This window comes from Seriola aureovittata, chromosome 10 (assembly GCF_021018895.1).
Source record: "Seriola aureovittata isolate HTS-2021-v1 ecotype China chromosome 10, ASM2101889v1, whole genome shotgun sequence".
Lineage (NCBI taxonomy): Eukaryota > Metazoa > Chordata > Actinopteri > Carangiformes > Carangidae > Seriola > Seriola aureovittata.
Window position 1 is genome coordinate 5458844 of NC_079373.1, and position 223370 is coordinate 5682213.

The following is a 223370-nucleotide window of genomic DNA, read 5'->3' on the forward strand; positions in this document are numbered from 1 at the left end:
CAAGCCTCCACTGGAAGTTATGATGATGATGATGATGGTGGCGGTAATGATTGTTGTGGGTGAGGTCCGCAGCAGAGTCAGGCGACCAGGCGTCCACAGGAAGGAGAGGTTGTCTGCTTTTGTTCTTTAGATGACGATGTGAGAATGTTTACATGTACTTTTGCGAGGCGCACGGCGGATGCTGTGTGTTGTTTCAGGGGCTGATCAACAGGGTGTGGACGGATCAACATTGTACATACTATGAGACTTTCCTCCTCATTTGCCACCACACGTCCTAAAATAATAAAGGAAATTGTCACTCTATACCATGTCCTGATCAGTGTTGTGCAGTAACCACATTACTTGATATTGGTTCGGTCTATTTGTGTTCAGTGCACGGGCCTATCTCAGCTATGGGAGCTTGGTGCAGATTTGGAGATAATTATGGAAATCGCAATATGGCCATGTGCAATATTCAAATTGCAGGAGCTGCAATTTTCTTTGATAAGGGTATAAAGGTAAAATGTGTCTCAACAGACCACAAACGAAGAGTTGCGGTTCTACAGAGATGCTCCCAGCCTACAAATCACATTCTCCAGACACAGAGGAACGTGCTTGTTTGGTACAAGCCCCAAGAAAAATCACAACATCATCATTTTTAGTAACAAGTAATTATATGCGCTACTTCTGCTGCTGAGTTAAGTAGTGTAATTACTTTCCAATGTGTAATGAGTACATGATGTCCGTTTTCAAGTAACACTGGGTCTGAAAAAACACCCTGACAGAAGTAGAAAATAAAGGTCAAGCTTCATTATACCACTGGAAATATTCAGAAATTCAAGTGCACTGTGGAAAAACTACATCATGCCACTTTCAGCAAGTCCAGTTGGAGCAAAGAGTAATGTCAACCTGACTCAGTGACAGTACATACTCTGGTATGTCAGATCCAACGCTGATTGATTTAATTTGACAGGCAAGATTTAGATGTTTTTTTCCCTAAATGCACCCATGTACCTGACTGAAAAGGATGTGGCTGGGAGAGGAAGTCCTGAAACTGCCAGCTGATAATCCTCCATTTTGATCCAATTTATAGACTGATGCACTTGTAGGGAATTCAAGAAACATACAGTACACACATACAACCACTTGACACAATAACACAATAGATGCAGGATTTTCTTCAGAAAATAATATCAATCAGCGGACTTGGAACAGCAGACGTGGTTCTGGTCCCATTCATTGATCCCCTTGTGTCACCTTGTTTTTGATGTGGCCTTCACATGATAAAACTCACCCTCCCCATGTGCTGTTCCCTGTCTGCAGACATACTCAGCACCTTTGTAAGCTGATTGTCTTTGTAATGCAGCGCTGCAAGAGCGTCTCATTGTTTCCAGGTAGAGCTGTCTGTGGCTGATCTGATCTTCAGACTCATGTAATCTCAGTCTCACCACATCAATTAATGAAAGTCCGCATCAACACTCTGGTACAGGCAGGTTGGAGACGGTTGCTTGGTACGTTACTCTCAAGAAAAGGCAGTATGTCATGAACATGATCTGACCATCGAACACGATATCTCAGGTGACCTCTGAGACACACAAATGTTTTTCTCTCAGACACTTCTGGTCCAAAACTACTAATATCATGTCCTCACTACTGTACTGAGAATTTAGTGGTGTTAGCAACTTGAACAGGAGTTTTAAATCCTAAACCTGCACACATCAAACAGGGAGACACAGTTTGCATAAAAACATTACTGGACAATTAACAGAATCTAGACTGCATTATATGTGAAAATATTATGGTGTTTTATGATTCTGATGTCTATTAGTTAAATATATCTGATGGTGGTGGGCTTGGGCAGTAGTACATATAAAATTCTGGCCATTGCCCCCTCCATGGTACACTACGGAAACAATTTAAAAAAAGCTTGAAGGGATGTAAACCCAACTCAGCTGTATTTATGATACACTTTAAGTACAACACAGTTGATCCAAAGAGTTGAGAAACTTAATGAAAAAAAATGAGAGGAGAAAAGATAAAAAATCCTCTGTTATTTTTTACAGCTAGATGGTGTTTGACCCTTTGTATTACTGTTATTATTACTATCATTATGAAGTTATGGTGAGATCCAAGTCATAGGTAATTGTTAAGGGAGCAACAGAGTGAAGAGTGGTCAGTATAAGAGTTCCTCAGTGTGAGATGGTGCAGTTTCACTGATGGAGGCGGAGATCTGTGACCACAAGCTCAAGCATTGGAGGACCTGATAATAGAAAATTAAGGGTGTGTTTTTTAGCATGTGGCCCATTGATACATTAATGCATTATTGTGGACCAAATGTAATAAATTGTTTAACAGATGGTGAAAATCTAAGAATCATAATTTTGTCATATTCTGGACCAATATCAGGGGCAGGAAGTTACTGATAAACTCATATTAGGCTTAAGGCGATTCTGGACACGTGTCGCAGGGAAACAAGCATCAGGCAAGAAACAATGACAACAGGGGGTGGTGGGGCCGCAGGACAACATGAAGCTCCTACCAATTTCAGAATAGTTTTCTCAAAACAGTGGACTAGTCTGTTAGAGCAGCAGTGGCGGGGGGACTACAGGATTATGGTCATCCTGGGGCGGGCGGGGCAGCCTGCAGAAACTGTGTAAGTGGGTAATCTCTCAAGTGCCAACAGAGCTGCTCTTTCTAAAAGAAGCCCGTCTTGCCCCTCAGCTCTGTGCTTTATTACATAAGACCTACTGTCCCATTTCTACCCACCATCCTCTATGTTCACTACTGATTTTCTGTCTAAATATCACAAGTAATGATTCCTTACTTCTGTATGTGGGTTCATAAAGAAATACAGACTCACATTATTTCTCCCTCTCTATTCTACACAAACACAAATCGAAATAACTCAAAAATTCTGGCATTGGTTCCATAGCTGGAGGAACTACAGATAAATATTTCATACTCTTACACAACCCTGTCAGGCCGACAGCACAACCCAGTGCAACTGCTATTACCCAACTACATGAGAGGAGCCGGGATGCAGCAGCACTTTTATTGTCTCTGGCAGAGCACTTAACAGTGTCCCCATACCACAGCTTTATCGTTTTATCATGTCCCCAGAAATATGCGTCCAGGACAGGAGGATGTGGCTTTAATTAGCTGAGTACGCAGCACCGAGTTAAGGCCACCTGGTCTGTACAGGGCAAAGTAGAAAGCTGTTATCCCTTGTGATTTTACTTATTAACTACACTTTCATTTTAATCCTGAGGCTGAGAGATAGATGAAGGAGAGAAGATGGGCCTCAAGGCAATTTAGTAAAAGATGGAAACATGAAGGAAAAATGCAGTATGATCAAAGTTTGACCCAACAGCATATGGTAAAACATGCTGTCCTGTAGTTCAAATGCATACATGCATACAAAAGCTATTTATATGCTTAAAGCTTGTGACCCCTGAAAATAGAGCAATAACTAGTGGTGACCTGTTGTCACAGGTTGTACATGTCACTTGAAGTGAAGATTTTCCACTCTGAGGTTTGAAGAGGTCAATGCTAGCGGTTTGGTTAGGTTGTACTGAGGCTGCTAAATGCTAACCTACGCATGCTAAAATGCACACAATGTAAAAATCCACACGCTGATGGTATAACATTTAGGATTTCCCACAATCTAGTTTAGCGTGCTAGCATGTGTTAAATAGGACTAAACACAAAGTACAGCTGAGGCTGTTTTGTAGGTTATAAAACTCAAATATCAGACAAATGTAAATTCTGACCTGATGATGGTGCTTGTTGAAAAGTCAGAAGATCACCAAAGTTATTACAAATCATCCTGAGGTCGACATGACTGTGTGTACTGTCAACCTGCTGGTGGCTCTAGAGGAAGAAGCAGTAGGTTTCATCCTCTGGGGACCATGAATGTCATGACAATCAACGATTAAAGAACAATTAGGAAAAATAAACTCAGTTTAGCAGATTTATCTTGTTCATCATTTAGTGGCCCCTGAGATTTATCTAGCAACCACATAAAGGGTCCCAACCCTCAGGCTGAGAGCCACTGTCTTATGAGATAAAATGAAAGATGAAGGACTGTGCTGCTCTCTGACCTCTAACCCTGATCTAACCGTCTTCACTGGAAAATGTCCTCACGAATTTTGAAGATATTTCCTGTGTTTCCATACTTGTAAGGACATTCATGACTTACATGTTTTACGCACACACATGCACGTGCACGTGCGTGCGCACACACACACACACACACACACACACACACACACACACACACACACACTCATAACTCAGATTTATTGGTGATGAGCTTCAGAGAAGACACGGGTACTTTCACGTAATTCCCATTTAGGACAATGGAGACCCAGCAGAGCTGGCCTAAATTAGCACGCACTCTCCGTGGCCTTGTTGTACCGTCTTCCTGTCCAGAGCAGTGAGCAAGCAGTAACTCTGGAGGAAGGGCAGGAGATCGTGGGAACCGGCGTGTCACCGCAGCCTCGGCCAGGTCCCGAAGAAAACTCCTTCCAGAGAACAACATGACAAACTCTGCAAGCTGCAGCGGAGGGGAAAAGAAACCAGAGAGGAAACTGGAGAACAATGAAGAAATGGATGTGACACTACTGTTTGGCTATAGGTCTGGGTGGGAACCCAAGAGTCTGTTGTACTGGAGTCAGAGCCTGGCTTTCTAAAACTCATTGACAAAAACAAGGCCCAGTTCCCACGGCGACCTTTCCCACGCTGCTGCTGCTGCTCATATTGTATATTTATACTTCTCTTGTGGAACTGTTTCCTCTCTGACTTGTACGCTGCATGTTTGTGTTTCCTTATCTTTGTGGACGTGCTTTGACTGTTGTTATTGTGAACTCGTTCTCTACGTTTTTCAGGCCTTTTATCAAATCTGATTAAAACTCCAAAACCAACAATGAACTGAGTGTCCCTGTAGCTAAACCTTGATACAACATATTCCACTGTGCCATAGATCTTCATTTGTGTCCAACACGTATGAAAAATGCATCAGTGAGAAACACCACTGCCCTGCGAGAAATGCTCCTTCATCACTATGAACATGGGCACAGTTTATTTGGGCTCAGTCCCACCCACACTGTGCTGCTCACGCACAACAGCACCTCGTGTATTCATCCGCTCCTTCTTTGAGTAACGTTAACAAAAAACAGTGCCGAGGTGTTGAAGGAAATCACTGAGCCTCTTTTCTTTTTAATTAACATATACATTTGTGACCTGTTTCTAAAGACAAGAGGTAGAAGAAATATTCAGATATTTTACTTAATGGAGGTATTTGTAAGTTTTGCTGTTGCTACATAGCCAACATTAGCATCAACAGCTGTTTACTTACTTTACCAGAAGAAATGTTGTGAGTTCAGCATCAACCTTCATTCCTTCTCTAACCAAAAGCTGTGTCCAGAGGTGGAAGGCAGCGCCGATATTAACTCTTCTTTCTGTCATTTCTTTTTCTTCTACTGAAGTTAGCACGCTAACCAGCTAGCCCTGACCCATCTCGTCACTTTCTGATAGCGACTCACTGTAGCCTCCAATCTGCCCTGAAGATGTAGCGCTGCTCAGAGGGATTATTATAACCTCTTGTATTGTAAAGGTCACCACCACCTGTTCCCGGCTAAACTACGTTTGGCGGCAGAGAAAACTTAGAAATAGCCCCTTTAAGTAGAAGTAGAAATACCACAATGTACAAATATTTTTACCAGTGAGAGTTAATTCGTAATTCACATTATTATATATTATTTAATCGGCTTTGTATTCATTCACATTTACATAGTATCATTATGTTGTATTTGCTGGAGGTGAAGCTACATGTTTTAGTTTATGAGTTATGGTAGTTATGTTTGTTTAATCTGTAGCAGTGCATCATATTCTATAAACTGATCACGTTTTGTGTGAAAATCAAAATCTTCAGTGTAACTAGTAAATATGTCTGACATGTAGTGAGTAAAAAGTACAATATCTGCATTTGACATGTGGGGGTCTAACAAAGCCACACAAATTAATCATTTTACTGATATAAAGATATTCAGACAATATGGGCATAATCCTCCATGGCAGTTTTACTGTAACCTGTTCTTTTTGTAAATAAATGAGTTGCAGTAAGTTGTTCTTACATTTGATACTGTGCTCGTTTATAGTTGACCAATAAATCTAAACATGCCACCATAGGAACAGTGGTTACATAGCCTTAGAAAATTTGAAACTTGCTCATAGGCGGCTCTTGTACTTAACCCCTGAGAAAATGTAAAGCCAACTGGATTAGCAGCACTTGGTTAAGTTAGGGAAAGCAACGACTGGAGACACAACATGCCTAACCACAGACGGTAGAGTGGATGTGAGATCCATCCACCTTAACCACCTCTCTGGTACTGGTGTAAATGTAGCTCTTCATTCAGTTCACAAAGTTCAAAAGTTGCCTCTGAACATAGTCAAGGCACTGATTGCCTTTGCCACCACAATGTACGTGGAAAAAAAATTTAATAATACAGAAACGTGATTTCTAGCGAACAGGTAGAGCTGAAATACATCATAATTAAACAGTTCACCTTTACCTGAACTCTCAAAGCAAACAGGTAAAAGGGAGGGGAATGGCGAGAGGGGAAGTCCGTGGGCTGCAAGAGACAGCAGCAGGTAAACAGATGGAAAGCCAAAAATCCAACAGGCAACCAAAATTCAGGCATGGGCACGTAATCAGATGAAGAAAAGGCTGGGAGGTTACAGCCTGATTGACAATCTGGCAGAGAGAGTGTGAACCTGGGGTGGTGTAAGTACTGGAAGCTGATTTGGGAATGGTAAACAGGTGAGCAGGTGGGTGTGGGGAATCAGGCACCTGCAGGGAAGCTGGGCATGGCCTGATCTGGTGGGACACGAGTGTCAGTGGCACTGCAGGCAGATGTGACAGAACAGAGTGGCTCGTTGGTCTAGGAGTATGATTCTCGCTTTGGGTGTGAGAGGTCCCGGGTTCAAATCCTGGACGAGCCCTTAATATGAGATGATAAATATTACCTCTAAAACTGTGAAATGGACATGGAAACTTAAAATGTTTGTCTCTGTCTTCACTTGATGTTTTGGATAAAAGCATCTGCCAAATGATTAATCTAAATTTGTAAAGGTTAATGAATAGGAGAATGAGGAGAACTGTGACACAAGATTCTTTAAAGACTTTAATATACATCATTTCAATAAATATGCTAAATTTAAAAACGCAAAACATGAGCTTCAGTTGTGTTTCCTGCCACCTTCACTGTTCTTCTTGCTCTGTTTTTGGTCTTCACCAACTCTTGAGAAAAATATCTGGCTCTTCAGCTGCTAAATGCTCCACCATGTTCACCAGCTGGTTGTTAACTGTGTCTATTAGCCGTTTGTTGCTGCTGCAGGTGGTCAACAACAACAACAACAACAACAACAACAACTTCAACAACAACAACAAACAACAACAACAGCAGCAGCATGCCTTTCACATTACACAAAAACATTTAACCCATTGTTAATATAAAAACACTGAGTAGTTCAGTTTTAAGCTAAAGTGTAGAAATCATGGAGAGGATGAAGGGGTCTAATACTTCATGGAGACAGCAACAGGACTTAACCTTGCAAAATTTCATATTAGATCAAATTCCAGGAGGAATCCATGTGTCCAATCACAGCACATACACCTGTCCTATAGCAGCCACATTCGAACTTTGGAAGTAACGAGACAAACATAGAAACATGCTCCACTGGAGCCTGACAGGAGGCAGGATGTGGTGGTCCTCCAGTGTGACAGAATGCCTCCACGCTTTGTGTTGTGATTCACTCCAGTGTTCTTTTAATCTCATTGACAAAGCCTCTTGCAGGAAGCTATGCCAGATATGTCCGGCCCGTCACGGCTTTTCCAGCAAAGCCAGTAAGTGAAGAATAACACTGTTTCACCGGACAATCCCCAATCGCCACAAACAAGGCCAAACCGAACAACAGAGGGTTTAACCAAGACCACAGTTGTGCCAACTCCAGGGAATTCTTTCCATATTTTCCTCCTGGTGAGTCACTTGATGCCTGAGTGAATCTGGGCAAAACAAGGACTGCAGAGCATCGACCCGCTTTCTGTGTCTCATCAGCAGAGATTTTCTTGGCAGGATTGTTGTTTAGCAACCCTGAAACATTTCCCACCAATCATTTATTTGAAAAAAACATACTTTACACAGAATAATATTGAGAAATTTAAAGTCCCTTTGAAGGCCCTTTGAGGCACAATATCCTCTTTTACAACTTCAAATTACTCACAGACTTTAATCACAGCTCATCAAAGCAAAAGCAGATGATTTAATTCATTTTATAGTCAGATAATCTTTCTAAATGATACTCCAATCATAGCATTTCCACACTCCTCTGTAATTACACAAAAACATGCTAAACCACGTCTGAAAATAGAGATGGAAGTCTTCTCACTCTGGGTGTGTACCTACAGTCTTGCTTGGAGACATTAAACAGCCTGTCACAGATTATGTTAGATGTCTGAGTCAGATGATTGTGGACGTTTGTGGAGGTTGTTGTTTGGTTACTGAAGGCTGAGCCTGATTTAATCCTGACACCTTGATCAAGTGTTTGTCGCTGAAGCAAAACTCTGACTTGTCTTTTAAAGGAATAGTTTGACATTTTGGGAAATGTGCTGGAAGTTAGATCAGAAGATCGATCCTACTGTCATGTCTTTACACTAAATATGAAGCTACAGGGGGAAACAGCTAAGAAAGCCTCAAGCTTCAAGCCCGATAGCAGGTCAGAAAAATGTTTGAGCAGTGTGGTTTAGCTAGGCCACTTCTTTTTTTTATAATTGGTGCAGTATTCTCCAAAACTCCTCCTCCTCCTTTTTCTTTTTCTGGTTAAGTTGCAGTAATGACAGCAGACTCGAGTCGAGCTTAAACCTGACTTGAGCTTGACTCAAGAAAAAGTTTGAAGTCTACGGCTCTGCCATTAGAAATCTACTGAGAAATGATAAGTAGCTGAGTATCAATACAAAAACATCTTCATGACAACATCAGTGGTTTGTTCCACAAAACTAGTTTTACACATAGTTATCAGATAAAACCCAGCAACCCTGCTTTTTGTAATAAACCTCAGTATGAGTGGTGATGTTGAAACTGGGGACACATTTGAAATTACCTTCTGTTTGTCTGTCTGTTGACAAGAGCAGACGAGGTCAGTTGTGTTTAGGAATACCATTCCCTCATTCAGAGCTGTTCCCATGGCCTCTGTGTTTCCACTGCGTCTAAAACTGGCTTCATGGGAATAAATTACTATATATTAAACTTATATCAGGGCCATTGTTTGGTGGGAGAATTTTTAAAGTTCTGAATGAGCCAAAGCAGCTGTAACATACTGTAAATATTATAGTTCTTATTAAGCAGCAGATTCATGGTTAAGTCACTGATTATTCTAGATAGTTGGTATTTGCAGTAAGTTATTCCCACATGGCAGCACTCCCTGTATTTCACTGCTTATGCTCAATAGTCAACTCTTTATTTCTGCACTTTACTCTGTTAGTGTCTAATATATTCTAATGCTGATTCGGGGTTGAAACAAAAACAACAGGTCATTGTTATGGAAAAACATTTTTTTCCTTGGCTGCTGAAAAACAAACAGATAGTCACTGTAATCCTCAGGCAACTGCCAATTATGAGTCAGAAAACACATCTGTCAACACCTGGACGTTTGCAAGGCGTTAGTTTGAACATGCCTGAATATTCAGATGGGAGCAATTTTGCAACAAGAGCATCACATAAAGTCTGATAAGGTGAATCTGTAAGGCCGTTGACTTCTCTGTAATTGAGGAAGTGAACTGTGCTGTGCTGCTGCAGTGGAATCTACCCACTGAGTAGTAGGATAAGATTAAAACAAATCGTCTTTTGAGTGCTCAAACAAACCAGTTTCTTTCCCCGGAGACGATGTGTGATAAAAGTGGAACAAACAAGCGGAGTCTCAACAATCATGAATAGACAGAGAACCACAGAAATGCACAATTCCTCATTTTATTGCACTACAATCACATGTGACACCACAGAAATGGACTTCCTCTGTTCTGCTGCAGAGCTGATGTCTGTGGTGTTAGGGAGCCCCCTGCAGCTCACACTGAGACTCTGGTGTGAAAATAAAAGCCTGTGCTGTTTATTCCAGACGGGAACATGAGGTTCATGAGTTGATTGTTTCAGTTATGGGTTTTTAGCATGTTAGCACTGTTGTTATTCCCATATTGTGATCATGACAGGAGAGAGTATTTTTACGATGAGAAATTGCAGTTTAAGTCAGAGGATTTTTTAATAAAGATCAGTTTTAAGTCTGTCATAATTTTCCAAACAGCAGCCAAGAAAGCCACAGCTAAATATTCCTCTGAAATCATCAGTAAACCTTCTCACAGACCTGAATTCAGTTCAGCCCCAACAGTTCCCCCTGTATTTCTCCCCATGTTGAAGCATCCTTGGACATTTGTGAGAAGTTTTTAAGTTTTTCACTTAAAAAAAATGAGAATATTTGATCACCATTGTCTTCTTCTCTCTCTGACACCCCACCCCACGGTTTAGGAGGGTCCAGCTACCTTTAATTCATTTCAGCAGTTTCTTTTGAGGCACATAGGCATGAAAACCTCCCCCCCGATGTTGTGCCCTCCCTTATCATAAAGGATACTGGTGATATAACTAGGCTTAGCATTCTAGTTATTATTATCTCTTGCTTAGCTGCTGGCACTGTCCCCTAATGTTTCAAACATGCCTTTGCTCAAAAATCATAACCTTCATGATACGTGTTTAAATAGGTATTGGTCAATAATATCCTGAATACTGTGCCAATGGGATTCTTGATCCATTTCAACCAGGGTTCACAGGACATGACAAGGCGACAAATTACTCTCTGTTGACTCTGGGGAAAATGCTATCCTGGTTTTATTAGATCCTGGTGCTGCCTTCAACACTGTGCATCATGATGTCCTCTTAACTCGTCTCAAACAGTGGATTAGGGTACAGCACTAAACTGGTTTGAATCCCATCCCAAACATAGGACATTTTCAGTGGCTACAGGTCAGTTTTCCTCTCCCTCTGCCCCTGTCATCTTGGGAATAGTTCTGTTCTGAAAACATCATGAGAAAGTCTATCATCTAACACCCACACCTGTGCTGATGGTTCCCAGCTGTAGCTCACACTAACATCAAGGGATTCAAGGACATTTAAGGCTGGATAGACTGAATTTGGATGGAACAGTATACAAAGAGTAGGTCCACACACTGTTAAGCTCCCAATAAATAGTTTTATTACCTTGTTTAACAAGACACTCTGAGAGAGTAGAGGAGAGGACAGTCCTTTGTAGCTGTCCTTTCATCCACAGTTTACAGCAGCAGCTCAGGTGGTAAAAAGAAGAACAATAAGTAATATTAATGATAGTGATATTATATGAATAAACAGGCATGTAGCTAGTATACACATTAGTGTACATTAGTCTTTATATTATGTTATATTGTAGGTAATTTTCTTTAAGCCAGAAGCTCATACTCACCTTTTCTGTCCTCAGTAAAAAGCAGCTCAGGTGTCAAAGTAGGAGACAGAAAAATAATGGTTAGTGAGGCAGACCAGTAATCTTTGAACTGCTAAGTAAGTGATATCATATGATAAACAGGCATGTAGCTAGTATACCTCATACTCACTTTTTTCATCCACAGTTTACAGCAGCAGCTCAGGTGGTAAAAGGGAAGAACAATAAATAATGGTTAGTGAGACAGACAAAAAAAACCCTATGAATTAATAAACATGTGATATTATATGTATAAACAGATGCAGCATATAGTGTGCAGCTAATATTACTTTCTCTGTATGTATGAATGTATGAAAGACTAGATCACTGGTTCTTCCAGTCAGAAGCTCGTACTCACCTTTTCTGTCGTCAGTGAACAGCAGCAGCTCAGGAGGCAGAGGAAGAGGAAGAGGAGAATAAATAATGGTTAGTGAGACGAATTATCTTAAGTAGATAATAATAAGAACAATAAATATACATCATTTCTTTACGTTTTAGACTATGCTATAGACTAGGTCAATTGTTTCCAAGTCAGAAGTTCATACTCACTTTTTCTGTCCTCCGTCAGCTGGGGTCGGATGAAGCTGATCCCAGCTGACATTGGGGTGAGGGCGGGGTTACACCCTGGACAGGTCGCCAGTCAATCACAGGGCTGACATATAGAGACAAACAACCATTCACACTCACATTCATACCTACGGGGCAATTTAGAGTCACCAATTAACCTAAACCTCCATGTTTGGACTGTGGGAGGAGGCTGGAGTTTTTCTGCACATGACGGCATTTTTAAACACATTCAGGTGGCATCCTGATGAACGTTAGGCAGACTTTACCCAGAGAGCCTTTGAGCAGCTTTCTCGGTCACTATAGGTTCCCCGAGGTTTGCTTTCATTGTATCCTCTGTATTTGTTGGTTCTCAGTAAATTATCAAGCGAAGGTGGTGAGACAGTAAAGTGCTTTGTCTTCTCCTCATTCTCCTTTCCCCATCCTCTTCTCCATCCCCGTGCAGTGCAGTGCTCTTCAGTGCTAACTTTAGTGTTGAGGAATGCAGAACGCCATGTGCTCCATCCATGGCACACAATGCTGCCCGACAATCCTTTTCTTATGCCATCGATTTGCTTCACTGGGAGGACATGACAGCTGGCAGACTGCAGACATGCCAGTAGGAGCCATTAGTGCTGTGAGAAGGAATGTTATTATTGTTATTATTATTCATTTTGAATGCACAACCAAGAAAATGGTACTGTGCCCTGCCAGACGCGAAGGCTACCCGCGGCATGGAGGACAGCCCTGCCAGACGCTGCCCCCAGCAAGAAAGAAAGGTTGATCCAGCCGCCGTACCAAAATGTGCAAAAGTACAAAAAAAAAGAGCCCAGTGCAAGACGCTACCTGGGACATTTACAGCCCCGCCAGACGCAAAGGCCAGCCCTCAGGGTTTAAGAAAAACCAAACCATGAACCCTGCCAACATGAGGGAATGATGGACAGATGCCCCCCAGTGCAAGACGCTACCTGGGGTGTAAATAAGCCCTGCCAGACGCAAGGGCTAGCCTGACAATCAGTTACTCCGCCTGATGTTTTGGGGTAAAGTCCTTGACAGCTGTGGTCAGGAAGTGATGAAGGCAAATGTTGATCCAGTGATCCTCTGATGTTTCCAGAAGGCATGGAAGTCCTGCAGTCCATTAGAATCAGTCTGAGTCGCTGTCATCCGACCTCCTCAGCCTCTTAGCCGCCGCCTCTTCCTGGTCGCTGTCTTCCGGGTCGCTCTCTTCCCTGTCCCTCTTTGTGGAGGGGCTGAGACCAGAAGACGAGGGAGAGGCCTCTTCCAAAGAGCCGTCGTCGCTACCAATACGGAGGGAGGATGACCCAATGTCTTCAGCTTCAGGTCGAAGGATCTCAATCCTGTCCTCTTCATCCAGACCAACAACGTCGATCTCAGCATCAGCATCAGCATCAGCAGCGGCAGGAGGAAGAGGAACATGCTGGAAAGAAGGAGCAGCAAGCGGGAAAGCAGGAGCAGCAAGCGGGAAAGCAGGAGCAACATGTGGGAAAGGAGGAGCAGCATTTAGGAAAGGAGGAGCAGCAAGTGAGAAAGGAGGAGCAGCATTTAGGAAAGAAGGAACAGCATTTAGGAAAGGAGGAGCAGCAAGTGGAAAAGGAGGATAAGCATTTAGGAAAGAAGGAGCAGCATTTAGGAAAGGAGGAGCAGCATTTAGGAAAGGAGAAGCAGCATGCAAGAGAGGAGGTGCAGCATGCGGGAAAATGTAGAGAGCAGCGTGTGGGATAGGAGGAGGAACATGCGGGAAGGCATAAGGAGCAGCATGCGGGAAGGCATAAGGAGCAGGATGTGGAGCTGCAAAACTAGCAGCAGAGGGAGCAGAAAAGAAAAGAGGAAAAGGAGCAGCAGGACCTGGTTGAGGCCCCTCCATCCCAGAGGGTGGTGATGGGAGCTGCTGGGGCGGAGGAGACGGAGGTCTTCTATCTTCATCCTGGTCAGCAGGAGGCCTCTCAGCATCAGGGTGTTGGTTGTTCAAGCGCCAAAAGCCACCTGAGAGGAGAGAAGAATAAACATGTAACATTCTCCATTTGTAAGAAGAGGTTCAGATTGTTGCTACATCTACACTAACTGCTCCAGATACATCACAGGCATGTTGTGGGCAGCTCAACAGCTCAGTGCTGTTATGCTGATTTTGAGACCCAGCTATTGAAAACAGCTGATTTGGCAGCACAGTTTTGAATGATGACTAGTTTTACTATTGCGACTGACATCAGTAACATCAGGGTAGGCTAAATGTTAGACACAGAGCATTTTACCATCAGTGCTTAAAAATACAGGACTATGTGAGGCCATTGAACTGTGAACTCATTTGTTTGTGATAAATTGTGTAAATTACTGAGATATCAGACTGATAATTACATTTAATGTCACTGTTTTTAATAAAGGCATATGATGTGGACAGTTGAGTGATCTTAAATCAGAGGTGCATGCGTCATTATGCCCAGCTGAACGGCGGGCATTTTAATTAAATCATGCATTAACAACAACAGGGCTTCTCCAAAAATAACCACACACACGTCTGTGCTTTGTGTGAATTCAACTAGTCTCTTGATGCTGCTGTCACTGGTGATGATGGATAAGGATGATAAAGGAGACTGAGGCGGGCTGGACGCAGGATGGGGAAGGGGAGATCATGTTTGTCATGTCTACTCTTATGTTCTCCATCAAAACGAAAATATCAAATTGCATTTCAACACAGCTGTTATGAAAATTATTAAAATGCCATGCCTCTTATGTGAAGTACAAGCTCTAAGAGTTGTCACTGGACTCTTCTTGTAAGTTTAATAACACTTTTATTGTCTTATAACACTGATCTGTTGCTGCGTTTTTGTTAGTTTGTCTGAGAATTAGTTAAAAATGTGATGAACTTTTAATGTAAATGTCTCTGTAAACAATTGAAGCTAAACTTCAACAACCCCAATAAGCAAACTGGACTCTCCACACAGAGGAACGCACCCTGGTCCGGTTCCACCTGCACGTTCTGACGTCCCGACGTATGTTCCATCGTCTCCATGGTCACAACAAATATATATTTTTTGGCATTTTACAAAAAAAGGCCCGGTCGCCATCTTTTTTCCTAAATTTTCGACGCCAAATTTGGAGAACTTGGTGCAATCAAACAAAAATAACAATATCTTCAAGTCAATACACAATTGTTAACACAGTCCACACCTGACCCGGGAAACTGAGCACGTTCTGACTGAGTAATAAAAGTTTTACACCAAAAAAACGTCGAGTATCAGTCAAAACTGTGTTTTACCAACAATCCCACTAACATTCTATTAATGTTTTATCTTCATATTCAACAAGTTACATTGATTTACTGCTATTCTTGTACTGAAACCACCTTTTCGGGGTTCAGGAAGGTTAATTAATGCATTTGACATAAAATTAAAAGAAGTCTTACCAGCAAAGGAGGTGATCCACCGTCTGACTCGGGTCAGCAGGTGCTCCTCCATGGGGGGTCCATCCGAAGCCATTTTTTCACCAGGTGAAATTTGCAGGTGTTTTCTGCAGGTGTCGCTTCTGTGTAGTTGGTTTTCCGGTGAGGTTTATCCGAGAGGTTTTCCAATGAATCAGCTGTTCAAAAGTTCAACTTTCCAACAGAGAGGTTTTGCAAAGGGTCAACTCAGGTCAAGTCCAAGTGCAAATGAGCGAGTGGACAGGTCTGCAGCTATTACGTCACCTCGGTCAAGCGTCACCGTTCTGTTGCCATGACTATTAGGACGTGCGTGCGCGTGTGCGAGAGACAGAGGTGAAATATGGATGATACAGATATACAGATAAATTGTTGGGACACCCGTGTGAACCTATGGTCTTAAATAGCATCTGAAGATTGTCAGGAACAGCAGCGATAGTCTATATGTGCAATATTTACTTTATTTTTCAAACACAAAGAAATGCCCCCAACCCTTAGACCATTGATTGTTTATTAGAAAACAACTTTTTTTAAAAGTAGCCAAATCATGAGTACAATCAAAGTAACAGGAGATTGTAATCTGAAATTAAGTAATCACCTAAAGCGGACCCATTAGTCAGCTGCTGCATTTCAACAAGTTGTTTGTTGAATGAAAAGTTACACTTTTTTTCACAATTGAAAGGTCAGACTGTGGACATTAGGTTTATTACACTGCAAGTACCTGGCTGTGTGCAGGAAACTAGCTCCTGCTTTAATTACTTACCCATTAATTACCCAATATTTTAATTATACTACTACAACTTTTTATATCTTGGCAATTTAATAAAAATAATACATAATTATTACGTAATTAATACATAACGGTATGATCATGTTATAAGTATGTGACAAAATACTCTTAACTCAAAGATCCACATTCTAGCTTTTATTGAGCTTTCAAACTGTCCCTCTTGGCCTTCATCTGCAAATGGAGCTGGCTCAGGTGTCCATGTAACAAGTGGTTGTACAGTGCATGGATTAGGGGATTGTAGCCTCTGTCTCGATGTGGTCTTTAGTATCGGCTGTGGATCGCCTCACTGACCCCTTCCAACCGGACGCTGTGACTGGTTTTAGTCTGGTCTTCAGACAGCTGATGTCACCTGAGCCAGGTGCATCTCCCAGCGTAGACAGTATGATGTGGTTGATGGTGAGACGACTGAATGAGACTTATTCAGTTAGACAAAATTCAGAAATTTCTGCAGTTCCCCAAGCCTTTAAAAAATTGTTTCTGAAATAGTGTTTAAAATAAATATTTCAAAACAAGGGAGTATGGAAATAAAATTTAAAACGTTGTGCATCTTCACAGCTGATTTATTTGTATAATCTCATACAGGTGTATAAAGGTATTTGCTTCAGGTGTGTATTTTTTTTTTAATCCTGGGGCAGGTGTCCAACCAGTTCATGAGAACATCCCACACCCAGTCATTTTCTTTCTATTCCACCTCTTAATTTTTATAAAAATGTGTAAAATAAACTTTGATCTTATCAAATCCATCTGATCTCTAGTAGTAGTCAGATAGGTTAATGGCGTACTGGTACAGTATCTGAGATGAACAGCACAAGAAGAATTGTCCTAAATTGTACATATAAGATGTACAGAGTGGATTTTTAAATAATAAAAAACACAAAAACTTAACAAAACTTGAAACCTTTATTTACCAGATTTCATTTTTTACAAAAAAAACAACAACGAACAGTTAAGTGCACCTTGGAATGCTCGTTGGTAAATGGACCCAGAGTGTTGTCATGATTGCGCAATGTTAATGCTCTTCTGGTGCGTTAAGACGGCAGCCACTGACACAGAATGACCCAGAAGCCCCTTCTCCGGGACCACAGGGCTGTAAGAGATAAAACAAGGTGGCCTGCACAATTTACCCTCAACACCCCCCAACCCCCCCAACCAGTCCTGTTTTCCCTGGGCTGCTCCAGCAGGGCTGTTACTCCTTGGCCACAGCGAATGGCTTCTCCACCTCGATTTTGCCAGAATCGTGGATGGTGACGTCTTTAAGAGGCTTGTCACGCCCATCTGTCTTTGTGGCCTCGATCTTCTTTACCACATCCTGGAGGATAAAAGGTTAGAAGTTGTCAATTTTTACACAACAGGTTTAGCCACTGTAAAGCAAAAAAACAAAAACAAACCCCCCCCCCCCAAAAAAAAACAACACACTACACAAATGTCCATCTCTGGCAACTTTTAAGCCTTCTTGTGATGCTTCTTTTGGTTGTTCTAGCTTCTCTTTAACATGTAGATTTCTATAATACTACTTTGATTTAGCTCTAATGGGTGCCTGTTTGATTCACATCATCTTTGTCAACCTCACTCACTCAGATCCTTTATTTAAGAGGGGCTATATGTAAGTTTTCTCTGCCGCCAAAAGTGGAGCGGGTAGTGGTGATTGTCACTTGACAAGAGCTTTGTTGTCTTTATAATACAAGAGGTTATAATACATCCTCTGGGGCTAGCTGGTTAGCGTGCTAACTTCAGTAGAAGAAAAGACGTGATAGAGACAAGAGTTAACATTGCCGTTACTTTCCACCTCTGGAGACAGCTGTTGGTGAGTGAAGGAATGAAGTTTGATACTGAAATCTCAACATTTCTTCTACACTGGTAAGTAAACAGTTATTAATGCTACGTAGCAATAGCAACACTTACAAAATAGCTCCTTTAAGTAAAAGTAGCAACACCACAATCTAAGAATTCACCATTATAATTAAAAGTCCTGCATATAAAAATCGTACTTAAATACAATACACTACAATTCTCAATTATTATTACTGATGCATTGATGTACAAGCATCACTTCACTGTTGCAGCTGGTCAAATGGAGCCTTTACATACAGTTCGGTAGGTTAATCTGCAACAAGCATGATATTTTATAAACTAATCACGTAAAATCTTCATCTGCAAAGTAAGTACAGCTGTCAGTAAATGTAGAATTAAGCATTAAAGTTTGTAATTCAGTGCAGTACTTGAGTAAATGTACTCAGTTACTTTCCATCACTGGTCAAACTGTTGGTTTACTAAAATCAACACTGATGTGTTTGGCTGACACATTATCTCCACTCTTGCATGATATTCAAATTCAGTGTGACCATTTAGATGATAATTATATTCATGATACAATTCTGAGTCATTTTGCATTTGTTAAAGTGGCAGATGGACAGAATGTTAATCAAAGACACTAGAAAGTCAGACAGTTTCCTGACAGTCTGTGCAGTTGAACTGCTTTTGTTACAATAAAAAGAATTCAACCCTGAATAACTGCTGCTGAAATGTTTTGGACATAAAATATACAACCTCGAGTCATGAAATGTTCAAGACCGAAGTGGTGCAGATTATCTTTTAGATGACTCAATCATTTCTATTGATTTTGGTGGAATTCTGAGTCTTTTTCCACAATCTGTTAGTGACGTTACAGGGAAAGAGGCTGTGCAGTGACCCTGACCAGTCTCCTTTATTATACGTCACTTTATTTACTTTGATTTATATCCATGGTGCACCGGAGGAGGGTAGACAGCAGGAAACCGGTGTCTATTATAGTCTGAAATCCGCTCTTCTATTTTTGGCTGTGGAGATAAACTACATGCAACAGATCAGACAACGACACTTCAGAACTGGTTTTCCTGTCACCAACAAGGAGCCGTTTGTATGTGATCACTGCCAGGCCTGAGACTCACCATTCCCTCCAGAACTTTTCCAAAGACGACGTGTTTGCCGTCCAGCCATGGAGTCTGAACTGTGGTGATGAAAAACTGGGAGCCGTTGGTGTCTTTGCCAGCGTTGGCCATGCTGAGCCAGCCGGCGCCGTAGTGCTTCAGCTTGAAGTTCTCGTCTGGGAAACGGTCTCCATAGATGCTCTTGCCTTCAAGAAGAAATAAATATTTGCACCATTTAAATCTTTAGACGATTAGTTCATATTTGTTAGCTTGTTGCGTTTCCTCTCTGTAGCAACATTTGCACCTCACTCTGCTGACTTGATTGCTGCCTAATGTTTATCTTCACTTTATCTTCTAACTTTTTCACTTTTCATGAATACTGAACAGCACTCAGTCATTCTAAGTAAGAGCATATGCCAAATGTACTGAGAGAGCATCATTACAGTACGACACTGTGACGCTTGTGAAACAGCTCTTGGTACAAATATAACAACTTTCAGTTCTAATTTAAAAAGCATGGGGTTTTCTCTGCCCTCAGTTCACAAATGTATAAAACAAACAAAAAAAAAAATGTATCAATTCATTAAAAAGCCTAAATGCTCTGGAGATGACAGCAAAGCTTCTTAACTGAATGGAAATAAAGCGGTTATACAAAAAGTGCAGAGGTAGACACTGGAAATTTGACAGTTTCCTGACAAGTTTGACAGCTGAACTGCTTTTGTTAAAAACACGTAAGAAAAAAAAAAAAAAAAAAAAAAAAAAAAAAAAAAAAAAGCTGATGCCTGAAACAGCTCTCAAGTCATTATAAGGTCCAGGTTCAGTGATATATCAGTCAGGCACATTCATTCTTGCAGGGAAAAAAACCCAAATCTGCACGAAGTCACAATATAAACGTGATTCTGTGGCCGTCCTACCTCCTGTGCCGTCTCCTCTGGTGAAGTCTCCACCCTGGATCATGAACTCTTTGATGACTCTGTGGAATTTGCTGCCCTTGTAACCGAATCCTTTCTGTTTAATTAGAGCACAACAAAAAAACAACAACATGAACATGAAACACATTTCAGCTGCTAGTAACTGACATTTTAGAGCACGTGAATCTGAATCAAATGACTTATTCAAAAATGCGTCTCCAGGACACGGCGGCCAGGATGTTGATCACAAGTTAAAGTAGGTATTACAACTGAAGGATGTTGTAATAATTGTGCATCAATGTCTGTTTCAACAATTGTTCTTCCCAATCACAGTCAGTGGTGCAAACCAGAGCAGTGTGGGTGCAAATTATACACAAACTGTACGACAAACTAAAAGAAAGGCTCAATTTCTCACCTCTCCTGTTGCCAGGGCAACAAAGTTGTCAACAGTTTTGGGAACAGTTTTCCCAAACACCCCGATGACAATTCTTCCCACATCTTCATCTCCAATTCTGATGTCGAAGAACACCTAGAAAAGATGTTAAGTTATTTTACACTCCAGTCTCTCTCATGGTCAGAATTAATTTCTCTACCTTTATTCTTACTGATATTTTAAATCAGAATCGATGGGTTGATGTAATTGTACAGGCACAGATCTTTCAATAGGTTACATCTTATAATGACAAAGATTTTTCTTCTTTTACATATTATACACTTAATATAAAGCGTAGATACACTGTACATTTTCATTTGACAATTGCTCTCCTTTGGTTGAGGAATTTGCCTGCAGCTATTTCAGTGTAATGGCTTTCAGCCAAAAAGATTTTAAAAGAGACATTTGTCTAAAAATGTCAAAATATTGTGAAAAAAAAGGCCCATTGGATTTTCTCCTAGCCGGATGATGCATTAAAAATGTCTTCTTTTATCCAACTAACAGTTGAACAGTTTACCATCATGTCTGACAAAAAAAGATGTAAATCCTAACATTTAAGGAGCTTGAAAAATGACTACAGTCAAATATTTGATCATCAAAACAGTTGCAGTTCTAATCCTCTGACACAAGATCATCCAGGATTTTCTTATAACTAGAACATAATCAAATTCTAGTATTTTTATTTTCTCTTCAGTGCTCTTTAGCCAAAACAAAGTTATTTCCAAATCAAAATTTCACTCTATACAACAAGAGCTGCTCTTCTAACTGAGCATTTACGGTAACTGTTTTAACAGACATGCATTTGTCAAAATTAGGTTTGGGCTTGTCAGTCTGTCTAAACAAAATGTATAAGATTAATAAGTTTCAGACAGAGGAACTGGTCTGCTTCTGAAACAAAGAGCCTGCGGGTCACCTACTGACCAGTTCAAAGCTCGCTTGTAACTGTAGACGTGGACAAACCTGCTGCACCCAGACATAACATCTGCGAGCCTCCCTGAGCTGCAGCCAAGCGGGTTATATAAAGGAGGACTTACTCCGTAGATCAAGCCTGCGGCTCTAATTGAAGCTTAAAACGATGTAGAGCAATGGGTGCATTTGGAAATACAGACAGTTAAGGCCGGAGTCCTGGCGACTACAGCCAGCTCCACTGAGCCGATGCATGCCTATGCCATTCAAGGTTGCTCTTTTGAACTTGCAACAGTAGCTAACCCGGTGGTATGCAAAAAAATCAGTACCACTGTAAGAGACTTAACGGCAGCGGCCACCATTAGCTTAGCAGCAGAGAAGCCCACCGGCCCTAACTGTACGTTGCACAGCTAGAGGCTAACTTAGCTAGTGACGTGGCTTTACAAGCTGTTAGCATTAAAGGGTTAGCACTGAGGAAGAGCTATGATTCGCCCGCATGAACCACCAGCACAGCCAGCAACCGCCTACCTTCGCAGTCACTTTGGGGCCTTTCTTCTTCTCGTCGGCGGAGGAGCCATTTGGGAAGGCGAGGAAAATCAACGATCCCACAATGACCGTTACAGCGACGAGGAACTTCATCCTTCTCTCGCAGAGTCTAACCATCAACAAGAGAAAAGGAGCAGCCCGAGAGGACGGCCTGTTAGTCGTGTTAGCTTTATAGGAGCCGGGAGAGGGGTGGGTGGGGTTGGTGGAAGGAGAGCGGTGTCCGGGGTGGAGACTGCAGCGGCGGCCGCTCCAGGCTCCGGGCTGCGCTGCCTCGACCGCGTAGGGACCGCACGTCAGCACGGCGGGGGAGACGCACGGAGCTCTGATTGGTGAACATCCCGAAGCCGGTCCATCCAATCAGGTGCAGACGCGTAACAACGCGACCCAGCCAGAGCTGGAAAATAAAAACGATGAATCAAAAAAGTGTGTTCACATCAAAGTTTGATTAATCCCCACTGAAGTACAATATCATCTGTAGCAGGTCATCCATCTTCCATCATGTCTGTCTCAAAATCTAGTTTTAAGACAGTATGGAGAACACACAGAAAACAGTTATTAATCCATTATAGGAGAAGTTTAGAGCTGCAACCAATTTTCTTTTTCAACACATCTGACTATTATTTTCTTTAACCTGATAAAATACACCCTCCCACCCCTGGGCCCTTGGCCTTGGTATCCTGCAGTGGGTGTATTTTGGTATGTGCCAGACTCATTCTTTACACAATTTGACAAATTAAATGCTGTTTGAAAGTGTCCTGATTCTATCTGTGTAAAGTGTCATAGGATCTATATATCACTGCACCAGCTGTTGACACAGAATTGCAGAATGGTGGTTATAGCTCCAAAGTGTTTTCCATTTGACATGTACTACTACAGACCTTATATTCCCCTTTTTTACACCATGTTTCTTCCTCTGTACCTTTGGTTGAGTATCTTTTATCCTCATTCTGACTTTCTGGTTGTAAAATTTGAAGAGTGGCCTGTCAAAGGAGACAAGGGTTGAAGAACATTAACCATTTTATTTTGGTTACCTTATTTTTACACTGGTGCACAATAATATGGGTGTCTGGTAACAGGTTTATAATCAAATGATTGTTTAGTGAAATGTCAGAAAATAGTGAAAAAGGCCCATCGCTATTCCCTGAAGCCCAAGTTATCATATTCAAATATATTTTTACTGTCTGACCAACAGTTCTACTGTCATAGAAAGCTGAGAAACTAGCAAATATTCACATTTGAGAAGCTGTTACCAGTGAATTTTAGCATGTCTACCTTGTTACCCAAATTTTTGCCATTTAATTTTCCTTCAATCAACTGATTGATCAGTCAACTAATCATTTCTGCTCTAGAGTACTAATTGTTTCCTGGGTGTGTGGGAAAATAATGAAGTGTCCATGTACAGAGTGGGTCCATAAAGCCCCAACAACAAATTTTTACCATCCATCATCCATCCCAAAAATATATCTGAGACATCCGTCTAAAGACTTAATCAGTATCAATACAGTAATCTGATATAATTTGGTATGAGACTAACAATCCAGTCATACTTCATAAATGCTGGGGGGACTCAAAGCTCTGGTCAAAACAGATATAGGTTTGTAGGTGTATGTCTTTCTCATATCCTGAAATTTGTGAAATGGTATTTTGAAAACGACAAATTTTGCAGTATGGTGAATCTTAGTATCTCTTTGTCCTTGAGCAAGAAAAAAAAAAAGCTGCAGGCCCCTACTGACACCATGTACCACTACCATCTCTCTGTATCCTGATGTCTTCAAGAAAACATTGAACAGATGTTGTAGAGCAATATGCACCACCTCGGCACAATATATTTAGTCTTCTACTAAACAGGATTCTGTTCTGTTTCCTCACATTTGCGACATAGAAGCTGCATTTTCCAACATTAGAACATTTTATCTTGCACTTGTGTAAACAGTGCTCGCAGTGTTCTTTTGTCTAACAGGCTTCAGGGCGTCTTGATTAATACAAGGCTCGGTTGAAGGACCTTGACATTGTGATCTATTTGCATATTCCCGAACAAATTTGCAATTAATCAAATCAGTGCTTGAGATACAAACATTGAACCTGGGTGTTTTAGGGGCCTCTGAGGGCCCCCTGCCGTGGGGCAGCTGCCTGCTTTGCCTGGTTGGTAATCCAGCCTTGTTCCTGAAGGATTCACTGGGCTAAAACACAGGCGATGTATCAGCAGAAAAAACAACTTGTTTTCATCATCTTTAGCCCACACTGTTAAAACTTTTAGCAGCCCAATAAATATTGATGCTTCTACAGCACAAGTCACTTATACCACTTACTAACACTTTGTTTTACCAATGAATCTATTGAGTAATAAATATATTCATATATGATGAATAAACTGTCCGGAAAATATAAAAATATTCCTTACTGTTTCTCAGAGCACAAGATGACATCTTCAAATGTCTTGTTTGTTTGACCAACAGTGAAGCAGAAGAAATTAAGAAATTTGAAATGAGCAAATATTCACCAAACTAAGACCAGAGAGATGCTTGGCATCATTTCCTGGCAAATGATTTTAAAACAATTACTGATTAATATCCTATCAATCAAGAAATTGATTATTCAACTAATCATTTCAGCAGTAACACAACACAGACGCAATAATCTGGAGGAACAAAATCACTACCGTCCATACACATTTTAATGACGCACTACAAGTAAATGAAACTTGTTGACAAATGTTAAAAACATGAGACACAAATGATGAAATGAGTAAAGTTGAATAGATTGTACTTGCTAAAAAAAGGGGGGGTTTGGAGTTAAGGTTACATTCACCTTTGCGGGCACACCTGCCACTTCCTACTAGTGCAAAGAATTAATTCTGCTAAATGCCATACATCATCTTTTTGTTGTATGTTTGCATTAAGACTCCATTATTATTGCATGCCTTCAGTGGCCATTTGAGGTATACAAACACATTGTTCTGATAGTTACACACTGTACATCTAACATGATGCAGGCATTTCCAAATAAGTTTACAAATAAAACAACAACCAACCCATGAAAAAAGCATTATTTACTTATATGCTAGAATTTGAATCAGGAAGCTTTTCTTGCAGTTTGCTGCACTGGAAGCTTTTAAGGTTTCCCAGCCAATCACGTCACATCATCACATTTTAGAACTGAGGGAAAGCAGTACCTGAAAAGTCAAACAAAACAGGAAGCAAAAAAGTACAGTAACCTTGATAATGTACAACCTACACCACAATTTGAAATTTCATTTTACCTTTAACTTAATTTATACCAACTGACTCTTTACATTAGCTGGCATGTGATTGTGAACAGAGTTTTACTGCATAAAGAAGGAGCCCCTTCAAAATCATACTTGAAGTTGCCGTTAAACATATAACATTGCATTATCTGATCAAAAATGAATAAACTCTCTGTAACAGGAATTTATAACATAGAGGAAGCAACAGAGATCATCATAACTGTTGTCTGTGCTGTGCTGAGACATCTTTACAGTGGGAGTGTTTGGACCAAAAAACAAAACTAAACTGAGAAAACGAACGCTGTAAAACTGTCCAGTATTTTTATCTTCTCAGGACAAATAACAAAAATGTCAAGTATATCTAGGTAAGTCAGATGCCCACGGGAGAATGAACGTTCAAGTGTTCTAGTTACTATTTGATGAGAATGTACAGGAAGAAACAAAGAACATCCAGAATACCACTTGGATTCTACCATATAGTAAGACGCTCAACAGTTCCCAGTCAGACATAATTATATATGTGTGTTTATATATCTCAGAGGGATGACTGATGTGAAGCTTGATTCTAAGTTTGTTTGGCTCTGAAAGAGGAATAAAATATTTAATTATAATATTTAAATTATATTTTCTCAAGGCACAGCATACTGAAGATATGCAGGTCAAAGTAAATTAAGTGAGCCAACAAAACTCTTTGACGTTTGTGAAGATGGCTTTGATCTGTGCACAGTGCATAGAGTCAGGCCGCCTCACAGCCCAGTCAGATCCAGTTCTGTGGAAGTTCTGCCTCAGTTTCTGCGTCCACCGGAGGATTTAAGGAGGGAGGACACAAGAGAGCGAAGCAGGCTGGAGGAGTCATCAGGCAGGATTTAAAACTGTCGCCACTGATCACATTTTTAAACTCAGGAGTGTTAGGAAAGGCGACGCAGAACCTGGTTCAGGACACAGAGGTTTTGAACTGGTTCAGAAACGTGACTCCAACCCAACAGCCACAGCTGCAGGTGGGACTTCACTGGGTCTTTTCAGCACATCCCATCAACATTTTACAGTCAAAGAGGGAGTGACGCAAGCCTCAGAAGGGCTGCTGGGTCTTTAACTCTGAGTACACTAGTCCTTCTGCTGAGATGGCGTCCCCGAGCCCAACTGTCCGAAGCGGCTGTTTGCAGACCAGCACCGGTGTGAGGTGGAAGGTGACGTTTCCACGACGCCACATTGTAACAGGATCTGCTGGGTTCAGGGACAACTTCTCTCGTGGCTCAAAGTGTGAGCTGTCAAACTCTACTGGGGCTTTGAGCTCCACTTTGCTAACGTCAACAGACTGGAGACCACATGCCTGGCTGCTGGCCACTCGTGCACCTGCCATGACTGCTGCTGCCTGGTTCCCCCAGTAACCATCCACTGTGGCCAGGATGTGGTAGGCCAGCGTGTGGAAGTGAATGCGAGTGAGGTCCGCCTCCGACGACGGGTCGCTGCGGCCGTGCTCCTCCAGGATCCAGAGGAGGATGTCGCTGACCCGGCCCACGTCCGGGATGCTTTTCCAGGCAGCCAAATCTGCATGAGGCCCCTCACCAGCCTGAGAGAGGAAGAGCAGCTCCTGCTCGTTCAGCCCAATAGAGCTGACGATGGGCATAACCTGCTAACAGGAAACAGACGAAAAACCTTAATTAAAGACACAGAACTCTTGAGGGATTAGTGAAATTTGAGCACACTCATCTTTTTTGTGTGAGAGACTTCATGAAAGTCTCCTACAGAAAACAGTTTTCCACATGTACCTCCTGCATGATGCTGTTCATGTAGTCTTTGTCAGTCATGCTCGCCAGCTCCAGGTGGATGGGAATATCTTTACGAATGTCAGATATGGCTGACACAGCCTGCGAAGAGTAAGCAAGCACCCAGAATCTATGTCACTTGAGTCAGTGCCATGTGACCATGCATACCGTACACATACCGTAAATAACAATAAAACATGATTGTTAAAACACAATGGCAACAGTAAGTTTACAGTTAAACCGGTCTGAACTGAAGTGAATCAGTGTGTAGACATTACATTCTACATTACTGCCAAACATTTTCCAAAGAAAAGCACAGTTTTTCAACTGATGGGTGTTATCATTTTTAAATTAATATTCACTCCCACAAACTAGTGGAAAAGATGTGTAATCCTTCACCTTTACTTCTTACTGCACTATCACACCTCAATAAATGTTTTCTGTGATACAGTAACTGAACTTTAATATATTGAGACTGCACAGCAGAAATAAATAACACATTATATCTGTGTGATTTGCAGTAAATGGGTCACAATGTGCAAAAACAACAGCTTTGTTGACTAAAACAAATTGGTGGAGATACTGTAAAACTTTCAGCCACTGACCTCTTTCAGTCGATCCTCCCACACGTCTCTGCCCTGACCCTCCATCATGTGGAGCCCCGACAGCACGACCAGGTCAGGCTGAAACTCCTCCAGACTCGCCACAAACGTCTCAAGTGAACTCATCTCCCCGTTGGACATGTCGTGGGAGAAGATGAAGCGGTTGGCTTGAGGTGCCTGAGTTGAACCCCACTGTTCACCTAGAGACAGAGAAGTAGACTAAATACAACTTTAACAGACTGAAGGGATCTAGTTAAGAGCTACAGATCCTGTAATGGATGGCTGCAGCTTGTACTTCTCTTTACCTGCTTTATACTCCAGGATGAGGTGAAATTCATCCACCTCCTGGAGAGAATCCGGGGGAACAACTATTTGTTCATCCAGCATCTCATGGAGTTTAGGACCAACTGGCCCACACAACAAAACCTGTGGTATAAGAATAAATATTAACACTCAAAATGTACTTAATTCTGAACCAATCTGGTCCATCTGTGTTGAACTGCTGCTCTACAGTTGGGCTGTCATGTTGCAAAATAAATTCATTTGGGGAATCATTTACTGTATAACACGGGGATTTTAACAGGGAATGTGCTTCATAAGATTTTCAAAATATTTTTTAATGGAATTATATTTGAAGTCCACACATTATAATAGTGTGTTTACAAGGTTGAAAAAGCACCTTTTTATGTCCTAAAAATGTGCTCATCTGATTCTCTTCCCGTTTTTTCCATGTTTATTATCAAACTGATTTAACTGACAAGGCCAGACAAATCTTAAATAGTTCATTAATTTTGATGAAGTGCAAGAGTTGTAGACAGAAGAAGAGACGTGGTACTGTACCATCAGATCAGGGTAGGTGGCGAGCTTCTGACCAATGAGGGCAGCGTTCCCTCCCACATACAGCTGCAAGACAACAAAAGTAAAAGTAAACGTTTTATCAGAAGGAAGATCTCTTAAAATGATAAAATATATAAATAAAAAAATTCATCCTCTGGGAAAGGTTGGGGAGGAAGGGAGCCTTGCCTTCGCACCGGGGTATTCTGCTGCTGCACGTGCAATCCTCTGAAAGACCTCTTTGTTGGTGAAGAAGCGCTCGGCAGCCGCTCCACGCCCCATGTAATGGATGAAGGCTTCCTTCAAGTCCTCTTTGGAGTGCAACACTTCGTGATCCAGGCCAGTGCCAGGGTCCACAGCCAGAGCCTGCAGCAGTCCCACTCCAGAGACGACCACATCGACGCAGGCATTTACACTGAGCAAAAGAGCAAATCACGACAGTATAAGAGAAATACTGAGTACAGGTTATTTGGCAGTTAATAAAAAATAATAATAAATTCTGTCTTGAATTAAAAACAATCCCTAACATATAAATAGTACATACTTTTTTGGTGTCTGCTGCTAGCCTGATAATCACACTAAATTGTCAAAGTAAAAATCTATTTAAACTTATTTCTGGATGAATGTCTGGGTTTTGTGCAAATACAGACAAATCCATTAAAAAGTCTGTTTTAAAGCGAATGAAAAACTGAACAAATCCCCTCCTTAAGTAAGACTGACTCATTTTGAACTCGGGGTATTTATCCAGTCAAATGTAATTTGGGGTGACCAGCTAACTCGTCTTATCATATAAAACTGCATTTCACCCTTAGGTGATTTATGCAGAGTATGAATTTATAGATATTTATATTTTTTTGTTCCAACTGTACAAAATAATAATTCCTAATAATACATTTAATGAAAAACATTACCTGGATAGGCAGCAGACAATGGATGGATGGAATAATAACTTATTGACTGATTACTTATTTATACACTGTGCCATGGATCACTTTTGATCAAATCTGAAGGATCTGGTAAAATTTTAGATTCACTGTGACTTTATAAGCAACTTTAGTTGTAGAATTAAAGAAAAATAAACCATTCCCAAACAATACATAAGTGTTCTCTCCCTTCACAGCTTTCCTTGGGAGAAACAATCTGTCCATCCCTCTGGTGGGCAGTCCTTCAGCTGCAGCCAATCACCATCTACCACCTTTAAAACACTGACGTGTGTTGGCTGCTCTAAACCAGCCAAAAGGCTATTGGCTAGGTATAGACAGTAAAATAATTCACTGGGGCACCGCTGTCTTGGACCAGGCCATCTGAGCTGGGACTGACTCATGATCACACATTCCTTCTCACTAGCAGAGCCTCTCAATATGCCACAGTGTACAGCAGAGCTGCAGGAGCACAGATGCAGAAATGAATACTAACTTCAGGGGACAGCTTCTTGGACTAAAGAAAGACATCTATTTCTTATAGGAATCTGGATGTCAGTTCAACTCTGTAACTCACCCTACAGCCACTTTGCTCCACTGCCGGGTAGGTAAAGTTATCAAAGTCTCCCAGGCAGCAGAAATCACCTGCTCCAGGCTGTTCTGACTGGTGAGACTGTGAGATGATGACTGAAAGATTGGCAGGCTGATATACTGCAGAATCTGCTCTGGCAGGTCCGGGCCACCATGGTAGAAGTAGCCAACAGCTAATGCCAGAAGGGCCGCTACTGAAGCCTTCCTCCACATGACGCTCCCACACACTCCTGCAACAAAGGAAATCTGTTAGTTGTCTCATATTAACCATTTGAATTAAAACCTGATCAACTGAGTTATTGTGGTCCTCAGTAATGACATTAAGGGGCTGCGTACAGGTAAGCTGGTATCTAAAAATAACACTCAGTTAAGAAGGTATTGCTGGGTCTGATCCAGCCAGCACAGTAAACTGTCAAATACATATCAATTCCTGTTAAATGCTGATGATGAAGAACCTGGAAAATGAAGATGCAATAATGCTAAAGTCATATTAAAACCTCCAATATATCCATAAAACAGCCATGTCCATTGATTTGCAATATTGACAGCAACAAACAAAAAATGTCAAATTTGATATGTTCTCACACTATAAATACACACATACTTTAATCACTCAGCCCTGGCAAAATTAAGATGTACAGAAAATTGGTAAAGAAAGATCAACGGAAACACAATCAGCAACTATTTTGATTATTGATTAAATGATTAATCACTTTAATCACTTTGTTCCAGTTTAAGCATTTGGTACTTTTCTTTTTCTTATGTGATACTAAACTGAATATCTTTTAAAATGTTTTATTCTCTTAAGTTAAAACAAACTGCATGTTTTCAGTAACTCTATCAATCTTATTCTATATTTTACTCTATACGGTTATTGAGTAGATTTATCTTGTTTTTTCTTTTACATTGCTGTGTTGTTGTGGGACCCCCTTGAAAAGGAGATAGCCTATCCGAAGGGGTTCAGCCTTATGTAATACATTTGATATGTTGTATATACAAATATATAATACATACATTACAAACAGCTTATGGGAACCGAGAGTGAGCAGATACAACAGCACAGCTCAGCTCAAAACTTAGTTTCCATGTTACTGAGAAGTACAGTGTAATAAACATGCTCTGCCATTTAAGCCTCATCCATACCAGTATACAGGCTTAAGTTATTGCTAACGTGGACACACTCAGTCTGTTAGCTCAAATGCTAACACCAGCACACAGGGGGCATCTCTGACCACATTTAATCAAAGCTAATCTGACAGTAGCTTTAGCCAGCTCGGTTTAGAAAGCTCGTTTAGACACTGGCAAGCAATGAGACTTTGAGTACAGGACAGTTTACACCTCAGCTTCAATTAACAGCGGTTGTTAAAAGCGAAGTAGCTTCTTAGTTGGGTGTTAGCGGCACGTACCGATAAATGTGCAGGCTTCAGATTTGTCTGTTAGGAAGAGGAGTCGCTTTCCTGCTCTTTCACATACGGAGCCGTTCAGTTTCCTGGATGCCGCCGGTGGAGGGAGAGGTAGCTGGAGAAGTGAGAGTCGGTGCAAGTCATTGAAGGAGCAGCGACGACCGGGAAAGACAGCACACACACATACACACACATACACACACACACACACACATACACACGTATACACACTCTGAGGCGGTAGCTGAGCGGCTTCCGTCGAACGCTCCGCGCATGCGCGCTAAAGAAGCTCAGCGGTACATACGGTACATGCACAAGTTTGAAATAACGCAAAAACAACGGGTAAATGTATTTTTAGCAGGATGTAACTTATTTAAAAATGCATATATTGTCTCGTGTGTTGTTGGTTGATGTAACTGCATGCATTTCACCTCAGTATTCCTGGGAATTATTGGATTATTCTGGTGAACTGGATGATAATTTGGCATGTATCAACAGGAAACAGCACAGACTAGATGCAATTACTCATTATTGCTGCTTGACTTTCACGCTCCTGCCATTGTTCAACTGAATACAAAAGAGCCATGTTAATTAATGTTATTAGTAACACCTGTGCTTTCTGTCTGTTCTGCCGTGAAAAAGGCCTGTTTAACCCCCACCCTCTGTATTGTGGAGGTACCCTGTTATTAAGCTCCTCTTACAAGAATGGTTTAGATAATACATATATATATATATATATATATATATTTTTTTTTTTTTTAAACTTTAATCATGTGTGTATGTTAAAAAAAAAATACAATTACTTTATGTGATATACACATAAACTCTTTACCTACATATTAGAGCTACAAGAATTACTTGCTTAATCACACAGTGATTCACAGTTCTTTTCCTAGCATAAAGACTAGAAGCAAGAGTGACAGCCAAGAAACTGTCCAGCACATGAAAGCACAACATGTCGTTGTTGTACTTAAGGTTTTTGTAATAATTAAACGAGAACTAGTTAGGCTAACTGTTTGAGCTAAGATAAACAGCTGCTGGGTGTAGCCTGATGTTTACTGTGCAACACATGAGAGTGGAGAGTCTTAAGGATATTGCTAAAACTTAGAACTGTTCCTTTAAAATAGTGGATTTTACATTTCACTTGAAAACAGGATTTATTACTGTATTTCAGCAGTGAGTCCAAATTTCATGACCTATTCTCAGAGATTCACTGAGTGTTGTGTTACTTATGTTGAGTTAACTTTGATCTCTCGTCTTTGTTTATGAAGGTTTTAAACCTTTCAGCCAGTTCAGGAAATGTACAACAGTACGCTCCTTCTACTAGTATTTAAGTATTTTACTTTCATCTGGAAATAAGAGCACTTTCAGTTTCTGCATATAACATCCAGAAAATTAACTTTTCTGGTTTAATTTTGTTCCTTTTATCTATTCAGGGTGAACAGGTCCTGGACTTGAATTGGAATTAACCACAAGGGTAATTAGACAGCAATAAACCATAGCCAAATAACATAATAAAAGACCCAGAACCTTTCCTCCTGCCTTGTATCCTTCAGGCAAATAAGCCTGCGTGTTCTACCTGAACTGCTTGTTGCTGCATGTAAACTATTTGGCTTGAGGCAGAGGTGAGGCGAGGCACCTATGGAGAAAGCCGACATGCTCTACTTCCGCATACTGTATGTAAATCTCAAATGTCAAGCACTGACAGTCATGACGTAATATCAAAACCTTCTAAAAAGATGGTCCCTGTCTGAAAAATAGTTTCTCTGTGAAGCTGAACATGAGCCATTATCCTCAATAGAGTTGTTCCATATCATTAAACTGTGTGTTTTTAAAAAGGTGGACAACACATGTTGAAATAAAAGTCACAGATTTTCTCTGTAAAAATGATGGTTCTGAAATATTATAAGCAATAAAGAATAAATTGAAACAAGGTTTTGGAATAAATTTTCTGGACTGGTTCCCTTTCAAGAACAAGATGTTTGAATCTGTCTGTGTATGTGCACATTTCTCAACCAGCTTCTCACTATGAGCGACAGCAGAGTAGCTTAGATTTAATGTTAAAGTCCTGTTTAATAACTACAACAGATGTTTTTTTAATCCACATTTAGACTTTATTGCTCATGTAGCCATGAATGTTTGAGGTTATAAAAAAAACCCCACTTTGAATTGAGATGAGTTTTCAATTTAATAAACACATCACATATTTTGTTTATATGTAAATGATACAACAGCTCTGCCATGAATTCTACCTCTGCATAGATAATTATAATTTTGATTGACACTATTGGAGATAATATAGTGTAGTCCAGTTCAACAACGCTGCAAACTAGAAACCTCAATAATAAACATATAGTTAAATCAATACAATCAAAACTGAACATGATTATATGCGTCTGAACAGTTATATTGAATTCTGTAACATTTTACAAGTGTGTCTGATGAAGGTATATTAACAAGAAAAGTTATTGAGAAGATAAATTGAAAGAACTGACTAAATCAGGGGTCCTTGAGGGGGTTCCTCACTATAATTCCATCCATAATTCACACGATGACAGAATGTATGACTATTTTAGTCATTGGTTTGAAACACTTTCTGTAATAAAACATCCAAAAGCAAAAATCTTACCAGATAGGGGATCCTAATCTTATCAAATGTGTGTCATATCAGGGGTCCTTGATGTGAAAAAGCTTTAGAACCACTGGACTAAACAATATTTCACTGTAGTCTAGTAAATCTATTAAGTTGTCATCCACTACAGGAAGTAATTGTTATTATAAGCAGGAATCTAGTCACACCACAGCTGCCTGATCACTGACCTGTAACAAAAGAAATGTGTTTTATGACAGTGTGACAAAAGCAGAATAGTCTCCTTCTGCCTTTAGTTTCTCACACTGAACAATGTTGATTTTCTTGTTCTGCAGCTCAGGTTTACAAAGAGAATTCACACAGGTTGAACTGTTTTTGATTCTTTATTACAATTTCAACATAAATAATAAGATTTTTTTTAAAAAGCACATACAGTATATGTAAACTCCAAAAGCTTGTGGTTACACATTTAAGGCTGGTTGACCTCAAATCTAAACTGTATGCAACTTTTACCCCCACCCCCCTCCCCACACCATTTGTCAATCTTTGACAAAAAACAAAAACTGTAAACAAGAATATTTTAAAAAGTAAACGTTGTCTGCCCCTGACATTTCAAGTACTTCTCTAAACTCTGTCTGTATGTCTTTATTTTAAAATTAAATTCCCATCTATTCAGTTACAGTTTCACTAAAATAAAGACAAGACTCATGTTTCTGTTCATGTTTGCTTATTGCTGCAAAATGATGTCCCGACTTGATTAAAAACCAGTTTGTGAGTCATCTTCATGGCTAAAGAAACACTGACGCACGCAATGAGTGAATCTGGCTACTTCTTCAAAACAGATATAAGTTTTTCAAGATGGATTTTGGTCGTTGGCCTAAATGTGAGAGCCTCACGTTTCTGGAAGAACAATGAGCAGAGCAGCAACAACAAGGGCTGGATGATGGGTGTCGGTCCCACTGGGGCCAAACACAGTTTTTCTTTGTCATGCTCATTGCTGATGGCTTCTTCATTTATCTTTCTTGCTGGTATCATGTAATAGACTGTGCTCTATATTCTACTTTGACACTTTACTTTGACACACACACTTTATTGCACTGTGACTGTAATCTCAGGCCTCTACAGAAGTGGTGGGGTCAGGCTCAGTGAGAGTGGGGGCGGTGAAGCTGACCCGGACGCCCCGGGGGTAAAAACCCTGAAGAACCCCGTCCGCAACAATGTCTGGAAGATCTGCAGGATCAGACAGAGCTCAGGGTTTACACCGTGTGGACAAGGTTGTGATCCCTTTTATTCTTAAGGGTTTTCAATTCAAAACACCAAAGGACAAAATGCACACACAAGTACACACTCAGTAGCTGCTTCTCAGGGTTAAACTATTTCAGCATGAACAGAGTGCTGCAAGAGTGAGTCCTAAAACCCAGAAATTAGTTTAGCATTTTAGCACTTTTAGCATTTTTTGAATGGGACTTTGGTTAGATGACTGAAATAAGGTCTGTGGTTAACACAAGCTCAAGACATTTTTACGTTTTATGCTATGACATAAAATGTGTCAGTAAATATCCCAGTCATGATTTCTTAAACTTTTATGATTTTAGCCACTTGTTTGCAACTGCCATGAGGCTACACATTGTCGGGGACATTAAACATCCTCACCGATCTGCTCACCAGTCCGCCTTTCCAACCCTGCTGTGTACTCACACTTACACTCATTTTCTAAAAGGAAAGGCTTTTGTAAATCAACTGCAAGTTGGAAGTCATAGCCTAACATTAGCTTTTTACTTCTGCCAATTGTATTTGTTGGTGTTCATAGGTGAAGAGATTGTAGAGAGATATAGAGATTATTTTCTGCAGTAATCCAAACGCCAAAGGACAAATCCCATTGGCTTTTTGTCGAGGGAACCAGGGTGATGCTAATTTCCAGGTTCGCCTCCAAACACACGTCATCCCTGCAGCACTCTATTGGCTCTAACACAAAATGGTGCAGAAAAGAAGTCTGTTCTTCCTACCTGATGTGCAGTCAGAGAGATAAGGATCCTGAAAGAAGCCCAACACTCGCTGATTTGGTAACGAAAAACTGAGGAAACAAAAGCAGAACGTTATTAGTTAGTTTCATCCTCTAGTAATTGTAATGCATGTATACTAATATCAACTTTTATCCTTCCTGTGAAACAAGTTATCCATTACTATAACTGTACTAATGTATCAGGTTGTTATGTTGTGAAGCATGACAAGAAGGCCTGGTGCTGCCACAAGACAGATCAAGACAGAACAAGAAAGGGGGAAAGAGTCAAGAATAACATAAACTACTAAATACAGAAGAAATGCATCGGAAAATTCAAATAAACATAATTTTTGTGAGCAGCTATCCATAGTTCTGTGGTTTAAATACATTTTTAATGAAATCTCAGCAATCCTAGAAAAACAGTTATATCTTCCTGGCAAGTAGCATCATGGGAAATCTCTCAGCTACAGTAGCCCGAAGGTCTCAATTCAGAGAGAAAATGTCATAAACCCCTGATGGATGACACACATAATTAAGAAGCTGGAAACTGTGAATTTTTGGCATTTCCTGCACAAAAAAATACCAAAAGAATCAAACATTAGTGATGAAATTAAATGAAATGAAAAAGTCAACTATAATTAGTTGACTGACAGAAATTCAATCACCAATGTTTCATCAACTGTTTGTTTCAGAGGTTTGTGGTTCTAGGAGGAGTTTTGTTTCCATGCATCCTCTTGAAGAATTTGTTTGTGCCAGTATAGTCACGTTCCAGGTGACTGTGTCTCTGGACCAGAGCTTCTACTTTATATAGACCATGTGATATAGTTGTAGTTATACTGTATATATTGATATTCAGAGAGGCTGAGACATGCAGAAATATCCCAGATGTTTTTAGAATTAAATATAAGATCTCGGTTATTACCTCTCAGGCTCTACATGGTTAAGCTCTGAAATGTTGTGTCCTCATGGAAACCTACAGTCTCTCAGGTCAGGCGCCATTGAGATGTTCCCAATAACAGTGAAGGCAGACTGTGCATTTGTTGTTTTTACCTTTGACTATTAGATCATCCAAATTCAGCCATTTATGATGTTTTTGCAGTGTTTGATGCTTTGTACTAAATGTTTTGTTTGATTGCACTTTGTTACATTTGTTTTGATCTTTACTTACTGATTTATTGTAGTTATTATCATACATCTGTAATCACTGAAATAATGCTATTTCAGACACAGAAATGTGGAGGGGGCCCCCCCGAGTTGTCTCCTATGCACGGGGATACATATTCCTACAGTAGCTACCCCTGTTCTAGTAGACACAATCCAGTATACAGTATATATTGTACTGCACAATGACTGAGAAATGGAAATAAGTATCTTACCTGTAATCTCGACTGTCCAGTTCCTCAAGGGACCTGAAATGAGAGAACGTAACTATTAGATATTTTCTGCAAGGACACAATTTTTTATTAAGAGGATGATGCAACAAGAAACAGTACACTAATGTACTACCTGCCCACTGCTCCTTATTATTAGCTGTTACGTCCCACACATATACAGTATGATTTAAAGTCTGAGACCACCACCTGTCATATTTATTGAATAAAATACACCGAGACAGAAATAGTGACATGTAGCAAAGAATGTGAGCCAGAATTAAAATAGCAAAACACAGCTTTGTGCAGCAGGACATGTGTACCATTTAATATCAACACGTTTCTTCCTGCCTGATCTTCAGCTTCATTGTGGGTTAGAGCCAGTGCTGCTGCTCTGCATGACTATGCGAAAGGTTTCTGAAGTTTTATGATGTTGCTGCATTGCCCCCAATCCAAAAATAGAGGATCTAAATATAGCAACATGTCCAGCATCTCTGGGTGCACACAGAGGAGACTGGACTGAAGGACTTACTCCATGCTGCTGATCTTGTTCCCTGTGTGAAAGTGTCTGACGTGGAGGAAGTCCAGCAGCACCTGCGGCACATCTTCATTCTGGTAGATGATGTCCTGGGCCACAGGGAACGAGACAAGACATTTCAAGTATGAAAGTCAAAGCTTGTGTTCTTGAACTTTTATGAATGAAAACATATTTTTAATAATAAAATTTTGAGCTCCTTGTGAAATCTCTGGTTCAGTCCTGCTGCTGTTTACAACAAAGGAAAACTGGGCAACACTTTATTTTACAGGCCGTGGATTTTCCAGCTAATTTCCTGGAAATTTTCCTCATAAATGGAGAAAGTGTTAGATGCTACAGCTATTAAAGACCTGCTCATTATATTGGAGTTTTTAAGAAAATGTGCCACTGTTACTTCATTTTTCAGGTCAGTCTGTGGAAATGAGGTAGAAATATATTTCTAAATATAACTGCTGAGTCTGTTTTATAGTCTGAACTGAGTTTTATTTGTTGATCATCAGTTCAAAATATTAAACTAAGGAATTTCCAATGCAGCTGAAAACTACAGGTCAGAATGCAACTCAACCAGTATGCAGCATAAACGTTAATTAAATGAACATTTACTAATTACCAAGCAGATCTAAAATGTGTGGCAGTTCAAAGTCATGAAGAAGACAGATTAATCATCTTAATTAGTCTTTCTAGGAAAGTGATGAATAGTTGACATGAGTTTATGAACTATTTTAAACTTATCTTCAACATCATATCCTAATTTTTGACATTGACACTTTTCTTCATTTCCTGTATAATTTGTACCAAACTGTAAAATAGGCCTTTCTTTGAAATATCCTGGTAAACAGTTTTAATTTAAATACCAGCGATTTATTAGGAAATGATGTGTCAAGTTTCCAGGAAATTAGCTGGAAAATATGGGACCAATAAAATAAAGTGTAACTGAACATTGGCAAGAACTGTTTTAACAGATCATCAGCTGCTGCAGAGCACTGCAAACAGCTCACACGTTACAGCAGTTGTAGTTTCTCTCCACTGTCTCTCTGTCACTTATAGGACTGATATTACAATGTGATTTTTGACATACAAGGCATCAAATTGTCAGACGCCTCTGTATTTAAATGAGCTGTTGTATCCTCTGACTAAAGTGCAGCAACCTGACGACTCCAGACAACACGTTGTGTGTCGGGTGCAGGTTGGATTATCAGTAATGGATGACACACAGCCAAAACCGGGAGCTTCTTAAGTTCTCCAGTGATTTGGGGAAGGATAATGCATAGTGGAGAGATTCTGACCTTGTTGAAGGAAAAGATAAAAAACCTCCAACCTGAAATTCCTGTGTCTTGCACCAGGGCAGAGGCTCCTTGCGTCTGGATTACACCCCCCCACCTGACTGGACAAACACCTGGATGCTTTACCTGGATGTAATCTTCCAGCTCCTGCCTCCTCTGCTCCAGAGGTTTGGTCCTCAGGTGGGGGTTCCTTTTGCTCGGGAAGTCGGGCGTCTGAATGATCTTCCTGAGCTGCAGGAACGTAATGAACAAACCACCACCAAACACAACACGTGACGTGGATGAAGTTACAGTTTGCAAATGAGCCGGATCAAAATTAAGAGTGACAGTTAAATTACTTTTTCACCTTGTTTATTTTTTCTCCATATTGTGACACACACCTGAAATTTTTCTGAACTCTCCTCATCTTGTTTTCAAACCCCAAAACATATATTTTTACAAACATAGAAGACCATCAAAATAAAGCGTCTTTGTGATTTTATATCCATGAAAACTGTCCTCTTATGTTACATAGACATTATACATCTAACAGCAGACATGCAGCGCCACATACATTACATACAATCCATGTACTTACTTTTCTGTGCAGAGTCTGGAACTCGCTGTTTCTCCTGAGCACATAATGTTTCCTCCCATTAAACAAGACTTCAACTCTGAAGCGCTGCCGACAGGAGACAGAGGGAGATTTATCCACAGCCTGTCATTTCCTCAAGATAAGGTTTGTCAGGTTGAGTCTAACGTTTCACAACAGTGATGAAAATAAACCTAGTATATCTTTGCTTTACTGGCAGGTTCATTCTTTTTAAACAGACATGTTTCTCTACTTTGGACTAATCTTATCTTAAGTACAATTAACAAAGAGGAAGTAAGAGTTAAATAGATTAACAAAAACTAAAATAGTTTCCTGTCCAAACACCTTTATCATCTATTTGGCAACCATCAGATAAACCAGGTAAAGCTGATTAAACTAACAACTTTAACACCACATGAAAAAGTTTGTCATCATTCTGTTGAGTCATTTATTTTAACTGTTGCTCCTCAGTTTCCAGTGAAATAAAGATTTAAGAGTAAGGATTTAACTGGAAGCAAAAAAACCCCCCAAAAATCCAAAACATATCTGGAGTTTTGGTATCCATTATAAACCGTAACATTATTCCTGCATCATCGTACAACAACATGATTTCTCCAGCAGGAGGAGGTACAGAGCTTCACATTTAATTCTCAAGACATTAGAGTGGTTCATACAGCTGTACGCAGAGATGACTGAATCAGTTCCTCAACACTGTGATGTGATGTGACACCACTGAAACTCTAGCACATCTCAATACACTGTATGTACGCTAACTACAGTTCATTATGTCAGTGGGTTGAGTTAAGTTAGTGAACTGGATTTCACAATAGGACTAGTCAAAGCACTGTAATGGTTAAAATGATATGAGTAAATACGGGAACACGGGAGACCCTCACTTCTGCATCTGCAAACATTAAATAGACATTTATACTGAACAGGAAACAACGTGCAACTTGAAAACTAAATGATATGAATCTGTACACAGACTGACATATGTCAACAATTCATTAAAGCAGACACTTAAGAGGAATTTAATTTAGCTTGTGCAGAATGATGGCATTTATCTCATCTTCTCCTCTGCTCGACACAGACGTCACTGCCTCATTAAAACTCACATCACATATATTTCATGCCGTCCTCTCAGGGCAAAAACATCATGTTTTCAGTCCTGCAGGGTATTTTGGGCTGTTTTTAATTAGGAATCAGAAATCTAAACAAACAAATGCAGCGTGAATGAGTCAGACCTCCCTCAACATAAAAGCAGCTCCTTCAGGTTAGAAACACTGATTATAACTAATTACATAATTACTCATATACTGTACGGTGCTAGTACTTTACATGGTTACTTATTATTTATTTAGGGAAATGCTTCACTACATTTTCTCAGAGATTGAGTAACTTGTTACTTTTCATTAATTATTAAAAATTTTAGATTAAGATTATTAAGATTAAGGTGATCAACATTAAGATTTTACATACATTGATCAGTTTATAAAAAATGCTGCATTATTACAAATTAAACTACCCAACATTAGTTTTACTTTTGACCCTTTAGGTACATTTTGCTGATAATACTTCTTTCAGTTGCGTAAGACTTTGAATGCAGGACTTTTACTTGTAACTGAGTACTTTTAAACTACAGTATTATCACTATTACGTCAGTAAAAGAATACTTCTTCCACCATAAGGTTGAGACTTGGAACTCTTGGTTTGCTCGTCCTGTTGAAAGGCATGTGTTGAGTTGTGTGAGCGTAACTGAGGTCATGGATGTAAAGAGCAAACATATAAGACTAAGTATATATGACTTTACAGTGTAAAAGTATTTGTGCTCCTTTATATTTAATTGTCAGCAAAAGATGGTATTTTTTGCTGAAGGTTTTACACACAAAACAATGATAACTTTATAAAGGTGAAAGTGGTTGGCAGTGTTTGTGGATGTTAGTGGTGTGTTGATCAAAGCTCAGTTTATTGTCCAGGGTGAATCCCAGCTTTTTGAGCCCTATAACTTTAAAGCACTGCTTACATGTTAATAACGATGATTTTCATCATCAATTAATCTGCCCATTATTTATTCAATCATTTTATAAAATGACAGTAACCTGTGAAAAATGCCACTTCAGATGTTTTGTTGTGTCTCACTCCAAAATATTCATCTTATTATATGACAAAGAAAATCATCAAATGCTCACATCTGAGCAGCTGGAAACAGAAAAAGTTTGACTTTTCTGTTTAAAAAATTGACTGAAAAGATTATTCAATAATCAAAAGAGTTGATGATTCATTTTCTGTCAATTAGTTAATTATTAATAGACTAATCCCACAGCTCTAGGTTATAAAATACACCAATAAAAAATGATCTAGTCGCATAATATTATAACAGTCAGTTGTACTTCTGCATAATGAGTACTTTTACTTTGGACACTAGTAGCCAACACTTTGCTTCTGTGCTTTTCCATAAGTAGATTTCTGACTGCAGGACTTTTAGCGGTTAAACTGTAGTATTTAAATAGTATTTATTGCTAGTTTTACACAGTAAATCATCTGAATACTTGCTGCACCACTGTTACTTTTGTAACAGTCAGTAAAATTCAAATCTTCATATTGATCATTTTAAAAGTTTAGAGCATTTCCTCAGAGTCAGTCTGAGATGAGTTCACTTTCACTCTTCCTGCAGGTAACCTGGCTCACCTGACGCCACGTACGGCTTCCCTTCACCACCACACTACAAAGTGTCAGGAATATAACTAGAAATAACATACGAGTCTGAATAAGTAATAAGTTAAAGTGTTTCTACTCGGTCCATAAAAGTTTAAAATGTGACCTGAGGAGATTCAACCGCGTCCTCACCTTTTTGGACTTTCCCGACTCATCCACTTCCCGCTCCATCGATGGTATCGACACTTCAATCATCGGGAAATCTTCCTCCCACACCATCGGACTGTATCAGTGTCTGCGACCGACTTTCCACAGCTCATCAGAAACACAAAGGTAACTTTCAACCGCGAGGTTTCTCCTCGTCTGGAAGCTGCAGAAGAAGAAGAAGAAGAAGAAAAAAGCCTCTGTTGTCGCTCTCCGTCGGTTTCCTCCTCAGCTCCACCTACACAGTAATTGGACAAACCCGACAGCATAAAGAAACATTAAAGGAGCAGTCCAACGTTTAGGAAGAAAGCCACTCTGAGGCTGCTGCGGTTGGAAATATAAAAACAGAGTTTAGTACACGTGAAGAGACACAACACAGAGCTGGAGTCTGTTGTTTGGAGCTGTGAAATGTGACGATTAGTGGGCGGAGTGCATGTTGGTGAACAGAGCTGCCAACATGGAGGTTTAGTTTCTGTGGGTTAGTGGTTTGTATCCACATGCAATTTTATATGCAGTATTTTTTTTTTTTAAAATTCTGGTGGAACAATGATTTTAAACCTTTACCCATTCACATGGCTATAACCAGGATTTTACAAATACTGCGCCCAAACAAAACCACCTCACCCCCTGAAAATTATTAAAATAACTGGGATTTATATCCTTATTTTAAAACAGTTAAATCATATTTTCTATACATGTTAGGCTATTTCCACGAGGGTCTCCGGTTAGCTCTGTTTTGGTCTCCACTGGCTTCTGTAGAAACCAAAACAGTGAGCTGAAAGATGCTAAAACGCTCTGAAATAAACACTAAGGGCGAGTGTGAACTGAATAATGGGTGAGAAGTCTAATAATTTGCCATTATAAACTACTCTTTCCTGATTACACAGAGTCATTTGATGCATCGTTCATATAAAAAATATTGATTATAGCAGCTTTAAGTCCACTTAGTTTGAGAGGTGTTGAATCAACTTTATGATCATTTTGGAGGCTGCAGTTTGTGGTGCTGTTGAACTGTATTGTGTTGGATTACAGTTCAGTCAGTGTCAGTCAGTCAGGGAACATTATAGCCTTCACGATGGTAGGATTTATCACAGGACTGTTGTATTAAACTGCAACTTATTAAATTAGTAGTAAAACATGTACCAAAGTATTGTATAATGTTGTAGGTGAACCAACTACTGTGTACCTCATGTTTTCCATGTAAAATCTGAATATGCAAAATAACCTGTACAGCTGACAATGTCAAGCTCTCAATATGTGGATAATAAAGGACCTTCAAACAGAACTTGTATAAATGTACTTAGTTGGTATCTTCAGTTTTATAAATGGAACATGATTTATTTTTGTTCATTCTGCCTCTGCTGCATAAAAGTTAAGCTTTGTTTTTAAAATAAAACACGAGCCAGAGTGAAAAACTGTACTTTGAACCTGTCGTCACGGCCACAGCAACACTGTCACATGTGACTTTCAAATCCAGGTTCACTTCCCACTCTGCCTGAAACATAAAGTAAAGCAAAAGCGGTTTGCTGGATGTAAAAACGGATGTAAAGCCAGACCATGTAACTCAGAACTGTACTCACATCCTCTCAGAGCCACAGCTCAGAACTGAACCCAGACTGCGTTTGGTAAGGGAAAAGCAAAAGAAGAAGCTGTCATGTTGCACTGTTTCATTTCAGAGTCCTTCACTGATGAGCAATTCTCAGCCATGTTTCCTCTTTCACTGTTTAAATCCTACATATGGATCATTTTCCATGTGTTGATCTCTTGCCACAGTCACAAGCTCTGTCTGCAACGTGTCGTCATGGGATTTATATCTTCCCCTGCCCTGTTTGTTGCTCACTGTTTTAATTTGGGCCGACAGAAGAGCTTACTTAAGCAACTCTGTGAGGATATGTGACCTTCAAGAGTCACAGATCACAGCGGGGTAATAATATCATTTGCTCGAGTTCTTGTTGTGTCATCACTGTTTTACTACGGCCTCATGTGAGTCGTGACACTGTCAGCAGAAACAGGCCACACACATTAACAAGGAGGAGGTTAGATTTGGTTTCGTGGCTGTAACATGTGTCTTCACTTTTGGGAAAAACAACTCATTTGTTTCATTTGCTGAGAGTTAGATGTCGTCACTTTCATTTCTGTGCTAACGTCCTGTTTTCTGTTTACCAGTCATGAACTCTCCCTCTCCCCTCCCGTCACCTGACCTCCACCTGCTCAACTGCTCCCATTTCCCTGAGCTCCCCAGAATATATACAGGCCTCTTTTCATGTGCTGTCATTGTCCGTTATGCTCTCCCTTCTTATCTGTGGTTTCCTGCCTTTTTAAACCTTTTGTCTGCTGACTTGCCCTTTTGATTTGTTTATCTGTTTGGATTTTTCTCCTGATGTAAACTGTGTTGAATTCTGGACACAGTGAACTTTATTTTAATTCAACTTGCTCAACTCTTTAAGTTGTGCGCCTGCAAAACTGAGCATTTGTAACTGTGTGTCAGTTGTCTTATTAAAATACTTGAGAGGTTTGGATTTAGATAAACTTACATTTTTTAAGTCACCATATGGGGCGCCATGTGGTGCAGTGGTTATCACTGTTGCCCCACAGCAAGGGTTTGGGTCCTTCCTGTGTGGAGTTTATATCTTCTCCTCATGCCTGTGTGGGTTTCCTCCCACAATCCAAAGACACGCACGTTAGGTTAACTGGCGACTCTAAATTGCCCGTATGTGTGAATGGTTGTTTGTCTCTATATGTCAGCCATGTGATAGACTGGTTCCAGCCCCCTGCGACCATAAAAAAGGATAAGCAGTATGGCTAATGAATAAATAAATGAAGTCACCATGCGATGATAAAATGTTGGCCAGCAGAGGATCTGATCTGTACGGCAACATCACTCAGTTCAGTGATTCCAGCCATTTTCTTTTTTACTTGTGACTCCTCATCACTGATTGTGACCATTTCAACCAAAAAGTGTTTTTTCCTCATTTAATCTAAATGTTTTCTAAGAGTAGTGAAGAGATGAACTACAGTGACTGACAAAAAAAGCAGAAGCAAACATTTTCCCAACAACAGGTTCGTATTCCTCACATTCAGAATAATGTGGAGATCACACACTCAGATGATGTTGAATGTTATTTCAGTCATTTCAGAACATGTCAGTACTAAGAGTTGGATTAACATGAACATGTTACTATCAATCCTTAAAGTCACAATACAGTAACGAGTGAATGACTTTAAACATAGGTTTTACTTTTAACAAGCTTTGGCTGATGGAGACATGAACTGAAAGTGTCATGTAGTCATCACAGAGCATTTACAGCATTTGGTGTAAAATTCATATAATTTGGAAAGTAAATTTCAGGAAGTTGTCGATTCACTATTACGCGTGTGTGCTGGCATCTGATCTCCTTCCGAAATTCTTGTCAGTGGAATGTGAAGGCAAGTCTCCACAACTTCACATATTGGAGTTTATAGACATGCCAGCCGGTCTGGGGAGCGTGATGCAATTTGTTGGAGCCAGTGTGTGAATGAAAGAAAGCACTGTCATCCAGAATAACCGTGTTAGCTGACGCATTCTTGAGTTCTGCACACAGTTCGACTGAGTTGTTTACTGCTACAAACTGAAAGCTATCTGATGAATCTCAAGCTGATGCTGAATTCAGTCGTTCCTCCGCATACACAACTCGTCATCTAGAGCTACAAAATAACCAACAAAACAAAACTACCATATCATATGAAATGGAAACTGTCCAAAAAAACAACTATGGAATAAAATCAATGCTTAACATTAACTTTTACAGATTTATATAACGTAAATCAGAGTTTTCATTGTTTCACGACAGATTTTATTGCTCTACCGGGTTTTCTTTCTGCTGCATTTAGCTGGTGGCTTTAGCTCAAATGATATCTGAGGCTAGATGATATTTCATGGACTGCACCTCTGGATTGGTCTATCAGAAAGACAGCATTTCTGGATATCTTTTTTATTACCTGTGAAAACTCATAGCAAAATAAATTTGCCAGATTATGGGGAAAACAGCCGTAGTAGTATCTTCAAATGGAAAAGTATATGATGCAAACACTCTCACTGATGAAGCGTGAAGCAAGGCTTTTCAGCATATAGCTCCATGGTGTGACTTTTTGCCAGTAGGTGTCTCCCCAGGACTAGAAAATAAAACCCGTCAGTACAGACAAAAGTTCTTGCATCTTTTTGTAAGACTGTTTATTTTTTCTACAGATAAAATATTATATAAGGTTTCAATTTGAACAGCTTGACCTGAAATTTTTTTTAGACTTCTGGGTGACAGGTTCACTCATCATTTATTAGGTTAGTTAAATCTTTGAAGAATCTTAATTTGTGGAGCTCACTTGACTGAGATGAATTGTGCGGAATGCACTGTCCAATTCACATGCAGTAATAGAGTCTCTTATTATATATTTATTATTATATATACTAAATTGAACAGATCACAATAACATATTTATTCCATGTTTCTAAATTTTTCTTCAGTTTCAAAGAACTGTCAAGGTGAATTAACCTCAGATATTTAACCACAATAACAAAAACCTACAGTGTGTCTCACACAAAAGGTCGGCCTTGGCAGTATGACCAGTTTACAAGTATGTTGTTTGATATTTTTAAAAGAGCTAATGGATTTGAACTTTGACATTACACTTTTTGATCTCTGGAGACTGCAGAGTGAATGATGTCATCCAGACTGTCCACCTATAAGAAAGAGCAAGAGAGACAGTTGGACCTTTGTACAGTACTAAATGTTGTGGTTTGTTTTGCTGTATTCTTCTTCTCAGTCATAAGTCATAAGTTATAAAAGAAATGTAGAAAATGTTTTAAATGTCAAATCTTTGCTTCTTTGGAACTCTGTACCAGAGCTGATCAATCCCCTTTTACTTTTACCTCTCTATAGTCTGCAAAGCCACCAAAAAATCAAATTACTTAAACTCCCTGTAACTTAAAAATCATTCTGTCATTACCCGTCAAGTGACTTGAGTTCATGGTTCCTTGTCTTTAATGTTTCCCTGTGTTTCCTGTTTTATTTTGGTAACCATTGTCTTGTCTCGTTTCAGATCCCACATCCTGTCAAGTTTCCCTCCTGTGTGATTACCTGCCCCGCCCTTTGTATTTGAAAAGTTTAGCAATAAGCCACATGTAGAATATCACATAGGCCACCTTGGTTTTACCTGCTTGCCGTGTCCCATACTGAGGTTCTTGGGCTTGTAGACAGTCACTTGTCCGTCACTGTCTCCTACTAAGATGCAGTCTGACCCTGTGGCAAACAGCAGGGCCGTCATCTTCACACCGGGTGCAGCATGTTGCACAATGGCTGGGTTCAGGCTAAAGAGAGAGGTTCATATTTAGTGGACACAGGATTATTTCTCACTCATGTTTCAAACCACAACAAACCAGAAAATGATAGTAAATGAGACAAAAGCTGGAAAAAGACACACTCTCTGCCAGACTGACTCACATGCATATATTGAGGTCCCAGATCTCCATCTGCCGTCCATTAATGGCGGCAAACACTGTGGAGTGGTTTGGGGACCAACTGGCAGTGTACACGGCCTTCTGGGTTGATGTGAAGCTCAGCACTGGGGTACGTTGGCTCTGCCTCCACAGCTGGATGGTCCAGTCAGAGGAACAGCTCAGGAACGCATCAGGACTGAATGGAGACCATTCAACGTGGTTCACCTGGCCCTGAGCGCAACATGTGATATGGAGTGAAAATACAGTAATAACTGACCCCTACATTTGTTTTTTTTTTTTTTTTTTTTTTTACAAATATTCCAATTACAGTAATAAATTAAATGGTAGCAAAAGAGAACCAGTGTAACTGAAGTCAACACTATTGCTGAATGTTATTCAGTGCACCTTTGTGTGAATGCAGTATTTCTGCTAATAGAAACATATAGAAATCATGAATGTGAATCATGAATTTTCCTCACACATAGATGGGTGAGGAAGGTGATTCTTGTATTTGTCATGATTTGTAAGCTGGAACATCTCAAGCTACTGTTTACAGGTTTGGTCTGCACGTTGATTTGAAGTCAAAGTCGTTTCCATGACACTGAAAAGCCTGTGTTAAGTTTGCTGGTTAGCTTCCTATCCCACTGGAAAAACAGGCCCCTAGTCTCTTGTGTTATCTACGTAATGACAAAAACGAACCTCATCACAGGACGAGATGGAATATGCAGCCATTTACCATGTGTATTATCCACAAAGACTTACAAAATGTTTTTGGTAAGTATCCAGAGAATGCTGACTGTTGGAGAAGGAGCACTTGTGGATGAGGCCATCCCGTGTGCCAGTCAGATAGATACTGTAATCCTGCAGGATCAGGGCACGTAGTCAAAACAAGAGAAACACACAACCAGAGAAACAACCTCAGATTGTCCTGATGAATACTGACCGCCTGGATAAAGGACCAGTTTAATAACCATGTGAATCATTTCTTTTCCCCACAGAAATAAGATTGTTAGCCTGCAGACTTGTCTCAGTTAAAACCAGCCTAGGATCTATTCAATTTCTGTGACCAACTTACTGTTGGATGGAAGTCAATGCAAAGAGTCGGCATCATCATTGCCAGAACACCGGCTGCCTTTTTCTTTTTTTTTTTTTTCTGAGCCTTCGGCTTAACATTCTCAGTCCTCTTCAGCTCCATCAGGTCTAAGAACACATGTTTTTAGAAAAGATACAGATATTATGATTATGATTAGTGTGTTTGTCTATATTAATAAAAACATAGTGGTATTTTGTCTTGCCAACTGTCTTTAAAGTTCCAAAATGGTCAAAATTATTAACCAGCATTTTTGAAAGGTTATAATATAGAGTCAGGTTTAGTGATAGAACTGATGCTGAACTTTGTTTGTTTGCTGCCTTTCAAACTCAAAGCTCATCTGAGCATGTTTTTACTGGTAAATGATCTAAAAGAAAATTCTAAATGATAATGTGAGTGAAATCTTTTCATTACACTTCTGAATCTTCTACGTTAACTCTTGAAGAGCTTTTATGTCCACATGGATAAAATTGTAATTACACTGTTGACACCATTGTTTATTGCAGACTACAGTACCTATACAGTCAAGATGATTGGCGGAGAGGAGCCACTTCTTAATCCTGCCATCTGCCGACACAGAGACGAGGGCTTCCACCCTCTCCTCCCCCGATAATCTCATCTCTTGTCTGGTCCACTTGATCTGCCACACTGGATGCAGGTGCTTTATGGAACACTCACTACAAAGCAAAACTATTAGAAAAGCTAATGGAAAAGGGGTTTGGCAATAGCTAGATTTTATCCTATTGGATACTGGGATGTGCATGTCTTTTTAAAAAATATAATTTTCTATTTTCAACCACCATCCACACACACCCATACACACACTTCTCACCTGCTGCTGGCGAGACATGTCCTTTTGTCTCGACACTGGATGTTGTAGAGTGCTACAGTACCATCAAGCATCCCCACAGCCAGCTGGCAGGGGTTGTTGGCCGAGAAATCCACGCATGTAACACAACTATGACAGTAGAAGACGCATTCTGGCCACTGCACAGGGGACACAATTAGAATTGCTGTCACGTCCAAAAGATTAACTTGGTGAATTTAATACATTTATATAGCTCTTTTGTCCAAAGCACTTTTAAATTTTGCTTTCATTCACCAACACACACATACACAAATGGCAGTGTATTATCATAAAAGATGCTGGCCTGATCATCATCATCAGGAGCAATTTGGAGTCAGTGTCTTTCCCAAAAAAACTTCCATACAGGCATTTCAAAAAATGCCTATTGCTACTTAACATTGTTTATACTAGTGAGCTGAGATAGGGCACTGGAAGAAGACAACTGAAAGGAAATAAAGGGCAAAAATTTATAAATATACCACTGGGTTTTTGAGGGACCAGCAGCAGATCAGTCCTTCTTTCTCGTTCATGAGGTCACCATATCCCACTGCCAGGAGGTTCTAACAGAGCGTCCAGAGCACAATGAAGAGTGATTTAAACTTTTTAAATGAAGACTAGTAATATTAGAACCATGAAAAATAAATAATTGTCTGCTGTAATTCCAAAAGGATAGTGTAAAAAGTATAAAATGCAAACTGCAGGTATATTAACATAATTAAAATTTGTATTAAATGTTGCTTATGAAGAGTGAAGGGTGTTACATAGGAATCCCATTTCAGTTTCCACAATAAATTAAAAAACAGCACAAAATGACAATGGTGCTGGTGTGCAGGATTTGTTCTGCTCTCAGAAAAACAGCAGCAGGTCTGAGTGTTTTGGTCTTTGGTCTTGGGCCTGTGTTACCGGGTCCTTTTTGTTCCAGCACATGCTGGTAATGTTGCGTCCTCTGGTGACCTCGCAAGTGAAAGCCCAGAGACATTCAAGGGCTGGAGTTAGACTGCTCGTCTCACCCTCCTCACTCTGTTTCTTAGTCCCAGGCTTCACCGTGCTGTCAGGGTCTTACAGAATCAAAATTATTACACCATATACAATATTTTTTCAGATACAGATACATTTAAAAGCTGGCCAAATTTGTAATTGTAGTAGAAGGAAACAGAACAAAGGTCTGAATTTGAAATTTGAATGTGCAAAGTGAGAAAGCAGTAATAATCGTAAAGGTAAATTGAATTTACCTTCTAGTACGGGCAGCTGTCTATAAGCAGCCAGTTTGGGTTGAAAGATGTTTACCATGATATTCCTCATCACGAGTAATAAACTGTGCTGGAATGACTCGGACTCCATGATCCACTGTGGGTCAGGCTCAACATTTAGACTGTTCCCATAGTTTTCCATTTCTAACAGTGAGCTGCTGGTACTGCCTGAGGAAATGAAATATGAGAAAATGATACATGCCTGGTATTCAAAAATAGGTTTAATAAAAATGTTAAATCTGTCACAATGTATGTAGGATATAATAGGAAGATATAATAAATGAGTCAGTGTTCTCTCAGGTGCTGTTACCTGTGCAGATTGTGCTGTTGCTCTTTTCTTGTCTGTTCTCTTGAATTTTGCTGGTGTTCAAAGTACTCTCTGAATATTTCTCCTCCTCACTTTCAGTGGTTTGATTTTTTCTACAGAAAGAGTCATAGATGTCCCAGACAGTAGCAGTTAATCCTGTGGACATGAAAGAATCTCAAGTAACTGTCAAAAATCAAAGCTTGAACACTAATAACTCTGCACCAAAGTATTGTTTCTATCTAGGTACTGTAGAAAAACCTTGATGGATTGTGATGTAGTAGTCTGAGGTTGGAAAGCCAACTAAATCAAGATAACAAATCCAAACTGATAATCTCTGATAATCAAAACTAAGCTAAAACGATATCTTGACCTGCCCGCTATTCCTATTGATGAATTTGCACAATTTAACATAAATAAACACAGTATACAAAGAGAAAAATTAAGCCTAACCCTCTTCCACCATGGCAATCTTGTCACACTGGATCTGTTTGTCCTTGGGTGCTCCATTGAATGTCTGCATTGATCGCACTACATACTTATCATTGCCCATTCTGTTCTTGCAGAGCTCAGCATAGTGAATGTTTCCTTTTCTGTAAGAAAAAAGAGCTTGTTCAAACCAAAGAAGAGTCCAACACGTCACTGGCTAACATGTCTGCACAGAACACAAACTGACATACATCTTTACACATACTGTAGAGTGTGGCAGGCAGTTCCCAACATAAATATATAAAATACCACTTCCTATACCTGTAATGCCTTTCAGATATTGTCTGATATTAAACTACTACTACTAAAAATCAGTAAACAGAGCCATTTACTCACTTAATCTCTTCTGCATCATCAGCATCCTCTGAGATAACAGTGTTGGGTTTGTCCAGCAGTGAAATGGTGTCTGTCTCAGAGAAACATATGTCTACTACCTCATCCAACTTCACTTCTGTCATGTGTTGTCTCACATTGTCTCTTTTCCTTGGCAACACTGGCAGAGAACAAAAGACAAATATATAAATACTGAATATACATGTAAAAATACCACAAAAGATCTGACACAAAAATGTCATTTTATCATGATAAAATGCTGTAAATGCCGCATGAGGCATATAACAAATAAGAAAACAAATAGTAACCGTATGGAGTTGGCTGGTTTATTGGCATTTCCAGTGAAGGAAGATTATCCTCAGTGTCCTTAGTCAGTAGATCTTTGTTGGACAGGCTGGATGGTTGGCTGCAACACATGAAAGAGCTGCAAAACAATGTCATTACTTAGTCAGTGGTGGGAGATGCTTAGATATATTTTATCTAACAAGCTACACAAAAAAAAACTGTAACATACAGTATTCATATGTAATAAAGAAAAATTTGCAAAACATAACCTTATATGTATTTACAATTCATACTTGTATGGTTTTATTTCTCCCACCATCATCACCATATACACAAGTAGACTAGTAGTGGTATATAATAGTGGCAAAGTAAAATGTTGCTTTACTGCTTTACTGCCACAACAAATGAGTTGCACACCCTCCTCTCATCCAGTCTCAAATCAGCTCTGGACCTGCTGTCTGATCATCTAGTCAGCCAGTGTATACCGTATGAATGTTACTGCCTGGTACCTGGAAGAGCGCACACTGAAACTTGAAGTAGATTGTAAATGGTCTGATCCTGAGCTGGAAAAGATTTCATCCAGAAAGAATCTGCCTGGTTTGGGCTGTGTTTCTCCTGGCTCTGCATGATACAGGGGCAGAGGAGTAACGTCAATGCCGTCTTCATTAAACACCTGCAAAGACGGCGTCACAACCAGAATTGGTTAAATATCCATTTTTTTGCCTGGACAGAAATACAGGAATTCATTTTCAATAAAACTTTGAAAGACAAGACTAGCTAACTAACTAACTAACTAACTAACTAACTAACTAAAACTAAAATTAAAACTAAGTAAAACTATATAAATGTGAATGTAACATAAATTCTTTGAGTTTCATACTCTTAATGGGTAAATTTCACATACACAGAAAAAGCCTTCTGGCTTTTTGATAGAATTGAACTCATACTGAGCTTTCTGCATTCATGTTTTTCTGAATGCAAGTTCTGCATTCCAAATTTTAGTTGAATGAGAAGACAAATATCATCAGCAAAATGTACTCATGTATGAAAAGTATAAGTACTTGTTCATTTCCTCTGATAAGTGAGTTATAGTTAGAATAGAGGTATAATGCAGCATAAAATATAAATACTCAAATGCAAGCACCTCAGCATTGTATTGCAGTACAGCAAATATAGTTAGGTGCTTTCCACCACTGTGTTGTTTGTTTATTTCATAACAACTTTAATAACACATACAACAATGCACTGGATCAAAGATGGCTGCAGAGGAATGTTTCTTTGGTACCACCTCTAACTACACTATTACTACTGTGAATATAATATATATAATTAACGAGAAGGTTACGAATATATTTAGTCTGCTCAGATTACGTAGATACCTGGACTGCTCTTCTGGGAGTCTGGTGACCTCCTCCCCGACCGTTACGTTTGCCGTTGTTGCTGTCACCGGCCAACATGGAGGTTTTCCGGATTTGAGAAACTCCAAAGCTCCATTTGTGTCTTTGACTGACTCCATGAATTCCCGATCCTGAATTATTACTTGCTCGAAGACATCTAGGAGAAAGCAACAGTTTCTTAGGTAAGCTAGCTAACTTTCTGTTTCACCTGAGCTAAAAAATTATGTTGCTGTGTGTTGATAAAAATCATTTGCTGTGAAACTGTGAACTTACGAGTTAGGTGCCACACTAGTTTTCTTCATTTTCTCCGCATGGAGGACAATTTCTGTGTTCTCTGTGTCCTCCTAAAACTGCATCTCTGTCTTTTTAAAGCTACTCTGAGTATATTTCTTAAACGGGAGCATCTTCTAACGGCTCAAAATACCGTTGCTCCAAGTAGCCATGGCAACATGATGACCCATTGCGCCCTGTCAGTTACTCATCATACATCTTAACTTCATACAGGTCGGTTTACTTTCTGTTTTACAACAACGTTTCTATAGATTTGACATTTGCTTTGGGCCCTTTTAGTTCAGGTCTCTCCTGGCCAGTATTTTGAGACGTACTGAGACCCTTTACTTAAGTAAAAGTGCCAATATATCAACGTAAAAGAAAAAATCCTACATTTAAAATCCCCTTTAAGTACAACTTATCATTAGGAAACTTCACTTAAAGTTCCCCTCCACTCAAAAATGTGTTTTGGTCATTGTTACTTTTCCTTGATGTTTGACCTTCACTGTGTAGGATTAAATATACAGACCCCTTAACTTTTTGCACATTTTAATGTATTGTACATTTAATTTTACTGTTATTTTCACCCACCAACCTACTCTTAATAATCCATTATCACAGAGAGAAACATGTCTTTATAAATGTTTGCAAATTTAGGCTATTAAAAATCAAAAACTGAAATTTCTCATTTACAAAAGTCTTCAGTTACTGTGTCACTTAAGAGTTGGGCCCATCAAAGGGTCACCAGAAAAATTTGATGGGTCATGAAATGATAAATACGGTAAAAAAAGATGAAAAAAACTAATTTCTGCCATATAACTCTTGTATTTTTGGAACTTTTCTCTAATCTTTGATTTTTTGTGAAATTTTGATTACTGTACCTCAACCAATTATTTAAATGAAACAATCTAAGCAGTTTAAAAGGTAAAACGTGTCTTTGATGCACTGCTGTGAGTCCATAAGTCCATAATACATATAAAATGCAGGTGCACAATCTGAAATCTGTGCACATTTCAGCCCTCTTCTCTGAACATACCAAGAACATTATTTCTGTCACAGTTTTTAAGGTGTTTGTGATACTCTGAGCACAAAACAAAGGTGGAAAGCCTGGCCCTCTAAGTTTAGTGTGTTACTGTATTTCAACTTATTAAGACATCAGACATTAGATAGATATCACATTTTTTCCAGCATGTGCAAGCCCAGTCTGGTGCCATGTAGAATCAGCATAATGAAATATCAGAAAACTTAAGGTGCAATCCAAATGTATACAAAAATGTAGCTCCAGTATTAAAACAGAGAATAATGTTAAATAATAACGCAGTAAGGTTTGTAAACACAAATAGTAAAACTTATCAAACCTTTACAGCAAACTGATCTGAATTTAAAAGTTGCAATAGATGTTTGAGAAACATTTCATGTCAAAGGAATCTTAAAACGGTATATTGTAAAACAGACTACTTGATGTTAGTGTTGCAAATCTCCTTTCAGCATAATAAATGCTGCAAACGACTTTTAGTAGCCACAAACTACTTTTGTCCATGTTTTTGCAGGAGTGGACTAAACCATGTGAACCTTTCATAGGGGTGGGAGGAATTAATGTTGTTTAAGATACAAGAAATGTTCTGTCAAACATTTACTCAAACTAAATATGCTAATAACATTACATTTCCAAATTGGAGATAAAAACAAACTTTTAATTTTAGCCATTTTGAGGGTCCCCTCCACCTTGGGGCCATGGGTAATTAGCAACACTATTCCCCTCACCACTACACCCCTAGCTGCCTGTAATGTGTGATAGAGGGTCTGTATAGTTCATGGCTGCAGCTGATAGAATATTATTGCATGTAGTCTGTTGCTCCACTAGGTGGCAGTAATTGAATTAGATGTTGCTGCGATAATTAAAGACAGCTACAGTTTACTACAACTTCTTATGCCACTATTATGTGTATGCTACTACTATGTTCAAAATTTTTTGTCATCAAATAATCAAGAGAGAAAAAGCTAATGTAGTGTCCATTGTCCATTTGTGTAGATAAATCAGGGACAAAAACATGATTATTTATTACTTCAGAAGATGATCCCATTGGTAAACTGACATGAAAAGCACAAATGCTGTTATCATCCATTAAGAAAACTGACAGTGACAAACTTTTTTTCTTCTATTTGTCAGATACAATTACTGATATAAAGTTAACTGGTATAATTTTGCTGATAATTACAGGGAGAAAATTAGCAAAAGTAAGAATAGTAATTTAAAAATTTGTGAGTAAACTCACTGTATTTTTGACTGTTGGTCAGACAAAACAAGGACTTCAGGGAATAATGATGGCCATTCGTTTTTCATGTCATACAATGAGTAATTAAATAATTATTAAAGAAAGCAAATGTCCGATGTATTGATGATAAAAATAATTATTTCTTGTAACATTACAGCACTTCTATGATGAAATACTACGACCTTGATTGAGCTTTTCTGTGTGTTAATGACTTGACACAAGCAGCAATTTGATAAAAACATGACTTTACAACAGCTGAAAGTAAACTAAAATATTTAAAACTAGATTTTTTGAGTCCGTCTACAAGACAAGACTACAAGCTGGAGGTTGGGGGACCTGTCATAGTTGATATCCTACTTCAGTGATACAAATTTTCATGTGCACAGAAATAATATGGAGTAAATCTGAGGCTTTTGGGCAGTTGCCCACTTTGTAATGAACATCATAAAAAGACGAAGAATTACAAACCACACACCATATTTCCACATTGCCTGGAAACTTTGGTGTAAAACAAAATGCATTATAAACGTGGAAAAGGAGAGATGAGGAAATATCATGGATGCTTGGTAAATGTGTCAAATACTTCCGGGTTTAAGGACTACAATCTGGAAAAATCACGTGATGATAGCATCATCCCTGCCCCCTCCTCTCCCACCCATCATCCCCCTCTGCACCGAGCATCCCGGGGATAGAGGCGGTGTGTCTGTGCGCCTTTAAGAGCTGTCTATCCCGCTGCTTTCTGCATTAAATCTCCATCGCTGCTCTGCGAGGGCGAGAAAACACAGAAAGCCACGGCAATGTCCGCCAGCTCTGCTTTCAACGACGAGAAGGGGGGGTCGTCAAGCGTCGGTGAGCCTGAATATGGTCACGACCCGGCGAGCGGAGGGATTTTCTCCTCCGACTACAAAAGGTACGGAGCCACCTGCCTCGGTGCTGCCTGACGCCGTTTTTATTTGTCATATTGTGGGGGTTGTACCGGGGCAGCTTGTGGCGGGGGAGGTGCAGTTTCCTGTCTCTTACGATGAATAGGAAGTGTATTTTACTGTCAGTGGACGGAAGATAATTTTAAAAAACACCAGACTGAACTTTGTTTATCAGGCCCGTGATTGAAAGCGGCGTCTGCTTTTTTCTGGTCGTGAATGTCTCACCGTGATTTGAGCTGTAGTGTCAAATAAAGGCCTGGTGCTGGAGTGGACTTGTAATATATGTCCACTCGCTGGTCTGTGTTTAAAGCAGAGAGTTTGTGGTGTTTAAATTGGCAGCATTTATGTCATGTACGTGCGGTGAGGTGTGAAAGGCCCGTCAGAGGGGATCCCAGGCCTCAGCTCCAGCTTTCAGCACCACCCCTGCTGGACAGCGCGCGGAGCGGCAGCAGCTCCGCGTGAGCATGGCACACACTGTACACCTGGAGACGATATACACCTGAAACAGGCGTTAGAACCTGTAATTAGAGAAACATTACATGTGAGACTTTATTCAATTATACTTAAATAAAAAACAACAAAATAAGTCTGGAATGAAGAGTTGCTTTTCCTCTCATTAGGTTTTTTTTTTGTCTTGAGTTTGTCCTTGTTCTCATTCAGGATCACAGTTATGTCCTTTTGATGTCTGTTTCATACAGCACAGTGGATAGACAAACGTAATAACAACAATAGCATCAACAATAATAATAATGACAATAAGGGCTTAAACTTAACTAACTGTTGACCTTAATAATTCATTTGCTGGATATTTTGGTGATTCACTGATTTACTGTTTGGTCTCTAAAATGTCAGAAAAAAAAGTCAAAAACGCCCAAACTAAGTTCCCAGAGTAAGAGATAACTTCTGTGAAGTGTTTGTTTAGTCTGAACAGCATATTCTTAACTGTAACCCGACTGATATTTTAGGGCATTTTTAAAAAATGCAATAATGATATATTGGATGACCTAGTATTTATTTATTTATTTATTAGTCTCAGTCAGTCTTAATACAGAACTCTTACATGAGTGGGACATTTTATAGTCAAAATCAACTTTCTCTGTTCTATAAATACATAATAAAGACCCTGTTTCTAAATGAACTCAAACCTATAGTTTGAGTAGCATTTCTGTGCAGGAATTTATTGTTGTTGTTATTGACAAATACAATACATCTGCAATACGCAAATTTAAGCTGATTTATCGGTCCAGCTCTATTCTTAACCCAAACATATTCCGTTTAATACCATATAAAACATAAAAAATGAATAGGAAAGTTTCACATTTGAGAGGCTGAAACCAGCATTTTTTGGCAAATTTACTGAAACAATTGTGTAGAGATTAATTTCTTGTTGATTAATCAACTAATTGTTTAAGCTTTTGATATGTAAGCATGCAAATGAGTGGCATAGTAGATATCAGACTGCCATCACACAGGGAGCTGCAACAACAGGGCTGGTATTTGGTTTCACCTTGTGACTCTGTGTGTGTCTCTATATGACAATATGTGGTCCTGGAGATATGTACTGTAGCAGGGACTACCACAGAGACAGCTTTGAGTACTTTGGCAGATGTTTATATGTCTGTCTGTTGCAACTGTGCGAGATACAGTCACCAAACTTTACAGGTTCAAAGATGGGTGTGGTCCGACTCCATGAGTACTTAGAACTCATGTAAAAATGTAATAATGACTACTGACCTGTGGGTCAGAATGTCAGCATATTGATGGAAGTTGCGGTTGGTGTGAACCCGAACTAGATACCATTTTACAATGGGATTACACCAGCTGCGACACCCATCAACATGTTGATATTCTGACCCATGAGAAGTTAGAAGTCATCACTACGTTAATACATGAGCACTAAGTGCTCACGAGCACGACCATGTTCGAACCCAGCCTTCATTTTGATCTCAACTACACACTTTGTGACTGTATCTTCCAGGTTGTGACATCATCGTGTTGTCAGAATCTGTCCACAGACGGACAGACAGACAGACACACACACACACACACACACACACAGACAGACAGACAGACAGACAGACAGACAGACAGACAGACAGACAGACATGTAAACACTTGCCAAATTACTCAAAACTGCCTCTGTGGTATTTCCTACTACAGTAGGTGTCTCCAGGACCATATTTTGTCATGACACACACACAGACTCATACAGTTGGTAACAATGTAAAGCAAAAAGATAACACTCACATTTCCATGGTTGCACTGAAAGATTTATTGGTTATAGGACATGACTGCAATGTAGCCTTTAGTGTGTAAGCTTTTAAAGCAACACAATGCAGTTAACAGTCCACCAAAGAGGCTAGATCATCAATTCCCTTACTGCAGGTGTATTGGACAATAACTGCTTAATTATTCATCTGGGCAACAGGAATAGTCTTAAACATGAAGCTGCCAAACACAGTCCACCTGCATCAACAGATTTCTCATTGTAGGCGGAGACTTTTCAGTCAGGTCAGTTAGTAAAATAAAGTCAGGCGTCCTGAACAGGAACAATTTGTTCTTCCAGGTTTCTTTTTACATACAGGAGGACTGTCCTCAGGCTGACGTCAATATAACGGCTTTCTCAGAAAGCAAATCCAGTGACACTAGTTCATTTAAACTGCTTTTACCTTACCACTTTTGTAGGTATCCTCACTGAAATTGACTTACAGTGAGGGAGTAAGATACAGAGAGGTGTTCTTGGACATGATTAATTGTTATGAAAGCTAGACAGATAATAAATTACTTGTATAGTTTATTGAACATTGGCAAGTTTTACTTTTTATTCATCAGACAGTGCTATATGTTTCACAACGACACACTTTCTTTTATTTATTTTTAATTCTTAGTCGATGCAATATGATGTAACAGTCTGGGCCTGGGTTACAGCTGGGTAAGGAACTGATTTTCACTGTTAGGCATCTTGAATTTACTAGTTGTAATATTTTCATATCTAAGACCTTATGCTGTTGATTTGTGAGTACGGAAGACACTGTAGATTAATGCTGATGCAATGTTTTTTTAACTTTGTGAGGAGGAGATGAAGGCATTTATATAAAGAAAGGTGAAAATGGAAATCAATGATTATCTTTTTATTGCCATATGATGACATTAAGGATAACATATGAGACAATAATTGGGCTGAGGATTGAAGTCAGAACAGCCACCTCAAGTCAGATCTTCACTGACTTGACAATGTTCACAAACATTTAGAGGAAGAAAAGAAAATTTACAGCTACATTAAGGCAGTTTCTTTAGTGCATCGTGGCATCACTGTAGGTTGTTTTTGACTTTTTGACTTGTCTTTGGAAACTTATTTGGAAATGGTCAAATGAAAAATAGTATTGTTGTTGAGGGGGTCATGAAGCTTAATTCATTGACATAAAGGAGCCTTTGTATCATCAACATATGCTCACGGCTCTGCACACCTTTTCACTTGGGTTGATTAGGCCTCTGCTCAGATTGATGTATCACTGCGCACATTTTCCACATCACAGTGGAAAAAGCACAGGTGTAAATAATATAATTAACAATGTTTGAATTCCACGTAGCTTGGTTTTAGGTACTGGTGTAGACCATTGACTCGTCTTAGCATAAAACACACAGGTGAAAAAAATCTATTATTTTCATCATGGCTCAGTTCCATTAAGTTTCCTATCTTTCAAACTATAATTTTTTTGCATATTGTTCAGCTGTGTAGTGAACTGATCTTTGGGCTGTGAATCACAACATTATCTGTGTTCTACAACATTTTTCTAGAAGTTGTTCGCTAATTATTTTATAGACCAAGTTATTAATCAAGAATTTAATCAACAGATAGACACAGTGTTCTCTCAGAGTGTTAATTTTTTTTCCCAGGCAGACTTTAATTTTGGTAATTGTTTTGTATGACTTGTGGGTATTTAATTTTACACGTGTTCTCTATGCATGTACTGTATGTCAATTTGGTAACAGGTCTAATGGCACTGCATCACTGCTTATATACCTTCACTGTTGCTCCACTGAAGCTGCTAATGAAACTGTGCAGACTATGTGAGTCAAGCTCATTTAAACAAGCTTCAATAAGCACCAGTAACTATAAGTCTCCAGCAGAGGGAGCTCATTGTTTATAGATGGCAGATTTGTGGGTGTGAACTGCAACCTTTGGATGTGGAAGATGAGGTTTTGCCTTGAGGCTGTTCAGTAACTCATAGTCATTAGTTTTTAAATCCAGCCTAATTGTCTGAAAGCGTCGGCTGCTTGTTCTTGTTATGCAGATATGTGTTTGCAGAAGCTGATGTCTCCTCAGAGAAGGTAGTTTAACCAGTTTGTCTGTAAACACGAGGGTGAAAGCGCTGACTTCACTGTCGTCTCCCTGGAAACGTGGCAGGTGTCAAATGTTGCTTTAGTTCTCAGACCATGTCAATCTCTCTGTGTTATTACCCTGTGCAAAAAAACCTACCTTTTAAAAGGTGTTTACTGTCCTTCAGCATGAAGTGACTGTTGTAGGTTTAACAGTGTTGTTGATGGATGTCAGTGATCATTTCTCTGCCTGGTTCTGAGATGTCAGAGTCAGAGTCTCTGGATTTCTGGCTTGAGTCAAATCAAGCATCATTTTGTATTTTACATGTTGACAGTTGTCTTTCTCAGCTGATGTTTCTGTGAGATCTTTGGCTTTTTTTCAGGTTCTTTTTAAATTTCTGTCAATTACATCATACCATAAGCTGTTTTCAGCTTCCTTGTGCCCCCCCGCCCCCCACCACCACCACAAAATGCTGATGAAAGTCAAAAATTGCAGTTTCAAAAGAAATATTATATATATATATATATATATATATATGTGCGTATATATATATATATATATATATATATATATATATATATATATATAATGTAAGTTTTAAATATTTTGCTTTCATGCTGAAAATCTGAAAATTAAATGAGAAGCTTATGTTAGCATAAAGACTGAAACAGCTTGCCTGGCATTTATCAGCACCTGTAAAACTAACTCATTAACATGTTGTATCTTACTTGTCTAACTGGCACATGTTGTACTTTTACAGGAGGCTACGTGCCAAGCTTCTAGCTGTTTCCAGGTAACCACCTGCTGCCTGTAATCTCATATTTAATGTATAGACATGAGTGGTATCCAGCTTCTCATCTCAACTCAGAAAGCAAATGAATGTATTTCTCAAAATGTCAAACTATTCCTTTTTTTTTTAAATACACATACAACAGGATTTTTTAAAACAATGGAGGATGTCACAGTGAAGCTGAAAGTCTTCTTTTCATTACGGTCTCAGTTGCAGATGAATATGAATTATCCATCTTCAGGACGTACGAGAGTTTATTAATTCATGAAAGCCTTCATATATTTCCTTTGAGATGCTCTGTTACTATAAGCTTCTTTCATTTAGAGAGTATGATACCACTGCACTGCACCCGAAATCAGCCACAAAAGTTTTGACAAGAAAAGCAGAAAAACTAAAAAAAAGAAAAAAGCTTTTAAGTCCAGCTTGGCAGCAGCAGTCTTTTGTAGTCAGAATGATAAGAGTTTTACAAAACTGGATCTTCTCAGGCCGTTTTGAATAATGATTGTGATGTTTTTCCATTTCGTGAAGTTAGATGGAGAAGATTGTTTTGTGAAAGAAAACATCTTTCCTCCTAAATTGAGAACTAAGACATCAAAGATTCCAGTTTCTTACAGCGTCAAAAAAATATTTTCTGAAGCAGCTACAGGAAAAAATTATCTCTGTTCTCTGTCCAGCATTGCTTTAGTTTATACATCGTACACTGCCCACTGTAAATGCTGCAGCCCCAGGGTTTATTTCTTGTTGACATCACAGGTTAAAAATCTTATTAGTCCTCAGCAAATGTCAACAAATCCTAACTGAGCCGCTACAGATCACAGGAAGAGCTTTGTGAATTGTGCTTCAAGGCAGTTATTTTGGTTTGAGCCAAACAGAAATGAGTGGGAGAGAGAGAGGGAGAGAGAGAGAGAGAGAGAGGTGTCCTCATCACGACACTGCCAAGAAAGCTGAGTCATGTAAGACGAGAAAAAAAATGCACCCCACTGAATATTAAAAATGAATAAGACAGGACAATTTTTAAACATAATGAGCAAGAGGAGCGAGGAATACTTTACAGCATCTGTTGGGTATCAGCAAAGATTTGTTGGTTGGCTGTGACTTCAGAATAAGGCAGATAAAGAAAAGCTGTGATAGAGTGAGACTGAACATGAATGAAGGATTCCTGCTCACCGGTTATTGTGGAGAGGCGGAAAGGTGACGGAAAGATGACAAGCGTGATGATGGGTGTGGGGGGAGTGATAACGTGGCAAAAAGATGGGAGAGGCTGTGTCATTGCTGGAGAGCTCAGAAACGTGTATGTGGACACCCTGTGTATACACAGAGAGAGAGAGAGAGAGAGAGAGAGAGGCAGAGAAGGACTGGTGCAGCAACAGGAACCACATGAGCAGCGGGAGGAGTCGCGAGAGGAGAGGCTTCATGGCAAATAAAACTCCACGCCCCTCTCTGCCGAGCATCCATTTACTGAGAGGCTGATGTCTGCTGCTTCGCTGGGTGCGCACAGACTCGGACGTAACAGAAAGGAAAAAAACCTCCAGTGCCGTGGAGCTCCGGTGGATCTGGATTACAGCACCCAGGCTGCAAAGTATATCAGCCTTGTCACCGCGGAGAAGTCGTTGAGCAGCCGCTGGAGCATTTCTGAAGAGGTTTGTTGCATCATTCTTGCCAGAAATGTCCACATTGGATATCTTTAACCTCAGAGGGAAGGAGTATTTATAACGACAGAAGCCGCTGTTTGCTGTGTGAAAACTGTTCGAGGAGGATCTGGAGGATTTCACACACTGATCAACCTCGAGGAAAACTGCAGTCTTCCCACTTTATCTACCCAGGATTCTACAGGTTGCTCTCAAGCTTTTGGTTCAGACTAAGTTTCGAGCATGACCACTATGCAGAAGCTGCTGCAGCTGCCGGTGAACGCCGTGAACATCGTGAAGACGGTGCAGAGTCAGGTCCAGGGCCAGGAGGAGGACAAGAGCCCGGTGTTGACCCCTGACAGCGGGCAGCAGGCCTGGTACAGCGCCCTGCAGCCGGATGAGCTGCGCCACCTTCGATCTGGAGGTACAGGTGGAGGAGGAGGAGGTGGTGGAGGAGGTGGTGGAGACCAGGAGGAACGAGCGATGCTGGAGGAAGGTGGTGGCGGCGGTGGTGGCGGCAGTTTCCAAAGTCAACCTTTGCGGTAGGATAATCCAGGAGAATCCAGACCTGTTCAACCCTTTTAACGCCACAGTTACATTTAAGGGAATTTAGCTCCTTCGTTTCCAGTGCAGATTACAACGACTGCACCTGGATGATGATCTTAAAAAAATGGAATTACAGAATAATTAGGGACTGAATCTGTGGATCCCAACCTGGGATTTGGGAACCCTCAAAATCTTAAGTGTTGTAAGAGATAATATAAGGAAAAATATAACTGTTCAACACACATTCACATATTTTTCCTCTTCTTATACAAATCCTGGATCTTTTTGCCTCTCTTTTAAAATAAAATATTGTCTTTTAGTTGAGCTGCTTGCAAATCTCAGATACATGAAACATATGACAAAGGGTGGCGAGTAAACTGTACCTCATAGTGAGGGGACACAGCTGAAAAGGTTGGAGACCACTAATTATAAAACCTTATTGTGCGCAGATAAGAAATCTAGACAGGAAGAAAGTTTATGGCTGCAACCTTGATTAAACTACAGATTATTTGACTGATTAATTGACGAATTGTTTGGTCTTTAAAATATCGGAAAATACTGAAAATGCCCATCACAGTTTCCCAGGAGTCCAAGGTTTTTTTGCCAAAACCCAGCAACAGTCGGTTTACAATTATATAAACCAGAAAGCCATTGGAAAGGCTGGACCAAGAAATATTTGGCTTTTTAGTTTGAAAAATGGCAATCAATTTCATAGCAAAATAGCTCTGATGTGTTTTGTGTTGAACGACTAATTTAATTGACTAACTGTTTCAGCTCTGGTCTAAGGATAACTTCAGCTGAGCTGCCTACAAGTCATAGACATATTGCAACATGTAAAATTGGTTTTAGAGTAGACATGGCTTCGCTTTGAAGGGTCACAAGCCTAAACAGATGGGAAGCTCCGGTATGAGACCTTGTAAAAGCGAATAGACTTGTTAAGAAAGAGGTTGGAGAAGAGTATCAGTTTACCTGTTGATACAAATGCCGTTTACATAGTTTTGTTACAATATATAAAAATGAGGGCTGAATGATTTGCAGAAAAAATCATATTGCGATTATTTTTGGCAGATATTGCAATTGCCATTTCATGTGGAATGGTCGTTTTTGCATTTAATTTTCACAGAGAAAAATATGAAAATGATGATGATGTGATTTTTGTTGGGTCTTGTACCAAGCAAAAATGTTTCTTTGCATTCGGAGAATATGATTTATTGGCCGGGCCGTCTATGTGAAACCATGTTGTGACACATTTTACCTTTATCAAAAAAAAAAGTACCTCCTGCTTTTCTTTGTAGCTCCTGCGATTTGGATATTGCACTTGGCCATATTGCGATTTTGATTACATTTCGATTAATTGTATTGCCCTAATAAAAATCCATAGCTTCTACTTATTGTTGCTGTTAGAATAAGATATGTCTTTGCATATCAGGAATCAGACCCACAGTACGTTTCTCATGCGAAGGCTGTAGGAGCTGCAGTAGTTTTTAATTAATTAGCCTGCAAACCTTTAAAATGGACATCAAAAGTGGGGCTCTTCAGAAATAGATTTTCTTCAAGAGACATATAATTGCAGTTTTGGATTTTATTGGGTCATACCTACAAACTGCAGTCGTCGTTTCTTTTAAATTTTACAGGACAAGAGCTCTGCTAAAGCACAGACCTGTTGATTTAAGGAGGCGTATTTTAAATCTGTCACCGTGGAAAAACAAGAAACTTTTCAAGTCTGTTTTGAAAAAGTCAGCTTGTGTAAAACAGCCGCACCCGCTGCTTAGAAATGTAAACTGAAACTCTTCAAGCTTTCCCTCGCCTCTGATTCATGCAAATACACTTCCATATCTACTTTTCGTCGTGTTATTGCGACTGTGCAGCGTTCTGTTCTTGGTGAGCAACATGACATTGCATCTGAAGTTTTATCATTGAACACTGGCCTTCTTCCATGGAGACTTTCCAGCTGGAGGGTTCCTACTGATCTCTTGGCTGTGGTGCCAGGTAACCTGACCGCCGGTGGAGTCTGTTGTACCACAGTGGGTTAAATAATTCAGAGCTGTTTGTAAATGAAGCTGTTGTTCGGCTGGACGGGACGACATCCAAAGAAATGAGAGAACCAGTGTTGGTGTAGAATTTCTGTGGGCCCTTTGGGCATCAGCAGAAGGGTCATTTTTCATTTAGATGCTCAGGCTTTATTTCTAAAATATTTCACCGAGGTAGCATTTACAGTTTGTAATAGTCCATCATGGTCGAGCAGAAAGGCTGTGAAGTACCCGGGGCTGTTGTCTTTTTCCTGGAACTGCTTTGGAATGTTTTGTCGTCTGCTTCATTCATAACTTCAGGGTCAAACCGTCTCATTTAATGAGTTAGCATCTGTTAGGCTGCTGCAGCTTATGTTTTACAACAGCAAAGACAACCTATAGTGATTGCAATGAAGAGGAAATTATTTTCTTAAACAGTTATTTTGTCACACTTTTATTAGACAGTTACATGTTACTTCTACTCCTGCTACTCTCAATAATTCATGTATAGCTTCTCTGTGGTTGCAAATTGTTGGGTTGAGGTTGGTTACCGCTGCAGCAAATGTAATCAATATTTTCAGGTCTAGTTTTAATTAGATTTTCTACAAGCTTGTTTGTCATCAAACAATGAATACCTCTCACTTTAGTAATCGGTGGGGCTGATCAATGTTGTTCATTAACACGGGCTGTGAAACAAATGAACCCTTTTTATTAGGGCAATACAATTAATCGAAATGTAATCAAAATCGCAATATGGCCAAGTGCAATATCCAAATCGCAGGAGCTACAAAGAAAAGCAGGAGGTACTTTTTTTTTTGATAAAGGTAAAATGTGTCACAACCTGGTTTCACATAGACGGCCCGGCCAATAAATCATATTCTCCGAATGCAAAGAAACATTTTTGCTTGGTACAAGACCCAACAAAAATCACATCATCATCATTTTCATATTTTTCTCTGTGAAAATTAAATGCAAAAACGACCATTCCACATGAAATGCAAATTGCAATATCTGCCAAAAATAATCGCAATATGATTTTTTCTGCAAATCATTCAGCCCTCATTTTTATATATTGTAACAAAACTATGTAAACGGCATTTGTATCAACAGGTAAACTGATACTCTTCTCCAACCTCTTTCTTAACAAGTTAAATGTTAGATTTTTTGCAGGTAAGAAAACTGAAAGTGGCTGGTAAATTTAGACGTTTACTCATCAAGCTGGCCTGTAAATCATGAATTAGTGATGGGATATCCTGTTTCTGAGATTGTTTTTTTAGATAACATCCAGAGAGAGGCTGTGAGCTCTTTGCATTGAGCTGCTGGTTTTATGTGTAGTGAGAGAGAGTGAGAACATCCTAGGAACAAGCAAGGTCATGTCGAAGCAGTGTCGTTCAGTGAGGCTGTTGTCGACAGAAAATCACATCATCTTTTTAACTGTATGATTAGCAAAAAAAAAAGACAACCTCAGATGCTAAAATCTAATGCTTTCTAGACCATTGATGATGATTTAGATTTTTAGCCATGTTAGCGATTTGGCTCTAGGGATGGTAATGTCGGTTTTTCTACCATTTTAGTCCAGACTGAAATATTCCAACAACCACTGGGTGGATTGTCTTAAAATTTGGTACAAACATTCATGGTCCCCAGAGAATGACTCCGAATGACTTTGGTGATCCCCTTAGTATTCCTGTTGCGCCACCATGAGGTCGATTTTTTGGTTTTGAGTGAAATGTCTCAACAACTGTTGAATGAGTTGTAATGAATTGGTTTATAGCCAAATTATATGCTAAACTAGTGACCCTCCCAGGCCAAACTATAATGTGTGTTTAATGCTAATTAGTGAATGTTAGCATGCCAACGACTAAACTAAGATAGCAACCATGGTAAACATTACACCTGTGCACCAACAGCATGTCAGCGTTGTCATTTTGAGCATGTTAGCATGCTGCTGATGTTACAATTTAGCTTTAGCCTCAAAGAGCCACTACATCGGTATAGACAAACTGTGTGTGCAGTCATTAAAAGTATAAGAAAATACAAAAATGCACAACCAAATGACAAATAGAAATAGGTAATAGGTATAGAAATCCAAACTATGTCACCAAGAAATCCTTTTTAGGTGTTTTGTGTTTCCCTTTTATTTCATAGTTTTGCTTTTAAATCTTGCAGAAACTGAACAAAATAACATTTCGGGATTAGAAGTTGGCTTCAAAGACAGTGGTTAGAGGAGGTCCAGGCTGTAATAAAAAAGACTAGTTGATAGAAATGCACATATTTCTGGAGTCATGGCCAAAGGCTGCGACCCATCATCATGATTTCACAGGAAGAAATTAACCAGTGGGACGATAATTTTCTGCTCAAAATCTGAATTAGCATTACACATCCTCATGTCTGGGCACTCGGTGCTTATGGTAAGTTATCTTTAAATTGAGTATATCTCTGAGTATATTTCTCAGTTTGTTTTGGGGCACAGCCACATATTTGTAACTAAGAGACCATACTCAGTTCACGGCTCATGTCCAAAAATAATCCCTGACAAACAGAATTTTATAGATACTGTCAGGTTTAATTTGACTCTCTTTGATGAATTTAGGTTTTGAAGTGTGTGACAGAGTGAACTATGTTGTTCATGCAATGCAATTATTAACACTTTGATGAAGACGACTGCAAAAATACTTCTTAGCACACAGAAACACACACAGAAACACTCGCACGTGTGCAGGCACACACACACACACACACACACACACACACATACACACACACACACACACACACACACACACACACACACACACACACTTAAACTTGAGGCAGAGTCGTGATAAATTAACTGTGTTCTGCGGCAGCAACCTCCTTACAGACTGCAAGGCCCCCATTCACTGCTGTAAACTCTAAAGATCAGGACTCATATTCACATATACAAGCTTCTATTTGTTATTTTACTAATAGAAATTAAAATCTGCATATGGTTGTGTAATTGGCTGTTGGCAGTGATGATTTTTAATAAATAATCCAAATCTGTCCAGGAGTATTAGGACTTAAAGATAAATTCTGCCAAATTTCAAGGAAGTCAGATTCATGACTGCAGGCTTATGGCCATTTAAATACAGCCATGATAGAAGTGTAGCATATCAAAAAACAAATTCAACTGTTTTTAGGCTCATGCAAGTATTTAATGAACCACATTTGGGTGAAATATGAATGAGGAGGGGTGAAAATCTTTGCGCAAGAAATTTAAATAGGTGGGAAAATAGGTGTGACGAAAATGAACATTCAACTTGAGGAAGGAAGGAATCCAAAATTTACATATAAGCCAAAATGTTAAGTTCTTTATAAACTGTCAGATGGAGGCTCTATCCAAATCTAATTTGTTCTTCTTTGGCCTATGAAAAAACTTTCAACTATTGAAATGATTTTAATAGATTTGTATCCTGCTAATTAACAGAAAAACAAACAGGAGAAACAATATAACCTCTTTGGCAGAGGTAATAAGATTGTGTGCATTTGTTTAAGAGAGTCTCTGAATTGCTTTGTATCCAGCACCTGCGCTACAGGAGTGTGAGGGACAGGATCCAGGGCCACAGCTCTCTGCTCAGGGGAGCCTATAGTCCCAGGAGTAAATCACTGTTTCCTCAGCTCTTCTCCACAGGCCTTTAGTCCCTCATGGAAACAGTGTCAAATCCAACAAAGGCGCTGCAGGAAGGCAGGAAATCACTTAACTTCATTTTATTGCATCCTTTGTTGCCTTGGAAACTAGTTGGGGGAAATGTGCAGCTCTGCAGCTATTTTGCCACCCCACCCACCACCAACCAAACCCCACCCGTCAGACCTACAACTCCAAACGGGTCAGATGTAAAAGTCTCTCTGCTGGTGGATTCATCCTGTTTGGTGGTGTAAACTTTTGTTTATGGATATAGGCAGTGGTGTTGTGTCATTATAACTACTTGACATAAAGGCATTTAAAATATTAGACTTTTAATCTGTGAAAAACACAGTTGCTGTCAGTCTGAAATTAATAGTAAATTTTGTTCCATCACAAACTGTTGAACAGCAGATGGACTCACTCTGTTTTATAATTTCTGATTCTTTGTTTATCCAGTTTTATGTTACATCTGCCTGCTCTGGTTTGATTTGGTCGTTTTGTTGTTAATGTGAGGGATAATTTGACACCTGGCTAGAAAATCACCCATTTGACTCACACTGCCATATTTAGAGTGATGTCTGTAATGTCTGTAAAAAATGAAATAAGACTAAATTAAATGAATTCATGTATACCCCACGATAAGATGTCCATATCCAGTGCTGGTCATATACTGTATGTTTCAACAGCATGTAGGTGTTGCTACAATCCATTTTTACACCTTTAACATCTTACCAATCACATGTCAGTATTTTAACTGATTCACATTGCAGGATATCGTAGGCTTAGATGGTGCAGTCGATAAAAACATCTGTAATTGATATTATTACAATACTTATATTTCTCTCTCACCGCTCTAATATCTCTTCATTACCTGCTGAGCACCAAACAGCAGACAGACACAGTTAGCAACTATCTGTTCCACATACTGGAGCATTTAGCAGCTAAAGAGCCAGATATTTCCCTCAGGAGTTGGTAGAGACCCAAAAACAGAGATAAAAGATGGTGAATGTTGGACTGAATGATAATGTTGCTCTGTAACTGCTGGTTGTGTAAATGAGCAACTGTTTGCTCCCAAGTTTGTCATATCAGCATGGTGACATGTCAGCGTCGTGTTCGCCACTTGTTTCGGCCACGTAAAAAGGAACCAGACATGAAGGGTTCATAAGAGTAAATTCAAAAGGTTTTTCATTACTGGACAAAGGTGAAGTAATTATTGTCTTCTATTATATAACAATAGGGAGCGGAAAAAACAATATCAAGCCTGTCTCAAAATGTCATCAGTGAATTTTTCAGTGTTCAATTAGGCTTGTGTCTTTATCTTGGGAGCTGCAGCGGTGATCCTGTCTGCGCGGATCTGTCGTCTCCGTTGTTTGCAGGTTCCTCCCAGCAGGTTTGGTAGGATCTGTCAGTATTGTTTATGTGTGTTTGTATCGTGGCAGTGTGGAGATGTCAGCTTACATCCACCCACACAAGGATCTTGCTTCTCATATGTGATCTGAAAAGTCTGTTCCCATGGTCGGAGAGTTACATGTCAAGTGGGTTTGCACACACACACACACACACACACACACACACACACACACACACACACACACACACACACACACACACACACACACACACACACTGTTAAAAACGGCAATAAAAAAAATACTGACTTTTGGTACATGACAGTTTTCAATACTTTTACAGACACATTTCAGTGGGTACATAGAGGTACATGCAGCTGGTGCTTAGAATAAAAGGCTTTTTACAGGATTTTAGGCATTAGTTAATTTTATTTCATGTATTATACATCAAGTCTCCTCTCCCCCTCTGCAATTTTCTATGAATTTCTAAACAAGTTTTTCTCCAAATCACAACCATAAACATAAGGTATTGATTACTAGGTGATAATTACTGTGCAATTGTAGTAAATAAGTTGGGAAATATTAGAATTAGATCTGCAACTAACAATTATTTCCATTATTAATGAATTATTTTCTTAATTAATGGTTTGGTTTACAAAATGTCAGAATATAGTGAAAAATGTCCAGCATAGTTTCCTAAAGATCTTCAGATTTCTTCCAAAACCCAAAGATATTTAGTGTTACTGTCACATAAGATTCATGTTACATAAAAATATGTAACAATTATCAAAATAGTTGCTGATAAATTTTCTGTTGCTTGATTAATTATTTCACTATAAGAATCTATGTTTACATCATGGTTGGTTACCCAATATAAAAGAAGTGAGCTTGTATGATACTAATAGAGCCTCCTGGTTTTGAACTGAGCCCCCCCCCCCCACCCCCACCCCCATCCTTGTTTAAATATCTACATATAATCTCTCTATGAGACGTCGGCATGTATTGGGGATTATGTCACTTTCCAATTACTCTGCTTTTATGAGCTGCTGTTTCGAAGGTTTCCATATTTTGCAAGCTGGATTTCCCACTTCAAAGAGAATCATTTTTCTGGGCCACACTTGCAGAGTTTGATACATTTTGGAAATTGTAAAACAGGTCTGCATTTCTTGTGTGAGGCCCCTGGAAGTCCGAGTCTTTTATGATTGCCTGAACTGAATATGAACAAGCTGTGAGCTAATTTTCACTGTTTTCTCCCCTCAGACATGACGACCTGAAGGAGATGCTGGACAGCAACAAAGACTCCCTGAAGCTAGAGGCAATGAAGCGGATTGTGGCTGTGAGTATAAATAATGTTTACTCTGGGATTTCACTGATCAGTAGATTCGGCTGCGTGACGAGTGAAGGACAGAGGCACGGAAAGTTTCTGAGCAAAACACAGCATTCTTCATTATTAATTTACGCTAACAGGAAACACCCAAAGCTTGTTCTCGGTACCAAAATCGATTTCATAGTTTTGATTGTAAAGATGTCTGTATAATGATGCTGTAATGAGAGCTGTAGATCACAATCCAATTAAAAACTGTGCTGTAGTTAAGATCCCGAAGCTTTAAGACAGAGGCAGTTTCCGATGGTGTAACTATGGTGGCAAGAGATGCGAACTGCACAGTCAGCTTTTAAATATTCATCATCTGTGACAGATTCCTGCTTCTGAAGCTCCACACCCATCTCTTCATTCATTATCCCTGCGGGACAGAGAAGACGAAAGAGGAGGAAAAGCATCTAAAGGGGCTGAAATAGAATATGAAAAAGAAAAGTCGGACCTCCTCTTACAAATGATTCAAACACTTGAAAAATATCACCTTGTGAAATCCTCATTGTGTTTTCTGGTGTGTGTTATCTCTGCAGATGATCGCCCGAGGTAAAAACGCGTCAGATCTCTTCCCTGCTGTGGTGAAGAATGTGGCCTGCAAAAACATAGAGGTTTGTAATGAGCCCGGTTGCTTTCATGTATTATTTGCCCTTTTTTCTTAAGTTTGAGTAGTTTTATGTTAAAAAAAAAAAAAGGCATTTTCTATTTTCTATTTTTTATTTTTTTATTTTCTTTGTAACTTATGCATTATCTTATCACATTTTTTAAAAGCCCGGTGGGGTTTGGCTTTATCTCACCTGAACTAAATTTAAGGTTTTTATCACCTGGCTTTATCTTAGATTTATCTCAGTGAAAAAAAATTGAACTAATCTACATAATTTGGATTAAATCTTCTCTTTTTAACAACCTCTCTCCCTCTCACTTCCTCCAGGTGAAGAAGCTGGTCTACGTCTATCTGGTGCGTTATGCTGAGGAGCAGCAGGATCTCGCTCTGCTCTCCATTTCCACGTTTCAGCGTGGTCTGAAGGTGCAGCAGTTTTCACATGTGACATTTGTCTGTGGATGTACTTTAAGAATAAAACTTTAAGAATAAAACTTTAAGAATAAATATTTACCTAATCTTATTTTTATTAACACTGTGCACTATAGTCTTTTCAAATCAAATCACATTAAACCAAGCCATAACCTTGTCGACCATCATAAAATCTTTGCTTTGTGCTTCTGCAGGATCCGAACCAGCTGATCAGAGCCAGCGCCCTGAGAGTCCTCTCCAGCATCCGAGTCACGATCATCGTTCCCATAATGATGCTGGCCATCAAAGAAGCTGCCTCCGACATGTCTCCATATGTGAGAAAGACAGCTGCTCACGCAATTCCTAAACTCTACAGGTGACCTACAAGGACATTTTTACAAGGACCCTAAAACAAAACAGCTATGACTCAGTGTTGTGAGGTTACTCACCATGATGAACTCAAATGCGGATGTTCATTTTCCTTTTTCAGATTATTTTACTTCAGCACTTATTTGAGACGCGTACTATTTATCATGACAATGATTAGAAGAATCATAGATAATGAATTTGTGTTTCAGAAATCTGTTTTTGAGAATTCATAATTCACTTTGCAGCTTTCTAATCCCCAGTCTGAGAACCACAAGGCTAAGATCAAATGTTATGACTTATTGCCACTGTGAAATCAAAGCCATTCATGGCAGTAAAAAGTACATCCTTCACCAATCCTTCTGTTTTATGCTCTTGAGTATAATTTTGAAGCACAACCGATCTTTCTCCAACATTTCCTCTTTCACGCATTTAAGGGACTTATCTCTCTCTGCTCTCAGTTTGGATCCGGAGCAGAAGGACCAGCTGATTGAAGTCATAGAGAAACTCCTCGCTGACAAAACCACGGTGGGTTTGGAGAACTTTGTTGATTTCGCTTTTTTCTTTTCTCACCAGATTTTTCTCAACTGATGCAATTCAAAGTTTGAAAAAGACAAGAGTGCACAGCACCAGATTGCATTCAGTTCTTCAGTTGTTTCACGGCTTATCATTTGTTTAACCACTCTCCCTCTTCACCTTTAAGTTCTTGCATGAGCTGTTGTAACTGTTGTAACAGAAATATATCAAAAACAGAGACAGGCTGTGCATTTCAGTCACTAGCTACAGGTTTTCTTCTGTGCTGGTGACAGCTGAGGCCGGAGGCATTATGTTGTCTGGTTCTCTGTCAGTCACTTTCTTGTGAACGCAATATCTCAAGAACACCTTGAGGGAATTTCTTCAAATCGGGCACAAACGTTCACTTGGACTCAAAGATGAACTGATTTGAATTTGGTGGTCAAAGGTCAAAGGTTAAGGTCACTGCGCCTTCACAAAACACGTTTTTTCATCATAAATCAAGAATTTATTTGCTAATTCTGACACAATTTAACACAAAGGTCTAATGAGATAAAAGGATGAAATGATCAACTTCACTGTGACATCATAATGATGTTCTGCTAAAACACCATTATTCAACATTATTCAAAGCTATCTACGCTAATATTTCCTGCATCTTGACTGGTTGGCTGAGGCGTACAACCACACTGATCTAATTCTAGTTCATCAGAAGATGTGACTGTATGTTGACAGTATTTTGTGCATCAGTAATCCACAGAGATCACATGTACCATCCTGACATAAGGTATTCAAGGACATCACCCTGACATCATCATCTGTTGTGTGGTTGTACTTGTGCTGCAGTTGGTGGCAGGAAGCGTTGTCATGGCTTTCGAAGAGGTGTGTCCGGAGCGCATCGACCTGATCCACAAGAACTACAGGAAGCTGTGTAACCTTCTGATCGACGTGGAAGAGTGGGGGCAGGTCGTCATCATCAACATGCTGACTCGCTACGCCAGGACCCAGTTCCTCAACCCCAACATCAATGTGAGTAAGAATACAGAATATTTGGTGTGTCATAAATCATGAGTTCATAAAAGTGTAACCTCTGTAGTTGATCAGCTTTATTTATTTCTTCTGTGGTGATAAGACTAATGTCAAGCCTATTAGCCTAGTGTTTAATAAGTTAAATGCAACAACTAAAAATGACTTTCATTATTTATAAATCTGACATTTTGTTTTGCTTTTTAATCAGCTGATAATCATTTAGTTTATAAAATGATCGAAAATAGTGAAAACATCCCATCATCTCAATACAATGATTTCAGGTCGCTTGTTGCAACCAACTGTCCATAAACCAAAGAAATTTTTGATTTACAGGAAAATAAAACTCAGGAAAACAGCAAATATTCACATTTATGAAGCTGGAACAAGCAAATATTGTGGCATTAATAAATTACTTAAATAGTAAATTGAAAAATTTTGTCAATTGATTTTCTGTCCATTGACTAATCAGTTAATCAACTTTAGATATGTTTTTGCACTCTTTATTCACACAGCTATCTTTACTATACTTTTTCTTTTGCGGTTTTCTCATGTTACACTGTGGAATCACACCAAAGGCAAAATGTTTGACTCTATTATTGTATACACAGACACAGCTTATAGTGTAGTACCGTATATCAATGAATTCAGTTACATAAAAGACTTCATATACTGATTCAGTGTTTCATTGATTGTTGCAGCAGTTAATACAAACTATAAAAACTAAGAGTTTACTCACTGTGTGCTGTCACCAACAACTAATTTGCATAAGAATGGGATTTAGAGGAGATTATTATACAACAAAAGTGTATAGGTGCAAATTTTTTTGCAACAATACAGCTGTTATTTTGTTGGATTAATTATATTCTCCCAGTCCTGCCAGTGTCACTGTGCAGAGGTATAAATTGAAATCATCCTCTCATTGTTTTCCTCTTTTTCCGATGCAGCCTTAGTGATTCTTTTCTCTGTGTTTATCAGTTTTTCAGACCCACCTGTCTTTTCTCATGAGCAACCATGTTGTCATACCGTGTTGAACATTGTTATTGTGGTAATTCCCAGTGAATGCAGTGAAAAATATTTTGCACTAAAAAATTTGTCTAACATCAGGAAGTCTAATGATAATGTTTCTCATACATGGTGCTGCTGTTTTTTTTTTTTTTAATCAAATATATTCAAGAGCAAATGACCATCTGGTGACTTGTGGTGACGGTGACCTTTAAAGCTGCCAGTAACTACTTTCCATGCAAGAGAGGTTTATGTCTTGGTTTGTCCCCCCAGCACACTTTGTAATCACCACTGTCTCTGCAGGAGTCTCTGCTGGAGGAGGGGGGCGGCGGGGAGAAGACCTTCTACGGCTCAGATGAAGATGAGGATGAAGACGAGGAGGAGAAAGAGAAGAAAGCCGAGGTTGCTGCCATGGCCAAGAGGAAACCGTACGTGATGGATCCAGATCACCGGCTGCTGCTGAGGAACACAAAGCCGCTGCTGCAAAGCCGCAACGCAGCCGTGAGACCACTGCACTTTTATAATATACACACACCTGACATCATTGTAACACAGCACAGTCCATTAATTCTCCTTTTGAGCCAGTTACCATGGCAGAGAATGCAATTGTTTCCTCTCCCAAGTTATTCTACTTCGAGCAGCAGGTTAGTGTAGTGATTAATTGAGGTCTTCATAATCAAGGCCTCGGTTTATATTAGCAGGCATCCATCCAGCTGAAGTGTCCTTAATCAGAGCTGACCTCGCGCTCTGAAAGGGGGACAAGTGACAATTTCCTGAAGGAAATTAATAAAGCATCACACTGCATTAGTACTGCTGTGGTCACCTTGGCTGCCCTGTTTTGTTCCATGTTAGATGTTATAAAATCCACTTGTCACACATTATTCTGTCTTCTGCTGTTAAGCTTCTAGGCTGCGTAAAAAGAAAGCATGTGTTACTTATGTCTATCAATGTCCTCTGTAATTGCTTTCAACGCAGCATATTGTGTTGCACCTAGTAAGCAATTCATAAATGGACTCTCTTTACCCTTATGTCACTTCAAATAGTTGAGTTTGTTGAGTGTTTGTTGAGTGAATATCTGTGGTAAAATGCCACGTACATGTGCTTCCCACAGACTGTATATGAAGATGGGCGTAGCCTCTGTGATCACCCATAGGTTTCTGAAGAGCAGTTTTAAGGCTCAGAGAGGGCTGCTCCAAAATCCATAAATGGGCAAAGACATGGGGCGTGTCTGGAGTTGAGACTTCGTGCATGCTGGTTTTTGGCAAGCATACACTCACCCACCTATTACTTAAAGTGACTCGTAATCAATTATGTATAACTTTAAGCCTTCATAAAATTTAAACAGGTGAGTTATATAAAAAATTTTTTGTACCAGGCTGTAAACATGTTTATTTCGGTTGTAAAGTTGGACATTTTAAGATGAGAGTCGATGGGGATTGACTCACTGCTGGAGCCAGACTCAAGTGGTCATTAGAGGAACTGAAGTTTTTGGCCTTTTGTGTTCACCTGAATCTGCAGTTGTCTGGCTTTACTGTTGTGGTTCACTTTCACCGCACTCGGCACAACAGGCAGCAGTTTTCAGAGAAAAGGCTCTAAAAATCAACTGTACACTAATTTCTCAGCACCAAACAGCAACAGATGAAGTTAGCGACTAGCCAGTGAACATAGGGGAGCATTAAGCAGCTGAAGAGCCAGATGTTTCCCTCAGGAGGTGGAGGAGAACAAAACATAGCTGTATTTGGACTGAGCTATTGTTGCTCCATTTGCTAACACATTCACCACAACATCTTTATAAGGCAATGTATCAATGTCATGTTCATAGCTTGCTGTGCTGCTGCTAAGTGTCCAAAAAAAAAAGAATCAGTTAATGCAGGTATAAATTGTGTGCAATATGCTGACTGAGACCTTAAAGGACTGAAACAACACAAACTTCAATGATTTATTGCCAGATCGTGTCTTGAACTTTTAAAACCTTTTAATCTTCTCACTTTTAGCCCAGAGCAAAACACATTCAACACATCTGCACTGCAGCATGAGGCAGTGTAAGGAATTGTATGCACTGGTAATATACTGTTGTAATTAATGAATTTTCCACAGAGAACAAAGCTTTTTAGACACATTTCCCAGTGAGACTTGGTACATGTTATTCATCCTTTTACTGTATTTTATATTGTGAGCTTGTATCACTGTGTAAGATGTTGCCCTGCTTCTCTTTTCTCATTCCCTGCACGTTCAAGGTGGTGATGGCTGTGGCTCAGCTGTATTTCCATCTTGCCCCTAAAGCAGAGGTTGGGGTGATCGCCAAGGCCCTGGTCCGTCTCCTTAGGAGCCACAGGTGAGCTTTACCGGCTACCATTTCAAATAAATTGTCTATTTAGATTGATAAGCCACAGCTTGTTATTAAATCACTGAGCGGCCTGGCCCATCTTATATCATTGACCCTCTCACCCTTTACACTCTCGCTCGTCGGCTCGCTCTGTTAGGTCTGCAGCTCAGCTTGAGACAGAGGGTGGTAGGGCATTTGTCTTTAGGGCTCCTCAGCTGAGTAACCATCCGTTTACCTCAGTGTCCTCCTTTCAAACTCTGGTACCACCTTACAATGAGACCGCGTTTATAATGAAATGGTTTATAATTAGGTTGTTAATTTGGTTGTTAACACTTTATAAATCATAAATAAACAATTATAAACAAGTTATAACACAGTTTTCTGATATTGATGCAGGCTCACTATTTGACAAGATCCAGTTGATACTAACTACTCAGTATCTTACTAATGAGTTACTAGTATTTATAACTGGTAAAAAGGAGCCTTATTGTAACTCATTAATAAATGGTGATGTGTTTTACACATGGTAGGAGGTCGTTAATATGATTAATGAGTAGTATTTGATCTTGCCAAATAGTGAGCCTATATCTTGTTTATAATTGTTTAATTATGATTTATAAAGTGTTAGCAACCAAATTAACAACCTAATTATAAACTGTTTATAAATCCTTTATAAGGGCATCTTTCATTGTGTGCTCTAGTCTCCATTTCATGATTGCAGCACTATGTTTTTTAATGCCTGTGAAGCATTAAGCATAAAGTTTATTAAAATAATAGTAATTATAATAATAATTATTATTATTATAGATTTCGACAGTGATGCATTCCAAAAGTAGTTGAGCCAGTAGTAGTGAGCCATCTCACAACATTATTGTACTGTGGCTGAGAGTAGAGCTAAGGCTTGAGATGTGTTCATGAGTCTAACTTGAAAAGGAACAAAACACTATTCAAACTGACAAAAACACACAGCTGAATGTGATAAGAGAAAGCTGTAATGACCAGAAGTTCAGCAATGCGGAAAACAGTATGACAACAAGAAAATGACAAGTGAGGGGAGTAAAACGAATCTTTATAGCCCTGATGGAGAAAGTGAAATTAAACAGGGAGCTCAGTGAGGCTGAGGTAAACATGAAGGCATAAAGCATCAGGAGTGATGACAGCACATGGGTGGCCTCTTGGCTGTAAGTCCTGCAGACTGTCAGCTTCTTATTGAACAAGTGCTCTTGTGGCTCGGTGTGTGCTGCAATGAGATCATCATTCATAAAAGGCCAAACAGCAACATCTCCCTGTGGGGGATTTGTCTGAAATCCATTGTATTGTATGATTATGTTTCATTAGACTTCATTATTTGTATGGAGTCAGTGGTGTTTCAGCTCTCATTACAACTACATTGGTTTACCACCTTGAATAATAATTTCTAGATATTAAGCAAGAAAGTTACACAACTTTTTAAACCATTTTTTTATTTGGTCTTATTCCCCAAATGCAGATGAAATTCAGATGTAAAGCTACGTGAATTGAAAACTAAATTTCATTAGAGCAGTCAAAAAATACAGAAAAGTACAATGTGCTATGCATGAAGATGAAAAGTCAGGTCTGGAGTCCTATGCGTTAGGGTTAGGGTTAGGGTTACTCCAGGGTGGTTACCTCCAGTCTTACCAGATAAATAAATTAGATTTACTATTTTTGTGTGGTTTATTAAAAAATGAAACCAGATACAAATAAATAGTTTATAGCTGACTTTAAATGAGCTGAAAAGATTGTATTAGTGTTAATATTGGATTTTATTTAGATGTGACTACTAATTATAGCGGCTTTGCAGCCATTTTGCCAAATGTTTTTATTTTACTGACACTTCACTGTTTTCGTCAAGTGAGGATATCATAGCTGTGAGAAATTTCTCATATTTCCAACTCAGAGTTAAAACTAGACGGCTAACATCCAATATTTGTAAGGTTTGCTATTGCTACTTAGCCAGCGTTAACATTAACAGCTGTTTACTTACCAGTCTAGAGGAAACATCGTGAGTTCAGCATTAAACTTCATTCCTTTGCTCACCAACAGCTGTTTCCAGGAGTGGGAAGCAACACAAATGTCTCTGTCTTGTCTCTGTCACGTCTTTTCCTCTACTTAGCACACTAAACCAGTTTGTAACCTCCAATCTGCCCTGAAGACATAGCGTTGCTCAGAGGGCGAATTAAAACCTCTTGCATTATAAAGACGATGACCAAAGCTCTTGTCGAGCAACAATCACCACCACCCGCTCCTGGCAAGAAACCACGTTCGGTGGCAGAGAAAACTTACAAATAGCCCCTTTAAAGTTTTTGGGGAATTATGGTGTTAATAATATGGCATAGCTATTGTTCGCTTGAGAAGAGTCAGCTAACACGTTTTTGTTAACTACTTATCCAGCAGGATCATTTTACAAAGCAGCAGATGTTAATGTTTCTATGAATAGATTTAGAAGTTTAATTTAGTTTTCAGCAAATGTAACCCTGTTTGTCAGAATATATAGTCTAACTGCTTTGCTATTTTTCTCACTAATTAAATTTGGTGACCAGGTCTTCTGACAATTTGGTGCCGACTTTTTTGTACCATCATTCATATGCTCACTAATGGCTGCCAGCAGGTCAGTAGTTGGTGTAGCAGGTGGGAGGCTAAGTGAAATTGCCTTAAATGAATATTTCACAGCTTTAAATGCTCTGCACACTTCAGGTATTTGATTAAACCTCTACTCAGCTTGATGTTGGGTGGAGCCAAGTTTGGAGTGACTTGATAATAAATATTACTTCTGCTGTGAAGAGCTGTGGCCCTCCAATATGACCACAGCGTGTCTCAGGTCAAGTACACAGGGGAAGGCAAATGGACATTTTATTGAATATCTCTTTTTTTTCTATTCCTACTCTCCGTCAATCTCTCCTGTTTCTGTCTCTTCCTCCAGTGAAGTCCAGTATGTTGTTCTTCAGAACGTGGCAACAATGACGATCAAGAGAAGGGTGAGTTACACCTGGTGGTATTTTTTATGTGTTATTGTGTGTGTAAAACTTGAAAACAAAGCTGCAGGTTCACTGAGCTCTTTTTCGTCTTTCTGTCTTTATGTTTCACAGGGGATGTTTGAGCCATACTTGAAGAGTTTCTACATCCGCTCCACAGACCCAACTCAGATCAAAGTCCTTAAGGTTCTTTTCATTTCTATCCTACCTACTCTATTGTTCCTCCGGTCTTAATTATGCCTCCATCCTTTTCTCTTTTATACTCTGAATCAATGGAGGGAAATGAATTCTCTTAAATTATGGATATGTACAGTTTATTAAATATTTTAAGCCCTGTTCCACTCATTTATTTTTCTTAGAACAAGTGGAGAAAATTACATGTTAAGACATCATAAAAAAAAGAAAAAAAACAAAATGTCAAAAAGTGCATTTTGTGTGGGTGTAATTTATTTCTGTCATTGTGAATGGTGAAAGCAACAGTACTGAATTTCAACCAAACTCATTCAACCAAAGCATGTTGTTACCTTGCCATGCCAAATCAATCCAAAGAAAGTCAAAATTCGAAGGCTCAGTTTTTTGGCACAAGTTCTAGTAAGTAAACAATGCTATCAAAAAAGTCTATGCAGTAATTACAGTAAATGCAGTTTTGTGTTTCCTTTTTAATTTAGGTTTACTGTGCAGTATTCAAAAAAGGCACGTTTTGTCTTGTGTTTTGCAGCTGGAGGTTCTCACCAATTTGGCTAATGAGACGAACATTTCCACCATTCTCAGAGAGTTTCAGGTACAGTGAAATAACTTGATTGAATATTGTCTTCAATCAGAATAAAGAATTGTGCAGACGTGTCCTTCAGCAGTGAGATATTTGCCAGCAGTAGGTGTCCTTTATGTATTACTGTGCTAAGTGAATATTTTCTCTGGTAGACATACATTAAAAGTATGGATAAAGACTTTGTGGCTGCTACAATCCAAGCCATCGGCCGCTGTGCGACCAACATCGGAGAGGTGAGGGACACGTGTCTGAACGGCCTGGTGCAGCTGCTGTCCAACAGAGATGGTAAGTCTTTTAATATCATACTCTAGATGCTTTTTAAATGGTACATATGATATAATTGGAATGAAATGATGCAGATGTCAGTATCAGATATTAGGTCAATAGTTTAAACTAATCAAGCTTAGTCGTTAGCATTTGTAAATTATAAAATACATTTTTTTGCATGATGAATAAATTGGGGTCAGACAGACAATAATAAGATTGAGAAGGCTAGATAGCAATCACCGAGACATGGACTGAACATAAAAAACATATTTTAACTTTAACAAACAAGGAATGAAAATGAGGAACCAGTTTCAGAGTATTTCCTCAGTAAATAAGTAAGTTACTGAATTTGAACTGAATGAAGAATAGAAGAAGATGAAAGAATGTATAGATGAAAGAATACTTCATTCAATGTTCATTTATGATTTAAATGAATTTGTCCTGTTGTACAGAGTTGGTTGTTGCCGAGTCTGTGGTTGTTATCAAGAAGTTGCTGCAGATGCAACCAGAGAAGCACAGCGACATCATCAAGCACATGGCAAAACTAACAGACAACATCCAGGTGAGAATCTCATTCACAAACTCTTTTCGGATTTTAAATTTGCATGTAAAGATAATGGGTTGCTGTATGAAAGCAAGCTTGCAAAATAATGTGTGCCTTAACAAAAACTGAGAAATTATTTTTTTACAAGTTAAATCTCTGTTCATTACTAGAAGAAACAATAGATGTGTATATACTCTAACCATGTGATTTAACCTGGGTTGTCAGGTGCCCATGGCACGGGCCAGTATCTTGTGGCTCATTGGAGAGTACTGTGAGCATGTACCTAAGATTGCCCCGGATGTCCTGAGGAAGATGGCCAAGTCTTTCACTAATGAAGAGGATATTGTCAAGCTACAAATCATCAATTTGGCTGCCAAGCTGTATCTCACCAACTCCAAGCAGGTATGAATAGCTTGTGAATGTGCCCCCAGGGATTAATAAAGTCTAATCTTATCTAAACCCTTATAAAACATTAAAACTCAAGTTATTAGATAAATGTAGTAGAGTAAAAAGTACAATATTTCCCTCTGAAATATATGGGAGTTGAAGTGTAATGTTGCAGAAAAATACTCAAATAAAGTACAAGTACCTAAAAATTGTACTTAAGTATAGTACTTCAGTACAACCCACTAATTCACTCTGGTAATTACCTAGCAACAACACCCTACATACTACCCAGAACACCATAGCAACCACCAAGCAACCCTTTGATTCACTCCAATAACTACCTAGTAACACCTTACTAATTACTCATAGTAGCATAACAACCACCTTGCAACCCTCTAATTCACCCTATGAAACCCCCAGCAACTCATCAACTAATTACCCAAAGGAATGTTCACTACCTTTCATTTACATTTGGGTCATCATATCATACCTTGTTATGACTTATTCACTGTTACTTAGCACCATTGAACACATATATCTACAGTAGGACATACTCATATACTGTGCATGCATAAATACATTAGATAGTAGCTGTTCTTGTTGATTGTCTCCTCAGGCTCCATGTTCCTAATATTCCCTTCTCCTCACAGACCAAACTGTTGACGCAGTATGTTCTCAACCTGGCCAAGTATGACCAGAACTACGACATCCGTGATCGGGCACGCTTCATTCGCCAGCTCATCGTCCCCACTGAGAAGAGTGGGGCTCTTAGCAAGTACGCTAAAAAACTGTTCCTCGCCCTCAAACCTGCACCAGTCCTCGAGTCTCCATTTAAAGGTAAAGAAGGCACTTAAAAATTCTCACCTGATCACAGCCACACACATATAAGTAAGCTAACACAGTCCCATCATTTTTGATCATTTATTTTTAGTTTCCCCAACACCTGAGTGAAAAAAGCTGCTCCTTTTAGCTCCAGAATTTGTGTTAAAATTATCATGTTTTAACATTTTCTTCAGATTCAGAGTATTCCAATAATAGTTGTGTGTATATCAATGAGTGTGTTGCAAACAGGAACTGCTAACAGCTAAGTCGGCTAGATGCCAATTTGCCAAGATGTAAACAAATATAAGCTAAAAAACGGGGCTCAGGTTGTAAACCACAGTTGATGAACAAATTCCTTGGCAACATTGTACTTCCTGTTTACATCTACCAAAGCCCCCAAGTTATGGGAACTTCAGTTCCAAAAATTAAAGTATGATTATCCTCCCAATAAAATAACTTTTTTGATGTTGCACTATCAATATTTTTTGGCATTACTAAGGCTCACAATGACGCTCTCATCTATCCATTAATATACAGATATTCGCACTGTTGAAAAAACACTGAGGGGCGTGGTTGTCTCAGTTCTGTCTGATGAATGGACCACAGTTAGAGACTGGTCTAGGTCTGTCCCTGGTCAAGTGGTTTAAGATAACCTATGTGTTGCGCTTACCTCTGCTTCACTCAGTTCTTTTTCTTGTGTTTTTGCAGATCGAGACCACTTCCAGTTGGGTTCATTATCCCACCTGCTGAATGCCAAGGCTGGGGGCTACCAGGAGTTGCCTGACTGGCCCGAAGCCGCCCCAGACCCCTCCGTGCGCAACGTGGAGGTGAAGGAGTCTGTGCGTGCAGTGGGAACAGTAACATACAGAGACACAGGGGCCCTCTGGGATCACCAGGGGCCCCAAAAGATGGAGGGGAGCGAGGGTTGCTCCTGTCCCAGAGCAGTGCCTCAGAGGGGTTGGACAGAGTCACCAGAGCCTCACATCCAATATAACATTGACTCCAATATAACATTGATTCCTCTTTCACAAGCCATCTTTCATTCACTTACAGCTCATTAACATTAACAACTCATCAGTTACATGCATCCTTCTTGGCCTCCATCTTCCTCCAAATGGATGCTGTTATCAACTCCCCCCTCCACGGAGGAGAATGAGTCACAAATGAGAAAAGAGGATTATTTTCTGCCTCTATTTAAAAACTCCTGATTCACTATGAAAACAGTCAGAGGTGCTGAACTCCTCGCTCTCTCTGCTGCACTTGCATCTGTTCGGCAGCAGCTCACTCGCCCCTGTCCAGGTGATTTCTCACCGCTGTTTGAGCCAATAGCACATGTGAAACAGAAGGGAACAGATTTGAGAGAAACAACCCAAGTTTTTACTGTATATCAGTATCAATAGCAGTAAACCACATCTCCTGTAGACCATGCTGGATGTAGACCCATGGGAGATTGTAAGAGGTTGGCACCCACAATAGTATCTACATTTTTACACAGACGCAGCATGTTTCATATGTCGCATAATATAACAAATATATTTATTTTTGGCCTAATACTCTTACACTGTCCTGGACTATAGATGAACAAACAAATATTTTAAAATATTGCATCTTGCAGAGCATCATCCCAACTCAACAAATTCCCTCCTCTTCTCCATCCCATTCACTCCATGTGCCATCGGTTCATAACCAACAATGTGTTTTCAAAATGAAGACATAAAATCAAGAACTTGAGTGAGTCACTTCATTACAGGAGTGACCTCCAGGCTTGATTTTGTTGTCTCATTTGTTAATTATTGGTATAATAGTGTAGATTTTTTTACTCAGTGGTCAATGATACAGACTCAGTGTTAACTTGCCGTTGACTTGTGATGCAGATTTCAAGATGAGCCAACAGCTGCATTTCATTTTGATTTGACTGGCGTAATAATGAAAGAGACAGGGTCCTAAACAACCCCACCAGGAGATTAATATGTTTTAGCCTGGTAAATAATATAGATATATTACTGTTGACCATTTTCCAAAGCTTTTAACTCACTCCTAATTTTATTCCCTGCCTTCCAGGGAGATATTTGTTTCCCATGCAGAAACTGGAAACTTGCTATGGATATACAATCCATACCAGTGAACATGCCCTGCCTTTATTTTGTTATCAGAGTGAATGTATAACAGGTTGTAATGCAGATGTGAGCAGGTAAGTCTCCATGTAGCTTCATTCAAAGAAGCTCTGACATCTCATTGATTTTCTGACAACATACTTCAGAGCTACAACTAGGTTTGCAATCTGAGCCCCCAACTGAACTTCTCTAATTGTGGTCTGGCAGGAATCAAATTACATTAGCTTGTGACGTAAATTTAAGGTCTTGCAAGTGATAATTGACAGCTCATGCAGAAATGTGAACCCTTTCTGCACCTGACTAGACAATCTCACAACACTCAGGGCTACTCATTGGTCTTTACTTAAACTTTTTAGATACCTAATAACATTTTTTAGGCCATGTCATTTCATAATCATATTTAATTTTATAATGATAATACTCAGTTGTAATAGATATATATATAGATCACTAGATTTATTAGTTACACCTTCAAAATCTTGTCTCTCTCGTCATGCAATCATTTTCTCTGTATAGAAGACAAAAAAATAAAATAAACTCCTGAGCAATTACTAAGATACAAAAAATGAAAGACAATGCAGAAGGCTTATGACCTTCATGAGTACAAACAACTTTATATAAGAGCAGAAAAAATGATCCCATCAGTCCATTAAAAAAAAAAAAATCAATCATTTTTATTACTGATCAATCACTTTGGTCACATTTCAAGCCAAACAGCCAAACATTTGCTGGTTCCAGCCTCTCAATTATTAAAGTCTGCTACATTTCCTAGTTTAGAGCTTTTAATATTCATTAGATTTGATTCATGTCACTGCTAACTTCCTGGGTGCATTTCTGGTCAGCTTAATTGGACTTGTGATGTTTTTTAGCAGCAAACACTAAAATCTTTGGCAGTGGAAACATGTTTGTGGGAAGTGAACATATTACATCTGATAAATCATATACTTAACTAATTATATGATATAATATATACTAATTAATGTTAATTCAATGCTTATGTTGTATACGTTAGCCCTTCACAGCGGACACCACAGCGTAGACTCAAAACACCTTGAATATAAAGGAAGGGGTCTTCAAAGTAGTCCCTGCATATAAAATGCATTACAGTGTAATGATAGTGTAACTAAGTACCACATTTACTGTGATAGATCACAGTCTACTGCAGTTTTTCAAGCATGATTTTCAAAATGTATTAAAATGACAGAAAACCCAGGTGGGGGTCGGAAAAATAGGAAACCAGTCTAAAGGGTATGGCATGCTTTGGAAAATGATCAGCAATAATGTGAAATATACATGATTTGTAGTTAAAGAGCACAGAGAGGCAGAACCACCAGTATGGTGCTTGAAGTAGCAGTTCATTTGCTGAAACACGTCACTGAGTGGCCCGTTATTATGTCGAGTCATGTTGTGGCTGTAAGCGCTGGGAGGATCAGGGAATCCTCTCAAAGCTCGACTTCTCTGACAGACTCTCCCTCTGCGCATTGTACATCTCCACAGACAGAGGAGGTCATAACCACCGGCGAGGGGCGGATCGGCTTGTTAGGGGACTGGAGAGAGGTGCCCCCCCCCCCCCCCCCCCTCTCCTGCATCCTCACAGTTTGGGAGTGCAGTGGTGTTTGTTTTGATGACTGCTCTCTCTTCCCTCTTATAGTCTCTCTCTGGTTGTCATTTAAAGTGATACGGACCAGATGAGATTAATGGGATTAAATTTCTCAGTGATGACTCAGCGCAGATTAACAGAGGATAAATCTGACAGCCATCTTTGTCCAAACTGGAAGAAGATGAACTGATGAAATTTGTGACACAGTTTGTGATTGTGTCACAAATGCTGTTGTGTGATACTGAGTGATGTGAGTTCTCAGATTTCTGCTTCACTCCATGACGGCTCCCCCTCACCTCCACCTCATCTAGTTCATTTTAACCCATGCTAGTGCAACATCATGCTTTGTTACTGATAGACTTTCATACTAAATGCATGTCAACATATTAGTAAGTAGCAAATGTTAATGGTGACTTTTTATTTCTGCAGTATTTATGTATATATTTAAGTGTGTACATTATAATTAAGTTATATTGGAGTGTATTTTACCAGAGAAAAAACATTTAGTGTATCTTTAGCTACGTAAAGGCCAGATACTGTGATAAATAATTATGCAGTGATGAAATTTGGAATTTATTTTTGTCTCTGTGATATCCGAAACTGTTCTCACACCTTCTTCTTTTTAGACCCAGAAACCTTCCTGTGCCTGTTTCTCTTGCTTTCCTGACTTTTTTCTAAAAAAAAAACAAAAAAACAAACCTTCTCCCTCCCTTTTTTCCTCATCTCACCTCCACCCCAATCTTTTTCTTTTTCTACGTCTGCCAGGTTTTTACGCTGCTCGAAAGAGTCACAACATTAACGAGTGTGAGTCAGTTAGCGGCAAAAAGCCACACCTCCTTGAGCCTCAACCCATATAGCTGCAAAAAAACCCAAGTGCTTTTATGACACCCCGCCTAATGTAGTTGCTGTCCTGTGCTTAGCTCAGCCAAAGCTATCTGAAACACAGCACCCTCTTCCTCGGTCTCTACCATTAAAGAAGTGATTCTTTTAGCAGGACGTGCGGTCCTCTGACACGTACAGATGTATTAGCAACAGTGTGGGTTTCAAATCGGGGCGGGGCTGAGATGTCCAGGCTCATTAGCTGATGACATTGGTTAATGAGTTTGGTCGTAGAAAGACAGACGGCCTTTCTAAGTGTGGGAGGATAGTCACCACTCCTCAAAGACTTCACTTCTCTTAATGGAACTGCTCCCTATATTAAAAGAAAACCATTTCTGCAACTGGTCATGAAGGCATCACCTGGTGTTAACATCTATCTGTGCATAAAATGAAAGCAAAAAAAAGAAAAACTCCATACAAGCATTAGTGTCTGGTCTGTTCTGAATTTGTTGTCTGGCTGTCAGATCTAAACGCAGATCTGCAGCAGGGATGGCTGGCTTCATTTGGTTCCATCACATCCAGGCAGAGGCATTCATGGCCATGCTACTGTACTGTAATGTGCCCACGTCTCTGCTGCTGTCACTGAGGCACGGCCGACGGCTCACTGTGTGAACTCTGCTTCCTCCGCCAGGTGCCTGAATGGACCAAGTGCAGCAGCCGAGAGAAGCGGAAGGAGAAGAAGGTGGAGAAGCCGTTCTACTCGGACTCGGAGGGCGAGTCCGGGCCGACGGAGTCAGCTGACAGTGGTAACTTTAGAGGGTTGCTGGCTCTGTTAGAGCCAACGCATCCTGTAGTCAAATGAGGAGAGTCCAGCACAGATGTGTTGGTGTGTGAGCATGTGATTTCTGCTGAGAGTCGGTGTGAGTGGAGGCGTTTTAGGGGTGGTTGTGGTTATGAGGTAAAACTGATTTTTATTAAACTTCTGTTAGCATGTGATCATGGCGGGACATGAGGAAATCCAAGTGCCTCTTTTTTTTTTATTGTCAACAGACCCCGTGAAAAGATCGAAACCAAAGCTTTCCCTGTCAGTAGCTCTCTCTCAGCTGGGATCTGCTGTTTTCAGCAAACATTACTCACACAGGAATAAACATATTATTCGTTGGGTACTATTTTCAGCACAGTGAAAAACCAATACACAGCCAACACCTGTTGTTTGGATCAATGCATTGATGCCTGACTAGCACTAACTATGCTTTTCTTTACCTGATCTCCTTGCACTTATTGAGTAGATGTTGTACTTAGTGCTTACACCAAGGTCTCCTACTGCACTGAAGCTTTAGTGATGTCCCTCACTTGTAAGTTGCTTTGGATAAAATCGTCTGTCAAATGAGTAAATGTAAATGTTAATCCTTCCATGGGATTTGTTGACAATAAGGAAAATGTAAAATATCACCAGCCTTGTTCTTGTACAACTGGTAGTGGTGATAGTACAGTGATGAATAATTATGTTTGTGTGAGTGAAAATACTTGAATTTGTGTCATGCTATCGTAATTGAGAATATCAAAGATTTTTTATTTGGGTTATTTGGGTGTTTCTATAGAATTTACTATTACTGCCTCTCACATTTGAGTTTGTATTACTAGTAGTAGTAGTACTAGTCTGGATTTCAGTATACATCTGAAAATACACCATCATTAGTGCAAGTGTGGCACAAAATTGTGCATTTAATCTCTGTTTTTCATTGTTTTTGTTGTGTACGCCCAAGAAACAAGAAATCTGTGAATGTCGGTTATAGGTTCTGCAAAATCTTTTTTATTGCAACTTGCCTCTGGAAAAATGTGTCTGTGGAATCAGTAATACAAGGGATAATTTGAAAAATGATCCTCATGGAAAAACTAGCTTTACTTTAGATTTGACTGTGACATTTTTATTCCAGTGACTCTTCTGAATGTTTAAATCTCGATTGTCTGTTTGTGTTTGTGTACATGCGTGTGGTGCATATGGTTTATATACCATGATGTACCAGGCAGACGTTCGTGTCCCTGTTTTCTGTGTAAAATCATGTGACCTCCTCAACATTGGACTCTGACCTGTTCCTCTTCAGAGTCGGACTCTGCCAGCGCCTCGGAGAGCGGCAGCGGCAGCGAGGAGAGCGGGTCGGGATCAGAGAGCGAAGAGAGTGAGGATGGCTCTGAGTCTGAGGAAGAGGATGATGAGGAAGAAGAGGGAGAGAAAGACAAGAAGAAGAAGAAGAAGAAGAAAGAATTAAAGAAGCCAGTGCAAGAAAGTGAAAGGTAGCGGATTTATCCTGGTGTTTCTTATGGACTCCAACCACATTTAATATCTGTTAATTCTGCATTTCTAATATTCTTTCTATACCTGTAGTTGGGTAAATCAAATCAAACACACAGTTTCCTTTCACACTGAAAGCCCAGTTTGTGGTCAGTAGTGGTCTCTTTAATCTCTTCTGGGCCCTCGTGCAGCTATTTCAACAGATCCAGTGAGATTTGATGGATAGTCCAATTTTTTCAACTGTAAGCACAACAGTAGAATCTGTCTCATCTGTTATAGATAGAAATTCGGACCTTTAACCTTTGCTTTTGTCTTCCAGCGAGCAGAGCAGTGAAGAAGAAGAGACGAAGCACGAGAGGAAGAGTAAACAACGAAAGAGCGACTCAGAGTCTGAATCTGAGGAGGAGGAGGAGGAGGAGAGCGAGTCTGAAAGCAGCCAGTCAGAGTCTGAAGACTCTGAGTCTGAGGCCGAGGTCAAAAAGAAAAAAAAGGTAATGACAATGAATCTCTGCACATTTAAAATCTACACCTGTAGATGTTGGAGTCAGCTCCCAGTGGATATCAAATCTGTCCAAACCATAACTAGCTTTATTTAATCTTTTAATCTTGCACTTTAATTAGATTATTACCTATTTTATAATTATGTTTTTATACTGTTTTATACTGCTTTCTTATTATGAGTTTTTACTTCTATTTTTCCTTTATTTCTGTTGAGCACATTTAATGACCTCTGTGTATGATAATGTGCTACAAAATTATTTTGCCTTGCCTTTAGGAAAATCATTTAAAGTAAACGTTGAAATAAAATCTGAAACTGTATCTTATCATTGTGTTATGTATTTAGACTGTTCCATATGCACCATCACGTACAGTAAAGTTCTTCGTCTCTTCATGTCAGTTTTTCTTTCTTCTCCTTCCAGGCAGCTGAATCTAAACCTCCCTCCAAACCTGTCAAGACAGAGAGCAAGAAAGAGAAGAAAGAAATGTCTCTTCTCGACCTCGACGATTGTGAGTTTTTTCGTCCTTGTGTTAAGTTTCTCCTCTGAAAGAGAATGTAGAAGTATTGATGCTCACGTCAGTCAAAGTCAGCGAACAAGGACGTTTTCAATTGTGAATTATCTCTAAAAATCTCAGGAGGTGCACTTGACCGGTTGCTATGCCAACTCTTCTGGTTACATGGGAACTGCAAAAAACATACAGTTGTTCCCCCCACTGGAGATGATATGACAAATAGATGAATACAGTCATGCCTGAAGTTGGAAACATCCCTGTTGAATCTCTTTGCGTCTCTCTTCCCAGTTGAACCTTCTCCGTCTCCTCAAGTCACACCCGTCAACACCTTCCTGTCCAGCAGCCTCGTGACCGACCTGGAGGGCTTGTCTTTGTCTGACAGTGTTCTCTCCCCGACAGTAAGCACTTCTCATGTCTCTCAGCGTCCTGGACAGCATCTTTATTTTCTATTAAACTAATTATTAGAAATGATTCTAAAGTAGATTTCTGTTTTACCTTACCTTACGTTACTTATTTTACTTTTACCCTTAGACTTAGGGCTCTGTTTTAACATGGTCTAAAGTGAGTGGTGCAAGTGCATTTAGGGCGGGTCCATATCACTTTTGCTATTTTTACAGCAGGAAACAGTCGCTGCGCCAGGTGTATGGTTCAAAAGGGTTGTACTAAATCTCTTAATTAATCATGGGAGTGTTTTGGACATAACATCCAATAAACCAATCAGACTGCCATCTCCCATTCCCTTTAAAAACCAGAGGCGCTTGCCCCTTGGTGGCTTGCTATTATAAGTGTTTCACAGTGCGCAGTGTTTCACACAGAGTTAGATTCTGTCTGTGTTGGGATGATCACATATTGTGACTGACCAATGAGCGCAGTCCTGGCACAGGCAGCAGCAGCTCTGTTCGGCCTGAGGGACAAAGAAGGGCTAAGTGAATCAGTGCGCTGAGCACAGGTCTACAGAGAAGTAACAGCCCAACTCACAACATTAGATATCTCTTATGTTACATTATGAGAAGTCTAAGTAAGTCTTTGGTTCATTATGGAACGGTGGTGGACAAATTTAGTCTTGGTGATGAATGAGAAACACTGCTGTGGATTTACCAGGTAGTAAGAAACAACACTTCTCTGCAGAGCCTCATTCATGTCCAAGAGACGTCCATGACGCATGGCAGTATTGTACAACATACAATATCCCACAAAGACTGCTCCGCCCTTCTGAGGCTGTAATGCTCCACATGACTCATCTAAACATCTGAGCATTTACAGCACACTCTTCTTGTGAGTAAGGGGTGCATTGTGCACTTGCCTATGTAGGTGCCCTTAAAATAACAGTGAAGTACTGCACCACTGACTCAGACCAGGTTTTTGCTGGTCAATCACACAATCGCTTTCAGCTGGCTCAAGATAACAATGCACCAACAATGTGCCTGGTGTAAGATAGGGCCCATAGTGTTGTCCAAATTCATGTATTTATTTTTTTATCACCATTTCCATGTCACCCAGACTGCACACCCACAGGAGAGCACAAGAACAGTGTTAAGCCAGTAATGGTTAATGATTCTTCATCTCCTCCTCTGCTCACAGAGCATTGCTCCCTCCAGTGCGTTGAAGAGCTACGAGCTGCTGCACCGGATCACAGGGGAGGGGCTGTCGGTGGAGTATTGCTTCAGCCGGCAGCCGTTCAGCTCTGATGCGAACATGGTGGCGGTGCAGATGCAGTTCACCAACAACTCCACATCCGACACCAAGAGCCTGCACATGGAGGACGTGAAGCTGCAGTCTGGGATGAGAGTCAAAGAGTTCCCAGAGCTTGGTGAGTGATGGGGCTGAAGAGGTACAATGGGAACTGACATTTAGATACGATATGATCCAAGGAAGGTCACCAGTAACAGTATTAGTATGGAAGCCTTTGTGTTCACCAGTACAATAAAGCACTATTGGATTGAATAAACACCATACTGAGGGTTTGCTGCTCTCAGAACTTTGCCATTAACACCAATGGAAACGTGAAGTTTGAGGTTCATATAAAAGGTATATCTTCCTGGGAGCATGAAAAAATATCATATTTCATTTCAGGCGGAAAAATTGGCCTAATGCTGGAGCAAGGTCACAGGTCAGGGAATCACAAGCATTAGGAGTCATCCTCTCAGACACCCATGAGTCCCTTCACCAAATTCTGTCCAGTGTTTGTTAAGAGATTTCTCTCTGAACCAAAGTCTTTAACCGACAGATCGACATCACTGTCCTTGGGCTCATCGCTATCATCAAAACTAGAAGGGCACTCACAAAAGCACAGACTTTTTAATTCATAGTAAATGATTTGGAACCGGCACAAAATGTAATGGGCTCTTCCCTGGGCCATGCCCCATTCCTCCGCCAAGTGCGGTGCAAATCGGTTCAGTACTTTTGGTGTAATCCTCCTGACGAATAAACACAAAAACATAACCTCCTTGGTGGAGGTAATTACTAATCCAACAAAGAAGGATTTAGATAATAAAAAAGCTAAATACCATAAAATGCAGTGTAAGAACTGTAGAGAAGATATATTTAAATCAACCTACTGTAGATAAGCAGTTAGAATAAAATAAAACAGAAAAGAATATGCATGTAAAAGACAGCACAGCAAAATACAAGCCAAAAACCACATGACTACAAAAGACATTTATAGAAAGTGCTGCTACTGTGGGAGTTACTTCTGTAATGTTTTCAAAATAAAAGTAGAAAATTGGGCTTCCTGCAAGATACAGTGGATGTATGTGCTGAGGTATGTGCTTTAGACCTTATAACAAACTTCTAAAAATGACAGTGTACTCTACATACTCATTTTACACAGTATTTACTATATACTTATTATCAGGTCTGTAAAGGTAAAAAAAAATAATCAAAGTACTTAATCATTCAATACTAACAGGAAACAATGTTTGTCAATCAAACGGTGTCTTTGGAATAACTCTGTTATTTAACTTCACACTGAGAGAAGTTTATTTTTTTCCCAAACATTTTACACTTTCTCTGTCTGGAGCTTTGTCATCACAATAATCAGCAACACACAATGTCAATACTGAATTCTAAACAATATATTCAATTTAAACATACTGGAAACCTGCTTAGACTTAGTGTGTAGTGTGGATCTGAGACGTACTGTAGCTTTTTCAGTGAATCACACAGAACCGAGTCTGGACCAGAAGATACATTCCCAGTCCTCATAGATCAAAGTAGCTGTGCTGCTGACTGAAGAACTTCATGTTGTTTTATTTGCTTGTGTGTCAACATTAGTGTCTCTCTTCTTCTTCTGTGTTGACAGAGCTGCTGCCGGCAGGTGAGTCGGCCACAGCTGTGATGGGCATCGATTTCTGTGACTCGACGCAAGCGGCAAACTTCCAGCTGTGGTGAGATGGATTCTGTTTTAGAGCCTGCAGTCCTCCTACACTGCTGATGTTGTAACAAGCTATCTCACATGAATCTGCTGAGTTTGAAAAGTTTTGAAATTACACTCACTTTGTTTGACTTGTTCTGCAGGCCAAGTGAAATATAGTGATGTGTGATCCTACCAACGTTTGTGCTCTGTGTGCAGCAACACAGAAACAAATGAAGCAATATGGAGCAGTGAAGTTTATATATATTAATAACTCCTTTTTCCACGTCTCTCTCCATTTTCAGCACTCACACCAGGAAGTTCTTCGTGTCCATCCAGCCGCCGGTTGGAGAGCTGATGAGGCCCGTCTTCCTCACAGAGAATGAGTTCAAGAAGGAGCAAGGTGTGTGACTGAAGCAAATTAAATAATTCTATTGAGACATATGAAATATAAAATCAGTATCACTTTACTAACATCACAACATCACAACAAACAAATCTATAAAAATGAGAAAGAGAAGTTAGCTACTTTGCCTGAACTGTATGGGGCTTGATTTCTCATATTTGCTTTTTTACTACTTCTCTCAAACACATATTTTATATATTTTTTATTATTATTTTTAGTAAAAAGAGCTGGTTGTCATGCACAGTGTCATGTGTATTTGCTTCCATCTTATAGTCACATACTGTATATGTTGTCCTTTTGTCCAGTATTTCTAAATCATGATCTTAAAGTAAAGCTCATTTACTCCAAACAGTTGACTTCATTGACACTTGTAGTCCAGTTGTCCTTTGTTGGTGGATTTGCCCGCAGTCATTTCAGTGTGATAGCTTTCTTTCTAGTAGCCAAAAGTATTTTAAAGAGGCATTCATCCTGAGCCAGGGGTTTATCTGGGATTTTGTCCAAGTATAATGTGAGAAAAGAGCAACTTCTTTTCAAAAGATTCTCATTATGTCTTTAGCAGTCTCCTCACACACATAATATCCTGAGATCACATCAGCATTTATTTTAAGACTTTGTCCTTGTGATAGAAGCTGTAGACACATTTTATGTCAAGAGCATAAGTGTCATCGCACAAAATAAATCTTTTAACTTTAAATGAATGCTGTATTTACCTGTAACTAGACTATAAATACAGAAAAATTCAACCAGGTTTTTGAGAAACAATGTGACCAAAGTGTTTGGTAGAGCATCTGCAGACAGTGTGTACCAGCATGTTTCTATTGTCTGGTGTTCATTTTCCATCCTGACTAACAGTGAGCGAGTTTTGAGCTCTAACAAACCCATAGTGACTCTTTAAACATGTGTCATATCCACGGTTCCTCCCTCTCCGTACTGTCCTCAATAGAGAAGCTATTACAGAATCTAGGTAAGTTGGCTTTGATAGATTTGTTCTTCCCAGCTGTCTGTGTGCCCACCTGCCTTTTAGCCAACCTCACACAGACCCCTCCTCCCCTCCACACCTTCCTCCTCCCTCCTCTAACACCTCCTGCTGACTCCCCCCCCACTCCCCCGTCCTCCCCCTCCTTCTGCCTTTGTAATCAACACTTAACTGCATCTGCAGGTCTGTAGCTGCAGACAGACTCACCTGTGCTAACCTGCATCTTATAAAGGCCGCTCACACTCTGCTACACCGGGAATGACTGGAAATGCTCATCCACTGATCCTGATTCACTCGTCTTTGGGCACCATGTGGACAAAAAAATAACAACATCCGGCTGAGAGCAGCGCTCGATCATGTGTCCCATCATTCATCTTTCTGTTATCTGAGCTTTCAAACTGCTGAATCTGAAGTCATATGTCACAATGCTTTTTTTTGTCTGAATGGTTTGTTGTGTTTTCAAACCCTGTAAGCACAGATTTTTTTTGTGGTTTGGAGGTCAAATGACATCTTGAAGTCAATGTTAAAACCAGGCTGTATTTGGTTTAACCTACAATAACTCTTTTGGCCACTGGGGGCAGCAGAAACAACTGTGAACATAGACTGTATCAGACCCGGGTCTAGACTGCTTTGACTGGGGGGGCATTAAGATATGTTGACTGGTCACTAACTGACCTCAAGACTCGTTACTGGGATACTCTATGAGTGTTCTTTAGGAGTGTAAGCTATGACATGTACTGTTTTATGTTATCTAAAACTTTAAGCCATTGAATGTAATGTAATACATAACTCCCCTCCCATAAGAGGACAACTTTATCTATATACAATTATCTATTCTTACATGGACTGGTATATTAAAAATAAGCTATCTGCCTTAATCCAGTATTTTCCAGTCTATTCATGTATTTTCTGTTTAAAGGGGACGCTATAATGAATTTGGCAATACCAGTTTTGAGTTTTAAACTGGGATCACGATTGAAATGATAGTGAAGTAACTGCTGTCCCTGCTGTATCCAGTTTTCATATGGCCAGACCAACCAAGCAAATATAAATAAACTTCAATTATTTGAATGTGGCTGGTTTTTGGTCAAATAGACAAGGACAAAATAAAGTACTTTTCAGTCATTTATTTGAATTTTGGGATGATTTTGTGGGGTGCCCATGTCTAGAGCCGTGCCCGGACTGTACATAAAGATGGATGTGACTGTGACTTCACCCATACATTTCTGAAGAATGGTTTTGAAGCTCAGAGTGAGCTGCTCCGCTATTACCATCTTCCCTGACTCCACCTAACTCCTGACCTGCAGGGCAAGAAACACAACTGCTGAACACAGTTGTGTTTCTGGCCACCTAATGAATATATGATGATATATGATGATATATGATATGATGATGATGATGATGATACCATCTCCAGAGGGAAACATGTGGCTCTTTAGCTGCTAAACGCTCGACTTTGTTCACCAGCTGCTCTCTAGCTGTGTCTGTCTGCTGTTTGGCGCTGGGCAGAGTGCACAGTGAGTTTTTAGAGCTTACTCACTGAAAACAGCTGCCTGCCACCTCACAAAATGACACTATGAGAGCAGTGAGGTTGATCCCGAACAGTAACAGCTGAACAATGAGCTGAAACTCACTATAAAGCTCTGTAAAGCTGAGGGGAGCTGCAGATTCAAGTGATAATCCTGTGTATGAGCGACCCCTTTCACATTGTCATTTGATAAATTATTGTTATAAAAATTTTGATCGTAGTCACTTAAAAGAATAAGAGCTTTCTGTAGATGTTTTAATAACTCTAAAATAACACACAGTTCTGTATTTTCATCAGTGATTCATTTGCTGATTATTTTTGAGTCACTGATATTTGTTTTCCAGCCTTTTTGGCTCAGGCCTCTTTATAACGAAGCTTCAGCCCCTTTTCAACTAAAACAAACTTACAGGAACTGTAGAACCAGGGGAACTAAACCAGGATTTAAAAGTCCTTTCTGAGCACTTCCCCAGTCTTTACTGCTGCATGACTCTGATGTGTGAGTTGGTTGTAATGAATGTATGAAAAGGAGACTGATATCTCCAGAGACTCCACAGAAACGATCTGCTCAGAGTCAGATGGTTATTTATTTCGGTTTTATGACATAACCTCCATGAGACAATCAGGAAATAAAAGTTTTAGCTTTCTTGTTCACTCACCTTGTTTCCTCTGCCGCCGCTGCCTCTCTCAGCCAGTTCAACTGTTTTATCTGAATACTTCTCAAGAGGCCTGAATATGAAAAATTATCTAGTGATTCACAGGAAAAAGCACAAATTTGAGTCAGAAAAAAGAGATCAATTCTTGCCACAGAGCCTGAGGTGGTGTTTTGTCCGACAAACAGACCAAAACCTAAAGACGCACAATATACAACGGCATGAAGCAGAGAAAAAAAGCATTCACTTCATCAAACGCTTGTTGATGAATTTTGTGTCAAGTACCTGATTGTTTCAGCAGCAGTTAATTAATGCCTAACGGTGAAATGTGCTTATTCAAATGCTGTTGAAACAACAATTATATGTGATGAAGACACATGAAACCACATTTATCCTGATGTCGTTTGACCTGCAAATCACAGAAATCAGTGTTTCCTGGGAGGCATCCACTGTCATGTTAGAGTCTTACAGTTGTTCTTGGAGAGAAAAACGCTTTGGTGCAAAATTCCCCCCATGTCATAGTACGACAGTGAATATTCATTAGGCATTAAACTAGGCTGGAAGTGCACACATTTGCCTCTTTTGTGCTGTGAATTCACTGAGGAAACTGAATCACTGCTCGACTGTGTTCAGTGGAAAGCATTCCAGTTTAGATTTAAGCAGCATTTTGTAATGATCACATCAATCCCTCAGAGGACTGTAGGAGATGCTTGTGGTGATGCAGACATCACTGTAGATGTAGGACATGTATACAGTATCTGAGTATAATACTGTATATGTTTGTAGCTGGTAGAGATCCTGAACAATAATTTGATTTTATTTGTATAAAGCAGCACTGTACTGACACAAGCAGCATCCTGTTCTGTATTGTTGTACAAATGATGACTGCTTTGCTTTTTTTGCTACTGAGAGAGTGAGAAGCTTGAGAGCTGTGCAGTTTGACCAGTGCTCTGCTCACACCCCTGCAGGTCAGCTGATGGGCATGAATGAAATCACAGAGAAGCTGACTCTGGACGTCCAGTGCCGGAACGAACACGCCATCGTCCAGAGGGTGACCACCGCCGCCAACCTCAGCAGAGTCCCCTGTGGTTCAGATAAAGAGTGCAGGTGAGAGGATTAAAAGAAGCAGTAACAAAAGGCTGTGGTGGTGCTGAGCTTTAGTCTAAGTCAGGCCACAGTGTTTGTTATCTGACAGAAAGAATGTAGGATCACTATGGGCTGCCTTTTATCAAAATATGGAGACGCACAACCGGACGCACACTCTGTGTTTGGATTGAGACACTTTGTTTTGTAATGTGTGGCTAAACCTGCCAAAGATAAATGTGTGTGTGTGTGTGTGTGTGTGTGTGTGTGTGTTGTGTGTGTGTGTGTGTGTGTGTGTGTGTGTGTGTGTGTGTGTGTGTGTAGTGGCCTCATGGCCGGATTGTGAACCAGGTTTATGTCACTTCTTCAGTTGTGGCTTTTAATCCCATAAAGAAATATAATATATGTCCGTATATCAAGACTGATGTTGCCATATATGTTAACTATAAGGAGATATACTATTATCACATATACATATGAAGATATAAGTGTATAACATAGATGACATATTCATAGTAAAATGCAAGTTTATTAAAACAACATACTTCTTCTATATGTTTATGTATATGTATGTTAATATATGTTTTTCTTATTAATTTCTTATTAATTTTAAACATACATGTCTATCTTTTATATTTACATATATGATATGAACATATACTGACAGGCTTTGGGATGGATATATATTTACATAACATATATCTATAATATAAACATACATACATAAACATACATGTTTGTATTAACTAGACACATATGTCAATATATGAAATTGCTGCAATTTCTAATATCTGTCATTTTTACATACATAGGCTACATATACATATATGTACATATATTATTTCACTTCGTACATACATATATTCCATATATGGAAATTCAATACATGTACATATATTACATTTGCCTATGGGAGAACTTGACTTGAAGTTATACTGCCCCCATCTGGCTCATCACTGCAATGGTTGTAAACATATTGTAAAACCATAGTGCAAAACACATGGAGGACACAAGATGTTGACACGTCACACTAATTAAGACCAATTAAGATCAAATACTGTTTTAAACACAATGTGTTTGCAGAACTGGGTGATAATCAATCAATAATAATGTTCATACTGAATTTTGCAGTGACTTATATTCCCACATCAAGATATCGTGGTTCACAGTTCTCATGAATTATAAGACGACTTTTGTCAAAACTCATCACCTCATGAGGTTTTTATCATATTGTTTGATTTTAACATTCTACCAAATGATAATAGAGATTTCAGTAAACATCTTAACACATTGAAATCAAGATTAATTTATTGAACTTATTATTACAGTATTAATGTTGTGAAGATTTCACACCTCCACTCAGGCATTTTTCTTTCCTCCATCTCAAACTTTGTCAAACTGGATCTGTGGTGAAGCAGGTTAGAAATTCTTGTCTTTAATTAGATTTGTCAAGTTAATCTTGAGCTGATTTTAAGTATAAATACAGCATGTTTTAATCCCTATAGATCATTATTCACCAGCTGCTGTTCATGTTGTTTTTATTTAAACCCTCTTGACTGACATGTGCGCGTATTTCTCCTTTATTCTGTGGCTTCGTCTTTACTTCTGACCTTTGCTGCTTTGACCTCAGTCCTCCTGTTCCTCCTCCTGACCATCCTGTCCACAGGTTCGCCGGCAGGACGGTGACCAGCGGCAGCCTGGTGTTGGTCACCGTGGCGAACAAAGAGGAAGGTGCCGCCCAGCTGACGGTCAACTGTGAGAAGATGGTGATCGGCACCATGCTGGTGAAAGACATCCTCCTGGCTTTGACGCAGTGACCGGTGTGACCGTGCTCGACCTTCGCCCTCCACCCCCCTCGCTCCACCCACCTCTCAGATATCGTCCGAGACTCGTCACGTGTAGCATCTCCTCCGTTCTCCTGTAAGCAGTGTCACTGAGGACGTTTCCAGAATGTTTAACTCCAGTTCGATGTAACGTTAAAGAGCCCCTCCTCCCACTTTTAGAAATTACTCCAAGAAACAGTGAATGCCACAGCTATACGCGATATTCATGACAATCAGATGTGACTGATGTTGGACCCGATATGACCTGACCTTGCCTCCCTCTAAAGTTTGCCACATTTCATAATCCAAAAATACTTATTTAGCATCTTATTTTCCCTCCTTGAGGACACAGCTGGATTTAGTGGACCTTTTACTTTGGACGAAAAGTAACTTCCACATTTCAGGATCCTGCCTGCGGGTTCAGTCTGAGCTTTGGAAACAGCAGTTTGAGCACAAGGTTCACTTACTTAATGTTTTCCAAGCTTTCAGCTACATCTCATGACCTTCCTCAGGCAAGAACAGTGCAGTTCAAAGTGTTGTACATAAAAAAGTTGAAAAAGAGATAGAAAAGAAACACAAGGGGTTATAAAAAAGATACATACTGTATAAATAGGATCTTAAAATCGTAATGAAATAGAAGATAAACTGAATAAAAGAGGAATTACAATTCTGGATGAATAGTCCCAAATGTTAAGTTTCAAGCCTCGAGTTGGAGCAGATGTTAAGTGCTCTGGAATATGTGGTGCATAAAAACTGAATGCTGCTTCTTTGTATTTAGTTTTGACTCCAGGGACAGTAAGAAGACCTGAGAAGTTTGGACAGGTCATCATGTAGCAGCAGATCAGAGATAAAGACTGAAGACATCAGCTGCCTGTGAATAAAAAACTAAAACTAGAAACAGCAGCGACAACCGTTTCCTGACTCCCCATAATACAGTCAACGACATGACCGTACTTTCATACTTAGTCACGTGATAACATCTGTGTAAACTCCAGCTGCTGAGGCAGGCCATGAGATGTAGCGTAAGGCTTTGAAAATGTACTGCAAGTGAGGGATGTAGGATCTGTGTGTCTGTGGCGTCACCTGAAGATTAAAACAGAGCAGTAAACTACAGCTGGATTATTAGATCATAAAATTGAGTTTTTCTTCTTCTATTGAGATTCTTTAGAAATAAAGTGGCAGTAAAAGCTTTTATTATTCCGTGACAAGTGGACACACAAACCTGTCCCTCCAGTTTTCATTTGTAGCTTGTTAGTTACCAGCTATTTTAAGATGTAGACATTATAGGTGATAGAAAATGTACTGTAGGTATAAATTCCCCAACAACAGGAAAAAAACACACGGTCTGTAAGATCAGCTTCATCAATACTCATCCAGTCATTTGGGGCCTTGACTTGAATGTAGCACGAAGGCTCGACCGAGACAACAGCTTCCTACAACTGAATCCATTAAGGCACAGTAACACTGTTTATCAGTAACTCACCACTCCTGGAAATAAACTGCGATTTCAGCATCTGCCTCCAGCAGCTGTCGCAGTGCACATATTCATTACAGTATGTGGGGCGTTTATAAAACCTGAAGATGTATAAATGTCATTGTATGTACTGCCACATGTAATACAGTACTGCTATAAGGTGTGGTGTGTGTGAGTGTGTGTGAGTGTGTGTGTTTGTGGGCGTGATGATACTGAATAATGACCTGGCAAACATTAACTAGGTGTTTTCAAAAAATGACTCATGTAACACTTGACTTGAAACAATCATGAAGCACATCATAATTATAGCCATCAGTCAAACAAAAATATGGATACTACTACAGTATGTAAGAATGATTTGTCTTTGCTGAGGCGCTGCAGGCAACAAAGATTAAAAATGATTTACCTGCTTTTCTTTAATCGTAAATTTATTACCAGACAAACCGACACTTGTCTGTCAGTTTCTCACAGATTTGAAAATGTTACTGTAGAAATGAATAATGTGGAAAACCTTAAAAATGACTGAAACTGATTTACTCAACAAAAGTCACCAAACTGTAGTGTTTCAATTGACGCTTATTTTCATTATTAATTGAAGCTCAAGGTGAAAGACAGGAAATCACAGGAAATTAAGAAAAACAGGAAATATTTAAATTATTGAAGCTGAAACTTTTTCTTTTTTGCACTTTTGCTTGACAGTAATTATAGATTATCAAAATAGCTGCTGATTCATTTCCTGTCGATCAGCCAATTATTTCAGCTCTACAAAAATCAGTATTCAAACTTTGCCCTCAGGAAACATGACATTTTGTGAAGTACGCTTATTCACCTTTTTGCTGAAACGCCTGGTGTAAACATGCTCACAGTAGCTGCGACACAGCTTCATTTTAGTCCATTTCTTCAACAAGCTTTCATTCCCGAAACATGGTTTCCCACTGACACTACGTTAAAGACAGTGTGAAGCTTTTAAGAATCAGTTAAACCACCTTTAGATTATGTGCTTATGATAATGTCAAACATTTTCAGGTGAAGTGTTGCCTTGATCTCATTTGTCAGGTGACACTGTTTTCATGCCTTTAATTACATTTTGATTTCAGGTCAAAGGTCATGTGGCTTCTTTTTTTTTCGTCATGGACTCTCATGTGTCCAGTGGCTCATGTTTTCTTATCTTTGACACATTATGTTTTTATTTATTGTTTCTTTATTGTTGTGTTTTACCAAAGGAGTAACAGTCCAGAGAAACATCGAGCCTCGTCATAGAAAGTTGAGCAGCAGTGATGACACTTTTATTTTCCTACCTGTTGCATTGTTTACATTCAACCCACTCAGACCTGAAACTTCCAGTCAGTGCAGCTCAGTCATTATGAAGAATGTAAAGAGTAAGTAATTCTACTTCTAATGTAAAAATCCAATGAAAAAAAACTGCTGGATAATGTCAAACGATTCTCCAAATCATAAATCATGTCTGGCATTTTATTTTATCTGCATCCGCTTTCAAAATACCCAAAGTACAGTTTATCATACCCTGTGTGTGGTTGTGAAATGTGGTCCTGAAGTATTACAAGTTTATTTATTATACAAATAAAAAATACAGATACAATGATTGTGTCTTTTGTCCTTTGGCCGCCAAACAAGAAGAAAACTCCTGAACTGCAGCACTGAACAATCTCAAGCTGACAGTTCTTTTAAATGAGTGAATGAACAGTAGAACAAGTCGAGACCAGAGGTTGTAAACAGTCTGCTGTATTTTCTCCACAGGTTATACACAGGTGTGTAGACATTTACTCAACCACTGCTCTGCTGATCATTTCCATTTTATACTACTTTGTACTCCATTACATTTCAGAGGGATATATTGTACTTTTCACTTTCTAGTTATTTTTCAGATTCAGATTTTATATATACACATGTAATAAGCAGAATACAATCATTGTTTAAAAAAACAAACTGTTTCTTATCTTCTAAACTTCTCACATTGTTTCATTTAAATAAGTTTGAAACCTTAAGATAATACTAATGTACTTTTAGTTAATCAGGTTTTTGAATGCAGGACTTTTGCTTGTTGCATTGGTTCAGTCACTTAAGTGAAGGATCTGAATCCAACACAATCCGAGCTTTATGATTGTACATGTACAGGTGATACGACACCAAGGCAGACGCTGCTGAGATCAACAAAACAAGTGTTGGTTTTTTTCTTTTTTTAAAAAAAAAAAGTGCTTCAGTAGTCACAAAGTAATCTGAAACCTGTCTGAAAACAGAGACTTTATAAAAATCACTGATGGGAACATGAGCTGATCAGGCCGATAAAAACATTTCTTCATTTGTATCTCCACCTGTTCTAGTCCTGAAATCAGACATCTTTGGTTTTCCACTGGAATGATGAACTGGTTTGGTCCAGTCTGTGCAGGAAATGACAGATTTGGTATCGAACGACTCTTCTCAAGTGAAAATGAATCCGAGTCTACTGTTTGCGTAGATGGAAACATGATTTGGAATTTAAAAAAAGAGCACTTTTGAAAAACTAAAAACTAAACCTGGAATCTTTTCAGTTTGTTTTTAAACTGACATGTTAGAAAACTCAAAGCTACAGGTGTGTGCTAATATAATATAATGAATCAGTGAGCCTGAAAAACAAAAGCCTTTACAAAGTCAAACAGCTGCTGCTGGAAACAGACACATCTCAGACATATCTGTAACTAACAGCAACTAATCAAACATAGCACATAAAAGCCTGAAACATCCTGACGGAGCCTTTTCAGTTCAAGGTGACAAAAACATTCAGGGGCTTGTTTATAAATGAGGCCATCATCAGCCTTCAAGTCACAACTATGGCTCTGACTGAGATAACACTATCTTTAAAGTCAGTAAACCAACTTTTTAAAGGAGTCCTTGACGCCTCGTTCACATCTAGGGAGGATTTCAATCCTCACGAGCTCACAGTATAGACTGTCGCACAACTACATGTCTTCTTCTTACTCTCTTTCCTGAAGAATATTTCTTGGAAGGCGCAGAGAGGCTGCTGTCCTTTGGCATATTAAATGAGGCACCATAAAGAGAGACAGAAGGCACAGCATTCGAACATCCTCTGGGAGCAGAAACAGATATATATATATATATATATATATACACAAACATATATATATAGATACGATCAGAGGACTTCACAGGTGGAAATCCTCCAGTCTGCTTCCTTAAGGACATTCAGAGGGTGTTTGCTAATATTTTATTCATGTGAAAGACCAGCGATCAGGTGAGCTCAGTATGCTTGGTTTGTGGCAGCAGAAGAGCCACCAGTCCTCCGGTCAGCAGCAGAGCGGAGACCATCATGACCGGTACGGCACAGTTCGTGTCCACCAACTTTCCAAAGACTATGTTACCCATGATCGCTGCCACTCGGCCCACGCCTGTGAAGAAACCTAGAGCGGACGACCTGAAGGAAAGAAAGACACAGGAGATGTGGACACGTGAGCATCTGGGCTGTTTTGTTTTTAAAAACCTACTTTAACATTTTGTACAAAACTGCAGCAGTAGCATTATTTGGCAAAATTTTAAAAGTCGTCCAACAACTTGTCACTGTCTACTTTATGTTTGTCCCAGAGCCTGACTACAATGTTTTTGTCTCATTTCTAATGCAGTGCAAAACTGCAACAGCAGAAACTGCTTATTCTGACAGGATGAAAGTGACGTTTTATTTCTTTATCTATGCTTAAAAAAATAAAGAATTCAGGAGAGTAAATAAAGCAACATAAATCATCAGCACATAATAAGAAATACCAATAAAATCCTTTCTGTAGTTCTCAGCACAAGTGGCTGAAACCTTGAGAACATTTAACTGAATTTTCTCTGATGTGACCCGTAACAATAGCTTCCAAACTTTTTGCCTTAGATTGTTTAGATTGATTTCTGGAGGCCTGGAGAGGTGAAACAAGAAAAAGAGCATAAATCTGAGTCCTGAGATCCACTGGCAGGTCTCTTGGTGACCAAAAAAACCCCAGAAAATTTAAAAGTGATAGAATGAAAAAGAGAAAAATAAATAATACCCCACAGGGTTTTCTCTTAAAGTCACTGTCACTCATCAAAACCCTGTGTGAAATCTGAAGGTCTGACAAACATGTTTAATGCATCACGAAACAAAGATGATTTTCTCTTTTGAGGTCTGAAACCACATTCTTTACATCCCTGTTTACTTGCAGTCTTCTTCTTGGTCAGAAGCTGCACAGGTACATTTAAGCTGCTCTTCTGAACCTTGTTGTTCTTTTAAGTTTAAGTTTTAAGAAGAGGTACCGCAGCTGCGTTGGGTAGAGCTCTGTTCCCAACACATCCAGGGAGTTCCAGGCGATCACGGACACACCGCTGAAGACACAGGAGAGGACCAGACTCTGGGTTTTGGTTTGGACCACATAGATGAAGAAGACGCTCAGACCGGACAGCACCAGGCTGAAGGCTGGAGACACGAAGAAAAGATGGAGAGGGTTAAGATCAGACATCAAGGGCAACGATTCATGTTGTGGCTGCATGACCTCTCCTGTGACAGTGAAGTGTGCTCAGAAGTTTTTCTTACAAGTAAGAAGAAGGAGTGAAGGTTTTTCAAAGTTTTTCAAATTAAACCATGAAATAAATCATTTTATAAACAACAGACTCACACAGAAGAGCCTTTCCCCCTGTGCTGTCCATCCTCAGGATGGTGAAGATGTTGCCTGGCAGGTTTGATGCAGCGATGGCGAAGCCCTCCATGTACACTGTCAGGAGAGGGGCAGATACAGGAGGGAAAGTCAGGATGAAATAAACTAGAATTACCGCCTCGTGGTTGTTTGCCTCTGCCAACCAGCTGAGTTACAGCAAATATGGTCACAATCTCCCCTACCTGAGTTACAGTGTTCAGTAATGGCCAGAAGTGTTTTTGACAGAACATTATGATGTCACAATGAAGTTGATCTTTGACCTTTTGGATATAAAATGTCATCAATTAACCATTTTATCCTTATAGACATTTGAGTTAAATTGTGTCATAATTAGTGAATGAATTCTTGAGTTATGACCAAAAATGTGTTTTGTGACATCACAGTGACCTTGACCTATGACCACCAATATCTAAACGGTTCATCGTTCACATATCTTTGTTATCCCAGAAACACACCTGCTGTCTTGACCGGGTAGCAGCTTTGGTTGTGAAGTGCAGATGGGAGGGACACGTTGGCGCAGGGGGAACCGCCGTCCTCAACCCTGGCAAACAGCTCGGGGAACCACATCCACAGCCCGTAGTAGCTAGAGACACGCATGTTAGAAGGTGGAGAGTAAAGGAAACAGTAGTTTTTCTCCCACACCAGGGCTGCAACATCAACAAAGCACAAACAGTGTCCCAAACAGCAGTGAGTCAGCAGCCCAGAAGATGAAACTGGAGTCACTGCTATTTGATGTTTTGCTTCTGGTAACTTTTCGCTGCTCTTTGGTACAAAGCCTCAAACACAAGTTAGTAAAGAAGAACATCTTTTTGAGCAGTTTTTGAAGTTAAGTTACATGATTTCTTTTTTTTTTTTTTTTTTTTTAAAGAGTATATATTTTTTGGGGCTTTTTTATGCCTTTATTTGATAGTACAGTAGAGAGACAGGAAATGGGGAGGCAGAGAGAGGGGGGAATGACATGCAGTAAAGGGCCGTCTGATGCGGGACTCAAACCAGGGCCAACTGCAGCGAGGACTGTAGCCTCTACACATGGGGCGCCTGCTTAGACAACTACGCCACACAACGCCCCAGGTTACATGATTTCTGGTTGTTGATGATAAAGTATTTCCAGCTGTTATCTCTCGCAGCTGTTAAAAGCTGCAGAGCTGCTTGTGGGAGATTGATCACATTAACAGTGCTGAAACACACATGATAAAACCGATCCTTAACATGTATTTGTCAAGCCTGACACAATCCCCCCACAACAGAAGTACAAAGGGGAACTTCTGTTTCACTACAGACGCTGCTAAGTTTCTATGGAGACAAACAGATGGGATTTCTCACCCGAAGGAGATGCAGTAGAAGATGATGAGCAGAGCGAAACTCCTGGATTTGAGTGGACCATTAAACATCTGTTTAATGGGCATCAAGCCCTGCAAGTGAAACCAGAGAGATTATCTAAAATGACTTAGAAATAAGAAGAAAATTATTAAATAAACACTGAACTGGTTTAAGGTGGATCCTGCTTCTTTACCTAATCTCCTGGTCTGGTCTTATCTGTCAAATTCTAGATAAATACATTTTATATTTCAGTTAATATTATGTTTACAGTTTTCATATTCATTAATTAATTTGAGATAATCAAATGATCACAAACTAAATTTGGAACAGTCGTTGTGGGAGCAGGGTAAGATATTTAGTCAGAGACTGTAAATAAAGACGGACGTAGCCTCCGTGACGTCGCCCGCAGGTTTGTGAAGAGCGGTTTTGAAACTCAGAGTGGGCAGTTCCTTCGTCGACATCTTGCCAGTACCTGACTTTACCTAACTCCCGGCTAATCCAACAATGGGCATAGATGAGGGGCGCGAGCATACACTCACCCCTACCTGTCACTCAAAGCGGCACGTGCTCAATTACGCATAACTTTAAGCCTAAATAAAATTTAAACGAGTAAGTTGTATAAAAATCCATCCTCCCTACAGTTGTCATGAGGAGGAAATTATATATAGAGACCAAAAGTGTTTTTGTACCAGGCTGTAAACATGAAGTTGGACATTTTAACATAGGAGTCTATGGGGATTGAGTCACTATTGGAGCCAGCCTCTAGTGGCCATTCAAAGTTTTTGGTACTTCCATGTTGGCCTCATTTTTCAGCCTCGGAGGTAGCCGCTTGTATTTAGTTCATTTATCTGGACCTGTCGATCAGGTTTAGTTGCAGCTCTAAACCTGCAGCCAGGTCATTTTTCAACACAGAGAAACTACACGGCCTGCACAGGGAGGAGGAAGAACAGGATGTTAATGGGGCCCAGTGCTAGAGTTCTGCCCATGGGGCCCTACAGCGTGTTAATCTGGCCTTGCTGCCTCAGGTACCACAAAGAAACACAGGGTAATATATTGGTCAAACAAGAAATGGCTCTAAGTAACAGGGGGGGAAATAAAGTGTGTTTCTGTACTCTTCTCAGACAACCTCTGAATCCTCTCTTTGGATGTTCAGTGTGTGAGACTGTACCTTTTTTAAAACACTGACAAGTCGCTCTCGACATGAACCCTGAGTTCTGGTCTCGTCCAGTTCCACTCTGTGCTTGGAGCTCGTACACAAACCAAATTCCTGCAAAAGAAGGATTAGATTAGAGCAAGATCGCAGTCATCACTTACACCAGTGCACAGTGCTGTAGAAACAATACAGGAAGTCTGTTATCATCTAATTAAGATAAAACCAGTTAAATCTGTACAACCAAACAATGATAATAAATCCATTAAAGCATATAGGAACAGCATTTATTTCATACCGGGAAAGTCTTTCCTTTTCCCCTCATGTTCAGCTCAAACATCAGTCTGAAGACACGGATCGCCTCTTTCTCCCGACCAGCCTGACAGAGACAGGGTTAAAATCTCAAAGACAGATTGGGACAGAAAACATCCTGCTGACACAAGCACAGGTCTAGACTTTGAATACCTCCATGAGGAACTTGGGGCTTTCAGGCATGAGCAGCTTGAAGAGGATGGCTGACGTGAGGCTGGGAACGGAGCAGAGCACCACAAACAGTCTCCAGCTCTGGAAGTCCAGCCCCCCCAGGAAGAAATGCGCCCAGGTTCTGGGAATCACCAGCCAGGCCAGACCTAAAGACAAAAACAGCCACTACTAAACACAGGCTACTATTGAGTTCCCATTTCAAAACTCTACATTTTGTCTTATTTTGATAGTGCCTGACAAGGAAGCTAATTCCTTCACCACAGTTTGTAAGTCTAAATCTTTGTGTTTGAATTCATTTAGGGTCAGGACTAGTGATCCAGCTCAGCTTCTGCTACCAGACCACTAACTTTTTTTTATTTGTAGGGATAGATAATCTAAGCTCAACTCAATTTAAATAGTAGAAATAATGTATTCTACTATATAAGCACTCTCTCCTTATTTTCATGCTAGGATTGGATTGGCTGAAAGTGTGGGGACCGGCTGGAGACTCACGTCATGTACAAATATCAAACTTACTGCCAGACACACAGGAGATGAGAGCGGATCAGTGTGTCAATTATCAGAGTCAGTTCAGACCTCAAGCACTGGCAGCAATTTTGTAAATGAGATGACTCCCTTTCCTCTATTGCCAACATTTTGTCCATGCCAACACATTTTGTATTTTGTAGATATCGTGGCACCAAGAAAGAGACGTCAGGAGCTTCTTCACCATCTCCACCAATACTGATGCATCACTGAATTAGCAGCATTTTACTGTGGTTTAAATGTGAAATCAAGAGGGGAGGGAGAACTGCAACACTGGTAGAGCTAATGAATATAAAAATGTTGATGATGGATGCAAAACTGCAAAAACATTCTCAATCTTTTTTTCTCTCTTTTCCGTTAACAAGTAATTTCCTAAAGTTTATTTCTTTTAATCCTTGATTTGTTACTGTGTATAGTTTTTATTTAAATGTACAGGTAAATAAAGATCTTAATGTAAATACAGTTGACAGGTTGTGTTGTTGTGTCCCTACCAATGTTGAGACCACACCTACAACCTTGGTGGCAGCACCTGTGCATATAACTCGTATAATAAGACTTTTGTATAGCACTTTTAAATACAGGTACCAACTTGCTTCACATGAGTCAAATAGAAAAACATCCAAACAAATCAAAGTAAAATATAAATGAAATGAAAAAGACATCAAAGCTTTTTTTTTTTTTTTTTAAATAAAAAGGTGTCTTAAGAAGTGAGATAACACACTGAACTGTTTTAGGGATTTGTGTCTCTTCCCACCTGCAGCCAGGATGTTTCCTGCCATCCAGAAGGTGGCCAGAGCGCTGATCATTCTACCTCTCCTCAGTCGGGGCATAAACTCTGAGAAGTACGAGAAGATAACAGGGATCGACCCGCCGACACTACAGAGGGAGAAGAAATCAACATTTATCACTTCTATCCTTGAAATCCAGTCAGTTTTGCCAAGTTTTGATTAAATTTGAAAGAAAATTCTGTCATTTCAAAAAATTACACTGTTTAATGTAAGCACTATGAATAGATGCTAACTGCTGATCTGCTTTTCTTTTTTGTTTTTTTGCCTTGTTGTGTTTTGGATTCACCCTTAAATCAATCAGCAACTACCTTGATAAGAAAACAATAATTTGTCACTTGTCAAGCACAACAGCCAAACATTGTCTGGTTTCAGCTTCTTAATTGTGGGACTTCACTTCTTTTCTTTATTATATATAAGATCATAATACAAATGTGTTTGAGTTTTAGAGTGCTGGTTGGATAAAAGAAGAAATATGAAGATGTCACCGTGGTAAATTATCAAGGGCATTTTCTTGGATGTTCTGTTCTTTTTGATTCTTTTTTTCCCAAAATGTCTTTCAGTGTAGGATTAAAATGACCTGTTTGCTGCAGGATGGTCTCTCTAACCACGCTGAGAGACTTGATCCAGTGTGTGGCTATCACTTAATGACTACCACGTAAATGAAAAATGCAAATCATGTGCTCACCCGATGCCGCTGATAAACCGCAGCAGCAAGAAGAGCCAGAACCTTGGAGCCACGCTGGCCAGACCTCCAAACACTCCGTTTACTGTCAGGGACACAACCAAGACTCTGCAGCGCCCCCTCTGGTCGGCCAAGTACCCCCACATGTAACCGCCCACCATCATTCCTAGGAAACAGAAATTAAGAATATGAGAATGACAAAATATTAATATCTATATATATATATAATATGTTTTTAAAATAAGGCAGTGCCGTCTTATCTTACTGGGCACCTTTTGTTAAATGTTGTGATGTGTTATTTTTGTTGAAAGATTCATGATACTATATTTTCCTTTTAACATTTAGTTATTGTAGTAAAACTTTTAAACTCACTAGATTACCAATTATAGTTATTAAATACTTAATGGGAGTTTTACTTCTTTTAAATTTTCAATACAGTGTCTGTTCAGTTTAGTTTTAGCTGTTTTTCATGGTACATTTGATAGTTTCAGTCTTTTCAGATTTTACTTTGGTTGTATATTCCATTTTATCAATTTTTGTACAGTTTATTATCATAAGGTTATGAAATGTCATAAGATCATAAGATGTTTAAAACATGTGAAACAATGTAAAATAATTATAACTCATAAACTGTTCCTCAGGTTTACTAACATTAAAGCTCCAAATATATTTTTTAACTTGCTTGCACCACAAAAAGACAACAACTTAAAAACCACATTTTCATTTTGTTTGTTGAGTCTCGAGTAGATTGGATTGTTAAAATTTAGATTATGAAACATTTTTAACAGTTTTTATCTTTGTGTGTCCCACTGCCCTTCTTCCCAGTATCCACCTTTTTATACATGTAAATGTATGAGACAACTTTTCATTTACTTTGACAGATACAAGATTTTGGATGAGAAAGATGCCATTGTCTACTGGTAGATGTTGCTGCTCTGGTTTTTCTGTTACTGTACTCAGAGGTGAACTGTACCTGCTCAGGTATGATAACCGGTTTATTAATACTTGTTATTCACCTAGGAAGATGCTGGCAGTCAGCAGGCCCATGTCTGAAGAGCTCAGCAGCAGATCACAGCGCGCTGTTGGCAGGAGAAAAGACACGCAGAGAATCTCCACAGCATCGCTGGCATTGGCCCAACCACAAACCACCAACAGCAGCCAGTGAAATAAACCAAAACCTGAGAGCAAAAGCAGAACAAAGAGCAAATAAAAAAAAGAGGGAAGTTATCCAATAAAAGGATCCCCTGAAGTCTTTGTAGGCTGATTTTGCATAAAGTCAACAGTGATGTAGTCTAGCTGCCCTGCCCATCATGATAAACTGACACCTCGCTTTCACACCCCAAAGTATCAAGTAATATTAAACTGCATTTAGGTGAACAAATACGATGTAATGTGGCAGAAGCTGAGGTGAACTCTCACAATAATGTACCCAAATTATATTATAAATTGTATTCTCATTGCTCACTACTTGGACAAATCCTTGTATTTCTTAGTTTTCATAGACTATAAAAAAAGTTGCTTGTGGACATTTTTTTTTTAACACCAAAAATACAGTACTTGTAACATTCGTTTCACCTCACATTTTACTTTCCTTATCATGTTCAAGAGCATGACAAAACAAAACTTACAGACTACAGATACTACCACACCACTGAACGTTGGCTTACCTGCTTCCTCCACTGCTTCCTCATATGTTAATCTTCTGTGTGCACTCGCCCCAGGTTCACGTTTCATGTGTGATGTGCTCCTGTCAAAAATTATTTCACCTATGAAGCAGCAAAACACAACACGCAAACAGGTCAGGAGAAAAATGATAATTCAACATACAAGAGACATAACAGACGAAACAGTTGCCTTTGACCGGCCACAAACTTCTGAGATGAAAGGATAAGAAAACTGGCTCGGCAGGTGAGAGCATTTGATACAGATGCCCACACACTTGAATATTATATTTACATTTATATATGTTGAAGAAATGTTATGAATGAAGTTATGGTTTTTAGGATATTTAAAATTTTGTTTTTTCAGTGATACACATCAGGGGCTCCCAAGTTCTCCCAGGAAAATGGCTGCCTGTCGATCAAACAATCGATTAATTAATTAATATTTGCAGCTGTAAAGTGACATCAAATGAAAATACTCATGTAAAGTTTCTCAAATTTGTGTTCATGCACAATAAATGTACAATTCAGTAAATACACTTAGTTACTTTCCAGCAGTGATAATGTGCCAGGAAACGCCAATACTTGTACTTTTGATATTTCATGTATTTTTTAAGATACTTTTTTATCGTTACTCCAGCAGGTTTTAAAATCGTAGGGCTTTTACTTATAATAGAGTGTTTACATTGATATATTAGTACTTTTACGTACGTACAGCACCTGAACACTTCTCCCAGCACTGTTTAAAGCTCAGTTAATGCTAACGTGATGGGGTGACCAGTGAGACAGCATTTACCTTCGTCTGAGTCCAGCTCGTTTGGCTCCAGGTGATCTCCGGTGACAAGCAGCGGCCGTCGTGCCTCCACATCTCCGGTACGCATGTGACGAGACATCTCCCAAAGTCGGATGTCTCTAATATGGGCACTCTGGGCTTTGTGCCGATTAGCTAACTTCAGCTGCACCCCTGTCCTGGTTCATTTACCGCTTGCACCGCTGCATCTGTCCCATGACTGCCCGGCTAGCTAACGCCGACTGTAGCTAACCTGACAAGAAGAAGGAGGAGGATCAGGAAGTAAGAAGACAGCGGCGAGTCTGCACGTCCTGAGCCTCCGGTTTGCAGCCTGTTCTCGTGCTTAGTTGACCTATCTTGAGGTGAACTACTACTTGAGTGTGTAGCAGCAGTGCTTCGGCCTCAGAGTTTCGGTCTGCCCGTCTGTCTGTGTGTGTGTCTGTGTGTGTGTGTGCGCGCGGCGAGCGGTTGACGTTACCTTCCCGTGTGTTTTTAAAAAAGATTGAAGATGGCGACCAGCTCGGAGCGCAGTCCTCCTCCGTTCCCCGACTCTGAGGACCAAGATGTGCTGGACTCCGAAGAAGTCGCAGGCCGAGACAGTGATGAAGACGACGGGGAAGACCTCTTCATGAGCGCAGTATGTCTTAATGTTGATTTCACAGTGGCTAACTAGCCTGCGTTTGGGCTAACTTGACAACTGCCAAGGCAGTTAGCTAACGTCAGCGGAGAAAGCTAATGAGGCACTTTCAGCAAGTTTGGGTTTAGTTGTGGGAGGTTTTTACCAGCAGTTCGCTATTTTTACCGCATAGGAAATACTAAATAAATAATGTTGACATACACAACTGTCATGTCGGATAATGCTACACTTGAAGTATATAGTGCAGCGTGAATTGTCAAAGCAATATGGAGGTTTTAATGTTTCTGGATTTTTTCTGTGAAGTACTGTATGACTGTGATTTGATTGGATTAGGGACGCTAGAGCTGCAACGACTTCTGTATTAGTTGATCAACAGAAAATTATTTGGCATTTATTTTGATAATCCAGCTACAATGACGGAACACAAATTGGTAATTATGATAAATAATCGTTTTAGTCATACCCAAAAATCTCTGAATCTCTCAAATGTGAGGATTTGATGCTTTTCTTTGCTATACATGACTGTAAACTGAACTGTTTTCTGGCTTTTTGCTAGCAAAGCAATTGGTCGAAAAAAATAATCTAATGAGGATAATTGTTGGTTCCAGTCCTAGTGTTTTCCAAGCAAAAATAGTGAAACTGGGCCAAAGATCATACATCATTGCAAACTAAACTAATTGTTGTAAATTTTGGGGTATTTTGACTTTTGCTAGAACAAAACATTACATTTGAAGACATCACGCTCAGCTTTGCAAAGTTGTGATGGGCATAATGGATGGACTAATAGAGCTTTGCTGGTTCAATTCATTGTTCCTCTTGGCTTTACATTACTATATACTATAAACAAAATAGGATATTTGAGGATGTCACCTTGGACTTAAGGATGTTGTGGTGGGTGTTTTTTTTTTTTTTTGTTCCTGTTAATATTGTTCCTGTTTGATTAATTATATTCAGATGTTGTCTGTGCAGAATATCATTGACATTTCTAAAACCAAAATCTGAAATCCTTAGTATGTGCAAACTTACAGGCCATGCATACAGCAGGTAAAGCGGTCTAATCTTTGCACTCTGCAGGAAATAAGGTCCTTGTGGTTTTACTGTAGTAGGTAGTGATACTGTTTCATATTTATCAGTGGAGTCAAATTCAGTCTCTTTTTGAATGAGGATTTAAAAGCTGGCTCAGGCAGCCTCCTGTCATGTGAGTCAGCTGTGGTCACATGGTTAGAACCCGGATGTTTTCCCACAGTCAAAGTTCAGAGGACAGATTGGAAAGTTGCTGTCTTTGATTTTTTTGAGAGCTGGACTCACTGCTGCATGGAAAACCACAGTCAGCAGTTGTGGATGTTACATTTAACAGAGCCTGTAGCTGAAGTAATGTTTGGAAATGCACCAGGCAGTGGTTGTTAGTGGATTCAGTTGATCATTTCATTAAACCTTTTCATCTCCTACAGATGCATTGTGTTAACAAACTGTTTACTTAGTATTAGTCAACATCATTACTGGCAAATACACCCAAAACCTATGACAAAATCATTTGTTAAACATGACAACCTGTAGGAAAGTAGGATGTTTTTGCAGGACTGTTGCATTAGAGTGCGTGAGACTTATTTGAGCATTTGTCCGATAAAGCTATTCATGTTAAAATGCTTACTTACTTAACTGTACTTACTTTTTGATTTTAAATGAATATTTTTGTTATCTGTTGCACACCCAGTAGCCTGGGATGACTGAAAAATATTGTGTTCTTGTTCTTTGGAGCGTCTAAAAGTTTCATGTGGAGGCTTGGCTCAGAATCAAGTTGAACATTACCATATAAATGAGTAAAAAAAAAAAAAAAAAGAAGCTGACACCAGGCAATCCACTCATAAATCTGGAGTGACATCAAACAGGCAGCCACACTCACCTCTTACGGTATCTACTGTAGCTCACACTTCTTGTTTGGTAAAGCCTGTTTTATTCCCCTAAAATCCATTCAAAACTCCCAATACCTGTCAGAAAGGCATTAAACCTTCTTTTAATCATAACGTGGCTGATTGACATCAGATAATGAGTTTGTGGAAGTTGTGTTTTTAGTAGTATTATAGTAAAAATACATGTGTTTGGGAAGTAAAGACAAAGCAACTGTATACCAGAGACCTGGATTATGCTGCTGGGACAGTTTAGGAAATGTTTATGGACAATTTAATATAGTTGGCCCTTATGGTATGAGGAAACTTTGCAAGATCAAATCCTTCTGATATTCTGAGAGTACAACCCTTTTTGTTGGGCTTTGGGTGGTGAGTAATGATTTAATCATTTAAAATAAAATTCTGGTTGAGTAATCCTTTGGTCAATGACCAAGGTATTTTGATTATCAATCAATCATTTTATTCATTTATCAGTTGACATGCCACGTTTCTCACATTTGAAGTTTTCCAAATAATTGACAGACCATCATTAGTTGCAGCCCTATTCAAGTACTCTAAACCTTTTCCCCCTTTTTCCCATATCTCCAGACCGAGCCTTCACTGACCGAAATGGACACCACACTGCCACCTGCCACGCAACCCAGTGATGATTTATTGACACCCCTCACTGACATCATGGACGATCCCTTAATTGAGCCCATTAGCAGCCACACAGAAAACAAACAAGCGAGTGAAGTTGTCAGTGAACACTCGGATGATTTTGTCGACCTAACAAACAACGTAACCGAAGCTGCTGCTGACACAGTCGAAGCTGCAGCGAAAGACACAACTGAAATCTCTTTAGATGAACCTTCAGATGAGTTTGTTGACATATTGGGAAGTGAAACCGAGGCACCGCGAGAGGAAGTGGTGGTAGAGGATGTGACTGCTGAAGAGGCAACGAGTAAAAGTGAAGTGGCATACAGTGTTACAGATCCACCTGGCGATGGGAAACAGAAAGCAAAAGAAACTTCCAGTGCTCCAATTATCGATTTCAGCGGTGATGATGCATCCACCACTGTCACACAACAGCCATCTGGCCCTGAAAAAATTGTTGACCCTCTGCTTGACCTCCTCAGTGATGCTCCACCTGCTGCTGATGCCAAAAAACCCAGCAGGGCAACAATCGACCTGTTCCAGGACGAGGGAACCGACTTGTTTTCAGAACCACGGCAGACTAAATCTGCCAAGCAGCCACAGAAAAGCCTCTTCGGTGAACCTGACGAGGATCTGTTCGGTGAGCCACTGGGTGCCACCTCAAAGAAAAGCATCAATAAAGAGCAGAAGGACAAATCTGTCACAAGCAAAGCTGCTGCTGGCGATGGTATCAACATAGCTGGGCCTCTGCAAGAGACTACTCCTGCAGAACCTGCTGATATCTTCAGTGAAGAAGCCGTCGCCACAGCGCCCAGCATCAGCAACACCAGCTCTGTTAACTCCAAGACCAATGGAGTGCACTCTGAAGAGGAGACTGATATCTTTGCTGGTGGGTCAACTATTTTTATTCCTTGGTTCCATTATCAGGATTTAGTGTCATAAGAGAAGGATTAGTGACAAAGGGAGTGTTCACATAGATCATGTGAGACCAGTTACATTAAGAGTAGCAGATTAGTTACAGATTAAGAGTCAGTGGGTCCCTGGGCACAGACATGTAAAAGTCCCCCAGCCACATTGTTTTTAGTTGTTTTGTGTCTCTTTGTAGTTGTTTTTGAATCTATTTTATTGTCATTTTGCATCTAATTTGTGTCTCTTTGGTCATTTTTTTGTTTCTTTGCAGACAATTTCAGTCTCTGGCCATTTTGTGTTGCTCTGTGGTCATGGTGCATCTTGTTGTCATTTTTTTTTTGTCTCTGGCTATTTTGTATCTCTTTGTGGATAATTTGCATCACATCATTGATGTTTTGCCTCTCTTTACAGTTGTTTGTGTCCGTTTGTTGTTGTTTTGTGTCTTTCTATAGTTGATTGTGTCCCATTGTGGGTGTTCTGTGTCTATCTGTGGTCTTCGTACATCTATCAGTTTTTTCTTTTGCACCTTTGTAGTTATTCTGTGTCTCTTGATTTTCTAACAAGGAATATTAACACCTCAAGATACTCCAGTTCAGGGTCCCGTGACCCTTCAGGCCTCTGCCCAGGGGCCTGTTCAGTAATCCATACATGGCTACATTCAAAGCCACATGTGCGCAGCAGTTATCTGTGCTGGTCAATCTGCTTTCAGTTTGCGATTCGTTCAGAAAGCGAGGTATGCACATTCAAAAAACTCTTCAACTGTGCATGATCAAACAGGAAATATAATGGCAAAAAAATAGTAGAGGAAAGAAACAGTGTGCTGATTCTACTACTTTTTTTGCCTTAATAAGGGAATTTGTTAGTTGGTTCACATTATGTTCTTATGTCTACAAATAATTCTTTTGGTTCTTTTCTTTTTTTCCCAATGCTTTTATTGGCGTATGTTTGCTTTTATTACATATAGTGCCTTGTGAAAAGTATTCCCTCCCCTTGGTGTTTTTCCTGTTTTGTTGCATTACAACATGGACTTGAAATTTATTTTTATTTGGATTTTATGTGATGGACCTAACCAAATAATCAAAATTGTAAAAAAAAAAAAACAAACAAACAAAAAAAAAAAACAACAACATCAAAAAGCCTGAAAGATCTGGTCCAAGCATTTAACTTCAGAAGTCACCTAATTAGTTGGTTAAGGCTCATGCACGTGGAATTAAAGTGTCACATGTCTGTAACATGAAATCAGTAGAAATACACTTGTTCTGAAAGGCCCCTGAGTCTCCAACACCGCTAAGCATCAACACAAAGACCAGGGAGCTCTCCAAACAGGTCAGACACGGAGTTGTATAGATAAGGGTTGGTTATAAAACAATATCCCAAACTTTGAACATTCCAAGAAGCACCATTAAATACATTATAACAAAATGGAAAGAATATGGCACCACTACAAACATTACAAAAGTAGCCCGCCCACCCAAACTCACAGACCAGGCAAGGAGGACACCTTCCAGCAGGACAATGACCCTAAACACACTGCTAAAGCTACACACAAGTAGTTTTAAGGTACACCAACACACCTCATCTGATGATGTGAAGGAGCTGTTTTGCCCTGAAGAATAGGAAGAAATACCAGTGGCTAGATATGCTAAGCTAATAGTGATATACCTGAGAGATTTGCAGCTGTAAAATCCCTTTTATATCCAGGTTGTAATGCGACAAAACAGGAAAAACACAGAGGAGGTGAATCCTTTCAACAGGCACTGTAGTGGATAGCAGAGTGCTGACAGGAAATGAGGTGAGACAGACAGGGCATGATATGGAACAGAGGTTTACGGATGGACTGTCCTGTCCTGCTCTATATTTCGTGGTACACGTCCCTAACCCGTAGTCCAATACGATTCTCCTTAAATTTCCTAAACAACAGAGAAGATAGCATCGTCACATTCATTGTGCTGGACTCAAATTACATTTGTTTCCCCTCACGGCAAAAACAATATTTGCTTAATGCCTTGTCCCTGAAACTCTGTTCAAGAAAAGTGGCATTTGTAACTGTTAACAATCACTGTGCCACATTAAACTGGGCTGTATTAACCCAGAAGAAACAAAACAAGACAAACTAAGTATTCAGAGTCCATGTGGGCACGCAGGTCAAGGTGAAAAAATTATCACATGCTTAGTTTGCTGTCCTCTCAGATACCAGCAAATCACTGTATAATCTAATACACACCTCAAGGTCAGGAAGTGAAATCCTGCACACTGTAGATATTTTGTTTCTTTGTCTAATATTAAAGTAAAAACAACTGTTCACATTCAGAATGGGCGAAGTCGGCAGTTTTGACAAATGTATAAGACATTTTCTGCCACATTGACGGCATGTAAATGTAAATACATGCTGTCTGGAATGTCAAATAAACAAAGGACGCCTCTCTACACATTTGCATTCAACATCTGTTTCCTTTACTTTCTTTTCCTCTCTAACAGAAGCCACAGTGGAGCTTTCTCTTGACAGTCCGCGCAACGAGAGAAAGAAGGAGGTGACTGCATCCACCCCCTCCCTGTCTGTTGCTGCCAGCCTGGCTAAGCCACAATCTGCTGCCCTTGAGGAGGTACGTGGATATCTAATCCCAGAGTGAAATGCCCAGTGTGACTACCAAAGTAATGATTGGAAGCTGTTGGAGTTCAGGGAGTTTCCATTTCTGCCCTCCATTTTATTCATTTTAAGCTTCCGCTGAAAAATCAAAATTTTGAGAAATTGAAAATATAAGGGAGTTAAGTTAAGACACTTTTTGACCTGTTTAACATCCCACTAGAACAAACAAGTCCAACCTCCATCGAGAATCCAATTTTTACAAAAATCAAAATTCTGCTGTTATTGCAACTAATTTCACCTTTGTTTAATATTTGTTTCAGTTGGAAGAAGAGGAGGAGGAGGAGGAGGAGGAGGAGGAGCAGGAAGACAAATTTGACATCTTTGTCTCCGTCAAAGACCCTGAAAAAATAGGTGAGGCTTATTATTTTTGTTCTGTTTTTAATGAAACAATAAAACGTTTATATATTTCATTGCAATAAAGGTACACATCGGTTTGTGCAGCATAAACATCAAGCAAACAGAGGTGCTTGAGTCCTTGATTTTATTATTTCAAAAATTGTGAAAAAGAAAAGACAAAGGAGCCAAGAGCTTGAGACCAGTGATAAAGTAACATAAATGAAACCCACATGAAGCTTTTCTTTAATTATATTCTGTAGGTATTTATATCAATTTGTGTCCTTTTATTTTCAGGGGACGGGATGAACGCTTATATGGCCTACAAAGTATCCACTCAGGTAAAAACTCTCAATGTTACACTATTTCACTTGATGTGCAGTTGTCCATCTTAAATCCAAGGGAAGTTAGTGCTGTTACTCATCAGATGTGTTGTAAGTATGAAAAGAGAGGAAATGCTGGTCAGTGTATTGTAAGAGAAACGCCCATACATGAACTTATACTGTGTCTGAAATCGGATACTTCAGTCAGTACACTCACATGTACACAGTACACTTAATGGCGTAGTGCGTCAATTCTGACAGGGTAGTATTATCTCAAATCAAACACTGCTGCTGTGAACTCACCAGAATCACAACGTGTCACCACGACTGTCGCCCTCCAAAATATGTTTTTACTTTCCTGCATGTGCCCCTGTGTCATGTGACATGGAAATTGGCACCGACCATGTGTCCTCCTTTCTCTGCCGCCGTTTTAACAAGTTTGAAAATATGTTGGCAGTTCCCGCCCTTCACCTATGTAGCCAAAATGGTGACTGTTGAGGGCAAGAAGTGCCGTTTTCAGTGCAGTATTCGGGTACTTATAGGGCACTGCATGTTACCGTACTCGTCAATGTAAACAAATTTACACACTCAAAATAGCAAGTGTAAGTATGTGAATTGAGTCACAGCGATAGACTACGTCAGAGGTTTAGAGTAGTAATTCAATGAATTTAAGCCTGTTGGGCATGAAACACAATAATACATAAAAGGCCAAAAGTGAGGGAAACTGTCTCTTTCAGACCACACTGCCCATGTTCCGCAACAAGACATACACAGTGAGGCGACGCTTCAGCGACTTCCTCGGCCTCTATGAGAAGCTTTCTGAAAAACATGGACCAAATGGATTCATCGTACCTCCACCGCCAGAAAAAAGCATCCTGGGTAAACATTTTCTTCCTCTCATTTTCTCTCAAACTGTAAGAGTAAATTTGTTTTCCTCCAGCTATAAACAAGGATGCTGTCTTGCATAGGTATGACAAAGGTGAAGGTAGGAAAGGAAGATTCCTCATCTGCAGACTTTGTTGAGAGAAGAAGAGGTGCCTTGGAGAGGTAGGAGAAAATGAATCCTCTAAAGGTTTTATCATGTTTTCCATACAAGAAGGAAAATTAGTTTTCTTTTCACCATCTTCCCATTCCTCAGGTATCTCCAGAGGGTGGTAAATCACCCATCGCTTCTCCAAGATCCAGATGTCAGAGAGTTCCTGGAGAGAGAAGAAGTAAGCTGAAATTGAGGAGCGTCAGAGCTCTGTGCCTTTTTAGAAGATAAACATTTAGTTTTTTGCCTGAGTCACATTGAAATACTGTGCCCCTTAAACCGTGAAACTTCCTGGCACACAACTAGAGGACATAATGAAAATATCTTTTCTTTGGTAAACACTTGTAGGAGGGATGTTTTATTCCTCGGTCATTTACTTATTCTTGATCCTTTTAGACATCTGAAGTTTTAGAATATATTATTAATTCAGTCTTGTCTGTGTGTGTGTGTGTGTGTGTGTGTGTGTGTGTGTGTGTGTGTGTGTGTGTGTGTGTGTGTGTGTGTGTGTGTGTGTGTGTGTGTGTGTGTCTGTGTGTGTGTGTGTCTGTGTCTGTGTCTGTGTCTGTGTGTGTCTGTGTGTGTCTGTGTGTGTGTGTGTGTGTGTGTGTGTGTCTGTGTGTCTGTGTGTCTGTGTGTGTGTGTGTGTCTGTGTGTCTGTGTCTGTGTCTGTGTCTGTCTGTGTCTGTGTCTGTGTCTGTGTCTTCAGTTGCCCAGAGCAGTGAGCACCCAGGCTCTGAGCGGCGCTGGCTTCCTGAAAATGATTAACAAAGCAACAGATGCTGTCAGTAAAATGACCATCAAGATGAATGAGTCAGATGTGGTGAGTAAACACACACTGCTGCTCACAACGGTTCCTGTTCCAGAGAAACGCTCATGTAGCAAATCATTTTTGTAATGAGGAATCTGGATGTTTAAGAAGGAAGCAGAGGATTTCCATCTTACCATTAAAGGCTGATGGCACATTCAGGCTGAAACACTTAACAGCAGTGCATCAACATATTTTAACAATTACTTTTAAAGAGTAGTGTGACATCATCAACAGAGCTGTTGCTGAACTTGTTTTTCATTATCTTTCTGAACTTATGTGTTATGTGTGTTTTTTCATGGTGCAGTATTTTATGATCTGTTTAAATGAAGGCATTGACCGGCAAACGGAGTGATTTGTTAGCTTATCCATGCCCACTTCTTCGCTATATTGAAAGCTAACATTTGCCAAACTATATATTTTGGTAGGCAGCACAAAGTTCTCTAAATATTGAAGGTGAGTCATACCAAACCAGCAAACTGTTTTTTAAAAGTTGGTTTATAAAGTTGTCACTGAGCTGTGACTGATTTCCTCTCGCTCTGAGCTTTTGAGCACACACTATATTCACTACTGGAGTAAACATGTTTTCCAACAGAATACACTCCAACTCTTCACGTTCATACAAAATAGTGTCATACTGAGAAAGATATTAGAGTCCAGTTTAGAAATGTTTACGTTGGAATAAGAGTGTGATTTTAAACATGTGGGGGCCGTGACTTCGGAAGTTGTACTAACAGTATGTTTTGCTGCAGTGGTTTGAGGAGAAGCTGCAGGAGGTGGAGTCTGCAGACCAGCAGTTCAGGAAGCTCCACGCTCTGGTCGAATCCCTGGTCGTCCATAGGAAAGGTTAGCTGTCTCCAACTGGTAACAGATACTCCCGTCACCAAGCATCCAGTCCTGATTATCTATTGATCAGATTAAGAGCAGACCACTGCAACAAACCCTGTCGTCAGAAGCCAGATGCTTTTTTAAAAGCCACTATGTGAAAAGTTTGTGATTATTATACCTTAGAATTATTTTGATGGCCTACGTTTTGTTTGCAGAAAATTGAGAAAAATTTTAATGGGAAATTTAGTTTGTCGCTGTGAAATTATCTGATATTATCACTTATGGGGGAATTTTCAAATCCTACACGAATTTAATCCTTGTGGCCTGTTTCCCTTAAAATCTCCTAAAATCCCAAGTAGAATTTACTGTACTTAAAAAGTATATTATAGGAATTATAATAGAAGTCATAGTCATATTCAGTGTTATTTTTCAACATCTGTAATTGATTTTGCATGTTTTTTCTGCCACCCCTCTAGAGCTGTCGTTGAACACGGCGAGCTTTGCCAAGAGTGCAGCCATGCTGGGCAGTGCAGAGGACAACACCGCTCTGTCCCGAGCTCTGTCCCAGCTGGCAGAGGTGGAGGATAAGATGGAGCAGTTACACCAGGAGCAGGCTGCCAATGACACTTTCAGCTTCGCCGAACTCATTGCAGATTTCATCCGCCTGCTTGGAGCCGTGAGGGTACTGAGAAAATTTTATAAGAATCTTATTTCAAATCAAAGCTTATTCTGCATAGTTTAATTAAAAAAAACACAAGTAACTCGAGTGCTTTCAGTGTTCAAAGATTAATGAAAGTGAAATGAAAAGACCAGATGAGATATGTAGAGTTTTGGAATAGTCAAGTTTCATTTTTGTGCTGCACTCCAAGCCTTACCATCTGTCTGCTTTCTATATTAAGCAGTGAGGTCAAGTCATTTTAATTTAGTGCAAGTAGTTGTGTGCCTCAAAAATTATGAATTTAAGTGAAGAACAGAATCAGACAAGCATGGGGCAATGGATAGATTCACTTTAAATACTGTACAAAGGGATGCAGCATGAGAGTGTCATAGTACTTTAATGTTGGCCATGTTATCTATGCAGCCTTTTCACTCATCACTTTCACTCTCAAAATGTATTTGAAAGCTAAATGAATAAAATAAACTTGGATCATATTCCACATAACAAGCAAGATTTCTATTGATAGCAAATATAGGCTTGACTTTTATTTTGAAAGTTGTTGGAGTTGGCTAAGGGGCTGAAGTAAATAGCCAAATGTAAACACGAAATGATCCACTCTGTGTTTGCGACCTGCAGGGGTCGTTTGATCACCGGATGAAGGCGTGGCAACGTTGGCAGGATGCTCAGGCCATGTTGCAGAAGAAGAGGGAGACTGAGGCCAAACTGCTGTGGGCCAACAAGCCGGACAAACTGCAGCTGGCTAAAGAGGAGATCGCTGAGGTACAACACAGGCCAAAATCAACAGAGAAAATCACTCAGATGAGGTTGGGATGCCTGGAAGTGCTGGAGTTTGATGTGGTCTTTTCAAGACTGGGGACAATGTTTGAGTACTGAAAAGGCCACTTCAAAGGGGCCTCACTTGTCCCTGTAATCACAGCTATTATCAGAAACAGGTGGTACAATGAAACAATGACAGTTAAATGTGATTAATTATTTATTTTTTCCAAAAACTTTAGACACAATAAAGCACATTCACTTGATGTCCATTTGTTTTCTTTTATACAAAAATACATCAGTTTACTAGATATTTAGGATCCTTACTGAAAAAAATGTTTCATTTTTTTCTCTTCTTGTAAACAGTGGGAGGCCAAAGTGACACAGTATGAGAGAGACTTTGAAAGAGTTTCAGCCACCGTGCGCAAGGAAGTCGTTCGCTTTGAGGTACCGATGTTTAATCTTTTTCTGTTCCCTGGATGACACTGGACGACAGCTTAAAAAGTTTTTCATTACTGACAAACACTTTTTCAAAATGTTTTCTTACAGAAAGAAAAGGCCAAAAATTTCAAAAGACAGATAATCAAGTACTTGGAGTGTCTGCTCCAATCTCAGCAACAGGTGAGTGTTTCTCCAGTCAATCATTCATCGGGTCAAAACAGTCAGTCTACATTTATAAATAGTTTTGTTTTTCCCCCAGCTGTGGCAGTTTGTTTTGACTCTGTTGTGTCACAAAAACATATTTTATTTCTATTTACAGGATTTTAAATTAAATTGGTTATAGGTGTTTTGCATTTTATCATTTTAGCTGATTATCTTCTGTCCATAAAGACTTCAGAAGTTTGAATTCTAAATGAAAAGTGACACATGGAAATGAGTGGAAAAAGTACAGAGGCGTAGTGCCCCCAAAATTCCTGAGACCATAGAAGGATGATTTTTAAGTGGAATATTTTTAGGAAAAAAATGAAATAGTACACCAAAATGACTCCTAAAGAAATGTCTTCAAACTGCTTGTTTTGGCCAAGCAGCAGTCTAAAACCCATGAATGTTCAATTTTCAATGATGTAAAACAAGGAAAAGCAGTAAATACTCATGTTTGAGAAAATGGATCATGTAGTTGTTAACACTTGATAATAATTTGATTAATTCTCTGTTTATTGACAGAGTGATTCAGAACTATAAAAAACATGTTGTTAAATCCCAATTATTAACCACTTATGAATGAAACTGACGCCGTTGACTCTTTTTTTTTTTTCCAGCTGATAAAGTATTGGGAGGCTTTCTTACCAGAAGCAAAAGCAATCGCCTAATCCTCAAGTACCAGCCTTTTGGATGACACAACAGGCTGCCTTTTTCTTATACACTTTACCTCTTTTGCCTTTAAACCAAGGAAAATGAGTGCATTGTAAAGGGAGATACAATCAAACCAGTTTTTTTTAATCACCTTTAACATAATAGCTCTGTATTCTATTGTATTAATAATTGTATATTTTCATTTAATCTTTCACAAATATTTTCTTATTAGATGAAAAGAGTTTGCATATACAAAGATATGGACACACGAAAAGAGAGAAAAGTGTAGATGAATGATTCCATTGATTTCCACAAGAGAAGGGAAATGAACCGAGTCCGTTGTTCTCAGGATTTTCTCCCTCGTGTGATCAGGAGCTCCTTCACATCAGCAGTGGTTAATTGTTTACAGCACGGCTGCTCTCTCATCAGATATTTCTGGGGACCCAGATGAAGAAAGTGGCCAAGAGTTTCACTCTTTCTTTTTCTTTTAAAAGACTTAAAGGGATAAAATAACAGTTAAAATAAAAAAAAAATAAAAAAAAGAATTATGAGCACTTCCACCAGGTGGATAAAGTACTGAAGTACCAGCCATGTTTTCTTTTCTTCTTCTTTTCCTTGAGATTTAAAATACTATTGCTGAGGGGCCTGGGTGCGGGGTAAAGAGAGGCATTAGATGAGCTAACTCTACAGTTGTGGTCAAGGGTTGCATCATACTGTAGGTGAAGCTTTTGGGTTTAAATGTTTTAGATTTGATTTGAATCATTGTGCAAACTTTACTCTTACAACTACACATGTCTGTGCCTTTTTAAGTCTGAACGGTGTTTTGTCTCCAGACACCAAGTTAACTCTGGTTTAAGATAAAGTTGTGCCCAGTTGTGGGCAGTGCAGAGGCTCGTTACATAACAGTTACTCCCACAACAGCCATAATGATATAATGAGTGTCAATGCTGAGGTTAAAGAGCAATGTCCATTTACTACACATTACATCTTTTTCTTCCTCTAAATTCTTGCCTCTAATGCTGTAAGTTTGGTCATCTGTTTTTGCTACTTTCTCGTCAGCCTTTGGATTCAGTCTCTGCAGATCAACCTGCAGAGACTTGAAACAGTTAATCCTCATAGTGAACGTGACGTCTGAGTCTGTTTTTGTCAAAGCTACATCATTGTTGTGTGGTAATGCTGTACAGCAAGTGTCAGTGGGAACTCTTTAAGGCATTAGCAAGCAATGGTGACTAACTTTGAGAACAACACATTAAATGCAGATATGCTCTCACTGTATGGTCGGTCTCACCAAGTACAGCAGTGTACTGTAGTCAAATGAATGGAAACTAATGCCTGGTAGGTAGGATGCTGCTTCGATGGTTGGCAATCATGTCCTAGAATAAAAAGGCTGCAACTAAGAATATTTCCATTATGAATTAATCTGTTGATATTTTCAATTGTTTATTCTATAAACATAAGATCATGAAAATACAGTGTCCCAGAGCCCAAGGTGACATCTTGAAATTGTTTTATCAGCATCAGTCCAAAACCCAAAGATATGCAAAGGTACCCTGTGGAGTTTTTAAAAACTAACGGCACTGTGGAGTTTTTAAGCGTGGGTCTGTATTTTTGTTAGTAACACACGGGTGAGTCCCTCTGATGGTTTCACACTCTTCCCCTGATCAAAAGCTGCCAAGAAACTCAGCAATGTGCCAACAAAGGCATGGAAGAAGACGACCGTTAGCTGGCCAAACAGAAACTTAACAGTTTACCTTTCTTTAGAAACTGACTCTGCAAATATTTTATGTGGTGTTGATAAACTATATGCAAACATATCTTGCTTACAAAAAAATCCACAGAGTACCTTTTAATGTACAGGGATATAAAAGAAACAGACACCAATATGCACATTTGAAAAAATGGCACTAGTGAACGTTTGGTTTTTTTGCTTGATTTTTTTTTTTTTTTTTTTTTTTTTTTGAATGACTTCAGTGATCAGTTAATTATCAAAATTGTTCATCATTTCAGCACTAAACAGTACTGTCTGTGATTTCTATTGAAATGGGCAACAGCATGAAAACACACTGGAATAGTCCTTTTAACATCCAGTCTGAAAGCCCCAGACATGGGCCGATGATGTTGACCTGTAAACATAAGATTAACATGAAATACTAAACGTACTGATGTCATAGTGAACCTAATGCTTCCCTGACGCCTCAGTCCGCAGTGACCCGTGTCACAGCGTTATGTGGCGGGGCTGCCATCTTCTGATTACAGCTTTAATTTCACATTTGCACACAGCTGAACTGAAGCCGTGCAGCAGTGATGCTACACTTCGTTTGTTGTCGTTAAGGCATCACTAAGCTTGCAGACATTTCTTTGCACTGTTGGGGTTTGTTTTCGTTTCTGAGTTTTCAACTGTTGTTACATTAGACAGCGTTTAATTCAAATGGGCTGTTAGAGTGTCATCATACCGTGTCATCCTGTGTCCACGTGCAGAGCAATGTCGGCAACCTGCACTGTCAGAAATTTCTTTTAAAACAAATCAATAAAAGTTGCACTGTTTACACTTGGAGATTTAATTAAGAACTCCAGGCTTCAGTGTTTTATTTCTCCACTTCTCTCACATGAGGTTTTTTCAAAATAATGCTGGAGCTTTGAGTGTTTGGGGCTAAAAGCTAAAACAGGCTTATGAATGCGAGTGAAAAATCTACAGTAAATGTTTCTGTTCTGTGTTGTAACAACCACCAGATTTACATAGTGCTTTGTTTTTGAGAAGCAAATGCATTTCATGTGTGACTCAGATTTGCAGGTGTATAACTAAACTGATGATGTTAAGCTTCACTATGAAAATCTGAATCTGCAGCTGGCTTAATGTGAATGAGTGAGTTTGTGAGACCAAACCAGCTCCTGGCAAAAACAGCCTACATTTTATAATGACATGCATGTGTATAGTTTGTTCAACTGATTGATGTAGGTACCAGGTCTGAAAACAGAGACAGCTGTGTATGTGTATGTGTATCTGAAACTTCATAAAGCTTAACACTCATTTTCCATAGGTAACTGAGAGGTAGATAAACCTCATAAATAAACCTGTTTAACCCGTAAAATTACAGTCCAACTAGAACCTGAGGAACAAAATATTGTCTATTTGTTTAAAGCAAGTAAATAAAAAAGAAAGAAGAAAGAAATTGCAATGCAAGAAGACTACTGATATATTTTAAGATAATTTATAAATAATGTCTCCATTGCATACATCGTCCACCAGGGGGCACTGACCAGTTTATTTTCCAACTGTAAAGAGTCCTCAGTACATATCTTGGTTGAATTTTACCAAAATCCAAGAGATCCATATCAAACATTTCTTTTTGCTTAATGTGTATTTATGTAAACGAAGTGGATATTGGCTTGAAGAATCTGTGGGGCTGTCATTACAAGACACTTTAAATCAGCTCACTCATCTTAATGAACTAACTGAAAAGTTTAGAAGCAGAGATATACTGGCTTTTAGTTGCTGGTTTCAATTACTACGAGTTAGAAACAAAGGATCCTACATTTTGTCAGTCAATCTCAGTTGCATCACACAGCACATTATTAAACACCCACATCTTTCAGAGTCCTTGCTGCCAACCCCTGATGACATCAACGGGGTTATTGTCTTGACTTGATGAAGCTCCACCAGAAGACACACATGTTTTCACAGGTTGAGTAGCCATTGATAAACCTTGATGTGGAACGTCAGTGAAGTCGCCCTTTAATCGAGCACTTCCGCTGCCTCACACACAGCTACAGCACCAGCTTTGCTTTGACATTTATTAAAAACTATTTACAATATGATTATGCGACACCTTTTCTCATGCGCAGCGAGACACTTGGTTTGCATACTTTGCTTCCCTACACTGGGATAGTGAGAAGCAACAACAGCAGTGGACCAGTTAACTGCTACACATGATGACACTACAGGTAAAGCGTTCACACTGTGCCGCTGCACGCTCCCAGTCCACAATGTTGTCCCGTTCCTGTTACCACACGTTTCTGACACACTAAACCAACCTGCTCACACTACGAAGGCAAACTGTGAAGATGGACTGGCTTTAGCGAGGAACTAAAAAGAAAAACCTACATGATCTGTTTTATGAAGCAGTGTAGAAACTATCATCTTCACTCGTGAGGCACCGAAACAATACAGACATCATCATCATCACAAGACAGTCTGCTACCTGCTTCAGCTCATTTTGGCAGTTACACAAAGCAAAGCACTCGTCTTTGTTCATTCTTAAATGACAGTTTTGCAACAGTTTCAGACAGTTAATGGTTCAGCATGTTACAGAAATAGTGTAGGTATCAATAAATAACTTCACACAGACAGCACACTATCATGCTTTCTAAAACATATTCAAATGCATAAAGGCTCCAATCCACATTCTAGATAATGTGACATGTTGCACTGGATGGATGGTTTCAGAAAAAGTGCCATTATCGACCGAAACAGTGAGTCAAAATGGTTTCATGCACAAATATTAAATCATACAGAGCTGACACTAAAAGAAGAAGACTGATTTCAGGCTGAATCTCAACACATGTCATTTGTGATGGATTATAAACTAAAGGATGCCTGTACTTCAGGCTGGGCTGCCGTCTAGTCACTTAAAATTCAGTCAAGTCAGTTCAAACTACAATTCAGGAAAATGATCAAGCATTGATTATCAGTCACTAGGATGGATTGATAATCTCCTCATGCAGGGAGCTTTTGCAGTATTTAATCAAAGAGGTGAAAGTGAACCGATCCCATCCATGGACACACACAACAACGGCGTGAAAAGCACCACAGAGATGAAGCGCTGTATTTACACTTGTCACCTTGACACAGCTTTAACCTTCACATCATGCTAAGTGACAGCACCGGGTGTCAAAACGTAGGTCCAGTTGTTAAAGGAGAAGACTGATACCACTCTTACATCCTGTACAGCCAGGAGATGTTGGTTTACTTTAGCTTATCTTAGCTTGGCTCAGCACAAAGACTGGAAACGCAGGGAAACAGCCAGGGTCTGTCCAAACTTAAAAACCATCTACCAGCACCTCTAAAGCTCACTAATTAAATATGACATGTTAATTATTGAGCTTTAGATGTTAACTGGCAGATTTTTCTACCTTTAATTTCCCTAAAGGTGAAACTATTCCTTTAAAAGAAGAAATAAAAATAGAAAAAGAAATTCTTACAGATGAAAAGTCAAATTCATTAATAACAAAACTCCCTCAGTTCAACACATGTAGAAGTTTTGCCACTAAAACTTTCCTTGGTCTTGTGTGACCAGTCTCTAATGTCAGCTAACTCTAGGTAAACATTGTCGTTAATGAACATGGCTTACTCTTATCTACTTGTGCTACTGTTACATCATATTTTAGCATCTATACTGTAAGTATTTCTGTTACTGGGTTTGCTTTAAAAGAGCACTCCACCAATTTAGCATTGCTCCTCTATAAACTTGTCAGACTCATGTTGTTTAAAAATATATAAATAAAAGGATCAAAATCAATTCAGCAGAACCAAAGTTGTCAGTCTTTTTTTTTATTCAGTGCATTCTTCTTCCTTGTCAAAACCTAGTGCCTTCATTACCCACAATGCAACACAACCACCAAAAACTCAACGCAAATTTGAGATTTGGGTGTGTTATGCTAGAAGCAGCTAATGTTGGCCTGAGCTGCTAGCGTCAAGCAGAGATGAGGAGTGGGCTTCGGAGGTCTGGTAATCTCACGTGTCTCTAACTCCACACCAACAGATTTTTTACTTTTCAGTCCTGTAGTTTTCAGACAGATGCTGCCTCAAGTGACATCACATTTTATAAAGTTTTATATAACTTTTTTCACATATGCTGTGGTATTCTCTAAGACCTGTAAACAAACTAAAATCGGTGGAGTTCCCCTTTAAATAAATAATTATGCTAATGATGCTGAACACGGCTGGAGGTCGTCGGGCTCAGGCTGCAGAAAGAGACTGAACTGGACTCATCAGCGTCACTGGAGATGATACATAAATAAAAGCCATTAAGGTGATTTCAGCAGCGTGATCTCACACAATCAGCTGTTTTCAATCATACCTACAAACCATTAAATCAAAATGACAAGTGTAAATAGAGCCATCAACACCACAACAACTGCCTTTCACTTCAGCACCAGTTAACAACATAAAAACTGTTTGTACTTTGATGATACATTGGGTACAAATACTAATTGTATTTCCAATAGATACTCTGCTGCTGCCTACATTGGTATTAATGGATTCTTTATGCAGAAAAGCTTTTGAAATTTACCTTTAATGTAATGCAGAAGACTGTCAGTTGTAGGAGCCATGGTAAAGCGGGGAGCTTAGTGACACAAGTAACAGCAAAAAGAAGAATTTCACATTTTTCCCACATAATAAAAATTGAGTATTAGGAGGCAAATGTACTATTTGCAAAAAAGTTTGATTAAAGAAATATTAACAGAACTATAATTTACATAGGATCGTTTGGCCCCAATTAGAAATACGGGTAACTGACATCAATTCTGTAACTTCATTTTACTTGGACGATGGGAAAACAGGCTGTGCTGCACCCTAAAAAACAATGTATTCATGCCATAGTACCTAGCACCATCTTAGCCTTTCCAGGCAGGATTGTTTCTTTTTTTAATTTAACGACAACAAAAGCAGACAGGATTCATCAAGATAAGAACTGGTGTTCCAAGGTCGACTAGGGTACAATCTCTTTATTGGAGCGCGTGTCAGCACTTCCTCCTGCGCTTGTTTTGGCGGTCGTGTGAGGAGAAACGAGGCCATTGCAAAAGCAAGAAACAGCCACGCGTAGTGATGGAGAAGCAGCTAAAACTGTCGTCTCATGACTCCAATAAGTTTGGAGACGTTCGTCCAAGCTTAAACAGACAAACCACCATTATGTCTTAATGTCACTCCAACGTGCCGTTTTTCATCCATGCTGAAGACAAACCGGTGAAATGATGAGGGCTGCAGTTCATGAGCCTGGTGCACGCTCAGTAGGCTTTGGGCCAGGCTGCGGGCGCTTTCAGAGTAATGTCCGACCAACATATCTAAGAAGTCCTCCGTGCTGGAAAAAGATAACGTCCATCTCGGTGTCAAACAGTGCGGTGACGACGAAGGACTTTCCTTGGCTGGTCTGCAGGAAAACAGAGACAAATGTTTGACTATGGAGCCTTCGTAAGCTCGCACACACAGCTGGTTTACAGTGTGTCACATTATCTATGTATCAATCCTGCCTCCGCTTTATATTCTCACATTACTGTGATATAAAATTCAAGTATCTACTTATGAAGCTTGATTATAAAAGACACTTTCGTGTTGTTGTACCTTGACAGTGAGCTGCTGCCTCGGACTCAGGCTCTCTGGAAGGGTGATGGTAAACCTCTCCTTCCCGCTGAGCTCCAGCGAGTCAGCGTTCTGGCCGGGCAGGAACTCGAGCGGCATGATGCCCATTCCCACCAGCTGGTTCTTGTGCAACTTCTCAAAGCTCTCAGCGATGACTGCACGTACCCCCTGTCGACCGCAGAGATGCAGGTGAATCACAAACACTTTGTATAATGTTTTTTTTTTTTTTTTTTTAAAAAGCCTGAGAAACTTTTCCATCCTCTCAAATGGCACGAAAATTTACTGCTATTCAATATTACAAACAGATTATAGAAACAGGAAATTCCTGGTTCCTGAAAGTCCCTGAAAACTGGATACTATGTTAACTAGCAGGTGAAAGGGAGGAACATGACACTGAGAAAAAAAGAGAGAATGACAGCTGTTTCTGGTTGTTCATCATATTGTCTGGTCAGTGCAGTGTCTCTAGTTTGCAGTTTAGTGTTAGTAAGCAGTTTACCAGCAGGTATGGTCCTTTGGCTACCCAGTCCCTGGAGTTTCCAGAGCCGTAGTCTTTGCCTGCCAGGATGATGAGAGGAATGCCGTCTCTCTGATAACGGTCAGCTGCCTCGAAGACATCCAGCTGATCAGACAGACAGGAAGAGGACAGGTCATCAGCAGCAGCTCTGACTGCAAAAACAACAAGCCAGCTAGTCTGGCCCCGGACCTGTAGCAGCTGACAGTGCGAGAGACACACTATGCTACAGCTCAAAAGGTCAAAGGCCAAAGTGTGAATGGTGCTTGTGTCTGAGCAAACAAGAAGAACTCTGAATCTGTGTCTGAAGCGAAAAAACAGTATCTGTCTCTCCAGGTCTGTTGAAGTGTCTACTTACTGTCTGGCCTGAAGGAATGTGCAAAGTCTTGGGGCCTGATTTGCCGATGAATCGATTTTGGAGCTTGATGCTGGCGAATGTGCCTCTGGTCATCACTGCGTCATTCCCTCTGCGAGCGCCGTAAGAGTTAAACTCCCGCGGCGTCAGGCTGAGGAGAAAAATATTCAAAGTTAAATGTAAATACATTTGAATTTGTCCTGTGATAAGCAAATGATGTGACATCATTTTTTTTGTTTAATATTGTGGAACAGGGATTTCTTAAGGTTACTGCAGCTGTATCTTTGGTGTGAACTGTGACTACAGCAGCTGGCTTTGTTTACCTATTCATTAATACATCATGTAATAATGGAAAAATACCAAAAACAAAGAAAGCATTTTATAAATTTTTCATAGACAAAACTATCTACTGCTGTTTACTGCTCCAACAAATAGGAGATGGAGACGTTTAGTACTGCAGTCTTCCAGCATGTCCTCCGGCCAATCAGAATCAGTCTGGATAGCTCACATCTCGTCATGACTTTCACCACCAGACTATTAAGGATTGTTGTGAACATTTGCAGAGTGCAAAAGACCACAGTGGTTGCAAAACTGAGCTGAGTAACTTCAGCGTTTAGCTGGTGGCACTTAGCAAAGTTAGTAAATCTGGTCTGAGAGGGAAACTGACCGTTTGCTCAGCAGGTACTTGGCTGCAGCGCTGACCCTGGCAATGCTGCCTGCTGGTGAGATGTGGTCCGTGGTCACTTTGTCCCCGAGGAACAGTAAGGCATGAGCGCTCTCTATCGACTGAGGAGGAGGAACCTCTTTACTCTGGGAGAAAAGACAAGCAGAGGAGTTGCTTAGTGACCAAATGTCTGAGTGTTACTTCAATAATGGAAACCAGGAGACCGTCCCTGACGGTAAACTTACCAACTTGCTGAAAAAACACGGTGATCGTATATATGTGGACTTGTGATCCCAGGGGAAAAGTACAGAGTCTGGACAGTCAACGTTGTTCCAAAAAGTGTTCCCTTTCTGGAAGAAAGCACAACAACATCTGTAAACAATGAATCACTTCACTTGAGCAAGACACACAAGACAGAAGCCAGTGAAGGTTGTCTCCTTACCTCCATCCTTCCCCTGAGATCCTTAAAAATGGAGGAGATGACCGTGTCCTCCTCTGTCTGCTGGACCTCCTCCCTGGACGGCCAGATATCACGCAGATACACATCCTTCCCCTCCGACGTCACACCTGCATCAACAACAGGAAGAGGAACAATATTAAATCACAGCTTTTTCTGTCAACACATGCCCAGCAGGCTTCACATTTTCAGAGAGAAATTCTTTAAATCAGGCGTCTGAGCATTAAGTGCAGCTTCAAAACTAGAAGACTGACATCCATGAAATAAAGTGACAAAAAAACAGGAGTTACACAGAAAACAAAGTATTAGAAAAGATAACACAGTAGTTTAGACCTTAAACTACCACTAACCTGAACTGCTGTTTTTTCACCTGCTCTGTATCTGACTGCACAAGACACTGAATCATTACACGCTTACTCACTGAAATTAGCCAAAATCCTAAAATCCCATAATTGACCTCAGGTTTCAGAGCAGCAGCTTAAGGCAGCTCCTGACGTGTGTGTTCATTACCTAAAGGCTCTTTCTCAAAGTCAATTCCCACAGTGCCCGCGATAGCATAAGCCACCACCAGGGGAGGGGAAGCCAGGTAGTTGGCACGCACGCAGTCACACAGGCGGCCCTCAAAGTGCCTGTTGCCAGATAACACACCGCAGGCCACCAGGTCCCCCTGAAACAAAGTGTATTGTTTGATTGTTGTGAACTATAAATGGAAGCTTTATTTTGATATCCAAATAAAAAGCTGAATCTTACCTGTTTGATTGCATCCACGACAGCTTCGGGTAACGGTGCTGTGTTTCCTACGCAGGTGGCACAACCATAACCTATCACCTCAAACCTTCATGGAAAGGAAAAACAGTGTTGTGTGAAGGAATTCCGTTATTCAGACTTCTTCTGTGTCAGAGTGCGACAACACTTTCACAAAATAATCTAGTCTTACCGACAACTCAAAGCACTTTACAAAGGAAGCTACATTCACCCATTCACTCACACATTCGTACAGCTACCACACACGCACATTCACACACCAATGACACATCAGGGGCAATTTGTGGCTCAGTATCTTTCCCAAGGACACTTTGAAATGCAGACTTGAGGAGCTGGGGAATCGAACCGACCATCAATTTTCCGATTAGTGGAGGACCTGCTCTACTTCCTGAGCCACAGCTTCCCTGTGTTAAAGGTGTATTTATGTGTGTGTAAGTGTGTGTGTGTACATGCTTACCCTAGCTGGTTAAAGTAAGGCAGGACTCCACTGGTACTGAGGTAGTGAGTGACCATGCCACTTCCAGGAGCCAGGCTGGTCCGGATGTAAGGCTTGACGATAAGCCCCGCCTCCACGGCCTTTTTGGCCAGTAGACCTGAAGAAGAGGATCACAAACACTGCTATGTTACGCAAATGTGCACAGAGAGAATTTAAGTATCACAAAGCAGCATGTTTGTTTTTGTGAGTAACAGAGAAGACAGAAAGTACTGGATGTGAGGGTGCAGTTAAAGGGATGGTTTGGGCTTTTTTTTTTGGGGGGGAAGAAAAACTGCAGAAAATATTCTGCATGAAGCGTACATTTAAACGGATATTGGATTGTTTCAGTAGCCGTTTTAAAAAGTGTCTAAAACACGTTTTTTTCTGGTGGCCCCGTGTACAGCAACACATAGCTCTGCTGGTGCGCGGTGCTCCAGGTCGGCTTTCCTAACTGAGAGCGCGCTGATTAGAATATACTGCGGGTAATGTACCGACTATACTATTTATGATTGCCTCACACAACCCCCTGTCAAAAAACCTGAACTATCCCTTTTAAAAGACTAAATGATAAGATTATCAAACAAATGCCTCTGAGCAAAACAACTACATCATACACATGTTCAGGAGAATTTAACAATGAACTCCTATTCTGACTGACATACAGATTACATGAGGGAATATTTTCAGGGAAAATGTGATCATAGCCTATTTTTTAACTGAGTCCTTTACCTGCAGTCAGCATGACAGAAGGGTTGCAGTTGTTGGTGCAGCTGATAACGGCAGCGATGACCACAGAGCCGTGGGCCAGCTGGTACTCCTGACCACCATGCAGGAAAGGGATGCGGGTGTCCTGCTTCTCCTTGGAGATATGGAAGCCTTTAAAACCCACCTACAGAGGGACAGAAGAAAACTGTCAGCTATCAGGTAACAACAAGACGTCAACGACGCATCTGCAGCATCATAATTAGTCTGAAGATTGACAGAGTTTAGTAGTAGACATTAGAAGGGTCTTCTTTTTTGTTACCTTCTCATCGAGACAACTCTGGAAGTCTTCTTTCATGCTGCAGACTGCCACTCGGTCCTGAGGTCTCTTTGGTCCGCTCACATAGGGCACCATGGAGCTCAGGTTGATTTCAATCACCTGCACAAACAAACAATACTTTTTATTTCACATTATTATGCAAATCAGGGCCTCAGCTGCAGCACTCTTGGCTAATTTTAGCAAATGTAGCCACGATATACACATACATACAGTATCTCACAAAAGTGAAAACACCCCTCACATTTTTGCATATTTTTCATGGGACAACACTATAGAAATGAATCTTTGATATAACTTAAAGTAGTGAGTGTACAACTTGTATAGCAGTGTAGATTTACTGTCCTCTGAAAATAACTCAACACACAGCCATTAATGTCTGAACAGCTGGCAACACAAGTGAGTACACCTCACAGTGGACATGTCCAAATTGTGCCCAATTGTGTCGTTGTCCCTCCCTGGTGTCATGTGACTTGTTAGTGTTACAAGGTTTCAGGTGTGAATGGTGTGAATGTGAAGATTGCTAACACCCTGAAACAGAGCTACAGCACGGAGGCCAAGATCATACAGCGGTTTTCCAGGACAGGTTCCACTGGAACAGGCCTCGCCATGGTCGACCAAAGAAGTTGAGTCCACTTGTTCAGCGTCATATCCAGAGGTTGGCTTCAAAAAATAGACGAATGAGTGCTGCCTGCATTGCTGCAGAAGTTGAAGAAGTGGGGCCTGTCAGTGCTCAGACCATACGCCGCACACTGCATCAAATCGGTCTGCATGTCCGTTGTCCCAGAAGGAAGCCTCTTCTGAAGCTGATGCACAAGAAAGCCTGCAAACAGTTTGCTGAAGACAAGCAGTCCAAGAACATGGATTACTGGAACCAGGTCCTCTGGTCTGACGAGACCAAGACCAACTTGTTTGGCTCAGATGGTGTCAAGCGTGTGTGTGGCGGCACCCTGGTGAGGAGTACCAAGACAACTGTGTCTTGCCTACAGTCAAGCATAGTGGTGGTAGCGTCATGGTCTGGGGCTCCATGAGTGCTGCCGGCACTGGGGAGCTGCATTTCATTGAGGGAAACATGAATTCCAACATGTACTTTGACATTCTGAAGCAGAGCATGATCCCCTCCCTTCGGAAACTGGGCCGCAGGGAAGTTTTCCAACATGATAACGACCCCAAACACACCTCCAAGATGACAACTGCCTTGCTGAGGAAGCTGAAGGTAAAGGTGATGGACTGGCCAAGTATGTCTCCAGACCTAAACCCAATTGAGCGCCTGTGGGGCATCCTCAGGCGGAAGGTGGAGGAGCGCAAGGTGTCTAACATCCACCAGCTCCGTGATGTCATCATGGAGGAGTGGAAGAGGATGCCAGTAGCAACCTGTGCAGCTCTGGTGAATTCCATGCCCAGGAGGGTTAAGGCAGTGCTAGATAATAATGGTGGTCACACAAAATATTGACAGTTTGGGCACAATTTGGACATGTTCACTGTGAGGTGTACTCACTTGTGTTGCCAGCTGTGTAGACATTAATTGCTCTGTGTTGAGTTATTTTCAGAGGACAGTAAATCTACACTGCTATACAAGCTGTACACTCACTACTTTAAGTTATATCAAAGTTTAATTTCTATAGTGTTGTCCCATGAAAAGATATAATACAATATTTGCAGAAATGTGAGGGGTGTACTCACTTTTGTGAGATACTGTATGTATATATGTATATATACTACTTTTCTGGACTTATAAAACAATTAAATTCCTCATAAACAACATATTAGGACTGTTGAAGCATCATCTCTTCTGTTTTTAATCAAAGAAGATGATAAAATGTCCTACTCAGGAGGAAATAACTCTTTACTGCAATTCACTATTGCAGATAAATATTCCAGAGCCTAAGAAATATTATAGCATCAACTGCCAGGCAGTATATACCTGGGATTCATGCGTAAAAATTACCTCAGAATACTGGGGGTCTTCTGATGGGTCTTCAAAGCATCGGAAAAGTTTTACAGCCTTCATGTAAGATTCCAGCAATTCAAGTTTCTCCTGGGTAAAGTCTGAAAAGAGAATGTCAGATTAGATTTTGAATCAGGTGATAATCTGTTGATGGTATCGTCTTAGACAGTAAATTGTTATAAAAATGACTCTTTGTAAATGTTAGCAGTTAACAGAAGAAGAGAACTGGTGAATTAAGGCAAAGCGTTTGAGCTGTTTCACTAGGAATAACTCCAACATTAAATGTGTGGATGTGATTCAGTGCACTGTTCTGTAGCTGTGAAGAAAAACTCTGCAGGTAGCACTCACTTGTCTTTTTAAAGTGCTTGAGTGTGACTTGGTCGACAGGGAAGAAGCTAACAGTGGCGTTGTACTCTGGGCACATGTTGGCGATGGTGGTTCGGTCAGGGGCGGAGAGCTGGGAGACGCCAGGTCCAAAAAACTCTACAAACTTTCCAGCGATCCCAGCCTGCCGCAAGTGCTGGAAAATCAAAGCACGTAACACATCACTACTCACTGACTTTTATTTTAATACCAAATCTCTAGATGTTACAGTTCACTTTACTTTCAGTTCTTGCAGTTTGCAGTGATAAAACTTTCCTACCACAGACCTCCTGTGTATATTTTTACAGGTTCATTCCTCATAACACATTCAGGGCAGCAGAGCAGCGTTACCTTTGTGATGCCGAGGACGACGTCTATGGAGGTGGTTAGGGGGTTGATGGAGCCCACCAGTTTACAGCCCACCACCTGAGGAAGAGTCAGAGACACTGGCTGGCCCAGCATCACCGCTTCTGACTCGATTCCCCCAACACCTGGTGGAGGAAGGCGGCAACATGTTGGAGTGAATCAACAGAAAGGGGTTTTCATAGCAGCTCTTTCACAGTGTATTTAGATATTTCTTGATTTCCTCTTAGGATGAGCTCTGCCCTACCCTCACTCTTAATTCTCTATCTTTATTTCATTGTCTCTCCTCAAACCTCAGAAGAGTAACAACCCTCAGATGCGGTTGGAAATTACAATTCTTGAGCAGCTTGACTGGCTGACACATGTTTACACCAAATGTCAACAGCTGTTAAAGTTTTAAAAAGATTTACCCCAGCCCAGAATGCCCAGGCCGTTGATCATCGTGGTGTGGGAGTCGGTTCCCACCACGCTGTCAGGGTAGATGAAACCATCCCTGACCTGGACCACTCTGGACAGATACTCCAGATTCACCTGGTGGACTGCACCAACATCCGGAGGAACCACGTTCACATTTTTGAAAGCTTTAGAACACCACTGTTTGGCAGACAGAGAGGAAAACAGCAACAGTGAGAAAACCTTTTGCTTTTCTCTAAAACAGAAGTTCCCTTAACTTTTCATTTAAAGCTACGAAATATTTCCATGATCCAAATTGGAAACTTTTTTTCTTTTGTTATAAAAGCATCTGACTAAGTGTCAAAGAGTACAACAATACAAAACTTCCCTCAGTTCCCACACAGACACTTCTCACCCTCTGACTGTCTAACATGATGTAATAAAAACAGATTTGCTCTTTGTCGGACCTTGAAGAACTGAAGCCGCTCTTTGTTTCTGATTAGTTCCATTTCCTGGTTTTTCAAAGTTGTTTCAGTTCTGTAGAAATAAACAAAACAAATCAACAACAGCAAACTGCTGAAAGGGAACTCAGCGTCAATCACTGATAATATGTCGAGTCATCTGACCTGACCCCCTTTTGAAAGTGCTAAAACACAGTTGTGACATTGATTAGCAAGTGATGAAATGTCTATAAATATGAAACATGGAACTAAGATAAACAAAAGAGTCACTGGCAAGTTGCATAATTACAGAAGCGCAATGCATGCATTACACCTCCGTACATAATTTAATCATTTTTCTGACTTAAAACTGAATGAAACAAATACAGAACTACTCACATCCAACACTCCTTCACCACAATCTAAAAAAATTGTCCCCGTCCTTCACAACTTACTCAGACACAGGCTTCAGGTGGAAAGGGCAGAGGAGAGGCGTGTTCTCGATCTGCTGGACAGAGGCTGGAGGTCGACCCGGGGAGGCCGGAGGGGCGTTGCAAGCAGCTTTACTACACGTGCCCCGATGGCCTCCACAGTGTGAGCCCCCTCTGGACGGAAGCCTGGAGGGCGTGGAACGAGAAGGACCCTGGCTCTGGTTTGGACCGTCCCCTCCACCGGGGTTTGGAGCATTCTGTATGGCACTGTGGACATAGATTTAAAAGAGAAAGACTGATAAAGCAGATCAGCGTTCTTGCTTAACAAAAAAAAAAAAACTAATTTAATGTATAAAGGGAAAATACAAATGCAAACAAACCATTTGCTATAATCAATCTGTAATGAGTGGTCTACAATGAGGTCTGTGGGGCATTTAGGGTTGACCAGGCTGGGGTCCACGCCATGTTTGGCAACAGCATCCCTCATGGCTGCCAGGTCCACCATGGCAGGAATACCACTGTCAAAGGAAAGAAGAAGAAGGAGAAGATAATCAAAGCCAAACGTCAGCACAAAGAAAGTCCATGAATATACATCCATAACCAAGTGGATCAGCTGCTTTGCCCACAACCTATCACTCAGCCATCTGCTCTGACTTCTCCAGTAAAGGAAAGGGAAACTTATAACATCTCAGTCATTTTATTTACTGACACAAATCATATAAAAAACTGACTCGATCTGAGATTGCCTGATGCCTGATGTCTTATAGCACAGAGGACTGGTGTTGATGTAAACCCTTTGAGACTCACGTGAAGTCCTGGAGAAGGACTCGCGCTGGAGAGAACGGCACCTCGGCTTTACTCTGCTGCTGCTGCCAGTCCAAGAGGTTCTGGACGTCTTCTTCTTTCGTGTAAAAGCCATCACAGTTACGAACTGTTGCCTCCAGTAAGACGCGGATGGACAGAGGCAGCTTGTCTACACGGAGCAAACACAGAAGTCGTGGTGACGTTTAATTTCCCTCAGTAAATGAAATGCACTTAAATTTAATTGTTCATTAAAACTTATTTGTCCATGACTGTCAAACTGGGTGTGCACTCATATTGTAAATACACACTCAGGTATATTTACAAATGTTCTTTAAGACCTTTTACATAAATACTTTACACTGCTATCCTGGAAAAAACAGTGGTAAACATACCTACACTCTGCACTGTACTGTACAATATGCTGACACATTTCTACTGTACTGTGTCCTTTAAAAAACTGCATTTTGCAGATTGCAGTAAAATGAATACTTCATGGAAAAGCTCTGAGAAGAGGGAGAACGTGTTTAAAATCTCTCTGCACTTTCTTTCAGTCAGAGGACCTAAACTCACCATATCTTGGATCATTTAATTTCTGTAGGTTGAAGAACTTGATCCTGCCATCTTTCAGTGTGTCGATTAGATGACTATATGGGTGCTCTGCAGGGCAGCAAACAAACATTTATCAAAAAACAAAACAAAAAAACAACTCGCACAAGTCAAACATGTGTTACAAGACCAGAAAATGTATAGATATGATGGATTCAAATCTGCTTTTTGGTGCTTTGGACAGTTAACCACCTTACTGATATTCACCCACCACTAAGAAATTGGGACAGCCTACATTTTTTTGTAACATTTATTCACATCATCCTTACAACTGGCTTATTACATACCATGTAGTATTAATGATTATTAGTGGCCAAGCAGTTGGTCTAAAAAACAGCCAAACTTAATAACAAAAATAACAAAGATAACTATGAAAAGTTATTCAAAGTACATTTCAGGGCAGAATACAAATGCAGAGAAAAGAGAAGACATCTCTCTGGTCTCGTTCTTTCCTTTGTGGTCTTTCTGTGTAGCAAAGTTAAGCCATGCAGGATGTTGTTACCTTAACACAAAGGGTTAAAGAAAAGAAAAAATTGCTGCAGTGACATAAAATAAATTGCCCCATTTTAATTTATCAGATGAATCAGATTAGTATAAAATCACAGTTTGGTATCTCATGACAGTGCAGGCTCAAAGATGGCAGGTTTGGATGTTGGTAAATTCAGGTTGTAGCTGTTTAATGTTGATGAAAATCCTCCATTAAGGCTTGATGTAAAAACTAAGCTAAGCAAATGCTGAGCCACTATGGACACCATAATCTTTTGAGTCTTGGCATTACTTTCTGGTTTCTCAACAGGACATCATGCTGTAACTCTGGCTCTCAGGTTACTGGCTTTTAATGTGAGACCGAAACTGCGTAGAAAAACGCTGGACTAGCCCCAAAAATGTCTTTAATATAAAGCATGCTGAGTAGTTTTTGGTTTCGCAAATCCTGAATGTGTATTTACTGAATAAATACAAAAAAGGAACAATGTCCTCAAGAACAATCCTGCAACCCTGCAATCAATCATGAGGGCATGTAGAGGTGAAAGTCAAGGCCCTAACAATTACTTGGAAAAGAAATGTCAGCACAAATAATGGCAGTGGTTCAGTCTGATTCCTAAAAATCTGATAATAAACCAATTTAAATGACACTTTTGTTAGAAGGGGCAAGGAATTAAAAAACTCATGCTACATTCATATGGCAGAATGATTGGAACATTTAAAGCAAATATGCTTGCCAAATCATACATTTAACATTTTCTACACAATTTGGCTTCTTTTGGTCAGATTAGTCAGAGGCAGCGTGCAGGTCGCTCTGATGATTCCTTACTTTTCACATGACAACCTAAACCTTACATTTTCCTGCATCACATTTATTGGGGACAGTTCTGATGGTCACCTATTCTAATTAACTGTACACAAAAACTAAAAACACTTAACCTAATGCAAAGCATGCAGAATGGAAAATACACGGTGCTACATGAAACACAACACAATGAAAACAGTGGCTGATCACTACTGAGATCCCTTGGAGATAAAACCTTATGGGAACCTCACTGAAAAAGCAGCAGGGTTAGATATAGGTGAAAGGTGAAATCCTTATTATAATAAGACAGAAACACTATTACAAAACTGACTCAATGCTGTGCTGTTATTTGGGTTTTGTGCTTTAACAACAGAGACAAACGGGTCATAAATGTAAAAGAAAATCTCATCTTGTTGTTACCCTGTCCCTGCGATTAATTAAAGTGAAACCACGCATTGCAATGACAAGCTGATATGGTGCAAGAATTATACATGATGATGATGACAGTGCTGTCTATGAACACCTTCCTACATGAGATCATCTGTGCAGGAGTCCTGATGACAAGGTATGGAGGACCAGCTAAGGTTCACGCTGCTAACGCTGCTCCTTATCGCGAAGCACACTCTCGCTACTTATCGTGCTACTAGCTGAACGTCTCGAGGAGATAATAAAAAGCAAGGTAATTAACACCCAATTTAAGCTTAGCTGGAAAGGTTATTGTGTCATTCTGAGCAGAGCAAAGACACCTCTGGCTTACAAAACAGGTTAATTTAACAGCTCTTGGTTAGTTGTATAGTAAGGCTAACGATGCTAGCTACTGTTAGCTTTCTGTCTCTATCAGTTTGACGCCGGTACACTTTATGTAACGTTAACTGAAAGCAAACGGCAGTTCTTTTCAGGTTTAGGATATCTTTTTTATTCGATTCCCGTCCGTTAAGGGTAAACGGCTGATCGCAAATCGGCTTGCGAGCTAAGGTTAGAAAAAGACACCTCTTTACCTTTGACTGGGGAAGTGAGCGCCATGATGACTTCTGAAATCAACACGACCCGTCCTCACGACCGCACAGGACAGCGCCGAACTGACCAATCAGGGGGCAGATATCTAAAGCCACGCCCACTCGCCAATTAATAACAAAATAAAAACATTAAAAATGAATTGACAGAAACATTTGAAATAGCAGGCCATTAACCGGAAGCACTGGTGGATATACTCAAGCACTCCACTTACATTTTTTTTTGCATTTCCATTTTATGCTTCTTTACTTTTTTGTAGATGGATATTAATTTACAGCTAAATCTGGTACAATGCATCTTTGTATGCGATTACTGTTTTTTGTTCATGATCCATGAAAAATGATGCAATAAAACTAAAGCTAAATTCCACTGCAATTCAAATGGAAATACAGAAAGCTTTAGTTACTAATTACTTAACAAATTAAGATTTTTGCATACAAAACATGTAGAGGGTTTATAAAATATGATGTTTTGTTATAAATTAAACTATCTAACAGTAAATACAAGTAGAGCTGCAACAATTTGTCAACTGACAGAAAATTAATCTGCAACTAAAACATTAATTCTTTGGACCATTTTCTTTATGCAAAGATGCCACACATATCATGGCTTTTAAAATGTAAGGATTTGCTACCTTTGCTTTAAATTACTTAAATGTTTTCATGTTGTTTATTAAATTAGAAATTATTTTAAATAATTTTGAGGTACCAATTATTGGTTTGACAAAACAAAGCATTGTGAGGGTGCCACTGGTGGCTCTAGGTAACTGTGATGGGTATTTCTCAATGTTTTCAGAATTATTACAAATCAAACAATCAAGAAAACAATCAGGAGATTAATCCATAATGAAGTCACTATTATGATTAAACTGAGGCAGTACTGGAGTATATTTTTGATAAGGTTCTCTCAAATTTGTAAACTCAGACCAAAAAACGCACTGGGCAGGACTTAACAGTAAACTTGTCTACTGCTCTCTGCTGGACAAACTATAGAACTGTTGCAAAAGATATTTTTGGTATTTCTGTTCTTAAATTTCTCGTCATTTCATCAGCCAACATTATTAGTTAACATTTACTGCAACTCCTGAGATTGATTGAATATTGTTGACAAATTCCGTACATTGATAGCACTTAAAAACAAAAACATTTTAAATTTTTAAAAATTTTATGAACACTGACAGGGACCATTCTGCTGTATAATGATACTTTTAAGTAAAATTTGCTGATAGTACTTCACATTTTTACTTCAGTAAGATTTTGAATGCAGGACTTTTGCATGTAATGGATTATTATTATGTTATACCATTGCTGCTTTTTCTTTTCAGAGCTTCTTCCACTGCTGCTCTGGGTATCATATAAAAACCATTAACGTTTTTTTTTTTTTGTTCATTGGTTTAAACACGGTCGCTGAAATTCCTACGTTTGCATCTGGCCCTGAATGCACCATCATCGTCAAATTACACAAACCGCTCATAAAGTAAACACAATCGATACAAGAGTCAACTACTGGAGGAGAAAACCATTTCCACACCACATTTTCTTGTATTTGGGGAAAAAACGTTGTAGTGACAACAACAACACGCTGCAGTCAAACATAACCCTTGACCTTTCACCTTTGACAATGTTTGTTCGTAACAGTAATGGACGGAAGGCATGACCCACCTTGTAGCAGAGCAGGTCGTATGAGTTCAACAAAGCAGCCCAGCTTCACAGCAGTCACAGTGGAAGGTGAACCCGAGCTACACGACCCCCTGACAGGTAAGTTTAACCACAGAGTGTGTTTACGTTTAATATTACACAACGAAGTTGCCCTCGTTGTTAGCTAGCTAACCTACAGCAGCGTTTGTACACACTGTGACATTGCACGTGTTTCCTCTTTTTGTTTCACCAACCGCTGCAAAACAGCGTTAGAAATGCTGGATGGACTGATTAGACTTAAACGGATATGTTATGAAACTGCTTAACTTTTAATGTGAGATCACATGACAAGGACAAATCAGGTTTTTGTGTCATTGTCGATTATTCTGGCCTTTACTGCTGCACAGAAATACCCTGCACTGCACGTTTCACTTACGAGCCGATTTGTGCAGTCAAACCTCTCCTTTTTGTCTTTTCGTTTAGCATGAACATAACGTTTGGTAGAAAGTATGTCTGCTGTAAAATTGCATGTCAGTTCCGTGTTATTCCAGCCCGTGGCTCAGTCCCACATTCCTCTACTGTGTGGGCTCCCGATGTGTTTTGTTGATAACACAAGGAGTCGTTCCCCGTCCTAGTTGTGACAAGTCTGTCAGGTCTGTCAGGCTGTGACTTGAACCTTAAATGTTGCAGGACACACAGTACTGTGCAAATGTTTGGATACCCCTGGGCAAATCAAATATTTTGATGTGTTTGTTTTGTTTGTTTTCTTAAGTGAAAATTAGTAAATAAATACAACCCCTGCAACAGGCAGACATTGAAATGAACCTTTGTTGAAATGTTTCTGCACAGTTCATTTATAATTTCATGAACCCAAAAACATAATTAGTAATTGTGGCATGTGCAAAAGTTTGGGCGCTCTACAAAAAATCAGTAAACCCAGCTTCTAAACACTTTCTGTTGCCAGCTTTGAGACTTTCTGTTCCTGATTTAACAATCACCCACTCTTCCTGCAGATAACTTCAAGTTCTGAGATATTTTTAGGCCGTTTTGCATACACAGCATGTTTAACATGTACCCACAGTGATGTTCAGGACTGAGGGCTGCTCTAAAAGCTTCAGTTTGTGTTTCTTGAAGTAGATCAAGGTGGATTTTGAGGTCTGCTTTGGATCATTGTCCTGCCTCTCTTCAACTTAACTTCCTTGATTGACTGCAGGACATTTACTTTCAGAATTCTCTGATATTTAGTGGAATCCATTCTGCCCTCTACATGCAATGATTCCTGTGCTACTGGCTGCAAAACATTCCTAAAGGAATAATATTTTCACTCTCCTTCTCTCCCTTCTTTCTATCCTCCTCTCTCCACTCATGTGGGGGTTTCTGGGGTAACACAAGCTAAACGCACCAGTATCTTCCCCAATTCTGAGCAGCAGTGGGCCGTTGAAGTAACTCTGCAGACATTTATTGACCAATTTATGAACTGAAATTTCAGACAGTGCCACTTTTTTGATGTGCTCAGGTGTTCCCAGTTTTGAATATCCTCTTTTATGTATTTGCATAATGCATAATATTTGCATACAATTTACAAGGAAAGGACATGCTGTCTTAGTTGCAAAACTCCTGCTCAGTTCAGGATTGCAGAAAGGAAGTGACCCTGTTTATTGTAACTGTGCACAAAAGTTAAGATTCATTATGTCACAGTTTTATAAATGGTACATCGAGGGCATTTATGTCAGCAAGCTATTATTCTATGCAAGGTGCTGGTCTGATCATCAGGAGCAATCTGGAGTTCAGTCTAACTTAATTACAAATCTATGACACACAAACAAGAAACGACAGTAGAAAATCTAAAAAAAAGGTGGTGATAAGATCATTTCAGGTTATTGGCAGGTCAGTTGTTTGATTTACCATAGAACTAAAATGATCTTATCAATCGATTAGATGATTGACAGAACATCGGCTAGAGTTGTTCTGATGAGTCATGCCATACAAGAATGACAGCAATCATATCACATCATATAATAGTGTGCAGCTGTTAAAAAAAATGTTTTTAATGAATCGGTATTGGATCAGTATTCAGTACTGGAATATCTCTAACATCAATCGTCAACAATTTTGATAATTGATCAATAATTTTTTGACTGGAAAAAGTGCCAATAACACACTTTCTTTCTTAAATGTGACAATTTGCTGCTTTCCTCTTTTATATCACTGTAAATCGAATATCTTTGTGTTTGAACTTTTGGTTCAGAAAAAATTAGTAATTTGTGGCTCAGCTTGAGCTCTAGAAAACTGATGGGCATGATTTATTAACCACTTCGATTAATTGAGAAAATAATTGTCAGATGGATTTTGGAAATAATTGTTAGTCGCATCCTTAATTCATCATTTGCATTGTGTCAAGGGCCTTGTATTTATACATTATGATGCAGCCTTGGTATTCATGGTTTAGTTTGCTACCTTGTATAAGGCTGCAATTAACCATCATCTTCATTATTGATTCATCTGCTGATTTGATCTTTTTCTTGATTTAATCATTTTCTTCCCTATAAAATCTCAGACAATTGTGAAAAATGACCATTATGATTTCCTGGAGCCTAAAGATATTCAATTCACAATCGAAAGGAAAAGCAGAAAATCCTCACACTTAAAATGCTGAAATTGAAGAATCTTTGCTTGAAAGTCGACTGAAATGATCAATTGACAGAAAACTTTATGTTTTCAGTCAATCAACTAATATATTAATTGACTAACTGTGTCGGCTCTGCTCTGTCACTATAATGTCTCCTGCTTTAATAATCTGAATGTTCTTGGTTACAGGTATGATGGCAGTTGGAGGGTTGATGACTGTAGACATGTGGCTCTAGGGGTGCAGCGGTGCCCTGCCCTGCCCGGCACCATGCAGCAGAAAGGTGCGATCCAGATTATCGAATGGGAGGACCTGGACAAGAGGAAGTTTTACTCCCTGGGTGTGTTCATGACCTTGACCACCCGGGCCACGGTCTACCCGGCCAGCCTCATCCGAACCCGCCTCCAGGTGCAGAAGGGAAAGGCCCTCTACTCCGGAACCTTTGATGCTTTCTGCAAGATCCTGCGAGCAGAGGGCGTGCACGGCCTGTACCGTGGATTCATGGTCAACACATTCACCCTAGTCTCAGGACAGGCTTATATCACCACCTATGAACTGGTGCGCAAGTATGTGTCCCAGTACTCGCCCAGTAACACAGTGAAGTCGGTGGTGGCGGGAGGGGCAGCTTCCCTTGTGGCACAGACAATCACTGTGCCCATAGACGTGGTGTCTCAGCACCTGATGATGCAAGGACAGGGAGAACACCTCACTCGCTTCAAGGCCAAACCCAAAATGATGCTCGCAACAACTAAACGCAGACTGACCTTCGGACAAACACGTGAAATTACGGTGCAGATATTTGCAGCCGATGGATTCAGGGGATTTTACAGGGGCTATGTGGCATCTCTACTCACATACATCCCAAACAGTGCACTGTGGTGGCCTTTTTATCATTTTTATGCAGGTAAATCAACACCTTGTCAGCTGTGCTTTCTTGCCTGCTATGTGCACATGATCAGAGCGTGGACTGAAAGCCACTTTACTTTGGCCTCATATAAAACTCAAACCAAAATATATAGCAGCTCCAGTAAAACCTACAAGAATAAAAAACTACTGTTGTTAAATGACATACTTTACACTGTGCCTTACACTGTTTTCATATCTTTTGCATTCTCAGAGCAGCTGTCCCTGTTAGCGCCTAGTGAGTGCCCCCACCTGATTCTGCAGGCTTTGGCAGGACCAATGGCAGCAGCAACCGCCTCCACCATCACCAACCCCATGGATGTTGTTCGAGCAAGAGTACAGGTAAACACTGAGACACATTCATTTTTGTTTTGATATATTGTTCCTTCAGGCAGGTTTAGGCAGGCAAAAGTGTTTTTGCCATTAAATGAAGAATGCATTTACAAAAACTACATCTTGAAAAGAGGAATGAACAAAGTGTGAAGGTTTTTTTGGGTCACAGTTGTCAGGGGAGAGAAAGTTTATTAAAAAGACTCCCTCTGAAAACAAACTGAGCGAGGAGTACAGTCAGTGTCTTAGTTGGTAGATGTCTAATGTCTTGATTTCCCTGTCTACTTTTGTCATTTGAGCTTGAAGGGTCATTATTGAAGATGGAAATAGTAGTAATTTCCTCAGGCAAGGTCCACTCACTGGAAAATTTCCAGGAAGCTTCAGGCCATATCTTCTGGCCTAGATTAGCAGGTGGAGTTTGCTCAGTTGTCATGGAGAGGATTGTTATCATGTGACCCAACAACGGAGGTCCAGTCAAGTGATAACAGGTAATTTTATATTGGAAGTGTTGAAGGACTTGAAAACACTGAGCCGTGAGAAAACCTAACCTGGATCTAGTCCACTCAAAGTTAAGCACTCTCCACAGTAGATCATTCAACAAGGCTTGATATGAAAAGAATTGCCCAATGTATGTTTGTCTTAAGCCGGTGCATTTATACATTCAGGTTCAAGTCTGTTTTACATCAATAAATCTTCAGAATCGTTCAATAAAAAACTTCCACTAAGTTCTACTGTTCAATTTTTCCCACAGTTACACTCTCGACACCACATACAGCTGTCGTCAGCTCCTTTTCCCTGTAGCTGCACTTACACAATATTACTCATTAGTTTCTCAACCTGCTCTTGATTACAGTGCAGCATTGAGTAGTTTCTGTTTCTTTAGAGCTGTAAACACACATAACGTCATTTCATTCATTGCTTACACAGTCAGAACAAACACCATATAGCAGAACTTTGCCTCACTAAGATTACATGTTACCACTGAACCTTGGACACAAATGATACACAACTTTATTACAAAATTATTTCACCACACGGCCCATTTTATTAGCTGTTCTGGAGCTTTTGGTTGTAGAACATGATCTTCCTCGGCAGATGAAGTGTGCCTAGTTGTAAAGTAATTGCAGATGTTTTAGTTTTCTCAGCACTGTGGAGACTTTTTGAATTGAAATTTGGAAAATCATTCTTGACCTTGAAATCAGCAGCTGACAAAGAAGTAACGAAGATGATTTAACACTTACCTGTGTGTTGCAGGTGGAGGGACGATCATCTGTCATCGAGACGTTTAAGCAGCTGCTGGCAGAGGAGGGCGTCTGGGGGATGACCAAGGGGCTGTCGGCCCGCATCATTTCCTCCACGCCCACGTCGGTGCTCATCGTGGTGGGATACGAGACTCTGAAGAGACTGAGCCTGCGAGCTGAGCTGGTAGAGTCCAGACACTGGTGAAAGGCCACATGGGAGTCAGGAGCCCCGTACCAGGCGTCAACCTCAAAAGAAAAAGACCCAGATCTTTCTCCAGCCTCGGGGGTTAACTGCTCTACTGTGCAGCCGCTGCCACAAGCCTTTCAGACTGTGTTGTTTTACTGCATGTATGATGAGTGCAAGTGGTGATGTTTGTCTCTAGCTACACTTGAGAATTACAGGGGTTATTAATTTGCTATTTTCTATCTGACAAACCTGTTTCTTCTGGCCTTTTTTTCCTTTCTGCTAAACTATGACTGTGAAATATGAATATAACAGAAAACAATGTGCCGTATTTTGCCGAAATTAAATGCAGCATTAAAAAAAAATATATGTATTCTCAAAATTTAAACCACTGAAAAGAGGCTGCTTGTTGAAGAAGAGTAGATAAGTCATTGCTCCTAGACTGTATATTTTAATTAATTTTTCTTATGAATGGATATGGAGCGAGTCAGTTTTTATTTTTACTGTGCACTCAGGCAGACGGAGCTCGTGAGCACATGATACATGTTGAGCGTACTTTCCAGCCAGGTTCAATTTTTAAAATAGAGCTACACGTACACTGCAGTAAGTTACACTGTGTTTTAAGAGCATCTGCACTGAGGCCAGTCCAGTGACTGTTCAGTGTGCCAAAACAGAGACACAAATGTCCTTGTGTCTACCCTAATGAGCACAGGAAAGAGAAGAGTTTGATATCTGAGTGCATTCCAGTGAAAGAAGATTTTTGCACAGAGGTTTGAAACATCTGCAAAGAATCTCACCTTTGTTTTAGGCCGAAATGAAAAGAGAATAAGATTTGTTGTTGTTTAATTACAGCAATGTTGTTGAATAACTTTACCTTCAAAGTGTGTAACTTGAGCTAGATTTCCAAATCTTTAAAATGTGATTGTTCAGGTTACTTTCACAACAGCAAATATTACATTTATCTGTAGAGGTCTTTGTGAAACCTGGCCCAGGTTTGTGTAGTTTGACCTACAGCCTGTCTTTAATGCAGGTTTGGGAGATTGTGAAGTCAGTAGTGCAGGTATAATGATGATTTCTATATATAGATACACTGAAGGCAGGTGGTTCTGCCTCTTTTTGTCTGTATAAAAACAAAGTGGAGCTTGATGACAGAAGAAGAAAAGAGGTGACATAGCAGAAGAGGTACATAAGTGAGTACATAAACTCAATGTTACAGGCTTTAGACTACAGTCAATCCTCATGGGCCACTTCTGATGTTAATAATTCTGTGTATTCATGCTGTTCAGTTGACTGGAAGTCCAATCTGCTACTGTTTAGTTACGGGGCAGGAAGCTGACAAGATGAAATGCAGCAGTACCACAACAGCAGATAAAACTAAACTCCAAAGTTGCCTTCAGATTTCACCAGTATCTTAATGAGTGGGAGGTACTTCAAGGCCACTGTTGGAGAAGGATGTAAACGCAGCCATTTAACTGTTACTGCCAGAAAACCCATCTCAGCGAGGTTTGACGCTCTGTGCCCTTTCTTTTATAAACTTCAGTGTTTTCGTGTTTGAAGAATGACGGACTCAGTATTTCCTCCACGATTTCTGAAAAAGCTAATTAAATGGACCGTTGCCTGTTTGGAGGAAGTGCTACACCTGTGTTTACCAACTACCTGCTGAAATCTGAGAATCATGTAAAAAGCAGTTTGTGATTTTAAACATCGAGAACTTGTGGATATTTGATGAAAAGTAAAAGAATTGTGAATCACTGCTGTAGTTGGTAACTAGTATCATGATCTGCACACAATAAAGATGTCTCAAAAAAAAAAAAATACAGCCTTTTGTTACAGCATCAGTGTATTGTGAAGCCACAGTACACCTGCTGGGCCACTGGATGGAGCACTACATCACACTTCATCCTCTGCACACTGCTACTGAAGGTTTCCTCTCAACTTACATTTCTCATCTGGCAAAACACCTTCAACTACTAATGTGACTTTGCATCCAATATTAGAATCAATTGAATCAATAAATTATTTCCAGTCTGTCATATCACACCCAGACACCACATACATAGTCTACAAAAACTAATGGCTGCAGTTTACCCAAGTTCAAAGTAATGTCTCCAAATTATGTAATGGAGTAAAAGGTTAACAGATGTAACTTAACAGACAAATTATCATATGTCCTCTAACACAAACTTTTTGTCCATTTCAAGGCTCTGTACCAGAGCGCTTATTTTATATGAAACCTAACTGCAAATTTCTGTTGAAAAATTATGAAACTGCTTTTCTATGACTCAAACAATAAACTAAAAAAATACAACAGAAACAAGAAATACAAAAACAAGCCTTTTATTTGACCATAGTTGGCCAGTGCAAAATAATCCATGACATTTACAGTTTGTCCCTCTCCCTCCCTCCCCGAATTACCAACTTCAACTCCATGATTTGAGTAAACAGCTCTGAAGATCCTCTTCTCCTGCAGCCTGTACAGGACATTCTTCTTCACATGGGACAGTCGTAGATGTGGATGGCGCGGTCGTCTCCAGCTGAGATGATCTTGGAGCCGGTGCTGTTGTACTTAACGCTCCACACCTGAAGACGACAGGAGCAGAACAGATAGGGTTTTCAATAATGCTGTGCACTGGAGTTCGTTACATACAGGTATCTACATCTTTACCCATACATGTCGCTTGACTCACAAGATCAAGGCAGAGGGACATCTTGCTAGGTTTTCTATCTCTGTATTGTTCTTGAATTATTGTATTTATAAGCAGGACACAATTATAATAGTACTTTTGATTTCAGTCACCTTTCACATAACCCGACATTTACAGAAAACAAGCAAAACATAACACTAATATTAGGTTTTAATTGCATTTTTAAGAGGGTGATAACTTATGTCCGTTCCTGAAGAAAAGACCCCTTTTTAATACTCTCTAAATAAAAAATTCTTACTTTTTGCATCACAAGTCAGAGCTGCAGCTAAAGCAGCTGAAGACACACCTGCACAAACAAAACAGGCATCCAGGCTAAACACTGAGTGGTCATGGATGCTGTTCTTTGAACTTTTTCATAAAAATCTAAAAATGCAACAGAATGCCTCTCACTTTATCAGAAACTGAGCACCGCAGAGATTGAAGAACAAAAAATGTTTCACATGGAAGAACAAACCAAAGCTAGAAGAGCTAATTGGCTGCAAATTGTCTCAGCAGACTTGCTGGTTTTGCACTCACACAATGATGAGACACAAAAACAATATGGCAGACTCAACCGCCTCTGATCTCCTCTCCAAAGAGATGTGCCATTTCAATCAGAGGCTTTGTCGGACAATGGATAAAACTCCCGACAGGCGTCTGCAACCGGAGATGTAATGACAGCTGGGATTATTGGTTTTGAAACATCAGAGCAGGGTTATGTGAGGGGCCAGCCCGTGACATTGGCCGTATTGATTTCCCCAACACATCAGCACCTAGAGCAGATGGATTCTCTCACATTGAATTTGATTGTAACACACTCAGTGAGGAGAAGCATGGGTCGTCTTTGTCACCTGATCTTGATGGTCGAAGAAAGTGTTGATACATGCTCTGGAGCTGGCGTCCCAAACTTTCACACTCTTGTCAGACGAGCTGGAGGCAGCAGAGCAGAGAGAGAACATTTGACATGTTTTACAGTTCATCTCAGAATCAAACTTTGTGTTGTCTGGCTGACCTGCTCAGTTTATCTTGGCACTGTGAACTGAAAACTGTCTGAAAAACAGCTTCAGCTGACAGCGGCCTCGCACAGTGGGAGTTAAAGCATGGGAAAGTAGACAGAGGAAAACGCCTCTGAGGATTTACTATGGATTGAGGTGTGCCAACGTTTTCTTGTCTGTCACTAATTTCTTCAGCTTCACAACGTTAACTGTAATCTTGCATAAATGCAGCTGAACTTCTTTTGATGTTTGGAGCATGAATCCTTATATATACTTGTGTTGCAGCTAACTGAAGCTGTGTTTTCAGACAGTTTGAGGCTAAAAATGTAGATTTACCTTGAGACAAAGTGTGTGTCATCTGGGGAGAAGGCAACATTAAGTACCCAGGATCCATGTCCACTCAGTGTACCGGCCAGGTTGGCATGTTGCCTGCAAAACAATATCAGCAAATTAGTTAACGCAAACAAAATGTTTGTTTCCTTTCTCTTTTTGCTCTGTATTCTGTTTCTACACTTGTAATTTGTATTATTTTTAAGTTCCATCTTATCTTATATGAAGGAGTAAAACTGATGTCAGGAGTAAAAAAAAAAAGCTGCCGGCTGAACTCACACATCATATATCTTAATGTAGCCGTCGTCTGAGGCTGTGACCAGCAGCTGGGAGTCAGGGGAGAAGGTGAGGGATCTGATGGGCATGGCGTGACCTGGAAGAGAGAGGAGACAGACTCAGTCTTTAGGTCTGGCTGATCTCTGCCTCACTGCTGTTTTCAAAGACGTAAAGGAACACACTTGAACCTCTTTGTCATCCTTAACACTAAAACAATTACCAGTCTGTGTGTAATACATGAACAGGATGCATATGTTGTCTTTGCTGGAAGTATTTGAAATATGCAGAAGTGGAAGGCTGCGAACGCTCATTCCCTTTTTTTCCCTGAAGATTTTCCGTTTTATTTTAGGGCTAAAAAGATTAGCTACTTAATCCGTCTTTTATTACCTAAATAGAAAATATTAATTATTGAATCTACCTTCCAGTGTGTGGAGTAGCTTTCCGGTGGCGATGTCAAAGATGTTGATGATTCCATCGATGGCCCCGCTGGCCAGATATTTTCCATCAGGGCTCTGAAGAGCAAATCAGATTAAAATTGAAATTATTGAGTATCATTTTAATTTTCAAATGTGGAGGACATGAGACGGGTCTTTAAGAACAACCCGCGGACCTGCAGTGAAAGGGTTAAGAGTTAAAACAAGGGGAAACCTTGGGTGTGAACGAGGCAAATAAGAAATCAAGATGAGTTATTGTGAAGCCGAGGTGGTGAGATCTCATCTGAGTGAGTCCTCAGAGAGTTGGAGCTTAAGAAGCCACTACCTGCCCGAGCAAAATGACAAATTATGGTTCCTTACGTAAGCTATGCTCAGGATGAATTTCCCTCGAGTGTCCAGAGAATATTCTTTCTTGCCGCTTTCCACACCGAAGATGTTGACCTTGCCGAGATGGCTTCCTGTGGCGATGTATTTAGAGTCTGGGGAGAAGGCAACCGTCCATGCATCAACTAAGGAGAAAAGCAGAAAGACAAAGGGAGGATTTAACTCATCAGACTGATTCTTTTACCAGTGCTGTCTACAGCAAATAAAATCAATTAAAGCTATGTTTCACCCAGTTATAACTTCTTTTTTTAATGTGCATACCTATATGAATACATGTGTCTTGTCTAGTCGCAACCAAACAAGACAAAACCTACCTTGTGCTCTGTTGACTATTAGTTAAGCTGAGTATTATAATGTAAATCCACTAAAAGAAAAGTGAATAAAGGTTTTATATTAACAGATCTCATGTCTGAAGAATCCAAACATACCAAAGTACAGTATGTTCAAATAGAGGAAAAACTAATCCACTGACCCAGACCAACCACTGAGTGAACTGGAGTATCACTAATGGAGGGTGACATGGCATTTAGATGAAGTACAGCCCCGGTCAAGATGCACAATGACACGGACATTTCTGGGTGTGGGGTTCTTGAGAGGTGAGAGTAAAAAATAAAACTTGCATGCTGAGCCACACAGCAGACCGGACAAGCTGTCATCCCCTGCAGGTTTGTTTTAATACAAAACTGAGTGACAATTTCCTTTGTGGTGACCTTACTTCAGTGGCAAGTGATAGACATGAAAAAAAAACAGTGAATGAACACGCAACATGACACAGTGAGACCATTTTACTTTTTAGAAGAAGTATCAGTTTGAGAGCCAAGTCATTCGGAATGAGTAACGCTTACGGGCGTCAGGAATTGTCTAGAAAGGGAATTCTCTACGCCTGTAAGAAAAATAGTTACTGGCAAGCCTCATTAATAATATCGGTAACAACAAAATCTAATGAAGAGTGGACTGTCACAATCTCCTAAAGTCCAAGGGAACATCATCATAAGTTTTGTTTTGTCCAACCTAGAGTCTAAAACCTAAAGATTGAGTTTGCTATCATATAAGACAAATGAGAAGCAGTAAATTCTCACAACAGAGAAGATGAAATCATCATATTTGGTATTTTTGCTTGAAAACCAACAAACAATGAATCACTTATCAATACAGCAACAGATTATTTTTCTGTCAATCAACTAATCGATTAATAGTCTAATCATTTCAATTCTAGACATACAGTATCTTACACTAAACAAATACATGCTGACTGTAAGTGGGAAAATTATAGTCAACAGTCCGAATTCAAGTTGAATTAATCAAGGATTAATTTGTGTATGAGAAGTTAAAAGGTAAAAAGAAAAACCACAACTGACATGCATTACAGGAACACAGAGGGCCAAATTATTTTGATCAAAACCTTGGTTAAGAAAATATAAGATTTTTAATACAAGAATAAAAATCTTTCAACTCACCAAGCGATATCCTATCACCCAATACTAATTAATCAAAAAACCATATCAACGATCCTCTGAGGCCCAGTCTTACCTGGTCCGGCATCCATGGACTTGATCTGTTTTCCAGACTCCAGGTCCCAGAGACGGATGTGAGCATCGAGGGAGCTGGAGGCAGCGATGGCTCCGTTGTGACTGATGTCCACTGACACTACACCCAGCTGGTGTCCCTCCAGAGTCCACTGCAGCTCCAGCTTCTCGTCTGACCTGCAAGAACAGTGCAGCACAGAGATTATTTGGTCAAGTCAAATCAAGTTTACTTCTGCAGCACATCTAACAAGGAATCCTGGGAAACTGGGGTCCGTTTCATCAAATCTGCAACATGCAAGCAGACTTGTGAAGAACTGAGCAGGAATCATTTATTTTGTTTGCAATTTGTGAGAAACTATCATTTGTGCAAGCAGTGCTGGCAAATCACTTTTGTAAAAGTGTGCCTACAAGTCAAACAAAAAACAAGAGACAAAACATACAATAGCAGATTATTTTTACTTACTTTGTAATAATGAAATTAAATGTCCTAATAGTTGCTTTACAACTACATTATAAAGTTTTAAAAACCGTCTATTAAATGTCTATATACTGCTAATAAATACTAAATTGGGGAACTAAAAGTAAAGTGTTACCATATGCAACTTTCCTTTGTTAAAGTTCCTCTTAAACTCAGATGATGAAAGTCACATCAGTGTAATTAGGACTTCAAATCCGGCAATAGATCATCTATGCCAAACTACAAAGAGCAAGCACAGCTGACGGATGATCCAAACAGAAGAAGGAAGTGTTTACTAAATCTAAAGTCTTGTGAACACAAGCCTTTACAGGATTGTGATTAAATGACAGTGTTATATCTTTACTTATTTACTTTTACATTTATGCTTTTTAAAAATATATATTTTATTATTTTTGCCTGTTTTGTACCTTATGTTTTACTGTTTTGTGATCATCTAGAAGAAAAATGAAGTGAATAATTAATCCATTGTTACAAACTAAAAGAATTAGTACAGTATGTCCAGTGTCATTTTCTTGAGAAGCAGTGTAAAAAAACAAAACAAAAAACAATGACTCACCATTTCCAGACTTTCACCATATCATCTAGTGAGCCAGTAACAATGGTTTCTGATCCATCTGCCTCACTTTTACCCCACGCTGCTGTCCAGATGGCATCGTCATGTGCTGAGAGGAAAAAAACGCAGATGAAAACTGTGTGAAGGGTGAGTACAAGTAATGTTTCATATCAGAAATTAGTAGGGTGATGGGAAAAGCATTTAAAGGACAAGTGTAGCATTATTCTATTTTTTATTTTTTATATATAAACACATCCCATCCCATGAAAACAACAAAAACTAGAGTTCATTAGTATGACTGAATACTTTCTGACTTCTCCAATCTGTCTGGGGTTCTCAGCTCCAAAGCTTTTGTTTCTACCAGAGATGTAAAATCTTTAAAAATGGGTCATAAATGTATAGTTTCATTAGCCAGTGTTAATTAAAAGGGAGTAAATTATGCGGTAGTGCATTACAGATTTGGTGCTCTCGTGAGTATATACTGCAGCAGTATGGTATGTGGGATTGATTCAAAATAAGACAGTCAATGTTAAGCGATTTGTTCGAAATGAGAAAAATAAAGCCACTTAAGCCTTGTAATTGTAATTTTGTGGCAATTACTTGTTTTTAATTAATAAAACACAAAGCAGCTAACATGATGCTGTGAGGAAAAATCTGTGGTATTTTTTATTAAGTTAGAAAATTAGCACAGTGATGAAATGAAGCATGTTTTTTTCCCACAATGTTACTCACCATGCTCTTGCTTGAAAAGGATGCTATACTGAAACCAAAGCACAAGTTTACATTCAATGTTTTTGAGTGCTGTCATTCAGGAAACAAAACTGTGCTGGATAGAAAATATGAGTGTATGTGAATTTGTAGCTTACTTGAGTGCTCATTGTTTTGGTCCAGGAGAGACAGTTAACTTCAACCTACACACAACATGAATGTTCAATTTAGATAGTTAGAGGAATGGAACAGGCTGAATAATAACTAGTGGTTATTTTAATGGTCACTGCTAGCCAGACGGCCAAACCGAAAACATACATTTAAACTGCAGGCATGCTACTGATACTGGGAAAGCAAACAATAAAATTGAAATGTAACTGAAAATTAAATTTTGCACCAAACTGTTGCAAAAAGTGCTGAAGCACTGCGGCTAAGACCAGCTAACTCCGGCTAGCAGCGCTGCCACCGGTTCACAACAAAGTGAAGTTTGCAGTTTTAACATCAGATTCTCGCTTCCGCACACCGCCCCAACTGCAATGATGTCTTAAGCCAGCTCACTGTGATATAGCATGCTCTTACTTACCTTCAAATCTCCTTATAATATATTTTATCAAATTTTCTGGAGCTCGGTGAATTACATGTGAAACGCCATGACAACATCCAGCGTAACTTCCGGTTTTCGTCTTCTTCGTTTGCTTGAAAGCGGTTGGCGAATAATCTATTAAGTCAGCTATCTCCTCCAGCGGAATTTGGCGGTAAAGCAGAATAAGAAAAAAAAAAAAAAAAAAAAAAAAAATCCACTCAGAAATTATAGGCATTAAAAAACCAACCAAGTGTTAGAAACATAGACTATATTTGAGAATGGTATAAGAAAAAGTTAATTAAAACAATTAGTAACTTTATTATTTATTCACTGACCACAGAGAGACAGAAAGAGAACTGCCTTACTGAGTCAATTCAAAAGTCCCACTTGTTCTAGAAAGTGTTTCATGATATCCCAGTTTGAATTCAGTAACATTTGATTAATCCTATACATTTTTTTCACACACATTTACAGCTTGTTTGTAAACAAGAGATTTTAGAAACACTGGTTTTTGCAGCACCTCATCTAAAGTGTGAATAAAATGTGATCACAATGGTGCACTGAGGAAGGCAAACCATGGGTCTGAGGACGAAGCAGAAACATATTTGAATATTTTGACAGTTACTGTAGCAGCAGTCAGAGCTCTACACACTTAAAAATGGTTGTCAAGATAGATTTTAAAGAAAATTATTCCAAGCAGAGGCAAGAAAATTCAATATGTGTGTGTTTTAAATAACTCCTGAAGTGAAGCTGAAATGGGCATTTGTGTCACAGAGAAAAGACATCATGAATCTCTTGACAGCTCAGGACCTGAGTGAAGAAGATGAGAGATGACCTATTTAAAACAGTATGTGATTTTGTGTGTGTGTGTGTGTGCGTGTGTGTGTGTGAGAAAGAGAGAGAGAGAGAGAGAGAGAGAGAGCTTCACAGGTGGGATTTTTTTTAAGTCCCCAAATGATTATAATATTAGCCACAGTTATCCTGCAGCAGATATTTTGTGCTGATATACAATCCCTTTGAATATAACTCACCCAGAGATTTGTTCTAAAACTCTTACATAGCAGTAAAACCATTAGAAAACCAACCTTGATTGAACTTCATAAAAATAAAATCTACTATATTTATTGCAAGGAGTTCTTTGACACAGAGGGACCCACAACAAATTCAAAGTTAAAATAGACTGATATAAAAATAACTCCCCCATGCACTGTCAGGAAAACTCGTATGATTATGAAAATCTTGGAACATAGAAGACAAAGTGAAGTAAAACTTCTTTCAATGAGTTGATTTCCAAATGCTACAATATAATTTTAAACAATGTAAGTGTAAACAGATATAAGGACATTTTTAAGTGTTTATTAACGTCTTTGTTAACATTTCTTCTTTGAAGCATCTGTGTACAAACAGACACTTATTAAGCAGGCTGTTTTTTAAGTAGCTGTTTATTTTGGAGGAATAATAATAATATAGTTTATAAAAAATAACATAGTCTCAGACTCTTCACTCAAAGATGGGGTTATTATTCTGATTATGATGAGCGTGAAGCTCTCATCAACTAAACTTCAGCAGCACTTTAGTATAAGTCCATGAGCAGTATCCAAACATTTCATAAATTACTTATAATAAATCTGAATGTAGTTGTGAGCATATATAAGTGTTTGTTAATGCATTTATCAGCCATTATAACTCCTCCTGTGGACACCAACATTAGATTAAATGAATGAAGATATAGTAAAATACATTTGTAACAATATAGAATGTCCTCTTATACTGTACATTAATAAACACTTGAAATGTCCTTAAAGAATGGTCCATCTACCCTATAGTGTGTTATAAACCATTCATTAAATGTTTGTATACTGCTTATAAATGGTATAAAGGAGAATTTAACATAGAGATGAAAGACTTTGCAGTAACTATGTTTACTTGTGTGAGTTATTAGGAAAAAAGTAGCAATATACAAGCACTGCAAAATATCAATTTATTGTATGTGTTCAAAACTTATATGTAATATGATTTCTGAAATCTGGAACTGTTCTGTTCTATGTTTTTTTTTCTCCCCTTCAGGCACTTGTACATCTCCTTCTGTTGGTCCTGCAGGCAGCAGTAATAATAAGTGCTATTTTCAGCCAAGTGATTCATTCGTTTTTTAAGGGAAATAATAATCGTGGGTAATGAACCCAACATATTTCATTAGCTGCAGCTTGCTGGAGGAACTTCTGTTGTCATTATCGTTAATATGATAAAAAAAATAAAAAATCCATATATCTATCTGCAGATGCTTCATTTTGATTCAAAACATAGTGTATATTGAATGGAGATAAAGATTAAAAAACTTAAAATCAGAATCAAACCTTCGGGCTGGCTAAACCAACCTCTGGTCATATTTAATAGATTTACATTTTTTACTCAGTTGCTTTGGTACATTTCTCCAATCATCCTCAACATTTGTAAAACAGTAAGAAGCATTTCTCAAAACAATTCAGTCACCTACAAAAGCCTGTAACGTGCTCAAAAACCTTAGTTTATCTCTCAAAAGCAAATATTTATGTTAATATAAACATACACACACATATATATATATATATATATATATATATATACAAATATATGCATATATATATATTCCACCACATAGCCTTACTCCTCTTCTTCTTCCCAGCTGTTGACCCTGTTCATTTATTGTCAGAGTTTGAAACACTGTGTGGCGCTCTGTCTGTGTATGTTTGCCAGTTCCTCAACTGGCATGAGCTGCACCTCTGAGGTGAGGAGAACCGGTTGATCATTGGTTGATCTAACGCTTCACATGTTCCCCCTTCCTTAGTGAAATATAATATGTGTATAGAACATATGCTTCAGAGATGATGACAACCATTTTACATGTAATGACTTATGCAATTAACTAATGCCTATATGTTTTGGGGGCTAAGCATATTCAACAGAGAGCCAGTATAATATATTTTGATCAACATGACATAAGCAACGTTGGAAACAGGAGACATTTGTACATGATAATTATTATTATAATAATTCATTTGCATGAATGTGCCAAATCAATTGTTCAAATGAGTGACACACCAGTGACCAGATGATGTGGAAGTTTAACAAATGGTTTTGAGAATTTTGATTCTGATCTGAGAAATGTACCAGACTGAGAAACACTGTCATGCTGCTCAGATGTCGGCTGGACTCCACATCTGCTAAGTGTCTCTGTAGCTCTGCTCTGTCATTTAGGAACAGGTTGGAAAAAAACATGGAAAAATGACTGGAAGAAGTCTTTAAAAGTGTCAGCTCCTTATGTAATTGCCATTTTTCTCCTTTTGGGTTTTTAAATGATCAGTCTAACCTGATTATAGGATTTAGGCCTGGCACACTGTGTCAATGGAAATAAAAATGACTAATCCAAAAAAAGGGGGAAAAAAAAGGGGGAAATCTTTGAGCTGATCTTGAGTTTGTTTCTAAGAGGTTTTGAGTCATTTAAATCCCTCAGATGGAAACTATGTTTGATCAAACAACCCAGTTCAGAATTAACCTCAGTTTAGATGGGTGGATTGAATTATGATTATGATTCAACATACAATCCCAAATTCTATATAATTTGATAAGATTTAATATCTCTGTAGAGGAACACTCAGCTTCAATATGTCACTGTTTACAGTTTAATATGTTTAATATTTTTATATATTTATATTCATAAAACACTTGCTCAAGGTCACCTCAACACTACACTGCTACAACTCAGTGTAAAAGAAATTCCAAAGCTCATTCAAACTAAGCGTAAGTGTAAAAAACCCTAAATGATTCCACTGATTCCACTTTACATAATAATACAGACTGATACATAATTAATACAATTGGATGCATACACAATAAATAAATAATTCCTTGTTGTTGTTAAAGCCTGGGGGGAAATCAGCATCTAGATGATTCATCATCAGCGCATTAAACCGTCTCTTTGATCCATGTTTGTGGTTTGAGGCTAATTTGTTCAAAGTTTTACTGTAATATCTTATTTAGTCAACAGTGCAGAACAAAACAGACATAAGCCAACAGAGAAACTGCAGCAATAACACAACACGCTACGAGTGTAGTCGTTGGACAGCAAGCTCAGAGTGATCACACCTTATGTAATAATACATAATTAATACGACATAATGAAAGACACTTTATTTGCCATTGTAGGCACACAGCACAGTGATGTGTGGCAGCTCTCAGAGGCAGCAGCGTGAGGAGACAAGAGAAAACAAGATCAATAAACAAGATAAATATAAAGAGGCAGCGTCCTCTACCTATATATTATAAATAAAGGCGGGTGACAGTGCAAACAGTGCAGTATAAAAAGGTACAGCACAATGAATTGGATGGTTAAAAACAATACGGAGATATGTGTAAATATAGAAGTAGTGTCCTCTATCTGTAAATAATAAACTTATGCATGGCAGGTAAACTGTAACGGTGCATTAGGTACTTATCATTACATAACACTGCTTTTTTGTTGTCTTCTTGTTTGTGTTATTATATTTATATTTACCGTATATATTTGTTGTATTGTGTATATTTGTTCAACCTGCTTATTTTATTTATTTTAATTGTCCTTTGTACGGCACATCAGCTCAAGCTGTGTTTAAATGTGCTATAGAAATAAAGTTGACTTGACTTGATACAGTGTAGTATGAAGGTTTCACATTACAGATGTGTTGTGTATTATATTTAATCTAATGTTGAAGTGGATTATTTGGTAATATTTGCAGTCTAGAGTCATCAACAGGTGGGAGAGAGGTGGGAGGGTGTGTGTGTGTGTAGGGTTGAGAAGTTTAGGCCCTCACCCCCACACACAAAGTTGTCCACCGTTGGTTTTGGGCTAATTTACTCAAAGTCTTAATTTCTCAATCTTATTTAGTCAACAGTGCAGAATAAAACAGAGAAACAGGACCAGAAAATCGGTAGTAGTAGTAGTTCAAACTCTTGGAGCATGGTTTAACATTTAATATCTAAATCAGGTGAGTTTATTAACTTGACATAAGAAGGGTGTGTGGATATTTCACAAGAGAAGTTTTCAGACCAAACCAAACTTTTTTTTATCTGAATGCTAATTTCAAAAAAAGTGACAGAATTTTTTGATTTTCAAAAACAAAGGATGTGACCCTTCTTCTTCTTTTTTTCCCCCTTTTTTTTTTGAAGTGGGGAAAAAAGGCTTTTTGAACCATATTGCCAAAGGATGTTCATGATAATGAAAGCCAGCCTCCACAGTAAAAAAAAAAAAAAAAAGACAAACCTATGCTCTATAAATACACTTTAAAAGAATTTATTCTGCCGTTTTGATTCCCAGAAAGAGCGGCTACGTCAGTCTCGCTCTACTGTATTAATGGGACAGAGCTTTCAGGGGGAGGGACCTCCACTGACTTAAAGACAGTAGCTATAAAGGAGCTAAAGACAGGACTGCAGCCAGCACATTGAGACACACAGACGAAGACGCGGCAGACAGAGTGTGTGTGTATGTGTGTGTGTGTGTGTGTGAGCCCCCGGCTGTGTGGATAAATAAATAAAAGAAGAAACCCAGAGAAAGGCTTGGGTGTAACTGTGTGAACGAGAGGCTGAGCCCAGAGCAGAGGAGACAGGAGCACAGGGAAGGAGGAGGAGGGTGAGAAAGAGTCAAAGAGAGACAGAGGAGAGAGGAAAGAGAGGGAGAGAGATCAGAGCGTGGAACAGGTTCTTTCTGCAGCCCTCACACTCAGCCTCAGCAGACATGCCTAACTTTGCCGGCACCTGGAAGATGAAGAGGAGTGAGAATTTTGATGAACTTCTCAAAGCCCTGGGTAAGCCCTCTCCTCTCCTCTCCTCTCCTCTCCTCTCCTCTCCTCTTTTCTCCCTCTCCTCTCGCCCTTTCCATAGCCAGCCCTACATCCCTGCATGAGGTTGACTATCCATCATGTCCATATAGAAAAAGGCTTCTCTTGTTCTTTTGGGAATGGCATGCTTGACTTCCAACAACATCTTATTGTTCAGAAAAGCTCCCTGGGAAAAAGGAGGCAGAGATCTACAGGGAGAACCTACTGAAGGGAAATCCCTCGTCTTTACAGGAGATATGAAACACTGGATGCTGAATTCCAGCCTAAACAGACGTGGTATTGTTACATGAAGAGAGGAGGGGGGCACAACATTATTCATGTTAAGCATTTAAGTAGGGCATGCATTAGCAATGCCAGGGGAGGTCTCTGGAACCCAGTGTTGTTCTCTTGTGTCCCATCTTTTTTTTTTTTTCTTTTTCATTCTTTTTCACCCTTCTTGGTCTTAACTGATAATTGTGATGGTTTAGATTTGGACCAGTTTAACTGGGTCATTCAATTGTGTTGCAGCGTTTCGTCACGCCGGGACTGCTGAAACAGAGAGGGCACAGCAAAAAGGCTGGGTGTCTTTAGAATAATGTCGAAATCTTTAGGGAGAAGTCCCACTGAGAGTACAGCGAGCAGCTTCAACAACTCTCCGGGACGTGTCGACACCAAACTGGATTACAAAAACAACTTTTTTAGGCATGAATGGTTCTTATTTTAACACAAGCAGGGCAAATTAAGTTGAAAAGTGAACTGTTTTGTGCCGTGAAACAGTTGACAATTAACTTATTTGTGAGATCTCTGTAGCGCTTAACAGCAAATATAAGATTTCTGAAGGATCTAAGTGCAAATTTGGCTCCGACAGCCTCTGATTTAAAGATGTAACCTCTCTTTAAAAACCCTACCTGCCACAATTGGCTGAGCCATTTCATACTTGAAAGGTTTATAAGTAAAATATTACATTTTTCTATTCCCACATCTTGAGCCACACTGTTGCACTGAGTGACATATTTCCTCTTTATGATGAACCTTGGAGCTGTAGTTTACTTTGATCAATCCCCAATACACAGTCCTGCTGCTATAAATACCAAATGAATGTTAATCCGCTGCTGAAAATAGTCCCCAGAAAATGCATTGTTTGCTCTTGTCTGAGAGACATTTAAAATTACTAAAAACTAAAAACTACAGTACCCCAATGTTTTAGGAATTTTCTAAGGCTTTGGTAGGAACCAATGAACCCTGGTGTCAATGAGGATACTCTAATGGCCATCCAAAAAGACAATTATTTTGAAAACCAGTATAAGTTCATCACCCAAAAGCTCCTCATTTTTTCATTTTTTAATTAATTTTGAGTCAGATTCAACACCTCACCAACAGCCCTCCCATGTTTTGTGTTTAGGACAAGGTTCACCGGGCAACAGCTCTTCTGATTTTAGGGGAAATCAATCGCTAACACTGAGTTTAGCACCTCATCCGTTCATGAACACATTAACCACATCTGCCGGAGCAGATCACTCGTTCGCTCTTACATAAGGACCTGGTCAATTGAGAGCTGCATGGGATGGGCAACTAATGTGGATTCCAGTGCTGCAGAGCCGCCACTTTCCATCAACATCTTCATAATTATCTGTTGACGCTGAGGTTTCCCTACTGTAGGAGGGGATTGTTAACATCCAGGGTGCAGATAGGAACACGCTGAGTGAACAGAGCTGCACCAAGTGATCAGACTCACAGCTCGGTGACCGAGAGCAGGTATATGTGTCCGCATTTGATCAAAGAATGGAAAAATATGAATTGTGAGACAAATTGTAAGAGTCTGAGTTAATGGGGACTCTATCAGGATCTGCAGAAACCTGAGATGTTCGGTTTTTGGTATTAATAAAGTAGCCTTGCTCTACCTTCTCCTAGGTTTCTGTAAGATCATGCACTCAGTACTATTGTCTGTTTGTAGTAATGGTATACAATCATCTAAAAACCAAAGGCTTTTGTCCTTGACACTTATTCTGGACGTGGATGGAGAAAAAAATGCTTAATAATTAAAACATGAATGCAAATATCAACTCTTCAGACATGAGGGCCGAGCGCTTGGCCCGTTCGAGCTAATACATTTTTAATGCTATAAAAACACATGGCGTGATCCTTCAGCTCATGGGTGGGGTCCGGTGTAAGATGTCAAAGCAATATGTTTTTATTCCTGGGTGTTCACCTCTGAGGTTTTGGGATTAGGAAGAGCTTTCAAAACTGATCAGAGCTGATTTTTTTCTTTTCAAAATCCATGAAAACTTCTGAAAAGTTCTAGGCTTTTTATATATTCAGCTATTGGTAGAAGAGGGCAATGAAATATTAGTTCCAGGACCTTTGGCAGGACATAAAGCCAGATGGCCTTGCAGAGTCGAGCAGGGCATGCCAAAGCGTTGGGCTGTGCCATACGCATGATCACCGCTCCTGCAGCCACCAGACAAAAGAAGAGCCAGCACTGATCTGCCCTGACATCCTCAAGAGATCTTTTTTTTTTCTGTCAGACATGGCTGAATAATCCTTAAGAGCCAGAAATTCCACAGATTTCTCCCCGTTTTGAGAAATAGTTGAGGTTTCTGTCAGAGCCACAGACCCATGATGTTTATACCCTGAAACCTCTACATTTCTATTATTCTTGGTTAAAATTTAAGCTCGTGGATGTCCATGCTTAAAAAACACCAATAGAAAGAGACACATAGCCAGGATGTGTCTCTGTATCTAAGGTCCTGTGTCTGATCGAATGTGGCATGAAGGCCTGGAGACGTCTCAGTCTGGGTGGGGTCGGGGGTAAAGCAGGACAGAAAGACAAGGGAACATACTGGAGGTTGTTTTTAGTGCAAATTTTAGAACCGACGAGACGAAAAGAAGTTATAAAAAGACTTGATCTCTCTCCTTTGTACATTTCCTCTCTGTAACTTTCTCTTTCATGTGTCCAGCAGAGATCAACCTTTAGCGTAAATCCTTTCTTCTGCAGCTGTCTCATGACTAAAGTTGATTTTATGGGGAATGAAACAGTCTATGACTCTTGTTGACCTCTGTCTGTGACCAATAAGAAGCAAAACAATGGCCTCTGGCACTCCTGTGATAATGTTGGAGCGTAACGAACACAAAACAGCCACGGCTTATTAGCTAACCGATTAAAACAGCCATGAAACAATTATTTCATAGAGTAAAATATCACAATACACATTACTGTAATTACTACAATAACAATTATGTCTGCTTGGATCATTTTCAACTAGAAACAAGTTTAAAACAATTAGCAAAGTGCCAAGAAAATCAGCATGTTGTAATTATGGAGTCATGGGTAACGATCAACAACCCTAAAACATCCCCAAGGACATAACACATTTATTTTCTTCTACGAGGCAGAGAAACATCCCACTAATTTCCACTAAATTAATCTCGTTAAAATGATGAAACTTCCTGTGTTCTACCTGCGCAGGGGTGAACGCCATGCTGAGGAAGGTGGCTGTGGCGGCGGCCTCCAACCCTCACGTGGAAATCCGTCAGGACGGTGAGCAGTTCTACATCAAAACGTCCACCAGCGTGCGCACCACCGAGATCAACTTCCACATCGGTGAACAGTTTGACGAGGAGACGGTGGACGGACGAAAGTGCAAGGTAGAGCTGCAGAAAAGTGAAAACATGGCACAGTCATAGTCAACAGCTGATATGAATTCTAGTGTAGCATGGAGGAACATGTCTGTGTGTTTGAGCTCTTCCATGCATACTTCACATTTTTTCTTTTTTGAAAGCAGACCATATAAAGTTTTAGCTCATCTTATTTATTGTCCTGTAGCAGCAGTGGTTTCAGTTTTTCTGTACAGTTTTAAAATCTATGAATAGACTATTAAAACTGAGTTCAGCAAATCATCACAGAAAATATCAAAGCTGCATTCATTTTGTTAAAATAATGTACCATTATTACGGCAGCATGATGGAGCCGCGTGTCCAAAGTCATGCAGGTTACAGTGCATTTACAGTGCAAGCAGGCACTAAATTACCTGCAGTTGTATTGATAGATTGGTGTGAAAGACTGGCGACCTGTCCAGCCGGTTGGCTCCTGCACTCCTGCGAGCCCAAGAGGATAAGCGATATGGTTAATGAATGAATGAATGTAAGAGGTGATTCAGTTGCTCTGTAAATAAATTCTGCTCTGCATTACTACATAGCAACAATACAAAAAATCTGTTCAAGCTTATTTTTCTTATTGTCTTAATTTAAAAGTGGCAGTGGTATGATAGTGAGCAGTAAAAGTCTCCAGCTAGAATCAAACCGGAAATATTCTGGTTTTATGGAATATGTCTTAACCACTGTGCCACCATGTTGCCCCACAATATGCAACTTTGAATCTTATGTTGAGCAGATTGAATGGAAACCAACGGCTGCTCAGAATCATACAAATATGTGAAGCACGACAGCTTTGCTTGCTAAATTGCTACTTGTGACTTTAAGTATATGTTAAGTACTTGTTAGGGTGTTACTTATTAAAGTGACAAAAAACTGAATCCACTGATTCCAATGCAAGATTTTAGGGTTAAGGCTCATTTATGCTCAACAACATACTGTACATATACGGATGGAGCTATCTGTTCGTACTCTGCGTTCATTTCGTCCGTGTTTGTGCGTGTTTTCCAAAAGCTCACTGATACAGAAAGAGCCGGGAATCATGGGTGGCAGTGTAGTTAGGGCGACACTTGACCACAGATTACGACAGAGAAATTTTAAAAATGCGGAACTGTTTTAGGAGAGGTTCTGCAACGTGTTTGTTAATGTGTCTGTTGTAGTCAGAAACGTTCAACTCTGAGCTGCCCTCTAGTGGATGTATTAACATCCATGCAAACGTAACTGAAGCGCTGAAGTACGTGGACAGTCGATTACAGAGTTTGAAATGGAGGAATCTGTCCGGATGTAAAGAGAGCGTAGATTCTACATTTGCAACTGATTTGCAACAGCAAAGTCGCAAAAATGTTGAGACTGAAGATATTAGTAAAATGTTCACAGACAACTGACACTGACAACTTCATGTGTTTTCTGCCATAATATCAAATCCACCTGTTGTGACTACTGCATTATTAAACTGTCTCATAGTTATGTTGAGGTGCTCACAGCACTTTAAAAAGGTCAGGGAAAGATAGTGGTCTGATTTATTAGCACACAATCAACATCAGCAATGATTAACTATTTCAATATCAGAACAACTTAATAATATAGGCTATAAAAGTCATTTCAAGGAGAAGGTGGATATATGGATATTACACTTATTCTTGAAATGTTTTTCACGTGGAAACATCATGAAATATTCCACAATGTATTCGTATTCTTTGACATGTTTTGAATAGAGACACACATTTGTCTCACCTCAGCATGTGGTTGATGAGGGTGATTAACACAGATTTAATCCTAACACCTGCAGATATCTAATTTCATGTATCCTCTAAACTTTTCACATCATTTATATTCTCTCGACATCCTTTGTGTGTTTGTGAGTGTGTTCACGGTCTTCAGAGCTCTCTCCGTGCTTTTGTTGTCGAGGCTTCAGTGAAAAATGAACACAGTCTCATCCATTGGCATCAGGCTCACGCCCGTGCAGCTGGATTAAGGGCATCTTGAGTTGGGATGATGAGAGTTTCTCTCTGAACCTGTCGGGGCCCTGGGGGGGGATTTCTCACATCTCCATACAAAGTCAGAGCTGCTACACAGGTTTGGAGAGTAGCCAGAGGCATACATTATATTCTTCTCATTTTTTATTTTTGGGGAAACGTTAAGGTCTTATAAATTCATTCAACTCATTTCAAATTCTGCTCTGCTCTCTCTGCTGAATCTGAATACATGTAAAAACAAGAACCAGTGAATATATTATATTAAATTAGGGCATTATCCTAAAAAATTATGTGTGGACTTTTACTTTAAAACAGGAAAATGTGTACAAACACTGAAACTGAAAAAAAACCCATCTGCTTTCTGTTGCATGTGATGAGAGTGAACTGGTTTCTTGGAGACGTCTCCTAATTTGATCTCACTGCGACATCAACTGTGTAATTAATATGTAGGTTGTTCAGTCAGATAAAGAGAATGAAGCAGCTCGATTATTGATATTAATGATGTGAAGATATATTCTGATAATTTTCCCACAGCTGAGCTCCACCTGTTTTTATGTCAAAGCTTAAGAAACTCTCTTTGATTTATTCATTTTAGTCTTCTCTTCTACAATTTTGTTCCTTACTTCATAAAATTAATTTCTTATATTGATGTTGCATATACAGTATATTGTAACATTTTGTAAGTAAAGGTCTTGAGGGAAGAAGTAACATAAATCAATCATTGTTTTTCCCTCAAGACTCTCGGTTTTAAAGCTTTTCCACGTCATGTCTGTGCCGTTGACTCAGTTTATTGGAATAAGCTCTTAATTACCTCAACTATTTAATGCGCGGACACAATGCTGGGACACAACACCTAATGCTTAGACAAGATGTCATGGCAAAAACGCACTGCCGCTGACTCACTTCAGGTAATGAGACTCTTGCATTAACGGTCCAGAGGCTGACATCTGTTTATCGCCCTCTGCTAAGCAACCAGTGTCTGAGCTGGAGAGAAAGAGGCTCTTGTTTGGTGTCAGTGAGGACACAGCGGGTAAACAAGGTTAGGATATAATCCAGATGAGGGGGGAAGAAAACATACAAGGGGCAAAAAAAAAAGTAGTGCTTATTAACCAACACATTGTATTATTCTCTACTACCTTCTTGAGAAGGTACATATTATATATAATATACATATTCTCAGAAGGCAGACATTAAATTTAAGTCTGCTTAAGGAGGCTTTAACGTGTGAGATTTGATTTCATATCGTATGCCAAGAAGAGAAAATCATGATGCAGAGACCAGATTTTGGTCTCGGTGCAAAAAAAAAAAAAAAATCCCTGGAGAGAATGAAGTTTGAAATGAGTGAGCGCTCTGCTGCAGCACATCCCTCTGTATGTACACACTTTCCATACAGAACATGCGGCAGCAGCTGTTGCAGTGTGGCAGAGGAGCGTTGCATAACAGATCCGCAGGACTGGGAGCTGTTGACAGCCACGATGTAACTTGTCAAGTTTCTCTGACCACTGGATACATTTTAGGATTGTTCGTATTTTTTGAAAACACCACTTCTTTTTTTAAAAGAAAATACATCTTGGATCAAAGCTGTTCATAAGATCCTCCTCACTTTTTCAAATTAGCATTAATGTTGATTTGTACAATTGCAGGCTTTTATTAAAAAGTCTTATTTCCTTTGAAACTGAAGGTTTCTGATAAACCGGGTTCCACATTTTCATTCTGTCTATATTTTTCAATGAATAAACCCTGTCATTAACAAACTACAACATCCATTTAACATTATAAGACTGAAGCATTTTTTTTTTTTGTAAATCCTTATTTTACAGCACAGTGTGTCTGATCTTTACAGGCCCGCAGGTCTGTAACTGTGTTGACCTTTAAAACTGCAGGTATATTCACATAAATGATCAAGTCATAGATGAAAAAGTAGCATTTTGTGTTTGCAAACTGATCATAATTTAAAAAAAAAGTATTGATAATTTACATTTACATTACTTACAGCACAAAGTTACAGGTTGTGATAACTAAAGTGATTGACCAGTTTCACCAGATATTTGTTTATTTTCCTAAATTGCCAGTTAAGGCATATTTTCTATTCTAATTTACATAGCAACAAGCATAATGGTGCAGAGAGACAACCATCCACCATGCTCTGCTGGAGCATCCTTTTTTCCTCAGCTGCAGGACTGCAGCTCTGTGAAAACAATAGACATTATGTTTTTCCACAGTGTTTTTTCTTCCAAAGGGGCTGCAGAGTTTCTGGTTCTATCTCATGTATCACTGAAACGGTGCCGTCCTGAAACATTCCTGGGCAGCACAGAGAAGTGATATTCATGCTTGTGGGAGAGAAATATTATGGAAAGGGAAAATGTGCATTTGAGTGCACGCACTGCATTAAGGCAACAAAATTCTGCCAACCGCTTTTTTGGAGATATGTGTTTTCTGAAAACCACAATGCCCATCTGGGTATGTGCAGTACAGTTTTCATCTGTGTCTGATCTGTGTATTTTGTCTATATCATCTTTTAACATGCAAAATGTTCTATATTCACCAGCTAGAAAAGCTTATAAAAGCTTATAAATGCTGTTTAGTCTGCAGCTAAAATCTGAGATATTGATTTTTGTCTCTACCTGCTGTTTTATGGTTTGAACTCCATGTTGCAGTCGGGAGGAGCAGACATGACCTATTTCAGATCCTAGGAGACAGTGTGGCTCCTTCTGTCTGTGCCCTGGGGCATGCTGGGTACTGGGCAGGGCTGGATGGCTCTCAGTGTCGCCACATGAAGCCTCTCTGCTACGAGGCCGACAAGTCAAGATGTCATCACAAATTTGCCATGTCCGTTTCTCTGGGTTTGAGCTTCAGCATCACAGTATTCACCTGCAAAACAGGGTTTTGTTTACAACACAATGTGATCAGAGAGTGTGTCTTTCATTGCTTTGACCTTATACTCCAACACATTGAATTTGAAACAGGAAAAAGTGGCTTTGAGGTTAAAGTGTCTCTTGATTTGAGTTTCAGTCTGCTGTAGGACTACACCCCTTTCTCATTTTGGATTCTGCTGTGTCTCACTGCTGAGGACCAGATGAATACAACACAACTGGCAGACAGCAGAACAAGCTGCAAACCCTACATTTACATATTGTAACTGTATAAAGTTTTTTTTTTTTTTTTTACATACAAATTACAAATGACAAATTATCATTCATTTGGAGTCATGTTTCTGGCCACCTGATGAATGTAAGTCCAATATTCACTTTGTTTAGATCTGTTTTGGTCTCCAAGGTTGATGAGAGCTGTGAGCCTTTAAATCCAACAGTAAAGTTGCCGGCTGGAAAAACCAAAACAATGAGCTGAACGACACTAAAATCCAACCAGTCCTCCGACCTGAACAACCACACAGGTCGCTTTTTTTCAACCCTCTGATACGACCCATCGGAGAGTCTCTTGAAATAGTGTCCCAATGGTGTCATGCATACCGCACCCCCATTGTCATGGTTACAGTAATAAACATGAAAACTGTCCCGAGAGCGGCGTACCTACCTCTGTCACCATGGTTATTATAATTATGGTCATGGCTTGGTTAGGTTTAGGAAAAGATCGTGATTTCGGTTAACACCTCAACATTAGATGATTTTTGCTGTCATGGTTACAAAAATAACAACATGGTTAACATGGATAATAGAAACAACATTAACTGCTACTTTCACAGGGGAATCAAACACCGCTCTCTGGGTCATGTTCCTGTGTTTCGTTGACCCATCCATCCACCCAAACCTCTTCCTGACGTGGACTTAGTCGTTCTTTATACTACGTCATCACACTTTTCCCCGCTAGATTTCACCTAACAACAAAACGTAACTATGGGTCATAATAGTCATAGAGCTCAGGGGGAACTGCAGAGTCTGGTGATAGTCGTCTGTGTTTTGTCTCAACAAGCTGCCATTGTTAAAGTACTCATAGTCACTTGACGAATTGTTTACATACAAAACGCTGTCCAATTCTTTTCCCTCAAACACCCTCATATAAAAGGTGAGAACTAGAACTTTAATGTCAGTCATTGTTTCTTTTCATATCCAATGTGCTGGGGTATAAAACCAACACAATTAGAAATATATCATTTTCTTTTTATATATTTTGTAGAAGAGGATATTGAGGCTTTGTCTCTCAGCAACAAGCACATTGTGCTCTTGTGTGGTAATCATGCAAGACTGGAGCTAAACCTACAGGAGGCAGCGCCCACTGACACTGGCACATGTGCCACGGGGAGGAGGCGAGGGTGCGGGGTGTTGGCGGATTCTCAGGTGGAGCGTCTGGCAGGAGAGGGCTAAGTGGGTTTTGGCTGAGGCCGGCTGCCCCCATGGTTAAAGGGATTACACGCTGATCTGTGCCTGGCGAAGAGCAGAGGGCTGATTAACGCCGCCACAAGGTTAAAAAGCTCCTGTTAATCTGTGTGAGTGCGGTGAGATTAGACAGCCTCCTCTCACTTCCAGGAGGAGAAAGTGATAAGGTGTTTCCTGTTAGTCACAGAGATGACAGAGAGGCAGACACCAGACAGGCTTTGGTGCAGAGTGGGAGTCATAATGAAGCGATTATGTACCTGCTCTGATGGATAGAGCTGTTTATTAAGGTGGAAAAGCCTCCAAGACAAACATTAGCACAAGACTCTGTGCTATCTCGTGCAGCTGAGGTTGAATTATGCAGAAAAAATAACTTTATAAAAATAAAATTGAGGTGATGCTGCAATATTTCACCTGAATGCATACGCCTCATTTGCTTGGATGCAACAAAGCGAGTCACTTCTGGGCAGAAAGACTTATGGAGTCTTTTAACCCAGCTGGTTGCCATAGAGACACACTTGTAGTATCAGTCACCTGCCACAGGGCGACATGCAGAGGCACAGGGAAGCAGACAGGCAGAGTGAATAAGAAACAGAAACAAAAGACTAACCTGTGACATAAAACACAAATGTAATGTCCAGCGAAGAGTCTAACTGTACTGACAGACACAAGGACAAATATATACAGGTGATCCTTTAATGAAAAGATGAAGGTTATTCTTCCCTGTGAAGCTCGGCAGATTTGCAGAGATTTGGGGAGAACTGTGACGACGTATTTCTATTTTTTGACAGAGATTTACGGCCCCATTTGTGTCATGTCACTCAAGGCTAAAAAACCAGTGTCATTCTGTCCGCTCCTTGGACTGATTTATAAGTACCTTTCAAAATAATTTAACAGGTGCAACACATATCGTGTTTCATCACCCACAGTTTCAGTTGTGCAGGAAACTACAGTTTTAAAATTTTCAGCCCTGGCTGATTTCGAGTTCTGTTTGAAATGAATGTGACGTGACATATACTGACCACTGAGGGCAGCAAACTCGAGGCTACTCTGACACAAATGCAAGATAAAACTTCTGTAATTGTTTAAAGCATCTCTGATATTTTCAAATACATAAAAAAAAACGATTGCAATTAATTAAAATAAATAATTAAACATGTGGAATTTGTCTACAGGCAAGAATACAATTCAGTATATATGAAGACTTTCAGTAATAAATGATGGATATAGTACAATAGAAGTTCCTTCAAGTAAATTCCTCTCAACAAAATCAACAACTCAGAATGATTACCCTATAATAATAATAATAATAATAATGATAATAACTGTCTGTGATTTTGTCTCTATTTCCCCCTTCAGTGTGTGTATAATGACTTTGCTTTTTCCAGGAAACATCCTGTAGTAGCTCTACAGGAAATAATAGAGGTGTAAAATACAGCATTACTGAAAATATATAAAGAAAATACATTAATACATTAATTGACTACGCTAAAAGCAGTGTGTCTCATGTTTTTGGGCTTGTTATCATTAAAATAAAATAAAAAATGTGTAGGACTTGAACGTTTCTGACTTTAGCATCTCCAAATGGCAGCATCAGAAATTAAACTATGACAGACACAGGACCACAAACAGAATCATGTGCCATCTAAATAATTTGAACAAATTACCACAAGAAATATTTAGGGGCTTTAAGCTTCAGTTTGACAGTCAGAAAATCAAAGTATGGACAAAAAAGAGCAGTCTGGCTAAAGCCGACATGAAACAAATGTGAAACAACCATTAACCATGTGATGAGAGGAAACATTTCACATCTCACACAATCCTTATCTTTAATGGAGAAATTAGAAAATGACTGGAATGATCAACTAAGACCATAGTTTCTTATGAAAACCTGTCATTCAAGAAGTTTTGTACTGTCAGATTTTTTTGTCGCAGTTCATGTTAAGTGGTTATTAGAGAGTGTGCAGCCTAAGGCATTTCTTCACTGTCTTCACCACACCAAAACCTGATCTGATAAAGAGCTACTGTGCTTCAGATTTTGTGCCTTTAGGGTAAGGCGTAAGCTTCTGAGAGAGGGATACAAGAAATAAATTATGTGATCAAACTGTGGGAAGAGATGAGCGCAAAGGTGGAAATGATTGTGTTATTTTAGGCTGTGAAAGAAACGTTGCAAATCCAACATAAAAACTTTAAACAAAGCAGGAAATGAAATGTTCTCCCACTTTTCGGCACACTATTTGTTTCTGACAAGCAATGAAAATGATTAAGTCTGTGAAAGACCAAACCAAAGCCAAAGACAGCAGATGCTCTGATAAGTAAAACACTACAGAAAAAAACAGGACACGGTAAAGCCTTGGAGTCACAGGGTAAATTTGTCTTGGTCTCAAATGTGTGTGCACAAACTCTTGTGTGTTATTTGGGAGAAAGACTATGTGTGAGAATTTGTCTGTGAGTTAATGTGCATTAGAGAGAATGAGAGAAAATCCATCCAAGTCAGAGGCTGACCGATGCTAACGCTGAAATGGAGCCGTAGCTAATTGACCCTCTGGGTTCTGGCTTTATAAAAAAAAATCCGAAGGAGAGTTGTAGAAAGCTGCAGAAAAGCCCTGCTGTTCTTCTTGGCAAAGTCTGCGGACGGCAGCCTGCAGGGATCCACGATGGCTTTCCTTACCTTTGATATGGTGATTAACATTTGCCAAACTAAGGCTGCTGCTTCATCCAAAAACTGGGTAGTGGCGCTTTTTAAAATACAAAATTATGCAAATGATCAAACTAATTGTCTATGAAATGCGCAACCGTGCAAGAAAATACTGGGAAAACATTATGGGTTTTATAGTGGGTCTGTCCAGAGTTTTATTTTGATGGATGTAAATGTCGTGCTTGAGTCGGATGAAACAATGGCAGCTTTGATCAGCCCCCAGGCTTTGGAGCAGGGGTCATGAGCTTGAGGTGATGTGTTGAAAAGGAAAATGCATTTGGCTTTATTGACAGGAAAAACACTTTTCAGCTGTGTGGGGGAGTCAGAGCAGCAACATGAAGCCAACACTGAAGAGAAAATGTAAGGAGCAAGCTAATAATTGGATTAAAGACTCAATAAGAAAACCTGTAGCTCTAAAACAGCCATTAAAACAATAGTCTGACATTATGGAAAATGCACTTTCTTGAGTTAATTATGACAAAACTCTGTTAGCTACATGAAGCTACAGCCTACAGTTAGCTTAAGTTAATTAGCGAGCTTTACCTTTAACAGATAGACATGAGAGTGGTATCAATCTTCTCATCTTACTCTTAGCAACAAAGTGAATAAGCGTATTACCCAAACTGCACTGTAGCAGAGCAGCCTGTGTGACAGTGGACAGTTGAGGTAATGAAACATGAGGGCAGTTAATGGACCCCAAGCTGACCAAAATGACAAATCCTCTCCACTAGCAAGAATTAGCGCCACAGGGTCACCTTGGTCCTGATCTTTTATGAACCCTTAACTCTGATAGGCAATTTGAGTCACTTACTTCAGGAGAAATTAGTGCTGAAGTCAGAGTCTGACTAATCCTGTTGAAGTCATTTGAACTATTATTGAAGCGAATTAGCAGACGGGGACCCTGACCGACCAAACTGCCAAGAGGATTTTATGTGGGGTTTTTTTCAGTCAGGCCACTGATTTATAATATCATATTTCTTTGTTCATTGATGTCTGGCCATTACTGAATTAGAATGAATTATGTTAAGTAGGCTGCACAATATATGGCCTAGGGTGTGTGGACACCTGAACATTACACTACTTTTTTTATTATACAGTGGGGTCCAAAAGTCTCAGACCGCTTTCACATTCAAATGAATATTATATTTTATTACAATATTTTTTTAATTGTTGACCAGTAAACCCATGAGCGTTAATGTGCTGCTGTAACAGCCTTCACTCCTCTGGAGAGACTTTCCACCACATTTTAAAAACCTGGCTGCAGGGATTTGTCTCCCATTCATCCACAACGGCATCAGTGAGGGCAGCCACTGATGCTGGGTGATCAGCTCCGACACAGACTCTTCCAGTTCACCCCAAAGGTGTCACCCCAAAGGTGTTGGGTGGGGTTGAGTCAGGGCTCCGTGTGGACCAGTCGAGTTCAACAGCAAACTGTGAAAAATGTTTTTTTTCATTAAGATTTATAATACTACTGATAATATAATAACTAAATAACTAAAAAAATCCAAACCATGAAACCAAGTGAGAATAACAATACATAAAAGTGTGTGAACAGTTAACACGGGTTTATCTTTTACTGAGATATAAACATGAACTCTTAACACACTTGACTGGATGAACATACTTTTTGATGAGCTGTAAGTGTTTGAGACCAAAAAGTGTCAAATTTCCAAATTTCATTGTAACTATCCACTAAATTCAGTTTGTTTGTTTTTTAATTTCTGGTTAGATATCAGCCACACAGTTGCAAAATCAGGTTAAAGAGGTTACTAGAGCCATGTCAACAGAACATTGTAAACTTTGTGATGATGTATAGATGCAATTTGTGAAAAACAAATGCTGCACAAGTGCTGAAAAAAAATAAAAAAATAAAAAGAGATAAATATATCAAGAAGCCTTTCCTTAGATACAAGACACGAAACAGCTGTAGTGGTGAAAATGAAAAATTCCTCCTAAAACAGTGTCTCTTAAAGGTAACCTGTGTAAGTTCTTTAGTAACCAAATAAAAGTTATGTTTACATCGAGCATTTCTCATCAAAACACATTGTGTCAAGTGTTGTAATCCACCATAGTCTTCTTCTTGTCTGCCTTTGTTGGTCCTTACTGCCATCAGCTGATAAGTGGAGAAGTGTGAAACCACGTGTGTTGCACGAGACAAACACAATGGGGACCCTCTTATAATAAAAACAGTAGGGACTTCAGCTGTGACATCACTGCTGGGTGTGGGTACAGGTGCAACAGAGCACACCTCTGACCTTACCCAAACACACAGAGCCCTGTAAAGATCCGCCTTGACAATGTGTTTTACCATCACTCACACTCGCATGTTGACCTCCCCACCTTGTTGTGCTTCCCCCCTGCAGAGCCTCGCCACCTGGGAGTCAGAGAACAAGATCCACTGCCAGCAGACTCTGGTGGACGGCCAAGGCCCCAAAACATTCTGGACCCGAGAGCTGAACGGAGATGAGCTCACACTGGTGAGTGCACACACACTAATGACTCATTATCTTACTGGAAGCCCCTTAATAGATTGCTGCATAGAAAAGAAAAGAAAACGCTTTACAAGCTCAGGAGATTAATGACTCTCAAATATTTCTGGCTGAGGTCTTTGTTCAAATAAAAGAAAAAAGATTCAAATATTCAACCCAAAACATTATTCTAATCACAGAGAAGGTTTGATCTGATGGGGAACTAATCAGTATGGTTCGTCTGTTGTGTGGCTCATGGAGGCCTCAGGTGCATCAAAATGGGATTTTCAATCAGCTACTGTGCTCTGTTTGAGAAATGGTTAATGAAATGAGGCAGGGAGTGAATGAAGTCACCCTGGAGATTCATCCGTAAAGGAAATGAGAGAGGCTGTTTCCCAAGGAGCCGAGCTTTCATCCACCCCGCAGAGAGATGTGAAAGGAGAACAAGAGGAGCTGCTACGCTGACATCGCAGTAATACCCCCTGTATTTAGCCAGATTAATATGGGCAGAAGTCAATGGGTCTAAAGCCCCTCGAACGATGTGCAGGGGAGCGGTCCAAGACCAACGGACCAGACGAAAGGTTCTCAGCTCAACCGTTCAACGCTCCCACGCTCTGCTTTGTTGTTCCTTGAGTACTTGTAAGATGAATGTCCAACCGGCAAAAGCTTGAAACAACAATGTAGAAGTTTTAGATGCTGGAAAAATTCATCGCCGGATGTTTGCAGAGCTTTGTATCTTAAGCCAGAAGCGAGCACTGGGAAGAGGAGCAGAGGCAGCTTTAATCATATCGTCAATGCTCAGAAGGAGGCAGAACATATGAAATCTTTCCCAGCGTTTGGGTGAAATAAGGAGGGTGTGTGTTACAGCGCCTGACTCTCTGGTGACACTTTGGCCCGGCCGCCCTGGAGGAGCTGAGGCATTCACGCACTAATGGAGATTGATCCGGCCGAGCTGTGACAGCAGCCGAGCCTCTGTGTGTTTCTCTGCTCTTCCCACCTCAGCCCTCCCTGCTGTCACGCCATCACCCGACCCTCGGACAGACCACGGTCAAACTGCGGCTGGTAGAGACCCAACTCTGGATTTCTTTAATCCGCAAAAAGCTGCACAGTCTCACTCATCCATTGTACGGTAGAGATTACAGGCACTGGAGGTATATGGTATGAAATTGGGTATGTGGTACATGCAACTTGTATTTGTTGCCATGACAACAATAACAAGTGAATGTGCTCATCATCCACCTGAGACAGCTGCCCTAGTTTTGGCGCCACAGCAGCTTTGACAGTGTCAGTGAAGGACAGTGAGAACTCCCAGGCACCGTGAGTGAAATATCTTTAAACCAAGTGGGAGAGATGTGGATTGGGAGATGGCTGTGACAGACTCTTTTCATTTTTTGCTGTTTTAACACAAAATTTAAATGTGCGTTTAAACATTCATTGGCTGAAATCCCTTTCTCCTTTCCATATTGGCTGTGAAGCAATCCAGTCCTAATGTGACTACATTGTAAGAGATGGGAGACCAAATCTGCAATCCTCACTCTGTGTATGAATGTCTTGAAGTTCAGTCGACGCTGACGTAAGGATTGAGCAGTCTGAGGCATCTAATGGTCACAGTTTTCTCAGTGAGAAATCCCCTGTCTGTGTCACTGTTCCTTCACTGCAGCGCAGTGAAACACTGTCTGTGAAAACACAGAACAGATGTGACCATCCAGAATTAGAAAACAGAAATAATAGAAGCAGCTCTTTAAAAAGGAACACGATGTTGTAATACTCGAGGACTCGAGGTCAACTTCAGCCCTGATTTCCAGGATCGTGACTGACTTGGACTTGAGCACTGATGACTCAGACTTGGACTCAGACTCGAGCTTTGACTGTATTTGGACTCGGATGTTGAAGATGAGGACTCAGACTTTTTAGTAGTGTGTTTCTTTGGTTACCCGTGTAACAAACTAAATAAACTCCCTTTGACATGGTGACAGCTCTTTCACTGTGTCAGAGTGGAGCACTGGAGTTGGTCCTGAAACTCCACTCAGACTCAGCTGTAATGACATTCCTTAAATGACACAGACTTGACAACTGGGGACTATAGACTTGAATTGAGAAATAAATACGGTATTTCTAAAATCTGGGCTCAAAATATCAACTACTTGCAGTAGTTTTTATTTCAAAATTGATGCCTGCTGAAGTTTTTACTTTTAGGCAGTCCTAAAGAAGACACAATGCCTCTGTGGCTCACCTGGTAGAGCGCGTCCCGTTAAGGCTTAGTCCTAACCGCAGCAGCCATGGGTGCGAGGCCGACCCGTAGCCCTTTGCTACATGTCATCCCCTCTCTCTCTCTCCCCAACTTTCCTGTGTCTCTCTCAGTGCGGCTATAATAAAGGCATAAAAAGCCACAAAAAATAGCTTAAAAAAAGAAGACACACACCCTTATATAATATGTACCTGAACATATGTATGTGACTAAAACAAGATAAATCTACTGTTCCAATCAGTTTCACCCCGTCTTGCCAAATGTGCACATGTTTATCAAAAGGAACAAATTTGAAAATTATTTTCAGAATCAATTTTCAGCTATATTTGGACCATTCCAATATCAGTAGAAAAAAAATATTTGGAGAATAAAACATGTCACAGTGGAGAGGAGCTGTGCAACTTATTTTTCACTTTGATCTATTTGTTCTGACGCCCAAAATAGTCTGCACCTTGCTGTGAGTGCTCTCTCAGAATTACAGCATGACTGTGACTGTTTAACAGAAAATGTAATTTACAGTATTTAGCCTTTTTGTTCCCACAGCAGCAGAGCTGTCTCCTAAACTGTAACACAGGTGAAATTATTTGTCAATATGTGACTGTGAACTATTACTATACTTTACTATAACTACTGTGCCATATGTTCAAATTAAATCATACTTAACATCAGTTGGGAAACAGCAAAAAAAAAAAACACCTGCTCATAAACTTGCACAGTTATTAAAATACAGAACTTAATGCTGATTAAATACTATATCATTAAAGTCCTGGAAAATTTAAAGCTTCTCTGGAGAAAAAAGACATGAGTCATCTTTGCACCCAGACGACCTCTTTCTTCTGGGACAAGCAACTGGAAAAACCAAAACAACCACCGTCTCAACTCGAATCATATCTACATCAGTCTCCAAAAAAAGCCCCCAGACACAGACACAGACACAACCCCACAATTTCAGAGCTCCAGCTCGAGACTCAGAGGAGGAGCGCCGATCATAAAGCAATGGTCTGATTGTCTGTGGCAGTTCACACTGTAAGTGGGGTACATTTCCATACGATTTGCATGATCCGTTTAATTGGCTTAGTCTGAAAACACTATAAGGGCAGAGTCGTGTGGATTTTCTTCAGCTACATCAGCCTGAAATAAAATCAGAAAACGATGGCACATCAGAAGATTGGACTTCAAGCCTGTGCATTCAAATGCTGCATAAATCACTTATTAAGCAGTTTCTTTTGGTTTCATCATCAACAGTTGGCAGCGTGTCTAGACTCGCTGACTGATTTGCCTGTGATGCTGTGACACATATATCACTGCTTTATACATTTGGAAATTTAGTTGGACAGTTTTCTTCACTGTGAACTCAAATCCAAATTTTAAATGAAGTAAGCCCACCAACTTTCCCTCACTCATAATGCAAACAATATGGTAACAGTATCATAACCAACCATTGTGAAACAAGTCGGACTCAGGAGAGACTCATAAGGGTTTCAGTATGCTTGAAACGAACTGGTTCGTACGACGTGATGTCCAGCCACATTTAAAGACTAAAGTGTTTATACCTGATGCAAATGGCCACACACACTGACTCCCTCTACAAAAATTCTTTGCCGTGTGTCTCTGTAGTCCTTGCCCTTTCAGTTCCTAGTCAGTAGAAATGGGGATACGGCTGTATGATGGTCTCTAATCGAAGGCATTCATTGTTTGCACACACAAAAAGCTATAGTTGGAAAAAAAAAGAAAAGTTCAAATCAAAAATGCCACAACTCCAGAGTGGGCATGGTGGTTGGATTATTGGTTTTGCAGAGTTGCAGAGTCTGAATGTATGTTGTTTCAGTCACTGGTGAGACATGAAATAAAGTCCACGTCCAGGCTTTTCAGATGATCAAACGCTGCACAGCGGTTTATAATACTCTGACACAGGATTTTATATCACAGCGACAGTTACTTTATATTCTGCTAAGGCGACTGTGAAGTAAACAGTAGAAATAATACATCCACATTAAAAAGTAATCCACCAGGAACGTGAGCTTGCATGGATTTGATTGGTAAATGCAACTCCTTGGACGACACTGTGCTCCTGCTTCATCAATGGACTGGCTCTGTTGAAATGAATGAGAAAGCTGTGTTGTTTCACATTGAGGTAAAACTGGCCTGAATGCAGCTTTTAGACCATCTGACAAGTTCTTCAGTTGAAGCATGCCGAGGTGTTTGTTGCAGCTGAAGAAGAAACAGCTTTAAAATGTGAAGTCTAATCGAGCCACATGTCTGTTTGTTGTCAGATTTTTGGGGCAGATGACGTAGTGTGCACACGGATTTACGTCCGGGAATGAAGCTCTGCGACCTTCATCAAGACAAGGAAGAAACCCAGTTGGACCACAACTCGTTTAAAGCCAACAACACTCTATCATGCTAACATGCTAACACATTTGCAAAGTATCCTGTGTAATCTGTAAGCATCAACCTTCATAGTCTCTGTAATCTGGTTATTTGTAGTGAGTATTGTGTCTGCAGTACATTAGCTGGATATCTCAGTGTCAATACCTGCAACCCTGGTATCAGCTGTTTAGGTAGGATTTAGTCATCAGTTGCATCGATAAGTATTCATGACAGGAAACAATAAAAAATGGAACAAACGGTATCAGAGTCTCTTTCCTTTGCGTTTATATTAAAGATATACTGTTGATTTTCCTTGTAAACAAACATGAACTATGTCCCAGTCCAGGGGCCATATCTTTAGGAGGCTGCATTTGAAGAGCGATTGCATCACAGTGACGTGGCTAATAAAGGTTCCAACGGGTGGCCCATCCTATCCCAAGATTCATTGCGTGCAAGTAACAAAAAAAATATGGCAGCAAATAAACGCAGACAGAGAGCCCAGGGATTACACTTTTACATGTAAGTATTGGGGTTCAGCTCAGTTCAACACCTAACGGTATAACTATTAAAACCAAGGGCAACTTAAGGGCAAAAAAGTTGACTGTTGTCAGGGTTGCTCGGCGACAGGAGCCACGCTTTGTGATGCAACGGTAAGAGTGGGCACAGCTGGTGACCAAAATTCTCCATAGGTCAAACCGTCTCATTTTGGTTCAGCCTTTATGGTCTGTGGCGGCTTTAAAACGCACCTACGGAGTACACTGTATTATCCCGCTGTCTGATTCACTCAACTGACCTGCGGCTGCGGCGTAATACAGTGCACTCCTTAGGTGCACTTGTGCGTAGGAATACGGTAGCTCAGCGGTTGAAAAAATGTTGTGACAAAGGAAAGTGCTGTTTTCACTGGAAGATAAACTGCTGGTGATATTCTAGATGAAACATCGCTCTGCTAGTCTGCCGGCGCTACCGGGCTGAACAGAATCTACTGTGGGTAATGTAACCAATATTAATAAGTACCTCACACAACCCCACGTCAAATAACCTGAATGATCCCTTTAAGTTTACATCCAGAGATCCAGTACCTCGCTACATCAAAGCTGGGCGTGGTCACAAGTACAACAGTTCACACCTAACCACACTAAGCTGTGATGTTTCCTCTTATGTGGAGAGTACCTGTGTGACACAGCCGGGTGGGTGGTGGTGGGTGAGGTGGAAGGTCAACGTCTGCTTGGGAGCAAAACGGTCTTGTGCCGGCCCGGCTACACAGGCTCAGGTCTCCACAGGTTTCTGGCTTTGGGAACAAAAGAGTTTGTGCTCTCAGTGATAGACTGGGCAGTGAGCAGCTGGAATAGTGGGAACATATCTAGTTAAAAACAATTATTCTGAAAACGTATGTGATAGAAAGCTTTTATATTTGTATTCTATTTGTCTTGCTATACTGTAATAAACCCCATGAACTTACGCTCCTGAAATCCCAAAGGCAAAACAATGGGTGCAGGAATGTTTGGAGTACTCTGCAATAACTCCCAATTTATGATGAAATCACACTAATAAGCATTTTAAAAACCCTGAACTTCCCCTTTAAAAGAGCCTTAGGTTCAAAACCCCACATCCCCTCGTTCTGCAACATCCCACTCCCTGCTGCTGTTTGCCACTTGCTCTGCTTCTTCCCAGACACTCCCGAGAGACACGTCTTTGTGTCTGATACAGTTCTGAGGCAGCAAGATTAAAGGACGGAGTGGGGCAGCAAGATAAGACCAGACAGACTGTAGCAAATACAGTCGAAAGCTTCCAAGCAGGGCCCTGTGGCTCCAGCGTGACTAATGCCACAGTTGAACATTTACATGAATCAACCATTGACACATAAGAGCTTTTATTCTTAGTGAAAGAGTACAGAAACACATTGGGACATTTGTTATTTTTTGCACAATGTATTGGGGAATTGAACGAGATGTAGAAATGAGGAGAGCTGTCTTTGTGTGACTTGCCCTCGGGGTCTGGGATTTGGAGGCAACGTTACTGGAACGAACAGACATAGTGGCGTTGTGGTCAGTTTGTCCATCTGACCTCTTTTGCTTCACTAACCTTTCTGACCTGATTGCCCAGCGATCTATGTCGCTCCTTACCAGCAAGGTGGTCGGTAGAAGGACAAGAACAACAACGTTAGAGAGACAACCCAGTGAATGAGAATACAGACATCATTTCTTCAATAAACAATGAAGAGAGTAGCGACTGACGCGGTGTTAAAACATATGACACACGTGGCATTGCTGTTATTATACATGCATTGTTATTAGGAATGTGGGATTACATACTGTAGAGTGACCCTGAAGTATAAATTAAAAGTTAGATGGGAAAAAAATGGGAAAAATATGTGAAAACCTTTTAAAGCCAGTTCCCTCCATCTGCAATCTGTTATCCACTAATTTTTGAGTAATAGCTCATTATTTCAGTCTAATATAGGTGAATGGAAAGTTCGGATACCATGGTGAAGATATAATTGATGGTAAACCCTAACCAATACTCTCCTTTATTTTCTTTTGCATGACATTTTTGACAATCGACAGTAAAAAGTGAAATTATTTGTGGTACTGGAAAATCCCTTTTCCTTCATATTATCTTGTGGGAAGAGTTGCGGTAGTGCTTAAGGAGTGGAAACATTAAAGTGCAGTTCAAGGTATGAAAAGCATTCATGACTAAGAAGGAACTCCACTGTTATTTGAGCTTCATTGGTCAGCGATTTATCATGTGCACCACAGCAGATTGCAGTTAGTTGTGACACAATCTGGGTAACATCAGCCCTAAAAGGAGGCGTTCAGGTACCTTGGGGGCTTTGGGAGTTCTTTAAGTCTCTGACAGACAGTGTGTGGCATGCTGAGGTTCTTTTGCATGGTGAAGCTCTTCCCTTTCTACAACAGATTGAGGATTTCAGCCAACTAAGAGGACTTCAAGGTCAAGCTGCTGCTGCTTCCTCACATTGTTAAAGCAAGCCGAAGTAATTCAGGCACCTGCTACACAACATGTGCCTACTTTAGAAGATGTTCTGGCCAGAACTGATGTACAGACCAGAAGCACATGCACCCTGCTGGCCTGACCGCGTGAGGGATTCCCTCAGGAGGAGCGGGACGAAAGGTTGTGGTCTGACCCAGATACCTATGGGGAGGGAAGGATGGATGGACAGACAGATGTTAAGAAAGGTTAGAAGAAATGAGTGAGTGATGGAAACTTGCCCTCTAAACTACAGAGCAAACATTTCTATAAATGTCACAAAATGATTCAATCAGTATCATTGGATATTTTGGATGTTACATCAAGTATTTCACCCAAACTTGCCCATGTAATGTTAATTGAGACTTGTAGTAATGTTGTTTTACAGTACAAGTAACTAACAAAGGTCTGAGGCTCACTTCTCTTTTTTATTAAACAAATGTCTATATATTTTTTCATCACCAACAGGTATTTAAACTTTCCTTTTTATTTGCTTGTAGGAGGACTAACCTCTCTCTTTCCTCCTCTGACGAGCTGAACTGTTGGTTTTTCTGCCAGAAAGGTCTTTTAATGCCAAAAGCTTGAGGCAAAACGAACCCATTCACACAGGTTGGAGACCATGACCCAACAATTTCAAATGGATGGCGGAGTCCATTCATTTTGAAGTATGAAAAAGGTAAACCTTGGTTTCAAACTCTTCTGTCCTGACAAATAATTTAGCCTTTGTTTTATTTAAACATTGTTTCAGTGCTGCTCAGGAGCTAATTTACTGTCTGTGTGCATGAGCCAGGCAGTGCACTGCTACCATACAAATCCCTCTATTGGGAAACCCTTGGGGAACTTATTCAAGACATTTCCCCGGAGCAGGTGCACAACAGATGAGTCTGTGGTCTGAATACAGGCCTCAGCCTAACTGAATGTGCTGCAGCCTCACCAGTGGTCACAGGCCTTGGCACTGACTGCAGTCCTGTCCAGGGGGTGGATATGGCCAGAAAGTGGCACAACATCAAAAACAAAAAGCAAATCTGTCTCTGCCTGTCACGGCTGCCAGGGATTAAAAGGTTGTCCTTTCAACACTACGCCTCGCGAAGACTTACACAGTGGCTCGGCGAGTGTTTCCATTCCTAAACACCAAGGCTGCTGGGACAAGTCTATACCACCCCTGCTTTTTGACCTGGTATCCCCTGAAAGAATGAGTTTCCTCCTGAGTGCACCACAATGCTCCGGGAAGCAAGGGCCAGGGCGCGCGCCTGCTGTGATGTTAATTTAATGACGAGCTGCTGTTCAGATGGCAGGTCCAAACAGCTGAATAAAGGGATTGTTGTGTTTTCGCTCTATTTTGTGGGGAAGGGGCCCCCTCCGCCTGTCTTACTGCTCTCTTCAGGGCACCAAACAGTGGAGCCTCTGTGAGTACAGTGGAGTACAATGCTGCTTCCTAAAGAAAAAAAAATGCCGCTTCTGTCCACTTGATGTCCTAGTTTAACTCTTCCCTGGGTCTGAGTAGGTTTTGGAGTTTGGGACGCTGCTGAGAAAGGCCCTCTGGTTTTTCTGCACAATAAGACCTTACACTAATTAGTACATCCTTAAAGGAAAATTCAAGTTTCAAGCAACCAAGGTCTTATTGTTTCAGTTTGGCCACCGTTCCTTTTGTTAAAGACAAGACTGCACTCACCAAGTTAATTGCTGAGATCTGGTAATGCGCCAACACCATCTGAAAGAAATCTTCAAGTTAGCAAAACCTGCACCACCATCCCTCACAGTTAACAGAAAAACTCCTCGATTCAACTTTGACCTATTGTACTTACTGTAGTTAAGAGCTCACATGGTCTCCCTGTGCAATAACAGAATATTAGCGACAATACTGCTGTGCTGACTTTGAGTTGGACCTCCAAATGAAGTAGCTTAAGTAGCTGTTGGCTTGTGTAGTGAACAAGGAACATAAGAAGCTGTCATAAAACTGCGATTTTCCTGTAACTGCAAATAAGCATTGGAAGAAAGAGAAAATCTTCTTTACAGTGACATGGGCCTGCATTTAAAAGGACGCTCAGATTAGCACAACATTTGGTACCACTTTCTAATAAGGCACCCTTTTAAAAAGGGTTTAAATGTTGTAACCAAGCAGCAACCTCCAGGAGTTAGTCAGGCAGTGCCAAGATGGCAATGGCAGGGCAGCTCACTCTGAGCTTCAAAACCACTCTTCAGAAACCTAGGGTTGCCGTCACGGAAGCTATGTCCATCTTTATTTACAGTCCATGGTTGTAACTAATGCTTAATGACAAACAAATCTAACAAATGACTAACAAATCATAATCATAATACTTTATATATATAGACCTGCCGTGGGATTTTTCACAACCTGGCAACTCAAAGTTTGTCTTATTAATGGCTTATAACTGATCAATTAAGTGTTTTTATTAACCATAAATAAACCATTAGTTACAAGGAAGTGGCTCCCTAATGTACTAACTGCTACAGTTACAGTGCAGGCCTCAAAAATGACAGATAATACAAATGATTGCTCTTTGTTGAAGCCAGATGGTCCTGACTGACACTCCACACTGCTGAAGAATGTGTTACATGCAGCACAATCACATACATGTACTGGATATGAACACCAAGGGAGGATGGAAAAGGTCAAGTGTGTGTGTGTATGTTGGTGGGAGTGGGGGAGGCTTGCTGTCACATTAAATTACCCAACATACTTTGTGCTTCTGACGTCCCCAATGACTTGCATCTTGTGATATATTTAGTCACGCTTAAGTCTCAATAAATGGCTTTCTCAGGAGGCAACACACATATTGAGAGGAGTCACAACTCTGCATGAACATCTGCTGAGAGAAGAAGAAGACAGGAACCAACATGATGAGGACGATGGTGATGATAGATTTCTGGCAACTGAAATAACATTCTGAGGGTAACACAAGAATACACCAGTGGTTTTGCATGTTTTAGCCCGATAGCTATTATATACCAATACTTGTCATTCACAATTATGGGGTAAATGCAGGGGCCACATTTCCTGTGATTTCTGGTCTGATATCATGGCTTCCTCTCTGGTTCTTATTTTTTTCAGCAGGAAATGAACCAGCCTGCAGAAACTTGCTTGAAATAGTTGATTTTTCACATATCGGCTTTACTTTTTGAACTTTGAAGACAGCATGCAGGCAGTGAGCGCTTTAACAATTCTTCTACTTCTACACTGCTGTATGCTATATTTCAGAAGTGTGACCAGACAGTGTCCGATTTTAGGTCAAGACAATTTATTTCATTTTATCTTGCTTGTAATAACACCAGTGTTTGCTTATTGACTTGTTTCTCTGTGTTCCAACAGCCATGTAACGCTTTAAGTAGCAGGTTTTCGAATCATGGATTTCCTAATGACCAAACTTCATGTTACAAGCCGTTTTTTTGTTGACAGTTTTGGTTTCATCTGCTCAGTCTTTGTCTGTAATATTTATGTAGCCACAACAATACAACGGAGGGGAATTAAATTTTTTTTTGTGGTGCTACATGGATTAAAAATTACATTTGAAAAACTAAACTGAATTCATCTTCACTGAAACCGTGTCCTTGCTACAGTTACTACGACCTGAGGAAACCGTGCCTTTGGCGACTTCCACTGTATCAGAAGGAAGCAGAGGTCTCAGAGATGGTGGTCTGAAAACCTGGGCAAATAAAAGCGAAAATATTTAATTCTCAGTTGTGATGGTTTGGTACAAGCGGTGAGAACAAATGAGATCACCAACACAACAGGTAGGTTAATGCTAAAAGTGTTAATATTAACACCACACTCCACATAAACGCCAATGCTTGATGACAATAAAAGATGTTGCAAGTCAAAAGTTTTCTCCTTGACGTTTTGAAAAGGATCAACATGGTGGATTCTTCCACTGGTCTTCGATTGATTTAATTATCTGCTGCTTTGAGAAACTGAGAAACATATGATTTCCACTAAACCTGATACAGTGGGTCATCAGAGGGTCACACTCTTTACAGTGACACTGTTGTTTGTTAATGACATGTGAATTTGATCAGTAATTACTGCTTATGATAGACTTCACTCAGTTTTGGGCAGAGCCTCAGTGAAACAGCTATGTCAATAAAACCCAACATGAGTCACTAGATTTAATATTTTCATATGATTCAAAACACATGTCCCATTGGTAATGTTTATGAGGCAATAATTTCATCATGTGGGAAGAAAACAAAGTTGACACTAATTTAAAAATGACACCATCATCATCGTATTTGAATCATACATCATTAACAATAAAGTTCTCAAACTTTTGATGCGAGTGCAGACTTCCAGACTGCTGCTAGTGTCCATTAGTCCACTGTGATGGACATAAATGCTGTGTGGTACTAAATGGAACATTTCTAATGAACTCAAATGACAAGGCATCGCTGTTGACTGAATAGTACGAAGATAAGACAAAGAGTCCAGCAGGCTGGCGTTTCCTCCGGTGCTCCGGCTTCCTCCCACAATCCAAAGAATGGCAGGTGAAGTGACTCTAAATTACCCGTAGGTGTGAATGTGAGTGTGAATGGATGTTTGTCTCTATATGTCACCCTGTGATAGACAGGACCTGTCTAGGGTGTAACCTGCAATCGCCCAATGTCAGCTGGGATTGACTCCAGTTTCCATTCAACCCTAAAAGGATAAGTGGTAAGGTTTATGAATGAAAGACAAATAGTCAGCAGTGATGCTAGCTGCTCTGTGGTGCTGTATTTGGGGCTGCCTTTACAAAGGGGTTTGAAGTTTTAATAAATGGCTAATAAATTATTTACTAATGCTTTGTACATTGATTATAAGCTATTAATAAGAACAATTTGCATCATTAGTTTTGCATACCTCATGTGCTGCTTTTTTGTAATTTTTTGTAAATACTGAATTGTACATATTATATTATCGTCTATTATTTATCTTTCTAAGTATTTGTTGTTGTCGTTTTTTAAATGTTTCCTTCTCATACTGTCCTATTTGCTGCTGTGACACAGATAATGTCCCCAGTGTGTGATTAATAAAGGATAAATATCTTATCTTAGGTATTTCGTCATAAACCAAAGTATTGGACAAGTTGTAAATCTGATCTGATCATGGTGCCAGATGAAAAGTTAAGGGATCAAAGTTGATACAGTTATGCTTGAGGAAGGCATGAAAGTGGGAAGCATATGTCACCGCAATTCCCCCAATACTCATTTTCCATTTTCCAAAACCACAAGCCACAAGCGTGAAACTCATGGTGGAACTAGAGGAAAAGCTGAGCTCATCAAAATCAGCAGGGTACATCCTCTGGGAATCATGAATGTCTGTGCAGATAGATGTAGAGATATTTTTATGGATAAGTGAAACACTTGACCTACTAGTGACACTAGAAGAAAGGTCAGGGGATCATGGAAGTCATTAGGATTCACCCTCATGGGCCCATGAAAGTCTGAAAAAAATTTCATGACAATCCATCCAACAGTTGTTGAGATATTTCAGTCTTGACCAGAGTGGTGAACTGAATGACTGACACTTGCCATCTCCAGAGCCTCGTTGCTAACATGGCTACAGCCTCTAGAAACTACCAGTGTGTGAGCAGTTGTTGGGAGTTTTCTATTTATCCATCGCTGCAGCATGTGTTCTGTAGCTCAGCAAAGATGCAAGAACACAAGATGAAGAGTGGATCTATCCATCCAGAGCGCGACAGGTTAGTATGAGTGACCTTCTTGTATTCCAACACCGCTGCTGTAAAGTGGCCGGTAAAAGGTTAAAAGGGTTGGCGGAGGGACTTTCTTTTTGGCGGTTGAAGTTGCTGGAGCTGAGCAAGTAAAATTGACTGTTCAGCACAGGAGCTTGCAGTGGTTATGTAAGAGTGCCAGACTTCACTAATCCTTTTATAGAGGAGAGAGGAGCCTGCAGGGTAGTGCTTTCTCATCATCAAGACAAATCAGCCTGTAAAGCAGACATCGCAGCCGGGCTGTGCATCCTCCACCATATACACAAACATCCTCTCATATAGACAGAAACAACCTCTGGATGGGGTGGGTAGAAACCACCCATGACGTTGAGAGACAGATATTTGTTTGAGAGGAACGATGAGTGCTTTGAGGTATTAATAGCTGCTCTGACTCAGGCTTCTTATTCTTTTAATCCGCCGGTCTTCAAACCTTATAACCTTTTTTTTTTTTTAAATACTTCCCAAATCACAAAAAGCTCTGGATGATCTGCCCTTATTCAGCAATGCTATTGATGTCTTCCGCACACAGAGTCAAAACCTGCTGTCATCCAAATGCTGTAAAATCGTGGTTGCCAAGATTGTCTACTCCACCAAGAAATATTCAGATACTTTGTTCTACTTAAAAGCGCTGAAGCCTGTGAAAGAGTGAAAGTGCCAGTAGAATTTCGAAATACAGCAAACACTGTAAAAACGCTGCACCTCCTCACACACAAGAATAAAGACCAGAAATCTACGTGGTCACTCTCAGTGAGTCAATTGCTCTGCATGGTGAGTGCCAAGGCCTCCAAGCTTGAGGGACAATACCAGCTCTGTAGTTGTGACAATAGCTCTGCTCTCTGAGTCAGAAGTTGCGGAAGTGCCGACATTGGGGAGTTGAAAGCTGTTGAAAGTTCAGGAGTGTGCACTCCAAGGAAGTAATCACGCAGAAGAGCTTTGGGGGGGGGGGGGAGAAAGCCCTCCACTCCCCCTCAGCCGGTGCTGCCTTTGAGGAACTCATTGTTAGCGCTGCCAGTGGGAGGCATGGAGGGCTCTGCTGGCATGTGTCGGCCTCACTCCTCATCAGGGTCTCAGCGCCGCGCAGCCAAGTGGGTAAAGGGTGTGTGTCTGTGAGTGGATGTGTTTTGTTAAGGGTCTGAAAGGTGCAGGTACAGTAAGTGGGGTGAAGTTTGGGTTTGGGACATGTTCCGTCTCTCTTCTCTTCACCCTCCCACTACAGTAATGTGGGACCCGGCACAGAGGCCTGGTGGAGTCTGGCTGGCTGCCCAGTCAAATTCACTTTCTGCATCACCAAGCGTCCCCCCCCATCAGATCTGACTCTCACACAGAGCTGCCAAGAAATGTCTCATGATGGACTTTCTTCAAGACATCATTTGAGCTCTCCAAACGTCAGATTCTTTCATTTTCAGAGCCTTTTTAACTCATGTATTAACAACTGACTTCTAGAAGAAATAAGTATGATAAAAGTACAGGATGTTGAGGTGATATCCACATTGGTTGACAACAATTTGGCTCCAAATTTGCATCTCACAGTATTGCCCAAAGTGGCAGCTTCTGAATGACTGAAATATGCATCACTATTCACTATTTTGCGTTACTGGATCATGGAGTAAAAGAAATTAAAATAAGGGAATATTTTAGTCATTTTTAAATCTCATACAAGAGCTATATAGGAGTTTGTTGATCAGTCATCCAGTTTGTAGACTTGATAATGCACTCGTTAATTCTGCCTGTTGACAAGATAAAATCTAAGCAGGAAATGTTAACGATCAATTTGTGCTGAAATTAAAGTCAATTAAATGATTTGTTGATAAGCAAGCAGAAATGCCAAACAATTGCTTGTGCTTTTTAAATGTGTATTTTGGACTGTAAATAGATGAACAAATAAACCAGTGTAAACTTACTAATTAAAATACAACTATTTTCTGGAGTTTACTGCTCCTGGACGTCTTTTATAGGTGAAGGTGGTGAAAACAGGTCCAACAATCACAGTGGGAAAAGAACTGACAATCTTCAGGCATGATGACAATGTCAGGAGTACACATACGCCTAATCAGCTAATAAATAACCTGTAAAAAAAAAAAAAAAAAAGACCATAGAGCTGTGAAAAACTTGAGTCCTTTTGTGTCTTGAGAGCAAATCACTGATGTAGAAACAACACTGAATGTGCAAGATGTAGGGAGCTCTTTCTGTTGGTGGACGGAGCGAGGGCTCCCTCTGCAGGATTAGAAAGGAAAACATACGGCCTCTGTAACTCTGACTTCTGGAGACCTTTTTATTTTCACGTATAAAAATATCTAAAACCTCTTTCATGATCATGCTGGCCAAAGTATGAGGATATGACAGAAAAGTAGTAGTGACAATATGCCTGACAATTATATGATACATTTTTTCAGTACTACCCAGCAGCAAATGACAGTAACTCCTAATGATACAGTATAATTAAATCAATTCTGCCGAATGAGTAGCAGAAAATGGAAGGATGAATTTACCAATTAAAAATGATTCATTCATTTAAATTCATTTAGGTTTTTGCTAAAATCGGCATTTATGAGTTAATGCATAAAAATGGACTGAACAGCCTCCTGTGCTCACAATCCACTGCTGCAGGAATCCCACTTTCAGTTTGTGTGTAAATAAGACTTTTTAATGGCCCCTTTTAAAGAAACTGATTCGTGCTTTTTGAGACTTTCCAAGAAGTGCGTTTTGTATTTTGTGTTGTGGGATAAGAACTTTTCCCTGTGGAATTCATTCTGTGTGCTACTACTTCTCAGTCTGCATGGACAGATTATTATTAAACTGCTTCTTGTAGGGTGAAGTGAGAGGACATACCATTTAAAACTGTAACTGACAAGAAAATCAAGCCTAATATGTGTTTATTTATTGATATATAGAATAAAAGGAGCTGAGTATTTGATAAGAGGTTTTCCTGCCAGTTCAGTGCAACACAAACAATGGAAGGTAACAGATGAAATAAATCAGTCAACAACTCCACACAAGGCTCCGTAGGCTACAAATGTCGTTTTTATTATTACTTTAAATAATGTCTAAATAAAGGGACTAAAGACATGCTCGTGTGACTTTTTCCATTATCAAAAATATGGTGTGGGGTGATGTCTGCAGCAGAAATCTATCCAGGGAGGGAAGCGTGCAACACACGGTGAGACCGTTGTGGAGTCCATCAATCTGAAGGCTGAACTTTGAAATGAGTCCCACCATCACCACGGACGGTGTCGGTTGTCAAAAAGGGGGGGCAGTGATTTTTACCAACCAAATGTCACATTCAGAAGAAAAAAATTGTTATTTTTCATATATAAAAACCAAAAGACCTGGATACATTTCTACTTTTCCACATGTTTTTACTACAGAAATTAAAAAGAAAAAGACATAAAGGAACACACAAAGGGGGGAAACAGCTATTTTATAATCAACTCCCTTTGGTAAAAACTGTAATAAATGGTCTTGCATTTGTCTTTTTCATATACATACTAACTTTAGCCATTTATCACTAAAGTCCACAGTAACCTTGGAAAGTATTACTAGCACAACAACACAGATTTGTCATAAAAAGTCTGGGACTATATACAGTGTATTTACAATGTAAGCGGCGTGTGGACAGACCTCCCAGAATGAGACGTGTGTGTGTGTGTGTGTGTGTGTGTGTGTTTGTTTGTTTGTGTGTACAAGCTGGTGTATTGGCGGAGGGCATTTTAAAAAGGTCGACTTCCAGGGCGGCGAGGATCATTTGTGTTAATAGAACTATATATAATATATATACACAACACATACACTGGAATACATGTCAGTATCTGACATTCACAAGCTATACAATTTTACAGTCTGAGACCAAACAGTGTTGTGAGGCTATTTGTTTTCCTTTCTTTTTATTTTTTACATTAGATGCAACAGTGCTTTTCGATGTTAACCTGACAATACTGTTTGGGGCTCAGGCACAGTTTCTAATAATGCTGCCATGTGTTCTGGAAAAGGAAATGTAACCCTCTTTCCGTCTAGTGATAGGTACATAATTGTGATTTGGCCTCAACGCAGGAATGTCTGAACCAGATCTCTCAGACTTTATTGAGCTCCCTTCAAACCTTCAATCTGGGAAACAAAACTATTCAACATTTTCCTCTACTCAAATAAGTGCACTTGTCCACCATATTGTTTTCCATGGATACTGTAGAATAACACTATCATAAAGAAATCCCTGTATGATTGATTTCAATGGAGCTCTTACTCTGTCGGTCAAAAGCTAAACCGAAGCTCAGTTTGTGATAAAGTACAAAAAGCACCACTCGGTCTCTCTCAGGCTCACTGTTTGTGTTACTAAGCCCTGGCCAAAAGGCTCAGGGAAGTTTGTTTGAGACGTGGGCTCTGAGTGCTGGTAAGAGCTCAGGTCTGTGACTGGAGCGTGACGATTCCTAAGTTTTGGCACCAAAGGCCCTGCGAAAAAATGGGCCCAGCTAAAAACGCTGGTAAAATCAGTAATCCTGCCGCCCCGGGTGCAACATACACGGGCGCTAGCTTAATTGTGCTCCCATGTCTGCCTTAAAAACACATTAATAAGCCCTCGTCCCTACCTCTACTTCTGACCTGTTTGACTTCAGACCAAACACCCCCAGAAATCAGTCTCTCTCTCTCCCCGTTTCCCCTCTGCTACGGCGCCTTGCCCGGTGGGCCGTATTTGACGCGGTACTTGTTGATGTTCATGAAGTGTAGGACCTCGGGCTGGCGGGAGGTGGTGCAAGGTAAAAAGCCGTCACGCCCTTCACCCATCAACCACTTGTTGGTCTCGGCGCTCATGTCGCGGGTGACGTGCTCCTTGACCCACGCCTCCACCCAGGCATGGAAGCGTTTGTGCAGCCGTGTGCTCACCCGCTCATGTGACTGGGGACAAACAGAGATTTTGTTATAAAGCTTAGTGGGCAGAGATTACATTAACACTGCCACGGTTAGAGACTTGACTCTGTAGTCACTACAGATTAACATGAAAGAATAAATCAGGCACCAAATCTTCAAGCTGAACTGAGAACACTGAATCATACGTATCACTGACTGAATCAGCGGCCTTTTTGCACTGGTCACTGGTGACTCAGCATGGATATACAGCAGTGTTTCCCAAATCTGTCTCGAACACAGGACCTGATATCCATCTCCCATGGGCAGCCGACATTTGTGTGTAAATCAGTCAAGTCAAGCAGCTTTCATTGTGCGGCCTGATTTCAGTTCTCGGCCTTGGTTCGGCTGCCTCAGTCTGTGTTGACGGCTGAGATGTATCAGCGTTTCTCTGAGCTCTGTTTGCAGTGACAAATCTTTTCATCACTTACTCTGACAGTCGCTATTTCTGACTGCTGAACACCCAAGAAACTAAAGAGCCAAGGAGCGGGTGGTTTGCTGTGAGCTGTCAAGTCATTAGCTGCAGCAGAACTGCAAATTAAAGGTTTTTAATTTGGCGAGTCTGATATTTATTGCTTCAAAATGTCACCTCCTGTTTTAATGTGGTGAAATGTTATTAAAGCACATAGTAAATGAAAAATATAAAGAACATACATTGCTGCATCCTTGGCCTCATGGGCCTAATTTTCTACGTAACGGAACAAAACCGCTCAAATCAGAAACAGACTGAACTCACTAAGACAGTCAGAAGCAGCACTGTTACATCACAGTGTTGTCATGATCGCTTACTGCTGTGTTTACCGTTTTAACTTTGATGTACTCTATCAAAACTCACTATAAAAGCAATTAAATACAGGTCTGACCTGAAAGAAATGACTTCACTCAGCAAACTGATGATTCGAAAAAAGGAATTCACAGCCCAAGGCAAAGTGTAAAACTGTTAACTGTTGGATTACGATATGAGATTTAACATTTCATCAAGTGGCAAGTGCGACTGAGTTTTATGCGTGAAATAAAGATGTTAAATGATCAGTGAGTAAGTTTGCAGTTTGTAGTAGAGCTGTGTGATGTGCTGTTTGTTTTTATTATCACGATCTACTCTGGATTGCGGATTTATAAAAAGGTAAATACATTTTAATACAGTGAGCAGCAGCCACAAATCTCAGTGAACAAACAGAGAAGCAGCAGCCACAGATTCACACCTTTAAACCAATTAGTGAATAAGAGAGAAACACATTGAGCACAGTTAATGATTAGATTATATGAAGGCAGAGGGAGCAGTAAATACCTGGTGAGCTCGCAGCAGGGCAGTGCGTCGGTACATGTAATCCTCAGACTTGAAGACGTAGACCATCTTGTAAGAGTTGAGCTTGAACATGCACTCCATTTTCTCCTTTTCCAGGGATTTCTTGCCGCCCTCGCAGGCCTCCTTGTCCAGCTGCTCTCGGCCCTTCTGGTACTTCCTGATCCGTCTCAGATTCCTGGTTGTGAAGGCGGAGACAAATGTAATGAGAGATCCAGCAGGAATGTGTCAGAACAAATCGATTGGAGCTAATTTAATCAATGGACGTGTGTTGGACTTGTGTATGTGACAGTTGTAGGAAGAGATGTGTCAGATAGCTTACTGTGATGTAACGCATTAGGAAAAACATAAATCCTGGCTAAGAACAACCCAAATATGATGACCAAATCAAACGACCTGATGCAACGACTTACCTGGGAAGAAAAACAGGCTTCTGAGCGAGATGCTCCCTCAGCTCAGGTGTGGTGGAATCTGGGTTTAAGTAGCGTCCAACATAATCAGACCAACGCTGCACATACAAAACAAGAACATGAAACAGATTAGGTATATAAATATAACTATTACTAACACCAGTATTACCAAAAGGTCGGCAACAGGTCCTTACTAGTATTTTCACTCCAGCTGGAAAAGTGGAGCCTCTTACTAGACAAAATGTAAAAACAATGACAACAAATTTTATGCATTTATTTGCTGTGGAATAAATATATCATGTTATGAAGTTTAACTTCTCCTCGGAACTGAACATGATTCCCTGCCAGTAAACACCAGTGAAGGAGAATATGTCCAGCCAAATACTGGTACTGGGAGTTTGCATAACTCCTCGCCATTTTGGCAGGTTACTGACCATCACAAAGGCCCTTCTTTACTGACTTGTAAAATAGTAAAAAGGGCCGAGTGTATTTTGGAATTACGGCGTGTGGATAAAAAAGCTACTTTGCTGAGTTTATCCAACCTCTTTGCTCATGGGCCAAACCTCACAACCGAGAGCCTTCGGGGTTAGGGGGGTGGGGGGGGATTAAGACTTTTTCTTACCTCAGCCTCCATGGGCTCGTCTGAGTTCTCCTCCTCCGTGTCGAGTAGCTCCACTGTGAGCTGCACATGCCCTCTGTTTCTCAAAAACATGACCTGAGAAAGAGACAGAGACACAGCAAGTGTGAGACTGAAATTAATTCAGAGTGTGAAACACAAATAAGCCGGGATGTCTTGAGGGGTTTGAAGGGCTGGAGCACGAACCAGGCAGCTGCAGTATATTAGGCTGGAATCCAGGACCCTTGTTGTAAATCATGTAGTCACTATCAGTTCTACTTCCTCTACGCATTCTACCTTTTTTTTTTTTTTTTTTTTTTTACTTAAATACACATAAATGCACATAAATGCAAAGGTAAAAATAAAACAATAACTGTAAACTAAGAACAGATAAAAATGCAGACAGATTAATCTCAGCGTTTGTGGACCGTCCCTGCCTTCATTTTTCTGTCCAACTAGAGTGAGCACAGTAGCCTGGAGTTAAATTTTAATATAACTGTCACTCCAGGGCGATCTAGTTTTGAGTCATCTTTTGCAAAATTGAATCTGTGACTTCTTTTTTTTTTTTTTTGACAAATGTGGATGAACCTGTCTGAACCGAGCGGGTTATCAACCGTAAAATGAAGCTTTCAAAATAGGTCAGCGGGGAACTTTGCTCGCAGGTGGCAGGTGGCCTTAAGCTGCTTTAAACGTGCCAGTGCTAAATGAGAACAAATATGACTTCACTTAAAAATGATGTCATAGCATTACCATAGAAACTGGTAAGCTGGAGACAGCACATCTATGTTTTTTACCTCTTCTGACCTTGTTTTTAGACTCTTTACATGCAAAGGCACATGGGAAAATTTCTGACACAGATGAGTAAAGCTTTTCATAACAGACCCTCGGCACAGCACTGCTTGTATTTCACTCTTAACTTCTAATAATGTGGAGACGTGTGCAGATTTATTGGTGGTGAACACACCTGAGAACACAGTTTAAATCAGCAGGATTTATGATCCCTGCAGCCATGTGGAAAACTTATCATTTCTAAGTACTTCTCCTTAAGTGAACTAATTTCCATATTTTTTAAAAACTTCTTCACAAGGTTTAATCTCTCATAATCTTATGGCACAATCTCCTCGGTTTTCCAGTGACAGTAGGGAACCCCTGTGTATTCACCTTGAAGCAGTTCTCATCAGACATAAGCTGCTCGGCTTTCCGCTGGTAGGTGGCCTCTGCGGAGCTCCTCGAGGACTGGGTGGACATGGTTCCTCCGCTGGCCCCGTTGGTGCTCTCTGCCAGGTAGAGGTCTGTCACTTGGACGCAGATTTCGTCACTCACGATGTGCTGGAGCTGGATGGAGAGAAGCAGTTGGGTGTTTGTTTTGGAAAAAAACGAGCACGACAACTCTCAGGGAAATCTGTAGCCGAGAGGACAAACTAATTCTCACCTGCCGGACGATGCTTTGGATGAGCTTGTCCATTGTGAAGGCGATGTAAGCGTGGATGGTGAACATTTCCCTCAGCGAGTCCTCATACTGAGAGGCCTCCATGTTTCCATCCAGCAGATTCCTAACCATCTCCAAGAAGGCTGAGTAGTAATCTTCCACCTCAATGTCCACTAGAGAGAAGAAATATCAAAAATCAGATGACTAAGTGCATCAACATATGACAGAAAAAGTGACGCCGTTTCTAACAGACCACCTTTGGCAGCAGTTTAATTTTCCACGTCGAGAGTGATTTTTGTTTTTCAATATCCAGAGTTTAGTTCTGTGTCACTTTAATTCATCAGTTCTTGTTTATTTGCTTAATCACTGGTTTCAATAAAACCATTGATCTCCTTAACTTGCCTAAAAAAAAAAAAAAAAAAACTTACTTTTCAGATTTTCTCTATGAAAACAAAAAGAACCTGAATTATGAGTTACAGAAGGAGTGCTGCCCAAAAGTCAAAGGACACAGTTACAAGATTTAATTAACTTTTGCTTTGCAGTTTCACTGAAAGAAAAATATAAAAATCTCTGTAGCACCACAATGTTTCATTTATAATAGTTTACTGTAACAAATTCTGCCTTTATCCAAAAACTGCAGCTCCTGCAGATTTGGATATTGCACTTGGCCATATTGCAATTTCAATAATATTTTGATTAATTGTTAAGCCCTAATTTATTCTCTGTCCCTAAAAGGAAAACCAAACAAACAAACTAAACTAGGGGGTTGAATAGCAACATGGAAAATGAATAAAAATACATGAGTGTCTGTGTGTTGTTACTCACTGGGCTCCTTCAGTCTCAGCTGGATGGCTGGATTGTCGTTCTTTTCCTTCTTGAGTCCCAGGACTTCCCTCTCCCAGTCTCGCTCTCTGACCTCCTCTTCGATCTGTCGCTCCGCCTGCCCGTACAGCCTCAGCAGGCGCGAGCAAAGCGTCTGGTGCAGCCGCAGGAAGATGTACCAGTTGTTGTTGACGTAGAAGAGGTTGTAGGCGTCGTCGCAGCTGCGCAGCTTCTGCGCCGCCGTGTTGCTGAAAAGCAGCTTGGACTTGGAGGGGCTCCCGCTGCTGGGGACACCGTTGTGCTTTTTGGATGCTCCTTCCTCTAGATCCATCTCCTCTTCCTCCTCTTCCTCCTCCACGTCGGAGAGCTCGCCCCGCTGGGAGAACAGCATGTCGGGGATGAAGTGGTAGATGATCTGTTTGATCTTGTACTTGTCCTCCTTCTGAATGCTTGTCTGCCGCTTCACGTGGTGGATGATGAGCGCTGCTGCGTCCTCCAGGATCTGACTGTCCTCGTAGGCCAGTGTCAGGTGGGGGCCTGTGGGTGGGGTGGCGTTTTCCTCAGAGGCCTGCTCCTGGCGCTGCAGAGTAAAAATAATTCGATGTCAGCATTTTGGAAGCAGAGAATGCATGATTTTGTATCGATGTCATTTCTTTTTATTTCCATTCAATTAATACTTTTCTTAAGCTGTTTATGTTCTATAAAAACCTGACAATATAACACTGACAAAATGCAAACAATACAACTTGGGAGAATTTAGGTTTTAGTCTGTATTGTGTGCTGGTGCTGGTACTGTCTTTGTTAAGTCTGTTACCTCATCGTAGATGCTTTCGATTTCATTTAGCAGGGACTTGGATCGAAGCACTTTGGTGTCGTTCTGTTTGAAGTTGATGCCTTGATGGTCGAGAGACTTGAGGTAATACTTCTCATTCTGCTCCCTCCAGATCTTGTTGAAGCCCCGTTGGGCTTCCCGCCACTCTTCTTCCTTCGTCTTTAACCTGGTAAGAACAGACGCCAAAGTCAAGTAACGTACACGCTCTAGTCTCTGAACGACTTCGCATCATCACAAAAAGATGCAAACATCTGCAGGAGCTTGATGTGTTTCTGGCAGCAGTACTAAACTAAAATACTGTGAAAGGAGCAACTTCCTTTCAAATCTTTTTTTGCAGCAGTGGAGATTTTTAGTCTATAAAAGCTCACGTTAATTCTCAGGAGCAGTTTTTAAATCCACAGCTAAAACATCATATTGCCTTTTCCTCTCCTGTGTGGATTAGTGAGTTTATAAGCTGCAGTTCATAACCTCAGTCTGGGCTCAACAGAAGATTGTGTACACACATTTACCATCCTGTGTAAAAAGGGAGCTGGTGAGTCCCACATCTTCAAGTAACAGAGAAATCTCTCATCAGAAAAATACAGCTTTATGGTGATTTGCAGTTTTTTTACAAACATAAATCAACTTATTAAATTTCTTCTCCAGGCACGTTTTTAACTCAAGCACACCATCGCATTTTTTCCTCATTGAGGCCCCACCCACCACCACTGCTTACACTAGGTTGACTGGTGAAAGCGCGGGGGGCATCAAGATGACTATCGAAGGAAACTCCACCACAGACTCAGGAGTTTGTCGAGCACCAAAACTGGCGACTAGAAGACGGATCAGAGCGGTTGAGGTAGTTTTTTGTTTATGTTGTTTGTTAGCTTGCAACTGGCCGTGGCTGACCATTGTTAGTGGTTGCGCTAATGCAAACTCTCGCTCTCTGTCCTGACAAGGTTGCAGGTTTATTTAGCCCCGCCCCCGTCCCTGCAAGTCGACAGGATTTGTTCCTTAGGTTTGTGACGTATGAAATCCGGGCTGTCTGAATCCATTTTTATGAGAGGTTCACTGCAGTTCAAGGTGAAAATACTCAGTCAAGGCTGTGACTGATTATTTACTCATGATTAGTCTTGTATTATATAAAAAACATCACGTAGACATGTTAACAAAATTAAAAACATCATTTAAATTGGAGGGGTCCTTTAATGGGAAACTTTGTATCAGTCAGAGTGGAAGGTAACAACTAACATCATTAACGCCTTGGTTTGACACCCACCTCTTTAACACGATGGGGACAGAGACTGCAGGGTTTTTCTTGAGGCCATCGATGATGTCGGGGGCTTTGTCTCCGTATATCCTCTGGATGGCCTTGCGGTGCACGACCTCGGAGGAACCGCCCAGTGTGTTGTCCAAGCGAAACTTAGCTTGCTCCTCGGCAGACATGCGTGACAACTTCCGCTGTACCGTCTCCAGGACTCTGATGGTGGCCAGGTTCGTCTCCAGTACTACATCCAACTGTCAGGAGGAAAACATGGAGGTTTTATGATTCTTTGTTGTGCATGGATGGCCATTTATTTTTCATTAAAAAGCTCAAAGATTCTTGATTTTCAAATATTTATGTCTTCTACGTTCTGCTGCTGAGCAATTTCTCTCTAGTAAATCAAAAGTCTTTGCTTCGGGATGTTTTTAGGACAAAGATAAGAAGAAAGAAATCCTGCAAAAAAGGGAAATTAAATTGAAATAAAAGCATTTTTTGTCATGGGATATCGTCCCTGTGGTGACATCAAGATACGAGTTGTACATGTTTAATAACCCTGCTCACCTCGAAGCGTTCATCCTCACATCTGTAGATATGCTCCTCATACTGAGTCTTCTTGGAACTGACAAATGTGGAGTCCTCAGACCAGGAGGGGAAGGAGACCCAGGTGTCATTTAAGACCTGGACACAGCAGAAACAAACAGTCAACTTTAAGACCCACATTCTTAAAATATGGACAGACATAAGATTTATAACAGAAACTCAACTAAGAGGAAAACTAACTACTTATTACAGTGAAGCAGTTCATGAATTTTTCTAAACCCTGAGCAGGTCAAAACTTTTGGTTTTTCTCAAAATGTTCTCACCTCTTTACAAAGTGGAGTTCTGCCAGTGCATTTGGGCTGCTGGTAGCTTTTGGGCAGGGCTCTGTAACTGGAGCCTAGTCTCTTACAGGAAGCATAATCAATCTCCATGGCGATGCCCTCGGTGGCCCGTTCCTTAGGGTAGGTTTCGATGTGGGACATTTCCCGATATCCCAGGAAATTTTTAAACCAGTTGAACAGCTCAGGGAATTTTCTGTAAGACAGAATTAAGTTTAAAAAAACATGTATGAGATAGACATGCTGTATATTGTAGGAAGACTCTTGCCTCATACGCCAGGTGAGACAACTCACCCTAAAAAGGGAAGCACCAACTGCACCAGTTCAGCCCTGGAGATCACCTCCTGATTAAAGATGACCAGACACCGCAGGAAGTTGTCATAGGCCTCGGCACTTCGCAAGGCTTTTCGCACCTGAGAAACAAATTTAAAAGCGCCACATGGAGGTTCACAAAATATCTAACAAAATGATTTGGTATATCTCAATTTCTGAGAAAACAAGCTAAATAAATGAGTGCGTTTTTTTTGTTTCGACAGCAGGATATTACTTGAAGTTTGGGCTTGACCGCTAGATTCAATAAACTTAAACTCCTTTACAATGAGTTTTATCAATCAATATTAAAAGCAACATTACTGTGTGAAGTTGAGGAGGAGTATTGATAAAATACCATTACATTTACTACTTTCTACTGTATTTTTCCGGTCATTTCATGAGTTGTATTTTCAACTAAATGAAAAATGTATTCAAGCTCAAAACACAGCATCAACTCACCTTCTCAAAGAACAGAGATTCAGTGCCGACTCCATGCTTGCTGGCTTCTGCCACTGAGGAATCTTTCAAATTCAGTAACTTGGGCTTCTTCTGTAGCATTACCAAAATAACAATGAGAGGACATAGGTACAATAATTACAAAACAATTCAACAAAGGCAGACGTGAAGCATGAACATAAAAAGTTAACTATAGCTTCAGCAGTATGCGAGAGTCCTGGTACGTACCTTGACAGGCGGCGTGGTCCCTGGGGCTGGATGTCGACGGATCTGGCAGCCGTTCTGATTGGGCCTCTGTTTGTTGTTGAGCTGCAGCTTTTTGGCAGTGCCACCGTGGTCGTTCCGTACAGACTCTGCCTTCTCAGCTGTGGTCTTATTTAACAGCTGTAGAGGACACACAACACAGGTGAGACAGGGGCACAAGGGCACATACACCAGGACTACAACTGCTACCTCTGCTGTAATATAATATATGAACACAGTATAAGACCCAGTAAAACAACATTTGCTACTAAATCATAGAGCACTAAGTGGGACATATCTGACCTATCATAAGAAGCTGATTTTAGTCAACTCCATATTTATTAGTTACTTCTAGTGCAGCTGCACTGAAACAAGGAGAAAGACTCAGCTTACCACTGAACTGTTGGCGTCAGGTAGGAATTGCCCGAATTCTGAGAGCAGGTCCTCTTGATTCTTGAAGAGCCTGGCCACCTGAGCGTAAACCTCCTGCTCTGTCAGAGCCGGCGTGTAGTTCCCTCCGGCCTCCTTCGCATTACGCTGCTCCTTCTGTAGTGGCCGAGCACAAGCGACATGTGAGGTTACGGTGACCTCACCCTGACTTTAAAATTGCACTTCCAGATTGTGTGTTTTTATTTATTTATTTATTTTTTGGGGCTTTTTGTGCCTTTATTGATAGTGCAGAAGAGAGAGAGACAGGAAATGGAGAGGCAGAGAGAGGGAATGACATGCAGGTAAGGTCTTGTCTGATGCGGGACTCGAACCGGGGCCCATCTGCAGCGAGGACTGTAGCCTCTACACATGGGGCGGATGCTCATCCAACTGAGCTACTCGACGCCCCTACAGATTGTGTTTTAACAGAAACTGCAGCATTTTATTTCAGATATGAAAAAAATACAATTTGATGCCACAATAGTTTCAGCTTGAGCCACTGACCTGGTACGTGTGGAGGATCTCCAGGAAGGCTTTGTAAATGTCGGGCTGGCCCTGGAAGCGGTTCTTGATCTTGTTGACGTAGTTGATGGCGTGGTTGAACTCCACGGGCTGGTTGTTCTGCATTGGTGGACCGGTGGGGGTCCCGCTGAGGGGTGGGTGGAGCTGCATGGGCGGGGAGCGGGGAGATGTGTACGCAGGGATGGACGGATTGCTCTGGCTGCTCGGTGTCAAGGCCTGAGGCTGGAGAGGCTAGAACACGGAAGATTTTATGGATATTTAACAGAACACAATTTCTTGAAGCAGACTCTGTGGAGAGGGGAATAACAATATTTGGTGTCCATAAGTCACTTCCTATTGGTACTCACCTTGCTCATCTTGGCAGGGGTAGGCTGTGTTAGAAGAGGTGGAGCGGTGGTGGTTGCTGCAGGTGGGAGCTGGGGTTGGTGTTGGGTAGCTGCTCCTGTTATGGGGATGTTCTGGACTGAAATGCCGTGTGGGGTGATGTGGTGGATCTGACCGGGTGTTGTCACATTGACCAGGTCATTGGTCTGGACCTCAATCTTGTAGCCCGGTGGCAGGAAGGTGTTGAAACCCATGATGAGGTCAGGATGACCTTTGAAAAGCTGCGACACTCTGCTGATGACCCCTGGAGTGTCAATACTGGAAACAGGAAAGCAGGCAGAATGAATTTAAATCCACTTAAGCTGTCATACCAGTGATGTGACTCTGAGGCAGTTCAGAAGCTCTCAACAATAAGAGTTTTACCAAACCGAAAGCGGCTTGTACACCTTTGAACTTTAGATTATTTTAACAAATGAGAACAAATGCCTTTGTTTAGCTGCCAGCTGTGGCAGAGATAATAGACTGGTCATTCTGGGACTGTGAAAGAAATGCTTGTTATTTCTATGGATGCAAAAAAAATTATATTCTAGAAGTGGAAGAAAAATCTGGTTAGTAAACACTTTATCTTGTATGCTTCAGCTTCTATATAATAATATTGATACCGCATTGTTCAAGTGAGTGGCACCATGACACTGAGAGTAAGAACAGAACAGAGAGAGAACTCATGTAGTGAAATATCTGAACAGGAGCCTTTGAGTGTGCAACCAAATGACTCACAGTATCTTTCTGTAAAATTCAACAGTGTCCTCACCTTTGGGACTTGAACTCTTTCATTATATCCAAAAAGTCGTTGTAGACCTGAGGCTGGTTGCCAAACTGCAGTTTCACTTGGTCCAGATAAGACAAAGCATCTTCCACCTTAGGGAGAAAGAGAAAAGGGAAGAGTCAACTTCTTCTGTTTTTCTATTCGTTTTTCGACAGCAGAGTCCCAGTTCTTGTATCAAACAGCAAATATTCTTGCAGTAAAAAATAATAACAAAGATAGGTCAAAACCTTGTGTTGGGCTGGATTGTGGATGGCTAATGATTGAGGACGTAGTTGAAAACTGTTTTGAAACCTCTGTAAACAACTGACATCATCGTGTAGTGTTTGCATTCTGTCTATTTTCAGTTCGTTTCAGCTTTCTATCTGCTTGCTTCCCTCCTACTCTCTGTGTTCACATGTACAGTATTTTGTTACAGCCGAATTCCCAATAAAGCTGCTCTTATTTACTTGTTTTTCTGTTTATGTTGCCAGACAGGGGAACAGATATGAAATAGTGACTAAAACTCCACCAATTACCACTCCATGTTAACCAGCAGTCACTTCCAAACTGCTGCTAAAATCCTGATTTCATAACCTGACATCTTCTGACAAAATCACCAATCACATAGGTTTAGACAAAGAGCGTGCTGTGTTTTCAGCTACATTTACTTGTAAAATGATCACTCAGAGAGAAAGTTATAAGTGACAGAATGTCTTTCTTATTTTGTCTCCCACACAGCGCGCAGCCTCCGTCTGGATAACAAACTGCTGCTCCGCCTCTCTGCCATGGCGACTCTCTTCTATGGAAGGTAAATATGGTTTGTCCAAAAAGTCATTTGGTTTGTCCCTAGGTGCTTATTTGAAAAGATGTCGCTATAGGGGTCTGAAAGGTCAGTAAATCTAGCAATGAATGTGCTATGTTGGCACCACTACTTGTTTGCCCAATTGGGAAACTCACTCAGCCGGATGAACAGTTGTGTAAGTTTGACTGCATTTAGCTGACAAATTGTGCAACTTGTCCAGTCAGTCAGTCAGTCAGTCAGTCAGTCAGTCAGTCAGTCAGTCCCCGCTGTTGCGGTGCAGCAAAAAAATAACAGCTAGTCTTTTTGCTTGGCCAGTTAACATTCACCAATTACTCCACCATCCCATTTTGAAACCTTGACAGACACTGGGAAATAAGCAGCACACAAACTGGAATTTAACCCAGATCTGAAGGGTTAATCACAAGTTCTCTGCTCCAATATACTAAATGGTTCCCTGTGAACCACAATGAACTATATGCATGGCTAGATACAACTATGGGTAAATGGGGAATTTTTTTGTGATTGGAGTGAACTGAGTATTTCACGTAACAGAAAATGTGCTCAAACTACAACCAACCAATCCACTAAACATTTAACAGGCTAAAAAAAATTCACAAGTTTCCGTAAACCCCTATTAATGTCTCTAAATCTATTTTCACTAACTTCTTTGGCCTGAAACATCCTTGGCATTTTCAGGTTTTTCATAGGATGTGACAACTGTCAGAGCCGGTCAGAATAAAAGTGGCAGACTAACCTTGAGCCTCTGAAACTGCTGCTGGCCCTGTGCTGAGGCTTGAGGAACAGCCGTATGGCCGTGTCCTGACATCACTGGGGGCCCGTGGGATTGGACTGCTGGGCTGTGGTGGTGGGACCCCCCATGGACGGCTGGGCTTGGGGTGTGCCCATGCCCGCCACTGTTCTGGGCCACGGTGGGGACCTGGGAAAGCAGAGTAACTTTTAAAAATGATGAAGAATAATTAACAGTGGGTGAATTAATCATTTGAATCACCACATCCAATAAATGAAGGGCAATTTATAAAAACTGAGACATGCTGACATCTTACAGAAAGAAAAAGACCATGCACCAAAGACTGACAGTTTAAATGACATCCTGAGTTATGGGTGACAAGTGAAGTAGAACTGCTACAAAACTCAAAAACAGCAGGAGCTTAAAACAAATCTACACTGGACAAGTAGAGCATACCTGGTATCCCTGGGGGACGGAGTACTGGACGCCTGCTGTGGGCTGCATGTTGTCAGACACGGCCTCATACACAGCTGGAGCTGGAGCAGGGGCCAGGACACGATGCTGGAAAGCCTCCGCACTGCCAGCGAGGCGCCGCTGCGGGGACGCAAAAACCGCTTCCTGATCCTCCAGTCGCCGCTTCATTATGAACTCATACTCGTGAGAGCTGAGAGACCTGGGAAGAAAGAGCAGCATATGGACCCTGTTTCACACTGGCAGACCTCTGTCAAGTTATCAGAATCCATTAAATCAGCATCTTGAATTCATTCAACAATTTGTTGAGGAACATAAAGCAAATTTTTTTTTGCTTTTACTGTGAATTTATGGATACATACAGTGCCACCCACTTCTGTTGCTCAGCTAAGGGAGAACATTACTGTTGCATGCCAGTTTTAGTTTGTGATACTTTTGGGATGCCTTTTTTTCAGGAACTACGTCAAAGTTGCCCTGACACAAGATTTAGTCTGTTCATGTCGTTGCATACTGAGTTCAAGTGTCCGATTACACTTTTGTTTGAACTTACTGATGTCTTATGCCTCTCTGAACCCCCCAAGCCTTGAACTATATACACAAGAGATGTGCTGATCAGCCTTTAACCTGAAGCTCCATCCTCCTGCATTTATAACACCAGATAAGCTACATCACCACAGGACTGTTGCACAGGGGATGCAGTAACCATATGAAAACAAAACAACTTTGTGTGTGTGCAAACTGTTTAATCCAGTGGCCATTTACCAGAAAATCAATTAATTGAGTCATATTCTTAACAACAGATACCAAAAATGTACTGTTTGTAGCTTCTAAACTGTGAGGATATGCTGCTTTTATTTATCTTATGTGACAGTAAATTAAATATCTTGGAGTCTTGGACTGCTGATTGCAAAAACTTATAGGGAATTGTAGGATTATCATCTCTCATACAATTGTCTTTTTCTAATACCACTTTCTGATATTGCACCACGCAGTCCATCAGTTATATGCCATTAACAAGAATAACTTTAGGGCTGCCAGATTGCGGAAAACCTGTGTGACACTTTCATCTAATAGACGTGGAAGAGGCTTTTAAGTGATAATCATAAGCATGCTATGAAAATGAAATCTATTCAAAATTTCTTAAAAAGTGACATAAAACCGTTTTAGCAGAGTGAGTTCTGCAGTTAATAATTTAAATATTGAAATGACAAATCCCAATATAATTTGACATTAATATTAGGATTTGTCATTTCAATATTTAAAATGAATTAAATGATTAGTATATATATTGTTGCTATATATTGGGTATCCTCCCACTTTGGTCTTTTAACAGTCAGAATCTTTTTACTACCTTGTGATAATCATATCAACAATAACCTACATATTCTAATCTGAAATCATAAATATAATAAACCTTTTTTCATTGTATCTCCAAGAGAGGGAACCATTTTTATGTGAGAATAAGTTCACATATGAGATTCACCCTGAAACTCTTGGTCATGATCCAACTAACTGTCAGTAAGCCTGCACTTTTTAAGGTTTGGCCTTAAGGACTTGTTGCTCTGACAGCAGCCACAGATGAGTTTTAAACCACTTTTGAAGAACCAAAAAAAAATCCAGACTCATGTCAAATCATCAACAATCTGATCTGGATAAGCCAGTTATTAACATATGAAGAACAGGGCCCCGATCAAAACACAGTGAAAAGGTAAGCAAAATTTCAGAGGTTGTTATTTGGGAAGCTTTAATGGGGTTTTTGGTGTAAGGAAGCTAACAGCAATAATCTACTTGTAACCCTAATAACAAACATTTTCACAAACTTTTACTTTCCAGTCTTACAGGTGCAGGGGCGTTACTTAATCTACACCCCTGTCTTCTTCTCATTTAATATCGTACAAGACTGTATTATACCACTTTTAACACAACTTTTGGTTGATAGATAAAAAAGAATAGTATAATGCACAAAGCACCTATACACCCCCCACCCATTTCTTTCTTATGCTGTCACCTAAGTGAGGAGCTAAACTATATTTAGAAGCACATCTTAAATGCATCTAAATGTTAATATGTACTGAATGTAAAACTTGCTGCCTCCGCAGCCAATGAAACACAGACAGCGGACGTCAGCGATGCAACAAACAGGTGCTGCGAGAACGTGGGAGCCAGTCTGCCATTCACAACTTCCTCAAGACAGCAACAACTCCTCATCACATGAATGAATCGCTTTTTCGAAAAACATAAAGCTAGAGAAACAACGAAGGGACGGAACACATCACGTTTCAAACCCTGAATATCGGGCAAGTGACACAATGACTGTGAAACTGAAGTGCCCGTGTAACACTTGGTCTTCAACACTGAGGCGGTTCACCGACAAATCCTCGCTCTTCACGGCCACGTCCAAAGAAAGTGAGGCTGCAGTATTTATAGATATATCAGCCTCGCTCGGTGTAGTAACGTTACAGTCACGTAGAGGCAAAACAGCTATGTGTGCTACATGCTAACAGCCGTTAGCCGACCATCCCCTTTACGGCCTAGCGACACCAAGCACCGACCTCGAGTTACAGCACGACGCTTCCCCCACGCCCGCCATTTAGAGCGTGGCGCAGGAGTGCAGCAATTTATGTTCCCTTTCAAGCAAATACGCGCTAAAAGTCACTGACTTGGTAGCCGCCTGACTGGCTACCCAGCCTGGGACGCCTTTAAGTGTTTATTTCAAAAACTCCGCCTGGAACTTGTTTTGTCGGCAAGGGCTGTGAGCTGCCAGTTAGCTGCTAGCTAATGTAAACAACATGGGCAGCCCGACACCGAACACCGTCCGGAGCTAGCAGGGAAGCACATGCAAGTAAGCATTAGCGATCTGGCTCGCTGTTGCTGAAACATCTGGAGCAAGAATTAACTATCGATATGTTAGACTGTTCATGTCGGGTCTTGCTAGGAGTGAGCGACAGGCAAAGAGACGTCGATCTCCCCTATAGTTTACTTAAAACGTCTGCTAACGGTAGATAAGTAGCTAGCTGTGTTAGCTTGCTGAATGAATTCAACTGAACTCACCCCCTCTCCTAAAACAGCGAGCTGAAGTTCGTGGATGATGCTTTGATAATCCGTTATATGTGGGTTAACCGCTACGCCTCAGGCTGGAGAAGATACCAAAGCTGACGTATAGGTGAGAAGAAAACTTATCGTGGCGTGTGATTTAAAATAAACAATTCAGGCTGTTGGCTGCAAAGTGAAAATCTCCCCGAGAGGAAAACAATCTCCGTTCGGTTAGCAATGTATGGGCGTGGTTTACAACATAGCGCTGCCCCTTGACGAGTGCTATTGGTCAGTTCTTTCAAAGGATCCGCAGAAGGGCGGGGCAAGGACCCGGGTTGTGGATTTGAGCTGTCAATCAAGGACTTGTTGTACAGTCTCCACGCACGCCCATTTGACTTGAAGCGCGACAATGCCAGCAGTGAGTACAGTCCTGGGTCTATTATATATGTATAGGATCAGGGCCGGATTAATTTCGGAGGGGTCCCCCACGGACCCCCATTATACTCTACATTCCACTTTCATTACTTCCCCATTTTTCACCAGACACCTAGAGCAGGACCAGTACTCTATAACTGAACTGATTTAGTTGAGCAAAAATGCAAAATGTTCTCGAATTTGCTGATTGTCTTACAGTAAATTGATTATGTCTAGGTTTGGACAGTTTTTCCAGACAAAAGATATTTAATAACATCACAGTGTACTGTACAATATGTGGGGGGCATTTGTCACTGTTTTTGGCTGTTTTATAGGCCAAACGATTAGTCAATTAACCAACAATATGATTGAAAATGATAAAAATCAGTAGTTGCACCATAATATTTGTGTACATACACTTTCAGCACCATCAGAAAAGTTTATTAACTTAGACTATTTACTAAAATTTACTTTAATTCTGTGAATAAAACGTGATCAAGTATTTTGTCTTTCTCATTGTCTTTTATAAAATACAGTAATGGAATATTCCTTTCTCAGTGTAGGTAAGGCCATAGTAAGATGGCTTTCAACTTTTGTTAATGAAGACCTCACAAACTGTGACAGAAATAATGTTCTATACTGTTGTAAAATCTCATGGTGAAATTGTCACACAGTGATAACTGTATGTTGAGAAAAAAAGGTCAGAAATATGGTCAGATTTCAAATTGTTCATTCTTTCTTAAATACTGGACAAGAAAATATATTGTGCATGCAAGAAACTCTAAAAATATCTCAGAACTTGAAGTGATCTATAGGAAAAGTGAATGGAAATTCTGAAATGGAAAAGAGAAGGACTATTGGCTAGATAGAAAATTCATTAAATAAAAAGTAACATTAACATTTGAGGAAAAGCTATTTTTTAATGTTTGTCCACTGTAGGTGTTTTTGTTTTGTTTTTTACTTTTCATTTAAGACAGATACTGTCCAAATGAACTTTCAAAACCATAACTACAACTGTGATTTTTGTAGAACACCTATAGTCGTAGTAGTTGTAGTCTTTTGTTCATTTTCTCGTATAAGGAACTTGTTCATTTGTAATTTATTTGTCATTTTTAACAATTTTATATCTTATTTCGGAATATCCTTGTTTGTTTTCGTGACATCCATCAATGAGATGCATTAAGAACGATCTACATAGCTAGCCACTTCCTGGAGTTAGGTAACACGTGACTTTGTAGGAGGGAGTCTGCCTTTGCACTTGTGTCCCTCCTCTTTGTGGACACTGCAGCCAATCATTGCACAGAATCCTTCTTACAAATCCCCAAAAGGTGGAACTTCCAAAATAAACCATCGCCCACGACAGGCGGAGCTGCAACACCAGCCCGGGATTCCTCCTTCCACCACAGGCAGAGGCTCCAGCAGCCACCGTGGGCTGCAGCACACTCACACACTGCCCCGCTGTCCCGACTGGTTTCCCCCCACACAATTGCGTGCACGTTTGCAAAAGACAAACTCCAGACTGAAAACCAGCATTTGATCGAAAATTCGGCTGTTTTTAATGCTGTACGCGCGCATTATAAGAGCCTGCTTTACAAGTCATTTTTTTTCAAGTTTTGTGTAAAAGCATGCAAGACAACGCACTGCGGGCTGTGGAGATCCCCACACACCGAACTACACGGTTAGGAGGATCACCCAGCCCTTTGCACTCAGCGTCAGTCGACGTGGGTATTTGCAGGCTGCACTCTCCAAACAAAAGGGTTCATGGGACAAAAACGCATCATCTGTGGTAATTGACGCTTCGCCGTAGCCACCGGCGGACACGGTGAAGCGGGGCCTGGGAGGCTAACACTGCATATTTTCTTGGCGGCAAGAGCCGATTCAGTTGCCCTTACTAAACAATGCCAAAGTCAAACGAAACGGGAACTACGGCGTCGCTATATGGAAACATCGGCACAGCGTAGCCACGCCATTCTCCGCGATCCCAAACAACGCAGCCGAAGCAGCCCCATTTTCCTGCAGAGAGGGCGAGCGCGCTTTGAACAAATCATATTCTTTGTTTACTTCAGTAGTCTGGAGTAAAATGTCTAACCTGTCTTCACACAACAACTCCCTCTCGCTCTCCCCCTCCCTCTCTCCACCCCAACACACACACATACACACAGACACACACACACACACACGATCCATTCGCAAACAAGCGTTTCATGCTCACACAACGCTGCAGACAAAATGTTTCGACTTCCAGACAGCGGGATGCCTCAGATCACCAGCACGCAGCCCTGGGGAGACTGTTTACCAGCCGACAAAATGACGACCTGCACATTTTGCCATCAACCACGTTATGTTTTTTTCCCCCTGCTATTCTGTTGCCGTTTACGAGCATAAAACCCCCCCTTCAATTCATTTCAGAACACAAAAGGCGCCACTGAACGCAACACACTTCCCCCCTCGAAATAAACATCGTTCACTACTTATAGCAGCAATGCTGAAAATATAATTTAGTTTAACCAGCTGTTACATACCCAGGAAAAAGACTCCTTACTCCGGATTCGTGTTTGTAACAAAATAGTTGGAGACGCCCCCCTCCGTCGGCATTGGCGCACACTACAATCCGCGTCATTTTATTTTGAATATCACCCGCTAAAACCGAGGCAGCACCACTGAAGCAGCCCAGTCTCCATTAGATAGAACAGTGTAGGCAGGACTGTCCTCAACATCTTCACAGTGTGTTTAAACAAGTATTTGTATTTTAATTTAATGTAGGCCTACTCCTGCCCACTACATTTCAGAGGGAAATATTCCTATACCATTACCATTCATAACCATTATTAGACAGTTATACTTTACAGATTCAGATTTTACAGATCATATTTTACAAAGCATATGACCCACAAATAAAAGACAATCAGGAAATCTTTGAATCAGAGAAGCTGGACTTTGAAAATTGTTTTTTGGCACTTTTCCTTGAAAAATTACACTATTTTTTACAGAGGATTTTGCTGTTGTTTGACAAATCAAACTGACCAACCATTTCAGCTCTAACTTCCACGTATTTTTTTCCTAATTTACTTTTATTTAAGTAAAAGATTGAACCCAGTACTTGTTACAAATAGCCTAGTAACTCTGGTATTACTAGTTTTACTTAAAAGGATCTGATCTCAAGTCAGAAACTATGACAAATGACTAATGTCTGTATATTGATCACACTTTGCAATTAAAGTCACTTTTACTCCCAACAGTGTCTTTGTTTTGTATTTTCTCCAGTTATTACCAACAGGGTCACAGGGAGAAAGACGGGGACCTCTGGGAATGATGCTCCTCATCCCTTCTCATCCTTCATTCCCCGTAAATACAATACAAATAATGGAGGCACATTATTCTTTGTAACAGGATCATATATTCTCTGCTAGTTATAAATAGGAAGTGGTTTGATTTTGGTCTAACTCAAATGTTGTTGCATCTGCTTTAGTCAAACCAATAACTTATTTATTTTTTACATAACATGTAAATCTTAACCTCTTCATTTCACCTAGTACAACAGAAGATTGCAGGTTTTAACAGACAGGGTTAGGGTCAAATTTAATATTTCTTGAGATAGTCTCAACTCATGTGACCCTGTTAAAACAGGCTTTCCTAAAAGGACCTTTATAGGCACTTAAAGCAGTGGGGTGTCCTCCATAGCTGTACCCTGTAATACTTGAAATGGAAAATAGTCTGGAACAATAATTGCTATTCATCTGTTTTACAGTTTTACTTAAAGTGTTCACTCTGATT

At 40.1% G+C, this 223370-nt stretch overlaps 13 protein-coding genes across 28 annotated transcripts; 4 read left to right on the forward strand and 9 right to left on the reverse strand.

Annotated features, from left to right (window-relative positions):
- Nucleotides 1-13219: 13219 nt before the first annotated feature.
- On the reverse strand, nucleotides 13220-15653 carry LOC130176180 (uncharacterized). Its single transcript, XM_056387121.1, has 2 exons — nucleotides 15497-15653; nucleotides 13220-14079 (listed from the first exon to the last, which is right to left on the reverse strand). Exons 1-2 carry the CDS (start codon nucleotides 15567-15569, stop codon nucleotides 13220-13222), a joined length of 933 nt encoding a protein of 310 aa, XP_056243096.1. The 5' UTR covers nucleotides 15570-15653.
- Nucleotides 15654-17179: 1526 nt separating this feature from the next.
- On the reverse strand, nucleotides 17180-22201 carry ppib (peptidylprolyl isomerase B (cyclophilin B)). Its single transcript, XM_056387035.1, has 5 exons — nucleotides 21983-22201; nucleotides 20531-20644; nucleotides 20119-20212; nucleotides 19226-19410; nucleotides 17180-17607 (listed from the first exon to the last, which is right to left on the reverse strand). The coding sequence occupies exons 1-5, from the start codon at nucleotides 22115-22117 to the stop codon at nucleotides 17485-17487; spliced, it is 651 nt and encodes a 216-aa protein (XP_056243010.1). The 5' UTR covers nucleotides 22118-22201; the 3' UTR covers nucleotides 17180-17484.
- A 2455-nt stretch (nucleotides 22202-24656) lies between these two features.
- Nucleotides 24657-34186, reverse strand: adpgk (ADP-dependent glucokinase). 3 transcript variants are annotated; one of them, XM_056387033.1, is made up of 9 exons: nucleotides 33990-34186; nucleotides 31364-31475; nucleotides 29944-30187; nucleotides 28636-28861; nucleotides 28453-28515; nucleotides 27918-28038; nucleotides 27616-27812; nucleotides 27014-27112; nucleotides 24657-26877 (listed from the first exon to the last, which is right to left on the reverse strand). In XM_056387033.1, exons 3-9 carry the CDS (start codon nucleotides 30168-30170, stop codon nucleotides 26314-26316), a joined length of 1497 nt encoding a protein of 498 aa, XP_056243008.1. In that variant the 5' UTR covers nucleotides 30171-30187; nucleotides 31364-31475; nucleotides 33990-34186; the 3' UTR covers nucleotides 24657-26313. The 3 variants fall into 3 exon arrangements, with proteins under 3 accessions (XP_056243008.1, XP_056243007.1, XP_056243009.1); XM_056387032.1 differs by lacking the exon at nucleotides 33990-34186 and having other exon boundaries at nucleotides 31364-31587; XM_056387034.1 differs by lacking the exon at nucleotides 33990-34186 and having other exon boundaries at nucleotides 24657-26874; nucleotides 31364-31586.
- Nucleotides 34187-34335: 149 nt separating this feature from the next.
- On the reverse strand, nucleotides 34336-42791 carry snx22 (sorting nexin 22). The gene is made up of 7 exons (XM_056388327.1): nucleotides 42559-42791; nucleotides 39718-39801; nucleotides 39267-39371; nucleotides 37855-37949; nucleotides 37329-37361; nucleotides 35957-36024; nucleotides 34336-35180 (listed from the first exon to the last, which is right to left on the reverse strand). The coding sequence occupies exons 1-7, from the start codon at nucleotides 42643-42645 to the stop codon at nucleotides 35062-35064; spliced, it is 591 nt and encodes a 196-aa protein (XP_056244302.1). The 5' UTR covers nucleotides 42646-42791; the 3' UTR covers nucleotides 34336-35061.
- Nucleotides 42666-54480, reverse strand: LOC130176912 (dynein axonemal intermediate chain 4-like). Of its 2 annotated transcripts, none has more exons than XM_056388325.1 (17): nucleotides 54309-54480; nucleotides 54018-54192; nucleotides 53148-53311; nucleotides 52662-52777; nucleotides 52357-52513; nucleotides 51985-52124; nucleotides 51538-51690; nucleotides 51210-51395; nucleotides 50881-51035; nucleotides 50457-50537; nucleotides 49963-50117; nucleotides 49647-49807; nucleotides 49116-49240; nucleotides 48803-48901; nucleotides 48045-48271; nucleotides 47758-47911; nucleotides 42666-42808 (listed from the first exon to the last, which is right to left on the reverse strand). In XM_056388325.1, the coding sequence occupies exons 1-17, from the start codon at nucleotides 54335-54337 to the stop codon at nucleotides 42707-42709; spliced, it is 2379 nt and encodes a 792-aa protein (XP_056244300.1). In that variant the 5' UTR covers nucleotides 54338-54480; the 3' UTR covers nucleotides 42666-42706. The 2 variants fall into 2 exon arrangements, with proteins under 2 accessions (XP_056244300.1, XP_056244301.1); XM_056388326.1 differs by lacking the exon at nucleotides 42666-42808 and adding an exon at nucleotides 45618-47284.
- A 2752-nt stretch (nucleotides 54481-57232) lies between these two features.
- LOC130175847 (AP-3 complex subunit beta-2) lies at nucleotides 57233-105921 on the forward strand. Of its 9 annotated transcripts, none has more exons than XM_056386443.1 (28): nucleotides 57233-57491; nucleotides 73054-73129; nucleotides 73699-73773; nucleotides 74094-74189; nucleotides 74390-74550; nucleotides 75002-75068; nucleotides 75900-76082; nucleotides 77388-77585; nucleotides 79322-79419; nucleotides 82352-82406; nucleotides 82518-82589; nucleotides 83122-83184; nucleotides 83325-83457; nucleotides 83892-84001; nucleotides 84209-84385; nucleotides 85021-85207; nucleotides 85901-86019; nucleotides 89672-89710; nucleotides 90417-90531; nucleotides 91831-92020; nucleotides 92338-92509; nucleotides 92939-93026; nucleotides 93318-93427; nucleotides 94611-94839; nucleotides 96331-96415; nucleotides 96687-96784; nucleotides 100910-101048; nucleotides 102655-105921. In XM_056386443.1, the coding sequence occupies exons 1-28, from the start codon at nucleotides 57379-57381 to the stop codon at nucleotides 102839-102841; spliced, it is 3435 nt and encodes a 1144-aa protein (XP_056242418.1). In that variant the 5' UTR covers nucleotides 57233-57378; the 3' UTR covers nucleotides 102842-105921. The 9 variants fall into 9 exon arrangements, with proteins under 9 accessions (XP_056242418.1, XP_056242419.1, XP_056242422.1 ...); XM_056386438.1 differs by lacking the exon at nucleotides 57233-57491 and adding an exon at nucleotides 64067-64785; XM_056386440.1 differs by lacking the exon at nucleotides 57233-57491 and adding an exon at nucleotides 64067-64785 and having other exon boundaries at nucleotides 102691-105921.
- sv2 (synaptic vesicle glycoprotein 2) lies at nucleotides 105878-116538 on the reverse strand. The gene is made up of 13 exons (XM_056386450.1): nucleotides 116409-116538; nucleotides 115619-115717; nucleotides 114968-115129; nucleotides 113955-114117; nucleotides 113236-113357; nucleotides 111939-112102; nucleotides 111772-111852; nucleotides 111492-111590; nucleotides 110327-110415; nucleotides 109459-109586; nucleotides 108965-109060; nucleotides 108606-108765; nucleotides 105878-107751 (listed from the first exon to the last, which is right to left on the reverse strand). Exons 1-13 carry the CDS (start codon nucleotides 116503-116505, stop codon nucleotides 107568-107570), a joined length of 1644 nt encoding a protein of 547 aa, XP_056242425.1. The 5' UTR covers nucleotides 116506-116538; the 3' UTR covers nucleotides 105878-107567.
- An 85-nt stretch (nucleotides 116539-116623) lies between these two features.
- Nucleotides 116624-131753, forward strand: snx1a (sorting nexin 1a). Its single transcript, XM_056386449.1, has 16 exons — nucleotides 116624-116764; nucleotides 116904-117039; nucleotides 119535-120471; nucleotides 122970-123094; nucleotides 123399-123489; nucleotides 123769-123812; nucleotides 124532-124673; nucleotides 124763-124841; nucleotides 124933-125008; nucleotides 125534-125647; nucleotides 126385-126478; nucleotides 126937-127142; nucleotides 127755-127898; nucleotides 128259-128339; nucleotides 128442-128513; nucleotides 129152-131753. The coding sequence occupies exons 2-16, from the start codon at nucleotides 116911-116913 to the stop codon at nucleotides 129200-129202; spliced, it is 2385 nt and encodes a 794-aa protein (XP_056242424.1). The 5' UTR covers nucleotides 116624-116764; nucleotides 116904-116910; the 3' UTR covers nucleotides 129203-131753.
- A 664-nt stretch (nucleotides 131754-132417) lies between these two features.
- ireb2 (iron-responsive element binding protein 2) lies at nucleotides 132418-148491 on the reverse strand. Its single transcript, XM_056386448.1, has 22 exons — nucleotides 148443-148491; nucleotides 146121-146207; nucleotides 145554-145719; nucleotides 145127-145264; nucleotides 144771-145013; nucleotides 144343-144412; nucleotides 143893-144076; nucleotides 143471-143610; nucleotides 143105-143276; nucleotides 142757-142857; nucleotides 140794-140910; nucleotides 140499-140658; nucleotides 139752-139887; nucleotides 139280-139364; nucleotides 139040-139196; nucleotides 138515-138639; nucleotides 138318-138422; nucleotides 138076-138218; nucleotides 137412-137559; nucleotides 137039-137161; nucleotides 136525-136710; nucleotides 132418-136333 (listed from the first exon to the last, which is right to left on the reverse strand). Exons 1-22 carry the CDS (start codon nucleotides 148465-148467, stop codon nucleotides 136223-136225), a joined length of 2922 nt encoding a protein of 973 aa, XP_056242423.1. The 5' UTR covers nucleotides 148468-148491; the 3' UTR covers nucleotides 132418-136222.
- Nucleotides 148492-149927: 1436 nt separating this feature from the next.
- slc25a44a (solute carrier family 25 member 44a) lies at nucleotides 149928-157572 on the forward strand. The gene is made up of 4 exons (XM_056386451.1): nucleotides 149928-150215; nucleotides 152913-153625; nucleotides 153839-153966; nucleotides 155209-157572. Exons 2-4 carry the CDS (start codon nucleotides 152992-152994, stop codon nucleotides 155398-155400), a joined length of 954 nt encoding a protein of 317 aa, XP_056242426.1. The 5' UTR covers nucleotides 149928-150215; nucleotides 152913-152991; the 3' UTR covers nucleotides 155401-157572.
- A 128-nt stretch (nucleotides 157573-157700) lies between these two features.
- On the reverse strand, nucleotides 157701-164467 carry skic8 (SKI8 subunit of superkiller complex). Of its 2 annotated transcripts, none has more exons than XM_056386452.1 (11): nucleotides 164331-164467; nucleotides 163906-163950; nucleotides 163772-163799; nucleotides 163043-163148; nucleotides 162013-162185; nucleotides 160459-160607; nucleotides 160083-160176; nucleotides 159668-159761; nucleotides 159395-159487; nucleotides 158915-158993; nucleotides 157701-157959 (listed from the first exon to the last, which is right to left on the reverse strand). In XM_056386452.1, the coding sequence occupies exons 2-11, from the start codon at nucleotides 163915-163917 to the stop codon at nucleotides 157870-157872; spliced, it is 918 nt and encodes a 305-aa protein (XP_056242427.1). In that variant the 5' UTR covers nucleotides 163918-163950; nucleotides 164331-164467; the 3' UTR covers nucleotides 157701-157869. The 2 variants fall into 2 exon arrangements, with proteins under 2 accessions (XP_056242427.1, XP_056242428.1); XM_056386453.1 differs by having other exon boundaries at nucleotides 163772-163794; nucleotides 164331-164405.
- Nucleotides 164468-169770: 5303 nt separating this feature from the next.
- crabp1a (cellular retinoic acid binding protein 1a) lies at nucleotides 169771-190162 on the forward strand. The gene is made up of 4 exons (XM_056388151.1): nucleotides 169771-170146; nucleotides 173625-173803; nucleotides 185178-185291; nucleotides 189804-190162. The coding sequence occupies exons 1-4, from the start codon at nucleotides 170077-170079 to the stop codon at nucleotides 189852-189854; spliced, it is 414 nt and encodes a 137-aa protein (XP_056244126.1). The 5' UTR covers nucleotides 169771-170076; the 3' UTR covers nucleotides 189855-190162.
- Nucleotides 190163-201606: 11444 nt separating this feature from the next.
- On the reverse strand, nucleotides 201607-222191 carry sin3aa (SIN3 transcription regulator family member Aa). 4 transcript variants are annotated; one of them, XM_056387427.1, is made up of 21 exons: nucleotides 222119-222190; nucleotides 216135-216351; nucleotides 215685-215867; nucleotides 214135-214241; nucleotides 213347-213641; nucleotides 212982-213230; nucleotides 212442-212594; nucleotides 212034-212189; nucleotides 211809-211895; nucleotides 211332-211450; nucleotides 211023-211233; nucleotides 210721-210837; nucleotides 210175-210413; nucleotides 208899-209082; nucleotides 208088-208664; nucleotides 207266-207435; nucleotides 206995-207168; nucleotides 205840-205932; nucleotides 205221-205315; nucleotides 204793-204985; nucleotides 201607-203495 (listed from the first exon to the last, which is right to left on the reverse strand). In XM_056387427.1, exons 2-21 carry the CDS (start codon nucleotides 216318-216320, stop codon nucleotides 203265-203267), a joined length of 3819 nt encoding a protein of 1272 aa, XP_056243402.1. In that variant the 5' UTR covers nucleotides 216321-216351; nucleotides 222119-222190; the 3' UTR covers nucleotides 201607-203264. The 4 variants fall into 4 exon arrangements, with proteins under 4 accessions (XP_056243402.1, XP_056243400.1, XP_056243403.1 ...); XM_056387425.1 differs by having other exon boundaries at nucleotides 211809-211898; XM_056387428.1 differs by lacking the exon at nucleotides 222119-222190 and adding an exon at nucleotides 219201-219722 and having other exon boundaries at nucleotides 211809-211898.
- Between the last annotated feature and the right edge of the window lie 1179 nt (nucleotides 222192-223370).

Excerpts from the sequence above, each read along its gene's own strand:
- adpgk (XM_056387033.1), bottom strand. The coding sequence starts at position 30,170 with ATGTGGAGGAAGGCTTCAGTAGCGGCCCTTCTGGCATTAGCTGTTGGC. Across the intron at positions 28,862-29,943 it reads TGGAGCAAAGTGGCTGTAGG|TGTAAATGCCTGCGTCGATG; the intron begins GTGAGTTACAGA and ends TCTTTTGCTCAG. Across the intron at positions 27,813-27,917 it reads CATCCTGGAGTATAAAGCAG|GTGAACAGTGGGGTTCAACT; the intron begins GTAAAGAGAAGT and ends CTCTGTCTCTAG.
- skic8 (XM_056386452.1), bottom strand. Across the intron at positions 160,608-162,012 it reads GTCCATGGATGCCGGACCAG|TTGATGCATGGACGGTTGCC; the intron begins GTAAGACTGGGC and ends TTTTCTCCTTAG. Across the intron at positions 159,488-159,667 it reads TACATTAAGATATATGATGT|GCAACATGCCAACCTGGCCG; the intron begins GTGAGTTCAGCC and ends ATTGTTTTGCAG.
- LOC130175847 (XM_056386438.1), top strand. The coding sequence starts at position 64,487 with ATGACCACTATGCAGAAGCTGCTGCAGCTGCCGGTGAACGCCGTGAAC. Across the intron at positions 73,130-73,698 it reads CAATGAAGCGGATTGTGGCT|ATGATCGCCCGAGGTAAAAA; the intron begins GTGAGTATAAAT and ends TTATCTCTGCAG. Across the intron at positions 83,185-83,324 it reads CCATTCTCAGAGAGTTTCAG|ACATACATTAAAAGTATGGA; the intron begins GTACAGTGAAAT and ends TTTCTCTGGTAG.
- sin3aa (XM_056387425.1), bottom strand. The coding sequence starts at position 216,320 with ATGAAGCGGCGACTGGAGGATCAGGAAGCGGTTTTTGCGTCCCCGCAG. Across the intron at positions 213,642-214,134 it reads AAAGAGTTCAAGTCCCAAAG|TATTGACACTCCAGGGGTCA; the intron begins GTGAGGACACTG and ends TCCTGTTTCCAG. Across the intron at positions 205,316-205,839 it reads ACGAGCCCATGGAGGCTGAG|CGTTGGTCTGATTATGTTGG; the intron begins GTAAGAAAAAGT and ends TTGTATGTGCAG.
- LOC130176912 (XM_056388325.1), bottom strand. The coding sequence starts at position 54,337 with ATGAAGAAAACTAGTGTGGCACCTAACTC. Across the intron at positions 52,514-52,661 it reads AAACCAGCCAACTCCATACG|TGTTGCCAAGGAAAAGAGAC; the intron begins GTTACTATTTGT and ends GTTCTCTGCCAG. Across the intron at positions 49,241-49,646 it reads CAATCATCTTGACTGTATAG|ACCTGATGGAGCTGAAGAGG; the intron begins GTACTGTAGTCT and ends ATGTGTTCTTAG.
- slc25a44a (XM_056386451.1), top strand. The coding sequence starts at position 152,992 with ATGCAGCAGAAAGGTGCGATCCAGATTATCGAATGGGAGGACCTGGAC. Across the intron at positions 153,626-153,838 it reads TTTTTATCATTTTTATGCAG|AGCAGCTGTCCCTGTTAGCG; the intron begins GTAAATCAACAC and ends TTGCATTCTCAG. Across the intron at positions 153,967-155,208 it reads TTGTTCGAGCAAGAGTACAG|GTGGAGGGACGATCATCTGT; the intron begins GTAAACACTGAG and ends TGTGTGTTGCAG.
- sv2 (XM_056386450.1), bottom strand. The coding sequence starts at position 116,505 with ATGTCTCGTCACATGCGTACCGGAGATGTGGAGGCACGACGGCCGCTG. Across the intron at positions 115,718-116,408 it reads CGAGCTGGACTCAGACGAAG|GTGAAATAATTTTTGACAGG; the intron begins GTAAATGCTGTC and ends GCTGCTTCATAG. Across the intron at positions 110,416-111,491 it reads TTGTCAGTGTTTTAAAAAAG|GGCTTGATGCCCATTAAACA; the intron begins GTACAGTCTCAC and ends TTTCACTTGCAG.
- snx1a (XM_056386449.1), top strand. The coding sequence starts at position 116,911 with ATGGCGACCAGCTCGGAGCGCAGTCCTCCTCCGTTCCCCGACTCTGAG. Across the intron at positions 120,472-122,969 it reads GGAGACTGATATCTTTGCTG|AAGCCACAGTGGAGCTTTCT; the intron begins GTGGGTCAACTA and ends CCTCTCTAACAG. Across the intron at positions 123,490-123,768 it reads CAAAGACCCTGAAAAAATAG|GGGACGGGATGAACGCTTAT; the intron begins GTGAGGCTTATT and ends TTTTATTTTCAG.
- crabp1a (XM_056388151.1), top strand. The coding sequence starts at position 170,077 with ATGCCTAACTTTGCCGGCACCTGGAAGATGAAGAGGAGTGAGAATTTT. Across the intron at positions 170,147-173,624 it reads TGAACTTCTCAAAGCCCTGG|GGGTGAACGCCATGCTGAGG; the intron begins GTAAGCCCTCTC and ends CTACCTGCGCAG. Across the intron at positions 173,804-185,177 it reads TGGACGGACGAAAGTGCAAG|AGCCTCGCCACCTGGGAGTC; the intron begins GTAGAGCTGCAG and ends TCCCCCCTGCAG.
- snx22 (XM_056388327.1), bottom strand. The coding sequence starts at position 42,645 with ATGGTGTGGGAGGAAGATTTCCCGATGATTGAAGTGTCGATACCATCG. Across the intron at positions 37,950-39,266 it reads AGCTGGAAGATTACATCCAG|GACATCATCTACCAGAATGA; the intron begins GTAAAGCATCCA and ends CCTGTGGCCCAG. Across the intron at positions 37,362-37,854 it reads AACAAGATCAGCAGCATGGA|GTCCCTTGAGGAACTGGACA; the intron begins GTAAGTCCTTCA and ends CTCTCATTTCAG.
- ppib (XM_056387035.1), bottom strand. The coding sequence starts at position 22,117 with ATGGTTAGACTCTGCGAGAGAAGGATGAAGTTCCTCGTCGCTGTAACG. Across the intron at positions 20,213-20,530 it reads TTGCCCTGGCAACAGGAGAG|AAAGGATTCGGTTACAAGGG; the intron begins GTGAGAAATTGA and ends CTAATTAAACAG. Across the intron at positions 19,411-20,118 it reads CAGAGGAGACGGCACAGGAG|GCAAGAGCATCTATGGAGAC; the intron begins GTAGGACGGCCA and ends TTCTTCTTGAAG.
- LOC130176180 (XM_056387121.1), bottom strand. The coding sequence starts at position 15,569 with ATGGCTTCGGATGGACCCCCCATGGAGGAGCACCTGCTGACCCGAGTC. Across the intron at positions 14,080-15,496 it reads GTGGATCACCTCCTTTGCTG|GTGGCTTTTGGCGCTTGAAC; the intron begins GTAAGACTTCTT and ends CTCTCCTCTCAG.
- ireb2 (XM_056386448.1), bottom strand. The coding sequence starts at position 148,467 with ATGGCGCTCACTTCCCCAGTCAAAG. Across the intron at positions 143,277-143,470 it reads TCGTCCTCGGCATCACAAAG|CACTTGCGGCAGGCTGGGAT; the intron begins GTAACGCTGCTC and ends TTGATTTTCCAG. Across the intron at positions 138,423-138,514 it reads ATCTCAGGGGAAGGATGGAG|AAAGGGAACACTTTTTGGAA; the intron begins GTAAGGAGACAA and ends GCTTTCTTCCAG.